Genomic DNA, 288,358 nt, shown 5'->3' with positions numbered 1-288,358 from the left:
AAAATAGTTTCTAACTTCTCTTTCCAATTGTGTCCAAGACATGAATGTGAAGAAAGGGGATAGGAGGGGAACACAGAGAAAATACATCAAGTAAACCATTAATAGTTGTTTTTTTTTTTTTTTAAGTATCCTTGGAGACAGGTGAATAAACAGGACCAAGTGAGCCGAACCTATGAAACCTTGCTGGAATGAAAAATAAGCCAGTCCTCTCTCATGGCATTCTCTTCTCTTCTTGTGCTTGTGGGGATATGTGTATTGTTCCTCAGCCTTCTGATAAAGCACCACCATTCTAATTCTTCTACTCCTACAGCACAAAGGCAGCAAGGCTTTTATAAAAGTAAACAATCCTAGCTGACAGTTAGGTGAATGGTGCTCACAGAGTTGATAGCAGCAGTGCTTCTAGATTCACTGACACAGTATATTTCCTTTGTGCATTGTCATCAGAAGAGCCTGTCATCTCAGTCCCTCTAATGATCTCTTTCATCATTTTGTCATCTTCTTATTGGTGTCCAAGATTTTAGATCCATTATCCACTCATCTTGCTTCCTACTATCAGGCTACAGGCTCCTGCTAACACTGTCATCTTGTTCACCCTTCATCTTCATGGTTTGCACTATTATTAAGCATTTGCCCTTGGGGCCACATGTCCAGGGGTCTTGTCTCTGTTATAGGATAGTGAATCATCTGGAACCAGGGATAAGACTACTCTAAATTGTGCTTATGCCATTTTAATCTCTGATTGTGAAAGCTTCTGGTTACACACTGGATAGATAACAACCAGGTAGTCATTCTGGTAGTCTCAGCCTAAATAAATTCTCAAGAGAAACACATTAAAGTGTTTTATATTCTCATTAGCTTTCTCAGAAAAATTTTCTGACTGATAGGAGACAAATGGACTCATCTTGGTCGCTTTTCTTTCCATCCTTCACCTTCAAACCTTCACTTCAAGGTCAAAAAGTATTTCCATCATTTGGAAAAATAGAATAGAATGTAGGGATATAAACTCCAAATTAGTTGCTGATGAAAGCATATTTTCTCCCTATATGCATTTTATTCTGCAAGTTTAAAGTCTGAATTTGTAAACTGAGTTCATTCAAGCTTAAAACAGATTTGAGCTTGAAAAGTTCATAGCATTTGGTTTTGCTTATAAATGGTGCCTGACACTTCTCAAATTCAATTAGCTTCAATTCTTACAAAGTCATATTATAAGCAAAACTCGGATCTATAAGCCCATTTCAAAATTGTGCAAATATAGTTTAGTGTGTGAAATTTTATTTTTCCTTTTTTAAATTGTCACTGAATTTCATGGAATAGATTAGTTCATTTCTTATCATGAATATTGCATTATTGAAAATTTGAGAGACTGAAGGGTTTTGTTTGATCCTTTTTAGTTTTTGCGCTCTTTAATGACTTCATTTCAGTGCTGAAATCAGGGAAAATACGATTAAGGTTTTTGTTGTTTTTTTGTTGGTTTTGTCTTATGTAAGCTAGAAATGCCTTAGTAAGTAGGCCTGTGTCTGGCAAAACAAAAGTCTGTGGAGAGATTTTCTCATTTACCTTTTTTCACTTAGTTTCACAACAGGTGTTTAGAATAAATATGGTAAGCAAACATATAAGATATAAACTAACAGCCAGGATTAGAGCTATCCATTCTTTGTGAATTATTATTTTTAAATGTCTTTTTCCTAAAACAAACGTGGTACTTGTGCAACAGCTGACTGTAAGAAAAATAGAGAGGAAAGCAAAAAGAGGAACTAAGTAGCAAAATATTCTATTTGGAGTAATGGGCAAAGAAACAAGAGAACTTACTGATATTCTCTTTATCAATGGTAAAGGAGAAAAGCAACACAGCTATGGTCCAGAGAGAAAGCAGAAGTGATTTTATAGCCAACAAAATCACAAGGTATCTTTTCGTTTTTCACAGCAGCCTTTCAACACTCCTTTCTGTCTATGTCCATGCCATCCATCAGTTCTTAAAGCATTCAACTCATTTGGTGACAAGGAATGAGATAAAACTCAAACATAAATTTTGTTTCATATGTGGACAAAATATTCAGTTTGTGGGCAAAGTCTGAGTGAGTCTAGCCATGGTATGGATATTTGGAACAGAGGTTGCTCTCCTAACTTTGGTTCTTCTGTGGATGGTATTTTTAAAAGTTAATTCACTTCCCCGGGCCTAAGTTTCCTCATTTGTGAAAGTAAGGCTTGCCTGATTATCAGTGAATCAGACACATGCACACACCATACTCCTACATGTATATTATAAGCCCAGCTATGGATAAAATGTCATAGTCTCATTTTTAATGTTGCAGTATCTCATAAACCAGGATTCTATCATTGCAGAGCCCATAGAGTTATCATGTAAGAGCAATCTAATAGTGTCCCTATCTAAGGACGAGAACAAAAACACAAGTCAGAAAGAGAAGTTTATACTGATTATATGGGCAACAAGAAGTGAGGAAAAATAAAATCTGAATTCCAGAGACAGGAATTCTCCCCTGAGCACCCTTCCCTAGTTTTAGATGATGTCTCAGATACTGACCCCGGGAACCAATAGAGGAAACTTGTGCAGTCAAAGATTTCAGTCTGAAAAGAAAAGGTCTTGAGAATGATAATCATCTACCAAGGAAGAATACATTACTGTTTTTGGAAAAAACAGTGAATTTACCCTTGTGTATGTGTCTGTGTGGTACCCTGGAAGAAAAACGGTAGCTGAGGGGATGCGGACCAATAGAGGATTCTTTCTTTAGATGACAGAAATAATAGCATTTTTTTTGCTAAGCTGGTAGGCATGATCTGGTAGAGAGGAAGAAAAAAAATGATGCAGAAAAGAAGGATTTGTGGAGTGAAAAAAGTGACAAACGGTGTATCTAGTGTGCAGGTTGGGGGGGGGGGGCGGGTTTCCTCAGACAGGAACACAGAAAATTAATCCAAACAGAGGAAAGGAAAAACATACAGATGGAGTTGGGTGGGGATGGTGAAGTAGTTGATACTTGTGGTAAGACTAGGATTCTTATTTTTCCAGGTTTCTTCTCATAAAAGGAGCTAAGCTATGTGATGAGAGTGAGGAAAGCATTGAGAGCACCTGAGAACACAAAACATCAGTATGAAAACATCATCTAGGAGAGTGGAGGAGATTGACTAGGGATATTTAGGAAGGCTGCTACACAGTAATAAAGACCCACTTAAGATTAATAACCATGAATTTGAAATGAGACAATACCAGCACTGTTTTGTGGGTTTTATTTTTCCAGCTTGTTGCAGTTGCGTGGAACCAAAATTGGATGCTTGCTAGACAAATACAATGAAAGGAATATGGGTAAGAAAATTGACTTTTATATAAGAAACTAATTATAATGGAGAGTTATAGAATTTAAAGAGTTTAAGGAAAGAACTCAATGAATAGACTGCATTAATATTTCTTGGTGTCAAGGAGTCGATAAAGTAGGCCAAAAAAAAGATAAACTGAAAAACTCATACGTAATTGGCAGCAAGTGGGGGTACTTAAAATTGAGACTATCAAACCTGCAGTTACAGGTTATATAATTGTATACATCATGACCAAGAGAAAGGAATATAATTAGGAGGATCCTAGTGATTAAAAATCTTGAAGGTTTAAGTAGAAGTGATGTGTGTGATGGAAGGGTATTGCTGGAACATATTGTCTGGTAATACCGAACATGAGAAGCTTAAGATGTTTTAGAAGGAGTAAAGATAGTCTGGAAAAGGTAATGGGCAAGGAGAATACCTCTTCTACTTCAGGCTCCAGACTATGAGAAATATGAAAGAACAAAAGAAGCACCTTTTAAGGAGGCTTCAAGGGAAAGGGTTAATTCAGAGAAGTTGGGTTTTCATTAGAGCAAGAGGAGAAGGAAACTTTGAGGTTATAGAGTTTACTGAAAACTGATGTTGGCTTTTGGAGAGTACAGCAGAAAGGTTGAAAGAGTTAGGGAAAAGAAGAAAATAAGAGTCAGGAAAAAAAAAAAAGCTATATTCGGTGCCTTAGGTAGATTAGAATCCAGAGTATAATGGAATACCCGGAAGCCTTGAGCTTCTTGTGACCAATGACCTTGTATGTGAAGACATAATTAGTGGTTAGTTGTAATGACCTCAAAGCAGATAGTGGTCTTGCGACCTGAGAGTTAGGGATGGTATGTATGAGAATAAGTGCTTTTAATCAGTTTTATATCATGAAGTACTTTTCATTAAATATGCTATGACATCATTGTAATGGATGAATAGTTGAGTGTACTCATGACATCACTGTAATGAATAAATAGGATGAATTCCATAGTATAGATACAAAGTAATTTCATTAGTTAATTCAGAAAGAATTTATTAAGTGCCTAACAGGTGCCGGTCATTAAGTTAAGTGCTAGGCGTACAGCAAAGGTCAGACACATCAGATATGATCTCTGTCTCCATTGAACTTAAAAATACAGCAGAGGAGAAAGATATTGAACATGGAATGAGAGAGGAGAGAGCATTCCTAAATTACTGTGGATACCTAAGACTGGTGGGCATGGGCTAGAGGGTGGTGAGAGATGAAGAATGAAGAAGAGTTTACTAGGTGAAGAAATAACATCACATTGACCGAGAAAATAAACAGCACATTAGGGGAAAAACCTTTAGGACAGAAAGGTTCAGAGCACAGTGGACAGTGACATAAAGCAGAAGCAGTTACAGGAACAGAGCCCACCGCTTGGTCAAGAGGCGTTCGGGTTTATTTCCCAGCTCTTAAGACACGTTAGTAGTTGTCATATTTTTCTCATATTTAACATGGTTGTTATTTATGACAATGACTATCCCTTAGGAAAAACTTTGCCCCAGATATATGATTTCTTTTTGGATATTTTCCTTGGTATTGGTAAGAAAAATACATATAAACCTTTTAACCGAATTTTAAAAGTTGCCAAAGTATACTTTTTTCAATAATTAATTCCCCTCGCTTTCCCCAAGAGTTTATCAGTCTTTTGTTCCCTGATTGATGAAATCTGACATCCCATTGTACTTCCTTAACTCTTTGTGAGATTGAGCATTTTTTTCACTTAAATTAGTCAACTATATTTTCTCTGTACTTAACTGCTTATTGCCTGTCTTTTGCCCATTTTCCTGTTAAAAATTTTAAAAATCAATAATTGATTTTGAGAATTTTTCCTTATTAGTAATATTGGTTCTTTATATTTTGCTAATTTTTCCTGGTTGGTCTTTTTCTTAACTTTTATACTGTGTTTTTTTAAAATACAGAATTGTGTTCATGTTTTACATTTTAGATTTTATGGTCAAAGTTTTCTGACAGTCTTAATGACATATTTTATATTTTATATCATACTTAGGAAAGTTTTTCCCCTTGTAAGATATTTTTAGTATATTTGTGAGCTCTTGGTTTTTGTTTTATATTCTTTTATTTTTCACTGACAATTTATCCATCTGCAATTGGTGGAGTTTCAGCAAGAAATAGCCAAAGATGTCACCAGGATTTTGAACACAGGTGATTACAAGGACAAGGATACCATCACCAAATAGAAAACATGTGGAAGGAAGTGCCAAGGAGTAAGCCAGTGTAGAAAAAACTTTGTTTTGGGGGCTGGAAAGTTAAACTCAACTTACACCTCCAAAAAACAAGTAAAATCATAATTTCTTTATAGGATTTTTGTGACTACGTTTGTAAAGTACAAAAAATGTTAACTATTTTCATTATTAATTTAGCAGAACAAAATATCTGTCTCTGAGATACTAGCAAAAATTATTCATTAATATCATAATTTTATTATTTTGTATATTGTTGCCATTTGACCTATTGACAAAGTTATGACTAGCCGGGTACAATGGCTTATGCCTATAATCCCAGCTAGCTGGGAGGTTGAGGTGAGAAGACAACTCAAAGTTAGAAGTTTGAGACCAGTCTTGGTAACAGAGTGAGACCGCTGCTCTAAAAACAAAATAAGAAAATTTTCAAAAGTTCATAAGAAAAATATACGGCTTTGTTTAGATAAGAACTTGATAGATGAAATTAATTAGAAGTCAAAATGCTCTCCCCAAAAATACCCACAGAAAGGAGTTCAGCTAAGATATCAGTTGCATAAACTCACAGCGTAAGTAGCTTCTAGGATAAGGTAAGAAGACCACTGGTATGAGTCTGTAAATTATAAAGAAACAAATTTCTCCCCTGCCCTCTATTAAAAGTATGCTTGAGATATGTCCCAGAAAATGTCTGTGATACATCATAGCTGGTTGTAATGTAAGCTATATTTAAGGTAATCGGTTCTGAAAAGAGATAAAATAGAAATTCATAAAGCCTTTCACAAAAAAATATCAAGTTGGTAATTGTAGTTATTAATTCATATCCAAATTTTCTGTCTGGACTTTTGTAGATCTATTCTATTTCCATATTTTAAAGTACAATAGCCCTCATTTTCATATGATAATGTTCATTTCCATATTGTTCCATGTTCACTGACAGTCAGGAAGTAAATACATTTGGATAAGATATGGGATAATGTGCATCCAGATAATAATGGAAAGCCAATATCTCAACACCATGATCAATAAAAATTGAAACTGACGGGAAAAACTGCTGTGCTTGATTAAATATTGACATAAATATTTTAGTAATGGAAACTTTGAAATGTCCTTTCTCTCCTTGAATTCATTAAGCCCCCAGAGAAGCTTTACAGACTCATTATCTTACTTCATGTTGGGCTTTTCATCTATGAACCTGAAAGAGTAAAAAAATGAAATTTAATGACTTTTGAGGTCATGGTGCTTTTTACGCCTAAAGTGTTATACAGAAGACTTACTTCATCAAGTTGACTTTTACCTGCAATTTGTTTCCCGAACTTGCAAATTTTAAAACCTACAGAGCTCTTTATTGAAATAAGGTACACATACTAAAAGTGCACAAATCGTAGAGACAGCTCAGTATCATCACAAACTGAACACACTTGTGAAAGTTCACCCACTCAAAGAACTAAAACACTACCAACACCTCAGAACTTCACTTTCTTTAAACATAAAAAAGAACCCTGCCTCTCTCTCTCTTTGCTTCCCACCCATCCTTTCTTCTTTCAATTATTTTTAGTCTAAACTAAACCACAATCTTCATATTCATTAAATCTGCTTCAATCAGGCCATACATGCATAAACCTCAGAGAAAAACATCCTGATATTTTGAGTTAGGGGAACATAATTATTTACATTTACTATAAAATCCTATCTCCTATTGGGCTACTGAATTTATTTTTTAGGAGGTATAAAATTCTTCATCAATGGATGTGTTTAAATAGATATATTTCTAATCATTAGGCAGTTTGTCCTTGAGCTTATAACTCTCTATAATTTTCAATAAACAATCCTAATATTGTATTATGTAACACAGAAATATTTAATTCGCATTTCAACATATCTTTAAACATTTGTGTTGGGTTTGAATTTCAAAATCATAACTCTTAGATGAGGGTCAATCCTTGAGTTCTTTTACAGATTCAGGGTAGACGTTAAGCCTGCGGGGCTACTTCACTTATCTTCTCAAATATCCTACTTCATAAATACTTATTCTTAAACTTACATGTGAATATACTTTATATCAGGAGTCCCCAGCCCCCAGACAAGGGACCAGCACTGGTCCATAGCCTGTTAGGAACCTGGCCACACAGCAGTAGGTGAGCGGCAGGAGAATATTACGGATTGAGCTCTACCTCAGGTCAGATCAGCAGGGGCAGTTATGTTCTCATAGGAGCACAAACCCTATTGTGAACTGTGCATGCAAGGGATCTAGATGGCACACTCCTTATGAGAACCTAATGCCTGATGATCTGAGGTGGAATAGTTTCATCCCGAAATTACCTCCCTGACCCCATCTGTAGAAAAATTGTCTTCGATGAAATGGGTCCCTGGTTCAATGAAATGGGTCCCTGTCTTCCATGAAATGGGTCCCTGCCAAAAGTTTGAGGAGTGCTGCTTTATATTACATATTAATTTTTATCTAAGTCCCCAATTAGTAACAACTTCAGTTAATGCTCATCTGTCTTCAACATAGGCAGTTAGATAAATAACTGTATTTGGTTTACATAAATAAGCCTTTTAAGAAATTTCCGATTGCAAAAAGTTATAGATGAAACTAAAGTTATGCTCTTTATTATTTCTCCTTTGCTGACAATTGGTTCTCACTTTCCTGAAGTTGTTTTATATAGTTTCCATATTTGTTTTTATAATTTATCAATAAATGTTTATACTAATAAGATATTAATAATTATGTATACCTTTTTGAAACTTGAGTTAATTTAACATAAAGTTTTGGCAGTTATTTATGTGTAACTTATTCATTTTAATGTCTCTAGTAACATTTCATCATGCTACTAAACCACAATTTTTTCATTTCCCTTCTGTTGGAAAGTTAAATTATTTTTATTCCTTTGTTAATATAACAGTGCTAGGTTGAACATCTTTATGCCCATTTTCTTGAACACATGAAAGTTTATGAAGGATAGACTTCAGAAGTGCTATCTAACTTTACTCAGAATTTTAAATAATTCTCCGGAAAGGTTATATTAATTTCACTCAAAATAACAATGTCCATAGTGCTGGGAAAACTGGCTAGCCATATGTAGAAAGCTGAAACTGGATCTCTTCCTTACACCTTATACAAAAATTGATTCAAGATGGATTAAAGACTTAAACATTAGACCTAAAACCATAAAAACCCTAGAAGAAAACCTAGGCATTACCATTCAGGACATAGGCATGGGCAAGGACTTCATGTCTAAAACACCAAAAGCAATGGCAACAAAAGACAAAATTGACAAATGGGATCTAATTAAACTAAAGAGCTTCTGCACAGCAAAAGAAACTACCATCAGAGTGAACAGGCAACCTACAAAATGGGAGAAAATTTTCGCAACCTACTCATCTGACAAAGGGCTAATATCCAGAATCTACAATGAACTCAAACAAATTTACAAGAAAAAAACAAACAACCCCATCAAAAAGTGGGCGAAGGATATGAACAGACACTTCTCAAAAGAAGACATTTATGCAGCCAAAAGACACATGAAAAAATGCTCATCATCACTGGCCATCAGAGAAATGCAAATCAAAACCACAATGAGACACCATCTCACACCAGTTAGAATGGCAATCATTAAAAAGTCAGGAAACAACAGGTGCTGGAGAGGATGTGGAGAAATAGGAACACTTTTACACTGTTGGTGGGACTGTAAACTAGTGGAACTAGTCAACCCTTGTGGAAGTCAACCCTTGTGGAAGTCAGTGTGGCGATTCCTCAGGGATCTAGAACTAGAAATACCATTTGACCCAGCCATCCCATTACTGGGTATATACCCAAAGGACTGTAAATCATGCTGCTATAAAGACACATGCACACGTATGTTTATTGTGGCACTATTCACAATAGCAAAGACTTGGAACCAACCCAAATGTCCAACAATGATAGACTGGATTAAGAAAATGTGGCACGTATACACCATGGAATACTATGCAGCCATAAAAAATGATGAGTTAATGTCCTTTGTAGGGACATGGATGAAGCTGGAAATCATCATTCTCAGTAAACTATCGCAAGGAGAAAAAACCAAACACTGCATATTCTCACTCATAGATGGGAATTGAACAATGAGAACACATGGACACAGAAAGGGGAACATCACACTCTGGGGACTGTTGTGGGGAGGGGGGAGGGATAGCTTTAGGAGATATACCTAATGCTAAATGACGAGTTAATGGGTGCAGCACACCAGCATGGCATATGTATACATATGTAACTAACCTGCACATTGTGCACATGTACCCTAAAACTTAAAGTATAATAATAATTAAAAAAAGGAAAAAAAAGACAAAAATACTATAATTAAAAAAAAAGAGTTCTCATTTCTCAAAGCCTTAACGATATTTGGCATTTCAAGTGTCTTAACTGTTACAAAACTGATGACTGAAAAACTATTATTTCACAGCTAAAGGTAGTCATATCATTATTGTACCGCAAAAAAAAGTTAATTTCCTTAAAATACTTTTAATTGAGCCTACCACTCCTCTATTTCAAAGACAAAATTGCAAATATTACCAAAAAAAACTTTGTATTTTGGCCCCAATCTAAATATTTTAAAAATTTTCTATCTTTCACCTCCCTCTTCTTACGTACTTTGTCAAAGGTATCCAACACTTATCTAATTAGTTCATCTATGTTCTACATCCCAATTGTTTTCTTCTTTTTCCTCAAGAACTTCAAATTACCTCTTAAGAATTTCAATGATACTCTCTCTCTACTGTATTTTTTCCCTTCCCCTCCTTCAACGGTCTTTCCATTGACAATTTAACTGGACTCAAATCTTCTCTTTATTATTACCCCATGTTTTCCACCACTGCCCTAACACTATTTACCTTCACTACTTCATTTATAAAGTAGATACCTCTAATACTCATCGACTGGTCAGACCACTTACCACAGAGAGGTGACGCCTACCGTTGGACTTCGGTGCAAATGTGATACATTTCAACCCCCATCCCACCCACCAAAGAGTTTGTAGCATTTGACACTATTGTCTTATCATTCTTTTAAATAAGCTCTCACTTATTGATTGCTGTAACAAGTTTCAGTGTCTAATATAGAAAGTAATTTTTTAAAACCATGTATAATACCACTAGACAGGGATAACTACACTTAATGTTCTGTTTTTTTTTTTTGCTTTCCATTATATTATAATTATCCACAGTTATATAGATTTACACTGCCTTTTCACTGAATATTTTGAATATTAAATAGACTTTGAAATTTCATTTTAAAAGGTAATGTTATTTAATTTTATATAAGCATATAAGTAAATTGAAAAATTGTATTATAAACAAAACTGTAGTTAATATACACATAAATCAATTATTGTAAATATCTCTCATTTTAAACTCATGAGGTAAAGAATAAAAGATTTTCTAAATAATTTTTAAACACTGAATTTTATGTTACTATACAAAATCTAGAAAATATAAAAAGGTACAAGTAAATTTTTGCCTAATTAAAATTATTTTTGAATGCACATGATTTCTAAAAATAATAATACCATACACACTGATTTTTTAGTCAAATATTGTACACAAAGAATAGGAAAATATTGATAATTTCATATTAAGTATTTTGCAAATATAATATTTTTTACTTGGCAAATGCTATTCTCTCATATATACACAATCAATCTAGCCTTGCTCCAATCACGGACTGTTTTAACTAGTATGTTTTAAACTTTGGTATTGTATTTCCCACTAAGAGCCCTTCTTTTTTCAAAATAATATTTATTCTACCAGATGAACTATGTAAACATAAAGCAATATGGACAAGCATTTATTCTTTTGTTTTCAATTAACTTGCCCACATGATTTCAAATTTCATTAGAAAGAATTTATATTACAGTATTTCAATATTGAGTCATCAACTATAATTTTCTTATTTTCTACTATTTATTCTAAGTAAATTTTCAGTTTTTCATATTTGTTTCTACACTTTTTTCTTTCCGAAAAATGTAGATCATTTAGTTTTGTGACTTCTGACTGGTTATTATTTTAACCAAGTCTTTGAAATGTCTGGTTTTTTGGTTTTTTTTTTTTTTGTCTCTACTACACTAGACAATTACATAGTTCTTAAGTGGTCAACTCTCAAATTATATTTAAATATGATTTGAAATAATGTATTTTCCTCATTTTCTCCAACTTTTATACCTCTGTTCCCTTTTCCTGGTGTATTGCTTTATATATATCTTCTAAAACAATCTTTTAATAACATTGATAGCTGATATACTTGGCTTATCACTGATATTAATGAAAGTATTGAGCTTTTGGTCAGTGTATATTATGGCAACAGCTATTTTGATATAAATATCATTTATTATATTTACTTATTTATAATATATTAAGAGTTAGAAATAGTTCATGTCCTTTAAGTATTTTTAATATAACACTATAGAAATATAATTAATAACGATTTATATTAAAACACTCTTAAACCAATTTTGGATTAGTAAATGCAAACTTACATTCTGCAATTCAGATACAGAAAGAGAGCAGTAGATTCCAAGATAGTCATCTCTCAATCATCCCTCCAAAACCAACACAGAACAAGAACAATGACAAACTACAAAAACCATGCCTTCATCATAACTTAAAGATAGAGAATGCCTAACTTTCAAAATAATATCATCCAGAAAGAGAAAAATCATTACATATCAGAGCATGATCTCACATGTTCTGACTCTGCCTCTTGCCAGCCACATGACTTTGTAGGAAACAAAAGCTGATTTTCTGGGATTAAATGGATAAATTCCTAACCAGGTTAACCAGGGAAGAGAGAAGATACATATTAATAATATCAGGATACACTGGGCACAGTGCTCACGCCTGTAATCTCAGCACTTTGGGAGGCCCAGGTAACTTAGCAAAATCCTGTCACTAAAAAAATATAAAAATTAGCTTAGCATAGTGGCACGCACTTGTAGTCCCAGCTGCTTAGGAGGCTGAAGTGGAAGGATCACTTGAGCCTCAGCAGTCAAGTCTATACTAAGCTGTGATCACACCACTGCACTCCAGCCTGGGTGACAGAATGAGACCCTGTAAAATACTACTACTATTACAACTACTACTGCTAGTAATAATAATAATAATAATAATAAATAGTAATAATAATATCAGGATTGAGAGAGGAGACATTATAACAGATTCTAGTGAGAGTCCTCACTGTGACAAAAGGAAGGAAAGCATGAACAGTGGAAAGGTAAGGGAAAAGTCTGTGTGGTTGAACTGAAAGTGGAGGTATTTATAAGAAGCTATAATTAAATTTCTTAGCCCTGTGTCTCTTAAAGCAGCCTAGAAAAAATGATACCCCAGTATCAGTGAGCCCACCTAATACCCACACTTTGGTTTTTAAATAAATATCTCAAAGGCTCCTGCAGAGTTTTACAATTACTTACAAACAGGTGGCATAATAAAAGAATAACATAATTTAGACAAGAATGACTAATAGAAAACAATGTATGAACAAGTTTCTTAAGCCCAGAAATCAATTTTTATAGTTTCTAGGATTTTATTTTCAGTACTTCATAGTAAAGTCCCAGTAATAACAATTAGCCAACTGACTTAGAGAAAATAAAAAGTTACAAAAATATTCATTCATCTCTCATGATCAGATTTCAAAAGTTCTAAAATGGGAGTTCAAATCTAGTTCTAATCCAGTCACAACGTGCTTGTTCAGACAGACTATAGTGTTACTAAAACTCTGCATAGGATCATCACATTCTCTTTTTTAAAATAAATATTCATCTTACTCATTTAATCTGTTCATGGTGATAAACTTATTTGTATGTGTTTGCCCTTGAATTTACCACTAGTATCTATTTCAATTTGTCTGCTGCCAGGAGGCAAGAACTATGTTGTTAAATTGATCCATATACTACTCAGCACAACAGATAATTTAATGAATTTTTCCTTAATGATAATGATGGTTTAAAAACACTACTAAATTGGAAGTTTACAGATTTGCTTCCTCTTACTTCTGATGGTCATTGCATTGATTGTGATGAACAGATGGTGTGGAGAACTGTAAGCTATTTCACACAGAGATGATACTCTTTCTCAGCTTACCTCAGTCTCAAGTATCACTTAACCTTATGTTTCCTCCTAATGATACATATCGCCAAGCATTTCATTAGCTGAATTCTAGCTTTCAAATAATCTCACCAACAAAATACGTGATCAAAAACAAAATGTTAAAAGCATAATTGTCATAAATTCATAGCAAGCATGTCAAGGTTTTAAGTCATCAATAGTAAGCCAACAGAATTGCAAAAAAAAAATGGTTCAAGAGAGAATATTAAAAAAACCACAGTGGCATATTAAAATAACAGTTTTTGGAAAAGGGTAGCTTTGTTAGTTTTTTGAAAAATGATTAAGAATATCATAAACACATGAATTATCTTCTTTACAAGGCAGAAATCAATTGCATCCTATCGGACAAAAATAACTTGCATATTATCAATTTTCTTCACGTTTTCTTATAACTTTACAGAATCCAGCTCCTGGGTAAAACTAAACAGTAAGTTATAGAAGTTTTATTCCCTTAGAAAGTCTGGTGACCTAGTGTGATTGCGCTCTGACATGACATTGAAAGTTCATGCAGCCCTTTCATGCCTTATTTCCAGGTTTACGTTTTTATAAAAAATATAAATATGGGCTGGGCCTGGTGGCTTATGCCTGTAATCCCAGCACTTTGGGAGGCTGAGGCCGGCGGATCACGAGGTTAAGAGATAGAGACCATCCTGGCTAACGGGTTGAAACCCCGTCTCTACTAAAAATGCAAAAAATTACCCGGGCTTGGTGGCACACACCTGTAGTCCCAGCTACTTGGGAGGCTGAGGCAGGAGAATCGCTTGAACCCAGGAGGCGGAGGTTGCAGTGAGCTGTGCTCACGCCACTGTACACCAGACTGGGTGACAGAGAGAGACTCTATCTCAAATCAATCAATCAATCAATCAATCAATCAATCAATCAATCTATCTATCCATCCATCCATCCACACACACACACACTTTAATATTAAATTTAACAAACAAATGACTTATATAATACACAACAAACTCCTCTCTAAGATCTTATAAGGCAGATTATAGGAAGTAAATAGTAGCTTTTTTTTTTTTTTTTTTTTTTTTGAGACGGGATTTTGCTCTGTCCCCCAGGCTGGAGTGCAGTGGCACGATCTCAGCTCACTGCAAGCTCCGCCTCCCGGGTTCACGCCATTCTCCTGCCTCAGCCTTCCGAGTACCTGGGACTACAGGCGTCTACCACCACTTCTGGCTAATTTTTTTGTATTTTCAGCAGAGACGGGGTTTCACCGTGTTAGCAAGGGTGGTCTTGATCTCCTGACCTCGTGATCCGCCCGCCTCGGCCTCCCAAAGTGCTGGGATTACAGGCGTAAACCACCGCGCCCGGCCATAGTAGCTTAATTTTAAAAACTATGTTTTTAACCTTTATACAAATAACACACCCAGGTAAATAGGCATGATTTCATGGTTAAACATTTATGTATATAATACAAATACACGCACATATAAGTGCACATGTGCACACACACACACATAAGCTAATGCCTGTTGATGTGAATCTAACCTTACATTTCTCTGGGACAATATGTAGGCTTTATCTAGGTAAAAAGGTAAAAGAGTGAAAATAAAGATGAGAGTAATTTCTGATGTTACTAATGTTTATTTGACAATGCTTATGATGTATATGAAAATACCATGAGGTGGTTCTCAATTTTTTATCCTCGGGAAATATTGAAAAATTAAGATTTATACTTGGTTCACACTTTTAGAAAATACCCCTACCCACTGTACATTTGTATTTTGAATGCTCTGTAGCTTAATTACTTAGTCTACAATTATTTTTATTCTTAAAAACTACTCAAATTGCTTTTGATGTCTCTGAAATATTATATCCACCCTAGTTTTCACATATCATTTGTAGCTATGATGTTTTCCTGACATTTGAATGTGCGTGTTTTTCCTAAATGATGTAAATTCAATTGTTATGATAGCAGCTTCATTTATGGGTCAGTGGTATGATTTGGTTCATTTATTTCCTTGATAGCTTAGATTCATGTTTACATTTATTTGAAAAGAGAACACATGATTGCAAAAGTGTTACAAGGAGAAATATGTTAAACTTTAGGTTTAAAATATTACTCTTGAAAGAGTTCCTTTAAATTACTGTCATAATAAATTGCGACTTTCTAAAACTAATCAGAGATAGACAGTGCAGCTATTGTACAATTTCAAGTTTCAGACATTTGAAATATCTTGCTTTTCTGTTTAGTCAGGTGACAGGAAAATGTATTAACATCCATGAGATATATTCATAAATGAATAAGGGATACATTTACAACCTCAAATTATTTTTCACTAGCTTTCAGAAAGCTAAGAAGCTTTACATTATGATATTTTTCTGTTAGGCTAACATTTGGGTAATAAGACTTCTGTCCTAGTTGTTAGCTAAGCACCATTTAATTCTTCTTTGGTGACCTAACAAAATTATTCATGAGAAAATATCCTTAAATGAACATGTTGTATAGAATCAAGTCAGGCATCTTTTTTAACACAACGGTATTAATGTGCCAAGTGTTTGTAATCATATCCACTCCATTTTCAGCAATGGAGCTACTGTTGACCAACGTTACAAACCTTACATACAGTGAGCTGTGTGCATCCAAAGAACACTTACACAACTAGAATCTACTTTAAGCTACAAATAAAGTATTAATTAATCCCCAATTCCAAAATAATATATGCCACTTTTATATCTATATTTAAGCAAAACTTGAAATTAGTATATGGGAACAATTTAAAAATTCAACTCCTTGGAAATGAAAACATATAAAATACTGGAAGTGGGTTGTTCAATTGAGTAACCATTAGCCTGCATGTGGTTATTTAAATGTAAATTAATTAAAGTCAAATAAAATGAAAACTTCAGGTCCTCAATCACACTAGCAACATTTGAAATACCCCAAAGCCACATGTGGCTAGTAGCTTACAGTAGTCTCCAGTGTGGTCACAGAATCTTTCATAATTGCAGAATGCTGTATTGGACAGTGCTGTGCTACAGTAGACAGTATCAGCTTCTACATTATATTGGCTCTGAGAATGAGCTAATTTTTATTCAAATATTACCTATATTAAGTGAATGTTTGAACAGAGGCATAATCTATGTTTCTAAGGTAGACATATCTGTATCTATTTAGAAACAGTATAATACTGCATTATTTTGCATGCTTTTTTCTAGAAAAACTAAAAGTGATATATTGAAGTCTACTAAGAATTGGTTTCCTATCAATATGGATTAAATATTTGTGTATCCCCAAATTTAACATGCTAAAATGAATGTCTTGACCTCCAATGCTAAGTATTCAAAGATGGGGCCTTTGGGAGGTCATTAGGGTTAGATAAAGTCATGAGAGTGAGATCCTTGTGATGTGATTAATGCCCATGTAAGAAGAGACACCAGACAGATTGCTCACTCTTTCTTTGCCATGTGAAGCCACAGTTAAAAGGTGGGCATCTGCATATCGAAAGAGATCCCTTGCTAGAACCCAGACATTCTGGCACACTGATGACAGCCTCCAGAACAATGAGAAAATAAATTTCTGTTCTTCAAGCCACTCAGGCTAGGACATTTTGTCGTGGCAGCCCAAGTTAAGACAATAGTCTTTGCTTAAGTATTATATTGCTAACTTAATGCATAGAGATGGGAGGCTGTGATATATTATGTTTTGCTTAAAACTATTATTTATCCCAAAACTCACCTTTGCCCCCCAACTTCTTTTAAAAAAAATCCAAAATGAGTATGATTCTCATCAAGAAAATGATATATAACAAAAATATTAGAAAACAATGTTTTGTTTTTTATTTCTTACTTTGATTTGGAAGTTAGAGTCCAGTTTTTATTTCCACCAGTGTGTAGGGAAAAATGTGTGCTTGATGCCCCAAGGAAGCATGCCAGCTTAATTTCTCCCTGCTTCCACATTGTGACGAGTCTTTCAACCGAATTATATGATTTACTCTTTCCCAAACATCGAGTTTCCTATATGCTTTTGTTCAGCTGTATCTTCCCCAGAATCTTCACCTCACCCCAACTTTACCTTTAAAGTTACTCTTGACTTTGGCTGGGCGTGGTGGCTCAAGCCTGTAATCCCAACACTTTGGGAGCCTGAGGCGGGCAGATCATGAGGTCAGGAGATCAAGACCATCCTGGCTAACACGGTGAAACCCCGTCTCTACTAAAAATACAAAAAATTAGCCCGGCGTGGTGGTGGGCACCTGTAGTCCCAGCCACTCAGGAGGCTGAGACAGGAGAATGGCGTGAACCCGGGAGGCAGAGCTTGCAGTGAGCTGAGATCGTGCCACTGCACTCCAGACTGGGCAACAGAGTGAGACTCTGTGTCAAAAAAAAAAAAATTACTCTTGACTTTAACATTTATAATACAGAGTCATTTTTATATTATTAAATTAATTCACTTGTTTATTCTACTTCTACTCTATAAACTTCTCGACAATAAGAGTTCATTGGCTATGGGTTTATGTTAGTATCATAGAACCATGTAGATGTTTAATATATATTAGGTACATTTGACTATTATTAAAGGTCTATCAACAATGAAATATTGCTCTAATCTTTCAAAATAGGGAACTATGTTTTAACTTTTATTTTACTTTTGAGGGTACATGTGCAGGTTATATAGGAAAACTGAGGTAATAGGGGTTTGTTGTACAGATTATTTTATCATCCAGGTACTAAGCCTTGTACCCAATAGTTGTTTTTTCTATTCCTTTCCTTTCCTATTTTTTCTGATCCTTTCCCTCCTCCCACCCTCTGCCCACAAGTAGTTCCCACTGTTTGTGCTTCCTCTCTTTGTATCCATGTATTTTCATCATTTTCTTCATGCTTATAAGTGAGAACATGTGTTATTTGGTTTTCTGTTCCTGCTTTAGTTTGCTAAGCATACTGGCCTCCAGCTCCATCCATGTTCCTGCAAAAGACATCATCTTGTTCTGTTTTTATAGCTGCATATTATACCATTGTGTGTATGTACCACATTTTTTTTTATTCAATCTGCCATTTATGAATATTTAGATTGATTCCATGTCTTTGTAATTGTAAATAGTGCTGCAGTTAACATAGTCGTACATGTGTCTTTATGGTAGAATGACTTATAGTCCTTTGGATATATACCCAGTAATGGGATTGCTGGGTTGAATGGTAGTTCTTTTTTAAGCTCTTTTAGGAATCACCACACTGTCTTTCACATGGCTAAACGAATTTACAGTCCCAACAACAGTGCACAAGTGTTCCTTTTCTCCGCTACCTCACCAGCATCTGTTATTTTTTGACATTTTACTAGTAGCCATTCTGACTGGTGTGAGATGGTGTCTCATTGTGGTTTCCATTTGCATTCCTCTAATAGTCAGTGATAGTGAGGTTTTTAATACTGGTGTTAAGAGGAAATGTGTGCTTATTGGCTGCATGTATGTCTCTTGAAAACTGTTCATATCTTTTGCTCACTTTTTAATGGGGTTGTTTGGTTTTATTTTCTTGTAAATTTGTTTAAGTTCCTTTTACATGGTGGATATTAGACCTTTGTTGGATGCATAGTTAGCAAATATTTTCTCCCATGCTGCAGGTTGTCTGTTTACCCTGTTGATAGTTTCTTTTGCTGTGCAGAAAATCTTAAGTTTAATTGGACTCATTTTTTGGCCAGGCATGGTGGTTCACACCTGTAATCCCAGCACTTTGGGAGGCCAAGGTGGGTGGATCACCTGAGGCCAGTAGTTGGAGACCAGTCTGACCAACATGGCAAAACCCTGTCTCTACTGAAAACACAAAAATTAGCTGGGTGTGGTGGTGCACACCTGTAGTCCTAGCTACTCAGGAGGCTGAGGCAGGAGAACTGCTTGAACCCAGGAGATGGACATTGCAGTGGAGCCAAGATCTGGGTGACAGAGTGAGACTCTGTCTCTAAATAAATAGACTCATTTTTCAATTTTTGCTTTTCTTGTGATTGAGTTGGCATTTTTGTCATGAAATATTTGACAGTTCCTTTGTCCAGAATGTTATTGCCTAAGTTGTCTTCCAAGGTTTTTATAGTTTTGGGTTTTACATTTAACTCTTTAATCCACCTTGAGTTGATTTTTGTGTATGGTATAAGGAAGTGATCCAGTTTCAGTCTTCTGCATATGTTTAGCCAGTTATTCTAGCACTGTTTATTGAAGAAGGAGTCATTTCCCCATTGCTTGTTTTTGTCAGCTTTATTGAAGATCATAGGGTTGCAGGCATGTAGCCTTATTACTGGGCTCTATTCTGTTCCATTGGTCTTTGTGCTTGTTTTTGACCAGTACCATACTGTTTGTGTTTCTGTAGTCCTGTAGTATAGTTTCAAGTCAGGTAGCATGATGCCTCCTGCTTTGTTGTTTTTACTTAGGACTGTCTTTGCTATTTGGACTCAGTTTTGCGTCCATATGAATTTTAAAATAGTTATTTCTAGTTCTGTGTAGAATGTCATTGGCAGTTTGGCAGAAATAGCATTGAACCTGTAAATTGCTTTGGGCAGTATGGCTATTTTAAAGATATTGTTTCTTCCTATCTGTAAGCAAGGATGTATTTCCATTTATTTGTGTCACCTCTGAGTTTGTTGAGCAATGTTTTGCAATTCTTATTGTAGAGATTTTTCACCTCCTAGGTTAACTGTATTCCTAAGTATTTATTTTTATTTTTTGAGACAGTCTTGCTCTGTCACCAGGCTGGAGTACAGTGGCACAATCTCGGCTCACTGCAACCTCCGACTCCCTGGTTCAAATGATTCTCCTGCCTTAGCCTCCCGAATAGCTGGGATTACAGGCACATGCCACACGCCCAGCTAATTTTTGTATTTTTAGCAGAGATGGGGTTTCACCATGTTGGCCAAGATGGTCTCAATCTCCTGACCTTGCGATCTGCCCCCTTCAGCCTCTCAAAGTTCTGGGATTACAGGCTTGAGCCACCGTGCCAGGCCCCTAAGTATTTTTTACGGCAATTGTGAATGGAATTGTGTTCCTGATTTGGCTCTTAGCTTGGCTGTTATTAGTCTATAGGAATACTAGTGATTTTTTTACATTGATTTTGTATCCCGAAACTTTGCTGAAGTTGTTTATTAGCTGAAGGAGCTTTTGGGCTGAGACTATGGGGTTTTCTAGATATAGAATTAAGCAGTCAGCAAACAGGGATATTTTAGCTGTCTCTCTTCCTATTAGGATGCCCTTTATTTCTTTCTCTTGCTTGGTTGCTCTGGTCAGTCCTGCCAATACTATGTTGAATAGGAATGGTGAGACATGGCATCCTTGTCTTGGGCCAGTTTTCAAGGGGAATGCTTCCTGCTTTTACCCATTCAGTATGATGTTGGCTGTTGCAGATGCCTTTAATTATTTTGAGGTTTGTTCCTTCAGTGCTTAGTTTATTGAGAGTTTTTAACATAAAAGGATGTTGAATTTTATCTAAAGCCTTTTCTTCATCTTTTGATATAATCATGTGTTTTTTGTCGTTAGTTCTGCTTATGTAATAAATCACATTGATTGATTTGCATATGTTGAACCAACCTTGCATCCCAGGGATAAAGCCTACTTGATCATAGTGGATTAAGTTTTTGATATGCTGCTAGATTCAGTTTGTAGGTATTTTGTTGAGGATTTTTGCATCGATGTTCATCAAGGATATTGACGTGAAGTTTGTGTGTGTAAGTGTGTGTGTGCTGTGTCTCTGTCAGGTTTTTGTATCAGGATGATGCTGGCTTCATAGAATTAGTTATGGAGGAGATGCTCCTCCTCAATTTTCTGTAATAGTTTCAGTAGGAATGGTACCAAGTCTTCTTTTTAACATCTGGTAGAAGCTGGCTATGAATCTGACTGGTCCTGGGCTTTCTGTTAGTAGGCTATTTATTGCAGACTCAATGTCAGAGCTCATTATTAGTCTGTTCAGGGAACCAATTTCTTTTTGGCTTAGACTTGGGAGAGTATAGGTGTTCAGGAATTTATCCATCTCGGTTTTCTAGTCAAAATAGGAAACTTGAAAAAGTAACATGCCAATATTTTTTAATTAAAAAAATCAAACCACAATATACAAAGTGTATTAGGAATATAACAATATCCATATTTGGTAGTTAATTCAGAATTTAAAAATGTTATCCTTTTGCCACATTTGTTTCAGATCTCTTCTTTTTAAATAAGCAATACAGATATGGTTGAATTACTCTTAATAACCTTCCCCAATCTTATGTTCCTTCCCCATTTCATCAGGGAACTACTACCCTGACTTTGACTTGTCTCATTCATATTTCCATTTTTCATAATAGTATGTTTTTAAGGTTAACATTGAATATATGTAATACTATTATTCCAATCTCTCTTTTAGAGGTGGGTTTTTGATATGTACACACATTCATTCATGTTAATACTTTTCAAGATTTTTGTTCTAAATGAATGTCTTTGCTTATTGTGTATAACCCTGGAGCATTAAGGAATATTCCCTAAGTAGATAATTATTTTTGCTGTATCTTTTCTGAATTATTTTAAGATTAAAGAATAAAATTGTATTTCTTTGAGAGATTTTAAAAGCTTTTTCACTGACTTCACAAACAATGGCTGCTAATTCTAATTTCAGGGTAATTGATCCAAATTATCTAGGCCAGTGCTCTTTGAAAAATGCAAACTGCAGTCAATACTTAAAAACATAGCTTATTAAAGCTTTAAAAGGTTACACGTTGATTTAAAAGGTATATATTTAAACCATATCTAAACAGCGCCCTTTAGAGATGCACAAAGTGTTACTTTAGAAATCTCATCACTAATGTGGTGTATTGAGAGAATTTATCAAGGGATTTTTAGTAGCAGGGCACAGTGCTAGGTGCAATGGAGATATTGAATTCTGTATTTTTAAGAGGCTATAGTATAGTTGGTGATAGAATATGACAATTGAAACTCTAGTCAACACTACTGAACTTGTGTAATTAAATCTAGGAGAATATTCTGCAAACTATAAAGCCTATTGGATTTGTGAGTAAAGAAAGATCAATGAGATCTGAAATAGCCAAAGAATATATAATGAGAGATAGTGATTTGAAGAGTGAATAGGATTTGCATAAGTTAGAGCAGAAAGAACATTTCTGGCAATAGAATGTCCTACTTGGAGAGGTTGGCATGTTTTGGAGAATAGTGGAAATAAGATTGGATTAAATCAAAAAAAGGAAGATAATGGAATCCTATGTGAACTACATTTGGTTGCTTGAAAATTTTTGCTGATTTTGTTCCTTTCTTTCTTGCCATGGCATTGGTAAGTAATAATGACTAGCTCTTAATACAATAGTATATTTCTCATTCATTTTCTGAGAAAGAGGTTTGTGAAAATATAGGAATGTTTTAATGTCAAGTGATATAACTTTCTTGGATCAAAACTGTAGGTTAAAATAATCTTCAGCGGTGGGTTTTCTTAACAACCATTCCACCAGATGTGTTAGAAGAACATTCACAAATTTATCAGGAAGAGAAATGAGGCATAGAAAAATAAAGTAGTTCAGCCATCAGCAAATAGCGCTTCAGGGACAGAGTTGAAGAGAATCCTAAGGTATGAAGAAACATGCAGAGGTCATCACTTGCCGTTCTCATTTGTCTGCAAACTCTGTATTATTCAGTGTCCTCCAGAGGAGAAATTTCTATGTCCTTTCTCACTAACTTTTCAAAAGTTTAAGAGTATGCACTAGTTATCTCTGCCTAAAACTTCCTCTATCTGACTTCAACTCACTTAAACAGAATGAACGTCACTACAACAAATAGGTTTCCTAGTATTTTCAATTGCCTCCACATAAAAGGCACATTAGTAGTTTTATTCATTTCTAGTATAAATTTTAAAACCATGTCTGCTACAAAGCCAGGAAGTTTTAATAATAGCTACCTTTTTAGACTTCAAAACATGAGTTATAGTGACATAGCCATAAACAGAATTTACATATAAGCAGCTTATTTTGCATATTTTGTTTCTATTCAGTTTAGTGTATCCATGTGTCCAGCATGCTCCATGTTGAAAGGCAGTTGAGTTGACAAGAAATACATATGTCGTCCAAGTAGGACCTTCACCCTATTGCTCAACCTTGGATTTCTGTATTACCTCACCTTCACTCCTAAAGGGTGCATTTCAGGCCCTATAGTGAGGGTGAAAATATGATGGCCACTAGCACAGGTTTCAAGAAACCTTCAGAGTCAACATCTCATGAATAGAAAAACAAACATTTTTCGATGTGATCTCCTAGTGTTCTAGCAAATTTTAAGTGTAATGACAGTATGACATCTTTATATATTGTTGAAACCAATAATTCAATGAGAGGTCTGTGAAAGAAAATCTCTCTAGATTCACCCATTGAAGTGATACATTTTAATTGAGTAGAAAAAAATTATGATTCCCTTTAATATGTTTCCCTCTAATAGGCATAAACTTCATTTTACTAAAGGTATTTAATTGAGAAAAGAAAGTAGTTGACTTACACTTACTATGCATACATCTTGATAAGTACTGGTTAACACTATTTTATACAAATATCTACTAGATCCTATTCTCTCCTGCTTCAGGGGGATATTGGTCCAGTATTTCCCCCTATGTTGGTGTTTTCCATTTGTATTGGATCATTGAACACATAGACTTCAGCTTTCAGGGTTTTCAGGGTCTGCCTTAGTTGCAGAGAGCTACCTTGTCCAACCACATGCCTCTCCTAGCAGGCACACATCCAGTGACTATTGTGGTACATTTTAAAGACCCAAATATTTAAGCTCAATGCAGGACACTCTTGACATTTCATTTAAATTCATGTATGTATGGGATTGTCCAAGGCTTTTTTGAGCCTGCATCACTGTTCCGTTCAAATTCTTCCCCTAATACAGCTTTCTCCTCTCTCCCACAGGTGTAAATCTCTAATAAATATTCAGCATGCCAAAGTCCATCTCAGGGTCTGCTTGTGGAAAATTCCACCTGTGGTGGCTTTCTTATCAGATCATCATAGTGGTCTTTACAATGCTAAATTCAATAGCCAATTTTCAGTTCTCATCTTACTTGGACTACTAATTGACCTTGCTGACTGTTCCCATGCTCCATTTTCTTCAGTCTCTTCTTACAGAATAGCAACCAGAGAATCCTCCTAAAACAGTAATGGAATCCTCCTAAGAAAACTTAGTACCCTCCTCTACTAAAAACTCTTCCATGTTTGTCATCTCAATTTGAGGAGTAGTCAGGTTCCCTACAATGTTTTCCAGTGGCTCAATATGGTAACTCCTTCATCTCCACCATTTAACTTCATTCCCAACTACTTTCTCATTTGTTCACTTTACTTCAGCCACATCAGCGTTAACACTGTTTCTTGAATATGTCAATCATACTCGTGTCTACTGGAATACCCTAAATATGGCTAGGCCTCTCATTTCTCTATATACTCCAACATTACCTTTGCCTTAGCCTTATAATTACTGTAGAGAAGCCTTATCTATCTAGAGTGATTATACCATCCCTCTCAACTTTAATGCATTCCTGTTTCTTCTACATTTGCTTTATTTCCTTTCTTTGCATTTTTTTTCAGCATCTGACACAGTATGAACTGACTTATTTGTCCAAAGAGTAAGTTCCTTGAGGAAAGTAACCTTGTTTGTTCACTACTGTAATTACAGAACTCAAAATATTGCTTCAGGCAATAAATAATCATTGAATAAGTGATTTAATGAATCAACATCCAAGAGTGCAAAATATCTTCTTGGAAATAATAATAGAACTACATTGGGTGTAAAACATGTTGTGGACTAATATTTTACAATATGCTAGAGATCCACATCCATGCCATATAGCTCTGAAGTGAATATATCTAGAACACTCACCTATTTTTTATTTAATATCCCTCAAGAATAAATGCATTTCCAAAGCTGTAGTTAGTAAAAGTATCAAACATTTTTTGGTTTGGGATATTTTTGAAATTCTAGGGCTGTTCTAAATGGTGTCATTACACTTAGAAAAGAAAGTTTCAAAACTAGAAATCTGTTTTAACAAAAGGTTAGAGGGTCCAGTCATTATATGATCCTGACATATATGAATTTGTAAGCAAGATAGACTGTAATGGAACTGTTCTCAAAAACCCATATAGTTTTACAGAATTTCTTGTAGTTAAATAAACAAAGACTTCATGCCACCATTAGTGTAAATACCACTAAATAAAGTGCCCTAGATAGTATTTAATCAATCAGACTGTGACTAATGGAAAGTCCTGGCCAAGGCCTCCAAGCGTCTCAGTCTTCTTGCCAATATGTATTTCTTTGTCTATATTTAGGGTGTGTATATTTTAACAACAGAAAAGACAAAAACAACAACCTTGACCCTCATGTAGTAAGATGGTTGAATTGTAATGGTCTCTGGGGAGAAAAAGGTAAATAAAAAACAGTAAACAAATTTAGTATTCCCAGTTAAATGTTGATCATGGTGGCAGAAAAATGAATATCTGTCTACTTTTACCTGTTCATCAGAAAAGCACTTAAGCTGGGGTATATACGAAAGCATTATGAACACACAATTCCTTATATATGCAAACATATAGAAAAATATGGCTTTTTCGTTAGTAATGAATAAAGCAATAAACACCAAGAACAACTGATTTGAAATTATATTCAAAAAAATTACACTTGGGACAATCTCTTCCCAAACCTAAAGGAAAACCCAATTATGTTGATTTTTCAGTGAATAGAGAAAATTTAATACTGATAAATCTACAGTTATTACATTTTAAATTAAAAATCAAATAGAGAAGTAAACATACACTTTAAGACCCAAAAGTTATAGAGTTCGGTATATTTGTAATCATAATATTTAATTATACCTTTAACTTTAGGAAAATATTTTAAATTTTGCAAACTAAATTCTTTAACTTTGATCAGAGCAGTAGTCCTTTAAAAGAGCTCAATGTTCTATGAAAATAAAAATAAGTGGAATTAAAACATAAATGGATTTTTCACTAAAGCTTATGGATAATTTAATACAATTAAGAGCTATTAATACTGATAATAGCAAAATATTAATAGCTACAGTTTATTAAATGCTGTGTGCCAACATTCTAAAAGTTTTCCATATATTTCTTCCTGTGTCTTTATAACCCTCTCCACCTTAGGAGTTAGGTACTATTATGATGCCTGTTTACAGATGAGAAAACTGAGACTCAGATGATTCATTTATTTTTGGGAAAAGATTTAGAACTATTAGGGGATGAAGCCAAATTCCTGACCAGTTGTTTAACCTTGAAGCTGATGTTTCTACACTTGATCTTAGTCAAAAAGCCAAGAAGTGATAAAGCCCATCCTTTTAATCACTACAGTATTAACAGTAAAAATTAGCTTAGGGAATAAAAGGTGGAAATAGAGAGTTTTAGTAATAAGTCTGTCTTCATGCATGGTGCCAGCAGAGATGATTGTAAACAGCAAAATTCAGACAATCTTCAGGTCATTTTCTCTCCCCAGTGTCAAATAAGCAGCTTGACTGGTAGTTTTGACAGAACAAGTCAGTTGATTTGGCTTCAGCAGGCAAAGTCATTGCCTAGTTCCTCTATACTACAGGGAGGTTCTTGGCCCGAGTCCTCGGCAGCCTTGTTTTACAACACTGTTAATAATGTACTCCCAGCAGAGGTTCAAACCGCAACAAAGTACATTAGACCCAGCCTTCACAGCTCAGTGGGCTTAAGGAAAATTTAGAGGACAGCGCCATGCTCTCTTCATCATCTTATTGCCATATCAACAGATTTACTCTCAGGCAATTACTTTAGAAATTTGGCTATCCCCAAAAAAATTCTTCAATATTCTTGAGAAATGGGTTAGTGGTAATAATGCTTTTCCAGAGTTTTCATCGCATATTTTACTGTGAATTAGATGGTGTCAGCAAATGCTACCAAATGGTGAGGTGACCAAAAAAAAAAAAAAAAAAAAAAAAAGACTAACTTTAAAAGAAATGATTCTGCTCTCCTTCCCTTTGGCAACATACACAAACACATTACTTCAAACTTTTTTGAGGCCCTACATTCTCACCTTTAGACGGCTTATTCTTTTCTGGACTTAACTATCATCTTTATGTGAAATACCTTCGAATAACTTCTAATCCTATAAACTCAGCTGACCTGGGCAACTCAACTTCTTGAAAGGACATTATTGTATTAGCACCTTGCACAGACCCTTTAGGATGCAGTTCAACAGAGTCATTTTGATGCTGAAAGTCAATGGTGTTTAAAAATAAGGAGTAAATAGAGGCAACCTATGCCAGTCAACCTTACTCTCAAAGTCAAGAGAGCAGGGTTACTATGCAGGCTGACTCAATCTTGGAACTGATCTAAATATAATATCACATGTAAGTCAAAGATGGCTAGGTACAAAGGAAACTGGATTATAGCAACACTGAAGAGAACGTAAGAAATTAAGGGAAATAATCTAAGGAGAAGAATGTGAAGAAGGCTGGGGTGATAAGAATGCCGCTGAATAATCTTACGTATCATTTGCCTTAATGGAACATTACTTACATATTGTGTAAGTAATAAATAACCCCCAAAATTAGCAGCTTAAAACAACAAGCACTTATTATCTCAGTTTCTGTGGATCAAGAATCCCAACACAGTATAACTGGGTGCCTCTGGCTTAAGGTTCTTATTGACAAGGTTGCAGTCAAGGTGTCAGCAGGTGGGAACAGTCATCTCAAGGCTTTCCTGGAGTTGAAAGATCTGATTCCAAGCTCACTTGTGTGTTTTTTGTCAGGTCCTAGAAATTCATGTCTAAATTCCCTCTCATGGGCCTCTTCATAGGTTTGCCTCAGGACATGGCAGCTGGCCTACCTCAGGAAGGGTGAGATGTCTTATGGAAAGGGAGGGAAAGCACACCCAAGACTTAGGTCACAGTCTCTTTGTAACTTAACATTGGAAGTGATATACTATTAGTTTGCCACAAGCTACTCAGCAGAAGCAAGTTATTAGGTCCAGACAACACTAAAGGGGAGGACAATACACAAGGGAATGAATACTTTACTGACTTCCTATGTCCTGATGCTGTGGCTCCCCCACCACAGAATCTCTTCTTTTATGGATCATAGATGGCCTCTTGCTCTTGGACACAACTTTCTTGTTTATTTTAGTCTCCATCCTCCTCTACCCTCCTCTTCCTCATCCCTCTCCATCAGCAGCTTGGGTATGTTTGAAGTTTTTTGGTTTTTTTTTGAAACCCTCCCTTCATACTTTTCATGATATTTATTTTTCTATATTTCTATAAATCATGTTACTCTTTCTTTAGTGGCTTTTCATCTTGCACCTTCCAAAGAGATTTTTTAAGGGAGTTTATAACCACAGAAGTTGTTGCCCATCAAAAATTAACTGGAGCTTCTATTTCTTGTAGTCACTCATGGGCAAAGTCTGACAGAGGACCCACCTCAACTCATACTTCACATATTTCTAAAGCAGGGGCAAGAGAATGTGGTTATTCACAAAACGGTGCTTAAAACTTCCACCCAGAAGAGATTCATATCACCTCTGTGCTCACATGGTGAAGCTCAACTTCTGAGGGGCAAGGAAGTGCAATCCTATTGTATATCCTAACAAAAGTCACTGAATATGTTCAATCAATAGCCCTAATGACTGCCACACTAATCAAGACAAATGTGCACTCTTGCTTCTGTGGAATTTTTTTTTTTTTTTTTTTTGAGGTGGAGTCTTGACCTGTCACCCAGGCTGGAGTGCGATGGTGCGATCTCGGCTCACTGTAACCTCTGCCTCTTGAGTTCCAGCGATTCTCCTACCTCAGCCTCCCCAGTAGCTGGGATAACAGGCATGCGTCACCACGCCCAGCTAATTCTGTACTTTTAGTAGAGACAGGGTTTCTCCATGTTGGCCAAGCTTATCTCGAACTTCCAACATCAGGTGTTCTGCCCGCCTCAGCCTACCAAAGTGCTGAGATTACAGGCATGAGCCACCACTCCCAGCCCTGAATAATGTATTTTTAAGACCATAAAGAAAATATGTATTCTTAGCCAGGCGCGGTGGCTCACGCCTATAATCCCAGCACTTTGGGAGGCCAAGGTGGGTGGGTCACGAGGTCAGATCGAGACCATCCTGGCTAACACGGTGAAACCCCGTCTCTATTAAAAAATACAAAAAATTAGCTGGGTGTGGTGGCGGGCTCCTGTAGTCCCAGCTACTCGGGAGGTTGAGGCAGGAGAATGGCGTTAACCCAGGAGGCGGAGCTTGCAGTGAGCTGAGACAGCACCACTGCCCTCCAGCCTCGGGGACAGAGCAAGACTCTGTCTCCAAAAAAAAAAAAAAAAAAAAAAAACTCTCTTCAGCTAAATGGAAAAAACTGAAATCCTAACAATCTATTTCGTAGACCACAGCATAATCAAATTAGAAATCGGGACTAAGAAATTTACTCAAAACCATACAACTACTTGGAAACGAAATAATCTACTCTTGAATTACTTTTGGGTAAATAATGAAATTAAGGCAGAAATCAAGACGTTATTTGAAACTAACTATAACAAAGATACAACATACCAGAATCTCGGGACACAGCCAAGGCAATGTTGAGAGGGAAATTTATAGCACTAAATGCCCACATCAAAGTTAGAGAATCTCAATTTAACAACCTAAGGTCACAATGAAAAGAAATAGAGAACCAAGAGCAAACCAACCCCAAGGCTAGAAGAAGACAAGAAATAACCAAAATCAGAGGTGAACTGAAGGAGACTGAGACATGCAAAATCATTCAAAAGATCAACGAATCCAGGAGCTAGTTTTTTTTTTTTTTTAATTAAGAAAAATAGACCACTAGCTAGACTAATAAGAAAAAAAAAAGAAGATTCAAATAAACACATTCAGAAGTGACAAGGGGGATAATACCACTGACCACACAGAAATACAAACACCAGAGAACATTATGAACACCTTTATGCACATAAACTAGAAAATCTAGAAGCAGTGGATAAATTCCTAGACACATACACCCTTTTACAACTGCAGAAGGAAGAAACTGAATCGCGGAATAGACCAATGACAAGTTCTGAAATTGAGGCAGTAATAAATAACCTACTAACCAAAAAAACTTCATAACCAGAAGACCTCACAGCTGTGTTCTACCTGATGTACAATGAAGACATGATACCATTCTTGTTGAAACTATTCCATAAATGTTAAGGAGAATGGGCAGGGCCAAGATGGCCAACTAGAAACAGCAGTGATCAGAGGCTCCTATGGAAAAGAACCATAATTAGCATGTGAATCCTTCACCAGCAACCAGGTATCCAGATTCTCTCATCAGAACTGATTAGGTGGCTGGCATGATCCACGGAGAGGAAGCAAGGGCAGTGTGGTACAGTGGCCCACCTGAGAGCCACACGGGGCAGGGGAGATCTCACCCCACATCCCCCAGACAAGGGAGGCACTGAGGGAGTGCTACCCAGCCAGGGAAACCGTGCTTTTTCCACAGAACTTTACAGCCCACTCACAAACTCATGCCAGCGGGTCCTAGGATCCAAATCTCGGAGCCCTGCAGATCCTCAACAGCCTCTCAGCTGGAACCTGCCTAAGCCTCCTGAGGTCCTGAGGGGAGAGGAGACCAGCACCACAGCTGCAGCTGCCTGCTAAGCCCTTTGAGCTCCTGGGGGAGGGGCAGCAACCAGCAACAGGACTCATAAATGCCTAACATGCTAAGCTCCCTGGATGGGGGAAGGGCAGCATCCATCTCTATAGCTCCAGACCATGCATTTCCCCTGCTGGAGCCAGGGAAGCTGGATAGCTTGGTCCCAAGGGTGTCCCCCAGAGTCCAAAACACTGGCTACGGCAGACTGCGGCCAGACTGCCTCTACAGGCCTGACCCTGACCCATCCTTCCTCACTGGGTGGGGTTTCCCTACAGGAACTCCAACTCCAGCCAGAGGCTTATGGACAGAACCTTGGTCTCTAAAGGCCCGAGCCCCTAGAGGGAGTGGTGGCCACAGACTCTGTGGACAAGCAGATTTAGCCTTTCCTCCTGGCAGTTCCAGACAAGTGGGTTTCACCCCAGTGAAGCACACCCCCTCCACCAAGAGACAGTCAAGTGCTTCATTAAATGGGTCCTGTTCCCCATACCACCCAGCTGGGTGAGACCCTCTGACAGGGGTTGTCAGACAGCCTATACAGGAATGATCCTACTGGCATCAGGTTGGTGTCACTTGAGGTCAGAGATCCCAGAAGGAGGAGGCACCCATCTTTGCTGTTCTCCAGCCTCCTTGAGTGACATCTCCAGGCATGGTAGTGAACCAGATGAATAGGGCCTGAAGTGAAATCCCAGCAAACCGTAGCAGTCCTACAGAGCAGAGACCTGACCCTTGAAAGAAAAACAAACAAAGTAACAACAGCATCAACAAAAAAAAGTCCCCACAAAAAGCCCATCCAAAGCAGCAGCCTCAAAGATCAAAACTAGACAAACTCATGAAGCTGAGAAAGAATCAATGATTAAATGCTGAAAACCCAAAAGGCCAGACTGCCTCTTCTCCTCCAAATGATTGCAGTGCCTCTCCAGCAAGGATGCAGAACTGGAAGGAGTATGAGATGGATGAATTGATAGAAGTAAGTTTCAGAAGATGGCTAGTAAAAAATTCTGCTGAGGTAAAGGAGCATGTTGTAACCCAATGCGAAGAAGCTAAGAACCTTGATAAAAGGTTAGAGGAGCTGCTAACTATAATAACCAGTTTAGAGAGGAACGTAAATAATCTGATAGAGCTGAAAAACACAGCATGAGAACTTCGTGAAGCATACACAAGTATCAGTAGCCGAATTGATTAAGCAGAAGAAAGGATATCAGAGATTGAAGATCAACTTACTGCAATAAGACATGCAGACAAGAATAGAGAAAAAGGAATAAAAAGGAATGAACAAAGCCTCCATTAAATATGGGACTTCATAAAAAGAACAAACCTATGATTGATTAGAGTACATGGAGGAGATGGGGATAATGGAAAGAAGGTAGAAAACACACTTCAGGATATTATCCAGGAGAACTTCGCCAACCTAGCAAGACATGCCAACATGCAAATTCAGAAAATACAGAGAATACCACTAAGATACTCCAGGAGAAGATCAACCCATAATCATCACATAATCAACACATAATCATCAGATTATCCAAAGTCAAATGAAGGAAAAACTGTTAAGGGCAGCCAGAAAGAAAGGCCAGGTAACCTATAAGGGAAGCCCATCAGGCTGACAGCAGACCTCTCAGCAGAAACTCTACAAGCCAGAAGATACTGGGGGCCAGTATTCAACATTCTTAAAGAAAATCATTTTCAACTCAGAATTTCATATCCAGCCAAACCAAGTTTCATTCACAAGCAAAGGAGAAACAAAATCCTTTCCAGACAAACAAATGTTGAGGGATTTTGTTACCACCAGGCCTGCCTTGCAAGAGCTCCTGAATGAAGCACTAAATATGGAAAGGAAAAACCAGTACCAACCACTGCAAAAACACACCCAAATATAAAGACCAATGACCCTCTGAAGAAACCACATCAACTACTGTGCAAAATAACCAGACAGCATCATGATGACAGGATCAAATTCAAACATAACAATACTAACCTTAAGTAAATGGGCTAAATATTCCAATGAAAAGACACGGACTGGCAAATTGAATAAAGAGTCAAGACCCATCAGGGTGCTGTATTCAGGAGACCCATCTCATGTGCAAAGACACGTATGGGCTCAAAATAAAGAGATGGAGGAAAATTTACCAACCAAATGGAAACCAAAAGAAAGCAGGGGTTGCAATACTAGTCTCTGACAAAACAGACTTTAAACCAACAAAGATCAAAAAAGACAAAGAAAGGCATTACATAATGGTAAAGGGAACAATTCAACAAGAAGAGCTAACTATCCTAGATATATATGCACCCAATACAGGAGCACCCAGATTCATAAAACAAATTCTTGGAAACATACAACAAGACTTAGACTCCCACACAATAATAGTGGGAGACTTTAACACCCTACTGTCAATACTAGACAGATCAAAGAAAAAGAAAATTAACAAGGATATTTAGGAATTGAACTCAGCTCTTGATCAAGTGGACCTAATAGATATCTACAGAACTCTCCACCCCAAATCAACAGACTATACATCATTCTCAGCGCCACATGGCACTTATTTTAAAGTTGACTACATAATGGGAAATAAAACACTCCTCAGCAAATGCAAAAGAACTGAAATCCTAACAAACAGTATCTCACATCACAATGCAATCAAATTAGAACTCAGGATTAAGAAATTCACTCAAACCCACACAATTACATGGAAAATGAACAACCTGCACCTCAATGACTCCTGGGTGAATAATGAATTTAATGTAGAATCAAGAATTTCTTTTATTTATTTATTTTATTATTATTATACTTTAAGTTTTAGGGTACATGTGCACAATGTGCAGGTTAGTTACATATGTATACATATGCCATGCTGGTGTGCTGCACCCATTAACTCGTCATTTAGCATTAGGTATATCTCCTAAAACTATCCCTCCCCCCTCCCCCCACCCCACAACAGTCCCCAGAGTGTGATGTTCCCCTTCCTGTGTCCATGAATCAAGACTTTCTTTGAAACCAATGAGAACAAAGAGACAACATACCAGAATCTCTGAGACACCACTAAAGCAGTGTTAAGTAGGAAATTTACACCACTAAATGCCCGCATTAGAAAGCTAAAAGATTATAAATCTACACCATAACATCACCAATTAAAAGAGCTAGAGAGGAAAGAGCAAACTAATCCAAACACACCAGAAATAACTAAGATCAAAGCTGAACAGAAGGAGATAGAGACAAGAAAAACCCTTCAAAAAATCAATTAATCCAGAAGCTGGTTTTTTTTGAAAAAATTAATAAAATGGATGGCTAGCTAGACTAATAAAGAAGAAAAGAGAGAAGAATCAAATAGACACAATAAATAAAAGATGATAAGGGGATAACACCACTGACCCCATAAAAATACAAACTACCATCAGAGAACACTCTAAACACCTCTACACAAATAAACTAGAAAATCTAGAAGAAATGGATAAATTCCTGGACACATACACCCTCCCAAGACTAAACCAGGAAGAAGGTGAATTCCTGAATAGACCAATAACAAGTTCTGAAATTGAGGCAGTAATTAATAGCCTACCAATCAAAAAAAAGCACAGATCCAGATGGATTCATAGCCTAATTTTACCAGAAATACAAAGAGCAGCTGGTATCATTTCTTCTAAAACTATTCCAAACAACTGAAAAAGAGGGACTCATTTTAAGAAGCCAGCATCATCCTGATGACAAAACTGGGCAAAGACAATAAAAAAAGAAAACTCCAGGCCAATATTCCTGATGAACATTGAGGCCAAAATCCTCAATAAAATACTGGCAGACTGAATCCAGCAGCACAAAAATCTTCTCCACCACAATCAAGTCAGCTTCATCCCTGGGATGCAAAGCTGGTTCAACATATGCAAATCAATAAATGTTATCCATCACATAAACAGAACCAAAGACAAGAACCACATGATTATCTCAATAGATGCAGAAAAGGCCTTTGACAAAATTCAACATCCCCTCATGTTAAAAACTCTCAATAAACTAGGTATTGATGGAACATATTCCACAATAATGAGAGCTACTTATGAAAAATCCACAGCCAATATCATATTGAATGGGTAAAAGCTGGAAGTGTTCCCTTTGAAAACCAGCACAAGACAAGGATGCCCTCTCACACCACTCTTATTCAACATATTATTGGAAGTTCTACCCAGGGCAATCAGGCAAGAGAAAGAAAGAAAGTGTATTCAAGTAGGAAGACAGGAATTTGAATTGTCTCTGTTTGTAGACGACATGATTTTATATTTAGAAAATCCCATCATCTCAGCCTAAAGCTCCTTACACTTATAAGCAACTTCAGCAAAGTCTCAGGATACAAAATTAATGTGCAAAAATCACAAGCATTGCTTTACACGAACAATAGACATGCAGAGATCCAAATCACGAATGAACTCCCATTCACAATCACTACAAAGAGAATAAAATATCTAGGAATACCACTAACAAGAGATATGAAGGACCTCTTCAAGGATAACTACAAACCACTGCTCAAGGAAATCACAGAGGACACAAACGAATGGAAAAACACTCCATCCTCATAGATAAGAAGAATCAATATTGTGAAAATGGTCATCCTGCCCAAAGTAATTTACAGATTCAATACTATTCCCATCACACTACCATTGATATTCTTCAAATAATTAGAAAAAAGTACTTTAAATTTCATTTGGAATCAAAGAAGACCCCATATAGCCAAGACAATCCTAAGCAAAAAGAACAAAACTGGAGGTATCACATTAGCTGACTTCAAACTATATTACAAGGCATCAGTAAACAAAACAGCATGACACTGGTACAAAAACAGACACATAGACCAATGGATCAGAAGAGAGACCTCAGAAATAACACCATACATCTACAACCATCTGATCTTGGACAAACCTGACAAAAGCAATGCGGAAAGAATCTCCTCTTCGATAAATGATGCTGGGAAAACTGGCTAGCCATATGCAGAAAACTGAAACTGGATCCCTTCCTTACACCTTATACAAAAATTAACTCAAGATGGAATAAAGACTTAAATGTACAGCCCAAAACTATAAAAACCATAGAAGAAAACCCAGGCAATGCCATTCAGGACATAGGCATGGGCAAAGACTTCATGACGAAAATGCTTAAAGCAATTGTGACAAATGCCAAAACTGACAAATGAGATCTAGTTAAACTAAAGAGCTTCTGCACAGCAAAAGAAACTACCAACAGAATAAACAGGAAGCATACAGAATGGGAGAAAATTTTTGCAATCTACCCATCTGACAAAGGGCTAATACCCAGAATCTACAAAGAACTTAAACAAATTTACAAGAAATAAATAAACAACCCCATCAAAAAGTGAGCAGAAGATATGAACAGACGCTTCTCAAAAGAAAACATTTACGTGGCCAACAAACATACAAAAAAAAGCTCAATATCATTGATCATTAGAGATATGCAAATCAAAACCATAATGAGATACTATCTCATTACTGTCAGAATGGCTATTATTAAATGTCAGTAGACAACAGATGCTGGCATGGCTGTGGAGAAATAGGAATGCTTTTATGCTGTTGATGGGAAAGTAAATTAGTTCAACCACTGTGGAAGATAGTATGGGATTCTGCAAGGATCTAGAAACAGAAATACCATTTCACCCAGCAATCTCATTACTGGCTATATACCCAAAGGAATATAAATCATTCTACCATAAAGACACAGGCACATGTTTGTTGACTGCAACACTAATAACAATAGCAAAGTCATGGAACCAACCCAAATGCCCATCAATGATAGACTGGATAAAGAAAATGGGGTACACATACATCATGAAATACTACAAAGCCATAGAAAGGAGTGAGATCATGTCCTTTGCAGGGACTTGGATGAAGCTGGAAGCCATCATCCTCAGCAAACTAAGACAGGAACAGAAAACCAACCAACACATGTTCTCACTCATAAGTGGGAGTTGAACAAGGAGAACACATGGACACAGGAAGGTGAACAACACACAAGGGCCTGTTGGGGGTTGGGGAGCAAGGGGAGGGAACTTAGAGGATGGGTCAATAGGTGCAGCAAATCACCATGGCACACATATACCTATGTAACAAACCTGCGTGTTCTGCACATGTATCCCGGAACTTAAAGTTAAAAAAAATTGAGGAGGAGGAAGTCCTCCCTAATGCATTCTGTGTGGCCAGCGTCATCCTGATACCAAAACCTGCAAAACACACACACACACATGTGTGTGCACATACAGACACATACACACACACACACACACACACACACACACAACTTCAGGTCAATATCTTCAATGAACATCAATGCAGAAATCATCAATGAAATACTGGCAAACCAAACCTAACAGCATATCAAAAAGCTTATCTACCACGATCAAACAGGCTTTATCCCTGGGATGAAAGGTTGGTTCAACACACACAAATCAATAAATGTGATTTATCACATAAACAGAACTAAAGACAAAAAGTGCATAATTATCTTAATAGTTGCAGAAAAGACTTTACATTAAATTGAACACTTCTTCCTGTTAAAAACTCTTTAAAACTCATGATGAAATAGGTATTGAAGGAACGTGCCTCAAAATAATAAGAACCATATATGGAAAACCCACAGCTGATATCATACTGAATGGGCAAAACCTGGACGCATTCCCCTTGAAAACTGGCACAAGACAAGAATGCCGTCTCACACCACTACTATTCACATAGTATTAGAACCTAGAGAGAGCCATCAGGCAAGAGAAAAAAAATAATGGGCATCCAAACAGGAAGAGAGGAAGTCAAACTATTCCTGTTTGTAGTTGACATGATCCTATATCTAGAAAATCCCATAGTCTTGGCTCAAAAGATCCTTATCCTAGTAAGCAACTTCTCCAAAGTCTCAGGATATAAAATCAATGCAAAAATCACTAGCACTCCTATACCCCAAAAACAGTAAAGCCAAGAGCCAACAACAACCAAAAAAACACAAAAACCTTAGGAACATGTCTAAGTACAGAGATGAAAGATCTCCACAAGGAAAGCTAGGAAACACTGCTAAAAGAAATCAGAGATGGTCCAAACAAATGGAAAAACATTCCATGCTCATGGATAGAATCAATATTGTGAAAATGGCTATGCTGCCCAAAACTATTTATAGATTTAATGATATGCCTATTAAACTACCAATGACATTTTTTAAAGGGCTAGAAAAAACTATTTTAAAATTCATATGGAACCAAAAAAGAGCCCAAGGTAACCAAGGCAATCCTAAGCAACAAGAACAAAGTTGGAGGCATCATGCTACCCAACTTAAAACTATACTACAGGGCTATAGTAACCAAAACAGCATGATACTGGTATAAGAACAGACACATAGACTAATGGAACACCACAGAAAACCCAGACATAAGATCACACACCTAAAACTATCAGATATCTGACAAATGAGACAAACAACAAGCAATGGGGAAAGCATACACTATTTAATAAATGGTACTTGGAAAACTGGCTAGCCATATGCAGAAAAGTGAAACTGGACCCCTTCTTTAGACCTTATAAAAGTTTGCTCAAGATGGATTAAAGACTTCACAGAACTAGGAAAAACGCTTTTAAAATTCTGATGGAACCAAAAAAGAGCCCAAGTAACCAAGGCAATCCTAAACAGAAAGAACAAAGCTAGAGGCAGCATGCTACTCAACAACAAACTATACTACAGAGCTATGGTAATCAAAACAGCATGGTACTGGTACCAGAACAGACACATAGACCAATGTAATGGAATTGATAACCCAGGAAAAGACCACACATTGACAACTACCCAATTTTTGACAAACCTTACAAAAACAAGCAGTGAAAAAAGGATTCCCCATTCAATAAATGGTGCAGGGATAACTGGCTAGCCATATACAGAAGACTGAAACACTAGACTGCCAAGACCAGCTTGGTTTGGGAGACCCTAACCCAGCAGTGCTAGAGGAATTAAAGACACACACACAGAAATATAGAGGTATGAAGTGGGAAACCAGGGGTCTCACAGCCTTCAGAGCTCAGAGCCCCGAACAGAGATTTACCCACATATTTATTAACAGCAAGCCAGTCATTAGCATTGTTTCTATAGATATTAAATTAACTAAAAGTATCCCTTATGGGAAATGAAGGGATGGGCTGAATTAAAGGAATAGGTTGGGCTAGTTAACTGCAGCAGGAGCATGTCCTTAAGGCACAGATCGCTCATGCTATTGTTTGTGGCTTAAGAACGCCTTTCAAGCTGTTTTCCACCCTGGGTGGGCCAGGTGTTCCTTGCCCTCATTCCAGTAAACCCACAACATTCCAGAGTGGATGTTATGGCCATCATGAACATGTCACAGTGCTGCAGAGATTTTGTTTATGGCCAGTTTCAGGGCCAGTTTATGGCCAGATTTTGGGGGGCCTGCTCCCAACACTAGACCTCTTCCTCACACAATATACAAAAATTAAGTCAAGATAAAGGCTAAAATGCAAAATCCAAAACTGTAAAAACCCTGGAAGACAACCTAGGCAATACCATTAGGGACATAGGCATGAGGAAATATTTCATGATGAAGATGCCAAGAGCAATTATAACAATCAAAAACTGACAAATGGGATCTAATTAAAGAGCTTCTGTACAGCAAAAGAAACTATTAACAGAGTGGACAGAGAATGTACAGAATGGGAGAAAAATTTTGCAAATTATGCATCTGACAAAGGTCTAATATCCAGAAACTATAAGTAGCTTAAACAAATGCACAAGAAAAAACAACCCCATTAAAAATTAGGCAAAAGACATGAACAGCCACTTTTCAGAAAATGGCATACATGCAGGCAACAATCATAGAAAAGAAAGCTCAGCATCACTGATCATTAGCAAAATGAAAACCAAAAGCACAGTGAGATACCACCAGTCAGAATGGCTACTATTAAGTCTAAAAATAACAGATCCTGGTGAGGCTGTAGAAAAAAAGAAATGCTTATACACTCTTGATGGGACTGTAAATTAGTTCAGCCATTATGTAAAATAGTGTGGTGTTTACTCAAAGACCTGAAGAAAGAAATACCATTCGACCCACAATCTTATTACTGGGTATACACCCAAAGGAACATAAATTGTTCTGTCATAAAGACACATGCACATGTATGTTCACTGCAGCACTATTCACAGTAGCAATGACATGGAATCAACCTAAATGCCCATCAATGATAGACTGGATAAAGAAAATGTGGTACATATACATCATGGAATATTATGCAGCTATAAAAAAGAAAGAGATCATGTCCATTGCAGGAACATGGATGGAGCTGGAGTCCATCATCCTTAGCAAACCAACACAAGAAAAGTAAATCAAATACTGCATATTCTCACTTACAAATGGAAGCTAAATGATGAGAACACATGAACACATAGAGATGAGCAACACATGCTGGGGCCAATTTGAGGGTTGGTGGTGGGTGGGAAGAGGGAGATGATCATGAAAAATAACCTGGGAGGTGGAGCTTGCAGTGAGCCGAGATCACGCCACTGCACTCCAGCCTGGGCAACAGAACGAGACTCCATCTCAAAAAAAAAAAAAGAAAAAGAAAATATGTACTCTCAACCTGTTAGTCATGAAACATGAAGGATCTAACTTCTCAATATTTTACAAGAAAACCTAGATCATCCCATTTTGCTAAATGTATTTATGACAGTGCTCTCTGACCTTTCATTCTTATATCTTTCATGTTTGTACACAAATATTTTCTTAAAACAAAAGTGTAGCTATGTTTAGATTCTTAACATTTTAAAGTTATTTTTGCTCTCTTTTTTCCTTCTACTTTTTCGTAAAATGAATGAAAACTATACAAACCTAAAAGGGGTTTATTGAACTCAAAGGGTAAATGCAATGACCGCATTAATTGATTTGCTGTGCATTCAGCAAACATTGCAAGCTAGTTGGTAGCCACATTCTTTAGAGTCAAAATGAGGGTCATCATCATCTAATTGTTTGAACCAGGAATGGATAACTGATAGTTTTTCTCAATGTATACCCCTAGTTTATTGAGAGTTTTTAACATAAAGGAATTTTATTGAAGACTTTTTCTGCATCTATTGAGATAATCATGTGGTTTTTTTCTTTAGATCTGTTTATGTGATGAATCACATTTATTGATTTACATGTGTTGAACCAATCTTGCATGCCGGGGATAAAGCCTACTTGATCATGGTGAATAAGCTTTTTGATATGCTGCTAGATTTGGTTTGCCAGTATTTTGTTGAGGAGTTTTGGATCAATGTTCATCAAGTTTTTTTTTTTTTTTGGTTATATCTCTGCCGGTATCAGGATGATACTGGAACATATCCCAAAATAATAAAAGCCATATATGACAAACTCACAGCCAATATCATATTGCACGGGTAAAAGCTAGAAGCATTCCCCTTGAAAACTGGCACAAGAAAAAGACGCCCTCTCTTACCACTCCTATTCAATGTAATATTGGAAGTTCTGCCCAGGGAAATCAGGCAAGAGAAAGAAATAAAGGGCATTCAAATAGGAAGAGAGGAGGTCAAATTGTCTTTGTTTGCAGATGACATGATCCTATATCTAGAAAACCATATCGTCTCAGCCCCAAAGCTCTTTCAGCTAATAAGCAACTTCAGGATAGTCTCAGGATACAAAATCAATGTGCAAAAATCACTAGCATTCCTATATACCAACAATAGACAAGAGGAAAGCCAAATCATACATTAACTCTCATTCACAGTTGCCACAAAAAGAACAAAATACCTAGGAATACAGCTAACAAGGGAAGTGAAACACCTCTTCAAGAAGAGCTACAAACCACTGCTCAGAAAAATCAGAGAGGACACAAACAAATGGTAAAACATTCCATGCTCACAGATAGGAAGAATCAATATCGTGAAAATGGCCATATTGCCCAAAACAATTTATAGACTCAGTGATATTTCAATTAAACTAACATTGACATTCTTCAAAATATTAGAACAGACTATTTTAAAATTTATATGGAACAAGAAAAGAACCTGAATAGCCAAGACAATTCTAAGCAGAAAGAACAAAGCTAGAGGCATCACACTACCCAACTTCAAACTATGCTACGAGGCTAGCATAACCAAAACAGCATGTACTGCTAAAGAGCAAAGACACATAGACCAATGTAACAGAACAGAGAACTCAGAAATAAGACCGTACACCTTCAACCACCTGATCTTTGACAAACCTGACAAAAACAAACAATGGGGAAAGGATTTCCTGTTTAATAAATGGTTTTGGAAGAACTAGCTAGCCATATGTAGAAACTGAAACTGGATCCCTTCCTTACACCATACACAAAAATCAACTGGAGATGGATTAAAGACTTAAATGTAAAACCCCAAACTATAAAACCCTGGAAGAAAATCTCCACAATATCATTCAGGATAAAGGCATAAGCAAAGATTTCATGACAAAGATACCAAAAGCAATTGCAACAAAGCAAAAATTGACAAATGGAGTCTAATTAAACTAAAGAGCTTCTGCACAGCAAAAGAAATTATCAGAGTGATCAGACATCCTACAGAATGGGAGAAAATTTTTTCAGTCTATCGATCTGAGAAAGGTCTGATATCCAGCATCTACAATGTATTTAAACAAATTTACAAGAAAAAAAAACCCAGTAGAAAGTGGACAAAGAACATGAACAGATACTTCTCAAAAGAAGACATGCATGCAGCCAACAAGCATTGAAAAATGTCCAACATCACTGATCATTAGAGAAATGCAAATCAAAACCACAACGAGATACCATCTCACACCAGTCAGATGGCTACCATTAAAAAATCAAATAACCACTAATGATGGTGAGGTTGTGGAGAAAAAAACAAAACAAAACAAAACACTTTTACAGTGTTGGTGGAAGTATAAATAAGTTCAACCATTGTGGAAGACAGTGTGTGTTGATTCCTCAAAGACCAAGAGGCAAAAATACCATTTTACCCAACAATCCCATTACTGGGTATATATCCGAAGGAATATAAAACATTCTATTATAAATGTGCATGCACTCATATGTTCATTGCAGCACCATTCACAATAGGAAAGACATGGAATAAATGTCCATCAATGACAAAGTGGATAAAGATGATGTGGTACATACACACCATGGAATACTATGCAGCCATAAAGGGAGCAAGATCATGTCCTCCGTAGGGACACAGATGGAACTGAAGGCCATGATCCTCAGAAAACTAACCCAGGAACAGAAAAGCAAATATTGCATTTTCTCACTTATAAGTGGGAGCTAAATAATGAGAACACATGGAGGAGAACAACACACATTAAGGCCTAAGGGTGGCTGGGGGAGGAGGGAGAGCATCGGGAAGAATAGTTAATGGATGCTGGGCTTAATACCTAGGTGATGGGATGATCTGTGCAGCAAACCACCATAGTACACGTTTACTTATGTAACAAACCTGCACATCCTGCGTATGTACCCCTGAACTTCAAGTAAAATAGAAAAAAAATTGATATCCCTTTGGTATTATGGCAAAAGTTTGGTAGTTTGCTTCTATTAGTGAAGTGATGTGAAATTTCCAAATTATCTCCAAGCACCCATTGTTGAAAAGAATAAGAGATGGGAAATTCTACATCTGAGGCTGCTGACTACATGCCATTTTAAAACAGAGGTCTGTTCAAGTGTTTTTATTTTAAAAGGAAAATTGAAAAGAAAAAATTCTACATATATATTCTACATCTATGTGTAAAATAGATGTAGAATTATACAGAATTATATAATTATAATTATATAATTTTGAATTATATGTGGAGATATATAGATATAGATATAGATATATTACAAAGGAAAAGCAAAACAAAACCAGGCAAAAAAGAATAATGAAAAGAGGTGACGAGGTTCAGAGAAAAAGACAGGGCTAAAGAATGAAAAGGAGTTTTAGAGAGACTATCCAATTCAAACAATGCCATTCATGCATGAATCAGTCACGTATTTACTCAGCATCTAAATGTGCCAAGAACTATGTTGTGACTATGAAGACAGAATCCTGTTTTCCAAGGATTCATAGTGGAGTGGGCAAGACTAACAACTTTTTTTGGCTTTTCTGTTACAGTATGTCTTCAGCATCCTAGGAAACTGCATTTTGACTTATTCAGGTGAATTAAAAGTTATGCTGCCAATATGAATGCAGTGACCACATAGGATGAGTAGAGAAGAAATAAAAAGTCTAATGGAAAGTCAAAAGTGAAAAAGCAGAATTCTGCAAATCATCCCATTAAAATGTATAGTACCATTATAAATATAGGTGTAAAATAGGAGAAAGAGAAGGAAGAAATTAATGATGCTTGATCAAGGTCTTAAAGACGTTAGTCAAAGTCGCCTTCAGATAAGAGATGACATATGTATTATCTTTTTATAGGTATAGAATCTGCAGGTGGATCAGAAGGAAAAGGATCTTCTAGAGAGAAAAATACATTTATAGAACTTGGGAAGAAAAAATAACCTGTTGATGTATTCAAGAAGTATAAAATCACCTGATTTGTGTAGTACCTAAAGTACATGGGGTATAGAATTTTGGTTGCAGATAACACTACCAAGAAAATGGACACACTAGGAAGTATCTGCGCAGGAATTTATATAATACTCAAAGAGCAATAGGAAACTATTTAAGCAAAGAGTGATGTTAATGCTCTGTGAACGTCAACTTTCTCATTTACCAAATAGAGGTAAAGTACAATTTATTTCTACAACTGATCACATTTTGTTTTGAATTCCATGTTTTTCCTGATGACAAATGGGGTGAGAATGCAAGGAAAGTAAACTTAACCTGGACAATTAAAAGAAGACTGATCTGTACAGATTTAAAAAAGACTTTTTTCATGTTGATTTTTCAGTCAGTTCAAAGCTCAAATTCAAAACTACGGTACACACAGAAATAGGGTTCTTATCTTTTTGTGTGGAACTTAGCAGCCAGATTTCTTTATAGACAGTCTGTGTTCTTGGGGGCTAGCAAGGTCAGTGGTTCCTGAACTTTTTATCTCAAAATCCCTTACACATTGGAAACTATTAAGAAATGCAGGGTAGGAGTGGTGGCTCACACCTGTAATCCCAGCACTTTGGGAGGCCAATTCAGGAGGATTGTTTGAGCCCCGGTGTCTGAGATCAGTCTGGGCAACATAAGGAGACCCCCCCAACTCTACACAAAATAAACAACTAGCCAGGCATGGTAGTTGTATGACTGTGGTTCCAGCTGCTTGGGAGGCTGAGCTAGGAGGATCACTTGGGCCCAGGAGGTGGAGGCTACAGACGCTGCAGTGAGCCATGATCATGCCAGCCAGTGTGACAAAGTGAAACCCTGTCTCAAAAATAATAATAATAATAACCCAAAATGTTTATGTGGGTTATAATGTTTATATATTTATATAGGGTATCTATCGATGTCTTTCTCTATATATATTATGAAGTTAAAACAATTTTAAATTCACATTAATTTCAATAAAAATTCATTTTTTTGTAAAGAAATGTGTTAATAATTGCATTTTCCAAAATATAAAAGTGATATGAGTGGCATCATTTTATATTTTGCAAATCTGCTTACTGTCTAGGTATCTGGCTTAATAAAAGGTAGTTGTATTCTCATAAACACTTCTGCATTCAGTTTGCTGAGTTTGTTTGTTTGTTTTTTAAGACAGAGTCTCACTCTGTCACCCAGACTGGAATGCAATGGCATGGTCTCAGCTCATTGCAACCTCCACCTCCTGGGTTCAAGCAATTCTCCTGCCTTAGCCTCCCGAATAGCTGGGACTACAGGTGCATGCCACTACACCCGGCTAATTTTTGTATTTTTAGTAGAGGCAGGGTTTCACTATGTTGGCCAGGCTGGTCTTCAACTCCTGACCTCGTGATCCGCCCACCTCGGCCTTCCAAAGTGCTGGGATTACAGGCATGAGCCACCATACCAAGCCTTGTTGAGATATTTTTAGTTGAAATATTTTGTAGGAAAAGGATAAAGTAGCCTAATAGTCTTTTCACATCATTATGGCTATTCTTTTAATGCTACAACAAAAAACTCAGTAAGTGAGAGCTTTTTAAAAGTAAATAGTACCTGAAAACCTGAAACCATATCAATAAATTTTTGTATTTTTGGACTTGTAATCTGAAGAGATTTTCCGCTCATGTGTGACTTTGTAGTAGCTTTTGAGAAATATTGGTTGAATGAGTTACTGCAGATCTTCCATATGCTGACACATTTCATTATATAATGTCAAAAACATATTAATATCACCATTGATCTCTTGAGAAATGTCTGTCAAGCTTAAGGTAGCAAATAAAAACGTTTCAAATGTATTCATTTTCTATTGTTGCTATAAAATTTATCAAAACTTAACATCTTAAAACAGCACACATTTATAATCTCACATTTGCATAATTCAGAAGTCCAGCTGGCCTCAGCTGTTCTTCTTCTCTGACTCTACTGGCCAGCCTGTAGGCTCTGGTGAAGAACCTGGTTCCAGGCTCATTCACGTTGTTAATAGAATTAAGTTCCATATGGTTAGTGGTCTGTGGTCCCCATTTCCTGACAGCATGTCATCCGGGGAAGCTCTCAGCTCCTTAAGGACACCTGTATTGCACGTCATAATATTCTCTTCATCTTCAAACTTGCAACAGCATGTTGAGTCCTTCTTATACTTTGAGTTTCTCTGAATTCCTCTTATGGCTCATCTCTTTGCTTCCAGATAAAAGATTCCTGCTTATATATTTATTTATTTATTTATTTATTTATTAGTTTGTGTGATTAGGTTGATCCTGCTGGGAAAACCCAGTATAATCTCCCTATCTTAAGGTTTGGAACCTTAATTATATTTGTAAAGTCCATTTTGTCATGTATCATAATATACTCATGGGGCTTAGGGTATGAGTCTTGTAAGGGAAGGGGCATTCTTTTTTCTACTATGCCAAATTTATAATTTTTCCTTGAAAACACTTATTACTGGAAACAAATACAATCAGTTGTTTTTCTTTAAACTGCAGGCTCACTTTCAAGTCTTTACCTGAAACCCATGTCTGCATAACCACTGTATGTCAGTTGTTCATCCAAGTAGAAAAGGTGATCCATGAAAACAGCTAGTTTAGTTCACAACTCAAAAATCACACACATACTTTTCCTTAAGACAAACATCGTACTTTGTCATGCATACTTCCATTTTGTAACACAGCATTAAAAAGATATTCTCAAGGGTTGAGATTTTTAAAGTTACCATTGTTTTACTTCTTTATTGAGGAAATTCTTAAGTGAAATAGTTTTTTAATCCAAAATACTTGCCAGTGAAGAACATAATGACTATAGTGCAGTTCATTGCTCCTGCCTTGATCTGTGCTAAGGCATCAGCAATTTTGACCATTATTTTTTTTAATATCAATGCAAACATCATTAATATCTTAGAATTACATAAACGTAGTTTTGATATTAAAAACTACCTAAAGTAATCTCAGAGGTCTGCAGATTATGTTTTAATAATCACTTAGTTTCAAACCTCACTTTTGAGAACTCAAATGTCTGGCTGTAACTTAGTATATTAAGCCTGAAATCAAAATGGCTCCATACATTAAAGTCTGTTTCACATTCTTAAGAAATACACTCCTGGTATGGGTAGTTCACCTTGGCAGCTCTTCACCACATAGTGATGAAGTGTTCTTGGCTTGTATTGCGATTATATATTGTGGCATTGCTTATCATCTCCTAAGGCTCTGTAGGCTAACTGTGGTTGATTCATCACTTGAGGTCTACCATATAGTAGCAGCCAGAAATCCACTGGGGTTACAGATATCTAAAGGATTAACTGGGTTTGACATCAAGATGACTATCTCACATTAATGGATGAAGGCTATTGACTGGCAGCTCAGCTGGGTCTGTTGACCTTGGTGCCTACATGTAGCCTCCCCATGTGTTTTAAGCTTCTCAAAACATTGAGTTTGGAGATATCCAAAGGTAGTGCCCAAGAACATGTGTTCTAAGAGATAGAAGAATTTGCCAGCCACTTAGGGCCTGGGCATGAAGACTGGCACCAGGTTATTCCCAGCATACCATGTTGTTCAAAGCAATCATGGAATCTCCACATCGTGATCATAGGAGTATCAGAAATTTTAACTATCTTTAAATTAGACTACTGCCTGATTAAATCTTAAGAAATTGCAATGTCCACTTTACTGTTCTATAGCTACTGACTGGGAGATAGTCATTCTAGCCTGGTCCTTGGATAATCTGCTGCTAAACCTGTTTATTGAGGTATCAGAATTGTACCTGCTTTTGAAGTTCATAACTCCTGACAACCGTATTATTATGAAGTCTTAAATCCCCCTTGTCTCAAACACCAGCCCTATTCCTGCACCATTTCTCTCAGCAATTTAACTTCTTGCTTTTGGAATATTTGAGAACTTCTGAATCTTCTACAGGGTTAATTCTAGCTACATATATCATAAGATATGTCTTAGACCCTGTCTACCAACATCCTCTGCCAAATGTTCTATCACTTTTAAAACTTTTGAGACATGGTGCTTCTTTAATGAGCTGCTAATTTTCTTAGGTTCTATATTGGGAAAAATAGGACAAGTCCTTCTCTTCTGGAATTTCCCTCACCCCGAAATCTTACTGAATATTTCTGCCACCTCTAATGTTGAGGGGTAGGAGACATGCAGGAGTACATGCCAAAGTTTAATTTCTCTCACTTTTTCCTTGGCTTCCCCTCTCATCTCCAGAAGGCCTTTCTACTTCCCCTTCCTGTTTGTTGGGAGTATCCCACAAATCCATTCCTCTATGTTATACCTAATAGTAAAAATAATTCAGTTCTATTAGAGCTAATTTTTTATATGTAAAAGGAAATATTGATAAATTAGAAAAAACACTTTTCTTTCTCAACAAAGTCTAAGTTTCAGAATATCTTCTCACTATGGATAAAATTCAACTCTATTTGTTCTAGTTGACAAACTATCATGTGCAGGCCAAATCAAGCCTATTTTTGTAGAGTCCATGAGCTCATAATAGATTACACATTTTAAAAACTATTGTTAAATAAAACAAATGAACAAGCAGATCAAAAACCAAAGAATATGAGACAAAGATGATATTCGGCACACAAAGATGAAAATGTTTACTATGGTCAGCTACAGAAAATAGCTTGCGAATCCTTATTCTATATGGTATCTTCTTTCCTCCAGAAGTGATTGATGCTTTTGCTTAAAGGCTTGGTGAGACCCAGTGAAACTTGCTACTTCAGTTTAACTATATTAGTTTAACATTTTTTTAAATCCCAATTGTATGTGTAAGAAGAGGTTTATTTCAATATCTAACAAATATTTACTGTTCAATAAATGTTAATTTTCTTTCCATTCCTCTTCTCCTCAATAACGATAAAAAAAGAATAAAGGTATGTGATTTAACCGGAAAAATTAAACATTGGTATTTTAGATATTTAAAAGGCATTTAATTATTTAAATGGAATTAAAATTACTAAAAGGAATTTGGGACAAAGGAGAATGTGGTAAATTTGTTTGCAGACAAGTTGAGCTTGATGTGTCCTTGTAAAGGTGCCAGGGAGTTATTTGGAAATATGATTGTAATTTGAAGAAATGATTGGGTGTTGAATAGACAAATATGCTTATCATTTGGGAAAATATGTGACAAGTGGAATCACTAAAGTATAGAGGTATTTTCTGGAAAACAAATCAGAAATGAATAAATCCGAATGCTGGAGACCATCAGCAATATAAGAGCGAAGAGAAAGAGTCAGAGGATGGTCAGCCAGAGGCAGCAATAAAACTAACAAGTGTTTATGGATGTTAGGGGAATAATTGATGAGGAAGCTCACCAAAAGAAGTTAAGCAGTTTCCCCAAGATTTCCCAGCCAGATAATCAGAGTCTGTATTTCAAATATCAAAACTAATACTTTTGGGCGGGGAGGGAAGGGAAGGGCAAGGGAAGGGAGAGAGAAGGGAAGGGAGAGGGAAGGGAAGCGGAAAAAAGAGAAAAAAAATGAAAGAAAAGGAAGGGAAGGGAAGGAAAAAGGGGAGGAAAGGAAAGGAAAAAGGAATAGAAAGAAAAAGATGCCCACTGACCCTGTCTCGAAAAAAAAAAAGAGAGAGAAAAGAAAAGAAAGACTAAAGGAAAGGAAAGGAAAAGAAAAGGGGTGCCCACCACAGGTCTGGTTCAATTCTAGTCTCTAGGGGAAAACATTTTCTTGCTTTTTCAACTTCTAGAGACTGCTTGCATTCCTTGGCTCACTTCCATTTTCAAAGCCAGTGGATCCAGTTGAGTCTCACAGGGCATCGCTTGGACATTGACAATTCTGATTCCCTCTTCCATGGTTTCAGGAGACTTGTGATTACATTGGGTTCATCCAGATTATCAAAAATAATCTTCCTATTTTAAGGTCAGCTGATTAGCAATCTTAATTCCATCAGAAACCTTAATTATCTTTTGCCATATAACCTGACATATTCACAGGATCACAGGATAAGGATGTGGACATCTTTGGTGCCAACTATTCTTTCTACCACATTACTCCACTACAAATTGTCATCCACTCCTTAACCATTCCATCGCAAAACCCAAGAGCCAATTTTGTTTTAAATTCTAGCTTCTTCTTTTATTCATTAATTCTGAATTTAACTTATAGAGAGAGTAACTTCAGGTTTCAAGGTATGATTTTTATTTTTTTTAAAATGAATAAGCTATGTCTGCTTGATTTAATATGCTACTTGTTTTTCTTACTTTAGCCTGAATTAAAATTACTGTTCTTCCTCATATATTCTTAACCTTTTATTACCATTTCCTTTTATTTTATACACACCTTGCCACCTGAATTTTTCTGCACACTCAGCCCAGCAACATATTCTTAAGTACTTTGCACTTCAACATTTACAGTGTACCCTACAAAAGGTTTACACTCTGTGTGCACACTGCACATGAGCTGTCTAAACTGAGACAGACCTTACTGCTTTTCAGACGTTCCTGCCAATAGTTCTTCTTTTAAATGTGTATATGAACTCAAACATCTCTTCTTTTTCTTAATGTTTCCTATGTCCAGATACCTCTCCCAGTAGCTTGTTCCTAACTTACAGGAGAGCAGTAAAGTTGGAAACACCATTTTTTCATGCTACTTTCCTGTTGGGGTCTGTAAAGAGGTTTTCCTTAACTTTGCAAACAGAGCCGACACTGAATCTCCTAAGTCCAAGCCCGTACTTCATTATCAGGAGCCACTCTGCCTGTCAGTTATCTTTGTGACTCCTACAGAGTTGCATTCTACTACAGATAACCCGTATCGACAACTTCTGATCATATCGTGCTCATTTCAACACTTAAGGCTTTCGTTTCTCCTCTAATTCCTTGCCTGGTGGGGCTTTACTACTTCTCTGTTCTTGTCACAAGAACAAGAACAAGAAGTGATATCAATCACACCTTGGTACTTCATACCCAGGATATTTTTCACTCAGTGATGTAGTTTTTACTTTTAAACTTTCCATAGAACTCATTGTCATAAAAGTTATCATTTATAGTCATTACCCTCCAGCACATTACATACCAGTGTTAAGGAAACAAGCCATAACAAACCATACATTTAAAACAGCTTGTCAGTGGTCAGTGGTTAGGAGCAGAGAAGAGGAAGACACTGCATATATGCATAACAAATACAATCGTACTCCAATTTCAGGAAATGTTTGAAAACTAGAATCAAATAGTACTTTGCAATGAATTTTATGATTTGATCTTCTAATCATTAAATATATATAATTTTAGGCATATAAACTGTATATTTGACTTTGGCTTTTCCAAAGGTAGGTCATGCCTTTATACCTATGCTAAATTTGAACTTTTACACATGTTCAGCGCCTACTAATTTCCAATCATATTCAATTTAGTTGACTAGAACTGAACAATTTATTGGAAGTTTTGCAAATTTAGTACTCATGGTAGAACAACAATGTTCTAAAATAATACAAAATTTAAACTTCAGGCACATCACAGCCAAACCATATTTACATGCAAAAACAATTTTTACTGATAAACAACTCCTAGCCAAAAGCAATTTACATCCCAAAGTACTTTCTACTGATGAGACAGTTAAAAACTGTAATGAAATTTTGCCACCTTAGTAGAAAAAAAATAAGGCACTAATAAACACAGAGAAAACAAATTGAATTAACAAAGCCAATGCCTATTTTAATAAAATGACAAGCAAGACAGGCAGCAAAAAGTATCAACTCCAATATCTAAATTAGAGTGTACAGAGTAAGTGAGCCATTCAATCTTCTTTATGGCTCTGTGGCCCAGTTTTACCAATGATGTCATGCTTTTATTGAAAAAAAGTCAATCGCCATCACATGTGCTTAATTCTCAGAACCAAACGACTTGAGAACGTTTCCAACTCTGAGGTTTTAGACCACTGTTGATCTTACTAAATCTTAAAAGTGATAAATGCAATCACATAAAGGAGGAACATGAAAGGCAGCAAGAGGTTCTCTTTGGAACTACACTTTGTGCTTGTAACTTTTACTTCTTCGAAGTACAGATTAAGCATTCCTCATCCAAAAATCTGAAATACTCCAAAATCTCATACCTTTTGAGCACCAACATGATGCTCAAAGGGAATACTCACTGAACATTTTGAATCAGTACATATCCTGAAATTTAAAAAAAAAATTGAAATCCAACATATTTCTGGTCCCAAGCATTTTGAATAAGGAATACTCAACCTTACCAACCTGTACCAAAAATGTAGGAGTGCTCAACCTGTATCAACAATGGTAGCATTTCAAAGCACTGAGGGCTTGGTGTGAAATAACACTCTCTCCAGAAAAATAATCTTATATGCTAACTTGTGAGAATTAAAAATGCCATAGTGTGTCATGTTGCAGTGTGAGTAAGTCATTGAGGAAGTGAAGTAATAATGCTATAAGCAACAATGTTTCTCAGCCTGAGATTTAAAAAACAAAAAACAAACTCGAAGATGTTTTATGTGTAATAATTCTTCCGATGTTAAGTGTGTGCATACGAAATATACAAATGAGGCACCGGCAAGCATATCAGTTTTCTAAGGATAAGATTTCTACAATCCTGCACACTACAAAAATTATTAAGCATACACATAGAGTCTATGTGAGATAATTAAAACAAGAGTTCATACATGTATTGTATAAACATCATTATTTCAGAGAAATTTTATGATGGTTGACACCCTGGTTTCTAGTAACCAGGGTTACTGGAAAAGGGAGGAAGGGAAAACTGCCATCTAGGAATCACCTCAAATTCTATACTATGCTGACGGATTCCAACAGTACATGGAACCGACTATCTCTACAATGTACAGCCATGATAGATTGAAAGTGATTTCTCACTTAATCGGAGATCACCTGAAATAATGTTTTTCTGGCTTTTTTTTTTTTTTTGCCAAAATAACCTATCTTTGTTTCTTGATTCAAGCCAACTGGCTAGTGCCAGACTTGCTGGCCCCCGCTTATGTTAAATAGGGTAAAATTGAAGACAATTGAGTAAGAAAAAAGGCTGCTAGAGGTTAGAGTATGTCAATAAATTTGTCCAAAGAAATTTGTCCAAAGAAAGTTTACCTGGCTACCTCTAATTTTCAAGAGAAGTTAAAAGAAGAAAGGCTGCTTTAGCAGTGACACTTCAAAAAACACTAAGATAGCTTTAGATTTTTAAACCTTGATAAGCTTATTTAATTCTTTTGGTCTCTGCTTATTGCTACTAGTGAAATCCCTCAAAAAAAGAAACAACAACAACAACAAACTCCAAAACTATGTTTATTCTTACTTAGCTACTTTTTGAGAAGGAGAAGATTTTACACCATTTGGTACTAGACCCTGCAAGTAAAAGCAATGAAATAAAAAATGAGATAAATAGTTGTTCTATAGCAAGAGGCTAAAATATATGAGTAATTCCTGTGGTAGAAAACAAAAAAGACTAAGTAGTACCTGAAGAAGCCACCTCTATAGTCAGAAGTAATTTTGGAGGAATATTTTCAGGAAGACATCTCTTAGATAAATCCAGACACATCTCAATATAGCTTTAAAAGGCGGAGAGGTCATGAAGATCACAAGAAGAAAGCTGAAGCAAGAGCCCCTGAAGTGTCACATGCTGCTGGCTCCTGCCCATCCTTCTCAGGGGAACAGACAACACAGTTCTTAAGGGGCAGTCACATCAGTGCAAACCTCAGTATTGGATTTTTAAAATATTGATTCCAAGGCCTCAACCTAAATACACCTCTGGGGAAGAGACTCAGCAATCTCTATGTTGGTAATCAGCTAGTTTTGAAACCCTTATTTTATATGTAATCAACTCTCAATTACTTGGACTAGTATTTCTTATTCTTGGCTGTACATTAAGATCATCTGGGACCTTTTAAAATGTCCAAATGCCCGGGGCCTACCATAAACAGCTTAAATCAGAAAACCTGGTAGTAGAACCCAGGAATTCGTGTTTCAGTGTTTAAACGCAAAACAAAATGCGGTGAAACAAAATACATCTCAGGTGATTTAATCCAGCCAGGGTTTGAGAATTTCAGAAAGAAAACAAAAAGGTAAGAGAGGAGGGAGAAAATAAACTGATATTGATAAATGTGAGATGCTATAGATTATAATTTATATCCCAATTTCAAAACTAAAAAAAATTTATTAAATGTACCTTTAAATTTTTTTCATGCATTATATTTATATATATTTATGGGGCTCGTGTGAAAACTTTTTAGATACACAGAATGTGTTATAATCAAATCAGGATATTTAAGGTATTCGTCACCCAAGTATTAAATAAATGTTTTTAAAAAGAATGTCTTACAGTTAATAAAATATAATTATGGTGTTAGATCCAATTTTAAGGTATTCATCACCCAAGTATTAAATGTTTTTAAAAAGAATGTCTTACAATAAAATTATGGTGTTAGATCAAATTTTGTGTTTTTGTTTAGCACTGTATATCATTTAAAATTATTGCATACAAGATTTTTATACCCCTTAAAATGTAGTATTATGTATAATATTTATATTATACTTTTGGGAGAGAAAAATCAAGAAGTAAAAGAATTTGGAGCTGTCACAAGAAATATTATAATCTATTTTTGCCTCAACTAGTAAATCAAAAATAAGATTTTGAGTTGAAAGCCTATGAAAATACTATTACATTTAGTAAACTGTTGTAAACTATTGAGAAAAAAATTGAGCTCTCAACATCCATTGAGACTTTATATCTGTCCGTAACCAGGCACCAAGATGATAACTCTACTACCTACACGTCACGTCTATTCACCTAGATGATTCTAACATTTCCCCAGCTGACTAAACTTTAGACAGACTTCTTCCTGACTATAGGCCCCTAACTTCCCTTTTATTAGAGCATTTACTTTAGAAAACTTGCAGCTGTAAATTCTTTTTCTTCCTCTTTAAGATGTTAATCTTCTACAACCCAGGAATGTCTTTCCCAAGGACCTGGGAGCCATCCCTTTGAAATGTAATAATCAATAAAAATGGTGCCCTAGTCACAGTCTATGGCAGGATCCGTGCCTAACTTCCATAAGCACCAATTAGCAAACACAGATGGCCTAATCACATTGACCAACCTCTTTACTAACTTTTTCCAGTACTTTTCCACTAGCTAACCCCAGTGCTTTAAAAAATCTCTTGCCTTTTGTTTGAGAATTTGAGTTGAATTTCTCTCCTATTGCAATAGTTTTAACCCCTATTGAAATACTCTAGAATAAAATTGTTCTTGCCCATTTAATTCTAATAGATGCAATTTTTCTTTTACACCACTTCTTTTCGGTGTAAAGAGACTCTTGAAATGTTCATCATGTCTATGTATCCTAGAATAGACTCAACACTCAAGAAACTATCACCCATAAAGGTAAAACCTAGAAGACATTGGATTATTCCCTGTACCTATTTCCATCTGTTGCTCTCTATTAACTTGTTATGTGAACTCTTTGAGACATTAGGTTAATTCCTTATACGTGCAGCATCAAATGTTATGAAATGAACTGTTTACTACGACAATTTTCCTTTTAATTCAACATCTTTGCATGAAAAAAAAATTTACAGAGCAGGGATACAATTTCCTTCTCCAGAGTGTGATAACACAAATGTTAATAAACCATTCTTAGTTCAGAGAGGAGAAAAGCCTCCCTTTTCCCTGTCACTTCTCCCACTTGCACCTCTCTCCTCCGTAATCTGCTATTACAGAGCTATCTTCCCGTTAGTAAAACAAAGTGAAATAAACAAATTCTATAATTAAAAGGTATTCCAAAACATATAGCAATAATTATAAATAATCAGAACACCACCAAGCAAAAGCTAATATTCTTTGGTAATTATGAGGTACTTGGCTATAGAATTTTATTTCTCTGGCTAACTTTATATATTTAAATACAAACAACTCTGAGTTAAAATCTGTTTATGAAGTATATTTCCTTGAAAATTTTTGCTTTTTTCCCTTCATCAAGAAGGAGGTAACATTTGATCCTTGTTTCATTGCGTTTTGCACTTAATAAATTTTGTGGTTCAAACCTTTTCCTAAGTAACTTTGGAAATGTGTATTTTAGAAAAAAAATACATACATCAAATTTTATATTTATTCCTGTGTAAAGAATATTCTCTTTTATCACTGTAAAACAAAATGAAACAAAAAAACTGAGTTTTAAACTCTGAAATGCAGATTTTGTGATAATGTTTATTTTTTGAAAACTAAATGGGGCTCATAGGTATGTTTTTTTTCTACAGTTTTTCTGCTTTGCCCTAAAAATAATTTCTGGTAAAAATCCATACCAAGACCTTAGAGGGAATAAAAATACTCCTGAAATGCACAATAAAATTTAATGACACCCTAGAATGTCTCCAGATAATAAGGCAATTACAAATGCACACAGTCTCTATGACTCCATTTCTAAGGGATTATATAGTGCATGTCTGTCATTCCTAGGCAGAAAAATAGTAACCCTGATGGGATGCTAGAATATATACACATAGTCATGAGGATAATCATCCTTGCCCTCAGGAAATACAGATATTAAGCAAACATAAATAAATATGCAATTACTAACTCTGGTAAGTGCTGAGGCTAACTCCAAACTAAAGGAAAACTCCCAGGAATTTCATCTTCTGCTGTTATTCTAGATAAACTGAGAATTGCATGCAAACAAATGAAACAAGCCTCTGCTGCGCATGGTATTCAAAGTATATATAAAGTCTATTTCCTCTTGACAAGAAGGTTAAATATGCCACACGTGATACTAGAAAGAATGGGATGAATATAAAGCTGCTAATAATCTCTATATTTGCCCATATATATTTTCAGAAAGTCTACTCTTTAATTACAAAGGACTATATAGCTCTTATTATGGAATTCTTCTGTCACGTAACTATGGAAATGAATTTAGATGGCTAATTTTTTTATATCATAGGGTGAAAATTCTCTCAATAATCAGTCGCATTCATTTTTGCACCGAATAAATATTTATCAATGTTCCCTTTGTGTCAGGTGATATTCCTGAGATTGGAGAACAAAACAGTAGCCTCGCCTTGTCAGGGATACCGATTAGTTGTAAAAATAGCTATTAAACTAATATATGAACATATACTATATAGTTACAAACTATGGTAGGCAAAGAACAAGGCACTGAAAGAGGGAACGATTCAGAAAAACTCATTAATTTGGGGTGATGGTAATTTTAGCACAAAGAAATAGAAATTTAACAAGGTTCAACACTTGAGATTCTGCCCAAAGTTCTCTTAAACCAAAACTCTTGGTCAGCAATTATGCCATAACCAAAATGTCAGAATTCCTACCAAGGTCCTTGGTTTGCAGAGTATCATCTGTATCAGGAATTTCCTTTTTAAAATATATTTTAATGTGGAGAACCTCAAATTTTTTGTTGTCACTAGGTCAAAAGACAAATGACAGTTCATGTGATTCTTTGTAATACTAATTTTCCTAATAGAGAGGGTTCCTACAAATCCTTTTTTTTAATCAAAGCATCCCTCTTTTCTTCCCTTGTTTAGTACTCTCCAGTGTCTATTGTTCCCATAGCTTTTGTCTATGTGTATTTAATATTTAGCTCCCACTTACAAAATAGAACATGCAGTATTTGGTTTCCTGTTCCTGCGTTAAGATAATGACCTTCATCCATGTTGCTACAAAGGACATATTTTAGTCTATTCTCACACTGCTATGAAGAAATACCTGAGACTGGGTAATTTATAAAGAAAAGAGATTTAATTGACTCACAGTTCTGCCTTACTTAGGGGGCCTCAGAAAACTTATAATCATGATGGAAGGCAAAGGAGAAGCAGGCACCTTCTTCACAGGGTGGCAGGATGGAGTGAGTGCAAGCAGGGGAAATACCTGATGCTTATAAAACCATCAAATCTAGCGAGACTCACTCCTTAGCACCAGAACAGCATGTGGAAAACCACACCCATGAATCAATTATCTCCACCTGGTCCCACCTTTGACACGTGGGGATTATAGGCATTAGAATTCAAAGTGGGATTTGTGTAGGGGGCACAGAGCCAAGCCATATCAAGACATAATTTTCTTAATTTTTTATGGCTGCATAGTATTCCATGGTGTGTATGTAGCACATTTTCTTTTTCAGTCCACCATTGATAAACACCTAAACTGATTTCATGTCTTTGCTACTGGGATTAATGCTTTGAGTATGCAAGTGCTTGTGTCTTTTTGGTAGAATGATTTGTTTTCTTTTGGATGTATAACTAGTAATGGGATTGCTGGGCCAAAATGGTAGTTCTCTTTTAAGTTTTTTGAGAAACCTCCAAACTGCTTTCCACACTGGCTGAATTAGTTTGCATTCCCATCAACAACATATAAGTGTTGCCTTTTCTCCACAGCCTCGTGAGCATCTGTTTTTACTTTTTAATAATCGCCATTCTGAATGGTGTGAGATGGTATCTCATTGTGGTTTCGATTTTCATTTCTCTGATTATTAGTGATGTTGAGCATTTTTCATGTTTGTGGGCTGCTTATACATCTGCTTCTGAGAAGTGTCTGTTCATGTCATTTGTCAATTTTGTTAGTGTTTTTAGCACTATTTGGTTTCTGTTTGTTGATTTCAAATGCATAATTCACTAATATTTTCTCCCATTCTGTAGGCTGTTTACTCTGTTGGTAATTGCTTTTGCTGTACAGAAGCACTTTAGTTTAATTAGGTCTCACTTGACAATTTTTGTTTTATTGCAATTGCTTTTGAGTACTTAGTCATAAATTCTTTGCCAAAGCCAATGTTATTTCCTAGGTTTTCTTCTAGGAATTTTATTGTTTGAGGTCTTAGATTTAAATATTTAATCCATCTTCTGTTGATTTTTGTATATGGTGAGAGGTAGGGGTCCAGTTTTATTCTTCTGCATATGGCTAGCCAGTTATCCCAGCACCATTTATTGAATAGGGAGTCCTTTTCGCATTGCTAATTTTGGTTGATTTTGTTGAAATCAGATGGTTGTAGGTTTGTGTGTTTACTTCTGAGTTCTCTATTCTGTTCCATTGGTCTATGTGTCTGTTTTTGCAACAGTGCCATGCTGTTTTGGTTACTGTAAGTTTACATTACACTTTGAAGTCAGATAATATGATGTCTCTGACTTTGAGGTTTTTTTTTTTTCACTTGGGAGTGCTTTGGCTATTTGGGTTCTTTTTTTACTTATAAAATGAGTTTTAGAATAAATTTTTCCAAGACTGTGAAAAATGACTTTGGTATTCTGATTGGTGTAGTATTGAACCTGTAAATTGCTCTGGGCACTATGACCATTGTAATAATATTGGTTCAATGAGCATGGAACATTTTCCATTTATTTGTGTCATCTCATTTTTTTCAGCATATTTTATAGTTCTCCTTGTAGAGATCTTTTTACCTCTTGGGTAGATGAATTCTTAGGTATTTCATTTCTTTATGGCTACTATAAATGAGATTGTGTTCTTGATTTAGTTCCAGCTGAAATGTTATTGATATATAAAAATGCTACTGAGTTTTGTACATTGGTTTTGTATGCTGTAACTGTACTGAATTTGTCAGTTCCAGAAGGCTGTTGGCTGAGTCTTCATGGTTTTCTCTGTACAGCATGATAACATCAGCAAAGAGAGATAATTTGACTTATTTTCCTATTTGGATGTCTTTTATTCCTTTATCTTGCCTGATTGCCCTGCCTAGAACATTTAGTACTGTGTTGAATAGGAGTGGTGAGAGTAGGCATCCTTGTCTTGTTCCATTTCCAAAGGAAATGGTTCCAGCTTTGCTCAGTCAGTGCGAAGTCAGCTGAGGGTTTGTCATAGATGGCTCTTATTATCTGAGGTATGTTCCTTTGATGCCTAGTCTGTTGAGGGTTTTTTAATTTTGAATGATTCTTGGATTTTATTGAAGCCTTTTTCTTTGTCTATTGAGATGAATGCATCACCAATTTTCAACTTCTTTTCTGTCTTAGCACTCATGATGGATGATGTTGATTGCTAAGACATTTGGCTTTATTTCTACTAGCATTTGTTTACTTCTTCCCCTGCCTATTCTTTCATTCTCTTTTATAATTTCCTGCACTCTATTATATTGATTGAACTTTTTAGTGCTTTTTCCCCTCTACTTGTTCAAAAGTTATATATGGTATCATTTTTATGGTTAACTTTAAATTTTAACATTTACACTTGACTTAACAAACCTAAAATCAATATCTTTCTTATGCAAAACCTTACGAGAAATTTAGAGCACTAAAACTTTAATCACCATGACAGTATAACAACAGTAGGTACACTTCTTACACTCTACCTGTAATTACTCTCTCATTCAGAAAAGTTTATCAAATGAAAGGAAGAATAAATGATATTGGAGTAACTTATATTACACTGTAATTCCTAAAAAATTAAAAAGTATATTGAAAAATGCAAAAAAAAATTAGGTTAATATTATTACCTGTGGAAATGTATTCTGCCTTCACCTACTTTCACTGAATTCCTTAGGCAGATAATTTAGCTATTCATGTATACTAATGAAACTATTCTGGAGCCCAAGAAGACACCAACAGCTTTTGGCATAGAGAAAGAATTCAGACACGTATATGTTCAAGTATTGACTCTAATACTTATTAGCTGTGTGACCTTTAGGTAATAATTTGAGCTTTTTGAGTTTCAGTTTCTATAATTTTACCTACCTTTCAAAGTAGGTATGAAAAAATGAAGCTGATGAAATTGATATAAAGGTTGTATATTAAAAACCTGGCACAATGTCTACCACAATGTAGACAATGAATGAAGCAGTTTTCAAGTTATTTTATGCAAAACAACATTACATACAATCAGTTTCTATCCTAATTGAGCTGTGATGGCATACGATTTAAGCACTTGGAAGCACTTTCTGAACAGTCAAAATAACAGTGTAATTCATAACAATTTTAAGATACTAGTCACGTAAACCCTATTAAACGACATTGGAAAACAGTTAAAAAACTAGGAATTATATTAGATGATACCTAAAGTACATTTTTTGACAAAAACCATCCTTTGAAATCTATCACTTTTAACTTACAATACTGTATCAATGCAGCAATTAAAAAAAATGAGATCGTGTTTTTGCAGGGACATTGATGGAGATGGAGGCCAATATCCTAAGTGAACTAAACAGAAACAGAAAACCAAATACCACATATTCTCACTTATAACTAAGAGCTAAGTGATGAGAACACATGGACACACAAAGGGGAAAAACACACACGGGGGCCTTTCAGAGAGTGGAGGGTAGGAGGCTGGAGAGGAGCAGGAAAAATAACTGATGAGTACTAGGCTTAATACCTGGGCAATGAAATAATCTGTACAACAAACCCCCATGACACAAGTTTACCTATGTAACAAACCTGCACTTGTACCCCCGAACTTACAAGTTAAAAAAAAGGAAATTTACAATACTACTACCTTTATCAACAACTACATTTGCCACACAAAACCCTGAAAGCCCCATGCATTTAAATGTTGCCCATACATTAGGTGTTGACTTGGCTCATCTCAGACATAACTGAAGCATGGAAGACCTATAACTTATAGAATTAATCATGTAAACAAAATATATAGTTTATATATTTTCATTTTCAGATTTAAGTAACACCAACTAAAAGTTTTAAATAGAAAAAATATGTCATATAGTAGATATATATGTATGCTATTGTATAAGAAAGCATAATATATCCAGATACTATCCAGCACATCAGATGCGGCAAGAGAAAAACAGATTTTTCCACATGTAACTGAATTTAAAAATGTAGATGATATAAGAATAAAACAGCCCATAAGGTGAAATTAGTAAAATCTGTGAAATATGCTTTGAGCATGCATCTTAGCATGCTTAAGGATCACTGACAAACACATTACCTTCTGACTCCTTTAGTGCATGAGTTATTTAAATTATTCTGGGAAAAAAAAAGACAATATGAGAAGTTTATAAAAAGGAATACGTATATATTATTCTAGGGAAACCATCACAGAAGCAGACAACATATATCTGAAGGCATATCATATCTGCATTTATTTCTGATAAAGAATTATTCAGATACCTAGCAATAGGGAAATGGTTGCATATAGGGGAATTGTTGTTTACATATAGATAATAGGATTTTGTGAGTATCATATTAGAAGAGTACATCATAAAATAAAAATATACTGTCATTTTCATTCTTATACATTCCTCCATACATTCCACAGCCATTTGTTATACTTATTCAGTGTCCATTATATGCTAGGAACTATATAACTGAAGGACAGTACTGTAGAAAGTTAACTATGCTGTTATCCTTTATATAAAAGAAGTAAAATTTTGATTCTCTCTCGCTTTTCCTGTATTTTCTGTTTTCTACAAGAAGGAATGAATTTTAGAACATTTTTCTTTTTAACTTTTATAGCCAGCAAAGTATTACTAGATATACATAGCTATTAGAAGTTAAAGCTTAGAGGTATTTGCATCAGTGCATTGTTTATAAGATCAACTACCCAATATGTAAATCAATAAGCACAAGCTGAGTTTTGTTTAGGTTTTCCTAGGTCTTTACTATTGCAGTGGAGTGTAACTAGAATTGTTTAAAACATTGATATAAAACCCTGAGTTTTAAGAGTAAAAAAAAATAGTCTTAAAAGATATATTTTAGCTTGCTGCCACACAATACAAACAAGAACTATAAAAATCTGAAAAGGAAACATACAGATTTATCTTGTAATGATCAGATGGCATCTAAAAAATATTCACAGTTTGGGGATTATCATTACAAATGAGAATCTATACATTTCAAGTACGGTTAGTGGAGAAAGATAATAAGAATAGGTTTCCATCATCACAGTGTCCTAGTATCGTCTATCGACAGGTAAACTCTAGGAACAGGCGGCTTTAGTCTGAGAAAAGAACAAGACAAAAAAAAATTTAAGCGACATGTGCTGCTATCATTTAGCAAAATATACTCAAGAGCTGTCTCATAGAGGACAACAGAAGGTTGCAGGTTCAAAGGGGATATTTAATCAAAATAAATGGCAGTCCATAAAGATAGCAGGTAGGACTCTTAAGAGATGTTTTGTCAAAGTTCAAATGATTTTGGTCTCATTTAAAATGTGGTGCAACTTGAGGTTTGTCCAGCATGTCACAGAAAAGGAGTCTATAAAGAAAGGCGATCTAGCCCTCTGTCATTTATCACAGCAACTTTAACTGCAAGCTGGTGTTTCCCAGTGATGGTTTAGAAAAGGAATTTGAATGGCACCAGTGCAAAGTGCACAACCACTGAAAGATGGATGGGGGAGTAGAGCTCTGGGAAGCAAAAAATTTAAAAGACACTATGTCCAAACAGGGAATAGTTGTCACTGAAGATTTTTTCACTGGGAAATGTCATGCTCAGATTTGGATTTTAGAAAGACTACTTTGACTGCAATGTAAAAAACGGATTGGAGTGATGAACAAAGGAGGCAGAGAGACAGAAACAGGAGGCGATGACTGCCTAAACTACAGTTGGAATAGTGCAACTAGAAAGAAGTGGACAGAAGTGGGTGAGTTTAAGAATGTAAGAAAAGGAACTTTTGGTGATTAATCGAATTTGGAAAATATGAGATAGAGAGAAAGTAAAGTTCATTCCTGTTTTTTTTTCTTGGACAATTAGATGGAGAATTGTGCCACTTACCTGAGGTTGTAAACAAAGTACTGAACAGGTTGGTAGGAAGTAGAGTATGATAGTTTCAACATGGGAAATGTAGACACAACCAATAGGTAGTTGAATACAAGGGTCTGGAACTCAGGAGAGAAATATGGCCCAAAGAGCAATTTTTGCCATGTGTATGGAAGGGACCACCTAGAAGGAGGGAAGAAAGCACCTTCTGGGAAAAAAGAGAAACTCAAGAAAGAGCAATCACAGGGATGGGAGAAAAACAAAGATGACAGTGCCATGGAGATGAAATAAATAGTATTTTAAGAAGAAATAAATGATTATGAAGTTTGTGTGTCATATAAAGCATAACCTAGGGCCTAAAAACATCTTTTAGGCTTAACATGTATGGGGTCACTGTTCACCTGGTGACTTATGTCAGTGGAACCATGGGGACGTAAGGGAGAGAAATCAAGGGTGGACTACTCTTTAAAGAATCCTGGTAACAAATGAAAATAAGAAAGAAATGTCAGTAGCTTGGAAGAATAGCTAGGCTGAGGAATAAATTCAATTTATAGTAAGAGAAAAATTTGAGCATGTCAGTAGGCATCAAGAAGTTGGACGTGTAAAAGGAAAAGCCATAATTCAGAAGAAATCTATAAGAAGAAAGAGGAAATTCAGAGCTTTGGTACAGGGATGAGTCTTATTAATTCACTTACAGTGTAATCATCATGGTAATTTATATACTTAACTAATTTTTAGAAATAAGATGTACTACATCCTATAAAAACATGCGAGACAAAATTACATACACAACAGCAAAGGAAAGGCCTCTAACTCTTGTGAGAATCCACTTTTCTTCTCCAGTCTTTGAGACCACTAAGGAAGGTGTTGTCAGCAGTATTTTTCCTGAGTTTCAGAAGAATCATAGATATCTGTAGAGTGTAAATGAACAGCAACAACTGGATTAGAGAACAAACAAGTTTGGTATCAAGTTAAACATACAGATTTCAGGCTACAAATTAAAAACATTGACCTGGAGAAAATTGCCAATGAGTTATTTTATTGAGGGAAATTTGTTTTCAAATCCAGACAGAAAAGAAATTGTGAAAAGAATATATGTGTTTTTCAATGTGTTTGGTTACCTATTGATGAGCATTTCCATTATCTATCATGGCAATAACAAATTACCCTAACACTTTGTGGCTTCAAATGACAGCACTCAATAATTTGGGTGAAAAATCTGTAATGTGAGCAGGGATCTGGGGAGGCAGTTCAGCTCTTCTCTATGCAGAAACAGCTGAGGCAGCTGGACCAAGGTAGGTGGACAACTTAAAAGACGGCAATTTGGTGTTGGCTGTGTGCTGGAAGCTCATCTGGGACTGTCACCTGGAGCCTCAGTTTCTCTGCACATGATCCTCTCTGAGAGGACTTGGGTTTTCTCACATCTGAATTCCAAAAGTGAGTGTTCTAAGATAAAAAATGGAAACTGTATGTCTCTGTGGCCTGAGTACAGAAACTGACATACCACTCAGTAATATTCTATTAGTCACTGCAGTCACAGAGCCTTCCCGGATTTAAGAGGAAGGAACAAGGGATATAGACCATGGTCTCTTGATGAGAAGAGTGTCAAAAAATAAATAAATCTGAACATTAATCTTTTTTTTTCAAATTTCTTCAACAATACGAGATACGGAGGATTCCGTCACACTGCATCACCACCATTATAAGAAACTATCATTTTGACTTAACAATACTTTTGGTAATAATATATTAATTTACTAAAGACTGTCATATATAGATTTACCTTTCAAATGGGGGTGAGGTATTTTTAAAAACAAATCTGCCAAAGGATCATTTAGGAGGGGCAGATTTTTGAAGCACTCTACCAGATGCACAGTTTAATGAATATTTCCCCCCAGGAAATCCTGATGGGTCTATAGCCCCTGTGTGTGTACATCTGGCTTCATTTGCAGCTTATCGGTCCCATCTCCAGCATGACTGTTAACTTTAGTGATGCTGCCCGTAGAGCTGATGTCTATTAAGGCCAGCCAATTACATTACTTTGCTAATTGTATTAGAATATTTAACTGAGCAGAGCCTCATGCTGTTTTGACAGATAGATTGTACTGCATAAATAAAAGTGCTTATTCAAAGTGGCAAATTTGTTTTCAGATTTTCCTTCGAGATGGCAGTTAGCATATGACCCTCTGCTATTATTTTTTAGGATTCACATTCTGCATTTTGTAAATGATTTTGGAGTCCCAAAACAGAAAACAAATTCTTTGCCAAGTATTTCCTTAGCAGAATCAGCAAATCCACTTCCTCCAAATAGCAGGAGGATGGGGATCCTGGTCATGTTTTTATTATCCTGCTCTAATGAACTGAGTCCAAATTTCCAAAACGCGAGTTCTGTGTTTTCGGCTGTATTCTCTGAGATTTGTAATCCTAGAGTGGTGCCAGGGACTTTGTTTTCCTATCAGCAAAACACGGGAAACCATATTTTCAAATTCTTCAAGATCTCCCAAAACAATCTGTTACAAAAATGAAAACTATTATTATGACAGGACTTAGCCCACAATTTGTTTATTATGCACAGTAATCTCCTTATTTTTTCTGATTGAAAGCAATCACAAGTCTGTTCAACACTCAGAGTGGGTGGAAGTAAGCCAAATCCAATCCAAATGCTGAGGACAGAAAGCACAGGCACCGGTAAAACTTCAGGGTAAATGTCAGAGTATGAAGGGTGAGGGAGGATGTTGACCTTGAGTATGGAGACAAATTTGATTCCTGTACTAGAATCCAGAAGCTAAGACCTTATTCTTCCCCAATAAAAAGAAGATTAGCTTTATCTACTATAGTAAGTGGAGTTTATTTAATACTTTCAAAGAATAGCTGGGGCTATTAAGGTGTGTAGGAGAAAGAAAAAAATTTCTATATACTTCCTGCCTCTTCTTCACTGACACTCATCCTAACCTTAAGAACAAGAGACCCTCTCAGCTGTGAATGAATTTTTGGACTCCTACAAAACAGACACAAATGAATGATTCTTCCCAATAATTTTCCAATAGGGTGCTACTTAACCAGTCAAAAATTCATATACATTTGCTTGATCTTTTTCTGTTTAATTCAAAGTTTATTAAATTCAAGAGTTCATACTCTGTGAGCTATTTCAGGGTATTTTAGGATAAACTCTTGAAGACATATGAACACGTTTGGAGGCTAAAATAACTTTAATGGATAGAGACTATTGAAAAACTGACCTGTTAAAACACTTAAACTAATTATTACTTGCATGAAGCAACTGTTCTTATAGCTGAGTTTGGGGCAACTAAGGAGCAAACACCCGGTTCTATCCATAAAGTCACAAATTGTAATCTCACTTTTCATGATTTCTACATGTATTCCATTTTTCTTAAAATTAAAAAAGTGTTATATAATATGAAAAGTTATGCCTGTGCCTGTGGAAAAGAAAAGACAACTCTCAAGAATTACTTTAGTGGTATTTTCATTAGGCAGGCAAGGCAGAGAAGAGATAAAGCTAGTGAAGGTCCAATGAGTATTTATTCAGCTTATCAGAAATTGAAGCCATCTAGGTTCAGAAAATATTTTGCAGGTTATCTTTGTTCTGCTTATTCATTTTATGAGCCTATCTGCTTGGGAGTTGCCTCTGGTCCTCTCCATAAATTCTAAAATGGCATGTGATGATATAAAATGTCCAGTCTATATTTGACATGCCAGTAAAAATGAAATAATGCTATTTAATTTTCTTCCTCTAATTATCTAAAATTTTAAAATTATGAACTATAATATTTAAATTACTAAAATACAAAATGTCAGCTCTCATAACCACTCTCATCTTATTCTTGATATCTTGCTAATGCAATTACAGAACTCAGTCACATGGCCTCACTCAATTGCAATGGAGCTTGGAAAATATTTCGTTATGCGTCCAGAAGGGAAGAGCGATTGATTTAAACAACTAGGCATTCTCCACCACAAATGCCTATATGGTAGGCTTTAATGTGATGTAATGACAAAAGAATGTATTTTGAGATCACCGGGGCTCAGCTCTTTTTAAATATCTATTTTTTTTCCTATCAGACTAAAATTTTCCCTAAAAATAGCTGTTCTTAAATGCTTTCATTTACTGTCCCAGTTCCCAACTGCGACATACCTTATTCCAACTCTGATCTCTCTTGTTCATCAGCCAGCTATAGCATTTTCAATGACTGTTCCATTTAACCTGGGACCACCATTGCCCTAGTGTCAGTGCTTGGAGAACGTTGTGACACCACTGCATTCTAGATAGAACTAACACTACCGCCTCTGACAGCTGGATCTCAACTCCTCAAATTCTTCACTGAGTAGTGGTAAAAAAGTCCTAGTGGCCTCTCTCTTGTGTTCTGGCTATCATTTGAATCACCATTACTTAAATCTGCCTTTACTTTTGACTTAGTAAGGGACTTTAGTAAGTGACTCCATTCACTTACTAAAGAAGAAATATTGCCACTGAGATGTTGGGGAAATGGTCTATCTATTCACTAAATGTTACCTATCACTGTAAACATCATAAGGAACAGGATTCAAAGGATGTTGGTGAGTTTACAATACTAGTTAAGAAAAGCACTAGTTAAGGAACCCCAAGACTGAGTTAGATGGAACCAGATTCAAAATGAAAAGATAAAACAATTTCTTAGAGATCTAGAGAACTGAGAAAGGATTCTCAAGTTCAAGTTGAAAGAAACAAATTAGTTTGATAGAATAGTGAAAATAACAAATACCCCAGAAACTGTTAAACTTTCACCAAGATTCTCAGTTGTTAGGACTCATGTTTTTACAGTTGTATTAGAAGAAAAAAAAAAAAAAAAAAAAAAAGATAAATGCACTTATTTTCAGTCCTTCCCATGCCTACCACCTTCTTTGTACATGTAACCAGTTTATTCTTTGACACATAATTGTACATATTTATCAGCTACATATGATATTTTCAATACAATGTGCAATGATTAAATCAAGGTAATTGGCATATCTGTTACCACAAACATTTATCATTTCTTTGTGTTGAGACATTCCAAATCCTCTGGTTATTTTGAATTATATAACAAATTATTGTGTAAAGAGTTTACTCTTGAGATTCGAATTGAAGTAAACCTGAAACAATTTTATTTTTTCAAATGTCTTATGCTTATGATAGTCTTCAGTGGAGTGGAGAAACCCTCCTGTTGATTCTAGTTGAAGAAACTGGTATCATTATGGAAACTTAATTTCCTATTATTGTTGGAGTGGCAATCACACATACTGAGGGAATATTCAACTTGTTTTGAAATAAATCTCCTTTCTATCTCCTGCCATCAGCTTAAAGAAAAACGTCCTTTGAATAATTGCCTAAAACATGCTATTTATTTCTGAAATTAACAGAAAGGGCCTGTTTCAGGATTCACTTAAATCATTTAACTGCCACAGAAAATACAGAACTCTGAATTACGGCTTTTCTTAAACACATAAAATCTATGGATAAGACCGTTAAGCTTTGCTGTGCAAAGCCTTGCTATCAAATCCTCATAACCCTGTATGCAAATACCATGCTTACAGAGGATCTTCATCTACGATCTAATATCTTCATTTTAAAATGAGCTAGCTAAAGGTTCTGAGTTCATTATTCCTATCTCTTTATTCTCATTCAAATTATTATGTTAACATTAATCTATTTATTAGAACATCTTTCAGCCAAGAAAATTAAGGAGTTTTGACAAGCACAAACTAAATATTCCCTGAAGAGTAGGTTGGCACAAGCTAAGATAGAATGAAAGGTAAGACAAAAAAACAATGTAGAGGTTAAATTCCTCTGCACAAGGTCAATCAGGGAAATAGTCAGTGTCTACTTTATATCCAACAGGTTAACCCTTTGCAAATGCAAGACTCAAGTGGCCAAATGACACTTACTTCTCAGACAAGGTGTTTGCAAGGATAAACTTTGAGACAAGCGAACTAGCCTTAAATTGAAGAGTTCCTGACAACAGCAATTCGACAAGCACCTAACTGGATTATCTCTTAAATCCAGTTTATAATTGGTCCACTCAAGTATGTATTTTAGAATAGTTATTGACACATATGATATAGTGCTGAGAATCCTGAAAGTGAATACTATGATCTTTCCATTCTTGGTAAACAAGAAATTAAGAAAAAATCCAGCGCAGCCTAAATCTGCTCAGTCCAGAGGAAGTCACTTTCTTATTCTGGTGTGTCTTGTGTGTCTCTGGCAGTGAAGAAAGATGCCTATCAGAGGGCAGCATATCATACCAGTACTATTTTCATCAACTGAATATAAGAAATATATATACCTCATTTACAAAATAACTGTAAATCACTTATATTTTTTGTGTGCCTTTAAGGCTTAGTTGTGGAATGTCAATAAACAGATGGGTTAAACAAATTATGGCATATGAATATTTGGAATGCTCTGCAATACCTGAAAACGTTAGGCAGATTGAGTTCATGAACATGAGAATTTCCGATATACACTTTATTTTAATGCTTATAAAATAAATATGTGTTTATGTTTTACCTAAGCAATTAATGCATAATTTGAAAGGCAACATAGCATAGTGTCTAAGACTACAAGCTCTGGAGCAATATTGCCTATGCTTAAAATCAGGTTACCAATTACTGTATAAATTGGGATAATGTACTTTGTGTGCCTGTTTCTCTCTATATAAAGGGTCATCTATAATGTCTCATACCTTATATCGTTACAATCAGGATTAAACAATTTAATATAATTGTTTAAAGCCATGCTCAATATATAGAAAGGAATAAAAAATACTGGCTATTATGAACTAAATTAGATGAAAATGATGATAAATATGGCATTCAAAAGGAATCTTATAAATAGGCAAAAAAAAAAAAAAAACTTCAACCAAAAAAAAGATGGTATTACTGGCCTTGACTTAAACTAAGGCAATATTCAACCTCAAAAGACTATAGAGCGATGAATTTAGAACTCTGAGAAGTGAAGTGGATCCCAAGTAGTATATAAAAGCCAGATTGTCATTCAAGTATTAGGAAACCAAATCATAATTCTGAACTAGGAAAACAAATATAGCACCATAAACTTTACTTATTATATGCTTACGATAAATTGTCAAGAATTGAGAAAGGTACAGACATTAAGATAGCAAATACCACGTGTTTAGCACTCAGTTCTATCCTATGTCAAATGTTACGATTTTGTCATTTGTTCCCAAATCTACCTCTACTTTTACAGATACAGTGGAAGGCACCTGTTTCTCTTCTTTCATCCCATTCCGCTTATTCTCTTTTCTTGGATGGGGGTTTATATTTGCCTGAATTTGATGCTTATATTTATTATGTATGTTTTAATAACTTACTCAGAAAAGTTTTATTAATATATAGATATTGCACATTTAAACTATACATAAAAAGAAAATTGCGATTTTCCTTGCTTCAGTTTCTACCAAGCCCCTCCTGTGATAGATATCAAATAAATTAGTGAGAATATATCAAAAGGTACATTGCAATTTAGTTTGTCAAAAATGAGTTTTATTATTCTTGGGCCCTTCTTGGGTACTCTTGTTCAGGTTGAGAATATAAAAATATCAAAGGAGTGGAGGAAAAAAACATTAACAAAATTATTTGGCAAGAAGCATATTTGGAAGCATCCAATCATGATCTCCCATTTAAGGGGAATGAATGCTGTTTCCTTCAACACAACTCCAGAGAGAAGTACAATGGGATCATTGGGGAAGTCTGAGACGTTTTCCTCGAGTTTGAATTAATAATTGACTATGATCTGACGCATGCCTTAAGAATCTGAAGATAAGGCAGAAAGGAAGACAGAAGAGGGCAGTGTTTAAGAAGTCACTACAGGCCCACTAACACTGAGGAAGACTGGGTAAACATTTTCCATGGACCAGAATGTCAAGAATTGTTAAGGGTCTGAAACTTTATCCTACGTGCAAGCTAACAAGTTAGACTGTCCCAATTTTAGAAAGACTGGCAGGAGACACAAGGCTCCTGGGTCAGAAACAAAAGATGATTAATTAGTCATAGAAACAGCAGAAGCAATGGCCAGGCATGGTGGCTCAAGCTTGTAATCCCAGCACTTTGGGAGGCCAAAGCAGGTGGATCACCTGATGTCAGGAGTTTGAGACCAGCCTGGCCAACATGGTAAAATCCCTCCTCTACTAAAAATACAAAAATTAGGCAGGTGGCAGGCACCTGTATTCCCAGATACTCAGAAGGCTGAGGCAGGACCGCTTGAACTCGGGAGGTAGAGGTTGCAGTGAGCCAAGATCACGCCACTTGCACTCCAGCCTCGGCAACAGAAGGAGACTCCGTCTCAAAAAAAAAAAAAAAAAAAAAAAAAAAAAAAAAAAGGAAAAGAAGGAAAAAAAGAAAAGAGACAGACCTAGCCAGATAATCAGCATTTGCACTAGAAGTGGAAACCCAACTTCCCACAGTTATATAAAGTAGACCAAGTGAGACTTGAACACACAGTGGGATGTACTACAGGAGAGGAATCCTGAGCTTAGGAAACACATGTCTTTTATAATGAGCAATAGTAGTTTGTATGATCTTTGCATCAGAGGGAAATATTATCTCTATTATACTGAACAGTAAACAAATCAGTCTTTATTCTAGAGGTAGAAATTTTCTTTTTTTTTCTTTTTTTTTTTTTTTAATTGAGATGGAGTCTCTCTCTCTGTCATCCAGACTGGAGTGCAGTGGCACAATCTCAGCTCACTGCAACCTCCGCTTCCTGGGTTCAAGCAATTCTCACGCCTCAGCCTCCCAAGTAGCAGGGATTACAGGCACCCGTGACCATTTTTCGCTAATTTTTATATTTTTAGTAGAGACAGGATTTCACCACGTTGGCCAGACTGCTCTGGAACTCCTGACCTCAAGTGATCTGCCCACCCTGGCCTCTCAAAGTGCTGGGATGACAGGTGTGAGCCACTGTGCCCGGCCTGAAATTTTCCATCTTCTAAGATTGCTCCCTATACATACACCTTGAAAAGAGAGTCTAGCACAAACGCAGAAAGTGCCTCTGCCCAAAAGACATAGAATTAGAAAAGATTCATGGAGAATTGTTTCCCAACACAGATATAGAGGACCTGAGTGACAAAGCCATCCTGGAGCCATTTTATGTCCAGGTAAAAGAAGAACATCTGGAAATAAAAATGGTTGGTTAATGATTGAACACCAGGAGCTGAGGTGGGAAGCTATCAGCAAAAGGGAAAGCATGTTGTTCACAGGAGTTGAAGGCCAAGAGAACCTAGAATTTTTTTTAAAAAAATGGATTTTCTGGTCTCTAAAGATGTCATAAAAGAGATGGCATTTAAATTCAGAATCATTTAATCAGAGATTGAAGGTATGAAGGTATTCAGTTGGAAGAAAGTATAAAGAACACAAATAGAAAATAAATCAAAAGTATTCAGGAAATAGTCTAATGTTGCTGAAAGACTACTGTGATAATTTATTTTGGTGACTGTTACTGTTCATTTCTTAAAACGCTGCATTTTTGTTTCTCTTGCTGGTTACGTTGTCACTTGCAAATGGACAGCAATGCTGCCTTCGGTTGATGGATGTAATACTCATTTCATTGAGGGAAGATGAACAGGATCCGAAAAGAACTAAGCTAAATACAATCTACAACTACAAAGACAGTTAATATTTCCATTGCCTAAAAGAAAAAGCCTCGAATATAAACCTACTTGGGGTTTCAAAAATTGGCAGAAGACCAAGAAAGATAAGAAATTTGAAAGCAAAGTTTTCTTAAAAACTAGGCAAATCATAGATTCTTTTATTATTGCTTTAGGTTCTGGAAGAATGTAATTGTGAATTTCCTTTAGTTGCTTTCTGTCCCTTACTCATAACTATTCAAATGCAACTTTTTGTCATGAATGATAATAGATTCCAATCTAACATAACATGTCTTGCTCTGACATTTACAAACACACAGCTGCGGGAACAGACAAATCCGGCACAATGTTTATTTTCTAAGTGTGTGAAAGGAAATGCGATGCTTCTGCTTAATAAACCTCATATAGCATTAAACATTTAAACATCATAAGAAATCTGTCCCTAAGAGAAAAAAGAAGTGATAGCATAATCTGAAATGTCCATTTCATAATCTAACATTATGTTATATTAGTGTCTCATGCAACATAACATATGCAGTAGCTTAGAATCAGGTAACATTAAATTGCATTTTCTTCAATTCACATATTTGGAAAATGAGAAAAGGACTCCTAATATATGCATAACATTCAAAACTTCTATTAAAAATTCAGATAAAGAATGAAATAATTTGGCTCTTATCACATAGTCGAAGAAAGACTTGATTATCATATTTGCCTTTTAAAAATGTAACTATTAGATATTTCCAGTGATAAACCACCCCTGAAGTTAAAAAATCTCCTGAGGATTACATTAAACAGCCAGCGACTTTCTCCATTATGTTTTTCATTCTTTCTACACCCAATTTTCATCATTTCCAATTACACCATTTCCACTGCACACACAACTACCTTGACTTTGACTTAGCAAATGACAAATATATAGCGAGGAACACATTCATTCAAGGAACAAAAGACACCACACACAAAACAGCTGTTTTTGTTTTTTTGTTTTGTTTTGTTTTTAATGTGTAATTAAAACACAGTTCCTCCCTAGGCTTACCTTAACAGTGCATGCACTCATATTCCTGGCTATCTCTGAGAATATATTACTTAAAGATCAATTGTTTTCAAAAAGAGGTAGGGAGACAATTTTGTCTCCTAGGGGACTTCTGGCAATGTCTGGAGACATTTTTGATTGTCATCACTTTGGGATAAGGATTGCTGCTGGCGCCTAGTGGGTAGAACCCAGGGATGCTACTAGATATTCTACAACACACAGGACAGCCCCCAACAACAAAGAATTATCAGGCCCAAAATGTCAATAGTGCTAAGGTTTTGAAGACTTGACCTAGATTAACATGTCAACACCATATTATCCCGAACTTTTCTTCACATCTTTCCTCTGAGAAGGTTTTTGCGTCCTGTAATATAATTTTCTTCTAAAGCACCAGTTAACTATGTATGCTTGTAATAGTCAACTATTTCATGTCAACTAATTTATGTCAACTATTCAAACTCCTGTAACTTGTTTTTACATACAAGTTGTCTTTCTTTATTCATTATCTCCAGTTTTATGTAGTGCAAAGAGACTAAACTGATGGCCCCTCTATTTGCTAACCATGTAACCAGCTATATTAGTCTGCTTGGGCTGCCATAATGAAATTATACAGATAGTCTGGCTTAAACAACAGAAATATTTTCTCACAGCTCTGGAGGCTAGAAGTCCATGCTTGATGTGTTGACCAACTCAGTTTCTGGTGAGGGTCCTCCTCATGGTTTAATAAACATCTTCGCTGTATCCTCACGTGGCCTTCCTTCCTCCGTGCTCATGTAGAGAGAACGAGAACTATGGTGGCTCATCCTCCTCTTAGAGGCCAGTTAGATTGGATTAAGGCATCACCTTTTTGATATCATTTAAACTTAATTACCTCCATAATGGTCCTATCTTCAAATACAGTCATTTTGGGGATTAGGGCTTCAACATATGGATTTTGGCAAGGGACAGAATTCAGTCCACAAAACCAACCTGCGTGGTCTGTAGCAGCTTACCTATTTCTTTCCAGAATATTCCATGAACAACAACAGACAACCCTGGGAAGGTGATGACACCTGTGACTGACCATTTTCTGAGCTTACGTACACTCTGCTCAGGAGGATGTTATTAAAAACCTCTCTGTTTGTTAAACTCTCACGTGAAATTTATGATATGCCTATGTAGAGTCAAACTACTTCATCTTACCAAAGAATGCCTAAAGAATAAAAAAAAAATCAGGAAATTAACAGTGGGACATTCATGTTCAAGGGGTTTCAGTAGCACTTATTCTGGGGAGAAATACAACAGTTAACTACCCAGATTTCTCCTGAACTCTTTTTTTTATTCCTGAATCTGTCTGGATGCTTACCCTAGCTTGTGACAGCTGTCACTTACCTCATGTAGTGAACACTGTGCTGTGTTTAGGCCCGCTTTCCAGGAGTCCCAGGATTGTTTCCTACAGTGTAGAAAGTGCTCTCAGCTAAGCCTTTGATGCCCAAGCCCACTCTGAGACTCCACGGCCAATGTCATGATGCCTCCTTGGAGCAGCATTCATACAAGGACTGTTCAAGTGTATGAGTCTGATCCCAAATCTGGGCAACTTGGAGGGTAAATCCAAACATCAGGCTCCTCATGAAGGAGGCTGAGGTTTTGGTATTCCTGCACTGGAGCCCAGCTTCTTCCTCCACATGATCCACCTTCATTCCCTTCCTGGGACATTTCCTAATACACTTTATGCATACTAAACTTTATTTCAGAGCCTGTGTCTCTGGGAACTCACCTGAATCATCAGATTTGTTAGATTGCCTCACCCTTATACTGTAAGGAGCATATATTGTGTACAGTAGTACCTATTATATATAAAAATAGGGAGTACTCATGACAGTGAAGATAAAATTGGGATTTAGACCTTCATTGTTAAATAAAATGTGTTCAGCCCAAATAAGTGCTTTCATTTCTTTCTATGTGCTAAGGATTTTAATAGAAGGCTATATTTATTCCCCTTCCTAACACAGATTCAGTGTGCTGATGATTATTTGCTTGTTGGATACAAATGTGGAAGGGTATAATTTTCTAACAGTTATTCTTTTTTTCTCTTTCTCTCATTTTTTTTTTTGACAGGGCTTAGATTGATGGACTACCAAGCTAATTTATAGGTTCTGGTGTCTGAGATAGGTCTCCATTTCATTATCAGTGCTGTCTCAGGTGGAGAACCGAAATCACTGTGTATTCAATTAGTTATTGAATCTTGACACACCAGGTGCAGGGGTCACTCCACAAAGCAGTTGCTTTTGAGTAAGAAAACACATTCATAAAGGGGTTTAAAGAAACTTGGCATTGTTGAGCCATTTTATGATAGATTACCTGAAATGGCCCATGTTCAACATCAGAGCTGGGCTGCTTTGACAGTAGGTAAGAGGATAAATCAATGTATTTGGCAGTGTTATAAACAAATTAATACAAAAAAGGAAGAAAAATTGGGCTTTCAAGAAACTTCCAGAAGTACTCTCTAGATTTAGAAAAAACAGCCTCCATGTTGTGAGGTCCTCCAGATTTAGGAAAAGAATAATTCAGTTTTAAATAACACAGAACCTTCCCGCAACATAGCCCTTGCCCCTTCATGTCTTAATTTGACTACTCATTAAAAATTAGCAGGTAAAGGGGGAAATATGCACAAATCCCCAAATATTTCATTATTCAAACTTTAATAATCATGAAAATGTCAAACACACATCATGGGAAAAGGGGGGGTGGCTAGGGAGAGGAGAGCAATGTTCTGTTTTTCTTGCCCTTTATTATCAGAATTAATAGCTACTGGTAAAGTCTAAATGGACAAAATAGAATGAAACCTATTTCAAAATCCTTCTATCTTCAGTTTTTACAAAAATCCACCTAGCACAGTGCCAGGCTCTGATGAGGTGCTCCATAAATGTTGATTAGAGGAAGGAATCTATGAAGTCCTTGATCCATATTTAAAAGCACAAATTAAACTTACCATACAGCATAAATCATATTAACTTTGTGGACAAATCCACAGAGCAGGGAAGGTTTATTATAAAACATGGGTCCCTCTAACTCCTTCAGCTGCCCTAATCTGCCCTCTGTCAGACAAAACAGGGATAGATGAGGGAGGGAGAGAAGAGCAATGCAGTTGCTGCTGACTCTACCTCTACCTACCTGCCCCTCCACTCCCATTCTTTCACTCCCATCTGGCGAAACAGGTGAAAATTAGATAAGTCACCTGGTGACACCAGTTTCCATTGTTCTTTTACAAAGAAAGCTAACCACAACTCCATATGCCTGCCTGCTCCAGCAGCTCAATCAACCCCTTGAAGTGCTTTGAAGGCCTTGTCACAGGAGCCTGTCATTATCAAGAAACCACTCCTCTGATTGTACAGTCTTTGTGAACATGCTAAGTAATTGATCTTCTCACCTTCCTTCATTCTTCTGTATCAAAGGAGAATAATTTTGTTTAGACTTTCTTCTCAAAAGTCATGAATCCCCTTTGGGAAATCTTCAGACCGTGTCCACACAGATTATATTCCCAGGAAAACAGCAATACCATCCTCCCGTTCTTTCTAGGAACAGTAGTAACTCTTTGCTTCAATTACCATGTGGGAAAACAAAGATGTTTTAAAATATCATTGCTGGTTTATTTCTAACAGTTTACCCCCATCTCTCAGTGATATACATGCGTTTCCATGTCTGCAAAATATTTTCTCACTAGGCCACAGTGTCCAGAAACATACTTGTGTAATAGAAGTTAGACTACATTCTGCGCCAATTGTTTTTTTTCCATTCTACTTGGACCAAAATCACCAAATAGATTTGACTATTTACCTGTAAATATGCTCCCTCTCCTATGCTTTAGGTTTTCAAAAATTGATATCTCATGCTAAAAAATTTGCCCATTTACTTTATGGAAAATGCCTACTTTCTCACTTGCTCCTTTGTGTTCCACCAAAATTTGCACCTACTCCTCCTGTAACATCAAATGTGGGATATTAGATAAAGAAGGTGAGACCATTTTAATACATTAGAATATGCCCCTGAAACCTTACAATAAAATACTTATTTCCACAATCACCTGTGCTATATTCTAATTTAGTGCATTATTAAAGTATTATTAAAGTCCAAACCAAAGAAATTAACATAATTGTGTGAAAAAACTTTAATTAAAAAAATTTCACTTTTGTTCTCTGCTTGTATTATTCAGATAATATCCTTCATCTCAAATTCCCCCAAATCGTTCATTTGTCCTATTTTATTTTGTGTCTGAAAAACCTGGTGAAGTATTTTGACATTTTATTTTAGACCTAAAGCATGAAGTTTCATGGCCTGTAACCTCAAATTATTTCCAGACGTTTTAAGATGTCATTCTCTGTAAATGTTCGCATACATAAAAGCAAATAGAGTTTTATTGAGGAAGTATTACTTCTCCAAGCTAGCTTCTTACATTTTTTTAAATATACCTCATTTAAAATGCATGTTTTACAAAACTTGTGAGACTAACTTGTAAGACAGAACACACTAGAGGAACTACCACATTTATGAATATAAGTAAAAAATTAAATAATGGCAAACTGTTTGAAACATTGAATTCTGGCTAGAAATCAAGATAACCCAAACTTTGAATCTAGTTTGGCTTTCAGATAGGATAAACAATTGTCTCAATTTTCCCAGGATTATTCCAGGTTTAAAACTGATAATCTCATATCTTGGGAACCCCTTAACTCTGGGAAAAACTCAGTCCTGGACTATTGGTCACCTTTTTTCCAGAAGAGCATACAAAATATCACCAACAATGTATACCTTAGGTTTTTAATCACCTACTTTGAGATCACTAGAAGAAAACAATCAATATGGATAAAATAGGCAAACCATTTGAGACCTTCTGTAATAAAATATTGTACAGTTTGATTATTCACAAGTGTCTATGGTAGTCAAGGATCTCAGACTTCAACTGGAAGATTATTTGTTACATGTTTTGTGAGTGGATACTGTTTCAACTGGCAGAGTGCACGTGTGTGTGTGTGTGTGTATACACATAGACAAAAGCAGGAAAAAGGAATTACAAATTCACAAATTTAAGGAGTGTTTGGGATCTAAACGGTGGTGTGAACACAAAATAAAACTGTTATTTGAGAGCAGCACTGAAGCCAACAATGATTTTAAAGTAGAAAAAGCACTTAGTTACAAAACTGAGACCTGTGTAATGTGCATGCTAAATAAAAAGTTTGAATCCTAAATTAAATCTTGGAAATGGAATGCCTTAAATATTTCTGAATTTATATAACTAGAGTCTACCAACTAAGACCTGCTCAGCATTTCCAGAATGAAATTCTCTCTTTAAAGAAAAGATATAAATTGTTCTTGTGCCAGGCGGCATGGAGTGGAGCATTAAGGATGTACCCCCAAGGACCTGGAACTGGAAACAACGGACTATATATAATTTGGATAGGGATTTGAGGACAGTTACTCCCAATTTTCAACAACACTTTTAGATGAGTGTCTGTGGAATGTTGCTTATAGTTTATTCTGAGATCACATAGAGATCACTAATGGAGACCCATTTTAGCTGCTAGAGCTAACTGTCTAACAGACTTCTAATAGTTTCCTATTTTGCTATTTTCTAAGGAAAAATTTCATATTTTTTTAGTTTTCTCAAACTTCCTACTAATGCCTGCCATCTACTTTACTAGACAGTTTTGCTTTATAATTTTCAGAAAATAGTGATCAATTCTGTAAATTCGCAACCAACGAAGTTTCCTACAGTAACACATTTTTCTTCATTCTCTTGTTACAATGAAGGAGGTTCCCCTACTCCCTTCTAAGACCGCTCAACAAAATCTGGGGGTTCATCACCTACAGCTCCGGGAAATCAGACCACCCAATTTCCCTCTCATACTTTCCTGCTTCATTCATTAGTATGTTATCATTCTCAAGTTTTTCACGTATGGAAAAAGAGCCCTTCATTCATTATAAATATGTTATCTTTAATAAACCAAGCCTATCACTCTTTCTGTCTCTTCAAAGCAAATGTTTTAAGGTTCCCTTATAAATAAAATAAATTCTGTATTAAACCATATTTTCTGTATTGAGTCAGACATCAGTAACATAATGGTAAAAGGAAACACATTCACTTGAAAATTTAGAAGCATATTTCTAAACAGCTATGGATATACACACAAAGAAATTTTAGTGAAAATTAAAAAATATTTAAAAGCAAAAAAATATTACATGTAAAACGCTGAGATGCAAATAAAACATTAATTTAAAGAATTTTATGGTCTGAAAAGTTTATATTACAATAAAATACTGATTATTATTTGCATATTAAGCAAAGAATAGGTTTCACATAATTCAAAAAGGGCACAGAAAATAAACTGGAAGACTGGATCAGTAGCTGCAACACTAGAAAGATGGCGGAGCAGGAGCAAAGAAAAATCCCTTTGGTTCCAGAAAATCTCCTAAAAAAAAAAAAAGAGGAAAGCTTATCAAGCCCTCAAAGCTACCCAGGCAAAGCAGACACTTTTGGCAAAGAAGGAGCAGAGGAAAGGAAAATAGCTCAGGTTTAAGCGACTAGAATTCTTCCTACATGATTCCCAGCAGCAGAAACGTGACAAGGTGCATCTCAGATGACTAGAAGTGAAACCTCATGCCTTGGAATTGCCAGATAAACATTCCTTGGCCTTTGTTGTATGCATCGAAAGGATTGATGGCATGAGTTTACTGGTGCAGAGAACCATTGCAAGACTTCACGTAAAGAAAATTTTTAGTGGTGTCTTTGTAAAAGCCATCTCACCACCCACCCCCGCCACACAGAACCTAAAAATGCTGTGAATAGTGGAACCTTATGTGACCTGGGGATTTCCAAATCTGAAGTCTGTCTGGTAACTCATTTTGAAATGTAGACAAGCCAAGGTCAATAATAAGACCATCCCTTTGACAGACAACACAGTGATTGAGGAACACCTGGGGAAGTTTGGTGTCATTTGCTTGGAAGACCTCATTCATGAAATTGCCTTCCCAGGAAAGCATTTCCAGGAGATCTCATGGTTCTTGCACCCTTTCCACCTCTCAATGGCCCTTCATGCTACCAAAAGAAGAGTGGGCTTCCTCAAGGAGATGGGCACACCTGGCTATCGGGGTGAACACATCAATCAGCTCATCCACCAGCTGAACCCAGGTGCCAAACTGCAGTAAATTTTTATCAATTAAATGGAAGCATGTGTTTTTTTTTGGGGGGGGTGGAATGTTTATCAAGTATCTTTGGAGAAGATTATTTCCTGCTTTATCTTCAAAAACTGGAAAGGAATGGTCAAAGACAATACCAGTACCATGCCGTTTTGGTGACTATGGCCTCATAATATAGTTTGAAATCAGGTAATGTGATTTTGCTTAGTCTTGCTTTGGCTATGCGGGCTCATTTTTTGGTTCCATATGAATGTTAGAATTGTTTTTTCTAATTCTGTGAAGAATGATGGTGGTATTTTGATGGGAATTGCATTGAATTTGTAGATTGCTTTTGGCAGTATGGTCATTTTCACAATATTGATTCTATCTATGAACATAGGATGTGTTTCCTTTTGTTTGTTTTGTCTATGATTTCTTTCAGCAGTGTTTTGTAGCTTTCATTGTAGAGGTCTTTCACTTCCTTAGGTATATTCCTAATTTTTTTTTTTTTTTGCGGCTATTGTAAAAGGGGTTGAGTTCTTGATTTGATTCTCAGCCTTGTCTCTGTTAGTGTATAGAAGAACTACTGATTTATGTACATTAATCTTGTATCCAGAAACTTTGTTGAATTCCTTTATCAGTTCTAGGAGCTTTCTGGAGGAGTCTTTAGGGTTTTCTAGGTAAACAATCATGTGATCAACAAACAGTGAAAGTTTGATTTCCTCTTTACTATTTGGATGCCCTCTATTTTTTTTCTCTTTTCTGATTGCTCTGGCTAGGACTTCTAGTACTATGTTGAAGAGGAGTGATGAGAGTGGGCATCCTTGTTTTGTTCCAGTCCTCAGAGTGAATGCTTCCAACTTTTTCCCATTCAGTATTATGTTGGCTGTGGGTCTGTCATAGATGGCTTTTATTATATTGAGGTACATCTCTTGTATGCCAATTGTGCTGAGAGTTTTAACCATAAAGGCATGCTGGATTTTGTAGAATTGTTTTTCTGCATCTATTGAGATAATCATACGATGCTTGTTTTTAATACTATTTATGTGGTGTATCACATTTCTTTTTTTTTTAAGAGGAAAATCTTTTTTATGGTATAACAAAACAAGGCCAAACAAAAAAAGCTCAATAACTATACATCTCTGCAGATAAAACATGTAGACAGATGCAGCTGCCTCGACTGGCTCAGGTTCTAAGAGGAGGGCATTAGGACCCCTTGCCCTCCACAATAACAAGTGGTTTCATTCTAAAAGATCCCCAGATGAAAGCAGGAGGATTCCAAGGAAGGGTGAGATGAAAGAACTCCTATGACCTGAACCAACTCTGAACAGCACCTTAAATTATAGAGACCTCATCTTTTGGTCCCGGTTTTCCAGGTCTGACCCTTCAGTGTCCAGATAACCACCAACACCTGCCTGGTGGGGACACGTGGGCAGCAACATGGAGCGATAGTGCGCAGCATGCTAGACACTGGAGGGCAGACACTGGATAATAGTCTTTAGGCTCAGCCTGTCACACATGTGCTTTCTCAGAGCTCCCCAGACAGCATCCCATTGCTTTTGGCCCACTGGTGTCCAGCCAAAAATAGGCTGGCCAGGCATGGCGGCTCATGCTTGCAATCCCAGTGCTTTGGGAGGCTGTGGTGAGAGGATTGTGTGAACCCAGGAGTTCGAGGCTGCAGTGAGCTACAATCATATTTCTTAACGTGTATATATTACACCATCCCTGCATCCCTAGTATGAAACCCACTTGATCATTGTGGATATTATCTTTTTGACGTGTTGTTGGATTTTGTTAGCTAGTATTTTGTTAAGGATTTTAGCAACTATGTTCATCAGGGATATTGGTCTATATTTTCTTTTTTGGTTATATCCTTTCCTGGTTTTGGTATTAGGGTGATGTTGGCTTCATAGAATTATTTAGGAAGGGATCCCTCTTTTTCTTGGTATCAAGTCTTCTTTGAATGTCTGATAGGATTGTCTGGTCCTGGACTTCTTTCTGTTGGTAATTTTTTAAATTACCACTTCAGCCTTGCTGTTATTGGTCTGTTCAGGGTATCTACTTCCTCCTGATTTAAACTAGAAGGGTTGTATCTTTCCAGGAGTTTATCCATCTCTTCTAGGTTTTCTAGTTTATGCATGTAAAGGTGTTCATAGTAACCTTGAATGATCTTTTGTATTTCTGTGATATCAGTTATAATATCTCCCATTTCTCATTGAGCTTATTTGGATTTTCTCTCTTCTTTTCATGGTTAATCTTCCTAATGGTCTATCAATTTTATCTTTTCAAAGAACCAGCTTTTTGTTTTATTTATCTTTCATATTTTTTGTTTCAGTTTCATTTAGTTCAGCTCTGATCCTGTTTTTTTCCTTTCTTCTGCTCTGTTTGGATTTGGTTTGTTCTTGTTTCTCTAGTTCCTTGAGGTGTAGACTTAGATTGTCTGTGCTCTTTCAGACTTTTTGATGCAAATGTTTAGGGCTCTGAACTTCCCTCTTAGCACCACCTTTGCTTTCTCCCACAGGTTTTGATAGGTTGTGTCACTATTGTTGTTCAGTTTGAAGAATTTTTTTAATTTCCATCTTGACTTCATTATTGACCCAATGATTATTCAGGAGCAGGTTATTTAATTTCCATGTATTTGCATGGTTTTGAAGTTGGAGTTGATTCCCAGTTTTATTCCACTGTGGTCTGAGAGTGCTAGATATAATTTCAATTTTCTTAAATTTACTGAGGCTCATTTTGTGGCCTATTACGTGGTCTATCTTGGAGAAAGTTCCATGTGCTCTTAAATAGAATGTATATTCTGCTGTCGTTGGATGTAATGTTCTGTATATATCTGTTAAGTCCATTTGTTCCACAGCATAGTTCAAATCCATTGTTTCTTTTTTGACTTTGTCTTGATAACCTGTCTAGTGCTGTCAGTGGAGTACTGAAGTCCCCCACTACTATTGTGTTGCTATCTCATTTCTTAGGTCTATTAGTAGTTGTTTTATAAATTTGGGAGCTCCAGTGTTAGGTGCATATATGTTTAGGATTGTGTTATTTTCCTAGTTGGACAAGGCCTTTTATCATTATATAATGTCCCTCTTTGTCTTTTTTAACTGTTGTTGCTTTAAAATTTGTTTTGTCTGATATAAGAATAGCTACCCCTGCTCACTTTTGGTGTCCATTTGGATGAAATGCCTTTTTTCCACCCCTTTAAGTTTGTGTGAGTCTTTTTGTGTTAGGTGAGTCTCCTGAAGGCAGCAGATGGTTGGTTGGTGAGTTCTTATCTATTCTGTAATTCAGTATCTTTTAAATGGAGCCTTTAGGCCATTCACATTTAATGTTAGTATTGAGATACGAGGTACCATTCCATTCATGCTATTTGTTACCTGTATACCTTGGATTTTTGGGGGTTTTTTTGTTTTTTAAATTGTATTTTTGTTTTATAGGTCCTATGAGATTTATGCTTTAAAGAGGTTCTGTTTTGATGTGTTTCCAGGATTTCTTTCAAGATTTAGAGCTCCTTTTAGCAGTTCTTGTTGTGGTGGCTTGGTAGTGGCAAATTCTCTCAGCATTTGTTTGTCTGAAAAAGACTGTATCTTTCCTTCATATATGAGGCTTAGTTTTTTTGCTGGATACAAAATTCTTGGCTGATAACTGTTTTGTTTGAGGAGGCTGAAGAGAGGGCCCCAATTCCTTCTAGCTTGTAGGGTTTCTGCTGAGAAATCTGCTGTTAATCTGATAGGTTTTCCTTTAGAGGTTACCTGCTGCTTTTGTCTCACAGCTCTTAAGATTCTTTCCTTTATCTTAACTTTAGATAACCTGATGACAATCTCCCTAGGCGATGATAGTTTTACGATGAATTTCCCAGGTATTCTTCATGCTTCTTGTATTTGAATGTCTAGATCTCTAGCAAGGCCAGGGAAGGTTTCTTAGATTATTCCCCCAAATATGTTTTCCAAACTTTTAGATTTCTCTTCTTCCTCAGGAGCACGGATTATTTTTAGGTTTGGTCATTTAACATAATCCCAGACTTCTTTGAGGCTTGGTTCACATTTCTTATTCTTTTTTGTCTTTGTTGAATTAGGCTAATTCAAAGACCTTGTGTTCGAGCACTGAATTTCTTTCTTCTACTTGTTCACTTCTATTGCTGAGACTTTCCAGAGCAATTTGCATTTTTATAAGTGTGTCCATTGCTTCCTGAAGTTTTGATTTATATTTTATGTTATCTCTTTCCTTGAATATTTCTCCCTTCACTTCTGTCATTTTTTTTTTTTTTTTGTATTTCCTTACTTTGGGCTTCACCTTTCTCTGGTGCCTCGCTAATTAGCTTAATAATTGACCTCCTGAATACTTTTTCAGGTAAATCAGGGATTTCTTTTCTGTTTGGCTCCATTGCTGGTGAGATAGTGTGATTATTTTTTGGGCGGGTAGGGGGGTTAAAGAACCTTGTTTAGTCATATTACCGGAATAGGTTTTCCGGTTTCTTCTCATTTGCATAGGCTCTGTCAGAGGGAAAGTCTAGGGATGAAGGCTGTTGTTCAGATTCTTTTGCCCCACAGGGTGTTCCCTGGATATAGTACTCTCACCCTTTTCCTATGGATGTGGCTTCCTGAGAGCTGAGCTGAGGTGACTGTTATCTCTGTTCTGGATCTAGCCACCCAGCAAGTCTATCAAGGTCCAGGCTGGTATTGGGGGTTTTCTGCCCAGAGTCTTGTGATGTGAACCATCAGTGGGACTCTCAGCCGTGGATACCAGCACTTGTTCTGGTGGAGGTGGCAGGGGAGTGAAATGGACTCTGTGAAGGTTCTTACCTTTGGTGGTTTAATGCATGATTTTTGTGCTGGTTGGCCTCCTGCTAGGAAGTGGGGCTTTCCAGAGAGCATCAGCTGTGGTTATAAAAGGAGGAACAGGTGGTGGGCAGGGCCCTACAACTTGCAAGAGTATATACCCTTTGTTACCAGGATGGGTAGCGAAGGACCATTAGCTGGGGGCAGGGTTAGGTGTGTCTGAGCTCAGACTCCCCTTGGGCAGGTCTTGCTATGACTGCTGTGGGGTTGGGGGTGAGGTTCCCAGGTCAATGGAGTTATATTCCTAGGAGGATTATGACTGTCTCCATTACGCAGGTTGTCAGGGAACTGGGGGAAAGTCGGCCTCACTTAGCTCGCTCCCTTGCAATCCAAAGGGCTGGTCTCACTTCCACCATGCTCCCCGCAACAGCACTGAGTCTGTTTCCAAGCAGTGGGCGAGCAGGACTGAGAACTTGCCCCGGGTACCCACCTCCCAGCAGCAAAATCAAGTATGGCTTTCCTTCTTTCTCCACCTGTGGCGTCTGCACACCGAATTCACACCCTCCCCTGAGTTCTGGCCAGGAGGCTTCTCTATCAGTTCAAATTGTTACAAACTTTAGTTGGAGGTTTCCTTCTCTGTGTGGCCTTTTCTCAGCACCTCTAGTTGCCTTCCTGGAGGACCCCTGTGAGACCAGGCAAAAATGAGTTGCTTGGGGACCCAGCGAGCTCCCAAGGCTTTTCCCGCTGCTTCCTCTACCTCTGTATTGCACTCAGCTTTCTAAGTTGACTCAGCTCCAGGTAAGGTCAGAATCTCTCTTAATCTAGACCTTCAGTTTCCCCAGTGTGGGTTTGTGTTGAGGGGAGGATGATCTCCCTTTCCCACTTCCACAGTTTGGGCACTCACAGTATTTGGCGTGTCTCCCGGGTCCTGCAGGAGCAATCCGCTTCCCTCAGGGGGTCCTCTCAGGTATCATGATATATTCCTGCAGTCATTCTGGAGCAAAAATTCATGATGCCAGCCTCCACATGCTGCTCTGTCCATACGAGTCGGAGCTGCAATCTAATCCTGCCTCCCGTCCACCATGATACTCCGCCTCTTCAATTTCTTCTAATAGTTCTGATGCCCTATTCTTCTGGTTTTCCTCCTTTGTTTAGAACAGACCCTCCCCTCAGTACATGTATTAGTCTATTCTCACACCGTTATAACAGAATATCTGAAACTGGGTAATTTATAAGGAAAAGAGGTTTAATTGACTCATGGTTCCACAGGCTGTACAGGAATCACAGCTGTGGAAGTCTCAGGAAACTTACAATCATGGTGGAAGGGGAAGGGAAAGTAGACATGTCCTACATGGCTGGAGCAGGAGGAATAGAGAGAAGAGGAAAGTGCTTTTAAACAGCCAGATCTCTTGAAAACTCACTCACTATCACAAGAACATCAAGGGAGAAATCCACTCCATGATCCAATCACCTCCCAGCAGACCCCCTCCTCCAACACTGGGAGTTATAATTTGACATGAGATTTTGGCATTACAATTACAATTTGACATGAGATTTGAGCAAATCTTATCAGTACCCTTTCAGGATGACCCTTTTTCTAACTATCAATAAATATTGGCATAACACCAGTGATTCCTCTTCATCCCTCAAACTTCAATCAAACTCTTTGCCTTGGTTCTGTCATCTATGCTAGCGGTTCTCAATCAGGGGCAATTTTATCCTCCAGGAGGCATTTGATGATGTCTGAAGATATTTTCCTTACAACTGGAGGGTGCTACAGACTTCTGGAGGAAAAAGACCACTAAACGATACACAGGACAGCTCACCACATAAAGAATTATCCTGTACAGAATGTCAATAGTGCCAAAGTGAAGAACCCTCATCTATGCTCCCTGCTTTAAATATCATATAGGTGAATGACTCCAAATCTTATTTTTCAACTTATATCTTTACCCACAACTGTAGACTTGTATATATATCGACAGCTCTACTAAATGTAATTAAAATAAAAATCTCTCTCCCAATTTACATTAAACATTTTAAAGTTCTTATAATAAATAACAACTCTATTTGTGTCTATTCCAAACTGATATCAGGAGTATAATTTGTGTCTGTTTTAAATCCTGTCATTCCCCAAATCACATTTTTTTTTCTTGTCTAAGATTCCATGTAAACATTGACTTTTTTCCATTCTTCTTAGGAGGTATGTTGTTTTAAGCGATCAAGTTTGTAGTAATTTCTTACAGCAGAACTAGAAAACTAATATATTCATCTAATTTTATTTTTGCAGCTTTTGATATAATTTTCTACATTTTTCTTTAAATGCTCTCTTGAGATAATGATGGAGCCATATTATATAACTAACTTTAACATAATTAGCTTTACTCATTCTCTAAAACTAAAGAGGAAAAGTATACTAGAATAGCATAGGCAATTCCACCCACTATTTCACTTCGGAATCAGAAAGAGGTCTTGGTTCCTGCATGTCTCTTTCATGTGTGAGCTATTTGCTTCCCTAAGTGAGTCTAGACGTTTCATAGAAGTACAATATAACACTAAATGTGAACTCACCAACCACTTAAGCACACAGCAGACATATTCCAATTGGAAAAAAAATTGCCTGTGTTGTGACTATTTAGAGATGGTATGTTGATCCCAAACTGGCATTTTCCCAGTTAATTTTTAAGGAGTTTCTGACAACCTTCAATGGTGTTTGCTTTACTTACTGAATTTAGAAACAAACTCATGTAGGTGTGAGTCTGGTGCTTCAAAACAGCCAACTTTTCCTCAAATGTACTACAGCAGCCAGGGTAAATTCAAATGAAAAAGCTAGTTATTCTGACCCAGGGTTATTTTCAGAAGCTTCTCATTACTGAGAGGGAAAAATTCAAGCTCGTTTTTATGGAATAAAATGCTATATAGAATCCTATTTTGGTTTATAACTTCAGCATTATGTCTTATCATTTCTCTTTTTCTAGGCACAGAATATTAGCACTATCAAATTAGTAATGTTCTCAAGAAAGCTTAAATCTAACAAGAAATTTAGGATATGTTAAAGAATTCTAGCACCAAAGACTTACCTAAGTTTACAAACATAGCTAGCTGTTGGGGTGTATTTAGTATATTTAGGGAGAATTTAGTGGAAAATAAAATTGAGTGGTAATCTTTCTGTTGTCTTGGAATTGGACCCAATACGAGCCCGTACATCTTTCATTCTACATCATATCAGAGGCTGGCTGACTCACAATCCGAATCCCCTGTCTACATCAATATAAAGGTGCAACAGTAAAAGAGGAATGAGAGTGAGAATTAGTCAGTAGAATCAAATGTGATTTGCCTAGCTGAGGCTTTCCATCCCATAGGGAAAGGCAATGGGTTAAAAGAGGTTGATAGGGTTAGAATTAGTCTCACACACTAGACAACTGGGCAATGAGGAGGCTTCCAAAGGGCCTTCCAAAGAATTAACACATGTATTAAAGGGGACTTTTGGAAACAGCCACCCCAAAGAAATGCTGTACTTCTGTCATGCCCAATTCAGTGAAAAGATTTTCTCTTTCCTTTAATGTTTCCTTCCTGCCCCAACGTTGAAGTGGGAGGAAAAGGATTAAAAGAGCTATTCGTACCTAGGTCCCTCCAGCCAAGGTCAAGGCTGAAGGAGAGATGAGATCAGAGGTTTAAAGTGGACCTGATTGTGATTTTAATTAACTGAAAGGGACTAGAAAACTGTGCAATGATTTAGGAATTGGGATGGATGATTTGATACACATACATATATGTTATTTGAAAGAGTGATGGGAGAAAATTCTACTTCAAGTTTAATATCACTTCAAGCTAAGATTATTCAATACATGGCTTAACTCCAACTCTGGTATTAAAATATCTAGGGAAAAAATCACCCAGGAGTACAGTTTGGGGGAAAATGCTTGTAAAATTATCTGTTCGCAGGCTGAGCATGGTGTGGCCTACACCTCTAATCCCAGCACTTTGGGAGGCTATTGCAGGAGGATCACTTGAGGCCAGAAATTTGAAACCAGCATGGGAAACATAGCAAGATCTCTACAAAAATAAACATTTGCCAGATGTGTGTATAGTCCCAGCTATTTGGGAGGCTGAGGTGGGAGGATTGCTTGAGCCCACTGCGCTTCAGTCTGGGTGACAGAGTGAGACCTTGTCTCAAAAAAATAAATAAATAAATAAAACAAATTAAAAATAATCTAATCATGAAAGTAGCAGACGTTCATTTTAATCTTAATTCTTTCATTCTGCTTATTAAAGATTATAGGGAAGAAAAATTTTTTTAAAAAGTCTTAATTTTATCACTCTTGGAACCCTGCTGACATGAAAATGTATATTGCATGTAAATGGTAAAAGAAAAAAATGTATATGAAAGTCTCTGATGTGAAATAGAAAGTCTCCTCTCTCCTTCCCACATTTAATCACATCCATATATTTCCTCAAAATTAACCACATTTAAAAAAATTTATCTTTCTAGTAAAGCATTTATACTCACATATATACATTTCTTTGTTTATCTTCACCAATGGGATTCCATATTTTTCATACCCAAACACATAGATTTACCTCATTCTGGGTTAATAGCTATAGTATATAGTTATACATTTTAACTATCTCCTGACTGATAGATATTTAATCTGGCTTTATTACTATTATGAATAGTTATGGTAATAGTAATGTTAATATCCTGTACAGCTATCTTGGCATCTTTTGTGAAATATTAAAGATATCTTGTTTCCTCATATATTTGCCAACATTGAATTGCATCAAAACCTTTAAACAGTTGCCAATCTGATAGGTTAAAATGTTATCTATTTATTACTTTTATTCATATTTATTAAAGTGAGATTGAATTTTAATACACTGTTTAACATTTATATTTTTAGTCTGAGAAATAGTTATGTATATAACTTTCTCACTTTTTTAATATAATTTTTTTTTACTAACTTCCAGGAGATCTTTGCAAATCAAATTTGCCTTTTGCCTGAAATTAGCCATGTACTTATTTTTCACAATGTATCATCTGTCACTTAACTTTGTCTAGGTTATTTTTATCATATAAAAGTAGTACACTATTAAGTAGTAAAACTACCTAAAACTTTTCTTTGTAGATTCTTGGTTCCAGTCTCATTCAGAATGGCCTATTCTACTCCAATAAATACATTTATCTTATTTTTGCATAATATCTTTATAAATAAATTCTTACAATTAACGCTTATTGTCATCTGGGATTTATTTTGTTATATATGCATATACATATAAACACACAGATACAGACACATATATACATGCATATTATATGTCTTGTTAGCTTTCTTAATCATATTTGTGCAATAATCCTTGTATTCCTCACATATATGAAATGAATCTTTATCATATAAAAAAAGACCAATATTTCTTAATTCAGGGACAAGACATCAACACCCAAAGTTACAACTGTTGTTTTGCCCTTTGTAGAAGCAGCTAATGTAACTTGAAAAACTTCAGAAGATATATAAAAACTGTAAATGAATAGGGAAAATGGTTACTTTTCCCAGATAATTTGACTATAATACTAAAAACGAAATCTACTAAAGAAAACTGAAAAAATAAGAATTCAGTAACTGGACTGGTGATGAAATAGCAGTTTTTCCAGTGGGCTCATTCTCTATAGTATTATATTTATTAATATTGAGTCATTTTTTAATTCATGGCATGAACCTTAACTGGCTATTGTATAATGCTGCATTATACTTGTATATCATTTAATTCAATTTGCTAATACAGGCATTCCTTGTTATCTGAATCTAGCCCAATCCTGCAAATGAGTTGAATACCAAGTTTTTAAATAACAGGAGTCTTTGTTCTATTATTTTAACTGTAAAAAGTAATTCATTCCCAAGCCATTTCAAAATCCCAACCAATTTTTCCTCAGATACTAAGAAAACACCCTTAAACACTTACATAATAATTCACTGAGAATTCCCTTATTGTATGATATATTCAAGACATCAATTGTCAATTCAATAAACACATGAAAGGGCATATTTGTAAGTAATATACATAAAAATCCTGCATAAGAATGCAGTGAAAGAACATTAACTATAAATTATATTTTGAGTTGACAAGGGAAAAATAAAGACTTAGAGACATCATGAAAATTCACCTGAGTTGGTTGCTAGTTAACGCAGAGAAACCCTCACCCAACAAAGAAGGCTTACTCCCTGTGAGATGGGGTTTTCAGGAAAAGGAGCTAGTACAGGATTTTTATAAAGCCAAAAACCTAAACAACTGTAAGTGAAATTACTAGTGGATTTCAATGAAGTTGTATGATTGGTTGAGTCCAGATGGCCCAGGTAAGTCATACACTGCAATCGCAATGTAACCATCAGACTATTTCTCTGAACATACTAGTTTTCTAAGAAGAGCACCTGTATTCTTCCTGCTGAAGTCCTGACTGCTTTCCATCTGGCAGTACCATGTAATTCCAGGCTACGGGCTCTAAACAGTCCTAATTCCAGACTTTCTCACCTTATGTACTCTAATGAATATATTCCATATTATAAGTGAAAGTTACAATATCATGTTAAGAATACTTAATAAATACAAACAACACTTAGCAAAATAAACTCACAAGGCAAAAAAATGACTACTTGCCAATGAAAGACTATGTGAGTGAAATTTGCGGATGAGAAAATGAAGATGAAAACTTGTAGCTATTTATTTTAGTGGGGTTGGCGTGAGTGAGAATTATTTGGTGAAAGAATGAAACATTTCATGTCCAAGGCTTGGCCTGGTCTAAGTCCAAAGAACTAGAAGATGGCCTTCAGTTCTTAGTATTTAAAATTCCAGAAGTGGATGGAGATATTATGTGAGGCTAAACACAAAGTAATGGGATCAGAAAAAACAAAACGAAACAAAATCCAAATAAACATGTTTGAGTACCACTTGCTTGTGGTTATACAGTGTCTGATAACATGAGATAATATTTGTAACTGTGTGTATTTTGCTACCTTTTGTTGAAGTATATACAGAAAAGTATACAGAATATAATTGTATTGCCTAATACATTTCACAAACTAAGCACCTTCAAAAACCAATGTCTAGATCTAGGAAGGAAACCTTACTCATACTCCCATTAAGAAACAGAAACATACCTGCACATCCCCAAGCTAGAAGTACTCCTAGTTAGTGCCTAACCCATCACTAACTCTAAAGAGGGCAAGCCCTATCTGATTTTGTAATTAATATGAATGCTGTTATTCATTCATATCATGAAGGTTTGCATAGCAATTACTTTTAGAGTGATCTAAACAATAATAAAACAAGCTAATCATGTGAAGGCTGTATAAGAACGTTTCAGTCACATGACCAAGCTTCAGAAGAGACTCTAGGGTTTGCACATGTTCAGGAAATTAAGGACAAAGAAAACAGACCCGGGTGAATTAAGGGGATGAGATAGGAGAGAAATAGAGATGTGTCTAGAGGTCAGGCCACCTAGCACTTTATGGGCCAAGAAAAGACTTCCTGAGATTCATGTTAAGAACTCTGCCTCTGGGCTCATTCTATTATTTTGAGCGGGGTGGTAATGGAGGAGTTTTTTTATGATATTGTCTCTTAAACTTTTTTTCTTAACATATCAATATATTTGGCATACAGAGGAAATTTAAAGCTGATGAAATCGCTATGTTATTTTAAAGGTTCCTTTCTTCTCTTCCTTTGCCTATGACTTTTTAAAAGATAGGACTTACTGCATTCTCTTTTATCTATTCTCATTTTTATTTATTTGGGTTTATTTTTTAGATTTAGAGAAACAGAGGTAGTGTTCTCAAGCATCATGCCCCCCTCTTACTATGAAGGTCCCATTTATTTTTTGAATGAGAAATAAATATATGAATCAAAACCATCTAAATCATTATTGCCTCCCTGTGACTTTTTCAATGGTTAATTTCAAAGCAAGTTATATAATTGAACATATTTTTCTAAATGCAGACACACCCCTTACTACTGAAAAAGCCAAAAAAAAAAAAAAAAAAGAATTTTCCAGCCAACAAATGTCAAAGTATGCTGAAACAGAAGTTGAGGTTAACTAGGTTATTTCTTGGGCAAATTTCTACATAAAAACTGAATTAAGGAGAGGAAAAGTGTTGCGATAAGAAAAATGGATGTTGAGAATTGGCATGAAAACACACAAAGCCACTGCAGGGGAGAAGCAGAAGCTGTGTCAAATTTACTTTCATGTTTGTATTTGTTTACATAAATCCAAGGAAAGAGATAGCGCATGTTTCACTAGAACTCTCACCTTTGTGGTCTGCACAATAATTAACTAGTGTGAAAAGTAGGAAAAATATGTGTGTATGTAATCACTAAAAACTCTATTACTGTGGTGGGTGTTTATAGGAGACAAAAAAATGTGAAGCTCAATCTATCCATTACTTTCTAAACTTAACAACTCTAATAAGCAACAGGAGAAAGGTAGAGAGTTGGACAGTTTGATTTGCTTATGTTGTAACAATAAAATATAACAGCATTGAGTTTTTACTCTATAAAATATTACAAATATATGCCTGACCACATTACTGCATCAGATTTCTCTTAACAAATACCTGAGCTCTTCCCAGTCTCTGATCATCTTTCTATACCCAATGCTAGCCTAGATTTAGAGAGAAAGACAGCAGCTGAATGAAATGTCAAGGAGGCCAAGGCAGCTAGCAACGTCAGGGCAGAGTACAAGAGAGGAGAGGGCCTTACAGAGAGAGCTCTGGAGAGCAACAGAGTACTCCCCCAGGTCTTCCGTTGAGAACTGGTCAGCAGAATTGCTCAGCAGACTGGTTGGTTCTAAACCACTCTCTTAGCCACTGTGAGGTTAACCCACAGAAATACAGAGCACAGCTAAGGTCTTTCATCTGCATTTAGATACTCCAGTCCCTCTTTTTATTTCACGATTAAGTAAGCATTATTATGAATCACTTTATTTTGTTACCAGTTCAGATTTTAAACTTGCTATCTTTTAGTAGAAACCTCCAGCACCTGGTGTTCATCAGAGGGTCACTAGAACCCAGAAAATTAGACCTTCTCTTTTTCATCAGTGCTGCACAATGAATAAAATAGAAATAGAGTATATAGGCAGACCCATCCACACTAGACTAGCCTTTTTTGTCATCTAGTAAAACTCTGTGTCCTCAAATATATTAAAAATTAGCATAGAATTGCATAGCTACATCATCACTTTATTAATAAATTCAAAAAAACAAATCATTTACTTTAAGTTTTCACTATTGATATCTCTTGTAAATGAAGAGTAAAACCGGACGGTTCTTTTTTTTTATTTTAAGGACAATTATATTGAATAATCAGAGAGTCAAAAAAGATTCCATAGAAAGAACAACAAACAGATTTGAAAAGATTGGCTTATAGTAACAGTTTTGCCAAATTCTATCATCGGAGTAATGATTTCTCTTGTTTGAAATTCCTCACTTGTAAAAATACGCGTGCAAAAATAATCTAAAAGATTCAGCATTATAATCTCATGAGTTTTAAGCTATCTGAAACAATTTTCTAGAGACAAATCTAACATGTAGTCTCAGAGTTTTCAGTATTTACTTTCACCAGATGCCTTATTTTAAAAATGTTCTTATTTCTTGACCTTTTCCTTCAGATAAATTGTATTAGATTAACACAAATCATTTTATTGAAAAATGTCTACAACTACTCCAAACTTAGACATTGATCTAAAGGAAAAATGAATTTGGAATCATTTAAGATATTTTACAAACTTACCATTCAGTTTTGTCTTTTTCTCAACTTCTAAATTATCTGACTTTCTGGAAACCACATCTGTCAGTTTTATAAACATAGGAAGGAAGACTTTTATTATGATTAGGCAGTTACGCCTTCCCCACGAGGTAATCTCAGAAAACATCTACTCTCATGAAAGTAAAAGTTCAAAGAGATCTGGATAATTTTCTGATAAACATCCTCTGTATTTCATGTTTTAATCATGATGCAGCTTTTATGCTTGGTAATTATTCAGACAATTCTAATGACAGAATCACGGGTTTGTATAATACAGAGATAAATAAAAGTTTTCACAGATTAGCCCATGAACCCCCCCACCAACAGGAAAATATTCAGATTTGTTCCACCCTATGAAAATGCATGCAGGCATCGTCAACTCTTCCAGCCTACGCAAGCCATGAATATTCCAGCAAGGAGATGTAAAGGCCTCCTCTCCCTCAGTAGCCCATTTACCACACAATCACATATGTGTGAATAATAATATAATCTCTTAAACTCTATCCCATCAATATCTTTAAACACTTTGAATCTAAGATTAGAAAGTCCTGAGATTTTCACTTACAGTGAAAATGTCTTCTTACTAAATAACACAAATCCATCTACTTTTAGAGGATTAAAAAAAAAGTTTGCTGTTTTTTTAAGAGATTTCTACTATATTCTTTTAAAATTTCTATTTTCTTCTTTCATTATTTACCTGTTTCTTCCCTAAAATTCCTTCCCATTGACAATTTCTTTCTTAAAATATCAACGTAAGAATGTACACATAGAGTAAGAGGGTGAACCAATCCATGTCTGGGGGCCCAAACTCTGTTCATTCATTTATATCTGAGGGCAAACTTCCCTCAGGCCAAAGGCATTAACCTTGGGTGAGACCTTAACACCTTTCTACTCCCTTCACCTGGCATGCCTTCTTTTGCCACCACTGCTGGTAGTGAGGCCAACAGGGCTCAATTTTGGACCCGAAGTTGGAAGGATCCCCTGCTAACTTTTTGAAATGTGAGGCAGATATAATATCAACAATCTGTGGGACACTATTGAAGAATTCAATATTGTAAATGACAATTAAACACTCGACTTAGCCTGCAAATATCCATCTAGCTAATAGTGGTACTTAAAGGTGAGAACATAAGACATTTAAATAGGCTTTACCTCTACTGAGTAATAACATGAATTTCAAGGTCTGGCAGGCTTGGTTTCAAATAAGGATTCTTTCTGGTTTTCTGACTTCAGGCAAGACACTAAATATCTCTAAGTCTTGGCTCCTAATTTATGAAATGAGTGTAACAACTGTATCCTCTTCATTGGGAGGGATAAATGAGATAATGTATGTTGAACATATAATATTTAGCATAACTTCTCAGAAAATGCTAGTTACTAGTATCACTATTTATAGGTACATGAAGTTCAGTTCATGAAGTCAGATAGTGTGTCCCCAGTAGTAAATAGGACACAGAGCATTACACATAGTATGTGCTTCATAGGTATGTGCTGAATTTAAATGACTATACACTAATCACTGTTTCTTAAATTATTGCCATGAAAATTCTATTTCATATTCAAAATAAACTTACAAATCAAACTCCAATTTCCAATTTATGAATACGCTGTGTAGACTATGGTATTTTCATGTTTCCTTAATATTCTGATAGGACATCAACATTACAAAATAATATCTATGTATGCATATGTCCCTTCAACCACACACTTGTTTTGTTACAAGATCAATCAGTGGTATGGAGAATAAAAGTTTGGTGTTTCACATGAAGAAGATATAATAACATTAAAAAGCAAGAAATAAAGAATGGGTAGAAATAAATACTTCTCTGCATAAAGCTGAATTAGTGCCTGTAACTAGTTCCCAAAATAAATTATTGAAGCAAATAGTTTAGTGTGATTCCAAAAAGCATTAGGCTTAATGAGGCAAAAGTTTGAAAGCGGCTTGCAAATTTACACCTATGGATTTTTCAAAGGAAAATAAGATTTGCCTAGGAAAATGCTTATTTTGGCACGCAGAGAAAATAGTGGTGAAAAATTATGGGTTTGTCTCAAAAGCTAAGTTGATTTTGCCTTTTTAAACTGGCTTCAATTAGTTCCATATTTTAAATTTGGTACTGGAAACAAGCTGAGACTTTGGTGGACAGAAATAGAAATGGCCACTGCTCTGTAAGCAAAGAACTAGAAATTTTGAATAAATTCTGAGATGATATAAATCTCAGAATTCTCAAATGAATAAATTCTCACCTATTTTGAAAAGAAAGAATTTAGAAAACAGCAGGCAAATAAACCAATATTTATATATCCTACACAAAGGAACATTCAAATGAGGTCAGATTCAGCCCAGTGCCTTCTACAGGACAACGAGCTCCACAGTGATGGTTGGTAACTTGCCACTGGCAAGAATCACTACATTTTGGGGTGCTTAACACAAAGTGTTGGACATCATATTATGTATTTTGTATACATGATTATATTAATTTTTACAAACTTAAGAGTCAACTGTTCGCCCTTTTTTATTTCTTACCAGATGAGGAAGCTAAAATTTAAAGTCAAATTATCTAATGCCATACAGCTACTAGAGAAAAGCAAAAATAAAACTAAGTAATCTGACCTCAAAGACTATTCATTTTATCACTCTTAAGACCCTACAGAGCAATCATCAAAGAAAGATATCTTTTGGTATACTCTTATTATTAACAATTTCCTTTTACATTACTTTAGAGTATGAATCCTATTGTTGATGACAAATTAATATAAACTTTCTAAATATATATGAGTTTAACATATAATGATCACAAAAAATCTTATCTGTGTACCTAAATATAAGTTGTTTTGTAATGTGGACCTTAATCACAGGAGCCCGCTGCCAATTTCCTTGCCAGTACATTATTTCATGTTCTTCAGGCCTGATAGAATATTAAGGGTCAAAGAAATGACTGAGAGTGTCAACCTTCTGATTTTTAGCCCTGGTGACCTATTTGTTTGTTATTATTATTAAACTTTCAGAAGAAAAATGAAATTTCTTTTTGCCAATGTTGTCTTCTCCCTCATGATATTGTGAAGTCATCTACACAAGGGAATTAATGGGAAATTAGCTTTAATAACTACAATAGAATCTGCCTTTCACTAGGCACTCACTGTGTATCAGGGACTTTATGTATATTATATACTCATAATAACTTTACATATTTTAATCTCTCATTTGGTAAATATGGAAATATTTCAAGTGAAGTGATTTGCTTAAATACATACATCCAGGGTGTCTGATTTAAAAAATAAAAGCAGATCTGTGGGACTTCAAAATCGAGTGTCTACCATTATCCCAAATTACTTCTTAGATACCAATTAGAGTTGATTTTCTGCTTCTCAACTGACATTATGTGTATTTAGACAAATGGAAATAACAAGGTTTATTTAAACACAAGAACCAACAGAACATATTAAAATCAAAAGTATGAGCTTCACAAAGCCCAAATATTATTATTACCATCATTTTAGTGCTAAATAAAATGTTAAACTTTGGTATTAATATTAATAAAATATTCAGCATGATTTATATAGTGTTCAAGACTGTGAGTTCACATTGAGCTTTTCTATTACTCCAGCAACAACCATAAAGCAGGTAACAACCACCATTTTACAATAAAGTCTAAAAGTAATTAATAATTCTTGTATGACTAAGCCAAATTGGTTAAGGAGCAGAGCCCAAACATAAACTTAAGTATTATCACTTCAGATTCACTGCTTGAAATAATCACGCTTTGTGATTCTTCGTAAAATACATTAGTAGACTTTATGCAACATTAGTGAACAATTTCAGTGTGAGCTTTAGATCCAATAGATCTTGGCTCTAACTTTGGTTGTGGTATTTTATAGAAAAATTAATGTGGGAAAATCATTTAATCTTTCTGGGACTGTTTCCTCATCTGTAAATGGAAAGTTAATAACAACTATGAAATAGGGTTGTTTTGAGGAGTAATCACAAAAGAACCCTAGAATGGTTTTTGACAATACATAAATTTTTCACCACTAGTTTCTCTATTCCAAAATTTATAACAGACATTTTTTGGTGGAAAACAAAACAAAAGTGTTTTCTATAATTTAGATTACTATTAGGTACAAGATACAAACAAAGTAAAAGTAACCTTTTAATGTACTAGTTGTTCCTTAACTCTTACAATCTTTTCACTTTTCATTTATTTTCAATTTTCCTTCTGGCTCTCATCAATTTGGATTAATTATAATAATTTCTGTTCTCATTATTACCATTAGAAACACAACACGTTGTGTCAAAGTCAGTAATTTTTATTCTTTAGATTTGACCAAGAGTCACGATCCTGGATTTAGAAGGCAGCATAACCGTTTTCAGATGGTGCTCAAGCCACAGCTTCCATGGCTTCCATATTTACTCCTTTGTCTTGATAAGAGTGGAAAATTTATTTTTATTATAGAGCTTAATAGATGTAACATTGAGGTTACATGGAAAGTCAATTTATACAGTAACTAAGGGTTATTTAATCTCGGCCTTTTGACACATCATTGAGTAGGAAGAGGCCTACAGCCGCAGATTATCCTGACTTGACTCCTTGTTCCATATCCACCAGCTGATTATGGCATGCTCAGAAACCACAATTTAGACATGATACTTTTCTATGTAAAAATCTTCAGGTCTCCCCATTTCCATTAGAAGAAAAATGGTCCATATTCTTTAGCACAAGTAAAGTCTCTTATGATCTGACCCTCAAGTACTCTCTTATTCCATCATTGTCAAATATACAACTTATATGGAGGCCAGATTTGAATGCTGCTGTTACCAGAGCTTGCCTAGGATTTATTTATAATCCCATCTGATAGGCCCCTTCCTCCTTTCATATTAAAATTCTCTTTAATTTTCCAGGCAAAGATTAACTGTTAATTCCTTCAAGGAAAGTCCACTGATAATTTTTCCCTTCTCCTAATACCCACAATACTTCATTTATAATGTTTATCTCATACTTTTATCTCACACATTGGATGATATGTGTGAGAAGCATTATACGCTGTTCTAAGTTATGAGTTCCTTGGAAGCTTAACTTTGCTTTATCTATTTCTATGGCTACCTCAATGCCAAATATAGTAATTATTTAATAGCTGTTAAAGCATTATCCAGTTATCTAGGCTATAAAAAAGAAAAAAACTTGGGAGAGAAAGATAGCTACAATTACCTCCTCAGAAAAGCAAATACCAATGTCCATTATAGAGGGGTAAGAAAAAAACAAGATTTTGTTCATTATGGTCTTTAGATTCATTCGGGCATGTGAACACAAATGCTTTTTCCAGCAGTGCATGATTAACCCAGAAGCCAGAGTGGCATCCTGGCAGCAAAGGCGTTCCGTTTTTTATGACCCACTTTTCTATCTTCTCATGCATGCTTCATTATGTTCAACATTCTTGTCAACAAAGATCATCAATGCATGGGCTGCAGTTGAAGTTGAAGCCCATCCTATATTTTTTTCACACCTCCATCTTACTCAAAAATAATTCAGTGGAAGGGGCATCACTTATACCTTTGAGGTTACAGATGTATCACTACTGAAACAAATGCTATGGACAAAGATACAGAGGCTAGCACAGCAAGTCACTGCTATTGCATCATCTTGAAGGAAAATCTGGGGTTTCTAGGTAACAATGTGTATGATTTGCCTTTCAGTTTTTTGTTTGTTCATTTTTTTACCTCCACATGGTAGTTTAAATTGTCGATTTCTCAAAAGCGTTTTAGACATTTGTAGTTAAAAAAAAAATCAGTTATAGTGGACAATGGTGAGGGTGGCAAAAGGAAGCAGAATGTATACCAGGAGATTAACAAACCCCATTTCTCTGTATTTAGCTAATCTGAACCCTTAGACTGTAAAATATAGGATTTTCCTTAGATTATTTCTAAAGTCTAGATTTAAACAAATTAAATTCTCTAATGATGGTTTCTATATCTTTATCACAACACATTATTGCTCAACTGGGAAGAAATAAAAAAATAAAATGATAGCTTCAGAAATGTCTACTAATTATAAGGGACTATTATAAGAGCTTTTTGTATATTTACTCATGTAAACTTCACAACAACCCTATTAGGTAAGTTCATTGTTATTCCATTTCACAGATTCAAAAACTGAAGTACAGTGTAATTTATCCAGGTTCACATTTGGGCAAGGGCTAGGATACAAAACGTGACTCCACAGTAGAAAGTGCTCCAAAGCTTTGCTACTGAAAGTGTGGCTCACAGTCTGGAAGCATCAGCATCAAAGGGGAGCTTGTTAGCAATGAAGCTTTTCTGGTTTACATATACTACAGTTTCTTTATCCACTCATTGGTTGATGGGCACCTAGGTTGGTTCCATATCTTTGCAATTATGAATCGCACTGCTATAAACATGCATGTGCATGTCTTTTTCATGTAAGGACTTCTTTTCCTTTGGGTGGATACCCAGTAATGAGATTGCTGGATTCAATGGTAGTTCTACTTTTAGTCCTTTAAGGATTCTACATACTGTTTTCCATAGTGGTTGTGCTAGTTTACGTTCCCACTAGCAGTGTAGAAGTGTTCCCTTTTCCCAACATCCCTGCCAACATCTATTGGTTTTTGACTATTTAATTATACTACTCAGCCAAAAGAAGGAATGAAATAATGTCTTTTGCAGCAACTTAGATGGAGCTAGAGTCCATTATTCTAAGCGAACTCAGAACTAACTGGATTGAATTCCTAACTGAGAAATGGAAAACTAAATAGTATATGTTCTCACTTATAAGTGGGAGCTAAGCTATGAGGACACAAAAGCATAAGAACGATATAGTGGACTTTGGGGATTTGGGGGTAGAGATTGACAGGCGGGTGAGGGGTAAAATAGTACATTTTAGGTACAACGTACACTGCTTGGGTGATGGGTGCACCATAATCTCAAAAATCACCACTGAAGAATTTATCCATGTAACCAAAAACCACTTGTACCTCAAAACCCATTGAAATAGAAATAAAAAAAGAAAAATAAAGAAATGAAGATTCTAAGCCCCTGTCCCTTCAGACCTACTCTCCAAGTAATTCACAGATATATTAAAGTTTGAGAAGCACTGGTGTAAATCACCAAACTTCATTGCCTTGAGCCTCCATATTTTACTGCCTTCTAACAAACATTCAAAGAACATGCACCAGAAAAAAGGCTTCGTGTTTTATTTATTTATTTTTTTTATTTTTATTTTTTTTGAGACGGAATCTCGCCCTGTCACCCAGGCTGGAGTGCAGTGGCACCATCTTGGCTCACTGCAAGCTCCACCTCCCAGATTCATGCCATTCTCCTGCCTCAGCCTCCCGAGTAGCTGGGACGACAGGTGCTCGCCACCACACCCAGCTAATTTTTTGTATTTTTAGTAGAGACGGGGTTTCACTGTGTTAGCCAGGATGGTCTCAATCTCCTGACCTCGTGATCCGCCCGCCTCAGCCTCCCAAAGTGCTGGGATTACAGGCATGAGCCACCGCTCCCAACCAAGGCTTTGTGTTTTATAGTCACCTTGAAATGATATGTTCCTCCAAATTCAAGATGACTCTTCATATTGCATTAAATAATGAAGACAAATAATGATGGAAGTAATTTCCTGACCCCACTCAGTGATAGTTGGAGACTGATATTTTTCAGATTTGTTTTGATTAGAGCTGTCTTCAGTAATTCAAATTAAAAATCAATATTACAACAAATTTTCTCCATTTATTGAAATGAGCTGGCATCAATGTTTTCTGCATGAATTAGCAAATAACATTTTGTTTTTTATAAGATAGAATTTATTTTACACATAAGGTTTAATAAAAAATTGGTTTTCTTCATTTTTCTGAATTTGAATTAAAATATCACTTAGGTCTCTATTCAATGATATACTGGTAATAAAATGCACACACCTAATCTATTACTATTAAACAGCTACTGAAAACTTCGTTTAGTATATTATCTAACTTCTTCAAAAACAGTAGTAACTCTTGTAAAAATAGAATGGTTTATTAAAGGGAATCATATTTTGATTATGTGAGTTTATTTCTTGAAACTTGTTATTTTCAGTTACCAGTTCAGATAAACTTACCAATAGACCAGAAATATCTCCATATATATAATGACAGCCATAAAATAGGTTTCTCATAAATTTCTTCTGAGAACTTAAAATCTATATTCAGCATCTTTAAAAAGAGGATCATATCAAGCAATGGAGACTCATCTCTAAAATAGCTGCTGTACAAAGCATTTAAATCAGGCTAACTCCCTCGTAAGACAACATTTTAACATCTAAATATGTTTTGTAAAGATTACTTTCTAATTAAGGTAAATTTTGTTGAAATTTTCCATTTAGTCTTTGCCATATATCCTAAAATAAACTTGTTCATACTTTTAATGAATCTATTTATATCTACTTTTATGTGATTATCACTATGGATAATATTTATACTTACTAAGGCTGAAGCAGTAGGATCACTTGAGCCCAGGAGCCTGACACTGCAGTGAGCTATGATCATGCCACTACACTCTTGGCTGGGTGAAAGAGCAAGAGGCCATCTCTAAAAAACAAACAAACATGGCCAGGCACGGTGGCTCACACCTGTAATCCCAGCACTTTGGGAGGCCGAGGCAGGTGGATCACCCTGAGGTCAGGAGTTCAAGACCAGCCTGACCAACACAGTGAAACCCCATCTCTACTAAACACAAAAAAATTAGCTGGGCGTGGTGGCGCATGCCTGTACTTCCAGCTACTTGGGAGGCTGAGGCAGGAGAATCACTTGAACCCAGGAGGCAGAAGTTGTAGTGAGTCAAGATTGTGCCACTGCACTCCAGCGTGGGCAACAACAGTGAAACTCTGTCTCAAGAAATAATAATAACAAAATAAATAAATAAAAAAAATAAAATTACATATTTTTAGTTTTTTTTATTATTAATCATGAAAAGTTTATACTGTTAATATTTTCCAAGGAAAATATGTCTAATGAACAACTTAGATCTAGTATAATATTTATTATTAAAAGTTGCTAATAGCCTTGTGTTAACTACTTTAACAAACCTGAATGATGTGGAAACTTATTTCGGAATAAAGTTATTCAGAACACATAAAAACAATACATTCAAATGTACAGAGGTCACAAGCCCAAGCATTATCTTTAAATATGTTTGATGTGTTCTACTCTTCTTGAATATTTCAGCATGGAAGCTGCACAAATGTATCAAAAAAAAAAAAAAAGCCTAAGAACCTAAAACTAAAGTTCTCATAAGGTGAAAGAGAGAATTCTATTGAGCTTTAAAAGAAGAATGAACTTCAACTTCATGTTATTTTTCAAAGATATTCTTGACTGAATGAGTAGGGTGCTAATTGCCTGGTGCAGGTGAAAGAATATTGAGTGGTAAATCTTCTTTAGCCATTAACTTCTACAGCCTTCTGCAGTATTTCTTACCAAAGTTCTCTCTTGAAAACTCCTTATCTGAAAACAATATTGGCAAAACTAAACCCCATCCTCTAAAGCATCTATGGATTTTTGAATAACTCCAGGTTGTTAAAATGGATAATTAATATAAATAAATTTGAGATTAAGGAAAAACAACTCAATTTCTAAAATTGGTTAAGGACATGAACAGGAAATTCACACAGACACACACACACACACCCTTACACATACGTTAAAATAACGAATATGATTTTGTAAACATGCTCTAAATTACTTATAACTAAGAAACTGCACCTTAAAAAAATGTAATAATAACTTTTATCTCAGTTTAGAAAATATTAGAAAGCTTACCATAGCTAGTGTTGGTAAGCATTGGTAGAAATAAAAAAAATCCATACATTTTTGATGGGAGCGTAAATTGGTACTGTCTTTGTGAAAAAAATATTTTAGTGTTATCTACTAAAATATTAAATGCACACGCCCTTAATCTAGCAATTTTATTTCCATTAACACACTCTACAAAAGATTGAAAACATACTTAATATTATATGTATAAATCACCAATGGCTATTACTAATATTAAAAAGCTGGAATGAATGAGATAAATCTAAGTATAACGATATATAAAAAATTATTCAAGTCATTAAACAGAAAAGTCAACAAATATCAAATAGAATGATTTCATTGCTATTAAAATTACTATTAAGCTTTATATATGTATACCAATATATAGGTAGATAAAGACAGAAATAGATGCTCTTGACCCTGAACAACACAAGTTTGAACTGTGTGTGTCCATTTATCCTGGAATTTACTTCTGCCTCTGCCACCCTGAAACAGCAAGACCAATCCCTTGTCAGCGTACTCAATGTGAAGACGGTGAGGATGAAGACCTTCATGGTGATCCACCTCCACTTAATAAATAGTAAATATATTCTTTCTTATAATTTTCTTAGTAACATTTTATTTTCTCTAGCTTACTTTATTGTAAGAATACAACTTCTAATAAATATAACACATGAAATATGTGTTAACAGACTGTTGATATAGGCTTCTGGGCAACAGTAGGGTATTCACAGTTATGTTTCTGGGGAGTCAAAAGTTATACAGATTTTCAGCTGCATGGGGAGGGGGCTGTGTGTTTAGGTAACTCTAAACCCCATGTTTTTCAAGGGTGTCAACTGTACATATTTGATTATGTTAATAAAGTTTATTGAAAGAAACACAAATTTAAAAGTGCTTACATTCGAGAGTAGGGCTGCTGGAGTCAGACAGCAGAGGACTTTGTTTCTTGCTCTACACTACTCTGTTGCTTGATTTGATTTGATTTTTTGAAATATCCATATAGGGTATAAGAAAAACATGATAGAATAGTGATAAGTTTTACAAAATTTATGTGCACCCATAAACCCTTTCCCTACTTCCCTTATTAAAATCCTTTAATGATGCTGCAGTGCCATGAAGATAAAAACCTTGGAAATTAGTTTAAAAGAAGATGAATAATTCAATAGAAACTAAAGGGAATGATGCAGATGAACAGGCAGTTACTGAAATAAATATACAAATAGATAATAAACGCAAAAATAGTTTAAGTCACTCTATTACCCCCAAAATAAAGTTAAATGAAAGAACAGCAGCATGCCTAGGCATGATCTTTAAGGCACGTTTTCAAAGCCACCTGTGTGTTACCTCCATCATCATCACATCAAGGTTCATGCAGCCGGTTATTTGTCTTCCTTGACTACACACGGTGCATCTTTGAGGTCATAGACCATACGTTTGTTTTTTGTTTTTATTTTGTTTTTCTAACCCTGGCACCTCTTATAGATTCCTTGCACATAGCAGGACAGTTAATAAATTATTTTTGAATGAATGATTTTTTTAATAAATTGCATAAAATGAATGGCCAAAGGAAAGATGCTCTTTATTTTGGAAAATGTTATTGAGAGGAAAACGATTCACAATTATGTCAAATTCTGATATACTTCATGTTTTAGGAAGCCAAAAATTATTGCTCCTTGTTCAGTGTCCACAAATTCTTATATCTATAATTAAATAATGGTATATAATGCGTACCTTTCTTTCTCCATTATATTGTGGGATACTTAATAGCTCGGCCTTGTTTCTATATCCCCAATGTCTGGTAAGACAACCATCAAATAAGAGACATTTATTTATATGTGCTGATAATACAGAAGTTATTAGGAAATAATTTTTAGGCAACTAGAAAGGGTGAAAGTTCTCCATGGAATTTTCCTTTAGTAAAAAGCAGCCCTAAACCATTTCTTCTCTTATAGAAAGCAATCTGATAACTTAGGCATAGATATGCAGACTAGAAGCTTTTATATGTAAATGCCGGCAGCTGTACCTGGAAGCCAGGTAAATTCATTATGGTGTCTCCTGCCCTCTTTTTGTTGTCACTACTTGTACCAGGTGTCATGGCAGCCTCCACATAAACCCACATGTACAGGCCTCAGGGAGACCAGCCAGGTGGAGGCTACATTCTCATAATAGAAGACTAGGGTGGGAGGGCCAGTCTTTTCGCTGGCTACGTAAATGACACACCTGGTGGATCCAATCCCCTGAGCCCTATGTAAATCAATCACCTCCTCCTCAAGCCCCTGTAGAAAATCGATTGCCTTCCACCACAAACTAGAGACCCTCTTTTGGGTGACCCACTTTCTCAGTATGAGGAATCCTTTTTTCTCTCTCCTCTTTTTCTATTAAATTTTCTGCTCCTAAAACACACTCCCATGTGCATCAATGTCTGGAATTCTTTCTCAGCTGAGACCAAAAACCAGGGTATATACCCCAGACAACAGAGCCATTTCACTAAGTTGAACAGAATTATACAAATGCCTCTCCTAAATTCAAGAAGGCCAACAAAAGTATTAATTGACCATTCATTCACCTCAATGTTTCAATAGCATAGTAATTACTTTATTTACTTTAAGGTATTATTCTTAAGATATGGCACTTAAGGTACATTAATCATATATGCAATCTGTGATATTTCATATAATAAAAATATATTTTTCATTTTATGTAACTTAGAGAATAATTTTACTTTTTAATAACTAGAAGTTTATAGCTATTGAGTCCTTAATAACATGATTAGGTGAGAACAATAATTTGATTACAAATTTTTAATGTCATAAACTTCATATTTCATGTTGCTCTATGGAAGAGCAAGTATTTTTGCCAATTCATTTCATAATTTGATTTCAACTAATGTATAAGTCTAAAAAGGGTGTTAGTAGACCCAGCAATAATAGCAAAGATTCATGTAGCTGTCATCAGTGGACTGGTATTTCTAAGCACTTGACACTTCTTCACTTTTTTGGGGGGTGGGGAGTCTCACTCTGTCACCCAGGTTGGAGTACACTGGCATGATCTTGGCTCACTGCAACCTCACCTCCCGGTTCAAACGATTGTCCTGCCTCAGCCTCTTGAGTAGCTGCGACTTCAGGCACACATCATCACACTGGCTGATTTTCACCACGTTGGCCAGGATGGTCTCGAACTCCTGACCTGAAGTGATAAACCCGTCTCAGCTTCTCAAAGTGCTGGGATTACAGGCGTGAGCCCTTGTGTCTGGCCCCTACTGACTTTTATCATCTCAATTTTATAAATGGGGAACTGAATCGCAAAGAAGTTCAATAACTAGCTAAAGTTTATAGAGCTAGTAAATGGCAGAATCCAAATTTGAATCTAAGAACTTTGACTCTGGAGTCCATACTCTTAATCACTGCACATGATTTTCTCCTTAAAAGCCTAGGTAGCAAAGAGTTCTTATAATGTCAGGAATATGTAGTATGTGACATTATGCAGTGTTCTAAGTTGGCCACGTTTAGACAGGTTGTCAGTGCATACAACACACACACACACACACACACACACACACACACACACAGAGAGAGAGAGAAACATAGTATGTCAGGAGACGCATCAGTTTTTTTTCCCCCATGGCATCGTCATCATATACCCACATACAATTCTGCCGAATTTTAAAATCAAGACAGTATGCCAGGCTACAGAGTATAATAAACATGCCCACTACTGCTTGCCGTTTGGTCATTGGCATCAATCACCTAGAAACTTGTTAGCAATGAAGAATATCAGGTTCAACCCCAAACCACCTGAATCAGAATTTTTATTCAAACAAAATCCTCAGTGTTGGGACACAGTTCTCCATGGGTATCTCATACTTCATGTCTTCTGAAAGAAGGCATTGACAGCTTTTGTTTTCAAGGATGTTTGTATAGCAAATGGTCTCAAAAGAAAGACATGGTATCTCACTGCAAAGCAGAGGACAGATTCATTTGCTGACGAAGGTAATAAAAATAATGTTTCTCATTGGAGGAAAAGCAGAAAAGAGCTGTATGTAACTTGTTTAAAGATTGGACTTTCCTACATTTAAAGTTCCTCAACAGTGATACAAACCTACTGCGTATTCAGCACGTACTTGAGGAGTAAGGGGAAGCAATGGTAATGTAAGCATCCATTCTGCCTTCTGTGTCGTGAGTAATAGGTTATCTCTGGGCCACAAACCTCATGTGTTCTGCCAAAATACATGAAACTGTGGGAGGCTAACTTAGTTTGCAGGTAAGGGAAAATCTCAATCTCCACTCTTGTTGACAACCGGTGATTTGTATTCACATTAAAGTTTGATAAGGCCTCAGGCTACTTCATTTCAAATGAGCAAATAAATAAGCATGAGAGAGACATACTTAAATGCAAACCTATATAGGCACTGTTTTCAAAAAGAGCTCCACATGTTCGGAATTGCTGACATAAGAAGGAGGTAGCCATATAGTTGGATAGTCAGTTCTGCCAAAAGAAAAATCAGTTCTTCCAAAATAAAACTGTTTTTTTTGGGGGGGAAAAAAAAGAATATCTACTACTTCAACTTGTCCACCACAAGCATAAATTCACAGCTTAAAAAATATATAATTTCTTGGATTTGGGGTACTAGGTACATGGTCTGAAGTCAGAATAGTGCCTTAAGAACCATTCATGTACAATACCCACTCCCCATTCACTGGAAGAAACATGATAGCCATGTACACTAACCTGTGTACAACTTTTCATTAAGGAAAGATTTTGGATTGAAGAAAAGATGCAAAAGAAAAACACATTTATGTCCAAAGCAAATTATCTAATTTTGTGACAAAACACTATTGCCATGTTGTGGCTTGTCTGAAAGAATTCAGATGTCAAAATGCGACGTGATATTGTACCCCAAGAACAATCATTTGATTAAGATGTTTTTATAAGTCTTATTCTCTTATTCTACCATCATGTTTCCGCTTTATAATTACAAGTCCATTTGGTGTTTCATATCTGGCCTCTTAATTACAACAACTCTCATAAAAAATAGTTCTTGTTTCATTTTCTAGTTTATATGCTATAAATAGCACTGATATTGAGTATAACACAGAATTCAATATGAAATATATGCCTTGAATTAAAAATATTACCTATTTTACACTTGTATGGTGGTTCTCAATTTTGGCTGCATGTTTAAAATACTTGGGAAGTTTTTAAAAAGCCTGATGATGCCCAGACCACACCCAGATCAATTACCTCAGAATTTCATGTGGTCCAAGCATCAGAACATTTTTTACTTTTCTCATTGATTCCAACATGCAGCTCATTGAAAACCACTACAGTTGGATGCAATCTTCAGGAAGCTAGGTTTTTGTTTTTTTTTTAATGATAAGATCCAAATTTCTATAACAGTGCTTAGCAGTCAATAAATATTTGTGGATATAAATACTGTAATTTAAAGATGTAGTTGTTACTTTAGAATCTTTTTGAGCCATTTATTTCCAACATTAGGTGGTCATATTTTGGGGGAATAAACCAATAGAGATAGAAAATACCTGGGACCATTTCACTAGTACAAACAAAAGGATTTTATGAAGCTTTGAACTTGGTCAAAATATGTGTCAATTTGTAGACAAAAATCTGCTATGAAATTAAGTAGAAAAACACAGGACACACTTGTATTTAAATCAATTAAATCAATTCAATGACTTCAAGGAAAATAAATGATCCCTATACAACTACGTGAATAAAGTCTGATAACCACTCATCGTAAGTATACGCAACAACTGAATAGACTTTGTAATGTCCTCTGTCTCTGCCTCATTTTTGTCTCACATTATTTTGATTTGCTTCTCACTTCTGTTGGTTTGCTGTTTTTTATGTGCTTCTATGGTATTTTAAATTTATTTTGGAATAAATGATGAATGAACAGAACTGACAACTGATATATGAAAAAATTATTTAAATTTGAAGGAAGAATTTAAGAAACAGATTATTAACCTTTGGTATATAATACATTTAGTACAACCCTTAATGCTACTATTTTTTCCAAATTTCATCTTTCCTAATTTCAAACGAATGTGTTCCTTATCCTGCATCCTTTGGAGTGCTTTTCTCCCACAGATTCTTAAGCCAGAGCAAAGACATGTTAGAAAGAGGAACCAATCAACATAAGACAGGCTAGGAGACCAGACCTCCCCTTAGGGATGCTATAGACGGGATGTCCACGTGGCTGGAAAGTTGGAATATTCACTTCTGATGTCCCTTTTAAGTAATAGACGTGGTGATTCTCCTGATAACTTTTTATTTCCCTAGGTTATATATGGATATAATTCCTAGAAAAAGAAAGAATTGTCTAAAGGTCTGTGTGCCACGTGACTGAAGTAAACCAGGTACATCTATCAGTTGGTAGATGATGCTTCAGCTACCTCAAAAAGTGATTGGGATGTAGGAGCTAAAAAAAATTGGATCTCATGGAGGTAGAGACTAGAATGGTTGTTACCAGAAGCTGGGAAGTGAGGGGCAGGAAGAAGAGAAGTTGGCTAATAGTTACAGAAACATAGCAGGATAGAAGGAGCAAGTTCTAGTATCTAATAGTACGGTAGAAAAATTTAACAAAAACTTACTCTATGTCCAAAATAGCTAGAACAGGAGAATTGTGATATCCCCAACACAAAGAAAAGGTAAATGTTTGAAGTGATGGATATTGCAATTACCCTGATTTGATCACTACACATTGCATACATGTATCAAAATATCACAAGTATGCCAAAAATATGTACAACTAGGATTCATCTTTAAGCATAAAACTAAACAAAAACTGTGATTGGGAATGAAAAATGCTTATTCAAGAAAAGAGGCTGAAACTTAACACTATTAAAATTCGTATGTACAGTCTGAAATAATGTATTTTAATGTTCAAGGCCGGCAGTGAGAGTTGTTTTAATAGAAATACAAACCAGGTGCATTTCAATTCTAAGAAATGAGGCCACCTGCCGCTACACTTACCAGTTCCCTTATCTGGGCCAAATAATCCCCACCTGCTGAGCTAATGCTAAATTAGATCTCAAGATAGTTTTTGTTGTTGTTGTTCTGAAGAACCCAGACCAGGAGGTCAGGATGCTGTGTAACAACAGTGGCTGTGGCCTCATATTAGCTTTGAGCCTAAGTTCTGTGGCTATATTCTTCCCTCAAAAATAAGACCATGTAACTCCTCCTAGCACTTTGTCTTATTCCTGCCGTTCTTCTATACCTAGAATACTATCCATGGGCAAAAGCCTTCCTTCCCAAGCTCAACCCGACTGGCCGCCTGCTTGCCAGTTTCACCTCATAATGTTTACATATGTATCATTTGTAATATTACAATGTAAGAATTTGTAACAAATTTATGAATTTTAAATCCAAGTATTCAAAAATATTTAAATTGCAACTTCCTTTATCTTTTTCTGTTCTACTCCATTAGAAAATATTAATATCTTAGTAAGTTTTAGGTGAATTCAGTTATTAAATATTTACATTTGATCAATTCAGTTTTTTTCTTCTTGCTTTTTACTAGGATGATATTTAGATTCCACAGGCTTATACAATGACTGAATTGGGGAGAATATGGGGAGAGAGGTGAATTGTTCTTTTATACCATTTAAAGGGTTATTGATAGGCTTGAGATAAAGTATGTAAAACACTAGCATCATTTCTAATGCATGATAGATGCTCTATAAAGATAAACATCATTTTCTTAACTCTAGATGTTAATTCTTAGACTGAAATAAAAAAATTTGAAAAAAATTTTCATCCCATATTCCTGATTCCACACATAAATGGGTAGCTTCACCATCACTTTCCACCTTTCTAGATGTACTCGAAATAAATCCTTCCACATTCCTCCTTCCTCCTGCGAGGAGGGACTTCCCTGACAAGGAAGACTGGATGGAGCCTCACTTCCGTTAGCGCACAATTTTCGGCTAGACAGGGTGATTGAGTTAGAAGAGACTGCTGGGAGGAGGCTGGTCCCTTGGGTTTCTGTCCCCTAACCTACTGCTTACCTCAGGAATCACCGTCAGGACTTTTATCTGTTCCCAACTCCTGCCTATGATGAAGTAGGTTCCCCAAGCTGGAGAAGATAAAATCATCTTTCTGAGGAGATAAAATCAATTCCAGGTGGAATATGGTTCAATCTACTTTACTCAGTCCATCTAACTATTAATAATTGACACATTTAGATCCTAGGTTCTAATTGGGCTCCTTGTTCTATTCAGGAATTATGATTTATTTTCACCCTAAATACTGTACATCATTATGAGTTTTTTATTGTTATTATAAATTTCACATGCTCATGATAATCCAAGAAGTGGATTACCTACTAAAAAAATTGAAAGAAAAGCAGAAAGAGAAAATAATATGATTGAGAAGCACTAAAAGCACTTAGCAGAGAAAACATATTTTTCCTGCTAAAAATGCTGAGGGATGCCTCCTGCAAGAAGATGAAGTACATTTTCTAATTCTCTGAAGTGTCAAAGTTCTAACATAAGTCAGGCTGTTCCTGTCCAAAATTCCTGTAAGGGGAATTTATAGCCTGACTTGTTTACCCTGAGAACAGATATCAGATAAACCCTTAGGAACAGAGACAAAAGAGAAGAAAGAAAATGATGGTTAGAGAAACAGATGTCAGAGGTTCACAGAAAGGGATGGAGCTGTTAAGGGATGGAGCTGTTTGTGGGTGATAGTCACAAAGTTCCCAGAGGGCCAGGGATGGGTCTGGGGCACACAGCAAAGAGTCACACGCTCCAGAGACCAGAAAGGGAGTAATGTAGGCAACTCCACTTGGGATTAAAGTAAATAAGTTAGAGAGACTAAATGCTACTCAGGAAAGACAGCAGCAAGAGTACAGGGTATTGGGAAAGAGGGCTCTACTGGCAATCCAGAGACCTGAAACTTAGACTCAGCTTTGATTCACAAAATCTATCTGTATGTAAATCTCTCTTCATCTTTAAAATATAAGCAGATAGACTCTATTTTTTTAGAGATTTTTTTAAAAGAATTTTAATCTTTTTTGTAGAGTCAAGGTCTCCGTCTGTTGCCCAGGCTGGAGTGCATTGGCACAGTCATAACTCACTGCAGCCTTGAACTCCTAGGTGCAAGAGATCCTTCCACCTCAGCCTCCCAGAGAGCTGGGAATACAGACATACACCACCACTCCTGGCTAGCTTTCAGAAAAACTTTTTAGAGACAATATCTTGCTATGTTTCTCAGGCATCTTTTTTCAGGGTTTTCTCCAGCTCTGGCATTCTACAATGCTGTGAATAGTTGGTAGTTTTATGTCTAAGTTTCTTCCTTTGGTACCTGAAAGTATGCCAATGTGGCTTCCAAAGGTCTCTCCTCTTTTGACAACAAAGGGGTGTGAACTCAGATCATCTCTGTGAGTTGGAATGTAGTAAAAATAGGAGAAAGGTCCAATAGATCCCCCAAACCAAAAAAGAAAAAAAAAAAAGAGGAATGAGATGGAACCTGAATGTATTGTTTTATAAAATAATGCACACAACTTTCTTTAAAATGAAATATTTTCTATAGAAAGATAATCTAAACCTCCATCAAGAGGACAACAAAATAAAGGGGCAGGGCCTGGAGGATGGAGGTGTCATAATCATTAATTATCACAACAGTACTATTGAAAGTTAATATGAGCTCCTGAAGCAACTATGAATAATGGAAAACATTTCAGTGGTCAGAGCCAGCCAGGTTGGTTCTAAAGGTGAATTTTTAACTCCCTCAGAAGTTTCAGCATCTACAAAAACTTTCAGAAGATCATACTAAAAACATAGCAGAAATCTTTCACTGTAACTCAAGTTTCTCCTTGAATAGCTAAGGGATGCAGCATATTTTCCCTTTTTCTAAGGTGACAAGACTCTTCAATGAAAATATCAAGAGATGCCTATTCAGAAATTTTTCCAGGAATATTTACAGACTTGGCAGTTTGCCCCTAAAAATAAAAAAAATAAATAAACAAATAATTTAAAAAGAAAAGCCTTCTTCAGAGTTTCTCTGAAACAGGAAAGGAAACTTTTTATTTAATTTGGCATGTCCTTGCTTCCTGCAAATACATGGTTTATGATTAGAACAAAAAGAGATTCTAAATTGAAAGCTCTCAGTTTTAGTAGGCTGAAACTTTTGCTCTTGACTGTGAGAACCAAGAGAGGACACCTGCACATTATCTCCATGCTATTCATTGTATAGCCTCAAATGAAACTGTTTTGAAATGCAAATTCTTGTTTGGTATCTTTCTCTGGCACATATTATTTAAATTTTCCAAAAAAAGTAAAAAGGGGGAGTTATTAAAAAGTGTTGCATATCTGCTTCCTTTCTGGGCATAGGATTCCAAGCTTCTATAGCTGAAAATCTTCAATCGTTATTAAGATTCTTGCTTATGCATGAATTGATCAGTACCTGAGTTACAAGGATAGAAAAATATCTTTGGCATGGATGAGCTACTCCACCGGGTTGTAGAGACGCATGTGTCACCCCTACTGATGGTCAGGTAAGACCCACAGGGCTATTTAAACTTTCCTTTGAAAGTACTCCATGCTCAGAAATCCCTTTCCTAAAATTTATATAAAAACAGAGTTATATTTACTTTATTGAGGATAGAATTTCTTATGATTATTATTTCTGAGCCCACTGCCAACTTTGACAAACACGTTCATTTACCAGAGATAATAATGTGTGATTTCCTCTTTTAATGAAAGATAAATAATTTGGCAGTCTTGGCTTCATGTATTTTTCTATTTCAATACACTTCATTATATAGTGTGGTGTCCTTTATTCTTGAATGAGTTAATGCGCAGAATGAAAGTGCTTTCTTTAGATCAGCTGTGCTATTTTCTGTAAGGCACTGCTATTCATACCACAGGTTTACAAAAGACCATTAAAGGCTGATATTACGATATTACGTTAAGTTCTGCTCATAATGATGTAGTTCTTTGTTTATAACTTACATAATCCGCTGTAGTGTCAAAGCTTCATCAAATTGGAACAAAAGAAATAGGAAGTACATTTCTGGGACTCTAAATAGAATAAATAAGCTTTGACCAACTCTACTTTTTATTGTTTCTTTGAATTAATGCAGAAGCTGTTTCCAAGTCTCAATATAAGAAGAGCAGTGATTTGTTGTTTAATTGTCTAAGATGGTATATATATATGTGTGTGTGCTTAATATTTTAAAGGTAAAGCCCATATAGGAGAATTGCAGGAGTATATGACTCCAACCTATTGGATATTTCCTATCACTAACTCCTGATTAAGTTTGAATTCATACTGGATTCTCTATAATATAAAATATTTGCATTTAGTCTCAAGAGATAGAAATTGAACTACAAAGCAGAAATACAGTAAATCATCCAATCCACTTCTTTCTTCATATTATACTGTCTAAAATAACTTGCTTTGATGATAGAAATATTCTATATCTGCCCCGTTCAGTATGGTAGTCACCAGCCACATGTGAGAATTAAGCACTTGACATATAGCTAGTGCTACAGAACAACTGCATTTTAAATATTATTTAGTTTTTATTTTATTAAATTTAAGTAGCTATCTATGGCTAATGGCTATTGTATCAGACAGCATAGATTTACAATAATAAAAGTGATAGAAGGAGGTCTGCCGATCTGCTCCACTCCAAGGACCACCAGCCACCTCTCCTGTCTCACTCTAGGTACATTGCTTCTGAAGTTGTACATGCACAGTCTATAGCCTTACATGATGATCTGCAGAGGGTTCTATAATTGGATGGAAAGGGGTGGATACCTCACTTTCCTCCTCCATCAGGAAATTAGGACTAAACTCATTAGGCTCACAGCCAACACCCTGGAAATCTTTAAATCTCCTCCATCCCACTCCACTGTGAAGCTCAAGTTACATTTGGAACTCTTCAATGTTACTATATCACTTCCTTCTACCACCTCCTCCTTTAAGTATGTACATTTAAATCACACTTTGACTACAGTTTGGTTACTAAGAGAGTAGGGTGGGAGGCAAGAGTGCTTTCACAACAATCTGCTCTACATCAAAGGTAGACACATTTTAAAAATGCAAACCATACTCATGTTCAACTTCATAATCTGATCTTGGCTTGTATGCTTAACAGGAATGTCAGAATGCCTATTCTGACATTATTAAAAAAATCCCAAATACATGATAGAATTATTTCTCCTTAATTCCATTCTCCCCCTGATCTTCTCCATCTCAGTATGTGCTATCACCATTTACCCAGTTGCACAGGCCCAAAACAAAATTAGTTTTTCTGTCCATGATCTCTCCACCTACCATCTATATCTAATCCATCAGTAAGTCTTGTTGGCTCTGTCTTCAAAACATATCCAGAATCTGATCCTCCTCCACAAACTACTACCCTATCTTACCAAATCTACTGCGAAAGACTTGTTACTCTCTGCATCTATCATTATATCCTCCCTTGTTCTCTATAATCTTTTAGCCATACTTCACAGTGGGAAGGCACTAATAAATATGTCGTGTGAGGCCTTTAAATCTAAACCCTAACTACCTTTCTGAACTCATCTCAACTCATGTCCTAGCTTGGTGCCTCTTTCATAGTCTTCTTGTTGCTCCTCAAACACGCTAAGCTCATACCCCCCTTAAGACTTTCGCTTACTCATCACAGTCTGGAATGCTCTTCCCTACATCTTCTCATAACTCACTCCCTCACTTTGGTTTCCCCTAATCACTGTCACATCTCATCCTCTATATTCTTACTTTACTTAATCTTCTTCATGGCACATATCGTTACACAAAATTATATTATTTCATTATTTGACTTTGGGTATTTTAATCTTGTGTTTTCCCAGAAGAATGTTCCCATGAAATAAAAAATCTTGTATATCTTATCTACAGGTCTCATTTCAAAAACTAGAAGAGTACCCGGAACAGGTGCTCAAAATACTTATTGAATAGGTTAATAAAATTTGCTTATGCCACTCATCCAAACACATGCACCCAGAGAATCACAGCTACATGCCACAGACTTACAGATACCCCATAGACACACTCAGAAAGATATCTGTACCACAAACAATACATAGTCATGCTTCTTACAACTTTCAGAGGTTTCTCATAGTTTTAATGATAAAGACAAAAACTTCTAACATGGGTGACAATATTTAGCATGATATGGTTTCCACATACTTCTCCAACATCATCTCAAACCACACTCTATCCTTCTTAGTCTTTTCACTCTAGCCACACAAACCTTCTTGCTATTCTTTGTACTCAACAGATTTTTTCATACTAAAATAACTTTTATATAGTCACTACTTGGAAGGCTTCTCTCTTTCTTCTTGCATAACTTAATTTCTACTGATCATTAATATATTAGAACAAGTGTTCTTTCCCCATGGGAAGATTGGCTGATCTCTCTAAACAGCTCAAATCTTCCTAGTTATGCATGAGACTCCCATAAATGAATAAATAGATGAATGAATATTGACGAAGTTGCTAATGATACTAGGCCTCTAGATACATCTGAGTATTGAAACTTTATCTTTACTTGCTGCTGTAGTATTTCAAATTAATTGAAACTCTTGTGTAGCTGCACATCAGTCACATTCCCCCAACTGCAAGAGATGCAGTCAGGGAGATGAAATGGACCAGCAGGCTTCACATGCTTTCCATCACCATAACGGTGACAGAGATAAAGTTGACATTGCAGAAATTACCAGAGCTTTTATTTACCTACTGATATTTACTGTGTTCCCCCAGGACAGCCAGTAACATCATTTACTTCAGATAAGGTATGTTTGACAATGCAGTGAACATTAAAAGGAAAAGTGCCTGGGTAAAATGAAAACAACACTGTGTCCTGGAAAGGGGAAGAGATGGATGGGCTATACATAAATGTGAGTTTATTAAACATCAGGAATGACAATCACAATAAGACTTGGCATGGAGTATACTGTCATTTTCATGAGTGTATCTTCTAAATATCATTTATGAAAAGAATTCAAGTGACAAAGTTATTAGAAAAAATAAAAGGCATATACTGTAACATGAGAGCTTAGATTTCTTGGAGTACTAATTAGTCAAACAGATGCATATATTCATTGATTCAAAAAGGAGAGAGTTATGCCTCCATAATTTCAGACACAAACCTTCAGATCACTGAGCAACTTGCAGGTCATTAAGCAAAATTATCCAGGTACCTATACTGGTTCTTCCATGTCTAAGTGGGAAGCAGAGCTCTTGGGGCATAGGGAACAACAATCACAATATCCAAGGTTGTCATGGGATTAGTCTGCACTCAGACTCTGCTACTCTGCACATGACCATGTGTGTCTAAAAGAGAAAATCCAAATGTCCTCAAAGTAAAAGAGAGCCAATAGCCAGAATGTCTGTCACACAGCAAATAAGGCCAAGTGCTTCATTAGACTGTAATTCAGTTTATGTCTTTTCTGTCATCCTTAATTAACTGTGATTGAATCTACCTACCTCATGCCAATAAAGGATTCATTTCTACTTCTGTCATCAGCTTTACTTGTGAATTTTTCTGTAGAGACAGCCCCACTGTTACCCAGCCAAATGGCCACCTGTTCACTCAGCTGAGACTCTCACTCAAACACGGTTGTGCCCTCACTCAGGAGCACATCAGCGCTTGGTAGCTCATCAGAAAACTGACACTGACATTACCCGAGCACTTTCTAAGTCAGCTACTTTTAAAGGTGCAACTCGAAAGACCTCAAACGGAGCCAAACAATAACACTTTTAAAGCTTCCTAGCATAAAAACAATATATGCTACTTTTCATTTGTCATAAGACATGTAAGAAGATAACATAGATTAAATTTTCTTAATCATCAGAAAGCCTATATTGAATCATAAAATTGCAATTCCAACCTTTGTTTTGCAGGTTCCAGCTTGGATCTTTCTATATGGTCATTTCAAAGAATGTACTTTTCATTTTCAAAACGATTACAACCAACCCTTGAACAATGAAGGGATTGGGGTTTCCAGCCCCTGCCATAAAAAATCCTCATGTAACTTTTAACTCCCCCAAAATGTAATTACTATTAGTCTGCTGTGGACTGGAAACCTCACCAATAACAAACAGTTGATGAACACATTTTCTATGTCATATGTATTATATACTGTATTCCTACAATAAAGAACATGTTAGAAAATCATAAGGAAGAAAAATAAATGTACAGAACTACACTTTATTCATTGATGCTGTAAGTTTATGTCATCTGTTTACAAGATAAACAATCTGTTTGAAATGGTGGCCACTGCAGCTGCAAACCTCAATCTATGATACATATCAAGTAATTGAACTTTTTATTGTAATGTCACGACTTTTCTCTGCTTCTTGGGAGCACTCCCAGAAACACTAGTGACACTTTATGTGGGTCCCATGGTGTTATTTAAAGTATTACCCTAAACACAATGAAAAATATGCAAGAACTTGGAGAGATCAATTTTACTGAGATACACAATTAACTGGAGAGAAGAACTGCACAAAAGGAGATAATTATTGTCACATGGCATGTAAGCAGATCCTTGCAATACTTGAGATCACCACAATAGCAACAGGAGATAGCTATGAAATTATTACAGTAGTATGGTATGTACTGCAGTAAATTGCACTCAGTCATGATTTAATACCGCATCTTTATATTTCTTTACATTTCTCTCAACTGCAAATAGCACCATGTCTGTAGGTGTTTGTGTAAGTTTTGATACATTTTAAATTTTCATAATAGACTTGTGTATTTTTATGATAGTAAATGCTAAAATAAACTAGTATCTACATCTATTTTATGAATTGACAGCACAACTAAGTTTTCCTTTTTTTTTTTTTTGAATCTCTAGGCTACAGGATTCATCTGTGAGTTTTTTTTCAAATTTTCACAGATTTCCAAATAATTTTTCAATATATTTATTGCAAAATATCAAGGTAAAAGTGTACACACACAGTTCAAACTCATGTTGTTCAAGGATCAACGGTAATGCCAGTTCTAACACAAAAAGTTGTATTTATGTAATTATTATACAGACACCTCTTCAAGTACATGGGTTTAACAGTGAAGGAGATAATCTCTGTTTTCAATTTTATAGTTTAACATTTAAATACAGAGATGTGAATATGTTGTCATATTGCAAAGTAATAAATGCTCTCATAGGAGTGAAAGCAGGGCTTAGGGAGGTAAGTGACAATCACTGGACTTTGCCTTAGACAATCATGAAAACCTTTCTTGAAGTTTCAGCTGAGATCTGAACTAAACCCATGAGTTTGGCAGCACGGAGAGTAGCTTTGGAGGGAACAGGCAGGAAAAGATCTAGACAGAAAAATGTGTTATCTTGTAGTAGGAATATAAAAATTAAACAATGTTCTGATATTCTGGGAATTACCAGGATAAAAACTAGATTAAAGAGACTCACAACTGTCATTTTCACATGGGAACAGAGATAAACATATACGTGACGTTCTCCCATGGGTATAACCGTCATGTAGGTGAGGTTTGTAATGAGTTGAGGTCAAGTTTCATTTCTTAGATTATATTTAAACTGCCACCTGAAGCAACGACAACAGAGGTCAACAGAGAATATTAGTCAGGTGTGGTAGTGCACACCTGTAGTCTTAGCTATTTGAGAGGCTGAGGTGGGAGGATTGCTTGAGCCCAGAAATTTGAGGTTCAAGTGAACTATGATCACACCACTGCACTACAGACTGGATGATGCAGTGAGACCCTGTCTCTCTTTTTTTTTTTTTGAGATGGAGTCTTACTCTGTCGCCAGGCTGGACTGCAGTGGCATGATCTTGGCTCACTGCAACCCCCCCCTCCCAGATTCAAGCAATTCCCCTGCCTTAGTCTCCTGAGTAGCTGGGACTACAGACATGTGCCACCATGCCCAGCTAATTTTTTGTATTTGAATAGAAACAGGGTTTCACGATGTTGGGCAGTATGATCTCCATCTCCTGACCTCATGATCTGCCTGCCTCAGCCTCCCAAAGGGCTGGGATTACAGGCGTGAGCCACTACACCCGGCCATCTCTGTCTCTTAAAAAAAAATTGGAGCTCAACTCTTCAACAAGGACATAAAAACATAAAATCTTTATAACAGACAGGGAAATAACTTTCCTGCAGACTCAGAAATTTGGCAAGTGAAATAGGGCTTACATTAAAAATAATGGAGGCCAATGAACACAAACGTCAATTTATTATATTCTTTCTTCTTTATCACATGTAAATACTTATTTCTTAAATCAACATCTATTTCCTGCAAGACACTTGGCTAGGCAAAAGATTTTTAATGAGCAAAATGACATCAATTTTCCAAAGAAACAGTTGAAGAAAACAATATTTTCCATGACACGTCACAACTTCTGCAACAAAAGAGGACACAGGAGATACATGAGAACAAGGACTCAAGTGGCCCACTTGAGACAGAGAGGAGTTTTGAAGCTACTGAGAAGAGTTTTACACTAACTTTCTTAAATAATCCTTAGGAATTGCCAGTGGGTCAGCTGGGCTGTGAACTTCAGGCCAGGGAAGGTCACAGGCAAACACATACAGTAGGGGCCCCAACCCCTGGGCCACAGACGGGTATCAGTCTGAGGCCTGTTGAGAACTGGGCTTCACATCAGGAGGCGAGTGGCTAGCAAGTGGACAAAGCTTCATCTATATTTACAGCCACTCTCCATCACTGGCATTACCTCCTGAGCTCTAACTCCTGTCAGATCAGCAGCAGCACTGGATTCTAATAAGAGCAAATACAAACCCTATTTGAACTGCACATGTGAGGGAGCTAAGTTGTGAGTTCCTTATGAGAATCTAGTGCCTGATGATCTGTCACTATCTCCCATCACCCCTGGATGTGACCATCTGATTGCAGGAAAACAAGTTCAGGGCTCCCACTGATTCTACATCATGGTGAATTGCATAACTATTTCACTATATATTACAATGTAATAGAAATAAAGTGCTCAACAAATGTAATGCACTTGAATCATCCTGAAACAATTTCCCCCCACCCCAGTCTATGGAAAATTTGTCTTCTACAAACCGAGTCACTGGTGCCAAAAAGGTTGGGGACCACTGACACAGAGGCATGAGAAGGCAGATTGTCCAGGATCATTCTAGTGTAGTGAAAGAATTTAAACAGAGTAATCCAGAGGGCAAACAGAAGTGCAGGTTCAGGCCCCTAATGGTCCACCGCAGAATACAGTGACAGCTTACTAAGGCAGTGACAATTGGGATGGAAAAGAGAGAATACATGAGATGTTTAGAAGGTAGAATTAACACAAATTTTTGAAATTCAGCAATGGTGAAAATAAACCCTCACCCGTAATTCAGGACTCGCTCATATTAACTATGAATACATTCATGAAGAAAACTGAATAATGTATTTGAAGTAACTGTGCCGTCAGGACATATGGCTACTGTAAACCAAAAATTAACTCTGACTTAAATGGCCACTAATTATGTGGCACAACTTCTTTTTCAAGAACTGAGAAGAGATGAAAACACACACACACACACACACACACACACACACACACACACACACAAGCAAATTACAATGAAAAGAGGTACATGTTGGGGTGGGAGGAACAGTAAAATCCTTTGAACCATTCAAATACCTACATGATTTTATAAACCACCTTCCCCGTATACTATTTGGTGAATTATCATTAAAAATCTCAAGCAAATCAGGCAGCAACATCATGAAAAAGTCAAATGATTGCAGGTAAAGAAAATTGTTTTAAATAAATTAAGCTTCACTAAACAAAATCTGCTTAATAATTTTGGCTGAAAGCTGCAGATAATATGTACCAATAGGAGCAGGGAACTTAACATCTCTGCCAAGCAAAAAGAAACAATTCAGCAAGCAACAGTGAACTGATGTGCACTAAATAAACAACCAGGCAGAAACACCGCTGTGAAAGGGCTTTTTATATAGCTAAGCCAAGCTGGATGGCTTAGAGTTGGAGAAAGAAGTGCTAAATATGTAACAGCCTGGGGCCTCGCTGGACCCAAATAATAGTTATTTCTGAGTAGGTCAAGCAAAAGTCAATAAAAAGGAAAGCAGGAATGGCTATTGGGTTCATAGTAGGGTAATAATGCCCTTCTGGGAAAAATCTGAGTTTCAAATAGCCAGAATCGAATACTTAAGTTTCAAATACTTTATCATAGACCACCAGTTCTGGAAATATCAGTAGAATAGCTAGAAAATAGGTAAATTCTGCCAACCAGAATAATCCCTAATATAGATTCCCTAAGCCAGTGTTTTTAACATGGGTAGAAGAATCACCTGCAATGGAATTACAAGGAAGCTTATTAAGTGGAAATTCCTGGATACCAGCTCAGACTTACCAAATCAGAATTTCTAAGGAAGAGGCCTGGTAATTTAATTTTTAATTAAATTTTCAAAAGATTCTTCTGTCTTCTAACACCAGAGAACTTTTATTTTTGCTTCTTTTGCATTTTGCTTTGCTTTCAAATGCCATCGTTCACAGATTAGATTCGTCAGAGAGAGAAAGGGAGATAGAAAGGGAGGGAGGGAGATCAGATAGATATAGAGCCAATTTCTGGCCAAATTTTTCTTTTGCAGCAAGCAAAGGCTTAAAGTAACACTCTATAACACTTTATAACACTCTATAAAGCACTAACTAATTAGAAAACAGGTTATTCTGAGATAAAAGAACGTACAGCGAACAATTACTTTATAATCAAGTGTCAGATTGTATGGAGCAGAGCAAGCCCACTGTATTAGTGTGTTCTCACACTGCTACAAAGATACTACCTGAGACGGGGTAATTTATAAAGAAAAGAGGTGTATTTGTCCGTTTTCACGCTGCTGATAAAGACATAACCCAGACTAGGCACTTTACAAAGGAAAGAAGTTTAGTGGAGAACTCACAGTTCCACGTGGCTTAGGAAGCTTCACAATCATGGCAGGAGGCAAAGAGGAGCAAGTCACATCTTACGTGGACAGCGGCCAGAAAGAAAAAAAGAGCTTGTGCAGGCAAACTCCTGTTTATAAAGCCATCAGATTTTGTGAGCTTAGGAACAGCATAGGAAAGACCCGCCCCCATGATTCAATTACCTCCCACCGCGTCCCTCCCACAACACGTGGGAATTCAAGATGAGATTTCGGTGGGGACACAGCCAAACCATATCAAGAGGTTTAATTGACTCACAGTTCCGCATGGCTGGGAGGCTTCAGGAAACTTCCAATCATGGCAGAAGGCTAAGGGGAAGCAAGGCACATCTTAAATAGTGGCAGGAGAGAGACAGAGTGAAGAAGGAAGAGCCACTTTTAAAACCATCAGTTCTCCTGAGAACTCACTATCAAGAGAACAGCATAGGGGAACCACCCCCAGGATCCAATCACCTCGCATCAGGTTCCTTCCTTGATACATGGGGATTACAATTCAAGATGAAAGCCTAACCATTATCACCCACAAAGTTGAATCAGAAGCTGGACTTCTCTGTGATTTCTTCCATTCTTCAGTATTCCTGAATCCCTTCCAGTAAAGTTTCTATACAATAATCTATCAGTAAGTCATTATCATTTAATAAACCTTTTAAAAATTATACAGGAAAACATTTGTTGAAGAATTTGGGATAGTATCATCTATAAAAATTTAAGGTGATTATTTTTTCCTTTGTTGGTAGGAGAGAAAGCAAGATAATAAATGCACTTAGTAGAATATCATAGTAAACAAATTGCTTAAAGATATATACTGTACTCTCCCATAAGACTATGCATCTCTTCTACAGACATCCTGGTGAGAAAGTGGAACCCTAAATGGAACACTGAGCTTCAGGCATTTTTATTGGACCTCCAAGGAAAGGTACAGATAAGTGGGGTCAGGTGTCTGGGATGATTGCAGTTGTCAATTAAACTCTTGATATAGTTTGGCTGTGTCCCCACTGAAATCTTATCTTGAATTCCCACATGTTGTGGGAGGGACCCGGTGGGAGGTAACTGAATTATGGCGGCAGGTCTTTCTTGTGCTGTTCTCATGATAGTAAGTCTCACAACATCTGATGGTTTTAAAAACAGAATTTATAAACTTGTGAATATATGTGTATGATGCAAACCCTAAAATCATAAATTCATCTAATAATTGTGATATCTATCTCTATAAGGCATGTATTGAGGGTGAAATTGAACCTGAAGATTTGTTAAATGAAACTATGAAATAAGTTTGTAAAGACATATGCATACTTCACTAACCTGCTCAAATTTAGATCGGCAAACCCTTTCCTCCTGATGGGAATGAATGAATGAAATCTGAATTATGGTCTGCTATTTCTTCTACCAAAAGCCATAAGCTTGAGCCAATAGGTGTGTAATAATTTTCAATGCTATTATTAACAGTGTTTATTTAGTGAATGCTCCTGATGAAATAACAATTTTTGATCTAGATTCTTTAGAGAGTGTTATTTAGAAATTAAGTTTCAAAATTCAAAAATTATTTTAAAAAAGAGTAAACTATCAGATTCATCTCCTAAACATTAAAGTCACTTCTACATCCCAAACTCTAACCACCCAGCCAAATTTATTACTAATGGATAGGTACAGAGGGTGGTTAAGAAAAAGATATAGCTTACAGCTTTGCTTTATTCTATTTGAAAATTACTCAGCTTTGTGCCCAGCTGAACTCACTAAATTTCAGCTGTGCCCAACACATAATGTGAGTTGGAGTCTGTTCTGTCCCACAGCTGACCAGCAACTACAGAAAGATTGAAGCCACTGACCTCAGGGTATGACTATAACCTCGGGGATAATAAGTAAGCAGGTAGTCTCCAGGTTGGGGCCAGACTTAAATGCTCCCATCAGAACTTCCTTGAAGAGCATAAATGTCCTATTAGTATATTTTATTTCTTTGAGATTTGTTATAGTGAAACTTTAGTAGCAAAAACATTCAAAAATATTTATGACTTAGAAAATACTTTGACTCATATTTTCCTCACCAATTTGGTTGTAATTTGGATAAAATATGAAACAGTCCCTTTTTACTTCTAAAGAAAAAAGAATGGAGAATTTTCCACAAAGAGTTACCAGTGATAACCACCTCTGTGAATTAACTATGAAAAAGAAATACCAACATTATGAGTCCTGGGCAGACTATTCATCCTTCTTTTCCATCACTTTATCTCTCTAAGAAAAAAAACACAGTTACAGGTTAACTAGGAAAATCTATAATTTAAAAAAACCTTTTTTTTTTTTGTGGAGCTTTGTATCAAAGAGCAATTGCATTCCACCTATGTACCACAGTAATACTGGTCAACATCTATTTTTTTCTACATATCTCCTAAAAAGTTATGTGTAGTCTTCCTAAAAATTGTCTAACAAGCAGTATTGAAATAGTTGTTAAAGTATTATAACAAATAATGCTCCTTTTCTCTCCCAGGTACTCAAAAATCCTGATCCATAGGAAAAATCCACATCCAAATGCAAGGTTTGCTCAAGTTCATTTTCATTATAATGCAGGCACTTTATATCACTTCAGGGCTTTTACCAGGAGAAATATTAAAATATTTATTTTTGTTCGTCTTCCTTTTTTGGTAACAGACCTCAGTACATTTGCAGAATGTCTTGTAGACCCAGAACATGCTGAGTGAAAACAATTTTTGCATATTTTTGCATGGCTAGTGAGAAGCCATTCTTTAAAAGCATATCACCTGTCAGCATTACTTTCCAGAAAATATTTTCAGTTCTGTGCAGCTGCATTTTACTTCCTCCATCCTTGGTATAAGTGTTCAACCAAGTGCATGCTTTGCACCTTCAAATGTATTTTTCCAGTTGCCTCCTTGTTTTTATTTTTACATTCCAGGATGTAGCAATGTCAACTTCGGAGGATTTGGCTGATTCAGTAGTTGTAGTGTTTTTAGCTATTCCTATCCACATTTTCACATAGTCTCTAATGGAATTCTGCAGCATTCCAATTCAGCTCTTAAAAAGATCACCCTAATTTGAAGCAGATGTTAGGTTCACACCTGTGCCACAATGGTAGCTGAAACAGAGATTATATTTTGTACATATTTATGGAAACCATTTGGTCATGTGGCTTTCTAACTAAGAAGATGTGTAGGATTTTTAAAAGTCGATTATTTTCATACATGGAATATGAAAAGTATTATTCCTCAAGAAATTTAAGACCATCAAACATAGGCTTATATACACATGCTTATTAGCCATGTAAGTTAGCCTATCCATTTAATCATCAAATAAGCATCATCGAGCACTCTTTAGGCACTGCAGGTACAAACTCTTCCATAAATATTCTTATAGTTTTTCTTTAGTAGTTTTATAACTTTTATAGAAGCAACTTGATTTTTGCTAATAAATACATGAAACCACAGTATATATAAAATTAACAAAAGTGATACTTTATTAGTATGAATTTATTTTATAAATATAAACTTATGAAATTTTATAAAATTAATAACAATGACACAATCACTATTTTTTTGGTTTTGTATTATAAAGTCCCAATTCAGTCTCTATTGTATTTACTATAATTCAGTCTCTGTCATATATTTTAGTTGCATAATATTTTTTAAATCCAATTCATTCAGTAATTATTTGCAAAGGTTTCTAGTAATTTAACTACTCCTCATGCCAATTCAGTATACCTCTCATGTACACACAGATGGAAAGAAAAGTTTTATTCACATATGCACAGAAATGAGTTAATCTGGTAGAATGTGCTAAAGATTCTGTGGTATTCAATACATTAAAAATATAACACATTTGATCATATACAGTCCTGTGTCACTTAAGTACAGGGATACATTCTGAGGAATGCTTCATTAGGCCATTTCAGTGTTATCTGAACATTATAGAGTGTACTTAGACAAATCTAGATGATACAGCCTACTAGACACCTAGGGTATATGATATTGTCATCTATTGCTCCTTGGGTTATGAACATGTATATTATGTTACTGTACTAAATATTATAGGAAATTGTAACACAATAATAAATATTTGCGTATCTATACATAGAAAAGTAAAAATATACTAAAACAGGTTAAAAGTGGTACATCTATAAATCACTTATTATGAATAGAGCTTGCAGGACTAGGAGCTGCTCTGGGTGAGTCAACGAATGAGTAGTGAGTGAATGTGAAGACCTGGGATATTATGTACACTCCTGTGAACTTTAGAAGCACTGCACACTTAGGCTACACTAGATTCATTTAAAAAACTCTTTTTTCAATAATATATTAACTTTAGCTCCTTATTACTTTTTTTACTTTATAAACTTATTTTTAACTCTTTGACTCTTTTGGAAGAACACTTAAAGTAAGACAAATACATTGTACAGCTGTATAAAATACTTTTTCTTCATATTCTATAAACTTTTTTCTATTTAGCTGTTTTAGTATATGATTTTTGTTTAGTTTCTTACATATCACTTCATGCACATACAACTTTTTTCTTCAGGATCTTGTCCCCATTAAATGCTATCTTCCTTGGTAGCTTCCTTGTTGGTTTTTATTTTTGTTTTCTTTTCTCCGAGCCCAGTGGCTTTGCTTGTTTTATTTTTGTTTTCTTTGCTCCGAGCCCAGTGGCTTGAACATATGTTCAAGCTGCTACTTTTCCTTCAGCATCTCTTTCTTTTTGTTTTTATTTGCAAGTTTCCTGTGCTGAAAAACTGTGGTAAAAGTGTACCTAAGTGCATTTTCTTTCTCTCCAAGATCTTAGTGTTTCTGACCAGAAACTTTTATTAATATATAATATCTTTGTTCTTGCCAACTTTTCTGATTTATAGTCTATTTTGTCTGATTTTGCATAGCCACCTCTGCTCTCTTTTGGTCATTATTTTTATGACCCAGCAATCCCATTACTGGATATATACCCAAAGGATTATAAATAATTCTACTATAAAGACACACGTACACGTATGTTTATTGCAGCACTCTTCACAATAGCAAAGACTTGGAACCAACCCAAATGCCCATCAATGTTAGACTAGTTAAAGAAAATGTGGCACACATACACCATGGAATACTATGCAGTCATTAAAAAGGATGAGTTCATGTCCTTTGCAGGGACATGGATGAACCATCATTCTCAGCAAACTAACACAAGAACAGAAAACCAAACACCACATGTTCTCACCCATAAGTGGGAATTGAGCAGTGAGAACACATGGACACAGAGAGGGGAACATCACACACTGTGGCCTGTTGGGGGATGGGGAGCTAGGGGAGGGATAGCATTAAGAGAAATACCTAATGTAGATGACTGGTTGATGGGTGCATCAAACCACCATGGCACATGTATACTATGTAACAAAACTGCATGTTCTGCACATGTAACCCAGAAATTAAAATATAATTAATTTTTTTAAGTTTCAATATAGCAAAAAGATATCAAAATTATAAATATTTTCATACCTAATAACAGACTATAAATATATATAAAGCAAAACCTGACAAAGTTGAAGTAAGTAATAAAAAGTTATACAGTAATAGTTTGAGCCTTCAATATCTCATTCTCTATTATCCATAGAAAAACAAGACAGAATATATGTAAAGAAACAGAGGACTTAACACAATAAACCAACTAGATCTAACAGACATGCACAGAACACTTTACTCAGCAACAACTACATGCATATACTTCTCATGTGCCGATGAGACATTTTCCAGGCCGACCATGTTAGGCCACAAATTAAGTCTTAATAGATATAAAATATAGATGTTGTACAAAGTATCTTCTCTGTACACAATGAGATGAAGTTGGAAGTCAATAACACAAAGAAAATGGGAAAATGAACACATTTGTGGAACTTAAAAAACAAACTCCAAATTAGCCAGTGGATCAAAGAAAAAATAACAAGCAAAAGTTAGAAAACAATTAGAAATAAATTAAAACAAAAACACAATATGCCAATACTTATGGGACACAGTGAAAGTAGTGCTAATGGGAAAAATGTATAGCTATAAACATGTTTCAAATCAACAAAGATATGAAATCAACTACCTAACTTAGCAACTTAAGGAACCAGAAAAAAAGAACAACTTAAAGCCAACTCTAGCAGAAGAAAGGAAATAATAGACTATAGCAGAGAAAAATGAAGCCCTGAATAGAAAAACAATAGAGAAATTTAGGGAAACCAAAAGTTGATTATTTGAAATGATCAAAATAATTGACAAAACTTCAAATAGAACAGCTATTAAAAAAAAGAAGACTCAAATCACTAAATTCAGGAATTAGAACATTACTAGTGATTCCAGAGAAATTAAAATTAAACATTCAAAATTGTACACTAACGAATTGGCTAATCTAGGTGAAATGGACAAATTACAAAAAACATTAAGCCTGCCAAGACTAAATTTTGAAGAAACAGAAAACCTAAGTAGATTTATAACTATTGGTAAGGAGATTAAATCAGTACTCAGACATCTCCCAACAAAGAAAATCCCAGGACCTGATGGCTTCACTGGCGGATTCTACCAACATTTAAAGAGACTCAAAGGATTAACACAAATCTTTCTCAAATTATGCAAAAAATGGAATAGAAGAGAACATTTTCTAATTCTTCTATGAGGCTAGTATCACCTTGATACTAAAATCAGACAAAAATATCACAAGAAAAAAAACTACAGACCAAAATTTCTAATAAACATTGATATAGCAATCTGAAACAAAACACTAGCAAATTAAATTTAGTGACATATTAAAAGCATTATGCATTATGACTAAATGGGGTTTATTTCTGGAAGGGAAAGATGATTCAACATGCAAAAACCAATCCATGCAAGGCACCACATTAACAGAAAGAAAGTACTAAAAAAAGCACACATTATCATCCCAATTGATACAAAGAGAAGCATTTGACAAAATTTAATACCCTTTCATGATAAAACACTCAACAAACTAAGAATAGAGGGAAACCACTCAACATAATAAAAGCCATATATGAAAACCTGCAGTGAATATCATACTCAATTATGAAAAATTAAAAGCTTTAATTTCAAGAACAAGGCAAGGGTTGCTAATTGTGGTACTTCTCTTCAATATAATATTAGAATTTCTAGCCAGATGAATGAGTCAAGGGAAAGAAATGCAACACGTATGAATGGAAAAGGAAGAGGTAATATTATCCCTGCAGATGACACAATCATATATATTGAAAACCTTAACAATTCTACAAAAAACGTGGAAATAATAAATTCAACAAAGCAGGAGGCTATAAAGTTAGCACACAAAAATCAGTTACATTTTCATAGACTAACTGAACAATCTGAAAAGGAAACTAAAAAATATTGCATTTACAATAGCATCAAAAAGAATAAAATACTTAGGAATTAGTCAAGAAGGTTAAAAACTTGTATAACTACAAGTTTTTAAACTTGTAGTTTAAAAACTACAAAATATTGCTTAAAGAAATTAAAGAGGACATAAATAATTGGAAAGACATTCTATATTCATGAATTGGAAGGATTAATAGTATTAAGATGTTAATACTACCCAAAGTGAGCTACAAATTCAATGCAATATCTATCAAAATCCAAGTGATGTACTTTTCAGAAATAAAAAAATCCACCCTAACATTTATATAGAATTTCGAGGGACACTGAATGGTCAAAGTAATCTTGAAAAAGGACAAACCTGAAAGATGCACACTCCCTGATTTTGAAAACTTGCTACAAAGCTACAATAATCAAACCATGAAGTACTAGCATGAAGAAGGACATATGACCAGTGGGATAGAATAGAGTGCCCAGAAATAGAACCTCACATATATGGTCAAATGATTTTTGACTAGGGTACCAAAACCATTCAATGGGGAAAGGACTATCTTTTCTACAAATGGTGCAGGGAAAACTGGATATCCACATGTAAAAGAATTAAGTTGGACCCTTTATACAAAAATTAATTCTAAATATACCAAAAACCTAAAGGTAAACTAAAACTCTAACACTCTTTTAAGAAACATAAGGAAAAGCTTCATGACATTGATTTGGCAGTGCTTTTTTGGATATGACATCAAAGACACAGAAAAAGACAAAAATAGACAAACGGGAATCGATAAAGATTTAAAATTAGAATGCGATGGTGTGCATCTGTAGTCCCAATTACCCAGAAGGCTAAGACAGGAGGATCGCTTGAGTGTAGTTCAAGTCCAGTCTGGGCAAAATAGGGAGATTTCCATCTCTAAAAATAATAATAGTAATAAATTTGTGAATCAAGACATTGTCAGCCAAGTGTGATAAACGCAAACCATAGGATGAGAGAAAATATTTTCAAATCATGTAACTTATAAAGGCTTACTATCATCAATATACAGAGAACTAAAACTCAACAACCAAACAATCCCAACAGCAACTTGATTTAAAAATTGGCAAAGTCTCTTCTGCTTCCTTTCTCACTATGTGACACACTCACTCCCCCTTTACCTTCCACCTTGCGTAAAAGCTTCCTGAGGCCACACCAGACGACAAGCAGATGCAGCTGCCATGCTTGCACAGCCTACAGAATCTGCAGGAGTTGGCTGGACTGGTTGTTTCATTGTCATAGATGCCATGTTGGAAAGAATCAAGCATGAAAAAACTGTAGGTAATTATGCCTATGCAACTTTAATGAGAACCCAGAGGAATTACATGGTTCAAGCAGGAGACCAGTGTCTCTCTGTCCATGATGCACTGTTAGAGGCAGTTACTTGTGTAAATACCAAAGTGCCAGCTAGAAACTTGTATGCCTGTATTAGAAACTGACACAAATAGAGAGGGGACAGAATGTCATAGGAGTGGTGCTCAAATTTGAGCATCTAATCAGCACAAAAGCTCACATCTCAGGTTTCCTCAGTGCCAATCTTCCATGCAATAATTTCTTTATATATATATATATATATTTTATTACACTTTAAGTTCTAGGGTACATGTGTGCAACGTGCAGGTTTGTTACATATGTATACATGTGCCATGTTGGTGTGCTGCACCCAGTAACTCGTCATTTACATTAGGTATATCTCCTAATGCTATCCCTCCCTCCTCCCCCCACCCCACAACAGGCCCCGGTGTGTGATGTTCCCCTTCCTGTGTCCAAGTGTTCTTGTTGTTCAATTCCCACCTAAGAGTGAGAACATGCAGTGTTTGGCTTTTTGTCCTTGCAATAGTTTACTGAGAATGATGGTTTCCAGCTTCATCCATGTCCCTACAAAAGACATGAACTCATCCTTTTTTATGGCTGCATAGTATTCCATGGTGTATATGTGCCACATTTTCTTAATCCAGACTATCATTGTTGGACATTTGGGTTGGTTCCAAGTCTTTGCTATTGTGAATAGTGTTGCAATAAACATATGTGTGCATGTGTCTCTATAGCAGCATGACTTATAATACTTTGGGTATATACCCAGTAATGAGATGGCTGGGTCAAATGGTATTTCTACTTCTAGATCCCTGAAGAATCACCACACTGTCTTCCACAATGGTTGAACTAGTTTACAGTCCCACCAACAGTGTAAAAGTGTTCCTATTTCTTCACATCCTCTCCAGCACCTGTTTTTTCCTGACTTTTTAATGATCGCCATTCTAACTGGTGTGAGATGGTATCTCATTGTGGTTTTGATCTGAATTTCTCTGATGGCCAGTGATGATGGGCATTTTTTCATGTGTCTTTTGGCTGCATAAAGGTCTTCTTTTGAGAAGTGTCTGTTCGTATCCTTTGCCCACTTGTTGATGGGTTTGTTTTTTTCTTGTAAATTTGTTTGAGTTCATTGTAGATTCTGGATATTAGCCCTTTGTCAGATGAGAAGATTGCAAAAATTTTCTCCCATTCTGTAAGTTGCCTGTTCACTCTGATGGTAGTTTCTTTTGCTGTGCAGAAGCTCTTTGGTTTAATTAGATCCCATTTGTCAATTTTGGCTTCTGTTGCCATTGTTTTTGGTGTTTTAGACATGAAGTCCTTGCCCATGCCTATATCCTCAAGGGTATTGCCTAGGTTTTCTTCTAGGGTTTTTATGGTTTTAGGTCTAACATTTAAGTCTTTAATCCATCTTGAATTAATTTTTGTATAAGGTGTAAGGAAGGGATCCAGCTTCAGCTTTCTACATACGACTGGCCAGTTTTCCCAGCACCATTTATTAAATAGGGAATCCTTTCCCCATTTCTTGTTTTTGTCAGATTTGTCAGAGATCAGATGGTTGTAGATGTGTGGCATTATTTCTGAGGGCTCTGCTCTGTTCCATTGGTCTATATCTCTGTTTTGGTACCAGTACCATGCTGTTTTGGTTACTGTAGCCTTGTGGTATAGTTTGAAGTCAGGTAGCGTGATGCCTCCAGCTTTGTTCTTTTGGCTTAGGATTGACTTGGCAATGTGGGCTCTTTTTTGGTTCCATATGAACTTTAAAGTAGTTTTTTCCAATTCTGTGAAGAAAGTCATTGGTAGCTTGATGGGGATGGCATTGAATCTATAAATTACTTTCGGCAGTATGGCCATTTTCACAATATTGATTCTTCCTATCCATGAGCATGGAATGTTCTTCCACTTGTTTGTATCCTCTTTTATTTCGTTGAGCAGTGGTTTGTAGTTCTCTTTGAAGAAGTCCTTCACATCCCTTGTAAGTTGGATTCCTAGGTATTTTATTCTTTTTGAAGCAATTGTGAATGGGAGTTCACTCATGATTTGGCTCTGTGTTTCCATGCAATAATTTCAAAAATCACTTTGTTAATATTACACCATATAAATCCACAAGGTTGTACTTGCAGCCTATCCATGGAGTAGAAGGATCTGGTTACATTAATGCCAGTTTTATTGATGAGTAAAGACAATAGAAAGCTTACATTAGGGACCCTTGAAAGAGATCACTGAGGACTTTCAGCGGATGCTCTGGAAAGACAATTTCACCAAGCTGTGTGAAATGGGCAGAGAAAAATGTCACCAATACTGCCTAGCAGAATAATCCACAAGATACCAGTACTTTGTTGTAGATCCTGTGGCTGAGTACAACATGCCATAGTTTATCGCAAGGGAATTTAAAGTCATAGATGCCAAGGACAGCCAGTCCTGAACAGTGAGACAGCTCCAGTTCACTGACTGGCCAGATTAAAAAGTGCCAAAGTCTGGAAAAAGATTTATCGACTTCATTGGCCAAGTGCATAAAACAAAAGAGTACTGTGGTCAAGATGGACCCATTTCAGTTCACTGTAATGTGAGCTTGGAAGGAGTAAAATCTTCATAATATTAAGCATTGTTTTGGAAATAATGAGATATGAAAGAGTTGTAGATATCTTCCACACCATCAAAACATTCAGAACACAATGGCCAGCCATGGTACAAACAGAGAATGAGAATTGGTTTTTCTATTGAGCTGTGCTAGAGAAACTGGGCAGCTTTGATCAATATACAATGTAGAAATCCCTGACCCATTCTGGATTTTTACTATAGTCCTTCAATATCCATGGAGTCTCTTCAGCACCGTGCAGGACATTTGAGAAGTCCTTCTTAACTTTTAACTAACAACTACTTAGTGGGACTATAACACACATGCACAAAATTAAAACAAATCATTCCAGTGGAGTAAGATTTCACACTTTAATAACCTAACTTGAATCCTGACTGACAAGGCATCTGTGAGTTTTTATTTACTGATACCTCAAGGATTCAAAATCAAGGACAGAAGAAATCATAGTAATGAACAACCACCTTGTTCAGGATTGCTTGATAGGAGTGAGGAGAAATTGCCTGAGCGTGGCAAGATGTGTGCTGGTGTGGTGGCTCCTTACAATGAAATGGACTCTACTTTGACATCACCCCTCCCGCCATACTGTTCATAAGATTTTAGGCGAAAGGCTGTGGGAATGTTTGAAAAGAGTGTTCCTGAACTAATTTTTTTAGTATTGTAAAGGTCTGCTGTGCTTCATTTTGAACTTTGTAAACTTTTTTTCAACAAAATGTATGATTCAATAAAGTGAATTTTTAAAAAGTTACATAATTCTTTCTTTTTTATTTCCAGATTGTAGAGTTTTAAGCTGTAGAACTGATATCTGTAATATATTGCTCTAGAAATATCAAATAATTTGAAATTTTGCATATTTTATGCAATAATTTAATCTACAGTATGTCTGATCAGATATTATTTTTCACTTCTGTACAGTTTTGATTGGTAAGAGAGTATCCATTCTCTTAAAATAAAAAGAATTTTATTTTGGTTTGATTTTGGAATCAATAGGGATGTACAAATTATAAAGTTGCTGCTAACATGTGTACATATTTATCCACAGTGTATATATAGAGTGTCCACACAAAAAATATAGGCACAGCTATCAGTCAGTTCTTCCATGATTTCATTTTTTAAATGTAGAAAAGCTATTGTAAACATTTTCTCCAATTCTTAATTTTATGACATATTTGTGTTTCCTAATATTATGAAACTTCATTTTTTAAGGGAAATAAGAAGTGCACATTGGTGATTGTTAAACCTCACCCCCTAATTTCCTAATCCCTCTCCCCACACCCACCCAATCGTATTCACAAATACTATTTTGTTGGCCAGGCTTCCAACAAAGTTCAATATTTCTAACATTCTAGTACAACAAAACATTATTAGGCAGAGTGCAGTGGCTCATGCCTGTAATCCCAGAACTTTGGGAGGTGAAGGCAGATGGATCACCTGAGGTCATGAGTTCAAGACCAGCCTGACTAACAAGGTGAAACGCCGTCTCTACTAAAAATACAAAAATTAGCCAGGCATGTTGGCAGGCACCTGTAGTCTCAAGTACTCAGGAGGGGAGGCTGAGACAGGAGAATTGCTTGAAAATGGGAGGCGGAGGTTGCAGCGAGCTGAGATTGCGCCACTGCACTCCAGCTTGGGTGACAGAGTGAGACTCCCTCTCAAAAAAAAAAAAAAAAGAAAAAAAGTTATTAAATATCTGATAAGTGTGGGAAGGTCAGTGAATATCCCTTTAGAAGGCAAGAATGTTGTAATACGTCAGCTATTAAGTTGTTTTAAAAGGTGTATTCAATGAAACATTGTCTTTAGTGTCTGCTATGAAATTTGCATTTATGATATGTACCACAGGCAAAGGAAAACGCATGTTACTCTGCTCAGTAAGAAACATTTTGTGGCAAACAGCATTCCTGGGAAGAGCTGTAATTTGCTTTTTTTTTTTTGGTTTGTTATTTGTTTTAATTTTGCATTTAGAGTGTCTTATAATTGATGTATATTTTAATAGCATTTATTTTTAGATTTTTGTTCATATTTTCATTAGTTTTTCATATCTGTTATTATTTTCTATTAAATCATTTTCTGTTTACCACAGAAAATGAAAAATAGTAAAAATTAAAATGGGCAAAAAATTTTAATATACATTTATCCAAAGAAGATATACAAATGGCCAGTAAGCAGATGAAACGATGCTCAACACCATTAAACATTTGGAAAATGCAAATCAAAACTACAATGAAATACTATCATATACCCATTACCATGGCTACTACCAAAAAGTTATAAAATAACAAGTGTTGACAAGATAGTGTCAACACCCTTGTGCTTTGTTGTTGGGAATGTGAAATGGTACAGCTACTGTGGAGAATGGTTTGGTGGTTCCTCAAAAAATTAAAAATAGAATTATATTATCCAGTATTCTATTCTTGGTATATATTCGATATTCAAAAAATTGAAAAGAAAGTGTCAAGGAGATATTTGCACACTCGTGTTCATAGCAGTGTTATTCACAACAGCTAAAATGTGGAGGCAACCCAAGCACTCATTTGTGGATGCAGGGATAAGCACAATGCAGTATATACATGCAGTAGAATACTATGCAGCCTGAAAAAGGAAGGAAATTCTGACATGTGTTACAACATGGATAAGCCTTGAGGACATTATGCTAAGTGAAATAGGCCAGTTACAAAAAGATAAATATTATATGATTTTACTTATGTGAGGTCCTTAGTGTAGTCAATTACCATAGAGATAAAAATAAAATGGTTTTTTTCAGGGACTAGGGGAAGAGAGGAATGGAAAATTATTGTTTATTGGGTATAATGTTTCAGTTTTACAAGATGAAGAAAGTTCTGAAGATGAATAGCGGTAAAGGTGACACAAGATTTTGGATGTATTTAATATCACTGAACTGTACACTTAAAAGTGGTTATGATAGTAAGATTTATGTTATATATATTTTACCATAATTAAAAGCAATCGAGACAGTTGTCTAACAATCAGTTAAATTCTTTAGAAATTTTCCTAAGGGATACAGCAAATGGAGAAACCTTCATCAAGAAAATGTACTAAATCTGACTAAGAACGGCAAGAGTCTGTGGCATTTGAGCCATGACCCAATCCTTTACCATCCCCACTGCTCCCCCAGGTTCTCTATAATAGAAACTGCCCTGGGTATTCTACAGCCTGCAAGTGAGACCTAGAAGATGGGGGCTCTCTCCCTTCACCATTGTCTACTCTTGGGCTATGGTTTCACTCTGGGTAGGGCAGGCTGTTAGGATTTCTAATGCCTTGTCACCCTGTGTTGCAGGTGTTCTATTTCATGCAAGCATAGCTAAAACAACCTGGTGCCTCCCTGCCTCTACCTTCCCACCAGCCCACTCATAGAGTAGAAGCTCTACTTTACATAGAGCAATCTGAGAATAATCAGGTTCCAATGGCCCTTGCCTCAGAATGTTCATAGGGTGGTGGTTCCATGCTGGAAAGAGTCAAACTGAGAAGACCAGAAGGTATGGTCTGGTCTTCTCAGTTTGACCACACCCCGTGATCATTCATAATGTGAAGGCATCACTTCAGGAAAATCCAGGCCCCCCACCCCTGCCCACCCCACGCTAATTCCAGTGCAGTAGCTCTGAGATCTGCTAAGGGTAAAGGCAGGCCATAAGAATTGACAGGACTGAATTTATTTGAAAAGAGCATAGAGAACTGCATGCCTATAGGCATTGGATATGATACAGGTAAAATAGAGGAAACTATAGAAAGATTGCCAACAACAGCCCTCCTGAAATCACACTTCATGCTGAGGTTTGGAAGGCTGTGAGTGTGTGCTAAGCTATACTCGTTCCAAAACAATCAGATCAAGAAATCAAGAATCAGAAACATTTCTTAAGCATACACAGACCCATCAACACAGTGAAGTACACTGGCACAAAGAGATTAAACACAACTTACTACACAATGAGCTACTCTGTCCTAGGGATAATTCTCAGAATGCCAGGATTTTAAAAAAAATTATATTATTCCCTGGCAATCTCAAGGAAGGAATGGATATCTATGGTGGCTGTGCTGTGTGCCCTCTTAAAATCAACTAGAGAGGAAATTTGCTAGCAATTTATCCCTGGATTAAAATGAGGCAAAAATGTAAACTTCAATTGGATAGCACCTCCAAGATATCCAATAATAAAGGATTAAATCATATTTTCAAAAGGGGGCTTAATCTTGAGAATTGAAAACTCCTGGGGTACCAATGTTGTGGTGGAACTCTCATGATTTTAACCTCCTGTAGCCCCACCAGGTAGGTACTCACAACGAAAGTATGAGAAAAATTTATCTTGTTTCAGGCAGGAGTAATGAAGAGTCACTGTTTTGAAATAAACCTGGGAAGGAAGTAACCATTTTGAAATATCTCTAGAGACTTCTCCATAACAAAGGCCTACACTATAGGACCTTTCTGACTTAGGAAAATGTCAGTTAAACAACTCCAAACTCCCCTAGTCTTCCTATCTCACATAAGACGAGATTTTAAAAAGCTAAGAAATGCTTACAAAGGTCATAGCCCAATGACTCATAACCACTAAAAGAATGGGATTTAATCATAAGATTGCAGAATGCTTCCCTCCCCATCACCTTACAACCAGATCAACAAGACTTCACTATACAAACAGTGAATTAGCTACAAGAGCTGTAATACACAATCTCTAATTAAGTGCTTAATACACAGTCTCTAATTAAGAGAGAGTATCTAGGGAAACCCAAAGAAAAGAGGGGAGAAAAAATAACTAGCACAAAAAACTTTGAAGTCTCTAACATGTACAGCTACTAGGGTTGTTATGTTAAGGTTTCTAATTAATAACTTCATGCAGTTTACAGAAAAATACCATTAATTATCTAGATCTATGTGACATTTATAGAATCTTTCATTCAATAAATGTCGTATACACATTCACCTCAAGCTTACATGGGACATACAGCTAGATAAAGTATATGTTGAGTCATGAAACATATTAACAAGTAAAAATCAGCAAGATAGCTAAAAACATCGCCAAATATTTGGAGAATAAAAAAGCACTGCAAATTAACACGTGAGTCAAATAAGAAGTCTCTGACAGTTTCTATGCCCAGAATAGTATTTCCTAGATTATCTTCCAGAGTTTTTATAGTTTGAGGTTTGACATTTAAGTCTTTAATTTATCTTCAGTTGATTTTTTGTATATGGTGTTAGGAAAGGATCCAATTTCAATCTTTTGTGTATGGCTAACCAGTTATTCTAGCACTATTTACTGAATAATAAATCCTTTCCTGAATGCTTGTTTTTATCAGGTATATCAAAGATCAGATAGTTGTTGATGTGTGGTCTCCTTTATGGGTTCTCTATCCTGTTCCATTGGTCTATGTGTCTATTTTTGTACAAGTACCATGTTGTTTTGGTTACAGTAGTCCTGTAGCATAAAGTTAGGTAATGTGATGCCTCCAGCTTTGTTATTTTTGCTTAGGAATGCCTTGGCTATTTGGGCTACCTTTTGACTGGGTAAAGAAAATGTAGGTGGTACACGTATTTTGTGGGATTTGGGGGACTAGAGAGGCCAGTAGGTAGAATAGGAGGACATTACTGAGTGCACTCAGACCCAGTGGATTAACATCCAGCGACTGGTCCCAGAACAAAGACAGGACTTGACTCTTATACACACTTCAAAAAGGGGGTTGGCTAGTTTGAAACAAGCTTACAGTGGCGTGAAGCATAGTGGCATGAAAGCAAATGTACGGAGGAAGAACAAACACAGTTAATCAATCTGTGACAGGTTCATAACTCAGGGTTACATGTGACTCTTGCTATGCGGCCCAGATGGCTATTATCTAGGCTTGCTCAAGTGCCTTGCACAGGCTTATTTCATAACCTTCACTATGGCACCTAGATGGCTGCAATCCAGGCCTGCTCAGGCATCTCATGACCTTCACTGTGCTGCTTAGATGAAAAACAGAATACTTGAAGTTACTAGTTACAGAAAACAGGAATCCGTAAGCTCATAAGTTTACTTATGCCAAAGGAGAAAGGAAATTTGTTTTTATTTTTTGCATTTTTCTGCTTCATATAACACCCTGAATACTGTGCAGCCATAAGAAAAGAATGAGATTATGTTCTTTGCAGCAACATAGATGGAGCTAGAGGCCATTATCCTTAGTAAACTAATGCAGGAAAGGAAAACCAAATACCACATTTTCTTAATTTTAAGGGGAAGCTAAATAATAAAAAGCAATGGGCACAAAGACAGGAACAACAGACACTGGGACCTACCTGAGGGAGCAAAGTAGAAGGAGGGAGACAATCAGAAAAATAACTATCAGGTACTACATTTAGTAGCTAGGTGATGAAATAACCTGTACACTGAACCCCCATGACACAAGTTTACCTATGTAACAAACCTGCATGTGTACCCATGAACCTAAAATAAAGTTATTTTAAAAGTCTTGAAAATTTTTAAAATATTTTGAGCAAATAAGATGAAAATACAACTTATCAAAATTTGTGAGATGTAGCAAAAACAGTGCTTAGAGGAAAATTTAGAGCATGAAATGCATATAATAGGAAAGAAGAAAGATCTAAAATTGATCATTTAAACTTCATAAACTGGAGAAGAGCAATGGAAAACCAAAACAACAAGACAGAAATAATAAAAGTTAGAGGGAAAATCATTAACGTTTTGAACATGAAGTCAATAGGCCAAATCAACAAGACCAAAGCTGCTTCTTTAAAAAGTTCAACAAAGGGATAAACTTCTAGGCATATAAATCAAGACAAAACAAGAGAAGACATAAATTGCTAATATCAAAAATGACAGATAATCCTGTGGATATTTTAAGATTAATATGGGAATATTATGAACAACTATACTCACACAAATTTGATAACCTACATAAAACTGACCCATTCCATGAAAGAGAGAAACTGGAAACTGGCACAAGGAGAACTAGTTTATCTGAACAGCCTATATTAAAGAAATTGAATAAGAAATTGATAAACGTCCAAAAAAGTACGCACTAAGCTCAGATGATTTTACTGGTGAATTCTACCCAATATTTAAGAAACAATACCAGTTATGTACAATCATTTTTAAAAGTGTGTACTCCAGTTGTTTAGGTATCTACAAAACAAAAGCATACAAAACGCTTTCAAATTTATTCTGTGAAAATAGCATTACTTTAATACCAAAACCGGATAAAAATATTGACAGATATCTGAACCACAGACAAACATATCTCATGAACAATGATGCAAAAAATTCTCAAAATATATTACTAAATCAAACCCAACAATATATTTTAAAAATCTAAGTATGCAATACTGGTTCAACATTTGAAAATCAATTAATATAATTCATCCAATCAACAAGCTAATTAAGATGATCATATTATATTAATAGAGAAAAACTCTTCAACAAATTATAACACCCTTAAACACCTAGTAATGGAGAGGGAGTTCTGCGTTCTGATAAATAATATCTACTAAAAACCTGCAGCTAACATCATAGTAAATGTTGTGCTTTCTGCCTAAGAATGTTCCTGCCAAAGATGCATCCCCTCTTAGCCACTCCTACTCACAATTTTATGGAAAGTCAAAACTAATACAATAAGAAAATAATAGGTAATAAAAGGTAGAAAGGTTGGGGGGAAAATATTTGTGTTCACAGATGACATCATTTTCTGTGTAGAAAGTCATCAATAATCAACCAAGAAAACCTCTCAGAAGTAATAAGCAATTATAGCAAGGTTGCTAGATACAAGGTTAATATATAAAAGTCAATAGATTGCCTATATACCAGAAAGTGATAATTGAAATAAGAAATTAAAAACAATACTATTGACATTACCAATAAACCAAATTATGTATAAATCTAACAAAATATGTACAGCACCTATATTAGGAAAATTGCAAAACTAAAGAAAATTTTAAAAGACCCAAGTAAATGAAGAGCTATTTCATGCTCATCTATATGTAAGAATACTCAATATTGTTAAGATGTAAATTCTCTGCTACTTGATCTCTAGATTCAACACAATTTGACTCCCGGTAACTTAACATGTAGATATCAACAAATTGATTATAATGTTTATAGAGAAAGGCAAAAGACCCTAAAATGGTCAACACACTACTGAAAAGGAAGAACAAATTTGGAATATTGACATTAGTTGATTTTGAGACTTACTGTGAAGTTACAGTAATAAAATGGTATCTTACCAATACCAATAGTGTGCGATATTGGCAAAATAATACCATTGGTAAAAAATAAATCAATCAGCAGGAAAGAATAGAAAGCCCAGAAATAGATCCACTCATACAAACATAGTCAACTGATCTTTGACAAAGAATCCAAGATATTTCAATAAATAAAGGATAGTTGATGGAACAATTTGACATCCTTATACAAAGAAAAGAACTTAGACACTTACCTTGTAAATTTCACAAAATAAATAAATAAATAAAAGCTCGAAAGAGGTCATAGACCTAAATGTTAAAGGTGAAACTATAAAATCTGTGAAACATAACATTAAAGAAAATCTAGGTGTGTTAGAAAATTTCTGCTCTGTGAAAGACACTGTTAAGAGAATGAGAAAATAAAGTACTGACGGATAAAATATTTGCAAATACGTGATAAAGGACTGGTATCCGACCCGGCGTGGTGGCTCATGCCTGTAATCCCAGCACTTTGGGAGTCCAAAGCGGGCGGATCATGAGGTCAGGAGATTGAGACCATCCTGGCTAACACGGTGAAACCCTGTCTCTGCTAAAAATACAAAAAATTAGCCAGGCGTGGTAGCAGGCACCTGTAGTTCCAGCTACTCGGGAGGCTGAGACAGGAGAATGGCATGAACCTGGGAGGTGAAGTGTGCAGTGAGCCAAGACAGCACCACTGCATTCCAGCCTGGGCGACAGAGCAAGACTCCATCAAAAAAATAAATAAAATAAAATAAAATAAAAGGACTGATATCCAATATATGCAAAACTCTTAAACATAAAAAAAACTCAATCCAATTTTAAAAAGGAAAAATAATTGAGCAGATATCTTACAAAAGAAGATACACAGATGGTGAATGGCATATAAAAAAATACTCAACATCATATGTCGTTAGGGAACTGCAAATTAAAACAACATCAGCAACAAAATATTACCTATTAGAAAAGCTAAAACTCAAAACAGTGACAACACCAAATGCTGGTGAGGATGTAGGGCAACAGGACCTATCATTCATTGCTGATGGGAATGCAAAATGGTATAGTCACTTTGAAAAAATTTGGCAGTATTTTACAAAATTAAACAAGCTCTTACCATATGACCCAGCCATTGTGCTTCTTCAGATATACCTAAATAAACTGAAAATTTTGGCCACACAAAACCAGCACATGTCTATAGCAGCCTTATTCATAATTACCAGAACTTGGAATCAAACAAATTGTCCATAAGTAGGTGAATTTATAAGCAAACTGTGCTGTTCAGTAATAAAAAATAAATAGGACATGAAGGATTAAAAAAAAAGAGAAATCATAAAAGCAAATTTTTAAGTGAAAGAAGCCAATATGAAAAAGCTACTTACTGTATGTTTTCAACATTCTTGAAAAGGCAAAACAGTATAGAAATAAGATGGGTGGTTCCTAGGGTTTTGGAGATAGGAAGGGAAGGCCATAGATAAAGCACAGCGTACTTTTAAGGTAGTGAAACTAATTCTTTACAATACATCAGAAAGATGAATTGAACATCATCAACATTAAAAATATTTGGGTTTCAAAGAACACCATCAAAAAAATAAAGACAACCCATAGAATGAGAGTAAATATTTGCAATCATTTATCTAATCAAGTTGTATCAAGAATCTACAACTCTCTAATAATTGAACGGTAATGAGACAACTCAATTGTTAAAATGGGTAAAAGATCTGGAAATGTAAAACTGTGCAGCTGCTTTGGCAAACAGTTGGCAGTTTTTCAAAATGTTAAAGGTATAGTTACCCCAGCCTGGCCAACATGGTGAAACCCCGTCTCTCTTAAAAATATAAAAATTAGCTGGGTGTGGTGGCAGGCGCCTGTAATCCCAGCTACTTAGGAGGCTGAGACAGGAGAATCATTTGTACCCGGGAGGTGGAGGTTGCAGTGAGCCGAGACTGTAGCATTGCACTCCAGCCTGGGTTTCAGGGCGAGACTCCACCTCAAAAAAAAAAAAAAAAAGTATTGTTACCATAAAACCTAGCAATTTTACTACGTATATAGCCAAGACACACAAAAACATAACAAAAGCATATATTCATACAAAAGCTTATACATCCTTATGAAAAATTCTCATAGTATCATTTTTTATAATAGCCAAAATGCAGACTAAAATATTCACCAACAGAAAAATAAGTAAATGCAATGTGGTATATTTATACAATATAATATTTAGCCATAACAATGAATGAGGTTCTGATACACGCTACAACATGGACAAAACTTGAAAGCATTAGAAAGCATTACGCTAAGTGAAAGAAGCCAGATACAAAGAACACATACATATAATTGTATTTATATGAAATCTTCAGAATAGGGAAATCAGTAGAGACAAAAAGATTAGTGTTTATTTAGATCTGAGAAGTAGATTGGGTGGAAATAAGGATTGAATTCTAATATGTATGAGCTTTCTTTTTGAGTAAAAAAAAAAAATTCTAAGATTAGGTTGAGGTGATGGTTACAAAACCCTGTGAATTTACTAAAACTCATTGACTTGCACATTTTAAATGGGTGAATTTTATGGTACATAAATTACAACTCAATAAAGCTATTAAAAAGCAATTAATTCAAACATTTGTAGCTAATTTTATAAAAAGTTTTCACAAATCCATCAGTTTTCCAAGTATTTTAAAATAATTATTTAATCTGTACAGTAATTTATGTGAGATAGTTACTAATATCGTCCTTAATTTACAGGCCAGGACACTGAAGCTTATAACACTTATGTAACTTGCTGAAAGTAACATAGCATTTATGTGTTCAGGCTGGAATCTGTACCCAGGAAGTCTGGTTCCAAATGACTTGCCTTAAACCACATACTTCTGCTATATTATATTGCTCAGAATTTACATTCCTATTATGTTCCTATTACTCTTACTAAAATCAAGTAGTTATAGCAAGATTTCTAGGGAAGGTGTTTTCTTCCAGCCAAAGCTAAACAGGACAAGGACTAATGTTTCTACACTGTCGTATGGGCCTTCAGGCCTTTGCCATTGCCTAAAATGGTATTCCTCTTCTTACTGTGGTTTAAATCCCACTCACTTTTCAAGGCCAAGTCCCAAGTAATCTCTGGGAAGCTTTCTCTAACTCTCCAGGCCAATGTGGTTGTTCCGTTTCTTGTCCCATTACATTCTTTACAAGCCTATAGTATACCTCTTCTCCCAATATGTTATAATTATTTGTTTTCATAGCTGTCTTTTCCATTAGATTGAAGTTCCCAAGAGCAGGGAACACTGATATTAATATTGCAACCTTCAGTATTGCTGCTCAGAAAACAGAAGGCACTCAAAAAACAATGAATAAAAAGGAGATGGAGGCTATAGAAGAAATAATATAATGGGTGTACCTTCCCTTACCCTTACAGAACTTAGGATGCAATTAGGAAACCCAAACTCTCACCACATTGAATAGTGAATAACTCATGCAAGAGAATGTCTACATGAGATTAATAAGCAGTGGAATTTTGACTAGGAGCATTTAAGTGACATTTCTAAGCTCTCCAATATACATTTAACTCATAGACTTTGTTTCTGGACAATTGTGTGACTTTGCTAATAATTAAATATCACCTTCTTCCATTCCATGTTCACTGTGCAGCCAGGTGTCGAAGTTTTCTGTATTAAATAGCAAAGGCAATCTCAAGCTTGTCATTATATCTCTGAGCAAAGGTCAGGAATCTAAAGGACTTTTGATTTGCCAGTTCTATTTTAAAAGAATGTTAATCAAATGTAGGTCGAGCATGCCAGGGTTTGATCCCATTGGCATAGAGTTTGAAAATGAATATTCCAGATGGTGCCTGGTTTGACATTTTGAACTGAAGTCTGCTGGTCTGGGAATGTCATTATTTCTGTTAAATAAATAAATAAATAAATAAAAAATAAAAAAAAGATTTACCTGTGTGACTTTTCAATCAGTACATTATTTTTAAAATAAATCTAATAGGGAAAATATTGTTTCTGCCAGGATGAACACAACATTTTCTTCTTTTATAGTGTGTAACTGAAAGATCTGCCAAATATAAATCCTTCTTTCCAACAGTAATGACAATGTATGACTCAGATATAGTCAAACATTCCTTTTCGGTATTGCAACCATGTATCTCTACGTTAACTCTCAAGCTGCTTGGCTATCAGTTGGTGAAAGCAATCAGTCAATTGCTAAATGATCTGAATCTGCCCCATGGCATCAGAGTTGCCTGAAAGTCATTGCATTCTCCAGGTGTCCAATGTACTCTAGAGACATAATTTGTATGGTGAGACTTCATTTCTCCAAAAGCAAGTATGATTCAATCAACGAAGAAAAAAAAAAGCATGAGTGGATTTGAACCATGAAGCTCACTGGATTAATACCTCTGTGAACATACAAAGCAGGCATTTTACTTTCCCTCAAAGTCTACGCTGTATTTTGAGGGCTCGTGGTAAATTTGACTCTGAGAGAAATTACAAAATTAAAGCAGGAGTGCTGCGGTAAACGACTTTCCTCCTCAGCCAAAGCTAAGTCTAGGTAATGGTTATGTAGGCCAGGGACACGCTAAAGATTTGAGGTTCGTTTCAGCCCCTATAATTATATACATTAGGAATCAGACTATCCCAGAGCAATGCTATAATAATACAGGATGTGTTGTTGAAAGTCTGCCCATTCAGGGAGAAAATTTTTGCAATCTACTCATCTGACAAAGGGCTCATATCCAGAATCTACAATGAACTCAAACAAATTTACAAGAAAAAAATGAACAACCCCATCAACAAGTGGGCGAAAGATATGAGCAGACACTTCCCAAAAGAAGACATTTATGCAGCCATGAAAAAATGCTCATCATCACTGGCCATCAGAGAAATGCAGATCAAAACCACAATGAGATACCATCTCACACCAGTTAGAATGGCGATCATTAAAAAGTCAGGAAAAAACAGGTGCTGGAGAGGATGTGGAGAAATAGGAACACTTTTACACTGTTGGTGGGACTGTAAACTAGTTCAACCATTGTGGAAGACAGTGTGGTGATTCCTCAGGGATCTAGAACTAGAAACACCATTTGACCCAGCCATCCCATTACTGGGTATATACCCAAAGTATTATAAGTCATGCTGCTATAGAGACACATGCACACGTATGTTTATTGCAGCACTATTCACAACAGCAAAGACTTGGAACCAACCCAAATGTCCAACAACTATAGACTGGATTAAGAAAATGTGGCACATATGCATCATGGAATACTATGCAGCCATAAAAAACGATGAGTTCATGTCCTTTGTAGGGACATGGATGAAGCCGGAAACCATCATTCTCAGCAAACTATTGCAAGGACAAAAAACCAAACACCGCATGTTCTCACTCATGGGTGGGAATTGAACAATGAGAACACATGGACACAGGAAGGGGAACATCACACACCGGGGCCTGTTGTGGGGTGGGGGGAGGAGGGAGGGATAGCATTAGGAGATATACCTAATGTTAAATGACGAGTTAATGGGTGCAGCACACCAACATGGCACATGTATACATATGTAACTAACCTGCACGTTGTGCACATGAACCCTAAAACTTAAAGTATAATAAATAAAAAAAAAAGTCTGCCCATGCAGTTTGAAGTCTTTGGATGCATGTGTGGATGCCCTGTGAGTGTTGTAATGCTCTTCGTCACAGAATCTTTTCTGATGATGCCTTTTAAAAAATGTTAAAATTACAATGAAAGAGATGAGAATTTACTTAAATTTTGAAAAATATGTGCAAATGGACCCTGCCAGGAAATCCCAGGCAGTTTAGAGTGGTCCAGTCTGGGTTACATTTTAAATGTTTGGTTCTCAAATTGAAAGCTTTCCATTTTATCGTGAAGTAGATACTCTGAAGATTCCCAAAAAGAAATGCACTAAACTTCTGTTCTTGTGTGGGCTCCATACCCCTGCTTACATCATTCTTCATATGCATATTATTTAATAATGGGATATGAAATGAAAATGTGAGGTTCTTAAAAACACATTGCTCATACTAGCAATATCAGCCATTTCCTACCAACAAATTTTATATGTTTAATTAAACACATATCTACTGATTGTCAACTACATAGTAGACACTCTGGTAAGTATTAAGGAAATAAAGAACATTAATATTATTTTTGCCTTAAAGGACAGTCTGTATTGTACTGTTTTTGATTCTTTCAACTTCGAAGTGTGATAAATCTATACTTCTTATGATAGCCCATAAGTGCTTCATAATCTGCCCTGCCAAGTTTTCTGTTTCGTTACATGCCAAAATTATCCTCATTCCTTGTGCTCTATTTACGTGGACTCTATTTCCCTCCCTCAAAAATACAAGCCCCAATTTTTCCCTCATTGTGTATTTGCTTAACCCTCTGTTTGGAAACATTCTTCCCCTAAATTGCTCATGGTTAGATTCTTATCTTTTAGATTGTCTTTCAATTCGCCTCCTTAAAGAGTCCTTCCTTGATCGTTTTGTGAAATATGATCTCTCCCAAACACTATCATATTTTTCTATATTCTTCACTGGAAATACCACTTTTGAAATTCACTTATTTTTTTTTCTTGTTTTCTATGAATCTCCTACTACTGGTTTCTAAGCTCCTTGAGGGGCGGAATATTACCAATCTTGTTTATGAATTGATTTTCTAGAACAGCACCCAGAAGAGGAAAAAAAATACATATGCTTAATAAAAACTTGACAAATTGATACATAAAGAAAGAAGTGGGATGAGGTCTAGGCAGATTTTTTTTAAATTGTGGTTTCTTAAATGGTATGTGCCTAGATTACTTTGAATCATAAATAATCTTCAAGAGCTTCTTTAACATGCTCATGTATCATTTATCCAAGACCAAAGATCCTTGTAGGATCAGGAATAGCACACAACACTAAATTTTAAGGGAGCAGTGTTTTAGAGGTGTATCCTTCCTACAATATATAAGCATGCAACTCTCATCAAAAGAAAAAAAGGAAATGAGCAAAAATCTAGGTCTTCTGCCATTCCGCTCACACTTTTAGAGAACTGATGTTCAGAATTTATGCCTGTCATGGTATGATACTAAAAACCCAGCTAGATATAGAACACCAGGTATCACCTTGTATCAGATAATCTTGATTATTACACCGAACTAAAACCTCTGATTTTCATCTCCGTCAATGTATAATCTCACTTTATTTTACTTTAGTCATTGATAAAAGGAGGGACTTTTTAAAAGATAGCCTATAAGATAATTTTTAATTCTATATTTTTAGCATTAATTTCTGAAAAAGCATCATTTGGCAATGAGACATCTTACCAGCCTTTGTGTTCCTATAGCTTGGAATGCTAAATCAGCATCCAAACAAGTTTTCTTCCTTCTCCTCAAATAAAATTAGGTAAGTGAATATGTTGTCTTGTAACCTCTGGCTACAAATATATTTCCTGATGGTTTTTAGGTTCTTAGCAAATGTATATTGTTTTTTGTTTCTTTTTTAAGTGTAGGAAATATGTCTAAACAATATATCCAGGCTTGTTCTCCTTTGTAATTGTATCTTTTTTTCCTGAAGTTGAGGGATTACAGACACACTGATATTGTGCAGAATGGTAGTGTTGAGATTGAGAGTTACTTTGGTTGCTTGGTTCACGGTTATTTCTCCACTGGAGAGTAAAAGGAGGGGCTTCCAAAGATTCCACTTCTGGGTAGATATGAAGTAATTATGTAACACATGTGAATCTCCTTAGTAATGGATAGACTATCATTAATGAAGGCAAGTTTAAATGTTTTAAATCCTAAGGCATTGGCCTTGGATTAATTTTTCAAACATCAGAACTTGGATGTTTATTCTTCTACATTGGCCATGAGAAGCTTTCTTTTTGCAAACTAGACTGATGGAAAGTTTCAGTTTTTACAGTCACTTTCTAAGTTACACATATGCAAAAATAATCAGAGAGTAGGGACAGCACTTTCTTTTCATCCCTGTGTAACTGAAAAACAGTAATCCAAGTGTGGCTCACGTACCATGAAACTTTCATCTTTTGCTGCAGCCCAATAGATCAAAAGGATAATGTTACAGAAAGATGTGAATGAATAGAAACAGGCTGCCAAATGGTGGGTTTACCCTCTTTTTCTTCTCTTTTTTGTGAAGTTGCATTTTTAAAAGGAAAATAATACATGTTTTAAACCACCATCAGTAAAAGAAAAGACATTTCATAAATATATAAAACTGGGACGATATTACCGGTAAAATTAAAACAATTAACATTTATGAACTAAGGGGATAATACCTATTTTAATATTTAACCTTAATTACAAGTTAAAAAGTTGTATCCTTCAATTATTATTTTAATATCATAAAGTATATTTTTGATAGAAATATTTTTTCAGCTCCCCCTGTAGCTCCCATATTACATTAAGAAATGTAAGATCACCAAAAAGAATAGGCTCATTCAATATCAGAAAGAGTAACAGATGCATTTTAATAAATTGGATATTCCTATTTCCATGTTTGACTTCTTCTGAGCCTATAAAATGGCATACCCACTGTAACATAGTAAATTGATACCATGTACAATTGAGCAAAATATGGTGGTACCTGAATTTTAAAAAACAAATATCTATGAAAATAAGACATGGACATAAAAAATAAGCTGTTAATTTATTCTTGAAAACTAAAGATGAATTCTTCATTTATTATGAAGGTAATTGATCCATGGGCAGTTTTGGAAAGTCTAGCGACATATTTTGTAACAGAACAGTGTACATTTTTACATGCATGTCAATCACTACTAAAATGATATAATGATAACCCTTAAAGTCATGCTATTGAAATCATTGCCACTAATTCATTAAACAGCATTTTATGGACATGACAGTTTTAAGAAATTAGACGTTTCAAATAATGTCTTTAAAAGCAACTGACTACCATGTATCGTTTGATTCTAACATGTTTATTTTTATGCATTCAATACAAATATTTAAAAAATCTAAATGCTCACTAACTGTACAACAAAATCCATGCTCTCCTTAGTACACTGGGCACATAGCTGGATATTTCTCAGCCTTGCTTGCAATTAGGTGTGCTCATTTGCAGGGAGAGCTGTCACTTCCAGGCCTAACGGAAAGAAAATTCTCATTTGCATTCTTCCATTCTGGCTGGAAGAAAGAAGACCCAATAACTTTGGAAGTTGAGTTTTGAAGAAGGCAGTGGTTCTGCCAGTCTGAGTCCCAACTTGACTACATGGAAGAGGGTCCTGCCACCACCTTGTCTTCCTGCCTAATTCAATTATATGAGCATGAAATCGACTTCTCTTGTATTCAGACCATTATACACATTATTGTATTTCATCTGCTGTAAGTAATACACCAATACTCTTAAATAAAAAAATTACTGACCATAATATATTTTGGAGGAGTTAGGATACTCCTTATATACTTTACCAAAATGCTACTTCACACTTTTTCCTCCCACAAATCACCCACTTCCTTATCTATCCTTTCCCTATGATGGTGTTCTTACCTCATACTTCCTGGAAAATGAAGAAATAGACAGAAATGCCCTTATCTTCACTCTATGTTAATTTGCCTCTATCCCCATATTTCTACTCATGCGTTCTCTTTTCCTTCCTGCTTCATTAAAAAATAAAAATAAAAAGTAAAAGAAGCAATTAGATTTTCTGGGTAAAGGCTTAATAAAAGCTATTCCTTTGGGCTTCAGAATTTATACTTTATTTAACTGTCTAACTCTGATCCTCTGGAAACTTGATAAAAATAATATATTAACCATGTTATCAGGCAACATTGCTTAGAATGCAATGACTCCTGATAAATTACATCTGGATTGGATGTAGCTTTGGCCTATTCTGAGTGTAACGGCTGGTAAGTTTTTCATGCAACTCTGGAAGTTATGCTATGGGTCATGGGTCTTTTCAGCCAAAGTGACTCTTGCACCTCCTAACACGGACTTACCTCCTAGCCCTCCAGCTGTGATCTGGGATAACAGTAGCTACTGGATGTGAACTGCCATGTGAGCTGCTGCAAGGACTCTTTTTGAAGGAATGCCTGAAGCTGCCCTCCTTCCAAGCTGTGTTTCCTGCTTATATCATTCTGAGTAGCTTGGTACCAGTGTGGCCTATGTGTTGTGAAGCTGAATGTTTAGTTGAAACCAAGGAGATCCCCTAATGGGCTTTGCATATCTCTGATCCAATCCCCACCCTCAGTTCCATTAGCCAAGAAATCAACCTTCCTATACTTCAGCAGAACTCTGGAGGTTTGTTCTCTCCAGAGGGTAAAATAGAGAGCCTCTGGAGTAGGAAAAATTAGGCATAGTTGTGGATAGGGATACTCTACTGAAAATGAGGGAGGTGAAGGTGGCATTAAGTGGATATTTACATACCAATTCCTGAGGCTCCTGAACCCTCCTCTTTTGCCAGTTGGGTTACAGAATGCTAGCAGGAACGTTGACACATTCTTCTCTAGTGAATTAGACCTTACAAGGAAAAGGCACAAAGTGATGGGCATCTTATGTCTACCGAAGGAAAAGCACAGGCGGTGCACTCATTAGTGAAATTCAGTCAGCAAGTCCATGGGATTTCAATTATCTATTCAGTGTTACACAGTATAATATGAGTAGAAATTTATAGATTATTCACTATCTGAAGAAAGCCTATAACAAAAAATCAAAGACCAAAATAAGTGAAGAACAATATTTGAGAAATTCCTAGTATAAAAGTTACAATGACAAGCACACACACACACACACACACACACTTGAAACAAAAGCAACATAAAACATATTATGCAAATCTAACAATTTTTCAAACAAACTATTAATGTCTTTAGATAAATAAGAGAATATATTGCATCCATGAAGCAAGAACATACATATATATACACAAAGACATTTCAGAATATATGTAATTATATATAAATGTATATATATATAAATGTGTGTGTATATCTAGATATCTATCTATCTATCTATAAAGGACACTCAGTGATCCAAAAGGAGCTTTTGAATATTTTGTAAAAAAGTGATAACAGAAAGGAAAACTCATAGAATGCTGACAAACTTAGTAAAAAAAATCCCATTAAGTAGAGCCAAAAAAAAAATACATGGAAAAATATATGAGAAAATCTTACAAAAATTAAACAAATAATTGGAAAAGTTCAACATCTGAATGCAAGAAGTTCCAGAAAGAATGACAAGAGCAAAACAAATAGAGAAAATCATTTATGAAACAATTCAAAATTATTTCATGAACTAAAGAACTTTAATTATCATATTGAAAGGCCTTATAATTACCTACACACATGGCTAAAATAAATCATACAAAGTTAAATCACTGTGAAATTTCAGAGAACGAAGGATCTTTTACAAACTTCCACAGCGGCTAGAGAGGGGAGACGATTTAGATTTCCACAGGAATTAGGCTATCAGAATGGCTTGGGCCTTTTGAATAACAAATTCTGAAACTAGAAAGTAGTGAGCCAATGCCATCAAAATTCTGAAGAGAAATTATTTCCAACAGAGTACCGTTTGCCTAGCCAAAATATCATCATGCAAGAAAACCTCCCATAATCCCACGTATATTTTTTCAGGAAGTTATCGTAGGCTATTATCTCCCACAATGAGAGAGTAAACCAAGAAAGGAAGAAGACGTGGGAGACAAGATACAAGAGACACAATACAAACAAGAGACAAAGGATATTTTCCCCAGATGACGGTGAATAGAGATCCTATGTAGTAATAATAATGAGTTAATGTAAATATTGCATGTTGATCTAACCTAATTTACAATATTTAGCAGGTATAGGATTATGAAAAGGACACATGTGTGTGCTGGCAATTAAGAAGGGATGAAAGAGAAAATCCTCATCCACAGTGGGCGGTCAATAGATAATGCTTAAAATAGAAAAACAAACACTATTTTTAGCTTATATGGCCAAAAAAGTGAGAGTGGGAAATGAGAGATGAGGGGTCATTGTTGAATTTAAAACAAACATTGTTTAATTATTTGGCTCTTTTTGCACTTCTTGTGCAATCATGTAGATGATAAAAATAGGAGTTAAACAAAGATTAATATATTTTAAATATTATACTGTTACAAGAGCATAAATAAAAATTTTACTTTATAAACATTTGATGAAAACTTTTGTAATGAGAGATACATATATTCTACTACGTTTTAAAATTGAAAACAAAGTGGCAGTCTAATGAGAAATATTAACAGGGAGATATTCTGAGAAACACATCTATAATTGTCTCATTTACAGATTCTCCACTTCTGTTTTCCTTCTTATTCTTTTTAAGACCATTTCTGAGTTATTTTGTCCCATTAACCTTGTACTTTCTCTATCTCAATCAATTTCTACCACTCACTTTCCTTTTCAGCTTAGAATCTGTGGTATATCCTTCATCAATATTTTCTTTCCAATATTTCCAGTTGTCTCACGTCATTTTCCTTTTATGACAGTCTCCTTGAAAAATGGCAACATTTGATAAATTCAATATATCATGGAGAAATAAAAATCACGTACTTCTTTGTAATTATATTGTCAAAATATTTCCATATTCAAGTAGTCCAAATGTGAGCAGAGTAATGGATAAATTCTATGATTAGAAGTATACTTCTCTTTCTAAATGAATTAAATTTTCAATATTGAAGCGATTGACTACTTTTTAGGTGGAAATAAATTCCAATTGTGTAAAAATTATTTATTTTGCTTGGAAATATTTAAATGTATAATTTAAATTAGAATACTCCAGACAAATTCTGGTAACTGAAGGTAACAAACTCAATTCTACGTTTGTTAACATTTTACCTAACTTAAATTTACATGTAGAAAGTAAACACTGTACTTAGTGTAGGAATAGTGTTCTTAAAAGAACATTTATAATATGGAATGTATTATGTAACTATGTATAAAAATAATTGATGATTTGACCTACAGAATGCATGCAAATTTGATGCTAAATTTTTTATATAAATAATATGATTTTGAGTAACTAAATTCCCATCTTAGAAGTTCCTTAGCTAAATAGAATGAATTAAGGTAGAGTATAACTGTAAAAGAGAATGGAGAAAAAATTGCACAGAAATTCTAGAAGAAGATAAGAATCTAATGCTTTTTATTCAGAAGAGAGACATCTGATTTAGGAATACACACACACACATATGCACGCACCTATGTGTGTGTATAAGTGTATATATGTATATATATATATATTATGCATATCTATAGCTATTTCTATATATATTTGTGTATGTTTCATGAAATGTCAATTCTAATATTCTATGTTAAAAATAAATTTTATTTCTTTAAATAGTTTTCAAGTAGAGTAATAGTATATTTCTTTGGAATCTAGAATAATAGAAGAATAAAAAACACAGTATTTTACAGATCCATTCTTCAAGACACAAAGTCTATGTCTCTACCCCTTGAATCTCTCTTTGCCCATGTTACCTTAATTTTTTAATAAGATATTAGCAAATGTGATGCAAGCAGTGTTTTAAAACGTACTATATCACCTTGGGGCTTGCCCTTTCTTGCTACTAGGATCCCTGAGACCATCATGGGCAGAAGCCAAGACAAGCCTTCCATGGGTGAGAAATCTTGTGGAAAGAGCTCCAGACATTCATAAACTCTCAACGGTCCCAGCTAAGAACTCAGAACATAAGAATGATCCAGAAAATCCACAGAATTTTGAAAAAGAATAAACGTATGTTGCTTTAAGCTGCTAGGTGTTAGAGTGATTTGTTTTACGGCAACAGCTAAGGCATAAAATGATACTGGAAGTAGGTGGTATTGAACACAAATCTAAAATGCATGGCATTGAATTTCAGGCCATGGAACAGGAAAAGACTGGAAAATTGTGAATAAAGCATTAATAAAGTCTAGAAAAATGGGTAGTAAACTGTTAGTAAAGCCTGGAAAAAAATGGCATGAAAATTTCTAAAGAATACTAAAAAAATAGCAACTCATGATATAGCAGCAAAACAAATTAGAAAAACTGTTGCTTGTGATAATTTGGAAAACTGAGAGTGTACCTAGTGAACTTTTGGATTTTGGCTAAGGAAATCTGCAACTAGAATGTTGAAAGTGTCAGCGGATGTTTATGGCTGTGAATAATAAAATTGAGGAAGATGTCAATGAGCTACAGAAGGAACTATTCAACTTGCAGCAGAATTTAGAAGCCAGGACTTGCATGGTTGGAAAATAAAATGGTCTCTCTATCTTACAAAAACAATTCTATTAAAATGTGAAACAAGGTGCAGAGCCAAAAGTGAAGTCAAGGAAGTGACTATAAGATCTGTTGTTAGAGTTCTCTTGAAGACATAGCTGGATTAAAGGTCTAGGAACCTATGAGTATTGTGTCATGCCAATTTGACCCATGGCACCAAATAGAGGCTGGTCTTTAAAAATAAAACAAACAAACAAAAGGAATGTGGCTTTCAGGCCATGGAGTGAACCTGAATCAGATCAATAGGTAACCAGTCTTAGACTAAAAGGAACAAAGATAATTTATATTTAAAAGAAGACCAGTGGCCTTTGCATTTGCTACTGTAAGAAGCAAGGTGAAAATTACTCAGCTGCAAATAGGAACCATTTCTTGTGGAAAAAGAAGGATGTCTCAATGAGCAGAGTGAAAAACCGAGAGTGGAGCCAAAAGCCATATGGAAATGCAGTGTTAGAGAGTAAATCATGAAGACCAGAACTGGGCCCTAATCAGAAATCATCTTTTGCCCCGCAAATAGTGAGACCTGCTAATATGAGCCTGGCTGGATTTCAGAATTGCTATGAATCAGTGACTGCCATGACCTTCCTTTTCTTCATCTTTTTGAGTAGGAGTGTCTGTTGCAGTTACTCAGTCCCTGTCCAACATTGTATGTGGGATAGATAGAAAGCAGATAACTTGTATTTTTAGTTCACAGGTTTCTGAATCAAGAAGAACTCCATGCAAGGGGCCTCATCTGCATTAAGACCTTATGACAACATTGGATAAGACTTTGAGGGATCCTGAGATGGGTATAAGCATATTTTACCTGTGGATGGAATATCACTAATTGTAGTCAGAAAGCAAAATGTATTCAATTGAAAAGATGCTCTCAATATTTCACAGCCCCTCCCAGCAAGTGAAGTCTATGCCTCCATCCCTTGAATTTTAGCTTGACATCATGACTTGCCTTGACAATGGGATATAAGAAAACACTATGCAAGAAGATGATTAAAAAACAGCTTCCACACTGGCACCTCTCCTCTTTTGCTCCTGGGAACTCTGGAATCACTCTGTGAAGAATCCCATTTTTGTGAGTTTAGTTTCACTAACACTGGGCATATGTAAGTCAGAACACACAGTATTTGAAAAAATAAGGAAAAAACCTCTTAGAAAACTAGGTAAAGACAACTTTTTAAAAAACTTGATAAAGAGTCTCTACAAAAAATATTCTCAATGGGAAATGTTGAAAGATTTCCCTTTAAATCAGGAAAAAGACAAGGGCTCTACTATCAATATTCATATTCAGCATTTTACTGAAAATTCCAGCCAGTTCAGTAAGACTAGAAAAAAAATAAAAATAGAAGAATGAAAAATGAATCCAGTATATCTTCCTGAGGATGAGGGATCACAGAGAGAGAGGTCCCAGCTCCAAGATGACAGAGCAGTCTCAGTTGAGGTCTCAGTCCTGTAAGTGAGACCATACTATTCCACTCAGCCCTAGCTGACCCAGTGTAGATATCCTAATGAATTCTGAGCAATATTTAATATTTATTATTTTAAGCCATTAAATTTTAAGGTGGTGTGTTACTCAGCAAAAGACAAATAAGTAATAACCTATAGTCTTTACAAAGTAATTATAATCATAATTAGTCTTAGTTTCAGTGTCTTCATTACCGAATTAATAATATAGCTTCTCGAGATTACTAACTCATTAATTATTTGCTTACTTTATAACTGGAAATTTTTAATCTTGTTTTTTTCTCACTGCTTACAACTAACATAAATTATTACAGAGTTGGTGGTATCTAGCTGGAATGAGGGGGATTATTTCTCTAAATACTTCCTACTTATTTAGGCCTGGAAGTACTTCCTGTTAGGAAGAGATCAGAGCCAGGAGGTGTGCTGTGGTACATTTTACACAGAGTCCAGAGGTCCTGGTTCTTAATTTCTTGGCTTCAGAAAGCAAGGCATGGCACAAATGACACTTAGCAACTTTGCAGGCTAGAGACAGCTGCTACTGGTGCCAGACTATTCTTAAAGAATGAATACTTATTTTTAAGAATAGTTGCCTAATCTCTTGCTACTCAAAGTGTGGTTCCCAGACCAGCAACATTGGCATCACCTGGGAGCTTGTTACAACTGCAGAATTTCAGACTCCACCATGGACCTACTGAATCCTAATCTGTACATTAGCAAGATCCCCAGGTGATTGTATGCACATAAAAGCTTGGGAAACATTGGCCTATACCTTGTTCAAAAGTAATAGGTTATTATACAAAACATTCCCTTAAAATCATCCAAAGCTACTAATTGAGGTTTTGTGGTCCCCCAAACCGAGCCCTTCTTATGTTGCCAGCAATCATATGAAATAAATGTGTTCTGTGCACCACCTGGTTTGACAACTGCAAACTTATTAGGTTAAATCATATGAAGTTGCTTAGGTTCTATTGTTTGTAACTAATAAAAATAGTAATTTTTTTTGAGAAGCATGATGCAGTATAGAGAACACAGGCCTTGGAGCCATACTAGTCCATGTTAAAGCCCTAATTTTTTAACCTTATAGTACCATGACCTTGGGAAAGATTACTGTGTCTCCTTGCACCTCAGTTTTGTCTCATTTGGAAAATATGGATAATAACAGTTTATTCATATTGTTACCAAGTAGATTCAATAAGAAAATATATGTAATTATGCTTAAGGTAATGAGTGGTTCATGGTAGACCCTACATATATGTATGTTTTCTGTGTGACTATGCTTTGCTGCCAAAGAGAAATAGACAATTAAGACAATTAAATGAATAAAAAAATGACTGTTTGGGAATTCTAAGTTGCTGGTCTAAAGCTTTTAAGAGGGGAATTGATATTTTGGATTCTCAAGGATACAATTGATACAATCATGCTTTCTTACTTGTACTTTTGGGATATACGGTCTCCACTCAGTTGCTTTGCCGGGTTGTTCAAAAGTGTGCCCCATTTGTCTGAAAGAACTGTATTGCTTCCCTGTCTTCTTTCTTTTTCCCACTTCAGCAATGTGACCCTCTTTTTTAGAGGGTTAGCAATGAACTCACAAAAGGGTTTACACTGCCAGCTGTAGATTCAGATAAACAGATTTGTATTAATCCAGTGAGTAATTGGGAACATTTCATCTAATAAGGCATTTTGCTTAGATCATGCCAACTGACCTAGGTGAATAAAAGATTTGCTGTATCATCTGCTTAGGGGAGTAAATTTGATTGTGAACATACTTCTACAGTGTCCTACTATATCGCTAAAGAAAAATTGGGAAGTTGGAGCTGACCTGAGGGACACAATTTCAACTGAATTAATGTCCCACTGAGATCTTCAAACACTATTCCTCAGAGGCCAGTTGCAAGCATTGCTAGAGCAATTATATTTCATATTAGACTGTTCTAATTCATGTCATTTCATGCAAAGAATAAAGTAAAATTGTCTGTTCATTTTAGAGTTTAAACAGACTTGAAATGTAGCAAAGAGGAACCTTCTTATAGTTAGCCATTCTAACAGATCCCACTGAGTGACATGTTAAGAAAGTTAGAGTCAGAGAAAAAGATGAAAATCTAAGAAAAATGTATGCAGTTTAATTGAAAATGTCTCTATTTCTAGAAAATATACTTTAGGAAAGAAGAGGATATGAACATTAATATCAAGCAGGACTACAGGTTGGTGTGGTTGTACCTAACGTGAAATATTCTATTAGCTATCATCAACTACATTTTCCACAGGCTTCCAGTAACATAATTCCTCTATAAATATGAACTTTGGATCTATAATTCAATTATATTTACCATAAACCTTGTTTAAAGCATTTACTACTTTAGAACTCGTGAAAGCAATATAAATCTAGTTTTATTGATGAAGCAGGACTTTAAGTGCTCAAAAAGTCCTTAATAGAAAGATATCACCATGAGAAACATATGGGAGTATAAACTGGTTATATAAAATGTGTTATTTACCAAGAGAAAAGTGTTATCTAAAACTTCCATTTCTGCAGGTGAAGAAATGTAAAAAAGCACCTACATTCATATACGCTGAAAGGACATTGAAACTTGTTTAAATTACTACCAGGGGAACCATAGCATATCAAGATCTGACTTTCCAGAGCCCAAAATTAAATTTATCCTCACATTCTGGCCTATATAATAAAGAGATAAATTGTATAGTGGTTGGCAGCAAACTGGATCAGAGCCATGCTGTATAAATTGAGAATGAATACAGAAATTGCAGAGAAAAAAACATAACAATGCAACAAATAAATGGCTCTTTAAAGTACCCATGAACACCACTGAATACTATTATTCGGTTCTTATTTTTGGACTTACGGGCACAGGAGCGACTACCCAGTTTAGTCCAATCAGCTTCTTTTCTAGATGAGAAAGTCAAGATTTATAGTAGTTAGAAGCCCAATATCCCAATATAATTTGGGTCCTGGGTTCTACTCTTGATTCTGAAATTGACTTCAGCATATTGTCTTTTTTTTTTATAATTATCTGTGAGCTAAAACTCACAGATAATAACAACTACAGGTAACATATGGACCCTTGAGCTTTCTCATGTTGTTGCTATTGAAATATACCAGTGCCACAATTTTTCTCATTTTCACATAAAACCTATTTTAGTATTTAATATTGTTAATATTTATTCTTTGAAATTTGTCTGCATTTTAACTTCTGAAATAACATTGAAGTTGCAGATCTGATCATAAGCTATGTGATTTCTAATAATAAGCACAAAATAATTATCATAGTATTATCATGAAAATACTTATTTTACTGCCTGTAATCATGTTAGGTAGCTCACTTTGTGAAACACTGTCCTCTATTTCTCCCTCTCACCAATATTTATTGAACTGCTTCTGATTCCAACACACTGTGTTAGAAGATAAGTTGGAAAATACATAAAGTTGAATAAAATATTATCTAGGTTTTAACAGAAGCTTAACATTTACTAGAAAATAGAGGCATGTACACAAATGACATAAAAGAGAATACCCAGAGGAATGGGGGAAAGTACTGAGTTGACGCTAAACTTGACAGTAACCATCCTCAAGGTTATAAGTTTGAACACTGCACATTCAGTCTGTGAATTTCTCGCACTCTGCAAAACGATGCCAAAAACTAAGCTATGGAAATTGGAATAAATGGTAATTACAATTATTCCCTAAAGGACAATTGTGGAAAAAGAAGTGTCCTTTTAATCTTTATATATATTTTGAACTCAGTTTCAATCCTTTCTCAATCCACAGTTTTATGTAGCTATGCTTATTGCACTGTAGACGTATGACATTAGGTTCTCTTAAGATAAATGATATTCTACAGAGAGATGCAATCAGGAGAAAAGAGAACTGACAGCCCCAAGCCAAAAATTGTGTCCAAGTTCCAGGGCTCCGTTAGGAGAACTCTCACTCTGGGCACCAAATCCTGTTTCTGGAGCCATCAATGTTTTTAATTAAAAACAAGCAGTCTATATCCACCAAGGTTGGAAAATGTTAATCCTTTACACGTTAATTTATTAAGATGGAACTTCACAAAGATTTAATAAAGTGACAAGGAAATTATTTTGCATCAAAAAATTCCTGTATTCTGACTCAGCCGGGTCCCAGACTGTTTTTCGACCATTAGAAAAAGTGGATGTGACATGATACATCTTGTTGCAAGAGAATATGCTTTCCACTTAGTGTCTACAATAACATGGACACAAAATTAGTCCTGTTCCCACACAGAGAGCAAAGGGGTCTTTATTGCCTCAGAAATCTCAAGGCACACATGAGCTCTGTTTACTTTGTGGTGTACCTCTCTGAGTATGAAAGTGGGAATGGATGGGAAAATGCTTTGTCCTTTTTACTTCTGTTCCATCAGTGTTTCTTTCATTAATTTCACAAGCAGTTCTGCTTGAATACAGCCATGAAATAAACCAAGACATTTGGGACTTTGAACATGACTGGGAGCTGTAGAAAGTGGAAATAAAATTCACTATATACAAATCATGGTGCTAGGGAAGAAAACCTTCCAGGGATCCTATAGTCTTCCAGGAGAGGTTGCTAAAAGAGAAAGAGAGAGAGAGAGAGGTGGGCTGGCTCCAGCTGTCTGTGGCAGCAGCTGGTTCCTTGAAATTCCCCCAGCATGGATGCCTCACAAACACAACGGGAACAAAACAGCCACGATCTCTGAGTGCTCCTGGATACAATTGGAAAGTATTGTTTTATTCTACCAACTAAAGAAGCCACTTGTTTTCCTAAGAGCCCTGCTGAATTTAGAGATCACTAGAGGAAAGTTCTATATTTGAAACGATATTTCTAGGCAAAGCTCTCATACTATAAAGTGCCATATCTATACTTGTTCAAAGATAGTGACCTTCAGGGCACTGCATATGTCTCAATAATTTGCTCAGCTTGTTGTTTGATGGAGCTCACTAGGAACGTGTATTTCGTAGAGAATGTTCAGAGGAGTTTGTGTGGGGCACTGGACAAACAAGACCGTGAAATTTCTGTTTAGAAATCGCTTTAACCTTGCATCATCTCTTCCAGTTATGACTGACTAAAGAAATAAAAGTCTAGTGTCATTTTATATCATAAAGTCAAGTGTTAGCAAGGGTACAGATAATTGGAAATATTATACAGCACTGACAGAAGTATAAATCTATACATTGTGGAGAACAATATGGCAGTGTCTCATACAATTATATACACAACTATGTGTATATACAATCACATACACATTCAAAGACCCAGGAAGTCTACTTATCAGCTTATTCATGATGAAAACACAATCATGTGAGCTCAAGGGAGTTTGTAAAAAGATGTTTGTTGCTACATTGTTTTTAATATAAATATATTGGGGAAAAAAAAAAACCCAAGTGCTGGATAAAAAGGGAATGGTCACATAAACTATAGTGTATCCATATTCAGTAGCTAAGAAGGGTAGATAGATATGTGTTTAGTAACATGGAAACATGTCAAAATTATATTGTTGAGAAAACTATAAAAATATGTATATGATATAAAAATAAACTCATGATCGGCCGGGCACAGTGGCTCACGCCTGTAATCCCAGCACTTTGGGAGGCCGAGGCGGGTGGATCACAAGGTCAGGCGATCGAGACCATCCTGGCTAACACGGTGAAAGCACGTCTCTATTAAAAATACAAAAAAAATTTAGCCGGGTATGGTGGCGGGCGCCTGTAGTCCCAGCTACTCAGGAGGCTGAGGCAGGAGAATGGCGTGAACCCCGGAGACGGAGCTTGCAGTAAGCAGAGATCGCACGACTGCACTCCAGCCTGGGCGACAGAGCGAGACTCCGTCTCAAAATAAATAAATAAATAAATAAATAAAATAAATAATAAACTCATGATCCAATATATATGTAATAGAAAAGTGTGGAAATGTACTCAATAGACATAACCACATCTAGAGAAGGATAAAGGGGGATAAAGGGCACTTTGGTTTTATCTGTAATAGCTAATATTATAGAACAATACATTTGTGTATCACACATGTAATTAAAATGATTTGTAAAGTTCTAGCTTAAGGTAATTTTTACAAAAAACAAAACAAACAATTCTATGGAGTGCAGAATTCCACATTCAGAAGCAGATGAACTGATTTCTGGGCTATCCATTGGACACGCAATACATAGGAAAATTTTGTTTGTAGTACCTACTTATCCACCTCCAATAATCCTTCCCCATGTTTATTTCCATTCACTATTCTTTTATATATCCAGGGTGGTTAAATTGCAGTTTGGCTCTTTAGGATACATGTGCTTTGTGAATTCTCCTTATAAGTAATTGCATGCACAGATATCTTACTTCAAAATTACCTGGGCTGTGACTTCTTTCATTAGTTCTTTTGGCATATAACTAAATAGACAATTGAATATTAATTTAGACAAGAGATAAAAGTGTTAATTGCATTACCTCACCCACATAGCAATTGTAACTTTTGATGCCCCCTACAATTGCAAATGGTTAGAAATGAGGGAATTTCAGAAATATCGGTGTGTACACCAGGTAGTCTAGTTTATGGCATGATTTTAGGAATGAGAAGAAGGCAATGGCTTGCCCAAATTCTCTATTATAAAATAACTCATATTTAAAATTCAACAGTTTATCATTCATAAGCTTCAAAACCAGAAGCAGAGGGTGGTCACAGTGGCTCATGCCTGTAATCCTAGCACTTTGGGAGGCCGAGGCAGGTGGGTCATGGATCACAAGGTCGAGAGATCTAGACCATCCTGGCCAACATGGTGAAACCCCATCTCTACTACTACTAATAATAATACAAATATTAGCTGAACGTGGGTGGTGCATGCCTGTAGTCCCAGCTACTCGGGAGGCTGAGGCAGGAGAATTGCTTGAACCCGGGAGGCAGAGGTTGCAATGACCCAAGATTGCACCACTGCATTCCAGCCTGGCAACAGAGTGAGCCTCTGTTTCCAAAAAACAAAACAAAACAAAACAAAACAAAACAAAATAAAATAAAATAAACAGAAGCAGAATCTCTGGAGAGAACAACAATTACAGCAATTTAATTCAGTCTTCTAAACCTTGGGTCCACAGAATCTCCAAGACATCATGAATGACAATCAAAGATGAAAAAAAATACCTCTTTATTTTCACCAATCTTTAACTGAAATTTTATATACCCTTCAATTGTTAATGCCAACATTCCTGTGCAACATGCACAGTAATATGAGCAACGACAGTTACTTCATCCCCCATGGAAATCACAGCTATTTTCAAATCATATTACAGTTGTTGCAAATATGGTAAAATATTGTTGACCCTCATGATTATTCAGAAATCACAGTAATTACTAGACTTGCTGCCAAGAACTTTATTTAGTATGCTAATAAAAATGACTTATTATATCACAAATTTGTTGTTTAATATTTTGATAATTGTATTTCAGTATAAATGATTTTTTACTTTTATTTTTAAATATTTTATGCATTTAATAACATTGTTCTGAGAAGGAGTTCCATATGTATCACAATACTGCTAAAGTGATTCATAAACACAGAAAGGTTAGGTTTGAGAACCATTGCTTTAAATTGTTATTATACATTTCATTTTTACTAGTTATAATGTTATTATTCACATAATTTTCACATGGTATGGAGGAAGGATCTAGAAGCAGTTTTCAGTAGTAGAAAAGGTAGTTCATGTGTGTGGTTTTAGAGGGAATTTATGCATGAAGAACAAGGTTCTGACAAGTTGGGGTCATCAAAATACATAGTCCTGTATGTTTACATTTTCCACAAAAAAGGGACCCCAAAGCATTACAAAGAAGCAGCTGTTAGACACACACTCTGAGGTCAGCCTTTCTTCTCCACCTTACATGTTTATCCTCCACTTCCTTCTCTCTGATACATACTTTGATCATCCAGTTGTCCATGATACTTCCGCCATAAGAAGACAGAAGACAACAAAACACACTAAGATTGAACCAAAAGATTTACAATGGTAAAAGTAGCTTTGATAAGATACTAACCAGGAAACTGGAATAAAACAGCAACAGAGAAATATTTTTTCCACTATCCACAGATGCCAGAAAAATTGAGGAAATTTTTCTGAAAGGAATGCGAGTCTCATGAGCATCTTCCAAGTATCCAGAGTACGACAACTCTAGTTGTACTTTCAGGCTACTGAGATCAGGAAAAACTTGGATTTCTTTAGCAGTGAAAACCCATAAGGGCTTAGGTCCCCATTCATTCACATAGTCCCTTAATTCCCTTCTCAAACTCATCACATTGTTTATAGGTACTCCCAAGTGAACTATCTGACACGCCTATTCAAAAACACTCTGCTGGCTTCAGTTATATCACATGATTGGTGTAGCATGAAGGCACTTTCAGTTGTTAAGAGCAAAGTGTTTGGAGCCAAGTGGCTATTTCTATCTCCATACTGGACCTGTAAAATGGAATAATAACAGTACCTGACTCATAGGGTCATTGTGAGGAACAGCAAGGAACCAGCTATCAAGAATGCACCATATTTCCCAGCACATAGTAGGCATTCAGAGAATGCTAGCTATGGTTATGATTGCTACTAGGCCTGCCCTATTTTTTTTCCCACTTTCTCTGGCTCTCTTGTTCAGGATGTCTTCCTGAGAAGTCATCTAGGAATCACAGATCTGTAGGAAACCATGGTTGGTTCCACCATTAAACACTATCTGTAACCAGGGTGTTACCCTCCAGTCCCCAAGAGGTGAATGTCATTCAGGCCTTGAATGGTGAATGTCATTGATGAATTGGAACACACTGGTTTTGCACAGAATATGGATCTTATCATTGGCAGGACTCACTCTGTCTCCTAGGCTCAAAGGCACTATAACTTTGGGCTCTCTTAAATTATCTTTAAGTATCACTGGAAATCTCTTTGTGTTTCAGATTTCTCAGTTGTAAAATAGGAGTAATAGGACCTTCGTTCTATGTTGAATGTGGAGTAGCTAGCAACCAAACTCATATCTTCTCCTCAAACTTAAGGTATATACAGGTCTGATAAGATTTCAGAAAACATTCATGCTTTGTGTAAAGATCATAAGTGCTATAAAGCAAAGTGATTCCTTGTTATTCTGGATGTTCACTTGCCCCACTGATGTGAAAGCAGGGAAGTGCAATCATAGCATTCATTAGACTGAAGTTACGTTTTCCCTGTCTCTCCCCAGTGATTAATTTCCCTTTTCCTCATTCACTTTCTATTTGTCTCTCTTTTATAAATGTGCTCTTTCTGTCTTTTAGATCCTAAGGCAATGCTATCAAGCCTGACTACATTCTATTTTCTTGATAATGCCAAATAAAAATGATAAAGATACACGTTGGTTTAAAGCAGAACATTCTAGATATTGAGCTACCACCAATATAATTTCCTATTTGTTGGTATTCATTTGGGAAATCATTTATCTATAAAAACAATCTGTGTATATAAAATGTCTTTCTAAATTTTGTTTTAATATTTCCTATTCCACCTTGAAGGGTTGAAATTCAATTTGATTCTACAGGCATTTAGCATTTATTGAGTGCCTCATATATTAAAGATTCCGGTTAGGTACAGAGTAGGATGTGCATAGTAAGTAATATTTGCAGAGCACATTATCATTTACAAAGTACCTCTAGATTAATCAGCAGAGTTATTGTATACCACTTGTTTCAGAAAATATTATTGTTGGTGTTTTGCAGATTATGAAAGTGGGTATCAAAAAGGTTATGGACCTCATTCAAAGTTCCTCACAAAACTCATATGTCCCAGAGATGGTTCTCAAACATGTTTTTCGATCTTATATTTCATGTTCTTTCCTTCCATTGTGGACACTGAGGAATGTAGAATACATTAAGAGATAATACATTACATTATATTTCTAATATATTCAACACTTGACATAATAGATTATAACTGAGATTCAGAAAAATAGCTATAAAATACAGAGGACAAAAACCTTTCTAATAACTTAGAAAGGCTTTATGGAAAATGAACTTTAATTTGGATTTGAAGGATTGTATGTGATTTTCATTGTTAGGTATGATGGAGCCTTTTAGATAGAAAGTAATTTTCTTGTTCTAGAGCTTTCAGTACATCAAAGGGTTTCTTCAGAAATAAATGTGATTGGTACAGATTGGGAAAAGCTGTTAACTCTTAGTATCTTTGCTTCCCTTCTAGGTGTCACAGCTAGTCATTGACCAAAAACAGACCTGCTGATATTTAGAGATGTATCGGAGCAGCATTTCTCTAGACTTGGCAGAATTCAGAAGTTGTTCAGCCTTTTGCCGGTCACACCAAGCTGCAGGCCTCATCCCACAGGCTCCTCACTTGTCTTCCCAGCCCCATTTCTACAAGCATATGACTGATCGGATTCCATAATACATCATTGGGAAATACATTCATTTTATACAGGTATACCTATAGAATAATACTAAGGTGTCTAGGAAAGGAAATTGTCTAAGAGAGTAATGATCTGAATAAGCAAATTATGGTTCTTTGCATAATTTAGTAATAACTCACCACATATCCACAGTCCTTCAGCTTATACGTGGAAAACATTTGCTATTATCTTTGATTCTTCTTCCAGTCTTCCTTTCATATAACCCAATGGCTTTTTGCTTTAGAATTAGTCTTCCTTGTTTTTCTTGTACTTTACTTTTTAGGAAGTATTTGGAAACCATTGAAAGTTATATAATTGGGGATGGCTTGACCAGAGTTCTGCTTTAATAATACTTTTCTTACCATTCTACACAATGGTGATGGTAATAGTAATGCTTGTCTGATGAACAGAGGTGTAAGTTCAAGGAAGGAATTGCAGTAGGACAAATCCTCTTATGGATATTGTTTACGAGAGAGACACAGTTCTTAGCTAGATGATAGGTAGCAATAATAGAAAGGAAAGGGATACATGTGAAAGACAGTACAGAAGTGCAATTTACTTCCTTACATTTTTACAAGATTAGCAGTAAATTTATAATGCAGACCTACTATAGGAAGGACTCTACAGTTTTGAGTCTGTCCGACTGGAGCAGTAGCTTCTGCCAATTGAGAGTATGATAAGACGTAGTATAGCATACATAAAGGAGAAAGTAGATGATTAGTTATAGGCATGTCAAATTGGAGGTGCTGACAGGACATTTATGAGGAGAATGGCTGTAGTCCCTTGCAAATAGGGTGAGTGAAAAACATGTTTCTTGATTTAGGATTCTTCAGCAGAAGGCATGAATGAAAGATAACTCTAGAAGGGAAAAGAAAGGACAGCCAAAGGCAGAATCCTGTGGAAAATTTACATTAAATTTAAAGGAGAGGAACATTAGGCATCCAAGTTAGAGTCAGAGAGATGGCAGAAAGAGGGAAATTTATTGGCCTGGAATCCAATGAAAAGGGGAATGAACAACTAGATAAATTCTGCAGAGAACAAGGAAGGTATGCACAGGGTTTGTGACTAGGGCTTCACTGCCAACTTCTAAAAAGAAGAGTAACATAAGAACAATGTGGCTTGAAGCAACCCTACCCAGTGTGGAACACAAAATGGGTTCTAAAGAACCAGTAGAGGACCCACATGTTGTTCTTTCATTTTGAGATCTTGAAATGGTCTGACATGTGTCTCTTCCTGGCTGTATTCCTTCCACATTATTTCAATAAGTTAATAATTGCATGTAATGCCAATCTAACCCTTAACAATTAATTTGCATAGAACAGGTATTCAGTGTAGAAAACATTGCACTTGATGGCTTATCTGGGATTTGAATTGAAGGATAGCCTCAACCAAAAGGAGGCTAAGAGTAACCATGTAGGACTCTAACTACTTAGAAGCAGAAGGTGATCCAGTTACATGAAAGCCCATCCACATGTTGGTATGCTTATTTTCCAGTCGTCCACTTCACATCTTACGTTTCTGCATATAATTAATGTTAGCCAGAGGAAGCAGGGTGGTCACAAAATAGACTCTGTCATCACGTCCCAAAACTCTGAACAATATGCTTATTCTCAACCATTCAAACTCTATTAAAAGAAAGACCTTGAATGCACCTTTTCATAAAGCCTCAGTGCTCACACATCCTAATCTTCCCATAGAAGTTACTCTTTTTTTTGCTTTTGCTGCAGATGATCTGTCAAGATAGCAACAGTTTCTACAGTTTTCCTTTTGATCTCCTCTACAGAGCTAGAATCCTGAATTAATTTTACCAGGAACAACTATTTAAACATTGCAGTGTTGAATCATAAGCATTGCCCTTTCATTTCCGACTTCCCATATGGGAAACATATATCTTTTCTTGCAATTTGTTAAAAGTTTTGATCAAGTGCATACCACATTACATGTCTGCAGCCACACAATGAATACATTTTGGCTATTCAAAAATCAGCCAAGATTTAAAGTATAATTCTATTGCTGAAGTTATTTGAGACAAAGCCGAGACAAAGCCCCAAATCCTCATATACGGCAAAATATAACTTACTAAGTTTCATTTATACATCTAAATAGGAGCAAGAACAGGGTACTAGGTGGCAAATGGGGTGCATGCTTTTAGAGTTCGCAATTTCTTCTGGGGAATCTATGATATGTGATCAATTACAAGCTTCTGCTTCTGTCTATGAATGTTGGCACAGCTGTAAAGGCTTGTTCACAGGCCTGGAATGTCCCACAATCAAGAGAATTTTGCTTGTCGGCTTTATTAAAAAGTTCACCTTCCCTTTGTGAATTATGAGAGCACATAAGCTTTGTCTTGAGGTTAGAAAGAATATCTGAGTCTACTCTGTTTAAATTACTTCTCAAGCATTTAAAGGAAAACCTTAAAAATACCTTGTGGTTGTATGTTCCTATAGGGCACAGTGATGACTTCTTTATAGCAATGTTTATATTTGAAAGCCATTCATTCATCTGATGTATATTGAATAATAACCATGTGCCAGGAACTCTTCTAGACATTAGGGATATAGAGAACAAAGTCTTCAAGATCTTGTATAACTCTTTGTCTTTTTGTTTATAAAGGCAACCTGTCTCTATTAAACTCATTTCATCTTTCCATCAACATCAACTTCTCAATTGCTTTGTTTTCCAATTTTGAGCGCTTTTTCCTTCATGGAAATGTCTCCCACGTGTAGATGCCTGGAACTTAATGTCAAAGGGCAAGTGTGTTTTCTGTTTTGGCCATATGCCATTCATCACATGGGCCCATCCATATTTCATCTTGGACATCCACAGTATATGATATGATCGTGGCTTACTGTAACCTTTGGCTCACATCCAGCATTGCTGCTTTTTATTTTTCAGTGCAAAATCTCTGTGGTTTGGCTTATTATGTCCCAGATGTATTCATTTGTACTCATTCTCTGAGAAAGCCTGGGGTCTCAGGGTGGTAGCATCTGAGGCAAATGTTCAGAGTTTCCTGTAATGAGTCTTTATTCTAACTTCATGATGCTGTTGCTTACCCCTCATGGAGAGCAGTGTCTGCTAGACCATTATTTCCCCGCTGAAGGCACTCCCTGGGATTCTGTCTGGGAGGCATCACATTCCAGCTTTCTATGTGGCATCCGAATGAACCGATTTGAATTTCATGGTTGGGGAAATTTATTCATGAAACCTGGACTACTGCCTTGATGTTGTCCATTGATCTCTAGGTCTTTACTGACATGCTAAATAGGTACAGTAACCCAGAAACTATTGCTAATTATACTCTTTTGGGAGGAGTCAATTGAGAGGAAGAGAAGTGAAACTACACATGCTCATTTAAAATAGCAGAGACAGCAGAACTTCTTACTTGATGCTTTTAGGGTGTCACATTATTCACAGGACAATGGTTTGTATGGATCAAAATAAATTTAATAATTCCATAGTGTAGAGACACAGTAGAATACAGATAATAGGCTGGTAAGTGCTAACATGCCCTACAGTACAATTTCTCTCTGAGGTCTCAAGTGATTTACTTTATTTGTCCCTATCCTTTTTTATCTCAAATAAGCAAAATAAAATAAATGAGGATACAAAGTTGCCAGGGACAGGATGGAGGAATGGGAGTTACACTGTTTCATAAAGGCAGGTGGACTGTCCTACCATTCCAGCTTCCTGAAGCAGGGAAAACATGGGAGTTTTTTAATTTTATGTACTATATTGAGGTAGTTATCAAATTTAACACCATGCAGTCCTTCATCAGATCTGGAACTTTATTTCTCAAACCTGAATTCTTAAAAATTAAAAGTCAGGTATGATGTCAAGTCCAAGTTACTGAGTTAAGCCGACCCTGAGATTAATAGAATGAAAAGACATTAAATAGAAGAATAAGAATGAAAGAAATAAAGAAGAAAAGAAGAAAGAAAGAAAGAAAGAAAGAAAGAAAGAAAGAAAGAAAGAAAGAAAGAAAGAAAGAAATCATGGATCCTACTCCAAAGATATCTTGAAATGTTATGACAAGTCTCATGTTAATTTAACTATGCTCTCAATAAACTATTCAGTAGGCAGGCAGCAACCACAGTCTGCCAGTTGTTCTTTTAGAAGTGAAAAATCCTTATTCCCTGACTATAAAATAAAATGTATAAATGTGTGTGTATGGGTGGACAGTTTTATGTAGGAATCATATTAAATTAGACTGATATACAATGCAAAAATAAACACAGTCTCAACTGCAACATGCCACAAATGCCTGACAGCATGCCAACAGGAAAAATAGCCCTTCCTTCCCAGCCAGCCAGATTCCTTTGTAAAACAAATGGAGAGACAAATGTATGTCTCTCTCAAAAGAGGAAAGGAGATGGGTATGGCAAGAGGAGCAATGGCAAGGCAGAGATGGCAAAGGGAACATCGCATGTGTCAAAATCCCAAAAGAGGAGATCCATTCATAAGACTTAAGGCAGGAAATTGGGTTAAATGGGCATATTTTAAAAAGAAAAGAAAGCAGGCCAGGTGCGGTGGCTCACACCTGTAATTCTAGCACTTTGGGAGGCTGAGGTGGGCGGATCATGAGGTTAGGAGTTCGAGACCAGCCTGACCAACATGGTGAAACCCCGTCTCTACTAAAAATATAAAAATTAGCTGGGTGTGGTGGCGCATGCCTGTAATCCCAGCTACTCAGGAGGCTGAGGTAGGAGAATCACTTGAACCCAGGAGGCAGAGGTTGCAGTAAGCAGAGATCGCACTACTGCACTCCAGCCTGGCGACAGAGCAAGACTAAAAAAGAAAGAAACAAACCAAAGAAGGAAGGAAGGAAGGCAGGCAGGCAGGCAGGCAGGCAGACAAGCAAAACAACTTTGCAATTTTTCTTTCTGTTATTTCAAATCCTTAGAAAAGACTGAATTGACAAAGATTAAGGACAGAGTACATAGTGGCAACATTTGCATGACACCATGATTGCGTCCTCATTGGGTACAACATACCTCCAAGGACTGATGTGTGAAATCATTGCTCCTGAGCTGATTTTTCTCCCACAGTTCACACACTTGCTTTCAGATGGGTGCTTCACTCCCTATCTCAGAACACAAAAGATGTTCAATACATGTTGGCTTATTAGTTCTGTCTTCTTCACTTTCCAAATTACCTGTCCCAGTTGGCTTTCTTCCCTTTTGCCTTTCCTTAATTTACTGTGTCTTAAAAACATCTTCACTTGGGCCATTTGAGAAATTTACCTATATTTAAAATTAGATCAAAGATAATTTGTGTAAAGAATACAATTCCTTCAAGTCTTTTTTCCCTCTGCTATTCTGTTCCTCTCATGCTTAAGACCCTTTTTAGGTCTTATGAGATTCCACTCTAATATAGTTTTCTAGACCCTCCCTGCTCAGTATATTAGGAGGAACTAGAATTAATGTGGCCATGATAATAGTTTCTATTTCTTTTTTGTATGGCTTTTGCTACTATTATCTCTTGCTGACCTTTGGTGTTGGTGTTTTCTTGTTTTAAGGCCCTTGCTATTTTCAGAAAATCCTGAGTATCTGCTTGTACATTGGCTTCGAGTTTCCTTTAGCACAGTCTTTGTTAGCTGATATCTAATGGATAGTGTGTGGGGAGGGGCAGTGGTGGTGGTACGGGAGGATTGTTTCCTTCAATGTGGACCACAGAATGCAGGGAATGCTTGTGTGCTGCCTCATCTGATTCTCAGTCTTCACCATGGGTGCTCTATACTATGATGTGATCGATGTTCCTTTTTTGGTTTGTTAGACTGATTGACATTTTTTAGGTTAAATATATGTTCCACAATAGAAAAATCATGCATGCCATGACATTTTGTATCTTTAGCTCCATTAGACATCTCTTTTATACCTACCCAATCATCCCTCACCCTAAGCTGATCTACTTTTGCAAGCATTGAGGATAGGCATGGTGATATTGGAGGGGTGTAGGAGGAATGTTTTTGCTTCATTATTTTATTCCCAATGGCATATAGACTCAGATCTTCTACTAAAGTCCCAGTCCTACAAAATGACAGTTTGAGCACTAATGCTAAGAAGCCATATGGATATGATTTGAATTTGTTCAGACTCTCAGAATACTAGTCTGCACAGCAAATAAACACATGACAAGATTCTTGAATTAATTAATTAGATAAATTCAAATTAAATTATAATGTGATATTTATATATTCCCAGCAGAATGCCTGAAATGAAAAAGACAGTCAACACCAAGTGTTGGCAAGGTTTTGAAAGAGATGGAATTCTCATACACTATTGATGGGAGTGTAAATTGGAAAACATCACTTAGGAAAACTATTTGGCAGCATCTGCCAAGTCGAATATATGCCTACCATTTGACCTAACAATAGCAGTTCTAGGTGCATGCCCAATAGAAAGACATGTTTAATCATGTTATGACATCCTTATTTATGAAAACCTCAAAGGAGAAACAAACCAAATACTCTTTGTTTTATTCATATGACAAAATACTGCACATCATTAGAACAAACAAATTATTGCTTCAAGCAATAACATGGTTGAATTCAAAAATGAGATCAATAAGAAACCAGCCAAAAGGGTATATACATTGTGCTTTAAGAAACAGAAAAATATTAATCTATGTCTTAGAACGAGAATAGTAGTTATTTTTGGAAGGACAGTGTCTGGGAAAGGATATGAGTGGGTTTCAGGGTTGCTGGTAATGTTCTGCGTCTTGATCTGAGTACTTTTTATATGGCTGTGTTCACTTGCATACAATTGTACAGAAAAAGCTAAATAATTATGATTTATATGCTTTGTTGTTGGTATAACAATTTAGCACAAATTTGCCTGAAAGAAAAATTTACCTGAAAATTTCAGTAAAAGTTTACCTGAAAGGAAAAAGAAGAGAACATTATTCAGATGTTTACTAATCATGTCCACTAAATGTACATAAAAGAAACTGTTAATGATTTTTTTAGAAAACAGCCTGAATAATGATACCAAGTCCATACACTTTTTATTTACATAGGAAACTAGTAAGTAATGCCAATAATCTTTAGATATTTTAAAAATCATGTTTAAAACAATAGGCATGCAAATGTCAAGGCTAATTATATTTTACTCTTTTCAGCGTTTTGGACTAAATTGATCTTTATTTAAGTATTTAAACTTGTATGTTTTTCCTATTCTTCAGGGAGCAAATTGAAGTAAAAAGATACTTCTTAACTCGCACTCTTAGAAAGATAGTAGGAACAGGAAAACAGATTAGCCTCATAGTCTCACTGGTTCAGCATAAATTTTCAGAAGTCCAAGGAAGTTACTGTCAAAGGGGACACTAAACCCAAGTTCAACATTTTTGTCTGCCAAAGCTGATGCTGTCATCTAAGCAGCTAGTTTTTTATTTCTTAATGCATACATATGATGAGTAATATAGAATACCTCTATATTCAAACTACATCATTACTGTTTATTTACCGAGATAAAAAAATAACTCTTAGTGGTATATAAATCAGCCAAACTAAATCTTGTAGTTTAATCTGATTTAGTTGCAATCACATAGACATGACAAAAATGAACTTTGCTAATAAAAAGCAAAAATGACAGTAATTTTAAAAGGGTTGTAAAGCAATTATAAAACATGTAGGAAGAGTCTCAGTCTAACTAAATAATATTTTTTAGAAATGAAGACAAATTTGCTATTTCTATTAATGAATAGCTGATTGATTGCAAAGATACACTCCTATTATTAAAGAGACCTGATAATTCCCTTAGACTAATATACAACAACTGTACTTTAATTCTCTTGATGAGCATATCATTCATGTTTTCCAGAGCCAACACATATGAAATGAAAGAATATTTAGAAGGTTAAATGAAGGTCCAAATTTAAGTAGTAGAGGGATGGTTTATGTTTCTCTCCTCCTGGATCAAATGATAAAGAAGATGTTAGGGCTTTTAATCTATCAGGAGTTGTGCTGTCAATTTTCAAGTAATCCATTAGTCAATTTTTATTCTGTTTTAACAGCTACATTTTAGTCAATTTTAAAAATACGAGTCCACTCTAATTCCCTGGAACCAGATAATCAAATCATTCAAACAAATCTAAGACCAAGAGTTCATGGAACCAAACTCCATGTTTTGCCCAACTTAAAAAGAAGGGCAATGGTTCTAAATTTATAGTCTTCTAAGTAATTTGGGCTTAATAGGTTGACTCTGTAAGATTTAATTACCCTGTCTGTCTCCTTGAACAAATCACTCTACCACTAATGAAGACTGGGTTTTGCATGTTGCATACAAAAGTGTGTGGAGATGCTGAAGTAATATGTAAGATCATAGCAAGTAACAAGTTATTTCCATATGGCAAGATCTGTGAGGGCCCAAATAAGCATTCCATTAAGATAATTGCAGAAGATATGAGAAAAGCACATGTGCAAATGAGACTACCAAATGCAGAGCTTAAAGAATGGCAGATTATTTAGACATGGAAAGTAAAATACAATAAAAGAAATAGTTAAGTGGCAACTCTTAATGATTGTTATGTATGTCAGTGATCTCATTGAGCTATATCTGTATATTTGTCATTTTAGTGAAGTGGCAAATTATATTTATTGAAAATTATTTTAGGGAAGCCTCATTATTTACTCATTTACCCTCTGAAGAAAAAAAAAATATTGCCAAGTATTTGTGCTGTACTAAACTAAATTCCTTGAGAGGAAAAACATCAAATGAGACTTAATACAACTCTCAAGGAGTTTAAAAAGCATTAGTGGAGAAAGGCATCTAATGTGGCTTTTGGTCGTAGATTTTTGTATTTATTTGTTTGTTTTGTTGCTAATAAGATGGAAAAATAGTACTTTAAAAATCTATAGGACTGCAGAGAAAGCAGGGATCTGAAGTGAATGGAGTAATCAGACAGGTTTTCACAGAGAAGAAGATAGGAAACAGAGGTTACCGATTCAAAAGTCTACAGGGATAACAGAGGTTAAAGAGGAGAGGAGAGTGGCATAAATGAACAACTGGGTAAACCATCTGTAATATAAAGGGTAGTGGTAGGGACCAAGGAAAACTGGAGAGTGTATATCCTTTTAAAGAGGACAACGTTTCCTTAGCTCTAGCTAATTATTACCTTCTAGGATAAGGACCCTTACATGACAAAGACTTCTGATTTCTCAAGTGAAGCTACAAAGCCAAAGTTCTATGTGCAATCTTCAACCTTTTAAATTTTTTAAAGTGTATTTATATATGTATATATTATTTATATATCTGTTTTTATATTTTATAAAATTAGATATAATATATAATATATAAACTGATTATATTTCATAAATTCATATATGCCTACATATATATTATATACACACACAATCAGTTTAACAAAATATATTTGACACCCACTTTTGACCTGCAAACCACCAAACCACGTATTTGCAATATCTGTATTATGTCTGGGTCTTTGGAAGATGTTTATTAGCATAAGAAAATATAAAAGAGAGGCTTTCTAGAAGAGAAAGTGATACGTCAAAGAGCAAAGCAAGGCCAGTAACACTGAGAGGATGGTGTGTCCGTGTGTGTGTGTGTGTGTATGTGTGTCTATGTTTATAATAGGGCCAGGATTAGAGATTGGTGGCAGGTCACATGGTTATTGGCTATCATTATACTGAATATTGGACTTTTCTGGAATCCACTCAAAGATTCGCCCTGGAATCCACTCAAAGATTCTGAGCCAAGGAGTAACTCCTTGTAATTTGCCTACAGGATATACTAGACAAGAGGCTCAATACACAAAGACCCCTCAGATTTCTACTGTATTAGTTAGCCTAGCCATAAGTGACTAGAGCCTGATCTAGAGTACTAGATATGACAGTAGAGAGGAAGATTTATGTGTGATATACTTTAATTAAATGGACTTAAAAATTGAATAGATGAAAAGGAAGGTTTAGAAAGAGATTCCAAGATTTATTATAAGATTTCATGTCTTTCTGCCCATGAAGATGCACAGTCAATAACATCAAGACAAAAGTCAAGACTATGAACTGATATGAATGGATATTTATGAAGTAATTCTGAATATATTAAAGTTGTATTGGCAAACCCACCAAACCTAAGTTTGAAGACATTTTGAAATCAGTTTTAAATAATTTCACTTCATAAAGAGGTGAAAATAATGTGAACATATCATATGTCTTATTTCTTATTGAATTTAAAGACATGAATACAATTTAAACTTTTAAATTAAATCTTAAAATTCTGATTACCTTCTAAAATTTTGATTACCTTCTAAGAGCCAGGCACTGAACTTTTATGCAAACAAACCATATTTCTATTTTGGTTTTCAGAAGTTCTCCATTACTATAGAGAGATAAGCCTATTAAAATCTGTCTAATAAAAAAGTTAACTAAACATCAGTTTTGAATTTTATATCTGTAAGGTGCAAAAAGACGAGGAAGAAAAAATCTTAAATCACTTTTTCTATTAATGCTTTTTTTCACAGCATTTTTGATATATATATTCTCATAAAATACTTTTGGGATATTCTTTGGCAAAATGGATTCTCTTGGATTGCTTTTGGGAACTTCGGACTTTCTGTGATTACTTGGGAGGAAACAGCTGTACTGCCTCAGAGTGGACAGTACTATCATTGAATGTCCTAAAATGTTACACGAATTGTTGAGCCATTAAGTTAGTTGTGAAGCATCTAGCCTAGGTATTTTGGAATCATTTTGCAAAATAATCTGAACTTGTGATAAACAAAACATCTACAATGAGATTACCTGAACAAAAACTGGTTAATTTGACCATATATTAGCTCTTTTCTCAAATTCAACAGAATTTGAATTTGTATTGTATGTAATAAATATATGGTCAATATAACAAACAAAAGTAATTGTGTTACTTTTAATGGCAAAAACAGCAATTACTTTTGCACCAACCTAATATAAATTCTGCCAGTTTCAAAAGCTGAGATTTGCCAATTAATTTGGTATCAGAGCCCTAGGAGAAATATGTATTATTTTCTTACATTGTGGTGAGCCCTCAGTTTCACCACTCAATCTGGAAACATTAGTGTTTTCATTTTAGAAAATTTCTGAGATTAGTTATTTGTTGCTTTCCTTTTTTTGTTCTTCTACTTTCTAGATTTCTTTGTACTTCCAGAATGTCATCTGAATTTTTTTTCAGGTATTGTATATCTAATTTTAAAATGCTTTATCTGAATACTTCTTTTGTATAACCCTTTTTCATTTAATTGATGCCATCTATTTATCCAAGGACATTGCATATATATGTGTTTGTATATTCATTTTTTCCTTCTGCTACCTTCATTGATTCTTTTAGCTCTAATCTCTGTATTTTTCTTTCTAATCTTTGTATTTCATGTTATAGACTTTGTTTAAATGTTTGGTAATCCTTGGATGTTATTTTATATTTAAAGGGAAGCTAAGCACTCACTGCAAAGATGTTTGTCAATTCTATTTGCATAGATGGGCTTTGTCTAGTGGTAGATTTATTGCAGGATTTATATACTTGCTGAGCCATTTCATTCGGAAACTCTGGTTTTCAGTTTCTATAGATTGTTTACTTGTCCCAGTCAGTTTCCTTGTAAGGAGTTTCTAGCCTAGGGTTCAGCAAAGTTTCTCTGTAAAAGCCGGTAGCAAATATTTTATGGCTTATTGGCTAACTCTGCCACTGTAGCACAAAAGTAGCCACAGACAATACATAAACAAAAGATATGGCTATATACCAATAAAACTTTATAAAAACAAGCAGTAGGCCATTGTTTCAAACCTGTAGTCTAATCTCTTGCCATAAGCTGTAAACTTGACTGCCATCATGCACAGAATCTAGTAGAAGATGGAGGCTTGAGACCTCGCCATTTAATGTGTTGTCTTTCACTAAATCCCTTTGTTTCCAGTATGATGACCCTTCCCCTTCCTCCACTAGAACCTATGTTCTTGAGCTTAATGTACTTCACAGTCTTTGGCTGTGAAGGGAAAAGCGGAGGAAAAGGGGGAATAAGCAATTCTATAGTGCGTGAGGTGTGATTTCAGAAACATGCCAACAGTATATCTGTTTTCAGCATTACCTACTCTCTATCAGATGTGCCTAGTACCATCAATTCCTGAGCTTTTCCAGGGTGCTATACCATAAATGTGCCTACATCTGGATGGTAGTAACCACTTGTAGGTCAGTAACCATTCATCCTAGTGTTTTCTGGTTTTTAAAATTGCGTTGCTGTATTTCCCTTCTCTGTTTTCTTTATTCTTTCTGGTTTTTACCCATAAAAAAATTCTTTAACTGATATTTTAGTGCTGTTTCAGGTAGGATTTCTAGTGAAAATGAATGATCAGTTTTCTGTGTTTAACTGGAATTCCTTAGAAAATGTATGCATATTTCTGCAATCCAAGCTACTTTGGAGGCTGAGGCAGGAGAATCACTTGAACCCAGGAGGCAGAGGTTACCGTGAGCCGAGATCGCTCCACTGCACTCCTGCCTGGGTGACAGAGCGTAACTCCATCACACACACACACACACACACACACACACAAATATATATATATATGTGTATATGTATTTTGATATTCTGGCCTTAATTTAATGCCATCCAATTGCAAGAGTAGTACCCTTATAGTCTAGAGCGTACTAGTATTTGTAGATATAATTAATAATATCTTGAAGCAAGCAAAAGACCTCTGATTTCTGATTGCTACCTGTGAAATATTCCATGGTTAACTACTATAGTTTTAACACATTATAACTTTTACAGCTTCCATCTGAAAACATAATCCAAGATGGGATAAATACAGTTTTATGTATTCACCACAGTTAGGGATTTTCTAACATCCCTTCTGCACCAGGCCACTAAAATTCCCTACTCACTAATACTTTCATAAAATGGGGACAGTGATTTTATGTCTGTTTCACAGGATATTCCCCCAAATCAGGACATTTGGAAGATTCACACGTGTTTAACATTCAAATAAAACTGATGAGCATCCATCCCACTGTGGGAAATCTTGAGTCCTCCTAACGCAGCTGATACTTCTCAAGGAGCTTACGTTTCTCTTTCCATCTACCATCTCTGTCCTATTCCTCCTCTATGCTCTCTGTCTTGTGTCATGATTCCTTTCCTATGTGCATTCCTTTTTTGGTCTGTAATGGTGATAACTGATATCAGTGTTGTACTGTTGTGTAACAAACTATTACATATTTCCTGGCTTAAAACAACACCCACTTACTAGTGCAGAGTTCTTTAGGTCCAGGTGAACTCGACTAGGTTCTATGCTCAGGGCTGAAATCAAGGTGTCATCTGGGCTCAGTTATTTTAAGTTCACTCAGGTTGTTGGGAGGATTCAGTTCCATGCGGTTGTAGGACTAAGGCCCCCATTTCCTTGCTGGTTGTCAGGGCGCTCTCTCAACTCCTTAAGGCCCCTCGTGTGTCTTCTCATGTGACCCCATTCATCTTCAACAAAGCAACCATGCATCAAGTCCACATGTTGCATGACTTTTTTTTTTCCTGCCATCAGCCAGAGAAAACGCTCTTCTTCTATGGACCCATGCGATTAGATTAAAGGTACTTGGTAGTCTCACAATTTAGGTCAACTGTGCCATATAATATAACATAATCCTGAGTGTGATATCTTGGTATATAAATAGATATAAATAAGGATGAGGCTGAGACATCTTTGAGGGGTCATTTTATAAATCCCTCCAGTCACACTTCTTTATTCTGTGTGCAGGCATGCCATTAGTATGTGGAGTGTATAATTGATTTTTAGTCAAAGTCTGGGTTACCAGAGAGGACTGTAACTCAACACATAGGGTAGCTTAAAATACAAGGTTAGATATCATTACCTTAAAAAACTTGGCTGTTTTCTCTCTTGAGGTAATTCATGATTAATGTGTCCTTCACCCAGGACTAGCTTCCAACGTTTTCTGAGATCTCCTCTCCTTTGTATTCCCCTTTATATTTCCTTATTGCCAAGTTTAAAGTACCTCAGTTATTAGGTCCTCTAGTTTCTGGATTCTTCAGAGTTTCCAGATTCAGCGATCTTCCAAGTCCCTGTTACTTCCACAGAAAGAAGAACTTAGTGACACACTTTCCTTAGAGACATTTCTCAGAGTCTTGGATAGTTTAAAAAAAAAAAAGCTTTTTATATCTAAATATGCCTATTAACAAAATGAGTTTCTTCCTATAAAAGATTCTGCTTTTTCCTCACTCTACCATTTCAAACTGCTTGCGTGTTCTTACTCTTACAAACTCTTACACCAAAGGTCTTGTATTTTTATGATTGAACATTAAATGAGATAATACATGTAAACTCCATTGCACATTTCCAGAAACATAGCCAGAAACAAACGTTAGCAAATATTTTTATTGGTGATACATTAGGGCAGTGGATCATTTAGTACTCCTCAAATTATGTCCCTTAAAACTGTCTGCATGTAAAGATGTGAAATGCATTAAAACTAGACCAATAAATAATAAAAGCCAAAAACAACAACAAGAAAAAACATGTATACATATGTAACTAACCTGCACAATGTGCACATGTACCCTAAAACTTAAAGTGTAATAAAAAAAAAATTTAAAAAAAAAAAAAAAAAAAAGAGTTATGTAAAGATATGTGTATAGTAAACTTTTGTCTAAACTTTAAATAATATGTAATGATAATAGTCATTCTAGGCCATGAAACAGAATGTAGAATTTTAAAACTCATTTTGTAAAATAAAAATATATAAAAAAAAAAAAAAAAAGAAAAAACTTAAGTCTTTGGGTGAGATCTCTATCGGGATTAATAATGACTGGGTTGTTTTCCCATTGTGAGTGGTAACAACGAGGTGGTCAGCAGAGGGAACACAACTGAACTCAGATCTGCTGTGTATGCATCAGCCGAATTATCCTGTCTCACTAACCTAAGCTCTCTGCACACCCTCAGGCCAGGGACCTTGTCTCTTATGTTTTCAGTAACCCAAAGTACACAGTCAGTGCTCGATAAGTAATAATAATTAATATTGAATCACTCGCTGGGCAGTGCTCCCAGTATTGATAATGTCAGTGAATATTATGTCTCCCAGGGAAGCATGCAGGATAAATTTTCTGGCTGAGCCCTAGTTAAATATAGAAAAAAAAAAAAAGAAACCAAAGCCCATCATGCAGTACATCACAAAGCTTAGGAAAAAATTGTCACAAATAGAAGACTGTTCTGGTGAATTGTCCACTTGTCTTTTGTTCCCTTCTCCCCTTTTTATTTGCTGTATATTTAATTAATGATATAAAACATCTATATTTTCATAACCCAAACTAAGAATTAATACTCTAGGAAACAGTATACAAAAGATGTACAGTGATATGCACATTATCTAATTACATATAAGACAGAAGCACAAAGGGAGTTGATATAGGCCCAAGTTCTAAAGCCACATTCTGGAGCCCCTTGCTATTAGGGTGGTCCACAGAAGAAGGACTGAAGCAGGAGAATGGGTAAAGGGAACACTCAGATGAACTGGGGCAGCATCTACTTACTAGCTAGTATGGAATTAGTTCAACCACTTATCTGTAAAGACACATTTCCAAATGACAATTACATCAGCTCATCCCCCAACTTCTCCCCAGGGGTAACTAGTGTTGTGAAATTGGTATTCATCATTCTTTTAATTATGCACACATATAAAAAACTCTACCAATACACAGGAATATATGCATATTTTTACAATTCTTAAGCATCTTTGAAGAGGTTATCTTTCAATAACCTAGTAGAGGGCATTAACTATAGTAGATTTTATGGAATAAAGAGAACTTGTCTGTATAATTACAAAAAAAGTTTCATGTTTTAGAACTTTACTAGGTACGCTAGTAACTAGGAAATGAAATTTTGAGAGGACATCACTGTCCTAAGTTCTTTGATAATGAAACAAATTACATCTCTATGTTTAACTATCATCTATTGTTTGATTAATCAATCATCAATCATGTATATATCCACCTATTTATTTATACACACATGTATACACTCAGTTTCCCTTTGGCTTTGGGTTATTTCACTTTATTAACTTTTTATGAGTCATTAAGAGTTTTATAATATCTAGTCCTCCTAATATTCTTACATTTATGTTGGCTATGTCTAGAGTAGGGAGCCAATTGTGAAGAGCAGCACTCAGTGGAAAGAATATAAGTACATTCATGAGATCATCTTAGGGAACTCAAAGCCGTCTTATAATATAATCCTTGTTCGAACAAGCAATGGTCTTTGTTACATGAAAATATGTCAAATGTTTGTTTTATTTTTGTTAAAAATAGTTAATATGAAGTTTGAATGATGCCCAGAATCAGAAGGGGTCTTTCTTAATAAGCTGGTCCCAAGAATCCAAAGTCAGATATTTGCTGTGATAGCCTCTAAAATTATTTTTAATTTTTTTGTTGAGAACTTCATGACTCTCCAGTGCCCCTCTTTGTTAATATTCACATGATCCAAAATTATTTCCATGCCTGAAACACTGCATTCCTAGACGGCAGGCAAAATTCCATGGTAAATACATAGCTGTTCACTAATGGTAACTCCAATCACAAAACATGTGTGAAATCTGGTGACTAAAATATCCTATATTTGAATAAATATTACTTTATATCTATGTTTAAATCTGGATTTCTCTCTTTCAATCTATGTAAAAATATAATCACAGGAGCCATGTCTCATTTTTGATCCAATATCAGCTTTGATGATTACTGATATTCTTTTGTATAAAATGGAAATAGGCTTTTAAATTATTGATATTACAGAAATTTCCAGATGCATAATTATTTTGACACTTCTCATAACTTCATTTTAATTCTTAATAAATCAATCTTCAGACCTTTATTTTGTGGTTAACATTCTGTGTTCTAACATGTAGAGCTAAAAATATGAATGTGAAGGATGGGTATTTGCAAATAGGTAATATATGAAAAATTTTCTGCAGTCATTCTGCATGTAATAGGATGAAAAGAATGTTTACTCAACAAATTAACTATTAACATTTAGCCCAAGATACATATGAGTTACAGAAATTATTTAATATGCTGAATTCTTCTGTGTCAAGAACTCAGTTGTTTTTAATACTTTATATAGGCCACTTTAAGTATTTCCGTTTTAAATTTTCTCTCTACTATACAGTCTATATATCCAATAGTATTTTGTAGGGTAAGAAAGTGAGCTACTTTTACACTTGAAATTGCAACAACCAGACACCCTTGCCCAAACCCATTCACAGCCCCTCTAAAAAAAACCAAACTGTTTTTTAAAAAATTGGGTCTGGTAAAAAAATTCAGAAAAAGGTAACTTATTGCTTACATACTGTATCCTGCCAAATGCTGGGTATACATTTAGGGAGTCTGTGATAGATAAATCCTTAAATGTTTAACAGCTCAGTTAGAATTACTAATTTATGTTTGAGATTTGTGTGTATACATTTTCCAAGTAAATTTTGTAAGAAAACCCTGGCTCTTGACTTTTAGTACACACAGCTAGTGGGTGTTTGTGTGTGTGTCACACACACACATACATATTTATATTTATATATAAAATATCTGGTTGAGAAAAGGATATTAATGAAGTTTTGCTAAAGCTTTGGTTTGGGGTTTTGTTTTTCAGAACTCTTGCTTTATATTACTAAATCTGTACCTTGATGGTTAGTATGATCGAGTTAACCAAGAAAAATTAAGTTTGAATGCATCCCAATATCCAGTCAATGTCTTTGCAATTTAATGTCATTTATTGCCTTCTATTGAAAAGAACTATGCATAAAATGCATAAGAAGCTTCCTTCCCTTCTCACAGCTGCCCCCCTCAGCAGCCTAGCTAAGGCAACGGTTCACCTGCAAACATGCTCCAAAGGAACAGTGAATTTCCAGACTTTAGTCCCTTCTTCTGGCATTTCCTTGTGGATTGATTGATTTATTAGCACTAGGAATGCTTGCTTTCTTTGAGGACAGATGTGTATGTCACTCCTGACTCTAGGCCAAGCAATTACAAATCCCCTCCCTTTCCATGCACTGATAAAGTATGATTTTCTGCAGGCAATTGCTGATTCCTGCATTTAACCGCTGACTAAGTAAGAAGAAAATGAAATATGTTTTCCTTTCTAGGAATTTCAATATGTAGCCCTTTTCTACTTCTCTGTAAGTTTCGCTGCAGTCGTTGAAACTAGATGAAAGACTAGGATTTAAATATTTTGCAAATTCACTGAGAATAAATCATTTAGAAAAAAATATACGTTTCATGGTTCTTTTAAGATGGCACTAAGATTTTGTTAGGCAAGTAAGTCTAATTGGGAAAGACTTAATTTTAGAACACTCACCTTTGTTAAAACATAAAGGAGTCATTGTTTAATTCTGCAAGACAATTTAGCAAAAGTGGGTTTTACTTAAAACATTATGATGGTGTTGTTAAAGACAAAATTACAAAAAAAAAATTAGTTTAAAGATCTTATTTGGCTTTTATTTGCAATTCTAGAATCAGGCAACACCAACACCACATTTTATAAAGAAAACTGAGTGTCTCAATGAGCTGTGCAGAGATGTTTAGTTTTACAGAGAAAAAGGAGCTGAAGAAACAGAAACAGAAGACAAAAAGCAGATTGTCCCTTTCAAAGTTTCTTTGTTAAGGTTAAAGCAGAAGGGACTTCCTTATCATGCTGAAAGAACCGGCTTGCTTGAGAATTTGGCTATTCTCTTTCTCTCTCTTGATTTTTTTGAAAATCAGATATACAACTGAATTTTGACTTTGTGATGTGGAAATACAGCATGAGTGACTCTGTTCTGATTCAGTCTGTTGGGCCTAACACAGGACCTTAGTCCAAACCAATGGCTTCCTCTAAATTTTATTTAATAGTGTAAAGTCAACCTTCAAGGTCCCAAGGTTATTTATTTGCTCAGTTATATAACATATTGAAAGATTGTTCACATTAAGATATTTTTCATAAAGCATTATGAATGCTTCATGATTGACTAAAGACTTTAAAAACAAATAAGTGATACCATTTTTAACTTCCATTCTTATATTAATAGGAACATTTAACAACCAATTGAAATTGACCTTTGCAGTTATACTGTGATTGGGAAAACCAATGCAGGGTATTAATTCCACTATACGTGCAATCATTTCCAGCTAATTGGCACAGATGGGAGTTTCTGAACTTAGAAATCAGGGCCATTTAGAATATTAATACTCCTTTCAGAATACCTTATTAGAAACTGTGTCAATCATGTCAAAATGTAAATTGCTCCTTCCAATCAGAAGGGTCTCACTGGATCAGAATAGCAGACCCACGCCAACCCCGACCATGTAAACTTTCTCACCATAAATGGAATCCTCTACTTATACTTGAAATAAATAAATGTTAGAGCATTTCCTATTTTGTGCAGTTATTGACCTAATGAGTGATTCGCAAAGCACTTTAAAGTTTATAGTCAATGAACATTTTAAATACTGAACATACATAAAAGTGAAATAAATGCAAACATATTAATTCAGAAGAAGGGACTGGAGAGAAACAGAATTTTCTAAAGTTAGTCTTTTATCTAGCAGCCTGGGTAAGAGAGATGTGCTATGAAACACTCCAGGAAAAGACATTCAATTGCATTTGGTGAGTTTTCAATTAAGAATGTAATGATAGAATACTACTCTATTGGCCTGAGAAGCAAAACAAGCATGGTTTGGGAGAGCCTCTTGGGACTCTACTTTTGCTATGATGAAGAGAAACTTTCATGGTTATTGCATAATACAACAGGTGAGCATATTGGTGTAGAATTGTTTAGATGACTTGGTATCAATTGGATCTGGCTATTGGCACACAGCCTTTAAAAATGTTAGTTAAAAGCCTGTGGTGTGCCCCCTGACTGCAAGTGGTTTTAGAGTGTTCTCCAAGGCTCGGTTCTCCAAGGCTCAGTGGTAGAATGGGCACAGCTGCTTACAGACTCTTTGCTTTAAAGATGATAAATATTCTCTCATGGGGGCCTTTTGAAAGAAAAGTGCAGCATGCATCTTTTCCTGGAAGTCAAGGAAATCTCTCAAGCAGGGAATTTGCTGCTCTCAGTGGAGAACTAGGCGTATTTATTTATCATTGAGAATTTCCCTTTTTTTGTATGGATGACCATCTAGGGTCTTAAATAAGAGATGCTGACACAAAACCCAAGAATAAGCATAAATATACCCACTACTATTAGTTTTGCCTCTTATAGGATAACTTTTTGTGTGGGGTGGGGAAAGATGAATGGAAGAAGATAAGAAGAGAGAACTAACTATTCTACTTAACTTAGAAGCAATTCTAAGGAAATTCAAATGCTTCAATAAGGCATCATTTATCAAGCCAGGTGTTTTTTATTCTTTAATTTATTGAATATTCACAAGCTTTCATGAAAGGTTAGATATTAGTTTTATCATTTTATAGATGTGGACACTGAAGCTCAATGAAAATAGTAACTTACCCAAGATCACACATTTGGATCATGGTAGCTAAGATATAAAGCCAGGGTGATGGACTCCAAAGACCAGCCTTTCCTTTGACCTGAACTGCTGTCCCTACTTTTTAAAAATTATTATTTATTTATTATACTCTAAGTTCTGTGGTACATATGCAGAACGTGCAGGTTTGTTACAGAGGTATACACATGCCATGGTGGTTTGCTGCACCCATCAACCTGTCATCTACATTAGGTGTTTCTCCTAATGCTATCCCTCCCCTAGCTCCCAACCCCCCGACAGGCCCTGGTGTGTGATGTTCCCCTCCCTATGTCTATGTGTTCTCACTGTTTATGAGTGAGAGTATGAGTAGTTTATGAGTGAGAACACGCAGTGTTTGGTTTTCTGTTCTTGTGTTAATTTGCTGAGAATTATGGTTTCCAGCTTCATCCATGTCCCTAAAAAGGACATGAACTCATCATTTTTATTGGCTGCATAGTATTCCATGGTGTGTATATGCCACATTTTCTTTTTCCAGTCTATCATTGATGGGCATCTGGGTTGGTTCCAGGTCTTTGCTATTGTGAACAGTGTTGCAATAAACATACGTGTGCATGAGTCTTTGTAGTAGAACGATTTATAATCCTTTGGATATATACTCAGTACTGAGATTATTGGGTGAAATGTTATTTCTAGTTCTGGATCGTTGAGGAATTGCCACACCGTCTTCCACAATGATTTAACTAATTTACACTCCCAACAACAGTGTAAAAGTGTTTCTATTTCTCCACATCGTCTCCAGCATCTGTTGTTTCTTGACTTTTTAATGATTGCCATTCTAACTGGCGTGAGATGCTATCTCATTGTGGTTTTGATTTGCGTTTCTCTAACGATCAGTGATGATGAGCTTTTTTCATACGTTTGTTGGCTGCATAAATGTCTTCTTTTGAGAAGTGTCTGTTCATATTCTTTGCCCACTTTTTGATGGGGTTGTTTTTTTCTTGTAAATTTGTTTAAGTTCTTTGTAGATTCTGGATATTAGCCCTCTGTCAGGTGGATAGATTGCAAAAATTTTCACCCATTGTGTAGGCTGCCTGTTCACTCTGATGATAGTTTCTTTTGCTGTGCAGAAGCTCTTTAGTTTAATTAGAACCCATTACTTTCTATAAACCCAAGATGCACTTAAAAGTTTCTTTAGTATAACATATGGTTGGTGATCTTCCTGGCCTAAAGCAACCAGTCTGTGTGTAACATGTTGGTGCAATGAGATTTCTACTTTGATAAACAGATGTGATTAGATTTCTGTTTGAAGTTTGGTGTATTTGCAACTTGGCTGTTTTTGTTCCTGAGCATCGTCCATGTTTGGGTTGTAGCCTCAGTCTTCACTGCAGTCTGAAAGGTTCATGACAATCACCAAGAAAACAAAGCACACCAGTAGAAACATAGGGTTATGTACATGGGATTATATTTTACAGGCAACTGTAAACACATTGGCTATCCACTTTAGTGGATGCTAGAAGCTGGGAATATCTTGTAGCAATACCTTTTATCTTTATCGGGAGAGATAATGATCTGAAATTTCAAGTAAAATTGTATTTATCAAGCCATTTTGGTTAGTGATCAGTACCATAAGCTGTCAAAAAGCATTATTACCTGCTCTGTATTTTTAAATGTATAATTATTTTCCCTTCTGGACTTTCAGTATTAATTTTAGGAAAGTGCTGAAATTTGACTGTATTGATTATAGCTTGCATTAATCTTACAAGATATGCATTAGATCTAAAAAGGCCTAATTTGAATCAAGTATGAATAACAAGTATTCGCTCTCCAGCATGCCTGAAATAATATTTCATGCTTTCAGTATAGGCACTTTAGAAAACTGTAAAGGCCAAACAACACCTTTTTATCACCGTGATTAGACTTCTAAGTGCTGGTGACAATTAGCTCCTAAAATTCTTCAGGTTTCATCCTTGAAGGAAAGAGCCATGTACTTACATCATGGAGAGAGGGAGGTAAAGAATGTCTTGGAATATTAGAACCTGAATTATGTTTTAGTGGCTGGGAAGAAAAGGGTCTGGATAAATGTTTCTTTGGCTGTTGTCACTAAAGGAAATCCAAGGCTTGTGGTAAAATCCCCGGCTTGGCAATGTTTGTAACACGGGCTATATCTCACTTCCATTGATGTCGGTTCAGATGGAGGCATTTAGGGATTTGGAGCATGACTGAAACCTTTCTAAAGCTTCAATCAATGTAAATAGATTTGGAGATGGAATCAAAAATGAAAAGCCAGAGAAATAAAATTGTGTTTTGAAATTACTCAAAATTTTGATTCAGCTACATAGCCACAGTACCTTTTTCTGCATATGGATGAAATATATTTACTCTGGCAAAGTCCTACAGGAGAGATTTTTAATGCAGAGGAAATGTCCCAGGCATGAATGTTTTTCTTCCATTTATTTGCTGTTAAAAAAAAACAGTTTAATGTTTTGGTATGTCTTTTCAATATACAGTACTTGCAATTAATGAGTTGTTAACTGCTTCACCATTATACTATAAAATGTTACTATGAATGAATCTCCAAAACGAGAGAGCTAGCTCTTGATCCTAGCTTGACATTTTAAAACAGGATTACAATGAATATCAGCATTAATCTACTCCATTTAAAGGACATAATGCTTCAGCCCCAAGGAAAAAGTTACATTGGGTGATAAGCTGTTTTCTCTGATTTTCTTTCAGACACCCATAAGAAAAATGCTTGGGTTTTTAAATGCTTGTTATTGTAAAATCTTTCAATATTTCTTATCATGAATACAATTACTCTTTCCCTCTTGGGGGAAACTTTGTTTAATTCAATTAATGGTGTCTACATAGATGGTGGTAGAAAAGTGTAGTTTAACCTTGCCTGTCATAGTCATGTCATTGTGAATATATTCAGGCCTGCCTCTCTCCCTGCAATATGAGGAATGAAGTGAAGTTCATCTTTTGTGTTTCTTATTACTTTCGTATTTTATTCCTCTGCCTCTACCATCTACAAAACACCTGGTTTATACCTTAGTTGGCCTTCAGAATGATGATCAAGGTAGTGTGGGTAGTTACTTAAACCACAAGCAGTTCTGTTACTATATTGTGATCATGGAAAGCCTCTCTCCTTTGTGGGAAATATCTTAATACCTGCTAAAGTTGTGATTATTGGCATGATATCAAAGAAAGTGAATTGTAAGGGTATCCTGATTAGGAGCTCAGAGCTCATCTTCTTATCCAGCTATATATTAGAACATCTATGGAATTTCTCCTGAGAAAGAGACATTGTCTGACATGCTACTGTAAATTAACTCTGTGCAAATCCTTTCTTAAAGATGATGCTCTGACTTCAGTTACAAAAATAGTGATACCATTTGTCAATTTTGTCTTTTGTTGCCATTGCTTTTGGTGTTTTAGACATGAAGTCCTTGCCCATGCCTATGTCCTGAATGGTAATGCCTAGGTTTTTTTCTAGGGTTTTTATGGTTTTAGGTCTAACATTTAAGTCTTTAATCCATCTTGAATTGATTTTTGTATAAGGTGTAAGGAAGGGATCCAGTTTCAGCTTTCTACATATGGCTAGCCAGTTTTCCCAGCGCCATTTATTAAACAGGGAATCCTTTCCCCATTGCTTGTTTTTGTCAGGTTTGTCAAAGATCAGATAGTTGTAGATATGCGGCATTATTTCTGAGGCCTCCGTTCTGTTCCATTGATCTATATCTCTGTTTTGGTACCAGTACCATGCTGTTTTGGTTACTGTAGCCTTGTAGTATATACACTATTGGTGGGACTGTAAACTAGTTCAACCATTGTGGAAGTCAGTGTGGCGATTCCTCAGGGATCTAGAACTGGAAATACCATTTGACCCAGCCATCCCATTACTGGGTATATACCCAAAGGACTATAAATCATGCTGCTATAAAGACACATGCACATGTATGTTTATTGCAGCATTATTCACAATAGCAAAGACTTGGAACCAACCCAAATGTCCAACAATGATAGACTGGATTAAGAAAATGTGGCACATATACACCATGGAATACTATGCAGCCATAAAAAATGATGAGTTCATGTCCTTTGTAGGGACATGGATAAAACTGGAAATCATCATTCTCAGTAAACTATCGCAAGAACAAAAAACCAAACACCGCATATTCTCACTCATAGGTGGGAATTGAACAATGAGATCACATGGACACAGGAAGGGGAACATCACACTCTGGGGACTGTTGTGGGGTGGGGGGAGGGGGGAGGGATAGCATCGGGAGATATACCTAATGCTAGATGACGAGTTAGTGGGTGCAGTGCACCAGCATGGCACATGTATACATATGTAACTAACCTGCACAATGTGCACATGTACCCTAAAACTTAAAGTATAATTTAAAAAAAAAATAGTGATACTGCCTATGCAGCTCTTTTATAATAAACAACCTATAGTTTTAGGCTATTATCTTTAATGTGTTTTACAGTATTATTTATTAGAGAATTTGTCATTAAGAAAAAAGAGTTTTCAGATTTTATTTGGGGAAGAAGATAAGAAGAGAGAACTAACTATTCTACTTTCTACTGTCTATGTTCACCCAGCTGTAACTGCCTGTAGATATTAAAAACTGTCTTCATTTCCCTCTTTCAAATCTTTTGCTAGTTCTTACAAAGAAGTGGATTCTAGAAAATACTGTTTCTGTTCTTAGAGGAAGTGACAGTAGTTCCAGGCCAACTGGAATCCATCAATTAAAGTTTCAAAAAAAAAAAAAAAAGTCTGTGCTGCTGTCAAAAATCACCCGGGGACTATTATATGCTGTAAAACAACAACAACAACAACAACTGGCAGGATTGTAAGCTCAAGCATCTCTTAAACCATTGGTGGATCTGATTCCTATCATGTTCTATAGCTGTGGTCACATTCACATATACTATATTGGGAACTAACTCTTCGGCATCTCCTTAAGTATGCTGTTGGAGAGGATTCCTTGGTAAGAAAGAAAGAATGTCTTAAGTCTGTACTGCAGGGGCTGGGTAAAGAATATCTCATCAGCATTTCCATACATATTTCATGTCTGTGTATTTCTGCTTTCCCAACTTTAAGCATGAGCCTGACACCTAGAAGGCATCTAATACATTTTGTGGAATAAATAAATAAGAGTGTGCCCTTGCTACTTTGTTCTCATCATGCTATTTGTGTATGTTCTTCCTAAAGGTTCTCCTTAGCATGTGCTGGCTCTGTTCTTTGAATATTATTTTCTTTTAGAAATGGTAACCCTTTTCCACAGATGTCCTCACCCTTGGTCTATAATCATTCCTTCCTTCTCTTCCTGCTCTGGCTCTGGGAGCTACCCCCATGCTCATCACTGAGTATGCATTCTGTTGCTGCAATCTAAGAAATTCAATTGCAAACACACTTAAGAGTTAGATCTGAAATGAATAAAATTACAGTCCTTGTGAGAATCCAAAATATTCTCAAATAAGTTGGATTCATGAACACTGGTATAAGGGCTTTAATGTCATCAGTTTTGGATAAAATGACTCTATTCTTCATTCTGATTTTTTGAAAACTTGTGAAAAACTGAGATTACTGGTTGAATGGCCTCTTTAAGCATAGAGCAGCACTGTAAAACATTAGCTACAAACTACATTTTCTAAACCTCTACCTTTTCCCCATGACTATTGGCAAACTCTCCAGACCTCAAACCATCACTATGGGACGTTTAAAAGGCTCTCTTCTCCAAGCAGAATGTCAGACTTAGTAAACATAACTTTTCTTCCATCTGTACTTGCAATGGGGTGTCCCTTCTAGGCAGGAGTTCTTCCCCAATGTCTGTGCTTGGTGCTGGTGTTACAATGACAGAACCTCTGGAGTCAGAAAATCAGTACTATAATACACCTTGGTTAGTTACTAAGTATATGATTGTGGGCTAGTTTATCTAAACTTTATGAGGATTATTTCCTTCAATGTTGCCTACTTTTCTAGATTATTGTGAAGACGGAATGAGATACGATTTTTCAAAGGTCATATGTAGTGTGAGACACAAGAGTAGGCATTCAATTTATGATAGTTAATTTTATCACCATAAATATGGCAATGTACTACTCATGCAAACTTATCGTGGTCCAATAGAAAACATGACATTGGATTTACGTCTCTCATTATTCTCATGGACCAGATTCATTTTATTTTGAGATGCATTTCTGATTCATTTGATTCCTATTGTCACTTCTTTCTCTGAGTCTCATCACGGTCCCATGGACTTAACTGTTATTGCTTTCTTCCCCAGACTTCTTTATTTTAGTTTCTTTCCCACAATTCTGGCATAACTTTCTTCTGAAAGTAACTTATTCACACATTTTCTTGCTTTAAATCTTTTGATTGTCTCCCTACTGTCTAGTTAAACTGCCTTCTTAATTATAAGTCTACTGCAAGCTTTTTATTTCCTAATGTCACTGTGAATCTCTAAGATGAGAACCAACACAACTGTCCACTGAAATTTTTTTTTTTTTTTTTTTGAGGTGGAGTCTTGCTCTGTCACCCAGGCTGGAGTGCAGTGGCATCATCTCGGCTCACTGCAAACTCCACCTCCCTGGTTCAAGCCATTCTCCTGCCTCAACCTCCCGAGCAGCTGGGACTACAGGTGCCTGCCACCACGGCCGGCTAATTTTTTGTATTTTTAGTAGAGACGGGGTTTCACCGTGTTAGCCAGGATGGTCTCGATCTCCTGACCTTGTGATCCACCTGCCTCGGCCTCCCAAAGTGCTGGGATTACAGGCATGAGCCCCCGCACCCGGCCAAAAACCTTTTTTTAACAGAGCATCTTTTAGGGAATGATAATGCAGGGAAACGTGGGGCAGTGCTGGCCCACAATGGTGAGTCCAAACCTCTGAGCACATATATACAGCATTTATTGGCCACCCCTCTCTTCAATCTTAGCTTCTCTCTGCTTAATACTCACTTTTTCTCATTCTTGTTCTCAAATAACAGTCTGGTTAGTTTCTCCTTCATTTGTAGACCATATTATTAGCTTCTGAAACAATCCCCTCCAACATTCTCCTACACTTCTCCCTGTATCCACTCCACTCAACTTGATGACCTACTGATTCTTCAAGAAACAGCCCAAATGTTATTTTCTCTGAAGCTGTTGTAGTCTCCTGAATCTTGAGCAATATGGATGCTTTGGGAGTTTAAAAGGAAGAAAGACCTATATTTATAACTCTCATAACTTTATCACATTGCCATGTGAGATTCTGTCTCCCCCATTAAAAAAATAAACTCCATAAGGGCAGGCACCATGCTCCATTCAATTAATAGCTTATTTTCTAGTTCACTGGCTAACATATGTAGATGGTGTGTGATGAATGTTTACGAAAATATTTACTAAATATGCTACAGATGGAATGGAATGTCTCACACACACACACACAAGCACACAACCTATTGCTAAGTGATTGGATTAATAATTTTTATTTTCAGCAACACAATCATTTACTTCACAGGTGTGTAAATCTATGGAAATTTCTAATTTCTCTATTTCCAATTATACATATTCTATAAGCCATACTCCTTAGAAACCATGATACCTCCATGATAACTCACTATAGCCTATTCTGCTTAACACGGACACGGCTGTTATATTTTGTGCCAAAGTTGACATGACAGTTTTTCCAAATGACATTTAAGATTCTTCTTGAGTTTCCCAGCAGGCAGCTCCTGTGCAAAAATGCCAGACAAAGAGGGGGAACCTCAAGTTGCTTCTTTGAAAACCCACTTAGTCATTATTCATCAGTGATCCTTAAACCAGTGCCCACTCATATCTCAGGCTGACACTCCATAATGATTTCAATAGAAGAGCAGCTGTTCCACATTATATGCCTTTCTGGGAACAGCACCCAGGTACTGCCATTCCAATTGTTTTATGAATGTGCTAGAGAAATGGCAGATGGCCAAAGACAGCATCCACATGGTTGTTTGAAACAACACCCCAGACATAAAAAGAAGGAAAAATCTCCTCACAGATTGCAATGTGTACAATTTGGCTGTTTTGCACATCCTCTGCAGCTGTGCATTCATGATGCTATATTTAAGCAAAAATCTGTGTAAGAATTAGTCACTAGAAGATGGAAGTTTGGCGGCCATTTTAAGGATTTGGCTGCAGTGGTTGCCAGGCCCTCTCCCTCCAGAATGAGCTCTGCCTATCTTATAACCAACCAGAAGTGTGATGTGACTACTTGCTAGAATGTAATCTTTTCACATATCCTAAGACTTGTTCAAAAATTAGCAAGCCCTCGTTTTTCCCTTCTGAAAGGGATTACTGTCACCTTGCAGATTCTTTTCGAGTCACAACTGTCATACAGTCTTTGAAAAAGCTGACATATAGATTTGGTACATCTTTTCTTGTACCCTTTCTTCCTCATTCCCAGGAAATTAATATTAGAAAATCATTATCAAAGAGAATAAATGTGCTCAGTTCAAATGTGTAAGACCAATTGGTTATTACTAGTGTGCAAATTCGAGTTTAAGAAACACCACAGATTTATCACGATCAGTGAGAAGAAATACTTCAGACCAATCCTGCCTAACAAAGAAGGAAAAGAAAATATTCTGTGAATTCATCTATGCAGAATATAGGAATATAAAACATATTGACTCCGGGAAGGGAAGAAAATTCTCTGGCTGTTTGAAAATGCCTTATTTTCTAAGATATGAAAAAGCCAATACCTTTGAATAAGTCTTCTATTTAGAATTCAGTGAAATCTGAATTGGGCAAGTAAAATTGCATTAGCTAATCCTGCAATGCTTAACCTTCTTAAGGAAGATACTATAGTGGACCAACAGAGTTCAGCAGATGCATTGACATCTTCTCTGAAAAGCACTATCATCTTTTCCCAGAAACCTGTGAAGCTTAGATTTGTTTAAATCTTATTTGCCAATTACACACTTCAAATATTTGCATATTCCTGAAAATAGAGAAGATCATTAAATTGCGTATCCTTCTCACATGCATTCAGTATTTTGGCATATTTTTAAAATTCCATCCAAACCTTTCCATCCAAACCTCTGGGGGAATGACCTGTTGCCTTCAGATTTCCCATGTCCGCCTTTCGTCAAATTCTAGTTTGGAATTTTAAGAGTTACTCTTTCCATGAAATTACTCATCATCACTTTGATACCTACCTACTCAGTTTACAAGAAGTTGATCTGTGCCATAGTTATGCTTCTTTTCAAGTTGTGCTTCCTATGTTATATATTTTTAAATAAACTTTTTATAGTAGAATAGTTTTAGATATATAGAAAAGTTGTATAGGGATAGGAAGGAGTTTTCATATACTTTCCTCCCCAAACACCCAGTTTTTCCTATAATTAGTGTCTTTTATAAGTGTACACTGTTCAAGATTAATGAGCCAAATTAATATATTATTATGAAGTTGATTCTTTATTCAGATTTACTTACTTTTTACCAAATATCCTTTTTTTGCTCCAGGATCCTATCCAAGATACGACATTGCATTTGGTCACCCTGTCTCCTTAGACTCCTCCAGACTGTGATAGTTTCTCAGATGTGCCTTGTTTTTGATGATCTTTACCATTTTGGAAAGTACTAATGAGATTTTTTGTAGAATATCCCTCGACTGGGCTTTGTCTGGTGTTTTTCTCATAAGTAGACTGGGGCTATGGGTTTTTGGAAGGAAGACCAAGAGATAAAGGGCCATTCTCATCACTTCGTGTCGAGGTCTCATGCCAATAACATGACTTATTACTATTGATGTTAATCTTGATCACCAAGCTGAAGTAGTTTGTCAGGTTGCTCCACAATTAAATTACTCTTTTTCCTTCTTTCCAAACTATACTCGTAAAAAGGAAGTCACTATGTGCAATCCATACTTAAGAAACAAGGAGTTATATTACATCTTCCTGAATGTATAATATATGTATAAGTTATTTGGAATTTTCTGCACTGGAAATTTGTCCATACTTTTCTACTCATTTATTTATGAAACTATTTTTTAGGATACCGCAGTGGTGGATACTTGATACTGTAAAATTTTTTAAATCTACATAAACCTTAAAGCACAAAGTGAATATTAATATATGCAATTGAAAAAAACATTTAGAACATCAGTGGATCCCAGAATAGAATGAACACTATGATGACAAAATCTAACTGTGTTACAAATACATGAAATTACTTTACTAAAGCAGGTGTGGGAGAAGTGTTGACTTAAGTAACTTTAGAAATAAGTAGGGACTAAGACTAAAGCCAAAAGGAACTGTAAATGAGCATAATACTCTAGTTGTTAAAGTTGTTTTTCACGTGAGTACTGGCAAACAATTCTGAAAACTCTATACTAAAATTAAACAGCTAAGTAAGTGGATTACTGATGGCAGGAGCCAGGCTTCTCATTATTGGAGTGGGAGAACACAGACAACAAAGGAAAGAGGCTAGAATATTTCATATGTTAACAAATCAGAGTTGGAGACAACAGTACGAACTTGCGTTTAGCTTAATATAGATATAGATTGATACATATGGGAATATTTATAGATGTGTCTATGTACATTTGTTAGTATACAAGAATATATTTTCTTGCTATATGCTTAGGGCTTATGACAATGACATCCCAGTAGCAACAAGCACATCTACCACCCAGTTATTGGTTTCCAATACAGTTCTCCAATTATCCCTGGGAGAAATGGTTAATTCTAAGACTGAGACATGAATATACCAGATGAACCTAGAGCACCTTGAAGAGCCATAAAATAGTGTTCAAAACAGGCCAGGCGCAGTGGCTCACGCCTGTAATCCCAGCACTTTGGAAGCCTAGGTAGGTGGATCGCTTGAGCTCAGGAGTTCGAGACCAGCCTGGGCAACATAGCAAAAACCGTCTCTACAAAAAATAAAAAATTTAGCGAGGCATGGTGGTGCACCTGTTGTCCCAGCTACTTGTGGTGCTGAGATGGGAGGATCGCTTGAGCCCAGGAAGGGGAGGTTGCAGTAAGCTGAGATTGTGCCACTCTACTGCAGCCAGGGTGACAGACGAAGACCCTGTCTCAAAAAACAAACAAAAGAACACACACACACACACACACACAAACTTCAAGACAAAATTACAAAGAAAAGGTGTTTGTAGTTTAGACTACATCAAAGGGACACAGGAATCAACTGAAAGAGCTCCCTGTGGCCAAAACTGAAACATTTAAGCAAATAAATAAGTAAATTATTATTATTATGAATTTCTTTTTTAATTGCAGTTTTATTAACAGGTCATTCACAGTGAATCACATAGTTTCTTTGTCCACGATTCATGCAAGAGAGACAATTTAGGATAAAGGTTACGTGCAAATGTTCTATAATCAAACTGCTCAAGTTCAAATTATGGCTCCAATTCTTACGTATCGCCCTGGTCAAATTACTTAATCTATTTGTAGTTCAGTTTTCTCATCAAAACCTTTGATACTGAGAAAACATATCAAATGTTAGCCTGTAGTACTGAGCACACTGTAAGCACTCAGTAATTATGAGCTGTCATTACAAGTTGGTTTGCAATACGCCCTCAGAAAAATTCTCTTTCCTTATTGTCTAAATTACAAGTATTTTACATAATTCTGAAAGCAATATTTTCAAAGTGTACAGAATTCATTGTAGAGAGACCAAATTAATTTGCTAAAATTTATTTATACATACAAAATATCAATTTTGAATATTTATAATTTCTACTAATACATTTCTAGATAAACGCTGAAGTAGTTCCTATGGCTTTCTTTGAGTTTTACAAATGATTAAATTACACACTTGGTTTTTAACATGGTTGCTTATTCTAACTATAGTAATGTAGCTTTGGGCTATGATTATCTAGTGTCACAAATGACCCATTCTGTTATTTCTGTAAAAATTTTAGTTAGGATATTTGTTTGATGTTGGATAGATAAAATAATTTAAAATTGACTGAAGTTTCAAGCTGCAAAACAGTTGGGTTAAGCTTGAATGAACACAGACTCTATCAGACATCCTAAAAATGTAAAATAATCAATAATGTCACTAAGTAGGAATACCAAGGAGTGGCTGGTGAAAAGAGTGGTGTGTGAGGCACTGGCCTGATTAGGGTTCAAAGTACCCTCTCCAGCTTTAAAGAACACCTCCCATTCTTTGATGTGAACTACACACACACACACACACACACACACACACACACACACACATTTTTTAATTCTATGGTGTGTTAAGCAAATGTGCTTGAAGCACAACAACCGTTAGGCCATTCAAAATCAGATTGCCATTTTTAAATTTCCCCTTTAAAGAAACCCTGAAAATATTCATGGCATCAACTGGAACATGTCTATATCTGTACATAAAGTTGACTAAATGTAAATTGATAAACTCACTAGTGTGAACAAAGTTATTTATGTATTTAATCCAAATGGTATGCTAATATCAAGTGGCTTTGAATGCTTTAATTAACATGGTATCATTCCTCCAATGAGTTCCTCCTCTCTGTCTTATTAGGATAATGCTACAATCTTTACATGCAGTTGAAGTTGGATTTTCACTTTGGTGAGTGACTCAGAACTGCAGAACATTAAAACTGTCACTCGATACCCTTATCTTTGAAAAGAATCCCAGAACTGGGGAGGCCATCAGATGGGTTGCTGAAACATGCATAGCCCAGAGTGAAGCCAAATTGTTACTGTGGATGAAGAAGTGTCTCACAGGGGCAGAGCGGGTTCTCACCACCTTTTCATAATAATTGGAAAGTCTATTGTTTCTGTCACTGACTCCTCCAAGGTACTTAGTAATACCTGAGGCTGTAAATTAGCTTTAATGCATGGCGTCTGAATAAAATGTTGCTTTCTTGATTTATTGCATACAAGTGTTCAGCTTGTGGCTGATGATTCAGTTTGAAAGTCAGGATTTCTGGGAACTTTCCTTTGCTCTGCCTTTGTGTTACACTTCTTCCCGGGGAGGTAGAGAAAAATCCAACATAGTAAAGGTGTGTCATCTTCACCAAGACTATGACAAAATTTATTAAACAACTCCCTGTCTTCCAAGTAATTTCAAAATATAAGCAAAGTGGAAAAAACTAGGAGTAATAAGATACAAGCTAAACATATATGCAGTTTTCCACATATATGGGAAGACAGGGCCAAGTAGTAACTGTAAATCAATCCAGCAATTCCATGTGATCCAAGCTGGGTAGCACAACATCACTGCATCTGTTCCAGTGGCCATCTTTTACTTACTGTTCTATGAGGAAAGGTCACATTTGCTGCTGTTGACACTGATCAGATAAGAAGTGTTATACATTTCCCCTAACAATAAGATTTTCTATCATATACATTGCCTGGGGAATAGTAAATCATACATACAAAATCTGGTCCTGTATTTTACAGAGTGGGAAGTTTCACCCACTCACCGAGCCTGTAGCTTTGCTTATTTTAAATGTTTCCCAGTATCATCCCACACATGGGCTGCTGCTTTAGCCTACTGAATGGCTTCCTAACATATGCCTGGCCTTTCTCCAATCCATTTCTGCACACTGCTGTGAAAACTCATCTTCTAAAAATAGAGCTTTCACAAAGGTAGATCTTGCTTTAAACACACACACACACACACACACACACACACACACACACACAAATAGTATCTCTCAACTGCCTACAGAACAAAAATAATCTGTAATCTGCCTAGCCTGGCCTTAATAAATACTTGTAGTCAAAGAGTTCAAATCCTGACTGCACTTACTAGAAGGCCTGGAGTAAGGGTAGTTACCTCTACTAGACTCAGTTTCTTCATCAGTAAAATGAAAATAATAATACCTAGGTCAGAGCATTGATTTAAAAAAGGTAATAATTAAGAAGTATTATCCACATAAGTCCAAACCATGGTTCAGCGTCTGGCTTGTAATAAGCTGTCAATAAACTATAGCCATTTCTCTGTTTTAATATAAATTAATACTTTGCTCAAATTCAGTTTTTCAAATCAAAACTCACTCAAACTCAGTTATTCTGCAAGTTCAAGTTACATTTCTCTATCACTTACTGTTAGCCTATATAAATGCATTATTTAGTTTTCTTAATCTATTTATTTTCCATTTTACTTGTCTCTTTATTTCATTCATATTATTACCTCTTAATATATGCAATACGAATATATCTGCATGATCTAAGATGTGATGCTATCTAGTAATATTAACCAAATTTAGATGTGCTTAGACAAAAATTTTAAAAAAGGTATTGACCCATGCAACATATCTGGCAACAGCAGGCACAGCTGACCTTAGACATGACTGAAAGCAGAGACTCTAAAATAACCAGGCTCTTGACTCAGGAGTCGGCTTCATTCAGACCACCCATTTCCATGTCTCCGAAGCAGTGGAGACAGCAGGCCAAGGTTCTCAGCTTCTCATCTTTGTCACATAGGAGGGAAGGGCTCTTCGTTTTGGCTTTTTCAAAATATCACAGAGTAAAGTTCTGATTGGCTCACCTATGGTCATGGGTCCAATCCAAAACCAGTAACTATGCTCAAGAAAAGAGAGTACAATACATACCTGAAGATGATTTCCAGCCATCCCTAACTCTAGATGGCTGGGAGAAGGCAGGTTATTTAAGGAAATGGCAGCTCCTTTAGGGGCTATATATTATAGTGGGAGGGAGGACAAGTAGACTAATTCTACAAAATAAAGGGTGTGCTATTTCAAAATAAGTCTTGGGTACTTTAGGGAGAAAAAAGTCAAATGAGTAAATTGCAAACTTAACCACAACTATCAATCAGTACAATTTTCAGTGATTATATTTGGTAGATAATGTAGAAAATTCAAGAGAGTCTTATGTGAGTAATAAGCTTATGTCATTCTCAACCTAAAATTAAACTAAGTATTTAAACTTCTGGTTATTTATTAATCCCACAGGGTTCAAGCTTAGTTGTAGGTTAAGTTGCTTATTTTCCACTTCAGTGGTAAGAAATATCTAGAATTGGAAGATTACTTATGGTATTTACTGCCTACACATTGAACTGTATTTATGACTATGCTTTACAGTTCTAAGCATTTAGTCATTGAGATTTGTTTTATAAATCTATTGTAGAAATTATGGCTGTTTTTATCCTACTCGTAACACAAATCAGCTCAATATCTTTTCTCTATCATTTTAGATCAGTTACTCAATACAAATAATTAGAAATGTGGTTTTCTTACAGACCCTCAAACCACTGATTTTTTGTTAATCACTCAGCAAAAAAAAATATGATTAAGAAAGAAGGCAACTAACATATTAAGAAGAAACCTGAGTTTAATAATTAATACATTAACATTCCCTAACTCAGATTAGAAATGATCAACATTTTGTGAATGTGAGTGTATGTGACAGCCAGCACAGGTGCAAGCCAGGTAGAAAGATCAGAGTCCCTAAAGGACCAGGGTGAGCCTTGGTGATAGAAAAACTGATGTGAGCTGTGGTCAAAAGTCTCTAACCCCCAGGGATTCTGGATTTCTGGTATTCATGCCTGTGTGTAATAATCCTGTCTGCCTGAGTGTGGACTAGACTTACTGATTCACTTCTGACAGGAATTGGCAGAACAGACACGATGCCAACTCTTGGGTTATAAAAAGATTGCAACTTCTATCTGGGGTGATTTCTCTCATTTCTCCATCTAACTCTGTCTTTCTATCTCTCTCTCCGTCTCATTGCCAGTTTCCATGTCATGAAGATCCTAGACAGCTTATAGTGAGGTCTTTATCTTTAGGGACCAAGGCCAGGCATAAGCCATATGAGTTAGCTTGGAAATAGAATCCCCCTGCTCAGTGGTACCTTCAGATGGGGCTGCAACTCCTGCCAACAGCTTGACTACAACTTCTTGTAAGAGCTTGAGCCAAAGGCTCCAGGCTAAATAACACCCAGATTCCCGAACCACAGAAACTCTCAGATAGTAAATATTTGTTTTTTTTTTTAATGCTGACAAGTTTAAAAATAATATACAGCAATGGATAAGCAATTAAAATCAGAGCAAATTCTGATCATCTAATATGCATCCCAGTACAGCCTGCCACAGAGGAAAAATAATAATAACAGAAGTTGCTCAATTAAAGACAATTTAGTAATTTTTCTCTTTGAATTGTTCTCTCTACCACAGCTACCTTTTCTCACAGAGATTTAACCTTATTAAGACATATAATCTTGGCTTCTTACTAATATCTATAATCTTAGGTTCTCTGGATTACTTTTAGGGACCAAATGATGAAAACATGAGATTTTCAAAAACATGTTGCATGCAAGATTAACACTAGTACCATGAAAAAATATGGTACTAGTGTTAATTTAATCCCTTTAAAATAAGGAAAATAATAATAAATACATAATACCAGCCATCTTAGAAAACACAACATTATTTTATTTAAATATTTATTTCTGTTTGTGTATATATTTGTATTTTTATTTTTGACATAATTATAATCACATGGGAAATTTTAAATGATCCAACTTTTTAACAAAAGTATTATTTATAAACCTTCACACATTTTAAAAACATTTTCTATATTTTTTTCTTATTTTAGATTTTGGGATGAAATTCTGGTTCAAAAGGCAGGAATTATTTTTTAAAAATATCTTTTATCCAAAACTATGTTTTTAAAAGGTAAGTAACCCACCTTTCCCCAGCTTTAATTTCTTATTTTCTTCACAATCAAATAAGGTGACTCAAGATGACTTAAAAGGTCATGTTTAAAAAAAAATTCCTGGGCAGTGATTTAAAAAAATAGTAAAAGTTCTTCTCATAGCCATTTTGAAGACATAATATTGCTAGTGAGAAGTGTTATCACGTCATGTGGGCTCCTTCTACAAGTCTTTTACCTTATTATTTCTAGTTCTTAGAAACCACATTCTCCAAGTCTTTGCTATTGTGAAAAGTGCTGCAGTAAACACACGTGTGCATGTGTCTTTATAGGGGGATGATTTATAATCCTTTGGGTATATACCCAGTAACGGGATTGCTGGGTCAAATGGTGTTTCTAGTTCCAGATCCTTGAGGAATCACCACACTGTCTTCCACAATGGTTGAACTAATTTACACTCCCAACAGTGTAAAAGCATTCCTATTTCTCCACATCCTCTCCAGCATCTGTTGTTTCCTGACTTTTTTAATGATCACCATTCTAACTTGTATGAGATGGTATCTCATTGTGGATTTGATTTGCTTTTCTCTAATGACCAGTGAAGATAAGGTATTATTCATATGTTTGTTGGCCATATAAGTGTCTTCTTTTGAAAAGTGTCTGTTCATAAAACAATCATTCTCAGTAAACTAACACAGGAACAGAAAACCAAACACCGCATGTTTTCATTCATAATTGGGATTTGAACAATGAGAACATATGGGCACGGGTAGGGGAACATCACACACTGGTGCCTGGAGGTGGGTGGGGAGCAAGGGGAGGGATAGCATTAGGAGAAATACCTAATGTAGATGATAGGTTGACGGGTGCAGCAAACCACCATGGCACATATATATACCTATATAACAAACCTGCATGTTCTGCACGTGTATCCCAGAACTTAAAACACAATAATAATTTAAAAAAACACATTCTCTAGAATTGTAGCCCTAATCCTACTTTGCCTGTCTTCAGCAATGTCAGTGAAATCTGGAAATCTCCATTTACTAAGACACAACAGAAAGAGTTTCTCACAATTTTAGGTGAAGAATTGTGTTAAGGAGACCTTCTTCTATCAAAATATTCCTTCTGGGATTTCCATACTTTAATTTCTCTTCAATTATTTAAATCAGGTTTACTGAGGTATGATTTAAATATATTCCTTTTATTATACAGTTCAATGAAATTTATTAATTATATAGTTATAAGCTTGACACAAGGAAGATTTATAATATTTCTATCACCCACAGAAAGTTTCCTTCTACCCTTTGTAGACAATCCTTTCCTTACCCCACCCCCATCACTCAGCCCCTGGCAAGCAGTGATCTGATTTCTGTCACTACAGTGTTGCTTTTTCCAAAATGTTATATGAATGGAATCATGTGGGCCTTTCTATCTAACTTGTTTCTCTCAGCATAATGCTTTTACATGTAAACATTTTGTTATACGTATCAGTAGTTTGCTCCTTTTTATCACTGAGGATTATCCCATTATATAGATGTAACACAATTTGTGTATCTACTTACCAGTTAACTGACATTTGGATTGTTTTCAGTTTGGGGAGGTTATGAACAAAGCTGCCATAACATTTAAGTATTTGTGAGCGGATGTGCATTTTGATTTCTCTTAGGTATATCTAGGTGTGAGGATGTTCAATTGTACGGAAAATGCATGTTTAAATTTATGAGAAACTGATAAAAATTTTCCAAAATAAGAGTAACACTTTGTATTCTCAGTTGTTCTACATTCTTACAAGCACTTGGTGTTGTTAGTCTTTTTGATTTTCACCATTCTAATATGTGTTTAGTAGTAATTCATCATGGTTTTACTGTACATTTCCATACAGCAAATGTTGGGTATCTTTTCACATGCTCACTTACAATGGTATATATTCTTTAATTATCTATTCAAATAACTTATTTTAATTGGATCATTTGCTGTCTTATTTAGTCACAAGAATTTTTTATATCAAATTCTTTATTGATGTGTTTTTAATATAATTTCCCAGGGTGTATTATGTTTTCATCTTATTAATACTATCATTCAAAATGCAAATGTTTTTCTTCATAATGAAATAAGTTTGTCATTTTTTTAAGTTTTATGTACAGTAAAGATACCCCTAACTGCTAACTGCATTAACAGTTTTGCTTAACCTTAAATGTCAATAGTTTTCTTCTGTTTCCTTCAGTAAATTTTAGTTTGAACTCTTACATTTAGGATTACGCTTCATGTAGAATATAATTTTTTATATAATGTAAGGTGTCAGTTTTCTTTTCCTTTCTCTTTTTTTTCTGGGGAAGGGTTGGGTGGAGGGAGGACATGAGTATCTAATTGTTCCAGCATCATTTGTGCTAAAGATTATTTGCATTGAATTACCTTGACACCTTGTTCAGAATGAATTGACAATGCATGTGAGAGCCTGTTTTTCAACTATTTATTCTGTTCTATTAATCCATATGCCTATTCTTAGGCCAATAACATTTTTTGATTATCGTAACTTTATAAAGTTTAAAATCAAATTAAACTTTGTTTTTATTTTTCAAAGTTGTTTTGCATACATACTCTGGATCCCTTCATATAAATGTTAGAATCAGTTTGTCAATTTCTACAAAAAAAGTGAATGTGATAAGGATTACATTGAATCTACAATATCAATTTGGGAAAAAATGAGAAGTTAACAATATTGAGTTTTCTAATCCATGAACATGGTAGTGGTCTCCATTTGTTTAGGTCTCCCTTAATTATTCTCAGCAATTGCTTTTAGAGATTAAATGTGGGAAAAAAGTCTCTAATATTCAGTCTCTCTTCTTCCTCTTCTTCTTCCTCCTCCTCCTCTTCTTTTAATAGTTCTATGCATTTTTTCTTTCTGCACATGGAAATTTGTATCTGGATTATACTTCTTCTGTTTAAAAAATGTCCTTTAATATTTGTTTTAATGTAGACATGCTGGCAATGAATGAGCTCAGATATTGTTTGTCTGAAAAAGCTTTTATTTCACCTTTGTTTTAAAAGATACCCTTAACTAGTTATAGAATCCTGGTTCATATTTATTTTTCCTGAAAGTGAAAGAAATAATTCTTCCTCTCTTTCTCACACACACACGCAACTGGAATTTTTATTTGATTAATTTGTATAACTTTTTTTCTCTGTCAAAATTCTTCACTTATTTTTATACATATTCTAACTTTCCCCCTATTTATTATAACTCAACTAACTATAGATCCTTTTGAATAATTCCAAATCGTTGGCTTTTCTTGGAGTCTATTTCTGTTAACTTTTTCTTTGGGTCCATTTCTGTTAACATTTTATCATTTAACAGTGTATCTTTTCCTCTACTCTTTGTGGTTCTCAATTTTTTTAAAAAAACTTAAACTCTGTACATGAGTGTAGGCAGACAGTCAAGTCAATAGTATTTAACTGTAGCAATTGGAATAGAACATGCCTCTTCTGTAAGGCTGTCAAAGTATGCATAGGTGTCAAGTCAATAAATCAATCTGGCAAGTAGTTAAACTGAGTTTACAAATGTGTTACTATGTTTACATTCAGTGTATCATACCTACTTAAGCAGTATACTGATATTATCTCATTTGGTTTGGTTCCTAGAGTGTCCCCAAATTTGTTTCAGGGTTCTTTTTCTATCCTCAGTTTTCAGGAGGCCCTACATGCTTACCCCACAGATGAGGTCTGTCTTTGTGCTCCTGTCCCTCCCAAGGGGTCAGTAACTATTGTTTGTTATTTGCTGTGAGGTGTTTGTGGAATGTAATTTTTTTTTTTTTTTTCGAGACGGAGTCTCGCTCTGTCACCCAGGCTGGAGTGCAGTGGCACCATCTCTGCTCACTGCAAGCTCCGCCTCCTGGGTTCACGTCATTCTCCTGCCACAGCCTTCCAAGTAGTTAGGACTACAGGCGCCCGCCACCACGCCCGGCTAATTTTTTTTTTGTATTTTTAGTATAGACGGGGTTTCACCGTGTTAGCCAGGATGGTCTCCATCTCCTGACCTTGTGATCCGCCCGCCTTGGCCTCCCAAAGTGCTGGGATTACAGGCGTGAGCCACCGCGCCCGGCCAATGAGGTGGGTCGGGGGGATGGGTGGGTTTGGTTCCTCTGCTCCAGGCTCAGATTGAGGCAGACCTTGAGCATTTGCGCCTTGGAGTGGAATTCCCTCACGTTTTAGCCACCACATGCACCCCCGATGACAGCGAAATTTTGTCCAGTTATTGGGGGCAGGTGGAGAGAAAGGCTCAGTGTATTTTTTCCACCAGTGGTGGGAGCAGATATTTGCTTTTTTTCAATGCAGGATCTTGAGCCCTGGTAAGTTTTTGGCCTCTTCCTAAGGCAGATGTTTTCTCTTCTTTCTCTCTTCTAATAGTAGCAAACCTCGCCTGAGCCTTGGGCATGAAAATATTTTTGAGTCCTCTCCCATCAGTGTAAACCTTTTGCTTTGAATAGGAGATGGATCTTGGAAAACAACAAGATTTTTTTTGTGTGATACCAAGGGGTGCTCTCACACATGTCTGCTGCCTTACCCACATTCTTTCCAGTAAACCAAAATAGAGACATAGAAAAGAACTTGGCAAGTATGTGCAGACTTTCATTGAATATGGGAAGAATTAACTTTGTCACACTAACCATCACTAAGTCTTGAAGAACTTATTGAAATTTAGTTGTTTTCAACTTATCCCTTTTCAGGGAGCCACCTCTTCTTCTGGTACTCTATGATAAAACAGTCTATGTATCCCATTTCCCCATGGGTCTCATATCCTCTGAAATTCAGTTCACCTGGTTGCCTTGTAATCTCAGCTTTCTGATGGTCTCAAGAAAAATTATGATTTTGTAGATTGTTTGAATTTTTATTTTTGCTAGAATGGAATCAACAACATAGAAATATAATGCTTCCTCATGTGATTTTGTTGTCACATCAAAGCAGCTAAAATACATATATATACACATATATATACATATATACATATACATATATACATATATACACATATATACATATATACACATATATACATATATACACATATATACATATATACACATCTATACACACATATATACACATATACACATATATACACATATATATACACATACATATACACATATATATATATCTGGGTTGTCACTCTATATTGAAGGTAAAATGATAAAACAGTATAAGGAAAAGTAAGTTCATTCATTTTGTTTTTTCTTTCTCCAGTTCCTATTTCATCTCAGACACATTTGTTTTCTTTTTGGGATGTCAAATCAAGAATACTCCCAGTTGCAATAATTTTCCTTTAAGGAGGAAAATAAAAACCTCTATGTTTGGGAAGATTTTTTCAAAATTTCCTTGGAAACCACATGATATTATTTTCCAGTCTGACCAAATGAATTGTTGCCTTGCTAACTATGGAAATTTTCCCTGTGCCCCATCCTGCCTGAGACGTTGATACACAATCAAAAGGAATATCAGCCAAAATATGTTGGAATAGAGTTGTCATTGTCTTATAAATTTCCCAGCCAAAGTGGGAAGAAAAACAATACTATTTTGACTCATTATCTCACCAATCCCAAATACTATGTAAGCCAGAGCATCTTCCCCTATAACGTCTGGTATATGTTTAAAATCCTGTGTCTCTATTGATATATTCACAGTGGAAAGCAGTGATACAAGCGAAAGATATATATGCACTTCTATGAGGCATTTTTCTCCTAAAGTCCTGCCTTCAGCCACAAAAATATAGAAGTCCCCCCTATTAGCCCATCCAGAGGCAATCAACTCAAAATACCTTTTACAAGTCCTTACTAATAATGGAAATGCCAATTTATCTATTTAAAATAAAATCATGACTAAAAGTCCTTACTTCTATATCTGGTATACTGGAGTTTCTGAATAAATACTGACTATTTTATCTGACATTATTATAATCATTTTTGGTTTTGTTATTACTCTCATAACAAAAGATACACGGAAGCCAAAACAATGATTTGTTTTTGATGAGGCAAGCTAGAAAGAGTTGGCTGTCCACCCAAGTTCATGCTTCCTCTACAATAATATAGAGTAACTGCTGGGAGGTGTCTGTACAGTCACGAATTATATTGCCCAAACTCCCTGTATCTATGCATGATCACATGCATAATTCTCACCAATATGAGTAGAAGGGATGTATGTTGCTTTTAGGCCTAAGCATTTTAAGAGGCAGGTGCCTCTGCATACCTGCTCTCTCTCTTTTGTCTGGATTAAGATGCATGTTTGGCACACAAGGCCTGGGAAAGTTGCATGGTCAAGAACCTCATTGCTGCACTGTTGCATTAAGGATTGCCACCTAAGACTCTTTTGCAAGAAATAAACCTCTATTGTGTTTGAGCCTTTGCATATTTGGGAGTTTACTTATTACCTTAGCTAATTTTATCCTAACTAATACAATGTGGGTGGACTTCTCCAAAAATAATCTAGTAATCTGCAAACCATTATTGGTTCTTGGTTATTTAAATGTAGAAATTAAAGAATAAGAATTTAGGAAATGTATAACAATTAAACAATATACTTTTATATTTGCCAAGCAACATATTTTTTAAAGTTAAGCTTATATTGTGTATGTCTTTTATTTTTCTATTTTTATTGAATTTTGCAAAATATTGATCTAAAATGGATTAGAAATTTTAAAAATAATCTTTTGTTTATTTTAGAAAAAAATATTCATTTAATACAGATGGTTTGAATAGGACTTGACTAAAAGATTGCTCTAGTCCCTTGCTGAAATAGTGTTCCCTTTCTGTTATACTCTTAGGCACCTGCTTCTAGCTAAGTAAACTATATCAGGATTCTCTCACTGAGACTTTTCAGGCTCACACTCCTCCACTCAAAGAATGAATCATTCTAAACAATTTAGCTTAACATAAGTACCTTCTTGCAGGGAAGATTTTTGGCTATCAATAACAATTAATTTTAAATTTCATTCAGTTATTAAATTTTTACCTTCATTGTTTACAATTGCCACTACTATCTCCTAAAAATGCATTAATTCTTATTAATTATAATAAAAATATCCATCTTTTTAACCGTTGCCTGAATTACCTTCACCTAGCTCTTGTCTAACTTACTTGAGTTTCTCCATTTCCTCCAAAGCTCTCTGGCAACTTACTAGCTATAAAATAAATGAAGTAGCTGCCATGGCCTCCTGTGGATTTCCAGTCCACAATGCTCTGCAGAGCTGTTTACCACATGTATGTCTTTTCTCGCAGAGATTCTTGATTTAGATTATTTTAAATATTGAAAATAAACTTTTAAAAATTAAATATATTTATATATTTGCAATGTGGTTGATAATGTCTATTATGTAACAGTTATTTCAAAAATGTAACTTTTCCTTTAAACAATGAGGAGTGCACACCCAAGTACTAGGAGTGATAGGAAATGCAATATTTAATCAACAAAGTCTCTTCTCTCAATTCTCTTTTAATGCTAATTACTATGCTATAAGAGAGACAAATGTCCTAATATCCAATTATTTCACATATTGCATTGTAATATGCTTTAACATTTTTTTGCCTTCTTCAATAGGTGCTATTATGTTCCTCAAGTTCAGTGAAATGTTACCTTTTCTCTCTCTCTTTAAAAAATAGATATCTCTCATCTTCAGTTCCTATCATAGTACTTGGCATGTAACAGATATTCAATAAACCTATACTTTTTTAAGTTTTTGACCTGCTCTTTTGGAGACAAGAATCTTCACCTGAATATAGTGATAGTATCTCAAGGCTGGATAGCCATCTCCTCTACCACCTCAGGGCTGATAACTGTAGCCTAATAAAAGTGCAATGGTTTGCAGAGCCCGAGAGCTCTGGCTTCAAATGCTTGCTCTACTCTGCAGTCCTGAGTGAACTTGTTCATGCCGCTCAGCCTGTTTGAGCCTCAGTTCCCTCATCTGCTAAAATATACCCCTAAGGGTTTTATTGTAGATACTAAATATAAGGTTTGTAAAGTATTTGGAAATCACTATACCAACAATGCAAAAGGACTATTTTTCATCTAGTCCAATTCCAATTGTTTTATGCATGCTGCTGAGATCCAACAAACAAGTATGACTTGTCTAAAACTCACCTGTGAGTTAATTTAGTAAAGATGGCCAATAACATATTTTTATTATCAGTACCAGCTTCATGGTAGCTCTAGTCTCCTCTATAAAGACTAGTTCCCTTAAAAGTAAGACTTTTAAAGGTTGGGCACCTCAAATAGAAGCGTAAAGGAAAATGAAGGGAAATAACTGATTAAAAATATATTTGAGGTTATCAATGAAAAGTCAAAGCCCTTTCTCCTTCCCCAGAAAAGAAACCTCCAAATTGTTTTTCTAAGAATGACCTCCTAATCTGAAATCTTCCTTAGGCACTCCTGGGAAAAAATAATAGTTAATTATTTATGGGATGAAATGGAGAACAGTGTAATGTCAGGAACATTTACACGTCAGAGAATATTTTATTTAATATCCATAAATGTGCAGGCTCATGAAAAAGCATATGCATAGCATGAAAGCACTCTTAAAATTTTCAGCTCAAGTTGTCATCATCCCCCCCACGAATTTTCCATTTACACATTTTTCTAACCCAGCCTCTTGCTCAGCATTGCCCATGGTTGAACAGTGTTCCTTTCATCCTTTCTTTTCATTCAAATTTACTTCATGAGGGGATCTGGAAAGTAGTCAAGAGAAGCAAAGACAGCCAGTTGTTTTTTTTTTTTTTTTTGGCATGGCATGGGCTACCAACAAGAGACATTTTGGATTTCATACTCTTAATTTAGAATTTATTAGAATCATAGCAGATGTAACATTGTTGTACCTTGATAACCTCTGCATAGTTTAGAAAGACATGAAGTGTGTTTTTGTTTGTTTGTTTTTTGTTTTGTTTTTTAGAATGATGAAGCCAAATGCTTACAGATGCTAAAATAGCAGTATTGGAGAAGCCAGGAGCAATGTTATGGACAAATCATATAAAAATGTAGAAATGTGTCTGTTTTCATTTTCCAGAAGCAGGAAATGATGCCACAAGGGAAAGTCTGGTCTGCAGTGAGGTAAAAGAAGAAAAATAATAATATTGATTTAAGGTCATGTTGACGAAAGAAAAATAGTGGAAAGGAAAATATATGAAGGTCAGTGAGACTCACAAGAGGAGGCACTGCTCATAATTTTAATAGGTAAAGCCTGTCATCCTCTGTAGTCAGCTCTGTGATCCTTTCCAATTTTCTTATACATTATATTTATCTGGTTGTAATCCTTTGCCTTGATATCTAGTAGCCACACACTTGCCTTTTCTGTTTCTCTCTGGACAGAGTCACCAACATATGTGCAAGTTTTCCCATTACTACAAGCAGACTTCTTCCTTTAGATGAGGCTCTGTTTCCAGAGCTTCTAGCCAGGTCCATCTCAAGGTTCACCTAATTTTACTTTGGGTGAAGATATCTACTCTGGCTTAGCCTCGGTGATCTCCCTCCCTGAGGAATGCATGTAGTGATGAAAATCCTACTTTCCTTTGTATGTCCCGATATTTTCAGCTACATTTCTGTTAAGTAGAAAGTGCCCAGAGCTTCTTGACAGTGCCATTTTGGTAATACCCAACAACACCTAAAATTGGGCTAAGCACTAATGATACAATCTATAGTAAATGTTAGCCTGCAGGAAGTTTTTCATATAAGGTAACATTTTAAATTGGTCTGGTGGAAATAAAAATAGGTAATTCCTGCTGTTAAGGGTTTACAGTTTTCTGCAGGGGAAATGGTAGTTACGTGTCACTTTTCACATTGCAGACACTTATTTTTGTGTACTTGTATAAGGCACAAAGGAGCAGATTTGAGACAGAGGCTTTGCCTGGGAGAAGTTGGGAAATGTTTTATAGACACATTCTCTAAGACTAGTCTCATTTTTGTAAGAAGAACCATTATTTAATTTATTAGGCACTTTCTATATGCCAAGCACACTGCTAAGTATGTTTTATTTTCAATATGGGAAAGATAGTGTTATGTCCTCTAGCATTAGAACAATGATTAATCCTGCAATGAGGGGAGGCAGACCAGGGATGGGAACACCGGATTCTACTTTCACAGCTTATGCCCAAATCCAAACCCTGCTGGCTGTGACTCCATAAGGCCCCCATCTGTTGAAGAGGTTACCAGGTAGAAAAGAGAGACAAGGTTCTAGGAACCCTTATTAAGGAGGTATCACCCACATTCTGAAAAGGGCAGCATGTGGTGTAGAATACACAGTATCAGAAAGCAAGTGCTTTTAAGATGGGCATGAATGGTGAACCAGTTCAATCTGGCTTTGTAGCCATTTGTTGTTAGCCTCCTCAGCACATATTCCCCCTTCATCTTCCTATCACAACCTTAAATTAACCAGACATAATATTTGCATGAAAAAAATCACCCACTATAGTAATGGGAATAGACCCAAATTTCACTGTACCAGTACACATATCCTAATTCCTCAACTATTATGGGAATATTATGTAGCTAAATTTAACCAGGTCAATGAGACTCAACTCTGAGATTTATATATGAGCTATGGGAAAAATAAAAGTTTATATTTCTTATTGAATGTAAATAAGGAGACAAATAGTCTCTGCTATGGGTGATAGCAATTTATGGCCTTGAGGGTAAAGCTTGCCTGAGATGGGGGTTAATAATGTGGTATCAGTCCTAAGAATGGAGAGATAGAAACTGGACATTGGTCATGTCATTTAAGTCATTGGTCAAAACTTACTTCAAGTTTTCATCTGTTTGAGCCAGCATATCCCTTTCATTATTTAAAGTTCAAGTTGGGTTATCTTACAACTATAAACCTGTCAATTAATACTTCATAAGACTCAATGAAGGTGAAACTTTACAGAAATGGAAGTGGAGATGTTGATTTTCAGTATAAATAAGTGGAGCAAAGACATGCTGGAAAGCATGTAATGACAGAAGCTATGCCTTTTAACAGATGTTGGCAAATGGAGAAAATAATTTTTATTAAATGACTACTAAGTACCAGGAATATGTCAGATATTGTCATGTGTATTATCTTATGTAACTCATTTTAACTCTAATGTTAGTGGTATTGTATCTATTTTACAGGTAAGGGTTTGAGAGTTTAGGCAAGTTGCCTAAGGTCAAACAGCTAAGAAATGATAGCAACATGAGTAAAACTAAAACCTTTCTGACTAGAAAGCTTATGTGTGTTTTGCCATGTAATAAAAATACAATATACAATATAAAGTATAAAACTGTTAGCCAGGTAGCATGGAGTATAGCAATACCAGAATAAAGTTGTAAGGAATAATAATGTAATAATTTTGTAGGTTACCCAGAGCTTTAACATCTGTCTCTTCATATCTTAGAAAATTCACCCCAACTGAGAAGTTAGATTGAGGGATATTGATATTCTTCCTGCTAAAGAAATGATCAGAGATGATTGACAGAAAAGGGAGATGTTCCTGGGCATCTGAGGTGGGTGGCTTTGTTACTGAATATAATTCAGTGGCATACAGGAACCCTAGTGATTTCCAGCATCATATCTTGGGATGATCATCTGGCGCAGTGAGGGCATTTCTCAGGACAATTCAGGTGCATCTATTCCTCCTTTGGCAATATTAGTAGAGCATTTATATTTCAATGAAAATAACCCGTTCCTATTGGAAAATGTATGTCTGGGGACTTAAATCATTGTGATACATGTTTGTAAGACTTAAAGTCGAATCTTCAAACAAGTTCTAGCCAGAGTCAATACAAGGTAAAATTGCCAAAATATCAGACAAACACACTCATATTAATGTATAACGGTTCATAAGGCCCAGTTAATATGTTATTGTTCCCAAGGATACTGGTGTTTTGATGAGAAACAAAGTCATTGACCAGGGATCTGAAACACAGTTGCTCACAGTGGCTAAAAGGAAATATATATGAGTGAGACAGACAAGGTGGAGAGTGGTCAATCAGAGAGATGCCAGCCTAAACAGAGGAATCAACTGAATGTGGACACTTGAGGACCAGACTTTTTATTTCAAGAGCTTCTGATGTTTCAAAAGAATCCAGAGACCTGTAGTTTTAAATAAACATTTTAAATATTTACATGCTATCAACTAATCCTCTAAACAACCTATGAACTCTACCAGCTTCCTGCCTTTAACTTCACCCAAAAATCACGCTTCACCAAAGGTATTTTTTGTTTGTTTTTTCAGCTAACAGCTTTTGGGTTTCTGCTCACAATTGATCTTGCCATGCTGCAAACGTTTTTCATATCATAGACAAGGAAAATGAAGGAAATATGGAAAAACCACTTTTTTTGGATTGTCAGAAAAGGCACAAGCTGCAAAGGCAGCTTTATGGCCCCAAAGTCCTAGGTACTTGTGCCCGTAGGCAATAAAGCCATAATCACAACAATGCCTAAAATGTAAAGTCTGGAATAAAGAAAGAGCTACAAATTGACATGCAGTGGTTAGTGTCACAATTCAAGGCAGGGCTTTGGAGATAAATAGCAAAGAAAAAAAAAGCCTTCTAGTACGACACAACAAACACTTTCAAAATAGAAGAAGTTGCTCATCTCATCTGTCATGGGTTGTTTTTACCTATTACTAGCTATTTTTAATGTGTCAAGGAAGATTACCCTATTGATCATGGAAACAGCAGCTATTTCATGAAATTTTCTTGGCCCTGATCACTATCAAATAATTACAGGAAATTACTTCCCATTGATGTTAGAAAGGCTTTTGGGGGTCTATATGCCCATTTAAACTACTTTTGTGTGTCATTGGATTTGTGTGAGGTGATGGATGTGTTTTAATTACATTCGAATTGCAGGGCTTTGTATATAAGGTGCACATTCTTATGCTGAAAGGAAAAGCAATCAGCAATTTTTAATAAGGAAAATCTTCAGCTCTAACTATGCTCTCACTGCATGTCTTACCAAAATGGTTTGAAGATTGTGTGGTCAGCACTTAAAATACGTAGTGTGCCAGTTAGAGGGTAAATACATTTCTCATTTCTTCACAGAAATGGGGTTTCTGGTGGATGGAAGCATTTTGTGAAGTGAGAATGATGGGATAAAGTTTGAACTGTGAAATCATGAGGGCTGGCATAATATTTGAGCACTTTTCATGTGTCATAGAATTCAGAAGAGATGCTGCAAGGCCTAGACTGCCTTTAGAAAATTAAAACTTCTGTAAGAAATTAAGAATTAAGAGCTCACTGCAAGCCTGTCATCATTAGAGACTGGAATGTATAAAGACTCCTACATGTTAAGAGACAAATGCTCTTGCCATGGGACCTGTGGCCTGTACTTAAAGTGGATGGAATGTCTTGAGTAATCAGGAGAATCTCTCAAGGGCAAAAGTGTCAACTCAGGTGGAAGAAGGAAAGACTGGGAAGGAGGTGGGAGGGCACGGGAGTGGTGTGCTTGTCCCAGTTTCTGCTGGTTGGTAAGAAAGGATACATCTTCTTACGTGTCAAAGAGAAAGAGCTGGTGTGTGGCAGAGAAACTTCTCTGGCTTTCAGGGGAGAAATTTGCAGATTCTGTTTAAGTGTGCAGTAGATGTTTGTAGAATTACAGGGAAAAGGGAGAACAGAATATGTTTTCATACCCTAGGATAGCAAAGAAAGCACAGTTCTAGTCATCTTTCTATATCATTTTCAACAATAATTATTTTGGCCTGATCTGCCTACATTTAGGAAAGGGCTGTCCTGGCCTAGGAAGAATACTAGCTCCAGTCAGTTTACTGGATTTAGGACCTCCATTCTAACAGGGGAGAAAATGTAGAAGAGGCAGAATCCCTGGACCATATCAGCTATGAGGGCAAAAAAGAACGTGGAGATTATCCAGACATCCAAGGAGATATCGTGTCTCAGTGTGAACTGTGTCCATTTGTAACGATGCTGAATTCCAATCCCCACTGAGCTAAATACTCTTTGCTCTGCCATGACTACATGGCTCCAGAGCTTGATGGAGACTGTGTCGCTCTTGGTAGAGTAGTTCAAAGACTTTTGTCATGTTCAGAGACTTAACCATGAGGGCTGGTTAAAATAGATACCAACAGATTGATAGAAATATTTATAAAATTAGAATCACGAAGTGGGAAGCAATATTTGAGTATCTGGCATTGCTCTTTACTCCAAGTAAATCTCTGTGCTGGGCATACCTAATAAAAATATAATATATTTACCCAAACAAAGATACAGAATTTATGCTTTCTTTCCTCCTTCTTCTGCCTAAAGTTTAAGGAGAAAAAAACAAGAAAAGTATTAATAATCTTAACTGCCTCTCACAAATTTTGATATGTTTTCATTATCATTTAGTTTAGTATAATTTCTAATTTCCCTTGTAGTTTCTTCTTTGATCCACGAGCTATTTAGAGGTATGTTATTCATTTTCAGATATTGGGGGCTTTTCTAAATACTTTATTGTTACTAATTTCTAATTTAATTCTTGCGTTGTCAGAGACTATATTCTGTAAAATTTCAATCATTTGTATTTTGTAATTTAATTTAGAGTCTATGTTTGATGAATATTCCAGATACACCTAAAAAGACTTTAAGCCACTGTTGTGTGCAGTAAAATATAAATTCAGTTAGGTAAGGTTAAGGTAGATTTTAATGATTTTCACGTCTTCTATGTTTATATTGATACTTTTGCCTAGATTTTTTCTTCCAAATACTGCACCAAGGTGTTAAAATATCCATCTCTACTTGTAGATTGTCTTTTTCTCCTTTTGGTTTTGTCAATTTCTATTTCATGCACTTTGAAGCTCTATTATTAAGTACATGCAAATTTATAATGTTTAAATCTTTGTGAATTCAACTTTTTTTGTAGTTACCTTTATTCATTATATCTGTTAATACTCCTTGTCATGAAATCTATTTTGCCTGATATAATCACTCCAGCTTTATTGTGCTGTTTGTATGATATATCTTTTTCTCAATACTTTTACCTTCAAATAATCTCTCTTTATATTCAAAGTCCATCTTTTGGCACTAGTATATGGTCACATCTTGCTTTTTTATCCAATGACTATTTCATGTATATCTGGTAAGCTTATTGATGTTAATTGATTTAGGCTAACCATTTTGCTGTTTCCTATCTATGTCACCTATTTGCTGTTACTGTGTTTTTCCTATTCTACCTTTCTTGAATTATGTAAATATTTTATCAAAATTCCAATTTTCATTTATCTATTAAAATTTTAGTTTCCTCTTTATTTTTAATGCCTTTTGTAGAGATTTCTCTTCACATTCTTGACTTATCTCAGTCTATGTAGAACTCACTTTTTTTTTTTTTTTTGAGATGGAGTCTTGCTGTGTCACCCAGGTTGGTGTGTAGTGGTGTGATCTTGGCTCATTGCAACCTCCGCCTCCTGGGTTCAAGGATTCTCCAGCCTCAGCCTCTCAAGTAGCTGGGATTACAGGTGCATGTCACATGCCTGGCTAATTTTTGTATTTTTTTAGTAGAGACGGGGTTTCACCATGTTGGCCAGGCTGGTTTTGAACTCCTGACCTTGTGATCTGCCTGCCTCGGCCTCCCAAAGTGCTGGGATTATAGGCATGAGCCACCGCACCTGGCTAGAATTCACATTTTAACATGTCATATTACATGCAGCAATATATTTCTCTTAAAACACTCTACCTCAAGCAGGCTGTCCTAGGTCACTGCCACCATTGCTGGCACCCATGTGCCCCACCCAGGGATTCAAGGACATACCTACCCAACGTTTCACTACCACCACAAATGCCTGCATATACCACGCAGGAGTTTCAAGACCAGCCCAACTGGTACTCCTGTTGCCAACAAAGCCTTATAATAGACTCCATGAACAACCTCAGTTTAAGTTACTGAGTCACAGACACCACTGACATTTATTACAACTGAATAAACAATATGGCACCAACACAAAATCAAAGCCAATGTACCCTACTCAGTCCATACTATATAACATCTACAGCAAAATATTTTTCTTTCCAAAAGCTACTCAATACAATTGGAAGAAGTGACCATTACACCAGATGCACAGATATATTCTGTCAACATAAAGAGAGAAGAAACATGAAAGAGCAATGAAACACAGCATATTCAAAGGAACATAATAATTCTCCAATAATAGACCCCAAGTGAAAGGAAATCGATGAAATGCCTAAAAATAAATTCAAAATAATAATCTTAAGGAAACAGTAAAATACAAGAGAACACAAGTAGAAAATACAAAAGTATCAGGAAAATAATTTATAATCTGAATGAAAAACTCAACAAAGAGATATCATAAAAAGGAACCAAATACAAATCCTGGAACTGAAGAATTCAAAGAATGAAACAAAAAAATACAAAGGAAAGCTTTAACGGTAGATTAGGTCAAGCAGGAAAAAAAGAATGTCTGATTGTAGACAGGTCTTTTGAAACAGCACAGTCAGGTAACAAAAAAACAAAAATAATAAAAAGAATGAAGAATGTCTATGTGACACAAGTGACACATGCCATCAAGTAAACAAATGTTCAAGTTTTGTATGTTCCAGAAGGAGATGAGAAAAGGCATAGAAAATCTATTTAATGAAATAATAGCTAAAACTTCCCAAGTCTTTGAAGAATTATGGACATCCAAATCCAAGAAGCTTAAAGATCTCCAAGCAGATTCAATCCCAAAGGTATTCTCTGATGCACATTATAGTCAAACTATCTAAAGTTAAAGACAGAAAGATAATTTTTAAAACGGCAAGAAAAAGCATCAAACTACAGTTAAGAGAATCTCCATGACAATAACAGCAGATTTCTCAGCAAAAACCTTACAGTTCAGGATGTAATGGAATGATATATTCAAGTAATGAAAGAAAAAATAAGTTAGTGAAGAATAAAATAACTAGCAAAGATATCCTTCAAAAGGAGAAATAAAGTTTTTCCAAGACAATCAAAATCTGAGAGAATTTATCAACACTAGATTGACCGGCAAGAAATGCTTAAAAGAGTCCTACATCTAACAGTGAGAGGATAATATCTACTATCATGAAAATTTATGAAAATATAAAACTCACTGGTAGAGAAGATATACAAATAAGAAAAAAGGAAGACAAATATTATCACTAAAGCAAATCACCAAATCATAAAGATAAAAAAAAGGAACAAAGGAACAAACAGTGTACAAAACAATCTGAAAACAATTAACAAAAATAAGAGGAGTAAGTCCTTACCTATCAATAACAACCTTGAACATTAACCATTTATGTTTGCCAATTAAATGTTATAGAATGGCTGAATGGATTAAAAAATATATAAAAGAGAACTCAACTATATTCTGCCTAAAAGAAACTCACTTCACCTGTAACAACACACAGACTGAAAGTGAAAGGATAGAAAAAAAAATCATGTAAGCATAAAAATGTAGATATACTTATGGCAGACAAAATAATCTGTGTTAGTCTGCTTTCACACTGCTGATAAAGACATAACTGAGACTGGGTAATTTATAAGGAAAAAGGTTTAATGGACTCACAGTTCCACATTGGTGGGGAGGCCTCACAATCATAATGGGAGGCAAAAGGCACATCTTACATGGTGGGAAGCAAAGACAGAATGAGAACCAAGCAAAAAGAGAAACCCCTTAAAAAACCATCAGATCTTGTGAGACTTATTCACTACCATGATAATAGTATGGGGGAACCGCCCCCATGATTCAATTATCTCCCACCAGGTCCCTCCCTCAACATGTGGGAGTTAGGGGAGCTACAATTCAAGATGAGATTTGGGTGGGGGCACAGCCAAACCATAACCTAATCTTAGGTGAAAATCATAAAAGAGGCAAAGAAAGTCATTATATAATGATAATGGGATCAATTCCACAAGAGAACAAAACAATTATAAATACATATGCACTAAAAACTACGGCACTTGGATATATAAAGCAAATGTTATTACATTGAAAGGGAGAGATAAACTCAAATAAGATGATAGTTTGGAACTTCAATACCCTATTTCTACTCAGCATTGGGGAGATCATCTAGACAAAAAAAAAATCAACAAAGAAACATTGGAATTAATCTGAACTATAGACCACATGGACCTAGTAGACATTTACAGAACATTTGATCCATCAGCTACAGAATACATATTCTTCTTACAGCACATGAAACATTATCCAGGATAGACCTTATGTTGAGACACAAAACAAGTCTCAACAAACATTTAAAAAATAATTTTAAAAAATCTCTTTAGACCACAATGGAACAGAACCAGAAATCAAAAATAAGAGAAACTTTGAAAACTGTAAAAATAAATGGAAATTAAATAACATGATCTTGAACAACTATTGGATTCATGAAGAAATTGAGAAGAAAATCACCAGAATTTTGAAACAAGCAAAAATGGAGACACGACATACCAAAACGTATAGAATACAGCAAAAGCAGTATGAGGAGAGACATTTATAGCAATAAACACTTCAATCAAAAAGTAGAAAGATTTCAAATAAACAGCCTAATTATGCAGTTCATAAAAACTAGAAAAGCAAGAACAAACCAAGCCCAAAGTTAGTGAAGGAAAAAAATAATAAAGATCATAGCAGAACTAAACATAATAGAGACTAAAAAGGATGCAAAGGGTCAGCAAAAAAAAGCTGGCTTGTTGAAAATATAAAGAAAATAGAAAACCAAGAACTAGATTATCTGACAGAAAAAGAGAAAATCCAAACACCTAAAATCAGAAATGAAAAAGGAGACATAACAGATACCACAGAAATAAAATAGATCTTTAGAGACTAAAGTGAACACCTATGTACTAACAAATGGAAAAACCAAAAGCAAATGGATAAATTCATGTATACACACAACCTACCAAGATTCAGCTAGAAAATATTAAAAACCTGAGGTGACAAGTAATGAATAATGAGATTGAATAAGTACTAGTTTCCCACCAAAGAAAAGCCCAGGACCATATGAGTTTATTGCTGAATGCTACCAAAATATAAAGAACTCACACCAATTATTCTCTATTCCAAAAAATGAAGGGTAAGGAAATTCTTTCTAACTCATTCCATGAGGTTAGCATTATTCTGATAGTGAAACCAGATGAGGACATCACCACCACCACCACGACAACAACAAAACTACAGGCCATTATTTCTAATAATTATATATGCAAAAATTCTCAATACAAGACTAGCAAACCAAATCCACAACACATCAAAAAGACAATATGCTATGATAAGTTGAGATTTATCCCAGTGATGCAAAAATAGCTCAATGTACACCAAATCAATAAATATCACCTCAACATAATGAAGGACAAAGAAATATTATATCAATATACACTGAAAAAGCATTTGATAAAATTCAACATTTCTTCATGATGAAAATTCTCAACAAATTAGCATAGAAGGAGAAACATCTCAACATATTAAACGCCCTATATGACAAACTTATGGGTAGCATTATACTATATGGGGAAAAGCTAAAGTCTTTTTCCTCTAGGAAATGGAACAAAACAGCTAGTCTACTTTCATGAACCCTATTCAACATAATACTGCAAGTCCTAGCTAAAGCAATCAGGCAAGAGAAAGAAATAAAAGGTATCCAAATTAGAAAAAAAAAAAAGAGTCAAGGCTGAGTGTGGTGGCTCATGCTTGCAATCCCAGCATATTTGGAGGCCAAGGTAGGTGGATAACCTGAGGTTAGGAGTTTGAGATCAGTCTGGTCAACAGGGTGAAACCTCATCTCTACTATAAATACAAAAATTAGCCAGGCATCGTGGCAGGTGCCTATAATCCCAGCTACTCAGGAGGCTGAGGCACAAGAATCACTTGAACCCAGGAGGCAAAGGTTGCAGTGAGCTGAGATTCTGCCACTGTACTCTCCACCCTGGGTGACATAGCAAGACTCTGTCTCAAAAAAAAAGAAAAAGAAAAAGAAACAAAAAAACACACAAGAAAGTCAAGTTGTTTCTCTTTGCAGATGACATGATCTTACTTATTGACAGCAAGACCTAAGACTTCATCAAAAAACACACAGAACTGATAAACAAGTACAGTTACAGGACACAAAATCAATATACACAAATCAATATGATTTCTATATGCCAATAATAAAAATAGCTGAAAAGGAAAACAATATCATTTGTAATAGCTACAAAAACAGATTACATAGCTAGTTATAAATTTAACCAAAGAAGTGAAAAATTTCTACTATGAAAACTACAACACAACACACTGATAATTGAAGTTAAGGAAGAGACAAATAGACATTCCATGTTCATGAATTGAAGGAATTAATATTGTTAAAATAACCATACTGCCTAAAGCAATCTTCAAATTAAATGCAATCCCTATCAAAATACCAATGACATTCTCTACTGAAATTAAACACAAAATTCTGAAATTCGTGTGGGACTACAAAAGACCCCGAACAGCCAAAGCAATCCTGAACAAAAAGAACATAGCTCAAAGCATTACATTATCTGATTTCAAAATGTACTATAAAGCTATCGTAACCCAAACAGCATGGTGTTGATATAAAAACAGAAACATAGACCAATGTAACAGACTAGAGAACCAAGAAATAAATCCATGTATTTATAGCCAACTGATTTTCAATAAGGTACCAGGAACACAGTGAGGGGAAAGGACATTGTCTTCAATAAATCATGTTTGGAAACTGGCTATCCATATGCAAAAAAAAAAAAAAGAAAAGAAAAGAAAAAAGAAACTGGACCCCTATTTCTTACCATATACAAAAACCAACCAATGTGGATTAAAAACAAATGTAAGACCCCAAACTGTAAAACCACTATGAAAAAAAATACAGGGGAAATGCTTTAGGACATAGGTTTAGGCAAAGATGTTTATGGCAAAGACTTCAAAAGCATAGGGGAAAAAATAGGCAAATGAAACTATATCAAACTAAAAAGCTTCTGCACAGCAAAAAAAAAAAAAAAACAGTGAACAGGATGAAGAGACAACCTGTAAAACGGGAAAATTGCATCTGAATGATAAGTAACTAACATACAAAATATACAAGAAGGCTGGGCATGGTGACTCACACCTTTAATCCCAGTACTCTAGGAGGCCAAGGTAAGCAGGTCACTTGAGTTCAGGAGTTCAAGACCAGCCTGGGCAACATGGGTGAAACCCCCTCTCTATAAAAAATACAAAAGAAGACAATAACCAAGTGTAGTGGTAAGCACCTGTAGTGCCAGCTACTTGGGGGGCTGAGGGAGGATGATCACTTGAGCTGAAGAGGTTGAGGCTGTGGTGAGACAAGATTGTGCCACTGCACTCCAGCCTGGGAGACAGGTAAATATATACACATATATGAAGCTCAAAAACTCAACAGCAAAATAATAATAATAATTTGAATTAAAAATGAGCAAAACACCTGACTAGGCATTTCATAGAAGAGGATTTAGAAATGGCCAAAAGGTATATGCAAAAATTATCAGCATCACTAATTATCAGCAAAATGTAAATTCAAACCACAATGAGATATTACCTCTAGTTATAATGGCTGCCATCAAAAAGACAATATATAACAAATGCTGGTGAGGATGCAGAGAAAACAGAACTCTTATACGCTGTTGGTAGGAATAAAAATTAGTATGGCCATTATGGAAAAGTATAAAGGTTTTTCAAAAAGCTAAAAATAGAACTACCATAAATTCCTGCAATCCCACTACTAGGTGTTTATCCAAAATCAGTATATCTAGGACACACTTGAGATCCCATGCTTATTGCAGTTCTATTCACAATACCCAAGATATTTAATCAACCTAAGTTTATATCAACAAATGAATGGATTTTAAAAATGTGATATATGTGGAATACTATTCAGCCATAAAAAAGAATTAAATCCATCATTCATCTTAATAGGGATGAGCCTGGAGGACATTATGTTAAGTTAAATAAGTCAGGCATAAAAAATTAAATGCTATGTTTTCTCACTCATACGTGGAAACTAAAAAAAAATGATCTCATAGAGGTAGAGAGTAGAATTGTGATTGTTAGAGGCTAGGTAGAGTAGAGAAGAGAGAAGGATAAAGAGAGCTGGGTTTACAAACACAAAGTTACAGCTAGATGGGAAGAATAAGTTCTAGTGTTCTCTAGCACTGTGGAATGAATAAGGTTAGCATTAATTTTGTGTATTTTTTTTAAAAGCTAGAAGAAAGGACTTCAAATATTCACAACATAAAGAAATGATGGCTCTTTGAGGTGATTGATAATGCTAATCACCCTGGTTTGATCATTTTGCACTGTATACATGTATTGAAATATAACTGTATCCTATAATGTGTGCAATTATTATATCAACTATAAAATAAAAGGAAAAAGACTCTACCTCATACATTGTGCTATTGTCATCATACATATCACATCCTAATACACTATAAACCTTACAATACAGGCTTATAATGCTTGCTTTGAAAGGTTTATAAGCTCAACATCCCTGATCATCAGAGAAATGCAAATTAAAAACCACAATGAGATAGCATCTCACGCCAGTCAGAATGGCAATTATTAAAAAGTCAAGAAACACATTTGTTGGGAACATAAATTAGTTCAACCATTGTGGAAGACAGTGTGGAGATTCCTCAAAGATTTAGAACTGGAAATACCATTTGACCCAGCAATCTCATTACTGGCTATATACCCAAAGGAATATAAATCATTCTGTTATAAAGATACATGCACGCGTATGTTAATTGCAGCACTATTCACAATAGCAAAGACATCAAATGTCCATCAAATGTCCTATCAAATGTCCATCAGTGATAGACTGGATAAATAAAATGTGGTACATGTACAATGGAATACCACACAGCCATAAATAAGGAACGAGATCATGTCCTTTGCAGGGACATGGGTAAAGCTGGAAGTCCTTATCCTAAGTAAACTAATGTAGGAATAGAAAACCAAACACTGCATGTTCTCACTTATAAGTGGGAGCTGAAAAATGGACACAGGATACATGGACACAGGGACGGGAATAACACTTACTGCGGCCTGTTGGGGGAGTGTGTCAGGGGAGACCATTAATGTATGCTGGGCTTAATACCTAGCTGACAGGTTGATGGGTGCAACAAACCACCATGGCACACATTTACCTATGTAACAAACCTGCACATTCTGCACGTGTACCCCGGAACTTAAAAGAAAAATAATAAAATAATTATTTTTAAAAAGTTCTTTGATTTTTAATGAAATTAAGACAACAAAATTATATACCCTTTTAATTTAACCTATATATTTAACATTTTTATTACTTTTCATTTATTCAGAGATACCTTTTATACCAAATGTATAGCTTAAACCAGATGTAATCTTGGAATAAATGAAATCTTAGAATAATTTTTGGCTCAAACATTTTATCATTTCTCATAGTGTAAGTCTACTAGTAATAGTTTATCTCATTTTTAATCTATCTGCAATGTCTTTATTTCATCTTCCCTTTTGAAGGATTTTTTTTTCTGACTAAAGAATTCTGGGCTGATTTTTTTCGCACTTTAAGGATGCAATTACCTTGTCTTCTTGCCTCCCATGTTTCTGATGAGAATCCTTATTATGGTCACTGTGAAAGAAATTTGATTTTATTTATTTTTTTAGTTATTAGAGTATGTATTATGGAGTATGATATGCCTTGGTATAACTTTCTTTGGATTCATTTTACTTAGAATAAAAAGCTTCTTGGATCTGTAAGTTAATGTTTTTCAACAAATTTGGGCCACAGAGCTTTCTTAACTTTTTGGACAAATTTACAATGTTCTCAGTAATTATTCATTCATATATTTTTTTCTGTCCCATTGTCTTTCCTCTTCTTTTGAAACTCAGAAGAATGTACATGACTGCTTAATATTGTTCCATAAGTCAGTCTTTTTTTCTTTGTTCTTTTAAAACGGAATAATTTTATGTACCTTCACTTTTATCTATTTTTGCCCTCTTGCCATCTCTGGTATGACTTAGAGTCCATCTGGTGAGGTTATCTTTGAATACTGACCTTTTAAGTTTGAAAATTTCTATGATTCCTAAAAAAACATATACTTTATATTTCTCTATTAATATTTTTTATCTGCTCATTTATTATCATATTTTTCTTTTAGTATTTAAATACATTTATAATGACCACTTTAGAGTATTTGTCTGCTAATTCAGGCACTTATTCTACTCAGGTGAGCTTTGATAGGCTATTTTTTCTCTTGACTATGGGCGACGCATGGTCACATTTTTTTGTTTCTTTGCATGTATTTTTATTTTATACTACATATTGTCAAAGATACTTCATAAAGATTCTGAATTTTTCCAAATTTCCCCTGAAGATTGTTGAGTTTTTTCCTAGCAGGTACTGGACCAAGCTGGACTCAACTCCAAATTATGGTAAGAAGTTGCTGACATTTCTGTTTGGTTTTTCAGCTTTCCAGCTCTTACTTTTCTTTTGCCCCCATGGAGCTTCTTTTACACTTTAGCAGTTCAGTGGCTAATTAAGCAAGCCATTTGATCAGATGGCTTGATCTGAATTTATATATAGATTTTGGACCTCGCTTTCACCTGCTGGGTTCTTCCTTTGAAAAATTTACTCTCTCACTTGCCAGCTTCTCTGGCAATGCCATATTCCATCCCCTGAGTCCTCAAGTCGGTAATGCCACATGATAATAAATGATAAGTAATGATAATAAATGAGCAGAAAGGACTTTTGTCTTTCCCTGAACATATTCAGTTTGGCAAGCTTAGTTCTTTTCTGAGATCTTTCCACTGGTGTTAGTTCTATCCAAACTACACCTTTCCACTGGGATTATCATTTGTATGGCTTCTTTTTGACTTTTTTTTGTCTTGGATTAGAAGTTACGTGCTCTGAGAAGACTTTCCTAACCATCCAATCTTATGTAACCTCATCCACACAAATTCATTTATTTTATATCACTTTATTGTATTTTCTTCATATTAAGTATCGACACATAAAAGTATCTCACTTGTTTGTTAACATGGTTATTGTATTTTATTTCACCTAGAAAATAAGCTCTATTAAAACAGGGACACTTTGTTCGCTTCCTTTATATCTCTGGTGCTTACCATCACACCTAGAACAGAGCTGACAGTACATACTTTACTGAAAAAAATGAGTATATAAATCACAGGAAAATGTTGGAAATAGTAAGGGGAATGAGACGAACAAGGGTCTTCTGGAGAAGCATGAGTCCTACCTCCCATATACTATGTTCACTTTTGAAGTATGAGTGCTTAATCACAGTAACAATATACTGAGTCATTACACATAATCATCACCCTACCTCAGTACCACGTGGGTAGGCAGCCACCTGAATGTATCAGACTAAAGCATCTGCTTCTTGGTTGGCAGGTTTTGTTTCCTTCCCAGAAGTTTCCCTCCTCACAGTAATTGACCTGTCAGCACTTTGCCTGCACAGCTGCAGGTTAAAAGGGTGACAGTCTAGCAAGCAGTTGGCTGCAGTACTCTAGTTTGCAAGATTCCTGCTGCATTGTGTCAGAAAGGAAAAGATTCTAACTTGAAAAGCAAGAACGTGCAGAGGTTGAAGATCTGTAACAAATAAACATATTTTTTTAAAAGCAAATGGAGAAAAAAGTGATTAGGTAACACCAAACAGGACCTTCAAATCTCAGTGCAATGTGTCTTCTCCTGTTTGGGTCTTCCTCAGCTTGTAGTATTACATCTTGAGCAGACCTACACTTTCTTTCAACTGTTTGCATATTTTTTGTGCCTGTGCCCAGGAGACCATTTGGTGCAAACTGTCCATCTGCCTTTGTTTTCTCAGATTTTAACACCATTCACCTTGCATCCCTTATGATTGTATTTGTGCCAGGATGAAGATTATTTATAAGCCTAGAGCTTATGTGAACTCTTCTGCAGTAGATCTCTATGCTCTCTGTCTAATGAGAGAAATGCTTTGCCTTTGTTCAATTCGAGAGCTGAGTTTTTCTACTGCAAATAGGCATCTGCAGGAACATAGAAAACTATGCGGCAAGAGATAGTCACTGCCGCATAAGAGAATTCATGAGTGACATAAATGTCACTCATAAGAGAATTTATGAGTGACATATATCCCACTGAAAGCCAACTAGGTCTGAAATGCCTGCCAATCAGCTTGGCAGACTGGAGAGCCATGACTGCTAACTATTGGGAGGTCAGGCCAGTAACTATGTATTGATTATTTGCTATATGATCAGAGAAAGATTAATGGAGTGTGAGCAATCTCTTCATCCCTTCATTATCCATCAATATTGGCAATAATCAAGAATTTTGGACTGCCTAGTGCTGTCAGGAGGGTTATTGTTTCATTGTAGAGATAAAGGACACATGAATATGGAAGAATGAATAGGAGAAGCAGTACCTGATTTAGCAACAATGTGTGTCCTTTGGATGGTGTACATAAACTGTGAACAGATAGTTCCTCCTCTTTACTTTGACTATTTTGCTTTTTGACCCTAATTCATCCAACATGGTATAGGTATTAAAGTGATGTACAGAGAGCTGAAAATCTTTTTAGTAAGGAGAAGTGTAGAAATGAATAGCTCTGGAGCCATATTGCCCAGATTGGCATTTTGGTTCCACTGTGTGTTGGCTGTATAACTTTACCTATATTTCTTTCTTAAGGAAACATTTCATCATTCATAAAGTTAGGATAATAATATTACTGTTTTCATAAGTATTTATAGCATAAGGTTGTGAAGATGAAAGGATTTAATATGTATAAAGCAATGAGAGCAACAAAGACACCCAGTAACTTCAGAATTATTCCTATTATTATTACTGTTATGATATGTTCCAGTTATACCATCTCACATCAGAATTAGGCTCTACATCACTATGCATTTCCGGAGACAAAGAAGCAAAGGCACAGAATAATTCGGCAACTTGCCCATGTTTGCACAGCTAGGAATTGGCAGAGCCAGAATCCAAACCCAAGACAGTCTGGTATGGAAAGTGGCTTTAAGTAACTCCTCTGATATAATAGCAAATGCACAGAAGTACAAAGCCATAACTCCTGTGATGTAACAGCCATGATTCCTGACCAGTGGGCTGACTCCCTTGTTGAGAGAGTAACAGAGCTCCAAAATACTGAATTGTCTGCTTTTATTTCTGAAAGTAGAGACTACCAAACTGTATGGCTAGAATTCCTCTCTGGCTTTAAAATCCATGTTATTTCTATTTTATTGTATTATTTTATATTTGCTTCTAGAGAGGTACTTTTTAAAATTTCCATATGAATTACCATTGTGTGGCTTGCAATTTCCCTTGACTGTGACTTTTTTTCCTCTGCACATTCTAAGGACAATGTAGAAAAGGGGTAAACAATTCCTTATCTCAAACTCAGCAATTAAAAATAGCCCATTCACCAAGTAGAAAAAGGAAAAACAGATCTCTCTTTTTAGGCACATTTTCAGGCAGGTATGGTTTTAGGCCTATAATTATATACTCTATTTAAGCCCAGGTATGGTTCTAGGCCTATAATTATATACTCTATTTTAAAAGTGCTATGAATCATTCCACTTGCTATACAAACATATATACACTGCTATTCCTACTAGAAATGCATATGGCTTCTGTTTTTAGTAGTTATTTTCTCATAGCTTTTAAAATCAGCATTCAACTAGTGCATGAGAAAATTAAGAACCCTTTTCTGTCTTTTTCTCTGGTAATATACAAGTTGTTAGAGTTATCGCTTCTGATTTGTATTAGTCTGATACATAGTATATTTAGTAGGGGAACATTTTATTCTCCATAAGTGGTCCAAAACTTATTTAAAAAGTTAATATATTTGTAGTGACTGCTATTCATGTGAGTTCTTTTGGGGATGAGAAGAATGAATTCACTGGTAGATGATTGTGCAGGTTAAAATGGTATGCTACTCTTTTACTTATATCTGATGTCTTTACAAAAGTATTAAAATTAGGACAGTTCATCAGTTGGTCTATGCAGCAACTTCTCTGACTCATTATATTAGATTTTTTTTAGCAACTGTTCCATGACAAGTGTGCAGCTAAGAACTAGTTTACAGGCTTCAGAGTTTTCATGCACAGCCCATTAGTAAACCAGGTTGAGTTTTCTTGCTGATGGACAAACATTTTATTATTGTAAAGATTGAAACCACTTCATCTCTCCTTACTCTCACTCTGTCTGCTACCTCAGCAATGTTCAGGTCAGTTTAATTGAGGTGTAGGTGGTAGTAAAAGTGTATTAGTCTATTTTCATGCTGCTGATGAAAAGACATACCATAGACTGGGTAATTTATAAAGAAAAAGAGGTTTAATGGACTCACAGTTCCATGTGGCTGGGAAGGTCTCACAATCATGGCAGACGATGAAGGAAGAACAAAGGCATGTCTTACATGGTGGCAGGCAAAAAGAGAGAGCTTGTGCTGGGGAACTCCTCTTCATAAAACCACCAGATCCTGTAAGATTTATTCACTACCACAAGAACAGCACAGGAAAGACCTACTCCCATGATTCAGTTATCTCCTACCAGATCCCTCCCACAACACATGGGAATTGTGGTAGCTACAGTTCAAGATGAGATTTGAATGGGGACACAGCCAAACCATATAAAAAAGCCAATATAAAAAAGAGTGCTGAATATCAAACAACTCTATCAATGTACTTTTGTCCCTTTTTCTTAAAAAAGCTATGCTTTATCTCTTTAAAAATGAACATATTTATATTTAATTTAATTACAAGCATATAACATGGTTGTTTCCATAAGTCAAGTAATAAAAAGATCAATAAAATAACCTACTCACAAGCCTAGACACCTCAGATTTTTAAAAAGTGATTATTTGATATATATTTTAAGACAATGTTGCACACTTATACATGTATATACATACGAGTTTAATTTTAAGCAAACCCCAAGTTTCTTTTTTAAAAGCAGATTTATTGAAAATGTCTAAAAATTATTTTATAACTACATAATATTCCATAATATGAACATACTATATTTTGTCCCCCATGATGAATTTCAATTTGTTTTGCATATCTAAAAAATAGGCTTTTTGATATACTTGTCCTTAAGCACATAGAATAGGTTCTTAAAATTGAAAATTGTTAAGTCAAAGAGTATATCTAGTTTAAACAGATAAGGCCAGATTTTTTTCCCCAAATTCTGTAAAAATTCATATTCCCAATAGCAATATATAAAACTATTTATTTCCATAAATCCACTTCAGCAAGGGACTTAATTTTCTTTTTAACTTTCGCGAATCTGATGAACGAAAAATGATATTCAATTGCCATAATTTTCATTTTCCTGATTGCTAGTGAGGTAGACCATCTGTTCATATTTATTGACCAATTGTATTTCCTCTACTACAAAATGCCTGTTTATATTGTTTTTTTTTCCTTTTTTTTTTTTTTTTTTTTTTTTGAGGTGGAGTCTTGCTCTGTCGCCCAGGCTGGAGTGCAGTGGCATGATCTCAGTTCACGGCAACCACTGCCTTCCAGGTTCAAGCGATTCTCCCACCTCAGCCTTCCAAGTAGCTGGGATTACAGGCGCCTGCCACCACGCCTGGCTAATTTTTGTATTTTTAGTAGAGACAGGGTTTTGCCATGTTGGCCAGGCTGGTCTCAAACTCCTGACCTCAAGTGATCCGCCTACCTCGGCCTCCCAAAGTGCTGGGATTACAGACGTGAGCCACTGCTCCTGGCACTGTTTATATTCTTTATTCATTTTTTTCCCTATTGGCTTATTTTTTAACCAAGTTAGAGTAACTCTTTTTCAATGAGACATATTAACCCTTGGCTTGATTGTGTTTAACATGTTCTTCCAGTTTAACCTTCAAGAGTCACTCTTTCACGTTTGCTATGCACAGACACTAATTTTTATGCAGGAAAGTGCATCCTATGACCTCCATCTGTATAGTCTCCCTTAGTGATCTCATCTAGGCTTTGAATGTCATCAGTACACAGATGTTTTCAAAGTGTATCTCTTTAGCCCTGGCCTTCCACCTTGAGTTCTAGAGAGTATATATAACTACCTGTTCCACATCTTCATTTTGAGATCAATACACACTTCAAACTTCACACATCCAGAAGAGAGATCTCCATTCAATGCCTCATACCTCTGCTAGTCTTACATCTCTCTCTCCATCTTAGTAGATTGCAGGCACCCTGATCCACTCAATTGCTTAAGCTAAAATCTTTAGGGAATACCCTTCTTTCCTTTCTTTCATTAGTATCCTTTATTTAATTCTTTAGCCAGCTACACTAATCCCAAAATATGTTCTATATGGGTGTTTTTCTCAATATATGTTAACATTCTAGCCCCAAACACTACCAGTTGTTACCTGAGTTTGTTTGATATTAAACAAAACTGGCTTCCCTTTATCCATTTTTGTCCCATAGTATCCACTGAGAAGACAGTAGCTTAATATTATGAGATTTTTACAATTGAAATCATAAGTATTTATTTTGGGCTGAAAACTCTCTGATACCTTCTTACTGCAATTAAAATAAAATTCACACCCTTTCCCAGACTGACGAGGGCATAAACAATACGGCCCTTGTCTACCAAAGCTTTCTCCTCACACACTGTATTCTTGCTCACCATATTGAATGACTTTCAATGCCTTAAGATACTATATTCATTGTATTTGTAGCAACTTTAAGCTTGCCCATTTCCCCTTTCTGAATGCATTCTCATTGCCAGGCCTTACAGAGTAAAGAACAAATCACAATAACCTTTTAAATCTCTAACTTTAGCTATCTAATTCTCAAGAGAAGCACTTGATACTTTATTCCTTAGAGTTTAATGCTTACGGCTACTCAGCTATTCTCTGTCTTTTGGGCCTGTAACCACTTTTCTAGTGACTCTACGTTTGACTCTTCCTCTACACTACGTCACCTGCTCATGTATCATTTATCACTCATGTCCATTGCATTCTTTCCACATGCCTCCTCTTCTGTGCATGTACCTTATATGGTTCACATTTAAACTCTACAAGAAGGATAAGGCATAATTAATTTAGCCAGTTACCATAGAGTGTGAAGTGTCACTGCTAAGCAGACCCCTTGTTCTGAACCATATCGTAGTCCATTGGTCTGTTTTGGGTCAGATCTCCATTCTTAATCCCCTTGATCTGGGTAGTGGAAGAGGTAAAATGGAGCACTGAAACACATTTATAAAGGAACATCAAGAAGAGGGCTACTGGCTGGGAGTGCCTTCTGAGGATCCTTGAGTTTTTGTTTATGTACCATATAAATTAATGAATGCTGAAGTAGGGGGTTACTGACAAAATTGCCTTCTGTCTAGTTATAAGTATAGCCAAAAAAATCTAATTATTCTTTAGAAATTCATTCTTGATTTCTTTCATTTCTCCTTATCTCATTTTGGGTCTTTGTAAATGATTCTATCTGTATTGTAGAAGACATGGTTATAGATATTTCATAATTTACAATGACCACAAACACTCAATGATGATGAGTTTTAAACTAAAAGCTACGCTAAACAGATTCTTTGGTCTTCCTAGGAAATGCCTATTTCTAATTATTTGTGTTTTTCTGTGAGGGGATAGATCCTGCATGGAAGCAGACCATGGTGGTATTTACTACCTTGTTTAAAAGACTTTGTTTTTACTTGAGTAGTTTTCTCTTTAAGCTTGGAAGGAGATTGTTTACCCATTCATATATTCCTCACCACAGCTGCAAATAATGCTTCACATAGTAGGTCCTCAGGCAACATTTATAAAAAGAAAAAGTGAATAGGCAATATTTTTCTAGAAAAATTATTAAATCAAAAATGAATTGATGTTATGGAATCCTGTTTCAAAGAAGTGTCAAATTATGGGAAGTTATTTGTGAATCAATCAGGGTGCACTCTGAAGAGTATCATATGGAAAGACACATTAATTTCTATGTTCTTCCCACAAAAGACATGCTAAAAACCAAACAAATTTGTCTTACTGCACATTGAGACATGATAATGTATTGCCATGTATACTTTCAAGCCCTTATAATTAGTTACCTTTTAAAGAAAGTTTGTTTCATCATATATATCATAATGATCAATAGAATTATTAACAGGAAAAACTAAGTACTACATCAGTTCATGGTCGTCAGAGCTTTGAAAAATGCTAATTTTTAAGGCTGATTTTATTTTGTGTTATTTCTCTTATCAAAAACACTACATACAGCTAGAGAGGAGATATAGAGTGATATAATGTTTTACAGAATGTGCTTCAAAATGGTAACTGTTGAGTTCTATCAGCCAGGCAGTGAACAATTGATGTGGAGTTCTTTGGCACTTTATGCTTTCTCTTTCATATGTTTTATGCTACTGGGTTTTAATAAAGTCCAACATGGATTTATCCATCCAGTGCTACTCAGCTTGAAGTCCCAGGTAATTATCCCACCTTCCTTTACTTCCTGCCTGCCAAAGTCAGATATAATGAAAACAAAGGTTATAAAGGATTCATAGCTCAAATACCTTTGCACTATTTTATCTGATACTTATTCGGGAACATTGCATGCTTATAGGCACCATCTCCATATTTAGCTGACCACACTCCCTTTTTAGTTGCATCTGATTTATCTTTCCCCTTCTCTTTTAATAATATTGGTTTTTAAATTTTCCCATCAAATGTATAATTACAATCCCATTTTAAAAGAATCACATAATGCTTGCTTAGGAAGAGCAGTTTAACATGCATAAATATTTTGAAAACCATGTTTTGAGTTACAACCTCATTTCTAAAATAAGACAGGAAACCTCATACCCGTTTCTTGTTAAAATCACATAGGATGATTGTTAAGAACTTAAAATGTGCAAGATAGTATATTAAGTGCTAAAGAAAATACAGTAGTTTTTCCATAATTGGTTATTAGTTGGTTATTAATAATGGAGTAGAAACTCTGATTCACATTATGATAAAATCACAGATGTTTTATGTTTTCTAGGTAACATTAAAACATGTCTCTGAACTGGTTTAATTTGCTTACACATCTGCAAGGAAGAGAGATATTTAATTAGTAACTATCTAGACTAAAAATTGGGTAAAGAATTAAGATGCATCTTTAAATGCAAGAATTACTGTGTGTTTTTAAGCACTTTAAAAAATTCTTACATTGTTGAGTATGCAAGGAATGAAACTAATGATACAAATTTTATTAAATTCAAATCCTAGCTTGAAACTGGAACCCTTGTGACCCCTTTTGTATAATTTACCACCCTGAAATGTTAAAAATTTCCTAGTGTTAAACTAGATCACATAACATGCACTACAAGTTCTGATTCTTATATTACCCACTGGAAGTTGGAAATACGGTTTCACATTTTTGCCTCAAAATTATATAAAGTGAATTCAATGCTTAGTTGTTACTTGTGGGTATTTTTCATGAGCTTAAAACAATAATTGCACTTTCGTATTTCCAAAAAGAAATTTTTAAAATGTAATCCAGAAGAGCAACAGTCTGAAATATTTTTAAGACCTTTAAGATTGATATTTGCCACTTTGAAAAAAAAAAAGTACATTCTTCATAGTTACTCAGTGACATTGCAGATATGCTTTGCCCAGTTAATCTCTTTCCCATCAAAGATTGTGGGCTTTTTACAAGTACTTTTCTGATTCATTCTTCAATCACAAGGACTACAAAAATCTCCATCTGCCACTTTGCTATTTTTGGATCAGTTCAGATATAATAAAGAATGTGGTTACTTGCTTTGACCAAGTAGTTAGGATGTATACTCTATTTTCTAATAAAAATGATATGTCCTATTGATAGTGAAAAATTTGGTGACAAAAATATATATATGACATCTTGAATTTTTAAACACAAGTGCACTCTATTTAAAATAACCAGTAAAATAGGAATGTATTCTATGAGCAACAGCTGGTGGGGAAAGATTTTAAAAAGCACAATCTTTGTAGTCAATCACAACAGGGTCTGAACAAGGCACCTAAACCCCACTTTCCTTATGAGTTGGCTAATGTGACAACTTTTGCTTCAGTTTGCAGTAGTATCAAAAGAGAGAACAGCTAAGATCAAAGTCCCTGAGTGTTGCCAGTCATTGGACACACAGAGTACAGCATTCATGGTTTCAAGTAAAGGTCTGAAACTCTAATATAAGAGCACAAGATATAAGACAGAGGAGTGTTACCACTGATGTAGAACTCAAGAGTATGTACCCCCTTAGTGAGCCCCCTTAGTGAATTTACATGTGTTATTTTTTATTCACTCATCTAATATAAGAGGTTTGCTGGTTAAAGATATTCAGAACCCTAGCCTGAGCCCCGGGAGGAGCTTCTGTGTTTCCCCAGTATTCATATGTAGGACTCTCACGTAATTTTCTCAGAACTTAGCTCAGGCTTGCCAACAGCCAATCCTTAATCATGTTCTGGATCTGAATTTACTTCCCCCTCAGGTATTTTTCTTCTGTAATCTCACCTTGCTTCCTTATAGTCAATGTCTCTTGTTTGACTAATTAATCTGTGAGCATATCAACTTATTTAAAATCTCCAATTGAAAATAAACATGAAAGGTTCATAAAAGGACAAATGGAGACACTGAACCTCATCAAAATTAAATATTTGGCTTTGTGAAAGACTGTTCAGAAGAAAAGAAAAGCTACAGACTAGGGAAAATATTTGCAAATCACATATTTAACAAAGAATTTTGATCTGGAATATATAAAGAATTTTCAAAACTCAACAATAAAATAACAATCAAATTAGAAAATGGGTATGGCTATAAACCATAAAGTGAGATAAAGGATAATCTTAAGATAATTAAAGTCAATATAGATGATCCTACAAGATGAAAACAATTTGAAAGTATACAATAAAGACAGAAAATAATTTAATTTCATGGAAATTTATCTGCCAGAGTGGAGAACACTTCGAATTGATTAAATCATTCAAATTTATTTTAAAATTTGTAAAGTATAGAAATTACAATTAAAAATGACTCCCTGTGTTCCAGGGAAGGTAATGAAATTCAAAATTCAAAGATTAAGATAGATTTCCTCAATCATCTAGATACATCAAACTGGTAGAAATTAGAAACATTAAGCTATTCTCCTCTTTCTCAACAGAAGTATACAATAGAAAAATAGAACAAAGTATACAACAGAAGACAATAGAACAATGTTAACCAACACAGTTCTAAAACAGAGAAAGTGTGACTCAAAAAGATTATTCCCAGCTTTACTCAAACAACATCTAACCTTGGACATCCTCTGTCCGTCTTTCACCGTCTTTGCCAGGGTATTTCTCACCACATGGTGTGGAATACCTATGAGCCTACTAGGAAATCACAACTTTTACAGAAAACTCAGAAATGTGAGGAAGATGCATGCTCACCCCATGCATGCTGACCCTCATCAGATGGGTGATGGGAGCTAACATATAAATCCAAATGCCTTTTATCCTTCAGGTGAACAATTCTGAAATACATCCTAATTAGCTCTATAGAAATTCCCATCTGGACCAAGTCCCAGCTACCTACAGCAGTAATTAACTCAATAACTCTCTTCTGTTTTATTATTAATTATGAGATGGAATCTCACTCTGTCACCCTGGCTGGAGTGCAGTGGCACGATCTTGGCTCACTGCAACCTCCATCTCCTGGGTTCAAGTGATTCTCCTGCCTCAGCCTCCTGAGTAGCTGGGATTACAGGCACCCGCCACCATGACCAGCAATTTTTGTATTTTTAGTAAAGATGGGGTTTCGCCATCTTGGCCAGGCTGGTCTCAAACTGCTGACCTCAAGTGATCTGCCTGCCTTGGCCTCCCAAAGTGCTAGGATTACAGTCGTGAGCCACCGCTCCTGGCCCCTCTTCTGTTTTGGTCTTTGTGGCCCTATATTCTCAATCTGATCACTAGTCAAAATAAACTGCCCCATGCAAGTCTTTTGCCCCAGTTCTGATTTCCAGAGGAAACACAGGCTAATAACATTTGATCCAGTAAAGTATCAAATTAGGCAGAAACCAGACCCACAGAATGAAATTTTGGAACTGCATTGAAGAGTGAAATATTGATAACTACTCTGTTGCTGATACAGTGTGGGTTGATGTTAATCCCTGACATTCTGTAGCTTCCCAATTATTGAGAGGTAGATTGGGATGAAGTACAAATGAAAGTAAAGCATTGGCTTATGTGGCAGCTGTGGGACTTGAACATTATAGGGTCAGCAATAAGTAGATAAATTATGGAATCACCTGCTTTAATGCTCTGAAAACCTTATGAAAATAAAATGACAGGCTTAGTTCAACCAATAATCAATTCAAAGTATGCTACGAAATTGAGAAGGCTGCATTAGCAGAGTTTGAAGAAACACTTATCACCTGCAGCCATAGGATTCACTGCTGAAAAGCAGCCTCAAGATTTAATTATAAGGTAGTAGAACTCACATGAGATTAAATATGGGACTGAGTGTTCAGGAAAATAGTGGGACCCTGACATTTGGATAGATAAAATCTAATATTTTTGAATTCCCAACCCTAGACTTCCACAGACTCCCTGGTTCTTGAAAATGTTGAACTGGGGATGTGTGGCATATGAATTTGGATAAAAAAGAATGTATTGACATGTGAGTGCTACTCTATGATGGAAAGTGTTGTGTTATGGCAAGGACATGTGGAACATTTCTTAATTGTATTAACTATTACTGCATTATAAAGTACCACACACTTAGTAGCTTATGAAACACATATTTATTATCTTAGTTTCTGTGGATCAGTAGCCTAGGCATAGCTTAGCTGGTTCCTCTGCTTCTGGTCCTCACAAGGTTGCAATAAAGGTGTTAACTTGGAAGGTTTTTTTTTCCATATGTTATTGGGGAACAGGTGGTGTTTGGTTACAGGGGTAAGTTCTTTAGTGGTGATTTGTGAGATTTTGGTGCACGCATCATACCAGCAGTATACACTGCACTCAATTTGGAAGCTTTATCTCAAGACTTGACTGAGGAGGTATCCACTTTCAAGCTCCTGCCGTTATTGGCAGCATTCAGTGCCTTGTGGATGGTGGGACCAAGGGACTTCGTTTCTTGATCTATGGTCCCTGAATAGGGTAGCTCACAATATGATTGCTTGCTTTATCTAAGCCAGCAAAGTCTCTCCACAGGATGGATTACAATGTCATATAACATGATGGCAGAAATGACATCCCTTCTCCTTTGCCATCATCTATTTGTTAGAAGCAAATGAGAGCTTCTTCCTACACTCAACTTTAGGGGATTATACAAGATCATGAGGACCAGGAGGCAGGGATGTGTAGAGGCCATCCTTGGGTCTGTTTGCCACACAATGCACTGCAGGAGGACTCTTGGAGCTTGCTCAATAGTCTCAGGTAAATGAGGAGAAGCTACTGGAACTGCCTTGGATGAATATTGATGAAAAGTTTAGAAGACTTGGAGAGATGGAGATATTCGAATAGGTTTAATATGTGATATTAGAAACCTCACCACCTAGTTCTGCTTCATAGGAAGACATTCCCTTCACTAGAGCAATATGAAGACTGTATGAATAAGACTTTGAAAACACAGGCAACAAAAGCAAAAATAAACAAATAGAATTATATTAAACTATGAAGGTTCTGCACAGCAAAGAAAATGATCAACAGAGTGAAAAGACAAGCTACAGAATAGGAGAAAATGTTTACAAACAATTTGTGTGACAAGGGACTAATAATCAGAATATATAAGGAATTGAAGCGTCTCAATAGCCAAAAAAAAAAATCCGATTAAAAAATAGGTAAAATGTCAACATCACTAATCATTAAAGAAATACAGATCAAAACCCTCATGAGATACCATTTCACTCCAGTCAGAATGGCTATTACTAGTGAGCCGAGACTGCACCACTGCACTCCAGCCTGGGCGACAGTGAGACTCTGTCTCCAAAAATAAATAAACAAATAAATGAATAAATAAATAAATAAGTCAAAAAATAACATACTGGCAAGTTTGTGGAGAAAAGTGAATGCTTATACACTGCTGATGGGTATACAAATTAGTTCAGCCATTGTGGAAAGCAGTTTGGTGATTTCTCAAAGAACTTAAGACAGAATTACCATTCAACCCAAAAATCCCATTATTGAGTGTATATGCAAGGGAATATAAATTGTTCTGCCATAAAGGCTCATATATGTGTATGTTCACTGCAGCACTATTCACAATAGCAAAGACATGGATTAAGCCTAAATGTCCATCTACAGTAGACTGGATAAAGAAAATGTGGTACATATATACCATGGAATATTACACGGCCATAAAAATTGAGATCATGTCCTTTCCAGCAATATCTATAGTGCTGGAGGCCATTGTCCTACGCAAACTAACACAGGAACAGAAAACCAAATACCACATGTTCTCACTGATAAGTGGGAGCTAAACACTGAGTACACACGGACTCAAAGAAGGGAACAGCAGACACCAGGGCCTACCTGAGGGTGGAGGGTGGAAGGAGGGTGAGGATCAAAAAATTACCTTTTGGATACTATGCTGATTCCCTCGGTGATAAAATAATCTGTACACCAAACCCCACAACACACAACTTACCTACATAACAAACTGGCACATGCACCTCTAAATCTAATATAAAAGTTTAAAAAAATGGACAAAATAATTGGAACAGATATTTCTTAAGACACACAAATGGCCAACAAAGACATGAAAATATGCTCAACATCACTTATCATCAGGAAAATGCAAGTTAAAACCACAATGAGGTATTATCTCACCTCAGTTAGAATGGCTATGATCAAAAAGACAACAAAAAAATAAGATGAGGGCAAGGATGCAGAGAAAAAGAATTCTAGTCTACTGTTGGTGCAAATGTAAACTAGTACAACCACTATGGAGAATAGTATGGGTATTCCTCAAAATCTACAAATAGAACTACCATATGATCTAGCAATTTCAGTACTGGGCATTTATCTAAAGAAAAGGAAATCAGGGTATCAAAGAGACATCTGCACCATCATGTTAACTACAGCACTACTCACAATAGCCAAGATATGGAATTAAGTTAGGTGTTCAACAACAGATGAATAGATAAAGAAAATGTCACACACACACACACATACACACATACACACACACACACATACACACACACACACACACAATGGAATACTATTCTGCCATAAAAAATAATGAAATCCTGTCATTCACAAAAACATGGATGGAACTGGAGGACAATATGTTAAATGAAATAAGTCTGGAACAGAAAGTTAAACACTGCGTGTTTTCACCCATAAGTGGAAGCTAAAAAATGTTGATCACATAGTTTCTATCACTAGAGGATACTAGAGACCGAGAAGGATAGAGGGAAATGAGGGATAAGGAGAAATTTGTTAAAGGTTACAAAATTACAGCTAGGTAGGAGGAATAAGTTCTAGTGTTCTATACCACTGTAGGATAACTAGTTAAGAACTATACACATAGTTTCAAATAGCTTGAAGGATGATTACATGTTTACAACACAAAGAAATGTTAAATGTCTGAAATGATGGATATGCTAATTACCTTGATATGATCACTATACTTTATATGCACTGAAACATCACTACGTACTTCATAAATACGTACAATTATTATATATTAATTTAAAATAAATGTAAAAAAAATGAGCTGCTGAGTAGGGCTGACTGCTTTTTTGCACCAGGATTGAGCAGAGCACATCATGCTGGAGACCCAGACTCTATAGTATCAAGGGGGATAATAGGATCTTGGCATGGCAGAGGCCAGAAGGCAGCACCCAGCAGAGAAAGGCAAACTGGAGGTAAGAGCCGCAAAATCCTTATGTTATATTTTCTATATCAGAAAAAAGCATAAAAGTTTATGAGTCATTTTTAGTCCAAATGTCTATGTGAATTTTCATGTCTAATTGAGGGAATACTCCCACATTGAAAATGAACCGAGACAATAAGATTGAATGGCATTTTGGAAACAGCTGCGATATAATATATTGGACATGGATTTGCAGTAATCGTAACCTTGGAAAAGTTGCTTAAATTTGTTAAACCTCAGGGTTTTTTTTTTTTTTTTTTGGTCTGTAAAATATCTCTTGGATGCTTCTTGGTGACATGCATGATTCTAGGAACTGGTGACAGAATGCTGTGCCAGTAATTCTGCTGGGTCCCTGATTTGCTGGAATGCCAATGGAGGATAGGGACACTGAAGACATTTAAAAAGACTATATAATGACCTTAGTGACAGGCACCCTGAGGAAAAAGCAGAGAGGTTGAGGGCTATGATAGATGGAATGACCAAGAAATCCTTCATGAATAGGTGGCATTTGAACAGACCTGAGTAAAATGAAGACACCATATGACTTCTGAGGGGCAGCAAGTACAAAGGCCCTGAGTAGAGACCATGATTCATGTATTTGAGGTGTTGCAAAGAGTTCAGGGTGGCTGCTGCTCAGAGAAATAGTGAGAGGGAATTAGAAAATAAGGCTCCAGAAGTAGTCAGAATTCAGATATCTGGATAATTGTTTTGAAGGTCAAATCAGATAATATCTGTAATATTTTTGGTATGTAGAAGTGCCCAGTTTAAAGGTCCAACGTTAGTTATCACCTCATCTGAAACAAGCATACCATGGGAATGTTGAAGAACCAAGTTTAGGTCTCATCAAAGTATAAACTGTTGAATTCTGTAACATGTGGGCATGTCATGACTCAGAGAAGCTACAACTCTCAGCTTAGTGGGTTCAGTATGTATCAGAATTATCATTCTTCTATGTAAAACTGGTAAAGAGACTAATAAAGGGTTTTACAGTTTGGGCCTACATTGTGAATCCTGTCTTCAATAGAGTAAAATAATTTTTTAATATAACCCCTGGGGTTTCTAATCAGAAGAGTCTAAATTACAAAGGAGGCCAGAGTCAGCAGGATCACGTGAAGCAGCAGGGACTTGGAAGACATGGCTGGAGTCACTGAAGGCCACTTTGCATTCAATCAGCTTTATTTGAAAGAAGAACAATCATGTTACAGAACAAATCAATAGCATCCAGGAAGTACTGACTATTCAGGGATATTAGGTCTGATATGCTGAATATGGTCCCCAAGGTGCCAACTTTCTTTTTTTTTTTTTTTTTTTTTTTTTTGAGATGGAGTCTCGCTCTGTTGCCCAGGCTGGATGGAGTGCAGTGGCGCGATCTTGGCTCACTGCAAGCTCTGCCTCCTGGGTTCACGCCATTCTCCTGCCTCAGCCTCCCAAGTAGCTGGGACTACAGGCGCCCGCCACCACACCCAGCTAATTTTTTTTTTGTTTTTGTATTTTTAGTAGAGACGGAATTTCACCGTGTTAGCCAGGATGGTCTTGATCTCCTGACCTCGTGATCCGCCTGCCTCGGCCTGTCAAAGTGCTGGGATTACAGGCGTGAGCCACCGTGCCCGACCAAGGTGCCAACTTCCTTACCCTGGAACCTTTGAATATGTTGCCTCCTATAGCCAAAGGACTTAGCAGATGTGATAAATAAAAGGTCTTGAGATGGGGAAATTATCCTGCATTTTCTGTCTGGGCCAATGTATCACTTGAATTCTTATAAAAGAACCATAGGAGGGCCAAAGTCAGAGAGAGAAATAGGATCTCCTGCATTGCGGGCTTTGAAGATGGAGGATAAATCCATGAATCGACAAATGCAAGAGGTCTCTAGAAGGTGGAGAAGATAAAGGAGTGCATTTTCTCCTAGAGCCAGCCCCCTTTCCCAGAAATGCTGCATTCCTGCTGACTCCTTGATTTTCAGCCTGATTAGACCCATGTTGGACTTACAACTTTCAGAAATATAAGATAATAAATGTGTGTTGCTTTAAGCCACAAAATTCGTGGTAATTTGTTATAGCAGCAATAGGAAATTAACATCCTGGGAAATCAAATGCAACAGTTAGAACAAGGTAACAATATTAAAAAGAAATGGAATTTTTTAAAAAAAATCGAGATTTCTGAGGAAGGGTCTACATAGACCTAATGTGGGCTAGGACTTGCCAAATGTCCCAAGCTAACAAAGTGGAGGATTACAATGCTCATCCAATTTCATTTTTAAGTAGGGTTGTGTTGAAATGTGTGGATATGTACGTAGACTATAGAATGTAATCGCTGGGTGCATTGTTGCATTATTTCCCCTAAAGCATCTGCACTAGAAAAAGAACATAGCCTCTGAAAGCCCTATAGCCTGTATGTGAATCCTGGCCCTGACTCTTGGAATCAAAGAGATCTGTGACTGAGGGAAGTTATGTAAACTCTATGTCTCACTTTTCTGATCTGTAACTTGTCAAATTAATAATACTTAACTCATAGGGTTGCCATGAGGGTTAACAGAGTTAATATGTAAAAATGTAGTGTCTGGCATGTAGTAAATACATGCAAATGTTTTGTCATGTTACTTTTTGTTTCTCACATCCCCAAGGTTAGAATTACCTCTTATTATATTAACAGATTTGCAATACAGAAAGAATAAAAAAACATATCAGGGGTCACATTTTAGCCAGTATTTCACATTGCTTTTCCTATTTTCTGATATTTTTGTTGTCGTAATCACTGTAAAACCCTTTCAGGAAATTCAAAAATGCCATGAGACTTAGACTATGTTGGCAAAATTGCAAAAATGTATTTAGAAAAGAAATATATTTATATTTCTATAATCTAGGCATTACATTATAAATGACAGTAGGCTAGTACAAAAACCATATTAACCATAGGAAATAATTTGTCAAATCAATTGCTTTGAATTTCTTGACTTATAATTTTGAAGGAGATATTTCTGAACAATTTTCTCATGCTTTCATATAGATTATCAACACTGAATACTACAGGAGGGAAGAAATATGGAGGAACTGGGTAAAGGGAAGTAGGATATAAGCTTCAAGAGATAGTAGTGACCATATCTCTATTATTCACCGTAAATAAACCTGTCTCTGGCTCAGTGCTTGGAAAAGAGTAGACATTCAACAAGTACTGTTGAATGGATGAATATGTGAACTAAAACTTTCTAGTGCTTACTCTGAGTCGATTATCACTCAATTTTTACAGCAACCTTGTGAAATAAACATTAGCATTATTGTTTTCTTTGTATTTATATTTTGTCAGTATTTTTATTTTATTGATAATAAAACTCAGGCCTAGTGAATAATTTGTTCAAGATAGTATATTATGATACTGGGATTCAGAAGCACATCTAAGTAACTTCACCACCTGCAGTCTTTATATAAGCATATTAAAAAAATAAACCTCTTGACACCACTATAGTCACTATTCCAGGGCACAATTGTAGAGTCAGCCCCCAATAGAGGGGAGTGGGAGGCTGATTGAACATTCTTTTTAAGTGCACTTTTTAAGGGCACTATTCTACCACGAGGACTGAACCCCTTGCCTTTGAATGAAAAAGGTTTTCTATAATATAAATTATAATTTAGTTAGGGTATAGAATCTAAAATCATTAGCATACTTTATCTCACAACTTCTACATATGAGAGCAGAGGTAGCCACATACAGGTCAGGGCTAGTAGGTAGGATCAATGCTTTGAAATAGGCCAGTTGAAGTCAGGTAGATTCATTTGGAGAGAAAAATCTGTATCCCAACTGCAAACAGTTGCTTGTAATGAAGTTTAGGCAGACCAGCTCAGATCCATCATCACTCTCAGCCCAAATAGCTCCAAGTGCATGCCTCACTGATGGGGGATCAATAGCATTGTTACATACAAAGGCTGCGCAGTCATGTGCTTACTGTTGACATGTTGATGGTTGCTACCTATGCTCAATATAGTATTCTTCCTATGCAGAATTTATAGCCTCAATTCCTAGAAAGTACCTACACAGCATTTTTCAACATTGCCACTTATTTGGCTGACATCTATGTATCTTTTTGTATCATGTCCTTAATATAGTGTGAGGTTCCTGCCAACACCCTCAGCTTAAACGTGGTAGAACTGTTCTAGCTTCAACGAACTGGATGCATTCTGCTTCCATACACAATGAAGATATTTAGCACAGAAAGGAGGTGTGTACATGTTCAAGGACTGCATTATACTAGAGATAATGTTAGACAGTCAACAGTGAGTCATTTTTGCTGAGTTCATAAACACAAGCTTTGTGATTGGAGTTCTCCAGCTTTAGATCAACTCTGTCATCATGTTTTAAAATCACAATTTAAAACAAAAGAGTAAAATATTGTTAAGGGTCAACCACTGAAAGCTCAGTTACGATTATATACCAAATATGAGAATATCGACAAGCTCCTCCAAGCCAGGGACTGTGTCACTGCATCTGTGTATACATGTTTGCCAAATACATAAGTTTCTTTTCTTTTTTTTCTTTACATCCTTAACAGCATTTGGTGATGCCACTGGTTTTTTAACTGTTGTGATAGATGTGTAATGATATTTCATTGTGGTTTTTTTTTTACATTTCTATTTTTTAATTATAGTATGTTAAGTTTTGGGATACACGTGCAGAACGTGCAGGTTTGTTACATAGGTATACATGTGCCATGGTGATTTGCTGTACCCATCAACTTGTCATCTACATTAGGTATTTATCCTAATGCTATGAGTTTATTTTCACCTTTAAGTTATCCCGCTTGAGTCAATTATAATATCAAGAAATTATATACTGCAAAATGTGAGAGCAATAAGCACAAAACTCACAAAGGTGAACATCCTCTTATTTAAGCATTACCATAAAAATCACACTAAATATATTTTTTACATTTTTGCCACTGCACATTCTTAGACTTAATATTCAGTTCTTCCCTATCTATAAATCTTGAATAGTAATTTCCATCCAGTCATCAACGCTGCATCATATACTCATGCTGAGCATTACATATCTGACATGAGCTTGCAGATGATGAGTTATTATTATGGTAAATAATATTTATAATGGCCACTGATTTTTTCACAGTAATCTGACCAGTGTATTTAAATAGTGATGAAAACCATACAACATTTTAAATTATGATAAATCTATTTAAGATAAAAATACAACTTTTCTAATATTCCCATTTGGGGCAGCTTTTTTTCAATACTTTATATAGACTGACTATCAGGGTATTATTCATTTTCTCCAAAGAAGTATTTTATTTAAAATTTAAATTTAATATAAAATAAAAATTTAAATTTAAAAAAATATTTATTTAAAAATATATTGAGCTTCTATATTGAATGTATATAATAAGTTATCAGAATAGGTTGATATATAAGTATTAAGAAATTATATACTGCAAAATGTGAGATTTTAAGGAATCTCACATAGGACTCTCACTAAGGAAGATTTAGTGTTTAATAAATGTATCTGAAATAATCATCATTTGGAATTGCATAAACATATGCATGTTAAATCAATGAGTAGTAAATGATGTAAACAAGTAAAAGTCTTTAACTTCTATATGCAGAGAAAGTGCCTACATAAATTTTTTCCACTTTACTTAAATGCTGTGTCTCAGGAAAAGAGTAAGAAAAACAAAAGTTAATCTACTGTTATATATTCTGGTTCTCCTATTTTTCTTATTAAAATTAACATTATCAGTCAAGGACAAAGTTGTTGTCCTCATTTCTTGTTATATGTGGAAGGCTTTGGTGTGATATCTATCAGCTCTTTTTAAATCAAACTGATATTGGCTAATATGGATTAGCTGCAGGAACTAAGTAACAAAGAATCGACACAAAACTCCTGTGACAACTTCACTGAGAAAACGTAAGGACTCATCCATAATGTTTTCATCAATTTGAAGAAGTATTGAACCTAGCTGTTTCACCAGAAACTTACAGCAGTTTGCAAAATGCTGTAAACTCCTAAGTCTATATTTCAGCACAGGCAGTGGGCTTGCATTTCACTAAATAGACAGCTCTTACATCAAATGAGTAAAAAATCACTCTCTTTTCATATTCCCTTTTCTCTACTTTTTGTTTTATCTAATAATATTGTATTTCTATTATGTCACTAGCATTCTGCTAAATGAGAGGAGATACCTTAATAGTAGGAGTCATGGTTTCTATTGGTGACTCTTAATAAAATTTGTAATTGATTCAAAACAAATATGCAAAAGTTCTAAATGTATTTCCCGTCTTCCTCCTCTCTTCTCTTTTTCCACCTTCTCTTTTTACTAATTTTTTCACCTTTTCTATATCTTTTTCTCTCTTTCACCAGCCTTCCTTTCATCTTTATAATTACTTATTAAACACATAGTATATGTGATAGATACCAGCTTATCTCAGAGTGATTTGGTACTGAGGGATTTGATTGTTAATGGGTGATAAGACAAGTATATAAATAGCTTAAATAAATTTTAAATACACACAAAAAGTGTCATGAGAAAGGCACAGATAATTCATAATGCATTTGATTTCCCCCCCTCCCTTGATTCCATTTTATCAGGTTTTTTTCCCAAAGTATCAACTCACAAGATGATCCAGGAGGAATATAAGCTATGACTGCAATGGTGCCTTTCATTAATTATTTATGATATACTTGTTTTTCACAGATTCTGTCATTTTCATGAGAAAGTACAGGTGGTCCAGTCCATTAGTCAGAGATTCACAATGGGTATGTGATAGGACACCCTGGCGTACGGGAATTGGGTTACAGGTATGCCAAGATATGGATCCCCTCAACCCTTGGGAGAGCTGGTAGATTTTTTTTGACATAAAGAGCCTTGTTAACTACCCTTAGATTGCTATAGAAATATTTTCATTTTTTATGTGTGTCATGATATGAAAAGTTTCAGTGTAACGCTAGGAACTAAAATATTTTTGTAGTCAACACTGGCTAGCAGTACAAAAATTTACTTTAGCATTCTTAGCCACAATTTCTAATTGGTCAGCAAACTTAGAAATTCCTTCTTTTTTTCTCTCCACCCTCTTCACAGATGGAAATCTGAAAAAAATCCCTATGCATTACCAATATGTCAGAATTTTATTGAAATTTTACTTTGAAGTACACTAAATTATTAAATTAAAGTAATGAATAATTCTTTAAAAAATATTTAGTCTTCTATTGAACAGAAATGTGTGAGGTGTGTCCACTTAGTCAGGTTTATGTTATATCACTTAATAATTTTTTAGCATTCTTTAGGTGGGTCACAAAATCTCTCACTAATATTAAACCATAATACTGTACATGCATCAATTATTAAAATATATATGGTTTTTTCATTATAAATTGAACATCTTTTATTTGCATAATTGATTACCATTGTTACAGGAATATAAGTGACTACATATTTTTTGTTCATCTGACAAGGCTCCTAAACGTTATTATTCTGGTGGATTTTCAGTTGCTGACATTTTCTAGTGTCCAAAGACAATACATGGTTTATAAACTAAAACTTTAAAATTTGGAGGAGCTCATTGTATGACAGTGCATTGTGCATTATTAAAAATAGCTAAATAGAGCTTTCTTAGAACAGGAAGAAGGAAAAATAGAGAGTTTAGGCTTCACCAGTCAATCTTTCTTCCCTGTGACAAATTATCTCTATGTGATTGAATATTCGGTACGGTTTAAAATTTATACTGTATGCTCTTATTGAGTTAATGTCAATGAATAATAACTTCAGCCATCTAAACTCCAAATTGAGAGGTAAACATAATAAGGTCCATTTAGCCCTGGGCAAATCCTAGCCTTATTTATGTAAAAGGAGAGTTGATTTTCACGATCCCTTATCTCTCCTCTCTCAAAGTCTTTCTTTTTTCTTCCCCCCATTGCATAGGCACTTAAAGTTTAAGACCCTAAGCAGCTCTCTGAAGCTTTTCTATAGGCTCAACTCTAGGTCTCCAAGCTCTGGATCCCAGAGATCTTCCCACCATGATAGTTTGTATAGGCCTCAGCCCTCTATGAGGTAAGAACAATAGCTTATCTGTGCCCATATGACAATGGATTGTAGTAAATCGTATTGCTATTCCTTAAGGTAAATTACTTGCTGTAAATTATATAGATCTTCTGTAACCCATGGCTTAACACTACATAATTTCTAGCAGTTGCTGGCTTAAGTCAGGACAGGATAAAATATAATTTTTAATTGCCTGTGGAATCTTCAATTAATACAAATCAGGATGCTTCATTTTTTCTTATTCAAATAATTGATCCTCATACACCCTTGTATCTTAATCCTACAATTAAAGAATGTAGGAGAAGTATTTATTAGTATAATATTTAGCTAGTACTTTAAAAATTCTGAGTGTTTCTAATGTGTTAACAGCTTCTTATATTCAGTGTATCAAGAAATGACTCATCTTTGAACTCCAATGCATCTAGGGAAAGCACCGCCCACTCCTATTATTTGACATCTTGGTGTCTCCTTCTTTCCTTTTTCATTTTGGATTGGTCTCTTGCAGTGCAGTTTTTTATCAGCATTACCTATTGCTTTTTTCAGGGTTCTACTTAAGTCATCCCTTCATATTTTTAAATGTCACCTTCCCAGACAGTTTAATAGACCAAAATTCAAGTCTCCAAATATTTCCAGGTTTACTTAGGAATTATTAATGAATTAAAGTTGAAGAGGTGAAGACTTGGAATTCTCATTTCTGTCATAAGAAACACTAATATTCAAATAGAATTACGTTGAAGTAGATAGACAGGAACACTTGGTCTCAAGTGAGCTTTTCTATCTTTATGTAAAAGAAATTTTATGATTTAACAGCTTTATGATGCCTTTCCTTATTTTCCCTTTTGTTAAACCAACAAATGGACTTGGATGGCTTTATTTTTCCTCATTTTTTTCTTGCTTATTTTGTTTTGCAAACTTCTGAGAGAGACTCAGCTATTCTGATATAAAAATATAAATACGGTGGTTTGGACCTGAATGAGACCTTTTTAAATGCAAGTACTAAATGAATATGTAACTCTAATTTAGGTGAATACTGAACAATAACATACATATGCTTTTAAAGTTTCCCAGCATTGTGCATGTTAAATTATTTATTTTTTCTCTCTTTCTCTTTCTTACCGGGCTGTATCTTCAAAAGCTCAGTGTTAATTATCATGGCATTATGGGTCAGCCATGGGTACAATTTGCAGGAGTTATATGAAGTTTCTATAACATTTGGTCTCATACATTTATTTCTAAAAGATTACTTCTCTGTGGCCAGTGTGGATTATACTTTGCCAGCCCCATACGTGGCAGTGTTCTGTAAGTTTCTATATATATTTTTAGGCCAAACTATTTCTGCCTTCCCCAAGTTACTCTGGACCTCAGGAGAAAGCTAAAGAGAAGAGGTGCCCTAATTCTAGTAAAAAGCTCCTCATGATTAAGATAGTAAATGCACACTTATTTCTAAAATTGGTGATTCTCTCATGTTCTCTCAGTATTTTATATATCATTTATCCTCTTCCTTAATAAAAATATTGAACTTCTACTTTAACATCACACTGTCATTGTCATAAGGTCATGCCATTTCTAGCTTTGAGATATCTCTAAAATTTGCTCTCTCTTCATCATTTCCATTGCTGCCATCTTAGGTCAGGGCTTAATAGGGTATTCTCCAAGCTTTTAAACAGCTTCCTTTAGGCCTCCAGCTCTATTCTTTCCTTACGTGAATTAGTTATCTATTCCATACAGTAGTCAGTTTTCTCTATGACTGTGTCCCATATCTGTTTATAAACTACTAATGTCTGTTACACATACATACACATACTTCTTTCTCAGTATACTTTATTACTTGAGATTGCTTTAATAAGTCATCAGATCATCTGCCTCCATACATTACAGATGCAGTTCATATGTTTGGCACACCCTCTCTTCCACAGAATCTGTTTGAAAAATTGTTCTTTAGCCACAGCATTCACAATGTATTTAATGTTTTCTGAAATTCTAGAAAAAGTTACTTGTATTTTTCTCTGAATTTTAAAAAAGTCTATTTATTCACAGGTCTCAACAATAGCGGTGTAATTTATTTGTTTTGCCTTTCTCTAATAGATTCTCTGAAGAAAGGGACAGTTTTAATTGTATTTGTATCTTTTACCACCTACCATAACCAACATATTCTAGGTACACAATAACGTAATGGCTTTCAAGGCTGACTTTGTATTGGAATCATTTGTGTAACTTATGTGTAGAGACAGGTTTGGGCTCCATCTGAAACTTTTCAAAGTCAACAATTCTAAATTAGTCTCAAGTTACTGTACTTCTGCTCAACTCCTGAGACCAAATAATGCACTCATAAATACATCTGGGATATATACTTTTATGAGGATTTCCTCCATAAAAGCAATTGTAAATAGAACTTTGATGAGATAGAAGTTAGAGGAATTTTCCCTGCCATCCACTATGGCATAAAATGCCTTATTGCTTCTTGACCCTCCTACAGCTAGCCTGGCTAGCTGTAGTTAGTGTTTGCATGAGCTTTGTGAGTTTGGCTGTGGTACTCTCCAGGAATCATTAAGAATGATAATAATAACATCTACTGAACACATGTGTGAGGCATGTTTATATGTGCTCAACACATTTAATTCTCACAATGACTGTATGAGTTATTATCCGTACTTTATAGATGAAAAATTGAGACTTCGACAAGGTAGGTAACCCCTTCAGAGTCAAACAGCTTGAAATCAGATAAAGCCAGAGTTAGAGCACAGGCAACTCACACTCATGGTTTATGTTCTTATATACGTCTCATCAAACATCAGCTACACAACTTATTTAGTACAAGGAGGCTAGGAAAAGATGAATAATTTTAAGACAAACAAAACAAGAACACGCTAAAATCATCTAACTTTCATGTTAGATACTTTACATTTATTTTCTAATAAATGACTTAAAAAATACAAAAAGTAGTGTTTTCTCCAGTTAACATTATGCAACAGTTGCATGGACCTTCCATGACAAACATTCTCAGTTACAAGCACACATATGTACTTTTTTTTTTTCTTGTAACAACTGAGAGTCAAATACTGTTACCTCCATTTTAGAGAGAATGTGACTTGCCCAGTTCCACACATTTAATAAGGAGTAAAGCAGGGGCTCATATCCAGGTCTAGACACTCCAAAATGCATTGTTTTTGCTTTGTTTGTTCTCCCTCCCCCCCACATTTTAATATCTATATCATTTATGGATCACTCCCTAAAGTAAAAAAAAAATTTAAGTAGTGGTCATGTGTGTTCATCTACACTACTAGGCACAGGTAAGAGGGAAATACAACAAAAGGGGCAGGATTCAACTGCATAACTTGCCTCATTGTTTGTTTTCATTCTGTGATTGATACCTATTGTTTTATTACATGGTGCTGTCACATTTCATTGATCATTCCCTTAAATGGGTTTTGACATTTCTTGCATAAATGAACTTCACAGGATCCAAATATATTAAGGAGATTTGTACGGTTCAATAGACTGATAGCTCATTCAATTGAAATGTAATGTTATTCCTCCCAGTTTTGCACAAATGTATTATAAATTAAAAACTGCTTTTTACTTTTTCACCTTCCTTACCAACAGTATTTAGACCTTCACTTTTGTACTCAAGCAGCAATTTTGAATGAATTTTCCAATGCTCTTCTAAAAGTAGTATGATGGCTAAAAAATAATCTGACCACAATAATAGACAACCTGAAGTTCATCTGTGAGTTTAGAATTCTCATCATTTAAGCTAACTGTCTGGATGTATATGTGTATAGGTACACATGTAGACACTGATGATTCTATGGCACTGTAAGGTACTGTTCAGTATATTACCAAAGTTGCAAATATTTGTTTGTTAAGAAAATACTACTATGCCCCAAAGACCTGAAAGTATTAAAAGGGCTGACTTTACAACAAATGAATAATGAGTTACCTTCATTTAATGTAAAATATAATTGGAGACTGAATTAGTCTAGCGATGTTTCTTTAATGATATGACTGCCAGTATTTTTCAGAGTGGCACTTCTTTCAGAATCATTTACTGCGTGCTTTCTGTCAAAGCAGGCTATCAGAAGCAAATGAACATTATTTGTTTCTTTTTCTTAGAAAATATCTGCAAACGGAAAGTTGAATATATCTGCTGAGATGGAAAAACATCTCTTAATTCAATCTCCTTTAGAGCAGCCTGGGTATTCTCATTTGTACCAGTCAGCAAATTAACAAAATTAACAAATATTTTGATACAAAGGACCTTTCTTTTATGCTCAACAAAAAGAAAAAATATTTCTGCATGTTGTCTTGTCGCTTTTTAGTGTATGTATAAACTGTTTTTATTTTTAATTTTTATTTATTTTTTTCTTTTTGAGATGGAGTCTCTCTCTGTCTCCCAGGCTGGAGTCTCCCAGGCACTATCTTGGCTCACTGCAACCTCCGCCTCCGAGGTTCAAGCAATTCTTCTGCTTCAGCCTCCAGAGTAGCTGGGATTACAGATGCCTGCCACCACGCCCAGCTAATTTTTGTATTTTTAGTAGAGACCGTGTTGTCCAGTCTGGTCTCAGATTCCTGGCCTCAAGTGATCCACTCACCTCGGCCTCCTAAAGTGCTGGGATTACAGGCATGAGGCACCGCACCTGGCTTAAACTATTTTTATTTTTGATGCGTGATTTTTTTTTTAGCACTTCAAAGAATTTCAACAAGATGATTTATATTGTTGGTTTTGCTGAAAATAGTATATATGTTACCCCTCTAAAGAAGGAATCAGACCAAAGATATATTTGTTTTCTAATCGTGGTTTCCAATAAGATCTGGAAGCGTTGAGAAATATTTCCACAAATTGTATTTGCTATGAAAGCAAAACGTTTGAATTCCAAGAAACAATTAGTTCCATAAACAACTAGTTCACATGTTGAGAGATGAAGAAATCATTACAGTGTTCTAGATATGACTCATATCCACAGAACTTCGTGATTTTTCCAAGCTTAACCTTAAGGAATAAGCCTTGGCAGTGTTTGTAAGCGGGACAATTGCCTCTCCTTCTGGGCTGACATTTCTGTGGGCCATGTGTGCCGCTCACTGGAGCACCTCCTCCTCCTCTTCAGCCTGTGAGATATTTCCTGTTCTTTCCCGTTGCCAGGCACCCACTAGCTCAGATAATAGGAAACTAGTCTTGGCTTTGTGCTGTTGTACCAATCCCATCTTCATTCCCTTTTCTTGTTTTTATTCTCCTTAAGTTTAATTCTTTGTTCTCTCTCTCTCTCTCTCCCTCTCTTTCTCCCCCCATCTCTCTCTCTCTCTCTCTCTCTCTCTCTTCCTCTCTCTCTCTCTCCCTCACTCTCTCCATCTCCTTCTCTCTTCTCTCTCTCTTTGGTTCTGTCCTTTCTCTCACTGAGACTCCCCAAACTAGCAAAGGATGTCTAACTGCTTCTCAAGTCTCAACACAGCCACAACCTTATTTAATAGTCTATATCCATCTCAAGCTGGCAGTTTCTCTGCTTCTCTTTCTTGTTCTTTCAGATTTTCTCTGTCCAAATCTTGCATTCCAGAACTTGACTCTCTGGAAGTTTCAAAATTATGCTTTCTGCTTTGTAAGCACCTTCTCTGTAAGAAATGCAATGTGAATATTGGGTTCTACATTTTCTGAAACAATTTATTTCATCCTTACTTGAGATATGCGTCCTTTTTCAGAGTTGATCAAATTGGATTTGTTGCTATTTTACTCATTCCCAGAAAGAACCCAATTCATGAGTGCGTGGAATGATTCCCAGGCAAGAAAGCGTACTCTGCTCTAGTGGGCCCTGCTTCCTTGTTTCCTTTTGTTTTGAAGTGACTTAAGTTTGGTTTTCACCAGACTCAATTCCTAAATTAGTTTAAGGCGTCCCAAACAGTAAATGTTGAGTTGAAAATACCTTATTAGACACAATGGTAGATTCAAAGATAGATAAGGCTCACCTTGTTTCCTCAAAGTCGGTCTTATTTTCTAGTGGGTATATGAATGCATGCAATAAGCAGAGCATTGATGGGGGATATATGTGACTGTTATGAAGAAACTCCACTCATCCTTCTCATGTCAGTCCCTCAATATAGTATTATACAATGTAGTATTGCCAAGTCCATAATAGAAAGACCAAAAGTACATGAAATTGCAATGTAAAGCGTAGAACATATGTTATAGCCATAACGGTAGATGAAACTACAATATAAATGGTGAAACATAGCCTATAGTGCTAATAGTTTTCAGATAGCACAATTTACTTACCTAAGGAATTCACTTCACTAAGTTTAAGCGATCTACTGTACAACATAGTGACTATAGTTAATAATATATTGTATCTTTTTTTTTTTTTTTTGAGACAGAGTCCTGTTCTCTCTCCCAGGCTGGAGTACAGTGGCGCAATCTCGGTTCTCTGCAACCTCTGCTTCCCAGGTTTAAGCAATTCTCCTGGCCTCAACCTCCTGAGTAGCTGGACTACAAGTACCCGCCACCACTCCCAGCTAATTTTTACATTTTTTTAGTATAGATGGGGTTTTGCTATGTTGGCCAGGCTGGTCTTGAACTCCTGACTTCAGGTGCTTTGTCCACCTTGGGCTCCCAAAGTGCCGGTATTACAAGTGTGAGCTGCCGCACCCAGCCAATATATTGTACTCTTAAAAATACTAAGAGTGATTTATAATCCTCTGGGTATATACCCTGTAATGGGATTGCTGGGCCAAATGGTATTTCTGGTTCTAGATCCTTGAGGAATTGCCACAGTGTCTTCCACAAAATGCTCATATATGATTATTGCAGCACTATTCACAACAGCAAAGGCTTGGAACCAACCCATATGCCCATCAGTGATAGACTGGGTAAAGAAAATGTGGCACATATACACCACAGAATACTATGCAGCCATAAAAAAGATGAGTTCATGTCTTTTGCAGGGACAAGGATGAAGCTGGAAACTATCATCCTCAGCAAACTAACACAGGAACAGAAAACCAAACACCGCATGCTCTCACTCATAAGTGGGAGTTGAACAATGAGAACACATGGACATGGAGGGGAACATGACACACCAGGGCCTGTTGAGGGGTGAGGAGCTAGGGGAGGGATAGCATTAGAAGAAATACCTAATGTAAATGACAGGTTGATGGGTGCAGCAAACCACCATGTCAAGTATATACCTATGTAACAAACCTACATGTTCTGCACATGTGTCCCAGAACTTAAAGTATAAAAAAAAAAGAAAGAAATACTAAGAGTGCATTTAAAGTGTTCTCATTACAATAACTGTGTGAGAGAATGCACATGTTAATTGGTCAGATTTAGTCATTCCACAATGTCTATATGTTTCAAAAAATCATGTAGCACAAAGTACATACAAAATAAAATACAATTATTGAAGAATGAAAAAGAATTGAACAGCACTAATAATCATCAGTATGGCAGATGAAAACCAAGAGCATGGGTCCAACGGTGCCTGTATGTTATTTATACCTCCAATTCCCTTTGTTCACCACCGTTCTTTTACACTAAGGATATCCTCTTTAGAAATAACTCAAGGGGAAAGAGAGGGAAGTGGGAGAGAAGTAACAAAAGATAATTTGTACAATTTGTGTGTATCTCTCTCTATATATATATATGTGTGTATATATATACATATATATACTCTATATACATATATAATATCGTATATAGTATATATTTGTATATACTATGTAGTGTATATAGTATATATTTGTATATACTATGTAGTGTATATAGTATATATTTGTATATACTATGTAGTGTATATACACTATATACATATAGTGTATATACAAAAAGTGTATATATGTACACATATATACATACATATATATACAAAAAGTGTATATATATACACACATATACACAAAAAGTGTATATATATGTACACATATATACAAAAAGTGTATATATGTACACATATATATACAAAAAGTGTATATATACACTGTAAGTGTATATATGTAAGTGTATATATACATATATAGTATATATATACACATATATAGTATATAAACATATTGTATATATACATATATAGTATATAAACATATAGTATATATAGTATATATAAACTATATACTATATATACGTATATAGTGTATATATATATGTATATATGTATATGCGTGTGTGGGGGAGAGACACAGAAAGAGAAAAAATTTTTAGTTACTTTTAGCACCTAGATCTGATTTCACTGCCTCAACATGAGGACCTCACCTAGTAATTCTTTACTGCAGTGACACCTATTGGTGAGGGTATAGCTGATTACCCACAGGTTTGGCTTCTCTGGCAAAAATTAACCTACAAAACAGTTTCAGTTTCCAGCAAATGATGTTCTTTATTTTATTCCCTCTGATTCTTATTTGAGTGAAAAAGTTTCCAGCTGTATTAATATGGTCTTTATTGATGTGAGTAAATGCTTACACCTAGAACTTCTTAAAAATCTCAATAAAATGCAAAGCTAACAAGAATTGTTTCAGCACCCCCTCTCTCTACCTTGAAAATACCTGGAATAAGGCAGAAGTCAAAGATTTACTTTGATGCTGGACCCGTCTTTATAACAAATACTGTCAGAACTTACATTAGCTAGAATTTGATAAGTTTGCTTATGATACCATTTCTTGTACTAAAATTTATTAGGGTAATAAATATGTTTGACATGAGGAATGGAAATGTCCAGTGTCTTCATTGTAACAGACAAACTAACCCAGGGCAAACTGTTTATCATCTAGATCCAAGGTAAAGGAATGGCGTCTGTGGTGAGCTACAAGACTTTTCATCAAAGAGTGGGATAGCTTGGCATTGGAACTGCTTCTCAACCATCTATATAGTAGACATCCTGGAAGACTTTCTAAAAGTTGCCAATATCTGAGCCACATTCCAGACCAATCAGATCAGAATCTCTGTAAGTTTGGTATAAATGTCAAGATTTGTTAAAAGTTTCTCCTGAGATTGCATTGTGCAGCTGGGGTTGGGGACCACTAGATAGAAGTTTAAGGTTGGGCTTTAAAAAATGCCACGCCAATTTTTGAATCCCACCTCTACTCCTATCTGCCCGGGGTTCCTAGACAAGTTTTGTTATCTCTCTGAAGCTCAGGCTTCAATTTACTCATCTTGAAAAAAGAGATATGATATAAATAGTTGTTGAAAGATTAAAACCAATTAAGTGAGCAAAAGGTTTGGTTGCATATGAGAGTTCACTGCATGTAAATCCCCTGAGGCTTCACTTTTGAGTCACACTTATAATTGACACATAATTCCCTTAATGCAAATAATAAAATAAGTGCAAATAATAAAATAAACGTATTGATTGATTTTTTTCTCTTCCTTCAGTGGGCTGCTTTCTGACTCCCCCTCCCCCGCCAAGATTTCTAGAGTAAATATTTATTTATTTCTGAATTGGAACAATATACTTATCTACAAAATTCCAATGTAAGTGATGGGTAAGGACCTTAGGCTGCATGGCCAAAGATCCCAATATTCTATTCTGATGCTCTGAGATTACTTTTTGATATTCTAGAAAGCCATTCCAATATGGTACTTTCATCATCAAGCCTCTAATCAAGCTTGTTTACATTTCATGTAAACAGAGAGATGGAGTCTTTTTCCTCAAGGAGGTGCGGCATATACTAAAAAGTGAGAATTAAAACAAGGTATATTACTGTTTCACATTTTTCCCTGATAAATATTCAAACCCCATTTATTCATATAGTTCAATTATAATTTTCTTTTCAAAAACACTGGGTCAAAAATGTATATGTGTGTGTGTGTGCACACCTGTGTGTGTATTGTTTCCTTGGTCTGACAGAAAAATTTTAATTTGGGGAGCATAAAACTGTTTTTTTCAATATTAGAGGGATGCAACGTCGTTTTAAATGCTCATTTTGCTTTTGTTATGTGAAGTTCTGTAAACTTAAGATGGAGAAAAAGTGTTGGGAATAAGACTTAGTGTTTATAGCTGAGTGCGAGATTAACTTCATGGCTTTGTAATAGTTACTGACTGGCAAAATAAATCTAAATTGCCTTCAGTGTAAAAGTGAGTACTAGAGGCCATGAGAAGGAGAGGTCACAGTGCTAAAAAGGACATTGTTTGGGGGATTTTTATTAAAAAAATGATTTTTTTGGTAAATATTATTAAAAATTCCAGCAAAATAAGAAAGACCACAAAAAGTTACTCACAGATACCTAAGTATCTAAAAGTGAGATTTCACAATTCTTGCTATTCTTAACTAAAATATAATGTCTTTTTACTTGAATTTAATAGAAGCAGTTGAATGACAACAAGGAGTTTAAACTTCAATTATTCATATACACGATATATCAGTATATAAATATTAAGTTTCTGAAAGAACACAAAAATCATTAAGTGTAGAGCCATCATTTCCTTTCAATTGTATGTTTCACTTTTAAACAATACTTGTTGACTACTTGATATGAAACATGGTAAGGGACTTATTTCTCCCATACTTCTCCTCACGTCCTTTTTGCCTCAAGTTCTTGCGTTGTGTAACTCAAGGATGTACAATTCACATTTTATGTTATAGGAATGACTCCCTCTGGAGTTGTGCAATACAGCCATCATTATTCTTCCCACATTCCAATCCATGTGGGTTGTATGATAAATATTTTCTTTCTCAAGGTAAATAACACTTTCTGTTCTGCAACCATAATGCTCCCAATGACTTGGCCTTGGCTTTTCATTTAAATGGTTTTAATAGTCTCATATTTTTATACATTTCACTGCTGACTAGATTTCATCACCAAGAAATGTCTTCAATTCACACATTTGTAGCCCCTAAGGATTTCTTCCAATGCATATTTATCTATTCTATAATGTACTAATTTGTAGTTTATAAATCATGCACTCAAATAATGCATTTTTAAAGGATATAAAGTCCCGATATTTTCTTTCCATACATGCAGTATTTGACTTTTGTATTTCCCAGATGAAAGCACCCCTGACTTTTGAGACCAGCTGGCCTACATCACACCTGTAACAAGGGCTCCTTTCAGAATGTTGGCTCATTTCAAGGCTGATTTCAATCGCCCCAACAGCCACAATAATCCCCATGTGATTCTGTGCTTGTTTGCCATTTTCTGTCATTCTTTCTACACCCTCATGTTACCTATTTCCAAATTTATATGCCATCTGTTTCCTCAGTTGTTTTTCATAAAGACTTTGGACTTAATTGGTCATGGCAAGCTGTTTTTTAGATGGCCAATTCCATTCAATACATGTAATCATTCACAGGCAGGAGGGGAAGTCGATCAATACTTGCAGGAATAACTCAGCACACAGCTCAGCACATAGCCTTGGCCCCAGAGTTTGTGTGTGTTGTATTTGGCCCTCTAGACTCAGGACTGCTGTTGAAATCCTAATCCTGGGCAGTCTAGACTCTTCTTGGATGTTGATCCTTGAGTGTTAACATCTACCTGTAAAAGGAATACACTAGCACTAATGTTCTTAAACTTTAGTGTACATGAGAATTACCTGGAACACTTACTAAAATAAAGATATCTGGACCCCGTCCCCCGAGTTTCTGATTCAGTACATCTTGATGGTGGTGTCTAAGATTTTACTTTTGTAACAAGTTTCCAGGTGATACTAATTCTTCTGGTCAGAGGACCACACTTTAAAAACCAATGTGGTATAATTTTCTGAACATTTCTTGTTTCTAATCCTGTATCTACTGTTGCTATGTATTTGGGAATGACAGCAGCATCTTCCCACATACAAGTGACCTCCGTGAGAGATTGGAGCCCATTAGCAAAACAACTAAGAAGAGGAAATTGATCAGCTGAGTTTATGTATGAGAATGTCTGTTTGTGGTTGTAATGTAGTTGAGCAAAAACTTGGCTGAACATCACATTCTAGGTTTACCTTTTCCTCAACCACTTCACACAAATTGCTTTACTGTTTTCTGAAATTCAATATTGTTGTAGAGGTCAGCTTGAAATTTTCACCCACAAAAGTGACTTGCTTTTGTCTGCTTGCATATCTAAGGAATGTTTTTTACACTTTGAAATTCAGTAACTTAACCAGGCTATGTCTCAGTGTCCATTGTAGTATCATTCTTGTAACTGAATGCACTCCTTTGAAATGGATATTAAGTCCTTCCTTTATTCCAGGAAAATTGTCTGCCATTTCATTATAATGAATTTTTTTCCTTAGGGGTCACCAATTATCTTTACTCAGGGTCATCTTTGACTGTTTCCATATCTATCATCTTCTCATGATTACTAAAAATCTCTGAATTTGTTCTCTGCTTATAAGGTGATTAACTCAAGCCCTTCACTATGATAGTAACTTGATTTTCAATAGTATTTATAATTTTCATATATGATTTCCTTTTCTTCCCCTTAGTCTTACAATGAAACTATTTTCAGTTTTAGTTTCCAACCACATCAGTCTATTGTTTTATTATCTTGTTCTTCATTTATTGGCCTGTTTAATTCATAATCTTATTAAAATATTCCACAGGATAAATTACATAGAAATACTAGAGATTTTTTTCTTTTGTTCCTTGCCTTAAATTTCTTCCAAATTGATTATTCCTTGTTTTCTGTTTGTATAATATTCTTTTCTATTATTATTACTTATGTGTTTGGCATAGCTGCCATATCATGTCTTTTTGTCTCTTTGTGGTTCTATGAATGGAACTTCTAATTGATTTAGTGCATTTGCACACTCCCTGGCCCCTTTAGTGCTTTTTGATACATGTTTGTCTTCTACCACAAACCTTCATTTATTCTATCTGCTTTTCTGTAGTCTGAAGATAAAAGACGGATTCAAGAAGGAGCGCTTGACTGGTGCCCTAGGCAGCCTTTGCTGGAGTCCTAAACCATGCTTTCCAACCTCAGACTTTACTGCCAGAGTCAACTCCATTCAGGTAGGGGAGTATCCCCTTTGTCTAACCTTTAGCTCTTCACCCAATGTAATGAAGAACCTTGGAAAATAGCCTCTGATGAACCTCCTCTGAAATCGTGCCTCAGTAAATGGGCTTCTCATGCTGCCTTCATACCTAGTCTTTCTGCTTCCTTCTTCATTGGTAAGTCTTACTGAAAATTCTCAGCGGTTACCTTGACTCTCTTCTCAGTGCCATTTATGATGATGGTAGTGCATAAGGAACCACATTGTGGAGCACAGAAAGGTTTGTTTTCTTTCTTTAGTTAAAAATTCACAATGTATATTAGATGAGATTGTACCCCTTTCATTGCTTATTTGCTGACTTGAATTCATTGTTGTGAGCAACTACTTCTATGATCTGACTTCACAATAATAATTTATCTCCCAAGGTTCCTGCTTCTTACAATTTTCTCCCCTCTGGAATATTAGCTCATTGAAGGCAGAGACCATGTTGTTTGTTTTGATTCATGAGAATATCATGTCTTATATATCGTACAAATTTAATGAATTGAATTCATTAGAACATAGGATTTCTTCAAGTGTCTGTACATTAGATCTTTCGACTCGTTCATCCTTCATACAACATAAGGACTATAGTTAATAAAAATGTCTTGTATTCAGGAGAGTTGGCAAATGAGTAGATTATAACTGCTCTTGCAATGGGGGATGGAGATGGGTAAGTATGTGAGATGATGGATATATTCATTTGTTCCATGATAATTATCATTTTGCTATATATACATGTATCTTATCACATTATGTTGTATACCTTAAATGTACTCAATATATTTTACTTTAAAAAATCTTTGTATTTGTTAAAACCACAACAGCTAGGTTATTTAGGAATAAAATTTAAAAGCTAGAAATTAACTTTGCAATAGCTTCAGGAGTAGACAAGAATAAATGAGCTAAATTGTGAAATAGGAAGCATTAGATATTCAAACATTTTCTAAAAACAGAAGTACAGTTTGTTTTTCAGTATTTTGATTTTAAAATGGTGGGCATCTTAAACTCAGCTGTCCTTCAAGAGAATTTACACCATGATTCTGTGTTCATGTGTTACCACTAAATTATTAAGTTATTTAATTGCTCTGTGCCTCACTTTCCTCCATTGTAAAATGGAGATAACAATAGTACTCACCTAATAAATTGTTTGCTAAACTGAGTTAATATATTGTATGTGTATATATGTTTGTATATATATATGTATACATATAGTAACTAGTTTGTGTACATATATATATGTATACATATAGTGACTAGCACATAGTGATTAGATGTGTTTGCTATTGTTCATAGGAACAGAACCACTGATTTATCAACAACATGTCAAATGAAATTCCTGAAAGAATAGCTTGGCATTAAGCACAAATGCTGAAACTGTTTTTTGTTTTTTGTTTTTTTTTTTTTTGAGACGGAGTCTCACTTTGTCGCCAGCCTGGAGTACAGTGGCACAATCTCACCTCACTGCAACCTCCACCTCCTGGGTTCAAGTGATTCTCCTGCCTCAGCCTCCCGAGTAGCTGGGACTACAGGCGTGCGCCACCACACCCAGCTAATTTTTGTATTTTTAGTAGAGACATAGTTTCACCATGTTTGCCAGGATGGTCTTGATCTCTTGACCTCATGATCCATTGCCCAAACATATTCTCCCTTCCTGTGTGTCTCACTTTTAACAACAATAAAATATCCTATTCTCTACCTGAGCAGTCATCAAATAATTTAAATATTTACGAGACAACTATTTGGCAATAATTATCACTTGATATTGATTTCCTGAACACACTAAAAATATTAATTTGAAAGGAATGGTGGATCTTCCAATATTGAAAATGTCCACTTAAGGAAAGCATGAGTGAACAGAGATGGACTGAGTGGAGAAAAAGTGTAAACTGCTACAATATTAGAACCAAAGGTTATTCACTAATAATGCCTTGATACAAATAATATGGCACTTGTGGACACAGAGCTAGTGATTGTGAGATTAAGTATTATGTTAAACAAAATGAATAGCTCCTTGTTTGTGACAAATCCATCACCTTTTATCACCAACAGTATCATGTAATCAGACACTGGTAAGATAGCAGAATACCCCTCACACCTCTAATCAATCATTAGTACATGTCCCACCTCACTAATAATTGCTTCCTTTTGTTTATAATTTCATCACCTAATCATGTTGCTAAAAACTAAAGTTCAGCTTTATTATTTTTAGGGCTTAATTTAAACGGAACCATACAGCATGTATTCTTTTAAGTCTAGCTTAGTTTGCTACATGTTATCTTTGTGAAATTGTCCATAATGTTGCATGTAACTGTTTATTGTCATTGATATATAATATCCCTTCATATGATTATAGCACACTAAAAATTATTTTTTTCTTTTTGTTTTTTTTTAAATTATTATTATACTTTAAGTTTTAGGGTACATGTGCACAATGTGCAGGTTAGTTACATATGTATACGTGTGCCATGCTGGTGTGCTGCACTCATTAACTTATCATTTAGCATTATGACGAGTTATTAATTTGTAGTGTTTCATAATAAAATGGTTAAAATTAATTGTAAAAAATATGGGCTACTCAAATAACAGATTTTAAAAGAATGCCTAAAATGTATCTTAATGATATGAGGAAATGTTACTTCTTTTACTAAAACCTTTTATTGTACTTTATTACTGGTCCTCCTGGCTATTAGAAAAACTGACAGACACTAGCAGGGATTTATTGATACCTGGAAAACACTAAAGTCCTAAATGCCATCAATTTGCGCTCCAGGAATGGAGTTAGATTTCATAGTGAATGACTGGGAAAGAAGATTTAAATGTCTTCAGCTGCTGCTGCTGCTTCTTTTAAAGCTCTTAATTATGAATAAGCATTTCTATTTCAAGGTCCAAACAGTGATTCTAAAACCACCTGACTCCTCTTCAGTATGATATAAATTTCATCTCTAAAACCACTTCGAGGTGGGCGACTCTTGTTCTTGGTTAGCAAATGAGTTAATAGGCTTGGAAGTACCCAGTGTAGGGAACTTAGCTTACAGAGTAGTATGCAATGTTTAAGTGTCTATACACAATTGACAGAGATGGTACAAGCCATGAATAGTGGAGACATAGAGAAATGGGGCATGATGCTGCCACTTAACAAATTCACTTGATCACATCCCTCCCTACAATGTTCAGATTACAAAGCAGATATTCTGCCCCACTGACACTTCTCAGGTCTCATCCTTCTGAGATTGCTTGTATGAGTTGTACTATCGGTCCGTCCTCACATTACTATAAGGAAATACCCAAGACTGGGTAATTTATAAAGGAAAGAGGTTTAATTGACTCACATTTCAGCATGGCTGGGGAGGCCTCAGGAAACTTACAATTACGGCAGGAGGTAAAGGGGAAGCAAGACACCTTCTTCACAAGATGGCAGGACGGAGAATTGCTGAGCGAAGGGGAAAGAACAACTTATAAAACCTCAGATCTCGTTAGAACTCACTCACTATCACGAGAACAGCATGGGGGAAACCATCCCAATGATTCAATTACCTGCACCTGGTCTCTCCCTTCACACATGGAGATGATAAGGATTATGTAGATTACAATTCAAGATGAGATTCAGGTGGGGAGAGAAAACCTAACTATATCAAGTCATGCTCCGTTTAGTACAAGACTTAGCACTATCCCTCTTTTGCATCACAGATCTGTTCAAATGGATATTTGCATATCGTCATGCTCCTGCCCAGATGAAGGCAGACTTTTGTTCACAAACCACTGAATTGCCTCCACTGCAGAAAGATTCACTGATGATATCTTATGCTATGAAGAGAAGTATGAAGAGAAAACCACAGCCTTTTGTTAAAAAGAATAAATGTATAAAAACAAAAGACATCCATTATATGCAAAAGATGCTTGCAAACCTATGTTTAGAGCAGCACAATTTGCAATGGCAAAAATATGGAACCAGCCTAAATGCCCACCAATCACCTAGTGGGTAAAAAAAATTGGCATATATACACCATAGAATGCTATTCAGCCACAAAAAGGGACAAAATAATGGCATTCGCAGCAACCTGGATGGAGTTGGAGATCATTATTCTAAGTGAAGTAACTCAGGAATAGAAAACCAAATATTGTATTTTCTCACTTATAAGTGTGAACTAAGCTATAAGGACACAAAGGTATAAGAATGATATAATGGACTTTGGGATCGGGAGAAGAGTGGGAGGGAGGTGAGGGATAACTGACTATATATTGGGTACAGTGTACACTGCTCAAGTGACAGGTGCACCAAAATCTCAGAAATTACCAGTAAGGAACTTATCCATGTAACAAAATACCACCTGTTCCCCAAAAACTATTGAAATAAAAATGTTTAAAAAGGAAAAAAAAAGTATTATGTTTTGGAAATTTATGAAATATGGAATAAAACAGGTGAACTCTATCCCACATTTTCCAGAGTAATAAACATGGATGAAAGTCATTTATAATTGACTGATAATATAGATCAATTACTTGTATAAACTTAATGGAGCATTATATTGGCTTTCACTCCCTGAGATACAAGACTATTTAGGACTGCCTCAATGATTAAATATTTAACAAAAGACCTTTGGGGAGAATGAGAATATTTCAATACCATAATGAAACATATTCTATAAGCTGTACAAAACCTACCTGAGGGAGACACTGCCCTACAGTTCTCAATCAATAAGTACTGTTTTCAGAAATTATTATATGTAATTGATATTTAGTCAATAATAATAATAATTTTAAGTAAGATTAAATTTTCTGAGGGACCTGGAGTGTTGCACTTCACATTATTTTCTTAGCAATCCCAGCATTTTTTTGGTATATGAGATGCATAGATTTGAATAAAAGGTATGAAAATATAAACGCTTTAAAATTCTTTCTTCTTTTCCCATTCCTCCTCCTCTTCTTTTCCTCCTTTCTCTCTTCTATTTCTCTCTTTCTGTCTCTCCTGTTCCCTCTCTTCCATAGCCCTATCCCTGGCTCACAAGAGACTATATAATAGCCTGAAGATGAATAACAAGGATGCTGCTAAAATGAATTAGGAAGCTCTCTGTTTGTCACAGAAAATGCTTCCAGTTCTTTTCAAATCTCATTTCCTGGACCTGTTATCAGAAGAAGTGCAGCTAATTTTCCAACTTTCTACAAGATACACAGTGAGGGGAAAATAAATGCCATCTCATCATTCACCGATAAATATGAAGTGACCCTATGTTGACTTCAGAATTCTTACACAGATATAATTTTCTGCCTGTTAAAATGATTTTAATGATTTATTTTAAAACTTTAATTGATTTTCAGTGTATATTTTGTCTTGGCTTTTAGATCATGAGAAAGTAACACTGTAGTCAGAAACTATAAGGTAACATTCTTAATGCAATAAATTACAATACAGCTCAACAACTTCATTTAAAATCATTTAAACTACATTGGGTGACACATCTGCATTTGATGCACATGACTAATATTGTAGGTATCTGTATGATCTTCCTCTTCCTAAGTGATTTGACATCTTTTAAACTCTCATATATTATGTCTAGTAAAACAGAAGTAGAAAAACAATATAGTTACAGCTATTAAACATTTAATTTCACTATGAACTTCTTGGAAATCTGGGTAAAAAGAGATTACATATTTTTCATTGTCTTATAGAAGTGGTGTATCAAATTTTATATGAAGTCAATTTTTTTAGTATTTAATTATAAAATTAATTGATTATTGACCTTACAGGGAACATGTATATACCATGCCTTTTAAATCATTTTAGTATCAAGACAGAAGTGATTTTTGTTGTTGTTGTTCTTTTATTTCCCTTGAATCTGAAAGTTTAATATTAAAATGTCATATGTGATGCAGATATATGGCTATCTGATGGTCTCACTTGATAATTTAAATTAAAACCTGAGAGTCCCATAGAGTAGATGACTTTGCCTTCGAGTGACTTTCTTAAAAAAACATTAATTTAGATAGGAGCTAAGTGGCCAACAGTTTTTGTTAAGTCTCTCGTGAAAACAATATCCCATGGTAGTTTTTTCGTCTTTGTTATGTTCAGAGCCTCGCACAAGGCTTGACATAAAAGGCATTTATTAAATATTTACAAGTTGAGTAGCACTTGCTTTATTGATGTTAATTGATGGAAAATTATCATAATCTATCAATGGTTGGATTGACATTCACTATGAGAGTTTAAGGATCTGACAGATGTTCTTACTTAGGTGGCAGACCACTGCACTGCCACTGAAGATAGGCCAAGGGGTTGCCAGAGAGGGACAACAGATCTGCTTAAGAACCATAACCAGTGCACAACTGAGATGCCAGCATTCCACAAGGCAGTGGATATAATGTTCAACAGTGATTGTTACCAGCTCTGACTTCCTTGAAGGCTGTCAGGATGAGTTGCATGCATACTGTATTCCCAGCTAATGAGATGAGCTGACCTGCCTATTAGAGTTCTTTAATTATCAATAGCTTGTACTTTGAAACCAGTGTTTAGAGACAGGGTAATATTGAAAGCACCTGATGTAAAGTACAGTGTCATTCATTTCTGAGGCCATAATTATTAAATTTAAAAATTGTTTAAGTCACGAGTAATTTCTCATAAAATTTGAGTTGATTGTTTATACTGAAACTGTAAAATCATCTATGAGATTAGAGAAATTCGAAAGTATATCTCAAGTAGTAAGCCACAACTTGGACATATCTATGTTTTTCCAGTATTTTTATGTAAATTTCAACTATACAGACATATTAAAATAATAGTGCAATTAACACCCATTTACTGATTTTATAAATTCTACATTATTATTTGGTTATATTTGCTTTATCACATATCTGTCTATGCAACTCTCTGTCTATATTTACATCCATGTTTACTTTGATGAATTTTTAAAAAGCTTGCTTAAATTAGTACAATTTACCTCCAAATATTTCTGCATGCTTTGGATCAACTAGAATTCAATAATATTATGTGGATTTTTTTTGGAAGTGATAACTTTACATACAGTAAAAAATCACAAAACTTAATACTATCATTTGATGACATGGAGTATGTCACATTCATGTGACTATTAGATATACACTCAGAAAATATATATTTAACATTTTTTATCACAGTCTAGGAACTATAAAAAGATGATCAACGGTTTCTCTCATATTAATTATATATATGATGTGTATACATACATTACATATTATTAATGTATATGTAGTAATTATATATACAATGTTTAAATGTCTTTAATGTAGACAGCTAGGAATGCAATGATTTGGTATATCCAATTTGACAAACAACTTTTAATTCAAAACATGAGAGGCAGTTTTTAAGTGGAGACAAAAGTAATCTGCCCTAAGAAATTAAATTATATCAGCCTTTTCCTTTATTCAGTTGATATAATACAGAAGATATGACTTGACATATCATATACCCGAAGCTGTGTTATAAGTTATACAGAATGTACCAGGAAAAGAAAATGTCACATTTATTGATTTGCAATGTACATGTGTCAAATTATATTACTTAACATTGTTTAGCAATATACAGACATTTGTGTGTGTGTGTGTGCAGCTGTGTTATCAAGGAAATGAGAGAAGCATCAAGTATAAAATTGTATAAACCAGTATGGTCAAAAAATAATAACAAGATGAAGAGAAGTTTCCCTAGGAAATCACTCACATACTATATCATTGTGTAATAACCACAGCCATAATATTTTGAGCATGTATTCTCAAGTTGAAGCTAAAGTTGCTATAATTTTTTTTGTGATTTATTTCCCTTGAAAGGTTTAGCTCAAAGGGTCATCTGCTCTAAAGTCATTGCTCCTCTTGGCTATTTTCCTTATAATATTATGATGGGTTCACAAAACTAAAGGTTACCAAAAATCTGGTCAATAATAACAAGTAAATCATTGATATAAAAATTATCCCCCCTTCCAAATTATTATTTAGAAATTAATCCAGTTAAGGCCGGGTGAGGTGGCTCACGCCTGTAATCCCAGCACTTTGGGAGGCCGAGACGGGTGGATCACGAAGTCAGGAGATGGAGACCATCTCCTGGCTAACAGGGTGCAACCCCATCTCTACTAAAAAATACAAACAATTAGCTGGGCGTGGTGGCGGGCACCCGTAGTCCTCGCTATTCAGGAGGCTGAGGTAGGAGAATGGCGTCAACCCTGGAGGTGGAGCTTGCAGTGAGCCGAGATGAGCCGAGATCATTCCACTGCACTCCAGCCTGGGCGATAGAGCGAGGCTCCGTCTCAAAAAAAAAAAAAAAAAAGAAATTAATCTAGTTAAAATTAACAGATATTATTATGTTATCCCCAGGCTTTTACAAGAGATATGTTCTATTAAACAGCATTTTAAAAATGCTATTCACATGTTTATTTTGAGATATACAATTTCCGATCTTGGATAACTCTGAAGCACAGGCACATGTAATTTAATGGGCAATGTCTTCTCCAACTTTAAAAAAGAAGCCATAATAATCCTAACAACATTTCTAAGATAACTGACTATGCACATAGTAAAAAATGGAAAAAAAAAAAAGATAGTGCATATTGAATTAGAAGACCAGAAATTCATGTTCTCACATAGTTTTTCCTCCAAGTCTGTGTGGTCTCAGCAAAGTCACTTCATGTGTCTGAGCCTCATTAATTTCAGTTGTAAAATAAAGGTAATTGGCTAGAAGAAGTTTCAGGCTCTTTCCAACTCTGAAGTTCTATTATTCTAAGAATAATTTGTATAGGCAGGCGTTCTTTGATCTTTTTTCTCTTTGGTAATTGTAATAGATTATAGTGCCATTCAGGGAAAGGCACTAAGAAGTTTTCAATGGCATTTTCTTTTTTACCTAATCAGTAGATGCAGTTAAAATAGATTTATATTGGCTTACGTTGTGGACTTAATGCTAGAAACAGTTTTATGTTGGTTTGAGCTTATTCAAACAGGCATATTTAACAGGTCTGATGCAAAATGGTGATTCCACAAGAAACATTTAAGTTATAACAGTTATAACATAGCTGTATCTGGTTAAGACATATTTTGCCAAGTAGCTTTTCTTTTTAAATTGTCTGACCAACTATTAATCAAGCTCTCCATCTCCCAGTGTGGTAAAAGTCAAATGGATTTTGTCATCAGCTGAGCCATCTGTCTTCTCATACTGTTCTGCTATTTTTCTTTTTATTTTTGAAACTCTTCAACTGAAATTAGAAATTGAAGAGGAGGAGGTAATTAGTGAACACAAGTATAGCAGAATTTCATAAGCTTTGATTATTGTTCAATGTTCAGGCAATGAGGTAAAAATAGCATTTCAGATATGTTTGTATTCATTCAAGAGTTTCTTTTGAAGTTTTCTTGGAAAAATTCTATATACTCCCATGGTATAGATACAGGAAAATGTGTTTGCTTTAAGCCGAGCATGATGGTGCTAGGCCCTCTATACTAAAGAAATATAAATTAACCTAAACCAAAGCAAATAGAAATGCTACATTGGTGCCTGTTGTTTTCATCTGCTCTGGGAAAAGAAAGTGTCCAAGGCTCTCATCCCAAGAGGACTGAGGTTCCACAAAGTGCTAAAAATACTTCCTACCATTCTTTCGTCCATTTACCTTAAGCCAAATGCTTATTTCTCTTGTCTTTATTGGGGTGGAGCCACCTGAAATTAAATGTTTGGAATGAGAGAAAATGAGAGAGGGGAAACACAGAGAGGAAGCAGAAATAGACTTTCTAATGAAAGGCCCCTAAACCTATCTCTTGTGTTATTGCTGGAAACCCTCTTACAGTGTTATTGAGTGATAGCCACATAGTCCTTTCTTAAGCATATACTGTGTGGGAGGCTGTATTTTTCAGAGGGCAGCTCATCTTATAATTGGGCTGCATCAGCTGTTAGGAAACTCACGTTCATGCAGGACAGAAGTGCTTTCTCCTTGTTATTTTCCACCAGTTGGTCCTGTGCTGGCTTATATATGTCTACTTCATTTTATATTTGTTGATCTTTCAACAGTTTGAAGACCATTCTCTTTGTTAGTCTCCTTTTCTTTAGGTTAAACCTATACAGTTCCTGTGGTGGGACCCTGTGCTTTCCTGACTCTCCAATCTTGTGGCTACTCTTTTTTTTTTTTTTTTAAGTCCTAAGGCTTCCCAAGTTATCATTGTGTTAAGGAACCTAAATGAGTTCAAAGCTCTTATTTGCATTGGCTGCCTTACAAACTGATCACCTCTTTTATTGAGACAGCTTTTACTACATTAAACATTTAATTGAGGAAAATTATAGGGTTTTCACCATGATTTTACAATAAATAAGCTTACATTAATTTTGTGATGACAAATAATTTTTTAAAAATTCCTGGGCACTGAATTTCTTCCTTTGAAAAAAGTAGAGAGTGTTACTAGCCTGAAAATTATCTTTCCAACTGATCTGACTTAACTGCTCCTTAGGATGAAGTGCTGTTAGATTTATTTTAACATCTTCCTGATTGATAGGAATAAATATTGCTACATATAGGTACTGTAAGCTCAGAGGCTTTCAATTTTTAAGCTGTTTTTGTATATTTTCTAGTCACTATTATGAGAAATCATTCTTGTTAAGCAACAAGAATGATTGTTTCTTAAACAACAACAACAACAACAAATGTTTAGGTGCAGTGACCTCAAACTCTTTCATATCAGACACTTGCAACATTATTCTATCTTGTTCTACCTAAAACAACATAAATAGTCTTGAAAAATACTTTTCCATCAGTCCCAAGGATTTAAATACAATACTTAAAATTTGAAGCACTCTAAATCTTCGATGAAAAAATGTGGCAGAGATAGAGGCAAACTCCTGGAAGGAGTCTATCAGTGGAAGGCCATCAGTAGATGGGTCACACCTGAAAGCCGTAGTATGTATTACTCAACTTTGTGTTCTCATAGCCCAGCATAATATCTGGCCTATGATGGGTGCTAGAGTCTACAAGCACTCAGAGGTAAGTCAACATATTAGCGGGGTAGGGGCAGAGGCTAGTGGATTCTCCTTCTCATCTTTATTGCCTTTTGATAAAACAACACAGACCCCTGAGTATTATAATGCATGCACTGGAAAAGGACATTAGTAATTCAGAAAAACTATTTATTGTTGTTTAGCCACAATATAGACAATAAATATCATCTGTCTGGCTTTATAAATTACACACAATGAAAGAAGAAGCTACCCAAGCTGCTGAATTATAACTGCCCCCCTCCCTTTTTTAGACAGAAGAGACCTTGGCAATGCTTCTGAAATCCCCCTAGGTTAGTAGAACATGGGGTAGAAGGTGGTTAGTAAATGGTGTCATTTAATGAGATTTCCAATGGTTCAGATGCAATTGGATTGATCTCTACCTACTTGGTTCATGTGTCAAGTGAATAGAATCCAAAACTTTGCTTAAAGGAGACAAACGTTCCTGACAGTTCCATTGCCCATGCAATCTTTCAATAGAGTCCCTGGAGTGAAGGGCTGCTGTAGGCATACCTAAAGGACTTTGAAGTTAAAGAATATGTTTTTCTCAGAATTTCAATTCACGCCTACTTTCAAACATTACAGGTCAAGGGAAATCATGCAATAATACAAGTTGTGTATAATTTCTATATAATTAGAAAGCTATTTAAGTGTTTCTTGGAGGAGTTTGTGATCCAAATTTGCAGTACAGCCATAGTTTTAAAATTTATGAGAATCCACAGTGATGTCAATGTACTATGTGAATGTTGGAAAGAAAAAATAATTAAAGCAGGCAAGGCAGGTAACCTACACTCCACTTGTTTTGTTAGAACTAAAGATTTAAACATGGTTGTGTATCATAGCACTAGTTGGAAAATTGTAGTGAGTTATTAAAACATATATTGAGTGTCTAGTGTATGCAACCCCCCAAAAATCAATGACCTTTTAATACCTAAAATAGAAAGATTATCTGCTTTTCTTTTCACTTCTATATATGTGATGGCTCACATGCTTTTGCAGCATAAAATAACACTTAATAGCTCTTTCATTGAACTGATAACAATGTCCATTGTGTTAAACACTCCTTTTGAGCAAGCTCTGCATTTATTACATACAGTCTTTATATTTAATGTCTTTCAAAGTGACTGAAATAAGTTATGTGTTAAATAAATGTGTATTCAATGAACAAACCCATGAATGAATGGTGTCTTATAAAGTAGGCCATGTAAGGTGTGAAAAGGACCTAAAAATTCAGACCAAGTTTAAGTGCCTTTGTTCAGTATGAAGAAATCCAGATCCACCACAACAAACAGTTCTCTGGGGAACACATTAAGTGTATTGACTAACACTTAATAGATAATTAATTAATTTGTATTTTTTAGTCTGTGTTTTCATGGCGAGTCATGTTTCCTAAATTGATTGAGAATAAATTCCTTCTAATGCATGACATGAATTCCATGCTAAGTTCTTCTTTCTATATTTTCTTAGATTTTATTTTGAAGGCTGTATTTCTGTGACCTTGAAAGCACAGCATGCAATACTGCACACTAGACATTATTCTTAATTAACAAAATAAGTGGTCATCATGGCCATATTGACCCAACAATTTCTTAAAGCAAGGAACAACAATAATAACAGACATTCACTGAGAACCTTCTCAGAGTGCTGTTGAGAAAACCCACTAGAAAGAAATCACAAGCCTTTCCCATTAGTCTCTAAAGACTACCAGGTATGTGCATTTGATAATTAATACATTCTAAAAGGCTGAGAAGCTGAATAGAGTTTTTGTTAGCACTTCTGGGCTAGCACGGCAAAACTGGAACTCAAGGCCTGCTGATAAGGGAGTCCAGTGGGTTGAAATCGTGAAAACCACATTTTAGGAATTAGGCCAAATTAGAAATAAACTGGACCTCACATGTTCAAATCATCTAGTTCTTGAAGTTGAATTAAGATCATCAGTGATTATTATTGCTACTAACTGCTTGACAGAAGCTTGTCAACATTTTATTTGTATAACATTTTTTATTTGTATAACATTTTTCTATAAAATATCAGTAACACAATAAAAATACTCTAAGAGATAAGATAAAGCAATGAAAACCAAGAGCAGCCATACACAATAAAACAGAAACATAGGAAATGGAGAAAATGTAATTGTCAGACATTAATGTAAAAATAACTATGACCACTATATTCTAGATAATAAAGGATAAAGGTGGGGTAGATCCTGCTGATTCTGAGTAAGATAAACACACACCTCTCTATATCTCACTGAATTCATCAAAGAAACTTAGATGCACAGGAGTTATTATTTGGGAACTCTGAAAATTAAATACAAGGAAGTAGATAAAGAAAGAATGGCACAATTTTACGTACCATTGAAACGGTGTTGTGTTTACCTTTTGTTTTCCTCCTCTGGTATCCTCTGGCCTCAACTCAGCATAATTTGAAAACTGGAAGTAAGCTTTAGACTGCAGAGAAAGATCCAAAAGAAATCTACTAGTCTGACTTAAGGAGTGGAAAAAGAAATGCTGAAAACTCAGAAAGAATAAGCGAAATACCCATTTTTATTTATTCTCATTTTTTTTCTGTTATCTTGTAATTCTGCCCCCAGGAAATCCCTTAATGGGGATGATGACAACAGAAAAAGCAGCTGAGAACAGGTTACTCCAGGAGCCAAAATTATTTGTCATTGAGAATTTTGACACATCATAAGAAATTGTAAAGAAGGATCAAGTATAGGTTAGAAAAATAAAAAAAAATACACACAGACAAAATAAAAACACAAATGGCAAGTTTAAAAACACTAGCTAGTTAAAAAACTAGTAAAAGGCAAAAAGCAAACAACCTAACTTAAAAATGGTGAGGCAAAAATGTTAAAAACACACAGAAGAGGCCGGGCATGGTGGTTCATGCCTGTAATCCCAACACTTTGAGAGGCTGAGGCAGGTGGATCGTCTGAGGTCAGGAGTTTGAGACCAGCCTGGCCAACATGGTGAAACCTCATCTCTAAAAAAAATATAAAAATTAGCTGGGCGTGGTGGTGGGCACCTGTAATCCCAGCTACTCAGGAGGCTGAGGCAGGAGAATTGCTTGAACACAGGAGGCAGAGGTTGCAGCGAGCAGAGATCATACCATTGCACTCCAGCCTCGGTAACAAGAGCTAAACTCTGTCTCAAACAAATAAACAAACAAACAGAAAATAACATAAGAAATTTTTGGGAGAATGGTAAAGCCTAATATCAGGTAATTGGAATTCCAGTAAGAATGGAGAAGTGGCATTTGAGGAGATAATACCTAGCAGATTTTAAAAATAATGACAGATATCAAATATTATATTTAAGAAGCCTACAAAACCTAGGAGGCAAAATACAAAGAAGATCATTGTAGCAAAACTGTTGAATAATAAACATGTTTAAATATTTTTTACCTTGTTTTAGAAATAGATGTTTTAAATAAAAAATTTTTGAAAGGTATTATCCCTGTTATAAGACTAAGAATTTCCAAGAGATGTATTGCATGGAATAATAGAGACTCAGAAGGGACTATAGTGTTTATCTAGTTGACCTCTTAATTTATAGAGATAATAATTTAATCTAAAAATTAGTCAAATCCATATCACAAATTGAAAACTGGAAGGGGATAGCAGAAGGGATTAAATTTGATAATTGAAGTTGGATCATGGAACTGTATCCAGCCTTCTCGAAATCCTAAAGTGATGGTAGGGGGTTGGTTGGGGGCTTTGAGGTTAGATGCAGATAATCCCACTAAGGATGAGTTTCAGTTTGGAGACAAAGTAAAACATTGAGAAAATAATAACATGGATAGTTTTCCTTACAAAGTAAGTTATCATTAGGAAAACCACTCTATCTACTTTTGAAGGGGATTTTTGAACATTACATTGCTTTATACAACACAACCAAATTAAATGTATAGCTTTTTAGGGGCGAGAACTCTATTTTCCACATATGCTGCATTATCTTCTTGAATATTCCAGAGATTTTTCTAGCATTAAAATAAAATTCAAAAACAATTTACCAAATCTTTGCAAAAATTTTTAATAAAATTATTTTTAAAATTTTAAAAGAAAAACATGAAATCAATCAGAAGAAAAGAGATTTTCTTCATAGGATAAAATATTACACTGATACTGAACTTTTTATCAGAAACAAAACCAGATGACAATTGTCCAAGTTTGGGTTCAAATGAAGCAGACAGTGAAACAGAGTTTGGTGTACAGGATATTTACTAAGAATACATACCTGTATCATAGAAATGAAAGACGGAGTGGGCAGAGGGAGAAATTACACTGTAATGCTAGCCTAAAAATGCTTCAGCCAACCCCACTGGAATTTGGGAGAATATATGGCCCATGAGAGTTGCCCTGCCATAATAGCTGGATCTTTCTGTTCCTTACTGCAGTTGTTCATGGAATATGGGCTGCTGCAGGAAAGGAAGGCCCTTAGGTGAAGTGGTCCTCTGTAGCTGAATCAACTCTGATGTTTCAGACAGCTAGAAGCTGTCTTCTGGCAGCTGAGATAACGAGTCCTCCCTTGAAGCAGGTATTGGTATCTAGCCTTATTTTCCTAACAATATATCCTTGTTCTGCTCAAATTCAGTTTTCACATACATTTTGCAAGTAGCTTCTTCAGAATTCTGGTTATCCTCTGTTCCTGGAGGAATGTTTGAAGAGCAGCAGTAGATGCAACCAGAGTTGGGTTCCTGACCTGTACGTTAAGGGATATGATACTAACAAAGATAAAGAGGAAGTTTTGACATTGTCACCCTAGTTAACATAATAAAAACAATGTTACAAAGGTAACAACTCTTGCAATCTACCCATATTGTACCTTTGGGTAGATGGCAAAAGTTGTTGCCTTGCCTTCACAGATCAAAATGCTGTAGTAGTGGGGGTATTTGCCATTTTTAACTCACCACTCTAAGCCTTGCAGATTCAGGTGAAGGATGACAGTAAAACCCAACTCACCCAAGTAGTAGGCTCAATTTTAGCTGCTATGCTAGATGTATCAAGAGTCTGAAAGAATTATTAAAAGACTGGGGAAAGTGCTCTGTGGTAGAGGAAATGTGGATGGATGTAAAACAAAACCTGAAGGTCTTTGTATCCTATGTTAATGTCTAGCAAAGAATACCCATGAAGAGACACTAATCCACCAAGTAGACATAATGAATCAGCCAGTTTACATCAGCCAGCCTCAAGGAACACCTACACCATTGCTGGCATGATGGACATGCTGGATGAAAAGAATGACCATAAGTAAAGAAGAGAGGCTATGTATGGGCCCAGTGGCAGAAGGTTGATGTAGCTATTGCTATCACAAAATATCCAAACTGCCAGCAGTGGAGACTTGAACTGATTTCCCAATATGGCACCATTCCTTGAGGACACCAATGGACTACACAACAGAAAATTGATTACGTTGGCCTGTTTCCATGTAATTAATTCTGTAATTTGTTCTAATCAGACAGACAAAAAAGCATATTCTAAATATGGGGATTGTCTTTTCTACCTATGTGGCCTGAGGCGGCACCGCTAACTAAGGAAGTATGGAATGTTTGATCTGTAAGAATGTGGTATCACATAACATATTTTAAGAATGAAATCCCACTTTACAACAAAGGGGGTATGGGAGTGGGACCGTAATCATGGAACCCACCAGAAATATCACATGTCACACCACTGAAAAGCTGTCAGCCTGATATAGTATTGGATCAGTTCAAACACTGGCTTCAAGATGATATTCTATGGGAATGGATTCCCATTCTCCAGAATAAAGAATATGTGTCAAGTCAACAACCCTTAGATGATACTATTATCAAAAGAGAAGAATATTAATATTTAGATCTCAAAGCCAAGGGTAGGAAGATGCAGTGGCCCTACTATCCATCACCCATTGATCCACTGGGAAAATGTGTACTCCTCTTTCCCAAAATTATAGCTTCTAAGTGGTTAAAAGTCCAAGTACACACATGTACATACTGTTGCCATAATCATAGTAGGATTCCCAGTGAATTATAAGATGTAGCAACTGCCGTTGCCCTTTTCTTGCTTTTGGATCAGAGACCAGCAGTCAAAAAACAAAACAAAACAACAACAACAAAAAAAAGTAACCAACCTGGCTGGCAGGACTATTTGACAGTGATCTTCATGAGGAGGTACCCATGTTACAGGGAATGGGGCCGGGGAGAAATTTGTGCAAAATCCTGGCAATCCATTTAGACATTGTTGGGTTCCGTTGTCCAATTGTGATGGTAAGTGGGCAAGAGAAGCAACCCCAGCCTGAAAGTGAAGACATGAAGACATGAACTCAGAACCTTCAGAGATACTGGTCTCCAGGAGAGCCACTGCAGCCAGCAGATGTAGTGCTAAAGTAATGTAACTAAAAAGTGGATGAAAGAAAAATTAGTATCAGTTGAGGCTCTGGTATCAACTACAGGCAGTAGGGGTTACAATTTTGAGCCCAGCCACTGGGCCTCATCCTGGTTCCCAGATTTCTCTGTCCTGCTGCTGCAAGTAAAAGCTAAGCAGGAGTGAATCACAAAAGAGGTTATCGGATTTCCACTCTTGGCTTTTACCTGCCTGTTAATCACCTGCAGGTTTTCATTTTCTCTTTTAGGATTCCAGTGGTGCTTAGTAACTGAAAAATAATGAAACTTGTTGGTTATTACTCCCTCTGCGTATCTCAAATGCCAGCTACATCACACATTCTATTGTATTTCTTTTTCCCAGAATTTTAACAACTGGACTATCACTGGGTCTGTGTTCCACTTAAAATCAGTGACAGATCACTTATGTCTAGGTATGCAGTGAGTAATCAGTTTCCACATTCTTATTTCATCATATGCTTTTTCGAATCAGTTTTGATACCAACTGTCCCAGATTGGGTTTTCTAGAGAAGATGCTGAGACAAAGTTTAGCATACAGGATATTTACTAGTGATTAACACCTGCAGCATAAAGCAGGAAAGAGGTAGGATTTTGAGTGAAAACTGAAAATTTATGATGAAGATACAGCAAAGTCTTGGCTAATCTCATGGAAATCTGTGGCCTCTATGATTTAGCCCATGTTGGGCCAATTAATGCGCTGTGTCTTTATATTTCCACTGCAATCCTTGGTTATCAGTTGACCAAAAACAGCACATTTTGAAAAGACAGCTATGTGTACTGGAGGCAAATCATGAAGTTACTGACAGCTGGAGAATGTCTGCTGATAACAAAGACAAGTTCTTTCTTGATGGGAGTATTTGGGTGGCACACCAATTTTTCTACCATGACATCAAAGTGATATCCTCAAACAGTTATAAGAAAATAATGATTAAGCTAGGCCTTCATAATTTATTATTGCATAATTCAAAACTGAATGTAAAATAGACATTTTTAGTCATAGAAAAACAAAGAAAACCTGTGATCAGCATATCTACTACAGTTGAGTCTTAAATAACATAGGTTTGAGCTGCATGGGTCCACTTACATGTGTGTTTTTTTCAATCAAATGCAGTATAGTGTATGTACAAAATAT

The 288,358-nt window shown here is 35.7% G+C and overlaps 2 pseudogenes; both read left to right on the top strand.

Moving 5' to 3' along the window:
• The first annotated feature begins 81,487 nt into the window (after positions 1–81,487).
• Positions 81,488–82,289, top strand: LOC101126277 (large ribosomal subunit protein uL30-like 1; annotated as a pseudogene).
• Positions 82,290–135,086: 52,797 nt separating this feature from the next.
• On the top strand, positions 135,087–137,985 carry LOC101125561 (receptor-type tyrosine-protein phosphatase S-like; annotated as a pseudogene).
• The last annotated feature ends 150,373 nt before the right edge of the window (positions 137,986–288,358 follow it).

The sequence above is a fragment of the Gorilla gorilla genome, chromosome 4 (assembly GCF_029281585.2).
Source record: "Gorilla gorilla gorilla isolate KB3781 chromosome 4, NHGRI_mGorGor1-v2.1_pri, whole genome shotgun sequence".
In the NCBI taxonomy this organism is placed as follows: domain Eukaryota; kingdom Metazoa; phylum Chordata; class Mammalia; order Primates; family Hominidae; genus Gorilla; species Gorilla gorilla.
Note: the sequence above shows the minus strand (reverse complement) of the source record. Positions and strands in the feature narration are given on the sequence as shown.